Source organism: Eptesicus fuscus, chromosome 2 (genome assembly GCF_027574615.1).
Source record: "Eptesicus fuscus isolate TK198812 chromosome 2, DD_ASM_mEF_20220401, whole genome shotgun sequence".
Classification (NCBI taxonomy): domain Eukaryota; kingdom Metazoa; phylum Chordata; class Mammalia; order Chiroptera; family Vespertilionidae; genus Eptesicus; species Eptesicus fuscus.
Window position 1 is genome coordinate 19,317 of NC_072474.1, and position 288,358 is coordinate 307,674.

A 288,358-nucleotide genomic window follows, 5' to 3' on the forward strand; every position below is an offset into this window, starting at 1 on the left:
GTTAAGGTTAGGGCTAGGGCTAGGGTTAGGGTTAGGGTTAGGGTTAGGGTTAGGGCTAGGGTTAGGGTTAGGGTTAGGGTTAAGGTTAGGGCTAGGGCTAGGGTTAGGGTTAGGGTTAGGGCTACGGCTAGGGTTAGGGTTAGGGTTAGTGTTAGGGCTAGGGCTAGGGTTAAGGTTAGGGTTAGGGTTAGGGTTAGGGTTAGGGTTAGGGTTAGGGCTAGGGCTAGGGTTAGGGTTAGGGCTAGGGCTAGGGCTAGGGTTAGGGTTAGGGCTAGGGCTAGGGCTAGAGTTAGGGTTAGGGTTAGGGTTAGGGCTAGGGTTAGGGTTAGGATAAGTATTCTGGCTAGCTAGGCTTCTGGTTCAGGTTACGGCTAGGTTTAGGGTTAGGATTAGAAGATTAGGGAAAGAGTTGGGGTCACGGTGTATTAACAGTGGGTATTCACAAAGAATGAGCTTTAATCACTGGACAAATTGGAGTGTAGCACAGAGAATTTACAACTCCAGACTAGGGAAATTTTTGAAATGTGCTTCACACACTAGGCATACATATTCCAATAGACTGAATATCTGAACAGCACAATTTTGTCACTGGGAAAACTTGTTGAAACAGCTGAGAACCGAATGTGAAACTGTTTACATTTATATATCCCGTCAAAAGGAGTTGGCGTTTTCGAGAAAAGCAGTTGGAGAAACACTGAAAAATTCATTTTCCTAGAGCTATGGAATAGTATGAATGTATTGAGAACACTATGAAATCAAAATGTTAGTTAGGCTAGGGTTCCAAGTAGAGTTTAGTGTGCCTTTAAAAGGCCCATATGACACCCGTGTTAAAATGAAAACTCTCAGAGCTCAAAACAACAGAGCAGGGTGATGTGTCAGTGTGTCTCTATTACTCTGCGAATACGTTTTAGAACCCGAACATCTCTCCTGAGTTTTGACATACTGAGAATTTGTATTCAAAGCGCTGTGAAAGGTAGGAGAGACTTTCAAGTGGTAATAATGGATAAAGTGCTGGTATATTTGTTAAAAACTCTGTTTAACCAAATTGGAATTCACAATGAAGGAGCATGAGACACTGGAAGAAAATGACTCCAACTCAGGAAATTCGCAATAATAACCCAGGTTCATGTCTAAGAAAGTGCTTCAAGCACTATGAATATGTGAATAAAGGGCCTTAATATCTGTAACACTTTGTTTCCTGAGCAGGAAATCGTGTTCAAAGAACATGGGACCGAGTTGGACACTGGTTACATTTATAATTCAGGGACAATGAGTTGGCGTTTTTAAAAGAATCCTGGTGAGGCTATTAAACCGGAAGTGATGACGTCACCAAGGGGGAGGAGCCAAGTGGGCTGACTTAATTGATCCCAGGTGGTAAGGATTAGGCCAGGGGACCTGCTGTGATTGATGACGTCAACGAGGTTAGTTCTGGTGTTAGGGTTATAGAATTGTGGTTCGGGCTAGGGTTAGGGTTAGGATAAGGGTTCCCACTACCTGGGTTCAGGTTCAGGGTAAAGCTAGGGTTAGGGTTAGGGTTAGGGTTTGCGTTAGGGTTAAGGTTAGGGCTAGGGCTAGGGTTAGGGTTAGGGTTAGGGTTAGGGTTAGGGCTAGGGTTAGGGTTAGGGTTAGGGTTAAGGTTAGGGCTAGGGCTAGGGTTAGGGTTAGGGTTAGGGTTAGGGTTAGGTTAGGGCTAGGGCTAGGGTTAGGGTTAGGGTTAGGGTTAGGGCTAGGGCTAGGGTTAGGGTTAGGGTTAGGGTTAGGGTTAAGGTTAGGGCTAGGGCTAGGGTTAGGGTTAGGGTTAGGGTTAGGGCTAGGGCTAGGGTTAGGGTTAGGGTTAGGGTTAGGGCTAGGGCTAGGGTTAGGGTTAGGGTTAGGGCTAGGGTTAGTGCTAGGGCTAGGGTTAGGGTTAGGGTTAGGGCTAGGGCTAGGGCTAGGGTTAGGGTAGGGGTTAGGGTTAGGGTTAGGGTTAGGGCTAGGGTTAGGGTTAGGATAAGTATTCTGGCTAGCTAGGCTTCTGGTTCAGGTTACGGCTAGGTTTAGGGTTAGGATTAGAAGATTAGGGCAAGAGTTGGGGTCACGGTGTATTAACAGTGGGTATTCACAAAGAATGAGCTTTAATCACTGGACAAATTGGAGTGTAGCACAGAGAATTTACAACTCCAGACTAGGGAAATTTTTGAAATGTGCTTCACACACTAGGCATACATATTCCAATAGACTGAATATCTGAACAGCACAATTTTGTCACTGGGAAAACTTGTTCAAACAGCTGAGAACCGAATGTGAAACTGTTTACATTTATATATCCCGTCAAAAGGAGTTGGCGTTTTCGAGAAAAGCAGTTGGAGAAACACTGAAAAATTCATTTTCCTAGAGCTATGGAATAGTATGAATGTATTGAGAACACTATGAAATCAAAATGTTAGTTAGGATAGGGTTCCAAGTAGAGTTTAGTGTGCCTTTAAAAGGCCCATATGACACCCGTGTTAAAATGAAAACTCTCAGAGCTCAAAACAACAGAGCAGGGTGATGTGTCAGTGTGTCTCTATTACTCTGCGAATACGTTTTAGAACCCGAACATCTCTCCTGAGTTTTGACATACTGAGAATTTGTATTCAAAGCGCTGTGAAAGGTAGGAGAGACTTTCAAGTGGTAATAATGGATAAAGTGCTGGTATATTTGTTAAAAACTCTGTTTAACCAAATTGGAATTCACAATGAAGGAGCATGAGACACTGGAAGAAAATGACTCCAACTCAGGAAATTCGCAATAATAACCCAGGTTCATGTCTAAGAAAGTGCTTCAAGCACTATGAATATGTGAATAAAGGGCCTTAATATCTGTAACACTTTGTTTCCTGAGCAGGAAATCGTGTTCAAAGAACATGGGACCGAGTTGGACACTGGTTACATTTATAATTCAGGGACAATGAGTTGGCGTTTTTAAAAGAATCCTGGTGAGGCTATTAAACCGGAAGTGATGACGTCACCAAGGGGGAGGAGCCAAGTGGGCTGACTTAATTGATCCCAGGTGGTAAGGATTAGGCCAGGGGACCTGCTGTGATTGATGACGTCAACGAGGTTAGTTCTGGTGTTAGGGTTAGAGAATTGTGGTTCGGGCTAGGGTTAGGGTTAGGATAAGGGTTCCCACTACCTGGGTTCAGGTTCAGGGTAAAGCTAGGGTTAGGGTTAGGGTTAGGGTTTGCGTTAGGGTTAGGTTAGGGTTAGGGTTAAGGTTAGGGTTAGGGTTAGGTTTAGGGCTAGGGTTAGGGTTAGGGTTAGGGTTAGGGTTAGGGCTAGGGCTAGGGTTAGGGTTAGGGTTAGGGTTAGGGTTAAGGTTAGGGGTAGGGCTAGGGTTATGGTTAGGGTTAGGGTTAGTGCTAGGGCTAGGGTTAGGGTTAGGGTTAGGGTTAGGGCTAGGGCTAGGGTTAGGGTTAGGGTTAGGGTTAGGGTTAAGGTTAGGCCTAGGGCTAGGGTTAGGGTTAGGGTTAGGGCTAGGGCTAGGGTTAGGGTTAGGGTTAGGGTTAGGGCTAGGGCTAGGGTTAGGGTTAGGGCTAGGGCTAGGGTTAGTGCTAGGGCTAGGGTTAGGGTTCGGGTTAGGGTTAGGGCTAGGGCTAGGGTTAGGGTTAGGGTTAGGGTTAGGGTTAGGGCTAGGGTTAGGGTTAGGATAAGTATTCTGGCTAGCTAGGCTTCTGGTTCAGGTTACGGCTAGGTTTAGGGTTAGGATTAGAAGATTAGGGAAAGAGTTGGGGTCACGGTGTATTAACAGTGGGTATTCACAAAGAATGAGCTTTAATCACTGGACAAATTGGAGTGTAGCACAGAGAATTTACAACTCCAGACTAGGGAAATTTTTGAAATGTGCTTCACACACTAGGCATACATATTCCAATAGACTGAATATCTGAACAGCACAATTTTGTCACTGGGAAAACTTGTTCAAACAGCTGAGAACCGAATGTGAAACTGTTTACATTTATATATCCCGTCAAAAGGAGTTGGCGTTTTCGAGAAAAGCAGTTGGAGAAACACTGAAAAATTCATTTTCCTAGAGCTATGGAATAGTATGAATGTATTGAGAACACTATGAAATCAAAATGTTAGTTAGGATAGGGTTCCAAGTAGAGTTTAGTGTGCCTTTAAAAGGCCCATATGACACCCGTGTTAAAATGAAAACTCTCAGAGCTCAAAACAACAGAGCAGGGTGATGTGTCAGTGTGTCTCTATTACTCTGCGAATACGTTTTAGAACCCGAACATCTCTCCTGAGTTTTGACATACTGAGAATTTGTATTCAAAGCGCTGTGAAAGGTAGGAGAGACTTTCAAGTGGTAATAATGGATAAAGTGCTGGTATATTTGTTAAAAACTCTGTTTAACCAAATTGGAATTCACAATGAAGGAGCATGAGACACTGGAAGAAAATGACTCCAACTCAGGAAATTCGCAATAATAACCCAGGTTCATGTCTAAGAAAGTGCTTCAAGCACTATGAATATGTGAATAAAGGGCCTTAATATCTGTAACACTTTGTTTCCTGAGCAGGAAATCGTGTTCAAAGAACATGGAACCGAGTTGGACACTGGTTACATTTATAATTCAGGGACAATGAGTTGGCGTTTTTAAAAGAATCCTGGTGAGGCTATTAAACCGGAAGTGATGACGTCACCAAGGGGGAGGAGCCAAGTGGGCAGGCTTAATTGATCCCAGGTGGTAATGATTAGGCCAGGGGACCTGCTGGAAGTGATGACGTCAACGAGGTTAGTTCTTTTGTTAGGGTTAGAGAATTGTGGTTCGGGCTAGGGTTAGGTTTAGGATAAGGGTTCCCACTAGCTACGGTTCAGGTTCAGGTTAGGGCTACGTTTAGGGTTAGGTGACGTCATCACTTCCGGTTTAATTGCCTAACCAGGATTCTTTTAAAAACGCCAACTCGGGAGAACCAAGATGGCGCCATAGGTTAAACACCTAACCTGCAGCCGGGCACAACAATTTCAAAAATACAACTAGAGGTCAGAACGGACATCGTCCAGAATCACAGGAAAGTTGGTGGACTGAAATGCCCACAGCTGGGGGGAAGGAGAAGGCCACGGGGACAGTCGGGGAAGCCGTAAAAGCCTGAGGTATGGAGAAACGGGCGGAGACACGAGCACACGCGCCTGCGGGGAGGATGGAACCGGAGAGGAAGGGGCGGCTGAGGACCTGGCCGGCGTTCACTGGCAGGAAGGAGATAAAGGCTCCGGAGTGCGCTGAGCGTCGGCTCCGATTGCACTGAACCCCATTCCGGGCGAAACTCTGGGAAACTCACTCACTTTCGCAACTCCGCCGCCCCCGCAGGCCGCCCGGCCCGGGACGCTGGGGCCGCCGCCGCCGCGGCGGCGCCCGGAGCCCGGCGGCCTCCCAGCACCCGTCCCCGCCGCGCAGCCCCCGCGCGCCTGGCGCCGCGGGCCGCGCGCCCCGCACACCGGACGGAGGCCCGGGAGCCCTCTCCGTGCACCTCCCGGCGACACTAGACTTCAGTAGAGTTGACTGAATTCACGGGATTAAGAAGTACAATTTGGGGGGACGCCGCGGCGGCGACGCCCGGAACGCGGCGATGGCGGTGCCTGGAGCTCAGCGGCCGCCCAGCGCCCGTCCCTGCCGCGCAGCCCTCGCGCGCCTGGTTCCGTGGGACGCGCGCACCGCGCACCGGACGGAGGCCCGGGCGCCCTCTCCGTGCACCTCCCGGCGGCGCTAGACTTCAGTAGAGTTGACTGAATTCAAGGGATTAAGAAGTATAATTTGGGGGGACGCCGCGGCGGCGACACCCGGAACGCGGCGATGGCGGTGCCTGGAGCTCGGCGGCCGCCCAGCGCCCGACCCCGCCGCGCAGCCCTCGCGCGCCTGGTTCCGCGGGACGCGCGCACCGCGCACCGGACGGAGGCCCGGGCGCCCTTTCCGTGCACCTCCCGGCGGCGCTAGACTTCAGTAGAGTTGACTGAAATAAAGGGATTAAGAAGTACAAATTGGGAAGTTTGAAAAAGATGGCGGTGGAGGTTAAAGGCTGTTCTGTTGCCTCGCACCCAGCGAAATCGGAAGGGATGAGGTGTGGAGGCGCGTGGGTCTGGCTGGTGGCGGGGGAAAGGGGCTTTTGTTCCAAACCTAGGGGAGATTAGCTCTCCATCACCCTGAAATCCATCTTCTGGCGAACCGCGGGAGACCCAGATGCCTGCGGGGAGAGGCGGGACTCTTGCGAAGGTGCGCCCAGCAATCAGTGTTTGCTGCACTGGAGTGCGGAACGAGGGGACTTAGATACGTGGAAGGCAGAAGGACCAGACTCACAGCCATCGAGGCTCGCCGCACCATGGCCTGTTGGCGCCCTGAGACCCCGCCCCGCCCTGGGACCCGCCCCGCACGTTTTGAAGACCTGCCCCGCAAGTCTTGCAGGCACACCTGCGCCCCAAGCAACGGCTTATGCATGTGGGTGGCCTGCTCTCTGGCAGCGGACCAGATGAACTGCTGTTCTATTCGGACTGCTCCAGGGCCACTCAGACAGGAGGAAGAAACTACAGTTTTTGCTGTAATCCTTGCTGAGTGCCTAAGGCAGTAGCTGATCTACACCCCATTGGAGACCCAGAAACGAGGGCATCTAGTGGTCTGTGGGAGATGACACCAGATTTCAACCACGTGCATAAGGGACACATTCAACAGGAATATTCAGTGAGCGCCAAAGCTTTGCTGCACCAAGACCCGGCCCATAAACGAATCTCCTGCACAGCAACTCTTCCTTTATAGACAAAGAGAGCCCCCCCAGTGACACCAACAACAATCAAGACTTAACTATACAAAGGAGGACCAAGATGGAGGCATAGGGTGGAAGCCTGATTGTTGCCTACCACAACAACTTTGAGACTACGACAAGAGAGCAGAGCAGACACCATCCAAGACCACCATAGGGCTGGCTGAGTAGATGCTCTACAACTAGAATAAAAGAGGGGTATGTGGGATGATGCTGATGCCGGTGACCCAAAGACCACACTTTAAGAACTACGGCTCAGGCGACACAAAAGAACTATGGCTCAGGCGATACAACAGCGGCCTGGAACGTGCTCGGCGGAGTTCCCCCGGCGGTCTCCGGCTGAGGGGACGGCTCCACTGGCAGCCAAGCACGGACAGACGAGCCCCTATGAGACATGGGGTGGGAGACTCCGCGCTTGCTGACCTCCGAGTCCGTCAAGAATCTCAACGCCCCGGAAGCGGCCAGGTGCGCATGCTCGGCGACCGGCCACCAATGCAGACCCAAGGGCCAACGCAGCGACGCCAGACCGGCCCACCGCCATGCACCAGGCGCACCGGAGCTTCGCCGAGCCGCCGCCCGACGAGTTCTGCAGCAGCCATACTGGAGCTCTGGAAGGATGGCCAGGGGAATTGCTGAGGGGGGATTGACCGGCAGGAATTGGGATCGGGAAGACGGGGCCCCGCTGAGACCCGGGTGCGGGCGGGGTTGCACGCCTCTGGGCTAGGGTGTGGTCACACGCCTCTGGGTATAAGTGAGGCCTCACGTCCCTGGGTCTAGGTGAGGCCGCATGCCCCTGGGTCCAGGTGAGGCCGGACTCCGGGTCCGGGTGAGGCCATGTGCCCCTGGACCCGGATGACGCTGGATCCCGTGCCCGGGCGAGGCCAAGTGCCCCTGGGTCTGGGAGAGCCCACACACCCCTGGGTCCAGGCGAGACCATGTGTCCCTGGATCCGGGTGAGACCTCGTGCACCTAGGTCTGGGTGAGGTCACGTGCCCCGGGGTCTGAGAGGCCAAGCGTCCCTGGGTCCGGGTGAGACCATGTGTCCCTGGATCCGGGTGAGGCCTCGTGCACCTAGGCCCGGGTGAGCCCAAGTGGCCCTGGGTCTGGGAGAGGCCAAGCGTCCCTGGGTCCGGGTGAGACCATGTGTCCCTGGATCCGGGTGAGACCTCGTGCACCTAGGCCCGGGTGAGCCCAAGTGGCCCTGGGTCTGGGAGAGGCCAAGCGTCCCTGGGTCCGGGTGAGACCATGTGTCCCAGGATCCGGGTGAGGCCTCGTGCACCTAGGCCCGGGTGAGCCCAGGTGGCCCTGGGTCTGGGAGAGGCCAAGCGTCCCTGGGTCCGGGTGAGACCATGTGTCCCAGGATCCGGGTGAGGCCTCATGCACCTAGGCCCGGGTGAGCCCAAGTGGCCCTGGGTCTGGGAGAGGCCAAGCATCCCTGGGTCCGGGTGAGACCATGTGTCCCTGGATCCGGGTGAGGCCTCGTGCACCTAGGCCCGGGTGAGCCCAAGTGGCCCTGGATCTGGGAGAGGCCAAGCGTCCCTGGGTCCGGGTGAGACCATGTGTCCCAGGATCCGGGTGAGGCCTCGTGCACCTAGGCCCGGGTGAGCCCACGTGGCCCTGGGTCTGGGAGAGGCCAAGCGTCCCTGGGTCCGGGTGAGACCATGTGTCCCTGGATCCGGGTGAGGCCTCGTGCACCTAGGCCCGGGTGAGCCCAAGTGGCCCTGGGTCTGGGAGAGGCCAAGCGTCCCTGGGTCCGGGTGAGACCAAGTGTCCCAGGATCCGGGTGAGGCCTCGTGCACCTAGGCCCGGGTGAGCCCAAGTGGCCCTGGGTCTGGGAGAGGCCAAGCGTCCCTGGGTCCGGGTGAGACCATGTGTCCCTGGATCCGGGTGAGGCCTTGTGCACCCAGGCCCGGGTGAGCCCAAGTGGCCCTGGGTCTGGGAGAGGCCAAGCGTCCCTGGGTCCGGGTGAGACCATGTGTCCCTGGATCCGGGTGAGGCCTCGTGCACCTAGGCCCGGGTGAGGCCACGTGCCCCTGGGTCTGGGAGAGGCCAAGCGTCCCTGGGTCCGGGTGAGACCATGTGTCCCTGGATCCGGGTGAGGCCTCGTGCACCTAGGCCCGGGTGAGCCCAGGTGGCCCTGGGTCTGGAAGAGGCCAAGCGTCCCTGGGTCCGGGTGAGACCATGTGTCCCTGGATCCGGGTGAGGCCTCGTGCACCTAGGCCCGGGTGAGGCCACGTGCCCCTGGGTCTGGGAGAGGCCAAGCGTCCCTGGGTCCGGGTGAGACCATGCGTCCCTGGATCCGGATGAGGCCTCGTGCACCTAGGCCCGGGTGAGCCCAAGTGGCCCTGGGTCTGGGAGAGGCCAAGCGTCCCTGGGTCCGGGTGAGACCATGTGTCCCTGGATCCGGGTGAGGCCTCGTGCACCTAGGCCCGGGTGAGCCCAAGTGGCCCTGGGTCTGGGAGAGGCCAAGCGTCCCTGGGTCCGGGTGAGACCATGTGTCCCTGGATCCGGGTGAGGCCTTGTGCACCTAGGCCCGGGTGAGCCCAAGTGGCCCTGGGTCTGGGAGAGGCCAAGCGTCCCTGGGTCCGGGTGAGACCATGTGTCCCTGGATCCGGGTGAGGCCTTGTGCACCTAGGCCCGGGTGAGCCCAAGTGGCCCTGGGTCTGGGAGAGGCCAAGCGTCCCTGGGTCCGGGTGAGACCATGTGTCCCTGGATCCTGGTGAGGCCTCGTGCACCTAGGCCCGGGTGAGGCCACGTGCCCCTGGGTCTGGGAGAGGCCAAGCGTCCCTGGGTCCGGGTGAGACCATGTGTCCCTGGATCCGGGTGAGGCCTCGTACACCTAGGCCCGGGTGAGCCCAAGTGGCCCTGGGTCTGGGAGAGGCCAAGCGTCCCTGGGTCCGGGTGAGACCATGCGTCCCTGGATCCGGATGAGGCCTCGTGCACCTAGGCCCGGGTGAGCCCAAGTGGCCCTGGGTCTGGGAGAGGCCAAGCGTCCCTGGGTCCGGGTGAGACCATGTGTCCCAGGATCCGGGTGAGGCCTCGTGCACCTAGGCCCGGGTGAGCCCACGTGGCCCTGGGTCTGGGAGAGGCCAAGCGTCCCTGGGTCCGGGTGAGACCATGCGTCCCTGGATCCGGGTGAGGCCTCGTGCACCTAGGCCCGGGTGAGCCCAAGTGGCCCTGGGTCTGGGAGAGGCCAAGCGTCCCTGGGTCCGGGAGAGACCATGGGTCCCTGGATCCAGGTGAGGCCTTGTGCAACTAAGCCCGGGTGAGGCCACGTGCCCCTGGGTCTGGGAGAGGCCAAGCGTCCCTGGGTACGGGTGAAGCCAGATCCTTGGTCCGGGTGAGGCCATGCGCCCCTGGATCCATCCGGGTGAGGCTGGGTCCCAGGCCCGGGTGAGACCACGCGCCCCTTGTGTATGGGTGAGGCCACGTGCCCCTTAATCCGGGTGACGCCGTGCCCCTGGGTTCGGCCGAGACCAAGCCAGAGGGAGTCGGACCTCCATTACCACCATTTGTCCACCATCCAGAGCTGAGGGGTCAGGGCTGACATGTACCCATAAGGAACTACTGGACATTGAAATTGGGTCTCAAAAGAACTGTTGGTCCAGGGGGAAGCTCGCTATAGATTGATTCATTTGCCTGTCAGCATAACTATTATTGCTCGTCTCACATTTAGTTCTTGTTAGTATATATCTAGTGACATATGATCTCGCTCATCTAGGGAAATGATGAACAACATAGACTGAGGAACAAGAACAGAACCAGAAGCAAGGAGGCATCGATCGGACTATCGGGCCTCAGAGGGAGGATAGGGGAGGGTAGGGGGAGGGTAGGGGGAGGGGGAGAGTTCAACCAAGGGACCTGTGTGCATGCATATGAGCCTATCCAACGGTTGAGTTCAACAGGGGATTGGGGCATGCGTGGGGAGAGGGGTGGGATGGGAATGGGGGGATGAGGACAAATATGTGACACCTTAATCAATAAAGAAATATAAAGTAAAAAAATAAATAAATAAATAAAAAAAATAAAAACGCCAACTCATTGTCCCTGCATTATAAATGTAACCAGTGTCCAATTCGGTTCTATGTTCTTTGAACACACTTTCCTTGTCAGGAAACAATGTGTTACAGATATTAAGGCCCGTTATTCACGTATTCTTAGTGCTTGAAGCAGTTTCTTACACATGAACCTGGGTTATTATCGCGAATTTCCCGAGTTGGAGTCATTTTCTTCCAGTGTCTCAAGCTCCTTCATTGTGAATTCCGATTTGGTTAAACAGAGTTTTTAACAAATATACCAGCACGTTATCCATTATTACCACTTGAAAGTCTGTCCTCCCTTTCACAGTGCTTTGAATACAAATTCTCAGTATGTCAAAACTCAGTAGAGATGTTCGGGTTCTAAAACTTATTCACAGAGTATTAGAGACCCTCTGACAAATCCCCCTGCTCGGTTGTTTTGAGCTCTGAGAGTTTTCATTTTAACACGGGTGTCATAAGGGCCTTTTAAAGGCATATTCAAGTCTACTTGGAACCCTAGCCGAATGAACATTTTGATTTCATAGTGTTCTCAATACTTTCATATTATTCTATAGCTCTAGGAAAATGAATTTTTCAGTGTTTCTCCAACTGCTTTTCCTGAAAACGCCAACTCCTTTTTCCGGGAAAAATATATGTAAAGGGTGTCACACTCATTACTCAGCAGTTTGAACAAGATTTCCCAGTAACCAAATTGTGCTGTTCCGATATTCAGTCTCTTGGAATATGTATTCCTAGTGCGTGAAGCACATTTCTAAATATTTCCCTAGTCTGGATTTGTAAATTCTCAGTGCCACACTCCAATTTATCCAAGTATTAAAGCTCATTCATTGTGAATACCCACTGTTAATACACCGTGACCCCAACCCTGTTCCTAAACTTATAATCCTAACCCTAAGCCGTAGCCCTAACCCTAGCCCTAGCCCTAACTAAACCCTAACCATAACCCTAACCCTAGCCCTAGCCTTAACCCTAACCCTAACCCAAACCCTAAACTGAACCCTAACCCTAACCCTAACCCTAACCCTAACCCTAGCCCTAGCCCTAACCCTAACCCTAACCCTAAACCTAACCTTAACCTGAATCCTAACCCTAACCCTAACCCTAACCCTAGTCCTAACCCTAACCCTAACCCTAAACCTAACCCTTACCCTGTCGCTAGTCTTCTAACCCTAACCCTAAACCTAGCCCTAACCTGAACCTGAACCCTAGCTTGCCCGAACACTGATCGTAAACCTAACCATAGCCCGAACCCCAATTCTCTAACCCTAACAACAGAACTAACCTCGATGATGTCATCACTCCCAGCAGGTCCCCGGCCTAATCATTACCACGTGGGATCAATTAAGCCAACCCACTTGGCCCCTCCCCTTGGTGTCGTCATCACTTCCGGTTTAATGGCCTAACCAGAATTCTTTTAAAAACGCCAACTCCTTGTCCCTGAATTATAAATGTAACCAGTCTCCAACTCGGTTCTATGATCTTTGAACACGATTTCCTTGTCAGGAAAGAATGTGTTACAGATATTAAGGCCCTTTATTCACGTATTCATAGTGCTTGAAGCTCTTTCTTACACATGAACCTGGGTTATTATTGCGAATTTCCCGAATTGGAGTCATTTTCTTCCAGTGTCTCAAGCTGCTTCATTGTGAATTCCAATTTGGTGAAACAGACTTTTTAACAAATATACCAACGCTTTATCCATTATTACCACTTGAAAGTCTATCCTACCTTTCACAGTGCTTTGAATACAAATTCTCAGTATTTCAAAACTCAGTAGAGATGTTCGGGTTCTAAAACGTATTCACAGAGTAATAGAGACACTCTGACAAATCCGCCTGCTCTGTTGCTTTGAGCTCTGAGAGTTTTCATTTTAACACGGGTGTCATTAGGGCCTTTTAAAGGCACACTAAACTCTACTTGGAACCCTAGCCTAACGAACGTTTGATTTCATGGTGTTCTCAATACTTTCATACTATTCTATAGCTCTAGGAAAATAAATTTTTCAGTGTTTCTCCAACTGCTTTTCCTGAAAACGACAACTCCTTTTTTTAGGGAAAAATAAATGTAAACAGTGTCACACTCGGTTCTCAGCTGTTTGAACAAGATTTCCCAGTGACCAAATTGAGCTGTTGAGATATTCAGTCTCTTGGAATATGTATTCCTAGTGCGTGAAGCACATTTCTAAATATTTCCCTAGTCTGGAGTTGTAAATTCTCAGTGCTACACTCCAATTTGTCCAGTGATGAAACCTCATTCATTGTAAATACCCACTGTTACTACACCATGACCCTAACCCTGTCCCTAACCTTCTAACCCTAACCCTAAACCTAGCCCTAACCTGAACCTGAACCCTACCTATCCCGAACCCTTATCCTAACCCTAACCCTTGCAAGAACCCCAATTCTCTAACCCTAACACCAGAACTAATCTCGATGACGGCATCACTCCTGGCTGGTCCCCTTGCCAAATCATTATCTCCTGGGATCAATTGAGCCTGCCCACGTGGCCCCTCCCCTTGGTGACGTCATCACTTCCGGTTTCATGGCCTAACCAGGCTTCTTTCAAAGCAGCCAACTCATTGTCCCTGAATTATAAATGTAACCAGTACCCAACTCGGTTCTATGTTTTTTGAACACGATTTCCTTGTCAGGAAACAATGTGTTACAGATAATAAGGCCCTTTATGCACGTAATCCTAGTGTTTGGAGCATTTTCTTAGATATTAACCTAGGTTAACATAACATTGTGAATTTCCTGAGTTGGAGTCTCTCTGTTCCAGTGTCTCAAGCTCCTTCCTTGTGAATTCCAATTTGGTGAAACAGCGTTTTTTACAAATATACCAGCACTTAAAACATTATTACCACTTCAAAGTCTTTCCTACTTTTAACAGTGCTTTGGATACAAATTCTCCGTATGTCAAAATTCAGTAGAGATGTTTGTGTTCTAAAACGTATTCCAAGTGTTCTAGAGACACTCTGACACCTCCCCTTGGTCTGTTGTTTAGAGCTCTGAGAGTTTCCATTTTAACACGGATGTCATACCGGCTTTTTAAAGGTACATTAATACACTGCTTGGAACCCTAGCCTAACTAACATTTTGATTTCATAGTGTTCTGAATACTTTCATACTATTCTATAACCTTGGGAAAATGAATTTTTCAGTGTTTCACCAACTCTTTTTCCCAAATACGCCAAATCCTTTTGACGGAAAAAATAAATGTAAACAGTGTGACACTCTGTAGTCAGCTATTTGAACAAGATTTCCCAGGGACAAAATTGTGCTGTTCAGATACTCTGTCTATTGGAATATGTATTCCTAATGTATGAAGCACATTTCTTAATATTTCCCTAGTTTGGAGTTTTAAATTATCAGTGCTACACTCTAATTTCTCCAGTGATAGAACCTCATTCATTGTGAATACCCAACGTTACTACACCATGACCAGAACCCTGTCCCTAACCCTGTAACCCTAATCCTAAACCGAGCCCTAACCTGAGCCTGAACCCTACCTACCCCGAACCCTTATCCTAACCCTAACCTTTGCAAGAACCCCAATTCTCTAACCCTAACACCAGAACTAATCTCGATGACGGCATCACTCCTGGCTGGTCCCCTTGCCAAATCATTATCTCCTGGGATCAATTGAGCCTTCCCATGTGGCCCCTCCCCCTTGATGATGTCATCACTCCCGGTTTCATGGCCTAACCAGGCATCTTTCAAAAACGCCAACTCATTGTCCCTGAATTATAAATGTAACCAGTATCCAACTCAGTTCTATGTTCTTTGAACACAATTTCCTTGTCAGGAAACAATGTGTTACAGATATTAAGGTCCTTTATGCACGTATTCCTAGTGTTTGAAGCATTTTCTTATATATCTACCTAGGTTATATTTGTGAATTTCCCGAGTTGGAATCTCTCTGTTCCAGTGTCTCAAGCTCCTTCCTTGTTAATTCAAATTTGGGGAAACAGCGTTTTTTACAAATATACCAGCACTTTAACCATTATTATCACTTGAAAGTCTATCCTACTTTTAACAGCGCTTTGGATACAAATTCTCCTTATGTCAAAATTCAGTAGAGATGTTCGGGTTCTAAAACGTATTCCAAGAGTTCTAGAGATACTCTGACACATCCCCTTGGTCTGTTGTTTTGAGCTCTGAGAGTTTTCATTTTAACACGGATGTCATACCGGCTTTTTAAAGGTACATTAATACACTGCTTGGAACCCTAGCCTAACTAACATTTTGATTTCATAGTGTTCTGAATACTTTCATACTATTCTATAGCCTTGGGAAAATGAATTTTTCAGTGTTTCACCAACTCCTTTTCCCAAATACGCCAAATCCTTTTGACGGAAAAAATAAATGTAAACAGTGTCACACTCGGTAGTCAGCTGTTTGAACAAGATTTCCCAGGGACAAAATTGTGCTGTTCAGATATTCAGTCTATTGGAATATGAATTCCTAGTGCGTGAAGCACATTTCTAAATATTTCCCTAGTCTGGAGTTGTAAATTCTTAGTGTTACACTCCAATTTGTCCAGTGATTAAAGCTCATTCATTGTGAATACCCAACGTTACTACACCGTGACCATAACCCTGTCTCTAACCCTGTAACCCTAACCCTAAACCTAGCCCTAACCTGAGCCGGAACCCTACCTATCCCGAACCCTTATCCTAACCCTAACCCTAGCCAGAACCCCAATTCTCTAACCCTAACACCAGAACTAACCTCGATGACGTCATCACACCCAGCTGGTCCCATTGCCAAATCATTATCTCCTGGGATCAATTGAACCTTCCCACGTGGCCCCTCCCCTTGGTGACGTCATCACTTCCGGTTTCATGGCCTAACCAGGCTTCTTTCAAAACAGCCAACTCATTGTCCCTGAATTATAAATGTAACCAGTATCCAACTCATTTCTATGTTTTTTTAACACGATTTCCTTGTCAGGATACAATGTGTTACAGATATTAAGGCCCTTTATTCACATATTCATAGTGCTTAAAGCACTTTCTTAGATATTAACCTAGGTTATCATTGTGAATTTCCTGAGTTGGAGTCTCTCTGTTCCAGTGTCTCAAGCTCCTTCCTTGTGAATTCCAATTTGGTGAAACAGCGTTTTTTACAAATATACCAGCACTTAAACCATTATTACCACTTGAAAGTCTTTCCTACTTTTAACAGTGCTTTGGATACTAATTCTCCGTATGTCAAAACTCAGTAGAGATGTTCGTGTTCTAAAAGGTATTCCAAGAGTTCTAGAGACACTCTGACACATCCCCCTGGTCTGTTGTTTTGAGCTCTGAGAGTTTTCATTTTAACACGGGTGTCATACCAGCTTTATAAAGGCACATTAAAACACTACTTGGAAACCAAGCCTAACTAACATTTTGATTTCATAGTGTTCTCAATACTATCATACTATTCGATAGCTCTATGAAAATGAATGTTTCAGTGTTTCACCAACTCCTTTTCCCAAAAACGCCAACTCCTTTTGACGGGAAAAATAAATGTAAACAGTGTCACACTCGGTTCTCAGCCGTTTGAACAAGATTTCCCAATGTCAAAATAGTGCTTTTCAGATATTCAGTCTATTGGAATGTGTTCGTAGTGTTTGAAGCACATTTCTAAATATTTCCCTAGTTTGGAGTTGTAAATTCTTAGTGCTACACTCCAATTTGTCCAGTGATTGAAGCTCATTCATTGTGAATACCCAATGTTACTACATGGTGACCCTATCCACACCCCTATCCCCCTAACCCTAACCCTAAACCGACCCCTAACCTGAGCCTTAATCCTAGCTCGCCCGAACCCTTATCCTAACCCGACCCCTACCCCGAACCCTAATTCTCTAACCCTAACACCAGAACTAAACTCTATGACGTCATCACTCCCAGCAGGTTCCTTGGCCATATCATTATCACCTGGGATCACTTGAGCCTGCCCACATGTCCCCTTCCTCTTGGTGACGTCATCACTTCTGCTTTAAAGGCCTAACCAGGCTTGTTTCAAAAACGCCAACTCATTGTCTTTGAATTTTAAATGTAACCAGTATCCAACTTGCTTCTCTGTTCTTTGAACATGATTTCCTTGTCAGGAAACAATGTGTTACAGATATTAAAGCCCTTTATTCACGTATTCCTAGTGTTTGAAGCACTTTCTTACATATTAAACTAGGTTATAATTGTGAATTTCCCCAGTTGGAGTCTCTCTCTTCCAGTGTCTCAAGCTCCTTCAGTGTGAATTCCAATTTGGTGTAACAGCTTTTTTTTACAAATATAACAGCACTTTAACCATTATTAACACTCAAAAGTCTATCCTACTTTTCACAGTACTTTTGATACAAATTCTTAGTTTTTCAAAATTCAGTAGAGATGTTCGTGTTCTAAAACGTATTCCAAGAGTTCTAGAGACACTCTCACACATCACCCTGGTCTGTTGTTTTGAGCTCTGAGAGTTTTCATTTTAACACGGATGTCATACCGGCTTTTTAAAGGCACACTGAACCACTACTTGGAACACTAGCCTAACTAACATTTTGATTTCATAGAGTTCTCAATAGTTTCATGCTATTCAAAAGCTCTAGAAAAATGAATTTTTCAGTGTTTCACCAACTCCTTTTCCCAAAAAACGCCAACTCCTTTTGACGGGAAAAATAAATGTAAACAGTGTCACACTCGTTTCTCAGCTGTTTGAACAAGATTTCCCAGTGACAAAATTGTGCTGTTCAGATATTCAGTCTATTGGAATATGTATTCCCAGTGTGTGAAGCACATTTCTAAATATTTCCCTAGTCTGGATTTGTAAATTCTCAGTGCTACACTCCAATTTGTCCAGTGATTGAAGCTCATTCATTGTGAATACACAATGTTACCACACCGTGACCCTAACCCTATCCCTAACCCTCTAACCCTAACCCTAAACCGACCCCTAACCTGAGCCTTAATCCTAGCTCGCCCGAACCCTTATCCTAACCCGACCCCTACCCCGAACCCTAATTCTCTAACCCTAACACCAGAACTAAACTCTATGATGTCATCACTCCCAGCAGGTCCCCTGCCCAAATCATTATCACCTGGGATCACTTGAGCCCGCCCACATGGCCCCTCCCCCTTGGTGACGTCATAACTTCCGGTTTAATGGCCTAACCAGGCTTCTTTCAAAAACGCCAACACTTTGTCCCTGAATTACAAATGTAACCAGTATCCAACTCGGTTCTATGTTCTTTGAATACCATTTCCTTGTCGGGAAACAATGTGTTACAGATATTAAGGCCCTTTATTCACATATTCCTAGTGTTTGAAGCATTTTCTTAGGTATTAACCTAGGCTATCATTGTGAATTTCCCAAGTTGGAGTCACATTCTACCAGTGTCTCAAGCTCATTCATTGTGAATTCCAATTTGGTTAAACAGCGTTTTTTACAAATATACCAGCACTTTAACCATTATTACCACTTGAAAGTCTATCCTACCTTTCACAGCACTTTGGATACAAATTCTCTGTATTTCCAAATTCAGTAGAGATGTTCGGGTTCTAAAACTTATTCCAAGAGTTCTAGAGACACTCTCACACATCCCCCTGCTCTGTTGTTTTGAGCTCCGAAAGTTTATCATTTTAACACGTGTGTCATACCGGCTTTTTAAAGGCACACTGAACTCTACTTGGAACACTAGCCTAACTTACTTTTTGATTTCATAGTGTTCTCAATACTTTCATACTATTCTATAGCTCTAGGAAAATGAATTTTTCAGTGTTTCACCAACTCCTTTTCCCGAAAACAACAACTCCTTTTGAAGGGAATTATAAATGTAAACAGTGTCACAGTCGCTTCTCAGCTGTTTGAACAAGATTTACCAGTGACAAAAGCACCCACAGGGGCTGGGTCCCCCCCCCCCCCCCCCGGAGCTGTGGGCTCACAGGGCGCCTCGCCATCTTGCAAGGAAAGGAGGATTTTATTGGAAACCTGACTTTCCGCGACAACTGCGAACACTGAAAGGCTGCGAGCACCAGAATACAGGTCTTCTATTGGCGCAAACATCTGGATTCAAAGGAACTCTTCACTGCACTAAGGAAAGGTCGGATTTCGCCTGAAATAAGGTGTGGTTTCTAATCCCCGTGGTGGGAGAGGGAAGCGCGAGCCGCAGGACCGGCAGGAACCGGGAGGTCTGTGCCTAGAAAAATCGGTGGCAGTTGGAACTGCCGTGATCCGTGAATGTGGAAGGGGATCCTCTGAGCTGCTAACAGAAGTGACCTCTTAAAAGCAACTCATTTTAATCTGACGAGGAGGATCAGACTAAGAATTTTCAAAGGAGTGCAGGATCCTTAGTCTGGTGCACAGACCCACTGTCCGCACACTTGGGCTCTTTCCGACTCTGATTGCTAAGCCCAATACAAAGAAAACCCAGGTGGAAAAACCCTGAAAGACTGCAGGGGGAAGTCGTTTTTTCAGAACCTGGGGAGCAGAGCTGGGTGTGACCATCGGAGAGGCAGCTCTGAGGCGCACACCTCCACAAACCAGTAGTGAGTGCCATAGAGGGAAAAAGAAAAAAAAAAAAGCTAGAATGCTGAATAGCAAGGACTTACAACCAAGATTACTCTACCCAGCAAAGCTATCATTTAGAATTAAAGGTCAAATAAAGAGCTTCACAGACAAGAAAAAGCTAAAGGAGTTCATCACCACCACACAAATATTACATGGAATGTTGAAGGGTATTCTTTAACAAGAGGGAAAATAAAAAAGATTAAAAATATGAACAATAAAATGGCAATAAATACCTAGCAACAATTAAATCTAAAAATCAAATTAAATGAACAAGAAATCTAATAAAATAAATTGGTACATAAAACAGAATCAGAGGCATCAAAACATGGAACAGACTAATGAATCTCAAAGGGAAAGGGGGAGTGGAAAGAGATGAACCAAAGATGTTAAATGCATACTGTATATGCATTACTGTAACTGGACTTTCAATGGGTCTGTGCTGCCTGTTACTACTTGAGCCAATTAAGCAGAGACAGGGTTGAATCATATGAGTGTTTATTCCAAAACTGCCGGCAGTACGGGAGAGCAGCAGGTCATCCACAAACATCTGCTCTGCAGCCCCCTAAGCCAGCTGCTTATATAGGGTAGGACAGAGATTACATGGGGAAGTAGGGAGTACAGGTATGGGGAAGTAGGCAATTTGGGCTGGGGTGGTACAGGACTCCATTGTTTGGACAACAATGTTGTTACTCTTTTCATAATAGGCAGTTATTAAATGAGAATGGACCACATTCCAAGGTTGTCCTTTCTTTAACCAACACAAGTCAATCATGATTAACTGAGCATGATTGATATTTCTCATAACTCTAGCTAGTCTCCAATATTCTATTTCTTCCCCTAACATTACCAGTGCACCCAATAGAGTGGTGAAGGCCTGGGGCAGGTGGGAACTGGGTGGAGGGGGGGAAAGAGGGACATCTGTAATACTCTCAACAATAAAGGTTTTTTTTAAAAAGAAAAAAAATTGTAATTACGTGAGGTGATGGATATTAACTAAACTTATTGTGGTGATCATTGTGCAACATGTACGTATATCAAACCACCTCAAACTTATACAGTGTTCTATGTCAATTATATCTCAATAAAACCGAGAGGTGGGATGGGGGTCATGTAAACCTAGAAAGAAGCAGAAGAAATAGATGCAAAACACTGTCAGCTCAGCAGCTCTCCTGGGAGCCAGAAGGGTGCGCCCCAGGTCCTTTTTCTCCACATCAGTTTGGTATTGAGCACTTCCCTGATCCTTTAGGCCTGTCTGTTACATGGCCTTCCCCACAGTTCAACTTCCTCGGCTCTCTCCAAAGCTTCACCTTGAAAATATATTTAACTGGTTCTATCTGCCCTTCAAACCTATGTAAAATTGCAGGTCCACAATCAAAACCAACTAGCTACTGTGGACCCTGACAAGATAAATTTAATGTGAACCTTGAAAATAAATTTATCTGCTGATATGGACTTCCTATACTCAACCGAGAACCTAAATTTTATAAATAGTAAGAGCCCAGCAGCCATTTGCTGACAGGGGCTTCTCAGGTACTCTGTATAAAAGAACTCAAACTGAACTCTTTTTTAAAATAGATTGATCGATTGATTTTGAGAGAGAAACATAAATTTGTTGTTTCATTTATTTATACATTCAATGGTTGAATATTGTATGTGCCCTGACTGGATATGGAACCCACAACCTTGGCATATCTGGAGGAGGCTCTAAGCAACTGGCCAGGGCCTCAGACTGAACTCTTGGCTTCCTTCACTGTACCTTGCTCATTTAGCTATCTGAGTCAACTATTATAAGAGAGTCAGTTCCTAATTTGGTCTTTCTACCAATGGACAAAGATCTACCCCATCCAATTAGAACTGCTCCATAACAACCAATAAGGATGTGTAATGCCAACCAATCAGGACTGAGTTTAGACCAATATGAAGTATACAAATTTGGATACCTCATTTACACGAAACGGACCCAATTGGGAACATGGTAGAAATTTTTGCTATAAAAGGCAACCTCCCCTTTGCCTGGTGGGACACAGTTTAGGTTGCTACCTGAATCTGTATCTCCTGGGATGCAGTTATGTTAGCTCAAATAAATACTTTATTAAAAAGTGTTTTTATTGATTTTTAGAGAGATAGAAACATTGATCTGCTGCCTCCTGCATGGCCCCCAGTGGGTTTCAAGCCCCCAACCTGGGCATGTGCTCTGACTGGGAATTGAATCATTGAACTGGCCACTTCCTGGTGCATGGGTCGACGCTCAACCACTGAGTCACACCAGCTGGGCTCAAATAAACGTTTTTTTATTCTTTGTTACAAAATTACAAATTAATTTTGGTTTACATTACAGACTCTTCACTCTTGGTTTATATTCTGAGTAGAAAGAAATGGTCTCTAGCCAGTCAGTGTATTCACTGCTTATGAGTCAGGTTCTAGTTCAGTCACTTCTGGGGCGGGGTAGGGAAACCTGCACAGTTTGGGCCAAGAGAGGAAGCAGTTTCTCAAAGACAGAGAAGGAACAAGCAACTCTAGGGAAGACAGCTTCATGGCACCACAGATATCTCATTGGCTCCTTGCCTTCTTTTTTCTCCAAGATAGCCTAAATCTCTTCCTGTGTGAATATCTCCTTTAAAAAGACTGCTATGGGGAAAAACCAAGTTGGCTTGCTGCCTCTCACAACCATATCAAAATGGCAGAACATCTACCACCCAGAACCACGGGAAAGCTGGCTGAGTGGAAGTTCCACAACTAGAGAGGTGAAGAAGAAAGCTCAGGGAGACTGGGAAGAGGTGTGGAGGCGCGGAAAGTGCTGGCACCTGGATGTGCTGCTCTTTTAATCGGGAGAGAGATACAAGCTCCCGCCTGCTCTGAACTCCAGTTCCGGGCGAGACTCTGGGGGACCCAGACACATACGGGGAGAAACTGGACTGTCTGGCATCGGGACAGGAATGCCAGGGCGGCTTTCTCTTAAAGGTGCTTGCAGCGATCATTCTTCCTGCATGAGGGCGTGGGACGCCGAGAACCGGGGACTTCTCTGGTTCAGGGCAGCCATTGCTGTTTGCTCTGCCCTGGTGATTCCCAGAGACCCCACCCCACCCAATTTACAACCCCACCCAAGCTATGCGCATCGGCTTTTGCATATGAATGGCCTGTTCTTTTCCCTAAAATAAACTGCAGCTGGGTCAGAGAGCCCCAGAAATTGAAAAAGAAGGCCCACTGCCTGGCGGCAGCAGCAGCAGCTACCTTGTTTCACAGCTGGGCCTCGTCTGGACACTTCCAAACCCCATACAAAGAGCAGGAATCTTGGAGGTCCAAGAGCCAGTGTATCCAGTGGTCAGAGTGAGATCATATCGGATTACAACTCTTCACATCCATAAGAGACAAACTCAAGAGGAAGACATAGTGACCACCAAAGCCCCAATGAAGCAAGTCCTGCCCCATAAGGGTGTCTCCTGTGCAACAGATCTTCCAGTGTAGACACAGCTGGTCATCACAGACAACTGGCCTGGAGGTCAATTCCTCCCAGTGACAACAACAGTAATCAAGGGTTAACTACAACAAGACTGTGCACACAGCCCACAAAGGGGTGCACCAAGAGCGTCTACCTCAGGTGATGGGGGAGGCTGAGCCACTGGGCCCTATAGGACACCTACAACACAAGGCCAGTCTATCAACTCAAGGAGACTTAGCAGCTACCCAGTGCATAGAAACTAACACAGGAAAGTAGCCAAAATGCAGAGACAAACGTCACAAATGAAAGAAATGGATGAAAGCAAAAGACTGGATATAGAGTTCAAAACCACAGTTATAATGTTACTCAAGAATCTTCTAGAAACCTCTGATAAATTTAGTGAGACCCTCAAGAATTTGAAAAAGGACTAATCAGAAATTAAGCATACACTGACTGAAATAAAGAATAATATACAGAGATTTAACAGCAGACTAGAGGATCCCAAGAATCAAGTCAAAGATTTGAAATACGAAGAAGCAAAAAACACCCAACTGGAAAAGCAAAAAGCAAAAAGAATCCAAAAGTATGAAGATAGTGTAAGGAGCCTCTGGGACAACTTCAAGCATACCAACATCTGAATTATGGGGGTGTCAGAAGAAGAGAGAGAGCAAGATACTGAAAACATATTTGAAGAAATAATGCCAGAAAATCTCCCCTACTTGGTGAAAGAAATAGACTTACAAGTCCAGGAAGCACAGAGAACCCCAAACAAGAGGAATCTAAAGAGGACCACACCAAGACACATCATAATTAAAATGCCAAGAGCAAAAGACAAAGAGAGAATATTAAAAGCAGCAAGAGAAAAACTACAAGGGAGTACCCATACGACTGTCAGCTGATTTCTCAACAGAAACTATGCAGGCCAGAAGGGAGTGGCAAGAAATATACAAAGTAATGAATAGCAAGAACCTACAACCAAGACTACTCTACCCAGCAAAGTTATCATTCAGAATTGAAGGTCAGATAACGAGCTTCACAGACAAGAAAAAGCTAAAGGAGTTCATCCCCACCAAACCAGTATTACATGAAATGCTGAAGGATATTCTCTAAGAAGAGAAAGGAAAAGGTAACGATAAAAATTATGAACAACAAAGTGACAACAAATACATATCTATCAACAAGTGAATCTAAAAAACAAGTGAATAAAAAATCTGAAGAACAGAATAAACTGGTGACTATAATAGAATCAGGGGCATAGAAAGGGAGTGGACTGACAATTCTCAGGGGGAAGGGGGTGTGGGAGGTGCGGGAAGAGATTGGACAAAGATCTTACACCTATGGACGAGGACAGTGTGTGGGGGATGAGGGCATGGGGTGTGGTGGGAACCGGGTGGAGGGGAGCTATGGGGGGGGGGGTGTGGAGAGGAACAACTATAATAATCTGAACAATAAATATTTATATAAAAAAAGAATGCGATGGTCAGTCAGGAGGGCTGTGGTCAGGTTGGTGAGACGAGAGGGTGGATGATAGGGTGGGATGGGTAAGTGCTGATGCAGTGGTGCTGGGGGGTGGGAAGGGGATGAAGTCTAATGCTCAAGATCAAAGTTAGGGAAATAAAGTTTCACTACCAAGCCCAAAGGTCAGACACAGAGTGGAAAGTCCCACACAGAGCCAAGTCCGGAGCCAGCAGGAATGGAAAAACAGAAACAGGCCGGGGAACAAGACGAGGCCTGGCATGGTGGCTGCTGTAACTGAGCTGGCACTAAGCCGAGCTTCACTGTGTCCCAACCTAGGCTCACACACAAGGGTTACAACAAAGACAACAGGGTCTACAGGGTTTAACCCTTTGCACTCGCTTGCTTTTTTCTCGATTCCTTTATTCTAATGCTAACCGTGTCGAGTCACACTCGACATCCCAGTGCAAAAGGTTAAGCCATATCACAAGGGAGAAGAGGAGAAACCAGGGTTTCTTAACTGAGGTTCATAACCTCCCTGTGTTGTACACAAGATGTATGGATTTGTACATTTTTCTGAGATTGTTCCGGGAACAGCGCCCCCAAAAGGATTATTTTCGGTTTTAATCTGGTCATTCAGCCAGGATGATTGCTGCAAGCTCTCCTTCGTGTTGGCGTATGTCTCCAGTGGCTGAAGGTCTTAGCCTCCCTCCAAAGAGGCAGAATACCCCCGGAGCTCGCTGCAGCTTCCTGCGGGGAACGCTGAGCCCTGCGTGTGAAAGACGAGGAATTTAGTAAACTATGGAGGATGTGTTGTAGGCAGCAGGAATAACCACACCAGGTGTGGGACCGTTGGGGTCAGACAAAATCTGGGTTCAGCAACCTCTGCACTTGGGTTCTGGCTAGGAAAGAAATCAGAGCTAAGACCCAAACTGTGAGAGAATGTTTGGTAAATCACAGCGATGGGAGAAGTAATTTCTAGAAGAAATGGACTTAGGAAATAGGTCATAGAGGTAAAGGAGGGGCCCTGGGAGCTTGGGAGAGAGGACAGGAAAGGTACCAGCCTGGGGCCGGGAGAGGGAGGGAAAGGGAAAGGGAGAGGGAAAGGGAAAGGGAAAGGGAAAGGGAAAGGGAAAGGGAAAGGGAAAGGGAGAGGGAGAGGCACTGCGTGCTCCCAGGAGGGAGCGCACACTGGGTCCTCCATCCTAAGGGTGTTAAGGGTGGAGATTTTAGGGGGGGTCCCGGAGAAGATCTTAATAGAATATTTAGCAACTTCCCAGGTGTGTCCTTTCAGGGTTGTGGTCTCCACTGATTCATTGGCCGACACTAGTGTAGGGGATCATTACTCCATGCAGCTGGTCCAGACTGGCTGATTTTGTTGCTTATGTGGGTACATCTGAGGCCTAGATGTAAAGTATGGTAGCAACCATACTTGGGTAAAAATTGCTGTTTAATATTTTAAACTTCCTGTTTTGGGTTCTGTACTAATTTAAAAGTTATTTTGATTTTCTGAACTTATATGTATGCTATCCCAATACTCCATTGATGATGGTTTGAATATCCCATTGATTGTGATCTCACTGGTCATCGAAACACGTTCCTGGGACCCAAGACAATTCAATTATCCTAAATTGCCTTAGTAGCTACAGATAGTGCATTCCTGTTGACTCAGTGGTCCCAGAATCTGGACAGCCAATTATTCTAAATTGTCCAGGTGGTCGTCCTAGATAATGTGTTTCTGTTGATTCAGTGATTCCTAGATAACTAATTTGCTCAAATTCTCCTGTAAAAATGCTTTTTCACAAAACAGATTCCTCATTCCAGACCCAAAGATGTAATTGATACTTTTGTGATATTCTGCCAATATAAGCCAGGCGTGGCAAGCTGTTCGGGGCTGCGAGGTCTGGAGGGCTTTTGCTCCCTCGTATGCCGCCGGCTTTTAATAAATGACTCCATAATTCGACTTTTTGAGGCGTCCTTTGTAAGATGGGGGTTACGTCACAACAGATGTTCTCTCTAGGGAGGAAAGACTCAGGGGGTCCCACCCCCATGACCAGTGATCTGCTAGGGGAGGAAAGGTCTCCCTGGGTGACGTTCCACCCTAGTTACCCTTTGCCAGGCACCTGGGGCTTTCCACCCTGTGACCTTCTGTGCCGGGCCATCTCCTCGCTCCGTTCCTGTCTAACTGCCCAGCACATGCGCACATACGCGCAGAGGGAACGGATTAAAAGCGGGTGTGATTCGTGGCCCTCGGAACTACAGGCACAATGCAACTGGGGACACTGACCGGCTCGGTGGGAGTCTGCCCACTTCTTCATAATCCCTCCTTTCCGGTTCCCTGGGGAAGCAAAGTGTCCTCACCCCTCCATTTTCGGAAATGGTTGGAGTCCCGGGAAGGGAGGCGGCGCCCCAACCAGCACGACCGCCTTTGTCCAATGTCCTTCAGGCCCTGGAACGGCGCCGCCCACGCCAGGATCTGACGGGCGGCCCCGCCCCGCCCCGCAGGGGCCAGTGGCGCGCGGCGTGACGTTTCGCTCGCGTGGACCCGGGCGCGCCGAGCCCGGAAGAGGCGCGACCAGGACCGGCGCCGGGGCTGCGGGTCCCCATGGCGCTGTGGCGCGGCCCGGCGTGCGCGGGTTTGCTGGCCTTGGCCGTGGGCTGTGTCTTCCTGGTGGAGCCGCAGCTGCCCCGCTCGGCGCTGCGCGCCCTTTGGAGCTCGCTGCAGCCCGGGCCCCCCGAGCCCGGACCCGGCTCCCCGGAGGGCCGGCTGGCGGCCGCCTGGGACGCACTCATCGTGCGGCCGGCCCGGCGCTGGCGCCGCGTGGCCGTGGGGTGAGTGCCTTCGGGCCGCGTCTCGCCTCTCCCCGAGGTGTGGCCGATCGCCGAGGGCCACCTCGGCGGAGGTCAAGCTGGGACGTTGGAGCCCGCGCGAATCGGGTTCCCTGAGCTCCGGGGGCGGCCCCGGGCGCCGGTCCTCGCCGCCTTCCTGACGCGGAGGTGGCCGCCCGCCGCCGGCCTTTGCTGCGGGGACTCACCGGGCGTTTTTCCCTGGGCCGGCCGTCGCCCTCCCTGGAGCCTCGGGAAAGCCCGCTCAGCCAGACGCCTTTCTGCTGTGCCGCCTCCACTCCACTTCCAGCTCCTCCTGCTCTAGCGACTGCTCCTTTGCGGTCCAAATGCTCCACCTACTCTGCTCACTGTGACAGCACTCTGCTTCCTCTTGCTTCTGAACTTCTTGAAGGAAGAAGTGCAATAATTCTTTTAACTACCGACTTTATTTCTTTACTAGAGGCCCAGTGCGCGAAATTTGTGCATGGGAAGAGGGTCCCCTCGGCTCGGCCTGCACTCTCTCCAATCTGGGACCCCTCGGGACCTCTGGCTCCTAACGGCTCACCTGCCTGCTGGCCTCAACCCCCTGACTGCTCTCCCCTGCCTGCCTGATCGCCTCTAACCTCCTCTGCTTTGGCCCCGCCAACATGGCTTTGTCCGGAAGGTCGTCTGGAAGATGTTCAGTCTAATTAGCATGTTACCCTTTTATTAGTATAGATGCCTTGCTTCCCTTCCTTAAGGCTGTAGTTTGGAGACCAGCACTCCATACAAACTCCTCTTAAAGCTCACTGGTGACTTGGTGATTTTCAAATTCAGCTGCCATTTTTTAGTCTCCATTATGGACTCTCTGCAGCCTCTCGTGCCCTTCTCTGAAACTCATTTCTCACCCATCTAGTGATACTGCATGTTTAGGGTTCTCCCAAGTCACAGTGCCTCCTTTCTTTGCATTCCTCTCTGGGAATGTAATTATTTCCTTTCAATAACTTAAGTTCCTGTCTCAGTTCAACTTCAGTTCTCTTGATAGCACCTCAAAAGCACCATAGAAAAACAGTCTTATACTATTAGTTTCTGTGATTGTTGGGGCCAGGAAGGCTAAGGTAGATAGCAAAGTTATCCTGACAAATAAATAAACTATGTAATCTAGCATGGTGTCTACTTTAAAGAACATTCAAATGTTAGCTAGTATTTTTTTTTATATCACATATTCATTGTTTATTTAGATGTATCAATTTTTATCTCTTTTTTTCAAAGTTGGGCCCTTTTACCCACTTCCTTACCAGCTTCATTAGTCTCTCTGGCTTTATGCACATTAATTCACCAACTACATGTGTATCAGGTCCACACTAGGGTTCTGAGGATACAGAGATGGATGAAGCAAGGTCCTTATCTCATTTGTTGGAAATATATATTCATTATGTTAGCTTGGGCTCCTGTAACAGAAGACCACAAACTGGGAGCTTTGAAAACAGAAATGTATTTTCTCACAGGGCTGGAGGCTGATAGGCCAAGGTCAAGGTGCTTGCAAGGTTGTTCTCCCTAATGTGCAGACGGCCACCTTCTTGCTGTGGGTACTTACACGGCCTGTCCTCTGCGCATGGGCTTTCCCGATGTCTCCTCCTCCTCTGACTAGTATATGGACACTAGTCCTGTTGGATTATGGCCTCATTTGACCTTAATTGCTTCTTTAAGTAGTGTCTATCTGCAAATACAGTCACATTTGTGGTTAGGGCTTCAACATAGGAATTGGGGACCAGGGGCAGGGGCTGGGGGAAGAGTGGCAATGCTGTCCATAACAATTATGAGAAGTGCTTTGCTGGACTAGTAGTAAAAACAAGGTAACTTGTGTCCCAAAGAAGGATTACTCATTCTTCTAGGATGAGGTTTCAAGAAGAAAAGCTCCATCTGTGAAGGGATGTTCCATTTGCTATTGCTATATCACAAATCACCTCAAAACTTTGTAGCTTAAAACATGGTCATGTCATTTTATCTTATTATCTCTTATGATTCTGAGATTTGACTGGGCTCAGCCAGCAATTCTCACTTTGGGTTGTGCAGTTTCAGTTGGATGATGGCTGGGACCAGGATCGTCTTAAGGGTGATTGTAGTTGTTAGCTGCAGCTGGTTTTCAGGGGAGGGGACAGAACAAATGTTGATGGGAAGAGCGTCAGCGTCACTTTGTAAAAAAAGAACGTGTGGAATGGAACACCTTTTGTTTCTTTTCCCTAGTTAAAGCATTATTTATGGTAGCAAAAATTCAATATCTGTTTTTTTTCTCTTGGTTGGAAACAGGAAAATACATAAACAAAGCAATGAAATATTATATAGCAGTTAAAATAAATTTAAAAAGAGTTTCATTTATCAATATCTTGTGAAAAATGTAAACTACAGAAGGCTATGTATCATGACACACTTGTGGCCATCGTACTGACTTACATGGAATAGGCGAAGAAGTGGGATTTCTCCATATGAAAGTGGAGGAATAAATTCACCTAGGCAGAGAGAACCAAATGTGAAGAAGTACATAGTTTGGGAAAAGCAAGTTGAAGGGTATTCTTTAAGAAGAGGAAGAAGAAAACAAAATATGATTAAAAAAATATTAGGGCAAGGACCTTATGGTAGAGAAATGTCAAGAAATGATGACAAGAAGGGCCTTTTTGTATTTATTTATTTATTTTTAAAATCTTTATTGTTAAGAGTATTACAGATGTCCCCCATTTTCCCCCACATTGCCCCCCTCCACCCGGTTCCCACCCTGCCCCAGGCCTTCACCACCCTGTTGTCTGTGTCCATAGGTTATGCATATAAGATCTTTGGTTAATCTCTTCCCCTCCACCCCGCTTCCCCCTGAGATTCGTCATTCTGTTACATGTCTCCATGCCTCTGGTTCTGTTTTATTCATCAGTTTATTTTGTTCATTAGATTCCTTGTTCATTTATTTTGGTTTTTAGATTCAATTGTTAATAGATATATATTTATTGCCATTTTATTGTTCATTTTTTAAATCTTTCTTTGTTTTCTTCTTCCTCTTCTTAAAGAATACCCTTCAGCATTTCATATAATCCTGGATTGGTGGTGATGAACTCCTTTAGCTTTTTCTTGTCTGTGAGGCTCTTTATCTGACCTTCCATTCTGAATGATAGCTTTGCTGGGTAGAGTAATCTTGTTCGTAGGTCCTTGCTGTTCATCACTTTGACTATTTATTGCACTCCCTTCTGGCCTGCAAAGTTTCTGTTGAGAAATCAGTTGACAGCCGTATGGGTGCTCCCTTGCAAGTAACTAAATGCTCTTCTCTTGCTGCTTTTAAGATTCTCTCTTTGACATTTTAATTCTGACGTGTCTTGGTGGGGGCCTCTTGGGGTTCCTCTTGTTTGGGACTCTAGGACTTCCTGGGCTTGTAAGTCTATTTCTTTCACCAGGTGGGGGAATTTTTCTGTCATTACTTCTTCAAATAGGTTTTCAATATCTTGCTTTCTCTCTTCTCCTTCTAGCACCGCACAATGTAAATATTGGTACGCTTGAAGTTGTCCGAAAGGCTCCTTACACTGTCTTCATATTTTTGAATTCTTCTTTCTTTTTACTCTTCTGTTTGGGTGTTTTTTGCTTCCTTATATTCTAAATCGTTGATTTTATTCTCGGCATCCTCTATTCTACTGTTGAATCCCTGTAAATTATTCTTAATTTCAGTTAGTGTATCCTTTCTTTCCAACTGGTCCTTTTTCATGTTTTTGAAATTTTCACTAAGATCCTTGAAAGTCTCACTAGGTCCCTTGAAGCTCTCATTAAGATTTTTGAGCAACCTTATAACCATTGTTTTTGAACTCTATCTAGAGTAGTTTTCTTGCTTCCATTTAATTTAGATCTTTTTCTGGAGATTTCTTCGGTTCTTTATTTGTGACATCTTTCTTCGTCTCTGCATTTTGGCTGCTTCCCTGTGTTTGTTTCTGTGTATTAGGTAGAGCTGCTGTGTCTCCTGGAATTGGTTGAGTGGCCTTGTATAGAGGTGTCCTGTAGGGTCCAGTGGCTCAACCGCCCCAGTCACCTGAGTGGGGCACTCGAGGTGCACCTCTGTGTGGTCTGTGTGCATCATCTTGTAGTTGAGCTTTGATTGCTGTTGGCATCACTGGAAGGAATTGACCTTCAAACCAATTGGCTGTGAGGACCAGATGCAACTACAGTGGGAGAGCTGCTGTGCAGGGGACACCCCTGTGGAGCAGGACTTGCTTCAGTGGATTTTCAGTGCTCACTGAGTCTGCCCCTTGAGTGTGTCACTTGTGGATGTGCAGAGTTGTAATCTGGTGTGGTCTGAAGCTGACCACCAGGTGCATTCGTTCTAGGGCCTAAAGTCAGCCACTGCTTGGGGCCACCCATCAGGAGCTAAAGAGCCATCTGAAGATGGCTGCTACTTGTATTGGGTTTGGAGGTACCCAGATGAGGCCACGCTGTGAAGCAAAGCAGGCTAATGCCTGGTCTTAGGCCCCTTATTGATAGGTATGGGGCCTATCATCAGCTACTACTTGTTTAAAAGATTTCAGGAAAGTCTAAAGCCTGATCCAGGACAGGCCATTCATATGGAAAAGCCATTGTAAATAGCTTGGATGAGGCTTCAAATTGGATTGGTGTGGTCTCAGAGAATCACCAGGGCAGAGCAAACAGTGTGAGCCACGCTGTTGGAAACTCAGATATGGCTGCCAGTTAACTCTACAACGGGGGAAGTCTAAGCATAGGAACCTAACCACTGTGAGCACTCCTGTCTGGGAGTTCTTGCCTTGATGCCAGATAATTCAATTCTTCCCCAAATGTCCCAGGTTCCTTTCAAGCCACCTCTCCATCCCAGAGAAATGAGTCCGAGTAAGTCCATGTGCCAGCCCTTTAGGAGGAACTGCTGGGACTTCCACAGCCTCATTCAGCCACAATCCCTGCTGGTTTTTAGAACCCGAAGTTACAGGACTTCTCTTCCAAGCTCTGGAACCCTGGGCTGGGGGTCTGGTGTGGGGCGGGGGTCCCTTGCTCCTCATGGGCAACCTCTGCAGCCTAGATATCCCTCCTGATTAAAAAAAAAACTCTGTATGTGGGCATCAGACCAGCCCATTCCATGCCTCTGCCCCTCCCACCAGTCTCAATGTACTTTCGTTACTTCTCTAGTTGTAGGACCTCCATTCAGCCAGATTTCAGGTGGTTTTGAATGATGGTTGTTCTGTATTTTAGTTGTAATTTTGATGTGATTGTGGGAGATGGCGAGTACTGGTGTTTACCTATGCCACCATCTTAGTTCTTACCAAGAAGGGCCTTTAATATCAAGATAGGTGATGAGGTTTTTTTTATAATCAGGTAAATGATGCAAAATTCTGGTGGGAATGTGAAAGATGGGTTCTAACCTGTTTGACTGTTTCACATCATTTTCGTGGGTAATAGGCATCCATTGGTAATATTTCTCATTACTCCAAGAGGTTTTTATCCTAAAGATGGGGTTGTGCAAGGGGTAGGCAGGAGAAAGTGCAGTTCATGTACCAGAATCCCATTTGAGGTGTGTGTGATAGTTTGACTTACTAGTTGACTTACTAGGAGAATACACACACACACACACACACACACACACACACACACACACACACACAATTTAATGTGATTCATAAGGAGGAAAGTACTGAGACCCTGACTCTCATTAAGAGGCCAACGTAAGGTCTGTGTGAAGGGAGAAAATGACCTTTTCTTGCTTGCCAATGGTGCCAAACACTTGAGATTTGATAGGTTGAAAGTGCTAAAGAAAGGCTGTCAAAAATGACAGATTTTTAGTATTTAGGATTTTACAGCAATCTTCTATGGATAGATACAGATATTATCATCTAGTTTTCACCGATGAGTAAACTGAAGCTTAGAAACATTGATTTGCCCAAGACCACAATTAGCAAATGCCAGAGGCCCAACTCCAACCCATTCCTGGCCCCTCCATGTTCATGCCACAGTGTTGCAATTAAGACATTAAGAAAAATGAACAAGTTTGTGGTGCAAGGTAACCAGTTTGATTTCAAAGGAGGGGAAATGTACATGGTGTGGAATTGGAGGTGAAAGAGAGCCACAGCTGCTGACTACAAGAGGCTGGAGTTAGGAGTATATTGAGGGATAGTAGGGTTGGTTGCAGATTTTGGAGATGTCAGAACTTAGGTTGAAGCCAGAGGTGGATAGCATCACCCAAGAAGAGAACAAGAAAGGAAGGTAAATGGCAAGGATGGCATTTGGGGAGGCACTGTCATGTAAGGGGTTGGTGGATCAGAACCAGAGAAATACAGGATAAAAGGAGTTTCAAGAAAATTGTCAGTGCCAAGTCCACCACCACATCTTTCTAGAATGTGTCCCACCTCCCCGTTTCAAATTGGACCTGGTACCTAAGGCTCATTAGGTGAATGATGAACCCCTCATCCTTGGGAACAATCTCTTTATGTTCCCCCATACCTGGCTTCACCCTCACCTTTGAAACCTATCTTGCTCTTCTCCCTACTCAAACCCTCCATTCTGACTAGATCAACATCTTATGGTGTCCAAACACAAAGCTAATGCCTTCATTCACGTCTTGGCCTCTGGGTGCTTCCTGCGTGGGCTTCAGTGTCAGGTAAATCTGCGTTTGAAACTGGCTTCTCCATCCATGGCCTTTGGAATGTTAGAGGACTCCTTTTTCTCAGTGGAAAGTGGTGATGACTACTCTCCTGTCTTACGACGTTTTGCAAATTGGTGTCATTTACCTGAAAACGTCTGCCTTCTTTCTCCAGAGCACCATCCAATGGTCAGCCCTGGGACTATTGCCTCTTCCCTTTTGGATTTCTACAGTTCTGTACTTTGTAGTGCTTATGATGAGCTCTTAAAATATCTCAGGTGTGGTGTTACAGCTTAAAAGAACCCTAGGAAACATTTTACAGATGATGAAACAGAAGGGAAGTGATAATGTCATCAGTGGTCAGAGGGGTCTCTGGCCAGAGAAAGTACTCTGCTTCCCCGGTTCTTGTCTTGCTTGTAGGAATGAATTCAAACAAGAGACAACAAATGGCAGCAAAAGCACACAGGATTTATTTGTAGGAAAGAAATACACTCAGATAGGACCTGAGTGGGCAACTCAGCCGGCTGAATCCAAACCAAGGGCCCCGCTTGGGTGGGGTTTGGGATTTTTATATCCCTAGACTGGAGTGCCACTCAGTAAGTCTCCCCCTCCCTTAATTTCTGAAAAGACGCGCACACACACACTGTATCTCTAAGTTATAAGGCTCCTTCACCTACGTGATATGCCACCAGTTAGACCACATCCTGGAGGGCTCTGAATCTTTCCTGCTCACGTAGGGGCCTACCACCTCCATTGTCTGTTTTCAGTTTGTCAAGTCTCACACGTACTTCCTCCCAAGTCCCAGCTGCCTCTCCCAACCTTTCCCAGCTCATATCTTCCTAGCTGCCTACTCTAACAGTAAGAACCACTGCTTGTGCCTTTAAGGAATTTAGAGGGTAAAAGGGAGAACTGTGTCCCCTTCCCTGCCCCCAACCTGTCTCTAATAATAGGCAAGGAAGCCCAGTCTTCCAGCTCCCTCTTCCTGCTCCTTCAGCCTCTTGTTTGGTTCTTCAGCATCTGTTGTCTTCCTTTTATTTTCCAGTTATTTCTTCTGTGTCTATATTTTCTCCAAACACATTACAATCTTTTATATATTTTTTTTACTGAAGTGTGAAATTCTGCCTGTCACATAAGCATAATTTTGTCTTCTGACTCTTTTGTCCCCTCACTCCCTTTATTTCCTAACTAGAGGCCCGGTGCATGAAAATGCATGCACTGGAGGGGGGTCCCTCAGCCTAGCCTGCCCCCTCTCACAGTCTAAGAGCCCTCAGGGATGGGAGGCGACCCGGCGATCAGGGGAAGGCGATGCCCCCATCACACCTCTGCTGCTGCCATTGCCTGCAGCGCAAGCCTCAGCCAGCCCTGGTTACCTCAGCCTCAGGCATCCAGGCAGCCACCATCAGAGGCTTGGCTGCACCTCGGGCCAGCCCTGGGCGGCTGGGGGGCTAAGGGGACGGGGGACTCCAGAGGCAGGCGCGCAGAATGGCTAGGCCTGCCTGGGGGTGGTGCAAGGGGTTGGCAGGAGAGGCTGAGGGGACTGGGCGCTGCCATCTTGTGGCTGTGAGTGCCGCCATCTTTGAGGGCATGGTGGTCAATTAGCATATTCCCTCCTAGTGGCTGTGAGCACTGCCATCTTTTCGATGAGGGTCAATTCCCTCTTTATTAGATAGGATAATAAAGCACCTTAGCCTGTAAACAATGTGCTTGCTTACATTTCAGTATGCTGTTGCATGAGGTAAGTGCAAAGAAAGATTCCTACTCTGGTTAAAGTTTAATAATATATATCTAGAAAGCATATATATATATATATATATATATATATATATATATATATAGAAAGCATATATATATATATATATATATGTATATATATATATATATATATAGAAAGCATATATATATATATATATATATATATATATACACACACACACACACACACACACATACACACACACACACACACACTAGAGGCCCATTGCAGGAAGATTGGCACATAGTAGATGTCAGTGATCTTTTTATTTTTATGAGTGACCAAATACAAAGTTTTCCTCTATAAGATTGTTTTCCCTCTAGTATTCATGACATGATTGGGGAGGGGGATGAAACATGTTACTTTAGCCCTAGCCAATTTGGCTCAGTGGATAGAGCATCAGCCTGTGGACTGAAGGGTCCCAGATTTGATTCCATTCAAGGGCATATGCCCAGGTTGTGGGCTCAATGCTCAGTAGGGGGTGTGCAGGAGGCTGCCTATCAATGATTCTCATCATTGATGTTTCTATCTCTCCCTCTCCCTTCCTCTCTGAAATCAATAAAGATATATATCTACACTAATAAAAGAGAAACATGCAAATTGACCATCACTCCGCTATACCCACCAGCCAATCAGAGCGAGTATGCAAATTAACCCCACAAAGAAGGCAGTTATTTTGCATACACAGGCACAGAGCAAAGACTGAAGACAGCTTAGAAGGAAGAGGGAGGGAAAACAGAAAGCGGGGCGGCAGGAGGGAAGCCCGCCTCGGCGGGCTTCGCTCCCTTCTCTGCTTCACTCAGGTTGCAGGAAGCCCTATTCTTTTAGGAATCTTCCTGCAACGGGGCCTCTAGTGTGCGTGTGCGTGCGTGTGTGTGTGTGTGTGTGTGTGTGTGTGTGTGTATTTTATTTTTTTATTTTTTTAAATGTTACCTTGGTACTCATGTTTTTTTAAACACAAAATTATCCCTGTTGTGTTTTGTCTTGTGTTGCAAAATATGTTGAACATTGTTCTTTCAGATTTATTATTTTGTAACTTTTGCAAACTCAGTTTCCTCCATTACTATCATCTTTGAAGAATCACACTTTGTTTAAGGTCTCAGCAGAACTAGATATGGTGATGTGTTTATTGAAGTCATTATTTCCAAATAAGGGTATCTCTCAATATCTGACTTTTTGCTGTCCAGACTGAGGACCCAAATCCATTTGGATACACTTTCCAGATAGAACTGTTTGGTGGAAATAGTATCCCTGGCTATCCAAACTCTCACTGTCTGAAACCTACTAAAGTCAAGGATCCCTGTATTCTTACTAAGATTCTACCCTATAGACATCTAATGTTGCATTTATAGGAATACAGGACACTGTGAGGTGGAATTGGGACACGTTTACAAGGTGTATTTAGTTTATCACATAAGGCTGTGAAAGAAATTTATTTTCAACATATTTTTCAGCACCTGCCACATGCTAGTCAATGTGTTTTATGCTCTAAAAGGCATGCTAATGCTTAGAGCCTTTCCCAGTTGACCAGAGTAATTATGTGCCCTTAAAAGAATAAGAAAATTTGAGTATTTAAATGTTTAAATTTTTGTAGACAAAATTCTTTCCTAAATATAGGCTCCATAGGGGAGGAACTAATAAAAGAATTCTTACCATGAGGATTCAATCAGTTTCTGTCATGAGGAGGAATATGTCTCTTTCTCAACCTTGTAAAGCCTTACTTGAGTGTTGTAAATAATATCTAGCCTACATACAAACCTTTAAAAAGTGTTATTTGTTGCCCTGGCCTGTGTTGCTCATTGGTTAGACTGTCAGCCCATGCACCCAAGGATCACAGGTTCACGAGTCAAGGAAGGGCACATACCTGGGTTACAGGTTCAATTCCCAGCGCCAGTCATGGTGGATGTGGGAGGCAGCCAATCAATGTGTCTCTCTCACATTAATGTTTCTCTCTCTTCCTTCCTCTCTCTCTTCCACTCTCTCTGAAAATCAATGGAAAAAAATATCCTCAGGTGAGGATTAACAAAAACAAACCAAAAAAAAAAAAATACTTGTTAAGTTATAAAGGTAATGTGTGCTTATAAACATTAGAAATATATCTAATAAATAATAAAATTCCTCTCCTTACCACAGTCTCATTCCTCTTAGAGTTTGCAATCATTAATGATTTGGTGTATTAATTTCCAGATCAAGATATTTTTTTAAAGCAACTAGAAGGGAAACATAGTTATATATTTCACACTAAAATTCAATCCATTCAGTTTCCTTTATTGATGAGTTTACCTTCTGGTTTCAAAGCTGCCCAGAATTAACCTGGAAGCCCAGCCACCTTTATCACCAGGAGCTGTTTTGGTTGGCCTGCTGTGAGCCTCGCTCTTCTCAGAGGCTAGGAGCTGCCTATGTGGTCATCTAGCCCCACTGCCAAGAATGACATCCCCACTTGGCAGAGGCAGGAATAGTGACTTGTAGTGGATAGACCTCAACTAGCTACCCAAATTATTCAGTCATTCTTTTAGGGTATGACTTTTAGCAAAGAAACACTGATATACAAGCCAGAACTTTCTTCTTTTTTTAACCATTTGTATGCCATAGGCATCTATAGACACAAGCGGCGGACCTTTCTAATTAATTTCCAAATATCATGTCAGTCAACTGGTTAAAATCCTCACCAGAGGGTATTTTTTCCATTGATTCTTAGAGAGTGGAAGGGGCGGAGTGGGGCTTCTGCTAATTTCTCTCATGGTCTGTGTCCTTCCTTCCAGAGTCAATGCATGTGTGGATGTGGTGCTCTCAGGGGTGAAGCTTTTGCAGGCACTTGGCCTGAATCCTGGGGATGGGAAAGATCACTCCATCCTGCACTCAAGGAATGATCTGAAAGAAGCCTTCACTCACTTCATGGGGAAGGGAGCAGCTGCAGAGCGCTTCTTCAGCGATAAGGAAACTTTCCATGATGTTGCCCAGGTGGCATCGAAGTTCCCAGGAGCCCAGGTCTGTTTGGTTGGCTGGCAGTACGTTAAGAGGATGGGAAAAGATACCTTTTCTGTCTGGTTCCTAGAAGCAACCAAGTAACTTCTTCCTCCAGTTTGCCCAAGGGGATGACAGTTGGGAATCCAGTTCTGCAATGTTTTCTTTTGTAAAACTGTTTATCTGACCTTCTGTTAACTCTGCTGCTTCTGGTCAGATCAACCAGCATTTATGGAGCATATTTACTAAAATTTTGGTTCTGGTTCATCCATGTTACCCAAGTTTAAGGTAGGAAAGACATCTACTAACTGGTTTGAATATTGCTTGTGGCTGATAACTTGCAGTAATCCTAACATGGCCTAGTCCTTCCTGAGCAGAAGACAAGGCCAAGCCATCAGTTGCAGCCTTTGCCCAGGCCTCACCTCTGTCCCACTGGTCCCAAGCAATGAGCGTTTCTCCACCTCAGCACTACGGACACTCGGGACTGGACAGTTCTTTGTTGGGGGCTTCCCTGCACATGGTAAGACCTTTAGCAGCATCTCTGGCCTCTGCCATTGGATGACAGCAGCACTTCCTCTTTTCCCCAACCGGAACAGTTAAAAATGTTTCCAGGATAGAGAAGAGGAAGGAAGTAAAACCAGCCCTGGTTGAGAACCTCAGGATTAGACCGGTGATTATCAGAGTTGAACATGTGCATCAGAATCACTTGGACGTGGCATTGAAAACACAGATTCCTGGGCCCCCGAGTTTCTGATTCAGTGTATATGGGATGGGACCCAAGAATTTATCCTTCTGGCAAGTCTCCTGGTTATATTGATGCTATTGTTCTGAGCATGTTGTTTTGAGAATCACAAGTACACAGGGTAGAATCTGTCAGAGATAGAATTGGGGGAACCTCAAGCCCATCTGGTGATCATAAACAAAGCTCTGGGGCCTGCAAGGTCCCGACAACTGCTAAGAGGCTCCCTTGGAGTAAGAAGCAATGCTGGGGCAGGAGACCTGACCAACCATGGCTCTTGCCCTGGGCCAGCACACCTGTTTGTCACACATGCCCCTATGCCTCTTAAGGTGGAATTGTGGTGGTTTGTTTAAACATTTCTCCACCCCACTCCATCTCACCCCTGATTCTTCTTACCTAAAATCTTCCTTTGGCTAGTCACCTGACTCTGGGTGTGACTCTTACGAGGGAGGCTCTTAATGCCATTTTTAATTGGTACCTTCCACGGGCTATTTTTTATTACCACTTTTATTTTGATAACTTTTAAGATTTTAACATTGTTGGGGGGTTTTCCTTTGAAGCTGCCCATTTGAACATTAGAAATGGGCATGGGCATTACCTAGCTGAGTTTCTAAACGAGATAGCAACTGTTAAAATTTTATTTATGATCATTTTGCATCTGAGCTCAGTAGTGAAGGTCTGATCTTTTATGAAAGAATCTTGATAGTTTTAACATGATGACAAGTTTAGTCTTTATGACGGTGTATTTAAATCACCAGTTTGGTTGCTATTTTCTCTGCTTTGATTATGCCTTTTGTTTCATAACAAAAATTTTCTTTCTACAAAACTTAACCTAGCTTTTAGATCATCCAAATTATTTCTTATAAAACCTAAAATGTGTTATTTATTTCCCACTAGGGTGATGCTTCATTTGGTGCCTTTTCTAATTCCCTTAAGGCAGATTGACTAATAAACAGCAGTTAGTCACTATTAAATGAAAACTTAAATCCACTTCATAGAATCTTAATATTTCCCCCAAGATATTTAGTAAATTCTAGCCATCACAGTTAAAGACAAAGTTAAGGCTAACGTATTAAAGGCCAAATTTCAACCTATGTATCAACAGAAAGTTTTAAGTTTGTCCCTAGAAAGCTATTGCTGTCTCACCTGTAGCAGGTGATTGGTTGACACAAATGACAGTGGGATTACAGTGACGTCTAACATCTAGAATTGAATTGTTTACTAGTATTCAATCTGTGCCTCTGTGTGGGGCTGAGGACCAGGAAGGTGAGGTGGCAGCATTCTACCTAAGGCTTCTCAGCTTTCATAAAAGAACATCAGTTCTATCTCCTGCTTGTCAGGTTTCCAAAGCACATGACTCATCTTTAGTCAGCAACGTGAAATAGCAGCCTTGAATGATCAGTTCTGCAGTTCTGTGTCCTGGGCTGAGAGATACGGTGTTTAGGAAACAGCATTGTCCTCTAGGAAAGCCTTTGTATTTCCTAACACATCAGTTTGTTTCTTCCTTTCTCAAAATGTAGCAACAAAAGTTTATTGAGCACTTATTATCAGGGGGGAAAAACAGTCCCTACCCTGAAGGAGCTAGACATGTGCCCAGAGGATAACAGCCCCAGCGGACAGGGGCTGCAGTAGGTTTGTTCGGACTATAGGGGAAGCAGAGGCTCTGGAGTCCTGTCTGGGTGGAGGGGTGTGGAGGCTGGGATGGCAGTGGAGAAGAGGAAACAGAAGGCACTGCAGAAGAGGTGATAACTGCAGCTGATTCTTAAGACGTGACCAGGGACATACCAGAGTTTGAGAAGGGCAGGCACACAGAGGAACACAAACCTGGAGAACTGCCAGCACAGTGTGGCCGGCGGAAAGGAGGGCAGGGGCAGCTGAAGACGCCCTGTGTGCCTCACTTAGGAGTTGGGTTTCAGTTCATTGTAGTGTTTATTGGATGACTTTCAGAAGGAGAGTGACATAATCATCAATTCTTAGAAGGATTACAGTGCAGCCGAAACCGGTGTGGCTCAGTGGATAGAGCGTCGGCCTGCGGACTCAAGGGTCCCAAGTTCGATTCCGGTCAAGGGCATGTACCTTGGTTGCGGGCACATCCCCAATAGGGGGTGTGCAGGAGGCGGCTGATCGATGTTTCTCTCTCATCGATGTTTCTAGCTCTCTATCCCTCTCTCTTCCTCTCTGTAAAAAAATCAATAAAATATATTAAAAAAAAAAAAAAAGAAGGATTACAGTGTAGAAGATAAGATCTGTGCACACTTGTCCTGTTTCCTTTATCTGTTCTGTCTGCCTAGAAGCTCAAGGCCAAATTTGATCCAGGGTTAAGGCAATTATACTAATTTCCATGGTTAGCATATTTGTTTTCTTCACTTTTCCTTATAATTCATAGTCCATTTACCTGTGGGTTTAATGTTTTATTAGCTTCACTTCAGTGTCCTTGTAAAGTTACCTCAAAATATTTTTTGGAAAAAAATATAATTCAAAATTTAAGAATTATTAAGGTTTGATAACATAGTTGTGCTAAATACTGTCTAATAACCTTGAACTATCTTACAGCACTATGTAGGAGGAAATGCAGCTTTAATTGGACAGAAATTTGCAGCCAACTCAGATCTAAAGGTAGGTCAAATTCCCAGATTAAAATCTGTCCCTTCCACTACTTTTCAATTATTTTAGGAGCAAGAATGAATATCTTATTCACCGTACAGACCACCTACTCTGTGCCCTGGGCCTCTTGTTAGGAGCCAATATAATAATAGTAGGAGAATCGTAGCAGCTAATGCTTCCTGAGTGCTTACTTTGTGTCTGACATTGTCTTTGCCTCTTACTTTTTTTTAGTGATTTACATAGATTATATCATTTAATTCTTGCAACAACCTCTAAGGCTAATACTGGTGTTGGTACTGTTACTATCTTTCCACATGAAGCTTAAGGCATAGAACAACACAGCTAATAAATGGAACTATTCTAACCTAGGACCTGGAGTCCCCGTTCTTAAGTAATGTATCATGTAATGGTTAAAAGCATGTAGGCTTTGGAGTCAGAGCCTGAGACTGGGGATTATACAGTGATGAGAGAAAACTTAGTTGGTTCTGTGTGAGCCTAGATCCAGTGTTGAAAAATGAAGTCCACTAATGGAGGTCAGTAGGAGGGTATCTTCAAGTCTTCAACTATTAGTTTAATAGAATTCAAAATTCCTGCTGTTCAGAATAACATCTGAATAAGAAGGTTCTTTTGCTGAGTGGAATATGTATGTGGGGGAGGCCAGCAAGGTTACTGCTGTTGCCCTACTGTAAAATGATTAAGGTTTGGATTAGAGCAGCCAGAAAAGGAGAAACTCATCTGTCTGAAGCTCAAATGGAATCACTCGGGGCTAGACCATACTTGAGGGCAAAGAAGATAGAGTTAGTTAACAAAAGATGATTTCGGAGTAAGCAGACTTGACCATGTGGAATAGATGTGGCTACCCACAGTGGAGAAAAGGAACGTTGAACAGTTTGGGGGAACCAGCCTGAAAATAGAAATATGGGTCCGGGGCAGAGATGGGCCCAGTAATACAGATAGCTGGTCAGCATTGTGAGGGGGGTTATTTGGAGCCACGCTGTACCGCAGGAGATGGGTGTGCTTATATGGGGAGAGCACAGTAAAGTGTGAACATTGGCATTTTAAAAAGAATTAAAGTTCTCATGAAGTATTAGGGTAGAAAATAAAGATTTTACAGTCATTATCTTTGTAGTCATAATTAACTCCCAAGTAGAGAAGATTAGAAATTCCAGGGCTACCCTTCAGAAATATTACCAGTTAATAAATAAAAGGAAAGAAAAGATCAGTCATAAGCCCATTAGAGAGTGCCTGTGCCCTTCCCATTAGAACCCTGGGTGTTTGTGTGGGTCCCTAAAAGGCCACCCTCCTGACTCAGAGAAGTAATTCTGACCTCTGGGAGGACAGCACCCTGGAAGTCCTGGGTTATTAAAACAAGATTGACTTTTCAATATTGGCCTCTGGAGAAGCTGGGCCTGGGACCAGTCTCGTTGGGAAGCATTCTGGTAAAACTGTCTGGGCCTTAGTAGGATATTGAGCAAAGAAAAGGGGTACCTGTTACTCAGTGCTCACAATAACCTTATTAAGTGTGGTGTTGTCACCCTTTTAAAGATGGAAGGGCCCGAGAAGTAATGTGCCCAAGTCATCTCGCCAGGAAATGACAGAGCCAGGATTCAGAGGCTCTCAGATTTAGTTTAACCTGCCAAAATGGGATCATCTGAGAACTACGAGAAGTTAAGAACTAGTTGTTTTCCAAAGGTAATAATAGTAATAGCTAACACATAGGTTTTATTGTATGCTAGGTACTCTCTCAAGTGATACACACGCACACGCATACAAACATACGCATATATAGTACACATTTAATCTTCAGAATGCCCTATAAGGGAAGTTATATTACCCCATTTTGTAGATAGGAAAAGTGGGACATGGAAGGTTAAATCCTTATAAAGGGTTTGAGCTGGGATTTAAACCAAGCAGTCTCACTCCAGAGTCCATATTTTTAATTACTGTGCTATAGATTGTGTCTCAGAAATAGACCCTGGTGAATATAGCAAAGGCAGATTTAGTGGAATGGTAGGATAGAAGCCAGATTGCAGAAGGGGAGACTGCCTTTGAGAAAATATAATCTGGATTTCATCAAATGCTGCATCTAATAAGATTATTGTGTAGATTTTTGTTTTTTTAGTTTGATATATGGTAATTACACTGATTTTCAAATGTTAAACCAACCTTACATCCCTGAGATAAACCCCACTTGGTTCTGATGTATTGATTATCTGTTTTATATATTGTTGGATTTAGTTTACTAAAATTTTGTTTTAAATTTTTATATCTATTTCCAAGAGGGCTGTAGTCTCTATTTTTATTTTCTTGTATATCTGGTTTTGGTATCAAGGTAATACTTAGAATGAGTTGGGAAATATTTAGATTTTTTTTTAAAAAGAGTTTGTGTAGAATTTATATTATACCTTCCTTAAATATTTGTAGTATTCACCAGTGAAGCCACTCTAGACCTGGATTTCTTTTTATGTGAAGTTATTAACTCTTTTTTTTAATCCTCGCCGGAAGATATGCCTATTTATTTTTAGAGAGAGAGCAAGGGGGGACAGAGGGAGGGAAAGAGAGGAGACAACCTAGGTATGTGCTGACTAGGAATCGAACCCACAACCTTCCCGTGTACGGATTAACACTCCAACCAACTGAGCCACCTGGCCAAGGCACAACTTTGATTTTTTTAAATAGGTTGAGAGAAATTCAGATTTTCTCTTTCTTGAATGAGCTTCGGTAATTTTATCCTTTAAGGAATTTATCCATTTCATCTAAGATGTTGAACTTATTGACATAAAATTAATCATAATATTCCCGTATCCTCTTAAGATCTTTAGAATCTGTAGTGAAGTTTGCGGGGGCCTGATGCAGCGGGGGCCAGACATGGCAGGGATCTCCCTTTTCCACGTCCAGCACGGAAAGAGAGATGAACGAACCCATTCTAAGTGGAGGCAGCCAGGGATTGAGGAAGGAAGGAAGGAAGGAAGGAAGGAAGGAAGGAAGGAAGGAAGGAAGGAAGGAAGGAAGGAAGGAAGGAAGGAAGGAAGGAAGGAAGGAAGGAAGGAAGGAGACGCAGAAATAGATTTAAAGCTGGGAGCTGGGTGGGACGCCATGCTTCCTCTCTGATGACCTGAGCCACGCATTTATTTTAGACCCCCAATACCAGGAAGTAACACCAAAACTCAGGATCAAAGGAGCTTATTTGCATTCTTAAGTAGGCCAGAGCATTCCTGTTGCTTGTCTGGATTTATATATCTAGGAGCGCTCCTGCCCACACCTGGGCTGATTACGCTGTCCGCCATCTTGGGGGAATGTGTATCCGAGACGCGGCTCTGCCAGGCTTCTCGGACTCAGCAGACAGCCATTAAAAGAAATGCCCATGTGCCTTCCCAGGCGGCTCTCTACAGAAGTTATCGATCTTTTCTGATATAAGTAAATTGTGTTTTTTTCCTTGATCAGTTTGGCTAGAGGTTTATCAATTTCATCGATCTTATCAGAAAATAATGAGCTTTTGGTTTCATTGATTTTTCTATAATTTCTTTCTTTTCTATTTTATTGGTTTCTGTTTACTTTGAATTTAACTTGCTCTTCTTTTTCTAGTTTCTTAAGAAGCTGAGGTCATTGACTTGAAATCTTTCTTGTTTTCCGATTTAGGATGTTTCTCCTTAAGAATTATTTTAGCTGCATCCCAGTTTTTGATGCATTGTGTTTTTATTTTCATTTGGTTTGTTAACGAAAAAAACCATTGAAACCTGTAAAGAATTTTAGTGAGTTTATTTGAGCCAAACTGTCGACATATGCCGGGAAGCAGAACCTCAATGAATTGAGATAATGCTCCGGAGAATGCAGGGTTACATCTGTGTTTATACATTGAAATCAAAGGAAAGGGACGTAGGTGAGTTACATGAAATCCATTGGTGACAGATTAGGGAGGTGGGACAAAGCAAAGCGGGGAAACCTCTGGGATTGGGTGAAAAGTGAAATGATGGACATGTGCTTCTCTTACAGAGATGGATACAGGATACTTTAACGTAATTAACAGCTGACAATTAACTTGATCACAGTAACAATGAGGGAATGTCCCGGTGCCATTTGTTGTGCCCTGAGGGGCCCGGGGTAAAAAGGAAGTTACAAGTTACCCAGACATCTCACAGATATGTTATCTTAGAGGCAAAAAGGCAAATGGGCTCAGGAAAGAAGATCTAAGTTGATCTTTGTCAGGGAAGATATCAGCTTAGGAATGACTGCCCACTATAACCTGTTTGTAGTTAAATATTTAATTTTCAGACCATCTTTTGTGGTTATTTTAGGTCTCTGAGTTTTCAAGACTGCCACACAGGCCTCCCCTGAGCTTGTCAGGTTGGCAGGTGGCTTCTTTCGTTCACAGGTTGAAATGCTTTCTAATTTCCCTTTGATTTCTGGAAATGGGCTATTTACTAACCTATCCATGGACTACTTAGAAGTGTATTAGTTTCTAAATATCTGGGAGTTTTCCAGATAGCTGTTATTGATTTCTATTTTAATTCCATTGTTGGTTAGACAATGTGCTTCTCTGACTCCTATTAAATCTACTGAGACTTTTTTATGGCCCAGAGTAAGGTTTATCTTGGTGAGTTCTACATGCACTTGAAAAGCATGTATATTCTTCTGTTGTTAGGTAGAGTGTTCTACAAACGTCAGTTAGACCACATTGGTTGATAGTGTCATTCTATATTACTGGTTTTCTGTCTACTTGATTTATTGATTATTGGGAGAGATGTATTAACATCTTCAGCTATAATTGTGGACTTATCTATTTCCTTTGCAGATCTTATAACATTTTGCTTCATGTATTTTTAAGCTCTATTATTAAGTGCTGAACTGCTTAGGATTGTTACATCCCGTTAGGAATTGAATTCTTTATCATTACCAAGGATAAAGAAAGTCATTTTATATAATTATTTGTTCTGAAATCTGTTTTGATTAAAATAGCCATTCTAGCTTTCTTTTGATTAGTGTTAGCATGATATATCTTTTTTCACCCTTCTGCTTTTAACCTATTTGTGTCTTTATATTTAAAACTTATTTCTCATAGGCAGCATATAATTGAGGCTTGCTTTTTAATACTTTGACAATCTGTCTTTTAATTGGAGTGTTTAGACAGATTTACATTTACATTTAATGTGATTGTTGCTTTATCAGGTTAGGTTTAAATCTGACATCTTGCTACTTGTTTTCCATTTGTCCCACCTCTTTACCTTTCCTTTTTTCCTCCTTTTCTGCATTCTTTAAAAATATATATTTTTTTTTTTTCAAAGAGGAAGAGAGAGAGAGAAACATCAATGATGAGAGAGAATCATTGATCGGCTGCATTCTGCGCACCCTCTAATGGGGATTGAGCCCACAACCCAGGCATACGCACTGACCAGGAATCAAACCCGCACCTCCTGAATCATAGGTCAATGCTCAACCACTGAGCCATACCCACTTCTGCACTCTTTTTGGATTATTTTCTGTGATTTCATATTATCTAAACTTATTAGCTAAAATCTTTGCTTTGTTCTTTTAGTGATTGCTTTAGGGTTTATAATGTATATTAGCTTATCACAGTCTGATTTCAAGTGATATTAGTATACCACATAGAATATAAGAACTTTACAACAGTGTACACCTCCATTTCTCCCTTCTTTTTTTTAAAATATATTTTATTGATTTTTTACAGAGAGGAAGGGAGAGGGATAGAGAGTTAGAAACATCGATGAGAGAGAAACATCGATCAGCTGCCTCCTGCACACCCCCTACTGGGGATGTGCCCGCCACCAAGGTACATGCCCTTGACCGGAATCGAACCTGGGACCCTTGAGTCCGCAGGCCGATGCTCTATCCACTGAGCCAAACCGGTTTCGGCGATTTCTCCCTTCTTGTCTTTATACTATTACTAGAGGCCCGGTGCCTGAAATTTGTGCATGGGGGGGTGGCCCCTCAGCCCAACCTGCACCCTCTCCAATTCGGGAGCCCTCGGGGGATGTCCAACTGCCAGTTTTGGACATCCAAACTGGCAGTTGGACAGCCCTTTCTCAATCTGGGACCTCTGGCTCCTAACCACTCACCTGCCTGCCTGATCCCCCTAAATGCCCTCCCCTGCCAGCCTGGTTGCCCCTATAAACTTGCAATTGTATTTGACTTCCTTATTGGCTTCTCCCTGTCACACAATTTTTCTCTCTCCTTTATGTAACACTTTTTCCTACTGACTCATCATTTATAAACTTTTCTTTCCTCATTTCCTACTTCTGTTCCATCATCCTTCTTCCCATCTTTCTCCTTCCCTCCCTCCCCTTTTCCTTCCTTCCCACCTTAATTTTTTTCTTCACTTCCTCCCTCGGACCTGCTTTGCTCCCTCCCCCATTTCTTCCTTCTTCCCATTCTCCTTTAAGCTCTACCAGCTCCCCTTTAAAACTTTCTTCCCTCCCTCTTTCTCTCTCATCCGACCTTTCTCATACATTCTTCTCTACTTACTTCCACTGTTTTAATATCTATCTATCTACCTGCCTAATTATTCACTATCATTTATCTTTTTTCTTTTCTGACTCCTACTTTTAAAATCTGTCCCCAGTACACAACTATACTTGATTTTCATTATAGCTCCTACAGTTCACTCACACATCCTCTTTCCTTCTTTAACGCTGCTCTCTACTGACTCCTTTATAAAGTTCTTCCCTCCCTCCATCCCTTTTTAAAGCTTCCATTGTGGGGGGGGGGGAGCGTTAACCCCCAGCCCAGGGCTCAGCCCCGGCCAGGTGTTCACTGTCCCCCCTTCCCCGGCCTCCCTGCCGCCGCCTGCTCCCATTCCCTGCCCGGGACTCCCGGCCCAGCAAGGGTGGCCGAGGCTGCTGCCGCCACAAAACAGGAGTGCCTGCGTCCAGAAGGCCTCGAACAGTCCACCACTCTGTCCCGGACCCGTGGGCGCCTCCCCACCAATGGCCCGTGCCGGGGGCTACTGCCCTCGTCCCATGTCTGGGCGGGGCTCCTGCCCCGCCCCTCGCTAGGCGCACCTACTCCCCCGCCACCACCACCACCCCCTCCCAGCGGTCGCCACCCCCTCCTGCGTGCAGCCCTACATTTCCTTCCCTTTTCCATTCCTGCGTCTTTTTCTTGTTCCCTTTCTGTATTTCTGTTTCTCCTCTCGGCCTGTCTGCATGCAGGCCTGCCTTCCTCTCCCTCTCCTTTCTTATCCTCTCTATCATATCCTATCCTACCTGCCCTGGGCCTTGCAGCTGCCTGAGCAGAGGGCGGGGACGCAGCCTGCTGATCCAGTGGTAATATGACGCTGTAACAGATAATTTGCATATTTCTCTATTATTAGTATAGATTTTTATATAGTTTACCTTTACATATCTTACAAACCTCTCTGTATGTTAATATTTATAAGCAGTTAATTATCTTTTAAAGAGCTTTAAATAGTAAGAGATACGGCTTATCTAGATATCACCTATCCTGCACCATTTGTGGTGCTGTCATTCCTTTGTTTAGAGCTGTATTTCCATCCAGTATAATTTTCCTTCTGCCTGAAGATCTCCTTTCACATTTTTTATTGTGCAGGTCTGCTGATGGTGAATTCTTTCAGAATTGTATATCAGGGAACTCTTTTAAGGAAACTCTTTTAAGATAATATGCTGAAGAATTTGTAGGGCTTGCTTAGTTTTTTCCTGTTTCTTCAGAATCACTGTTCTTTGTTGCCCAATGTCCAAATGCTTTGAAAACCCTTGTTTCATATATTGTATCTGTTTTCCCTTGTTATTATTTTAGGCAGGAGGGTAAACTGGTCCTTGTTACCTTATCTTGAAAACTGAAGTCCTAGTCAAGAATTCAAAAAAATAAAATAAAATGTTAGGGGCAAGACTTTTCAGAATTGGCAAACAATGGACACGTGTCAAGGCTGAAAGGGAGTAGTAAGTAGGTCAAGGGGAGAGAGGTGTATTTTCCTTTCACTCAGAAGCTGGGATTTCTCAGACACATAAAAGTGCCTCTGTACAAACAAGCAGTCAGTTGGCAAGTAAAAATGCCTCTGAAGCTTCTGGGGGAAGCAATGTTCGATCTGAAATGGCGTTGTTACCTCTGTGTACTTCCTTTTAAATTTTGGTCCGAGCTCTCACCATTCAGTGGTTTTGAGTCTGTTGGACTGGCTCTGAGTGAGGTCCAGAACTGGCATGGCAGAAGCAGCAGTACTGTGAAATGGCTTCTAAAGAGAATAGACTGGGAGAGGCCCGGATCGGAGTTGAAAAAAAGGTTTTGGAAAAGTTGCAGAGCACCTGCCCCCAAACTTTCTGAGTTGGGGTAATTTTTAATTCTCATATTTGGAAAACCATTCTATTCACATAACAGCTAAGTATAGTAGAGCCTGGTCTCACAGATCAGGTCACCTGGATATGGAGGGTATTGTGATCCTTGAGGTTTGTTCTTTTTTATACTCTGTACAATTCAAGCAGAATTGTTTCCAACATTCCATATCTATTTTCCTACACAGGATGTGAGTAAAGAAAAAGAGAAAGTAGGGTAGGGCGAGTCTTAGTCTGCCATAATAACAAAATGTCATAGACCAAAGGCTTAAACAACAAAAATTCATTTTCTCATAGGCTGGAGGCTGGAAAGTCCAAGATCAAGGTTCCAGCAATGTTTGGTTTATGGTGAGGGCCCTGTTCCTGGCTTACAGATGGCAATCCATTTTACTGTGACCTCACATGGCCTTTCTTCAGTGTGTATGTTGTAGAAAGAGAGAGATCTCTTTCTTTCTTATAAGGCTACCAATCCTATAAGACCTCACCCATATGACCTCATTTAGCCTTAATTACCTCTTAAAAGCTCTATCTCCAAATACTATCACATTGGTGATTAGACTTTAACATATGAATTTTGAGGGACACTAATGTTCAGTCCCTAGCAGCTGCATAGGACCTAGCATGTGTGACATGGGTCTTTTGTCAGCCTCTCATTTCAGGGTACATTGTGGCCATATATTCCAGAGGCTGAGATAATAGTCCCTCTATTACATAACTTTCAAAATTAGATTGGGATTCCAGGATTTTGTTAAAATGAAGAGAAGTAGCCTCAATGTATCTTTTTGGTTACTGTACAGATTCTATGGGGAAAGGAAAAATCTGACAGACTTCATATTTCTTGTCTCCAGGTTCTTCTTTGTGGTCCAGTTGGTCCAAAACTGCATGAACTTCTTGATGACAATGTATTTGTCCCACCAGAGTCACTGCAAGAAGTGGATGAGTTCCACCTAATTTTAGAGTATCAAGCAGGTGAGAGAAATGAGTAAGTGACAGTGTAAGATCGGCAGGGGGGTGTATAATGTTACCCTGAGGAGTAGCTGTGCTACAGATTTCTCTGTGTAAATTAGTAGGATCCCCTGTTCTTTACCACAGGTTTCCTGCACTATACTGGCCATTGTCTCAAGGGAGAGTGCTAGAGAATTACAACAATGAAGAAAATTTCCAGATCAATAAACAGAATTGATCTGAAACCAAGAGGAATCAAGATGTAGGAAAGCAGGCATCTTAAACACATACCTATAAAGTTTTTCTTTATTACTAAGGAAAGAAAAGGGCAGATAATACCTGTTCAACTCTGTGCTAGATTCTGCCCAAGGCCTTTCTGGGCAACTGTTTTCAAACTGCTCAGATTTGATTCTGGGCTTCTGGCAAGCTTTCTTTGAATTGTTTTGTTTTCCCTTGGGTGTGTAACTGGAAGTGTTATATATTTAACAATGCATATTATTTCCTGTTGTTATATACTGTTTCAATGTTTATCACTCCAAACCATTCCATCCAGCTCCCCACCACCCCCCCCCCCCCAAGTACATTTTGTTACACAGTCTGCAGATCTGATTTCTGAAAGAATTCTAAATACCTGAACGTAATTTAGTTCTGTGTATTTGCTGTGGTATCTTTCCTCTGCTTAGAAGCCAGCCTCTTGAATTTCTGATTCAACACGTTAATTCAAGTTAAAGACTCAAACATCGAAACAGACTAATTGGTACCTGAAAGCATGTGTATTTACTATGCTTCAGTGAACTGCTTCCAAGTCAGAAATTAAGACACCTCGCCTACTAGAGTAATTAACTTCAATGTAAGTTATGAAATACAGTGCTTCCTGGAAATTACAATTTCTTCAAGTACAAAACAGGGGATTGTTCTTGTTTCTGGTTCTCTTTAGGGTATGTACTAGAATCAGTAGTCAGGAAGTTAAGAAGGTCAGGGTCTGAAAATTAGGGACCGATTGTTAGGGCAGGCAGCTCACATTTAATAATATACAAGTTTTGAGTTGCTTTCGGCTTTAGTTTCCCCAAATGGGAAATCAGAGTGTTGGTTCTTACTGCCTGAAGATTGTGGTAAGGATTAAGATAGTGTGTTTAAGCAATATGAACTGCTCAGATGAAAGGCATGAACAAGACTGTTGACTGAAAGAATCTAGAAAAACTAAAGATGTGTCTTTGATGTGCTGCTGATGCTACTGCCAGTTCCATGTTCTCACTTCCATTTCTGTTGGCATTCACATTCTGGACTTGGGACCTTTCTGGTTCCTGGTTTCTGTCATTTCCCCTGGGGACAAGAGTGGAGAGACTATTTCCTCACGAAGACTGCTGTTGTATTTGACATACGTGCCTTACATATATGGCACAGCTGATCTTCACAGGAGACTGTCTCCATCCTTGGGTTGAGAAGCTTACACTTCAGTTTTTCTTTTCTCGGCTATATTTTTTAGAATAAAGCAGACCTTTTATTAAACTTACAGTTACATTTTTATCAGACTCTGTAGGGAACCTAGTCTGGTGGCAGCAGCTGCTGGGTTAGCTCTATTAACAGAAGTCCATCTCCTGCTTCTCTCTAACCTGGATGAATCAATTCCCACGAAGAATTGTCAACGTTTCCCTCCTCCTCTCCTGCCAGACATTCCAGAGAAGCTTGTTTTCAGGCATTGGGCCAGGGATCCAATGAGTCATTACATAGGTTTTGCTTACTCAGTGGCTGAAGGGCAGGATGATAAATTGATAGAAGAAATCGCTTAAATAAATTCAAAGCTTTATGAGAAAAGAGGGGCATTAACCTATTATTAGGAGCTCACACTGAGTTTCAGTCACTTTGCTTCTTAGCTCCGTCAGCCCTGTGCAAACAGCCAGTGAAGAGCCCTTCACATCCCTCCTTGTCTTCACGTTACAAAAGCCCATTTATTTTTATCTCGTTCACTTTTTTTGCTAAGGAATTTATTTATTTTGAACTATGTGTGGCTTTTTTCCCCCTAAGTTAACTTGGGCAGTGTGTCTTAGCAGCTTCACTCTTTAAGGGCCAGTTCCAGGTCTTGCCCTGCAGAGAATACTAATGCCGTGTCTTTTCCCCCATGTACAATCTCATCACTGCACATGGGGGAAATATTGGACTTGGAGTTCATACCCATATTTTTTGTTGTTGTGGGCATTAGAGTCTGTTCTCTTGCTCATGTATCTTGCTGTTTGTTCATGTGGCTGAGTGCCAGGTCCAGTGTGAGCAGGAGTCTGATGATAGTAGGAGACACTACTCTGCCCTCTGCTACCATCCACTGCAAGAGACAGATTCCTGAACAAATGATTGCAAAGTAAAGTGCAAACTCCTATAACTGGGTGCAGTGTAGCCCAGAGAAGGAAGTCATTGGGGGTGACAAGAGGAAAGGATTCATGGGGAGGTCGTCTGGTGTCTGCTCTGTAAATGAAGGAGAGCTAGACTACTCCACTCCACTGTGGGACACCACTGGGTCTTTTGTTTGGACATGACCAGGAGCTAAGAAAAGAATATAGTTTTAACAAATATAATCATTGCAATTGGGGTTTAGTAAATAGGTATTTTCTTTTTATTTCTGCTTTCATAGACTTTCATACAAATGACCCACAATTAAGTGTTTCTTCAGAGGAATGGATTCAAGAAAGCTGATTGCCCTGGCTGGTGTGGCTCAGTTGGTTGAGTGTCGTCCTGTGCACTGAAAGGTTGCCAGGTCGATTCCCAGTCAGAGCACATGCCCAGGTTGTAGGCTCGAGCTCATGTCAGGGTATGTGGAGGAAGCAACTGATCGATGCTTCTCTCTCATATCGATGTTTCTCTCCTCCTCTCCCTTGGTCTCTCTCTAAAATCAATTTTAAAAAAAAGAAAAGAAAGCTGAACTTAAAGTAAGGATGGATTCTCCCAACTTTGACACTTGCTCTAGAGTAGGCCCTACACATGCGTGCATACAGGTGCTCTCCACAGAGAGGCAGAGCTTCTGTTTGGAGAGGCCCGTTGTAGAAAGGAGGAAGGAGGTTGCTAACTGCAGTTGGCAGATCACCTGCAAGATGAAGAAACCCTCTGCTATGGGTTGTCTTAGGAGAAAACTTTCTGGAGGAATATCCAGTAAATGTGATAGAAACCAAGTTTTTCAACTAGTTTACAGCATGTGGGCTTCCCTTGTATAAATGGGACAAGTCCTTCATGTGAGGGAAAGCCACGTAAACCTGAATTATACTAAGTCCTTGCCCCAGAGTGTCCCTGCTGGTGGTGACGGGTTTCTCCTCACCCAGCCCCATTCAGGGGGGTGGCCTCATATAAGAATTGCCCTAAGCAGATGCATAGCCTAGGCGGCCCTTCAGCTGACTTCATTTCAAGATTTTCTGCCAAGTCTTATGGACAAGAAGGTGAACTCTGTGTGTAAAGCCTCTGATTGCAGAGCTTCACCAGGCACCCTCCCTGCTTTAGGACTCAGTGCAGCACTCTCTCCGTGCTTGGCAGCAGTGGGGCCCTAACCAGCAGTTCTCACCTGACTGCATGCCAGGGGCTCCCGGGGGGCCTCACACTGCACATTCAGACTAGTTCCCTGGAGGATTCCGATACTTGGCCAGTGCTGAGAGCCACTCCTGTGGATGTGCAGAGCCAAACTCCTCCCCATGCCAGGAGACCCACCCAGGATGGATCTGCCTCCCTCAACTGCAAGCATGTCAAACTCAAAGGCTAACACAGGACATATAAACAAGGTTTACATTTATGTGGGCCACCAGAAAAACAAAAACTTCAATTTTACAGAAACATAGGTTTATTTTGATAGAGACGTGCTGAATACAAAGGGCTGAAATAATTGTTAACATAAAATAATAGAACATTTTAATAAAAATTAATATATTTTCTTGAACATTGACTTACCAGACCCTGAATAACTGGACAAATTAATAAGCGTAACACAAATAAACCTATTTTTCTTGTTCTCCAAAAGCAAAATATTTCCTGTTGTGCACACCAAACAAATCAGTCCAAGACTAATGACGTGGCAATCGGCTGCTAAAACATTCGCTGCTGGTATTAGTGGGGAGAAATGGTGCGCCTGCGCGCAAAGCACGTGAGGGAAATGAATGCAACACGATTATGGTAATCAGTCATTAGCGAACGCTGTAGTTCGTTATTAGTAACTATGTATAACAGGATATTGTAAAAATTGTTACGAAGTTTTTATTAAAACGTTTCTTACATACCTTTATATGGGCTGGGCCACAAAAGTATTCATTGTGGGCCACATGCGGCCTGGGGGCCGCAAGTTTGACATGCTTGCTCTACTGGGATCAGATGAGTAGGTGGTGAGTGGGCACTCTATGCCAGGGGCTGTGACAAATGCTGTGGGAACCAGACATATATGTTACTTTTATAGAGCTGGCAATCTGCTCAGGGAGATGTAGCACAAATGTATGAGAAATGATTTAGGTTTGACTACTAGTTCTAAATGGTAGAAGAGATAACTCAAAGCAAAATGATTACCATAGACCATGGAAAGGAAAATATCTGTGGATGCTTAAAGCACTGAAAGTGTACTTCAGGCTGGAGCTGTCACATCATTCATGAAGGAAGTTGCACTTGAACTTGGTCTTGAGCAGTCATTCCGCAGCAGCTCACTCAAAGGATGTAAGAGCAGCCAGATGCTCTTACCTCTGGACCAAGTGCCTGGAAACCACCGGCGGGCAGGAGCGGGGAGGGCGTGCAGTCAGCCTGACTCTTGGAACATCAGCCTTCTTAGGTCCCAGCTAAGTGAAAGGTGCTCAGGACACTGCTGTGAGGTGGAGACAGAGAAAGGCAGCATTGCTGTGCGCAGGGACACGTGTGCTATGCACTGTAGCCTGGTATTTGTAAGTAATGCTGCTGTCCTGTAACGGAAAGGACACAGGCATCCTGTGTTTGAAAAGCTCACTGGACAGCAGAGCTTTCCTGGGACTCAGGGTGAGCCAATTGCTGCCCTTTGATACCCGTACTGTGTTTCTGTGTTTGGGTTGGTTTCATTCCGACCACTGCCTTCCCAGATGCAATGCCGTGCTTACCTTAGGCCCCGGGAGTGAGGCCTCCTCAGCCAGAAGCCAGCCCCCCCCAGAAAGGCTTTAGGGGGCCCTGCAAGCGCTCCCTCCCCACCGCTAGGACACTTACAGCCTCTTCCTTTCTTCCCACCGTGTTGACTGGGCTTTTCTAGGGGAGGAGTGGGGCCAGTTAAAAGCTCCCCATGCCAACCGCTTCATCTTCTCCCACGACCTCTCCAACGGGGCCATGAATATGCTGGAGGTGTTTGTGTCTAGCCTGGAGGAGTTTCAGCCAGACCTGGTGGTCCTCTCTGGATTGCACATGATGGAGGGACAAAGCAAGGAGTTCCAGAGAAAGAGACTCTTGGAGGTAATAGCACTGTTCTAGAATTTCACACATCTCAGCAGTGTGTTTCTTCAGAACCCTGCTTCCTTTGACCTCTACAGCTTGTGCTGCCCTGCCCTCAGTTCTGGCCTCCGGGGTATCAGGGCAGCTGGCTCTGAACCTCCTCGTGCTCTAGGGAGGCACCTCACCGTCTTCTCTCAGACACAGGCAGCAGCTTGAGTAGGACAGGTCAGAGCAGTTCACTGCCTGAGCCTCTACCCTGTGCTGAACTGAAGGTGGCTGAAAGCTGCAGTGTTGATAGTTTGTGTCCTTTGTGTCATCTGTGTCATCTCATTTCCCATCAGCTATTGTTGCAGACTCATACAGAAGTTGAAGCCAACTGCTCAGTTTAGGTCCCCAGGAATAGGCTGACCACATGAACATACAGGGGCAGTCCTTTGTGCTCTCTGAGTCTGTAATCCAGTGCTTCTCTGCTGACCCTAGGCGTCCCAGTTAGGAAAAGCATCCCTCATCCACAGAGGCCGTGGAAACCTACGTAGCTTAGAGTTTTCATGAGGATGCAAAGAAGACATTGACAATACACACTGCCTCTAGGACCTGATCTTTTCTTCCTTTTGTCTGACTTCTATATCTAATAGCAATGCTGTCCTCTTTTTACAGGTTGTGACCTCCATTTCTGACATCCCCGTTGGTATTCCAATTCACCTAGAGCTGGCCAGTATGACCAATAGGGAGCTCATGAGCAGCATTGTGCATCAGGTAACCATGTGGGCAGCACATGGGGCGCTCAGTGGCCCTGACTCTCATGAGGCCTTGCAAAGATGTGCGTTTGTCCAGCAGGACCAGCTGTTTTGGGCTCAGGGGCCAGCTCACTGAGGCATGGCTGTCATGTCACTCAGACTTAGGTCCTTCAAGATCTAAATAAGGAACCAGAGCTGTTCTGGAACAGGATCTCCTCCTAGGTTAGAAATGTGGCAGTACATCTGATGGGTTCATGGGCTGTTTCTCCTTCTAGAATGGGAAAGTTGGGAGTGAATGGTCTACAGTAGAACTCAAAGGGGAAAACTGAAAGCCCAGCTCAGCTGCTTTCAACTGAATGTCAAGAAGCTCAGAGAAAGGAAAGTGGGGGAGCTTTACTCCCTTACCTCTAGGTATCACGTGTTCACTCCTGCCTTGGAACAGCTACAGTGATTAGATACATTTGAGAGGGTGATGCTTAAGAACATAGACTTGGGGAACCTGAGTTGGAATGCTGGCTTTGCCATTCACCAGCTTTATGAACTTGGGCAAGTTAGTTACCCTTTCATTTTATTATTATTTAACCTTTATAATGGTTGATATATATATGTGTGTGTATATATATATATGTGTGTGTATATATGTATATATATACATATATATATATACATATTTTTTTATTAAAAGGGCTTAAAAATAAGGACATATTCCCATATGTGTGTGTGTGTGTGTGTGTATGTATATATATAATAAGGACATATTCCCATATGTGTGTGTGTGTGTGTGTGTGTGTGTGTGTGTGTGTATACATACACACAACACGGGAATATGTCCTTATTTTTAAGCCCTTTTAATAAAAAAATATAGCATAGCATACTTAAATACACATTCTACACTTTGTTCTTTTTCACTAAGTGGATTGGTTTTATTGGGTTTAAAAAAATTTTTGTAAGAATTTCTTTGAGCCAAACTGATGGCATGTGCTAGGGAGCAAGATCTCAAATACTTCTCACTGAGCAGATTTTGAAGATCTTTTTTCTGTCATCACTTGGAGAACATTCTTGTCTTTTCACAGCCATGTTGTTAAAAGGAATGTGTGGGCACCACAGTTTATTGAACCTGAATCTTCTCAATGGTGCATTACCCTTTGCTATTCCATATAGGCCTGCAACCAGTGACTTTGTACATGATTTTATTTTGTCCATGAACAAGTACATATGTATAATACTCAGAAGTAAAATTGGCTGGATAGGAGCAGAAAAAGCATCTGTAAATTTGATATTGCCAAATTGCCTTCCATGAGAATTATACCAATATACTTCCACTAGAATTCTTTACAAGTGCTTATTATTTCCTCATATCATTGTGACCAGAATGTGATTAAAAACATGCACAGCTGGTGTGGCTCAGTGGTTGAGCATCAACCAATGAACCAGGAGGTCAAGATTTGATTCCTGATCAGGGCTCATGCTCAGTTGCGGGCTTGATCCCCAGTAGGGGCTTGCAGGAGGAAGCCAATCCATGATTCTCTCTCAGCGTTGATGTTTTTCTCTCTCTCTCCTCCCTCCTCCCTCTCTCCCTTTCTCTCTCCCTCTCCCTTCCTCTTTGAAATGATAATAAATAATGTTCTTGATAAAGCAATAAAATTTAGTTTTTAAAAAATTTTGTTTAAAAAAACAACAGTAAAAACATGCATTGTCACCAGTGCAACAGGTGAGAAATATTTCACAATAGTTTTTTTAATTAGACTACTTTTTTTTTATTGATACTATTATAGATGTCCCATATTTCCCTCCCATTTGCCTCTCTCCACCCAGCCCAGCCGCCCGCCCCCCTCAACTTTACTTTTTAGAGAAGTTTTAAGAGTACAGTAAAATGAGCAGAATATAGAGTTCCCATATACCTCCTACCCAAACCCACCCAGTCTCCCCCAGTCTCCCACCCACGGCACCACAGTGGGAAACTTGGTATAGTTGGTGAACCTACACTCACACCTCATTGCCACACAAAATACGTGGTTTACATTAGGGTTCACTCTTGGTGTTTTTCAGTATAGTTTTTATTTGCATTTCTCTTTTTTAGGTTATCTTTTTACTTTTTAAAAAGGAAGCCATTTTTATCTCATTTTCTGTGTAACTAACTACTTAATCTCTCCTCAGTTCCCTTATCTGTAAAATGGAGGTAATCCCTCCTTTTCTCCCTCTCTCTCTCTCTTTATCCCTCCTTCCCTCCCTAGAGTAAACCCATTAGTTCAGTGCCTGGAATAGAACATGTAGTAAATGGAAGTGCTATTACATTCGCAGAGGTACAAGTCATTGATTTTGAAATAAATATAAATACATACATACACATAAATCCCTTTACCCATACCTACATGCCTGCATATATATAGGGGCATATCTCTCTTGCACTAACAGTCATCTTATATGTATTTCTCTGGCTGTAAGGAGGAAAGTGCTAAGTAAGAAAGATAGTGAGGTAGACATAGTGGTTTCCTTTAAGATAGAAAACTGGCTCAACAGAGAGTTCTGGTCAAGATGTTGGTGTAGGTAAACGTGGTACTTGGAACCTCCCACAACCACAACTAAGTTACAATTACAGAACAACTATCATTCAGAACCCCTGAAATCTAGCTCAACAGAAGTCCTATAACTAAGGATATAAAGAAACAGACACATTGAGACTGGTGGGAGGGCAGAGGCTTGGAACAGGCTGGCCCCACACCCACATGTGGCAGTTAATAATTGGGAGGGATATCTTGATCTCCCATAAGGAGTAAGGGGTCCCAGCCTCACATCAGAACCCCCCACCCAGAGTTCAAGTACCAGGAAGAGAAGTCCCCATAACTTCTGGCTGTAAAGACAAGTGGATATGACAGCTAAGTGAGATGGAGGTCTGCTAGAGTCCCAGGTGTTCCTCTTAAAGGGCCCATGAATGCACAAACTTAACTTGGACACATTTCAAGCACTTTGAGCTCCAGCACTGGGGTGGCAGCTTAAACCACAGCAGGGACATACAAGGAGGAATTGAATTGTCTGGCAAGGGCTGGAGGAGCAGACTTCTCTCAGACAGAAGTACTGGCAGAAGCCATTGTTCCACAGAGTTGGCAGGCGGATGCCATTTCTGAGTCTCCATCAACCTGGCTAACACTCATAGCTCTGCCCTGGTGATTCCTGAGACCCCACTCCACCCAACTTTCAGGCCCACCCAAGCCTTTTCCAGTAGTTTCCATACAAATAGCCTCTCTTGGCTCATGCCTTGGACTTGCCTAAAATCTATCAAATAGGATTTGGCCTGAACATACCCCATACATTTTGCTAAGCGGTCCCACAGCTGGTTAGCAGCTACCAGCCTCAGTTAGCAGCTTGACCTCTCCTGGGTACCTCCATGCCCAGCACAAGTAGCAGCCATCTGCAGATTGCTCTGTTGCTCACACCAGATGGCCCCAGGCAGTGGCTGATCTTGTACCTCCCAGGAGGCCCCAGAGCCAGTGGACCTGGTGGATAGCTACAGACCACACTGGATTACAACCCAACCACCTCTATAGTGGCACACTCAAGGGGCAGACTCAGCAGGCACCAAAGTCCCGATGAAATGAGACCTGCTCCATGGGGTTGATTACTGCACAGCAGCTCCTCTGCTGTAATTGCAGCCAGTCCTTGCAGCCAATCAGCCTGGGGATAAATCTCTCCCAGAGATGTGCCAACAGCAATCAAGACTCAGCTACAACAGGAGAGTGCACACAGCTCACATGGGGTACACTTGGAGCTCCCAGTTCAGTGACCAGGGAGGCTACACCACTGGGCCCTACAGGACACCTACTACATAAGGCCACTCTACCAAGTCTGGGAGAGAGCAGCTCTGCCTAATACATAGAAACAAACAGAGGGAAGCAACCAAAATGAGACAAAGAAACAGGTCCCAAATGAAAGAACAGGAGAAATCTCCAGAAGAACTAAATTAAGTAGAAGCAAGCAATCTACCAGATACAGAATTTAAAACAATGGCTATAGGGATGCTCAAGGAACTTAGTGAAAACTTCAATTATAAAAAAGGACAAGAGCCCTAACCGGTTTGGCTCAGTGGATAGAGCGTCAGCCTGCGGCCTGAAAGGTCCCAGGTTCGATTCCGGTCAAGGGCATGTACCTTGGTTGCGGGCACATCCCCAGTAGGAGGTGTGCAGGAGGCAGCTGATCAATGTTTCTCTCTCATCGATGTTTCTAACTCTTTATCCCTCTTCCTTCCTCTCTTGTAAAAATCAATAAAATATATATTTTTAAAAAAAGGACATGAAATCAAACGAAGGACTTGTATGCATGCATATAAGCATAAACAATGGACGCAAAACTCTGGGGGGGGAGGGCATGTGTGGGTGGGGGGTGGGGGGGGGGGTAATAGTAAGATATGTACAAATATAATACCTCAATAAAAATATTTAAAAAAAAAAAAAAAAAAAAAAAAAAAAAGGACATGAAAACCATAAATAACCAGTCAGAAATGAAAGATATGATACACTAACTGAAATGAATAATTTACAGGATATAAACAGTAGAGTTGATGAAACAGAGAATCAAATTAGTGACTCTGAATATATGGAAGCAAAAAGAAAAAAGAATTTTTAAAATGAGAATAGTGCCCTGGCCACATGGCTCGGTTGGAGTACCGTCCCATATACCACAAGACTGCGGTTTCTGTTCCTGGTCAGGGCACATACATGGGTTGCAGATTCAATTACAGGTTAGGGTGCATACAGGAGGCAATATATTGATGATTCTCTAGCCCTGTCCCCCTCCCCCCGCCTTTCCTTTCTCTAAAAATCAATAGAAACATATACTCAGATGAGGATTTTTAAAAATGAGGATAGTTTAAGGTCCCTCTGGGGATAACATCAGACATACCAAAATTTGCATCAGAAGGTGGGAGAGCTAGGGTTGAAAACCTTTTTGTAGAAATAATGACAGAAATCTTTCCTACTTAGTAAAGAAAATAAATATTCAAGCCCAGGAAGGATAGAGTCCCAAACAAGACGAACTCAAAGAGGCCTACACAAGACACATAAATTAAAATGCCATAATTACGTAAAAAGAGAAAGAATCTTAAAAGAAGTAAGAGAAAAGTAGTTAGTTACCTACAACGGAGCTCCCATACCCTGCCAGCAACAGAAAATTTGCAGGCCAGAAGGGACTTGCACAAAATATTCAGAATGATGAAAAGCAAAGACCTACATCTATGATTACTTTACCCAGTAAAGCTATCATTTAGAATCAAATGTCAGCTAAAGAGCTTCCCAGGCAAGAAAAAGCTAAAGGAGTTCACCACCACACCAGTGTTACATGAAATGTTAAAGGGTTTTTAAAAAGAAAAAATCAAAAGTAAGAATAAGAGGGCAATAAATCATATCTATCAGCAATTACTTTAAATGCTCAAATCAAAAGACACAGTGCTCAGTTGGTCTGAGTGTCATCCCATACACCAAAAGGTTGTGAGTTTGATCCCAGGTAGGCACCTACCTAGACTGTGGATTTGATCCCTGGTCAGGGCTCATACAGGAGGCAACTGAGCCATGTTTCTCACATCAATGTTCCTCTCCCTCTTTCTAAAATCAGTTTAAAAAAAATCCTCAGACGGGGATTTATCAAAAAGATATATGGTGACGATAATAGATAAAAAATTATACGAAACAACATCAAAAGACACAGACTAAAAGTGAAGGGATGAAAAAGGATATTTCATGAAAATGGAAACAAATAAAAAACCAGCTGGGGTAGCAATACTTATGCCAGACAAACTAGACTTTAAAACAAAGGATACAACAAGAAACAAGGACCCAGCAACTCCACTTCTGGATATTTATTCAAAGAAACATAACATACTAAATCAGAAAGGCATATACATCCATGTTTGTTTCATCATTATTGACAGTATTTAAGATATGGAAACAACCTAAGTGTCCACCAACAGGTGAACTGATAAAGAAGTGGTATAGGTGTACAATGGATTACGACTCAGCCATAAGAATGAAATCTTGCCACCTGCTACAACATGGATGGGCCTAGAGGGTATTAGGCGAAATGAAGTAAGTCGGAGAGAAAGACAAATGCTTGATGATTTCATTTATATGTGGAATCCAAAAAAAAATAAAGAAGGACAGAAACATAGATTCAGAGAACATTTTGATGGTTGCCAGATGGAAGAGGGGTTGGGGGAAGAGTGAAAAGGGGAAGGGATTTAGAAGTACAAATTGGTAGTTACAGAATAGTCACAAAGATATAAAGTACAGCCTAAGGAATATAGTCAATATTATAATAACCATGGTGTCAGATGAGTACGAGATTTATCAGGGTGATCACTTAGTTATATAATGTCTAGTCACTATGTTGTATACTTGAAACTAATGTAATATTGTACATCAACTATAATTTAGAAATAATTTTTTAAATTAAAAACATGGCTCCTATGTGGTGCCCTTTTTCAGTGTTATTACTAAATAGAGAGAGGAGTACTCTATTTAGTAGTAACACCTGCCTAAAAAGCTTAGCGCTGATATGAAACTGTTCTTGCTCCTTGGTGGTTATACACAAAACCACTGTAAGCCTGACTATGTGTTGCTAGAGCCTTCTCCATTTTACTGGTATAATGTCTGATGACATTGAGGAACTGAGACTCATGTCCCATCAATGGTAAGAGGATCTGCTATGTATGCAAAGCTAGGCACCATGAAAAGAAATACAAAATATGTACACCTCTGCCCTTTGTCTTGTAATGGCATATAACAAAAGACTGGCTCTAAGAGTGTTACTGCAACTTTCCAGTTTATCCTGAGGAATAATAAGGTGGAAATAGAGGTGTAATAGTAAAAACAGTGACACATGATCTGTCACTTCCCCACCACAGACTTCAGGGGTAGGGAGTCTTGTAAGGAAGAGGTTATCCTGCCTTACTTCCCTGGCTTTGGTCACTGGCTGTGTCCTAAGATGCCTTTTTTATGTGAATTGGAAAGAGACTGTCATTTTGTTTTTGTTAGCAGGTGTTCCACGCGGTGACTTCCCTGGGGCTGAATGAACAGGAGCTGTTATTTCTTAGCCAGTCAGCAGCTGGACCTCACTCTTCCCTCTCTTCTTGGAATGGTGTTCCTGATGTGGGCATGGTCAGTGACATCCTATTTTGGATCTTGAAGGAACATGGGAAGAGTAAAAGCAGAGCCTCAGACCTCACCAGGATCCATTTCCACACGCTGGTCTACCACATCCTGGCAACTGTAGATGGACACTGGGCCAACCAGTTGGCAGCCGTGGCTGCAGGAGCTCGTGTGGCTGGGACACAGGCCTGTGCTACAGAAACCATAGATACCAGCCGAGTGTCCCTGAGAGCACCACATGAGTTCCTGACTTCCCATTCGGAGGCAGGTTCTAGGGTCATATTCAACCCCGACGAGCCAGTGACAGAATGGCACCGGGAGGGGGTGTCCTTCCACTTCACACCCGTGTTGGTGTGTAAAGACCCTGTCCGAACTGTGGGCCTTGGAGATGCCATTTCCACTGAAGGCCTCTTCTATTCAGAAGTACACCCTCACTATTAGGAAGGTGGTTATGGATAATTATTCTGAAGAAGGAGAACTAGCCAATTTAAGAATTAACAGGAATTAAGTGGTTTGGAAAATAGGATTAAGGTATCATAACAGTTTCTAGATTTAATTCAAAGACAGCCAACAACACAACAGATTAAACTATCAGATACATTCCAACCTGCTGACAATTATGCAAGAACGTTTCAGGTTTTAATCTAAATTTATCTACTGAGACTGGATTTTTAGTTTTTTTTTGTTGTGTTATATGGGTAAAAAACCTGATTCTTAAACCCCCCGTTTACATAGCGTTGTCAGGTATTTCAGGCCAAATGTCTTTACCCTGGCTGGAGCGCATGCCAACTGGAAAAAACACCTCCCTCCTTCCCCCTCAGAACTGCATGCTTCCTCATCATGTCTCGTAAGCCCACGGTGAGCCGCTCGTGCTCTGCTCAGCGTTCACGGGCAGGGTCATGACTTCCACTCAGTGTCATAATGAAAATACTTGATGAGCACACCTTGGTCGTCTAAAACAGAGCCTCAAGTAAAGACAAAGTCACCCCTCCTGTGCTGCGTTCTCAGGTGGGAGCCCTGTGGAGCCTGGGAGAGACTGGCCATTCTGCACTGGTTCAGAGGCCTGGCTGACCTGTAGGGTGGGTGACCATGCGAGCTGAAGGGCTGTGCCTTCCTGCCCTGTCTTCTTAGATTGTAGGCCAGCTGGTCAGAGACTACCATACTGGGCCCAACCTATTGCCACGCTCTGGACATACTTTCTCCAGTAGAAGACTAATCTCTGTTTATTCTGGTCCTTGAAGGAATTTGCTTTTACAACTGGAATATGCTTCTGTGTGTATAACTGATCATGTGTGATCATACCACATCCATTTAAGAGCTTGACCTCATAAGAGCCCAGGATCATGAAGAAATATGTCATGTTATGTATTTATTTTTTTATAAATCAAAGAGACATCTGTGTGCTTTTAAATATATTAAAAACAATTACATTTCAGGAGTCCTAAGACTATTTGCAATTGGTTTTGTTCTACCTGTCATTCCGGAGCCAGATACAGTAGAAATCATTCCACCTTTCACTTGTGAGTTCTGTGTTACTCTGCTCTTGAGGTGTTTGTCTTCTCTTCCCCATCACTGGTTGGCAGTCCCTGATACTGAGCCACTGTGTTTTAAAGTGACAGACGATACTAATATCAAGTAGCCAATCCAGTAAGAAACAGCAGTTTAAAGGATGGTGAGCCTTCTCGGTTTGTTCAAAGAGCAGTATTGACATGGCAGCTGCTGGCTCACAGCAGCAGCTTCTGGAACCTCGAAGCTAGCTCAAGTTCTTCAGTTGTGACCTCTCCTTCCCTACTTTGGGTAAGAAGAAAAGGCTTGGTTACTCCTTCAAGAAAACTTAAGCCTGGAAAATTATGCAGGTTGAATTCAAAACAAGTAGTTTAAGGAAATCTCTGGCTGCTACCTCATCAGTCTCTGCCTCCAACTTCAATTAAACACCAACCTTCTTAGCCCAGTGGTTGGCAAACTCATTAGTCAACAGAGGCAAATATCAACAGTACAACGATTGAAATGTCTTTTGAGAGCCAAATTTTTTAAACTTAAACTTCTTCTAACGCCACTTCTTCAAAATAGACTCGCCCAGGCCGTGGTATTTTGTGGAAGAGCCACACTCAAGGGGCCAGAGAGCCGCATGTGGCTCGCGAGCCGCGGTTTGCCAACCACGGTTCTAGCCTATTTTACTGGAAAGGCTTAAGTGAGAAGAGATCTCTATTTTCTCAAAAAGAACTGAAATAAGTTACCATTTATGTTCTAAACCTGAGAATACTTTGAGAGTTCCAAAGTGTTCTCCACGTCTACTCAGGCTCTGATATTAGTATATTTTCAGCAAGTTCTCCAGTTTTCACTGGTGGTATCAGTAAAGACTGATCCAGGATATGTAGTCAGCACAAACTTTAGAGCAGTTTTTCAAAAGACGAGTTTTAAACTTTAAATACTTGTAAGTCAGTTTTGTGGTTATCATAAAAAGTATCAAAATGTACCATACATTGTAGGAATAAGTATTGTAAGTATTGTTTTGTAGAATTTGATATATGCCTGCATGAGTGCATATATATATGAATTTCCACCACCTACGGCAGATCATGTAGAACTGGGTGGGGAAAGCACACCCTTCAACCCTTCACTTTGAACTCTATTTTACTAAGGTTTTCACATATGATTTGATGTGAAGAGAAGTGAAAATCCACTGGACTAGAAAGAATACCTGGTGAAAAATGAGACTTCCTAAAAATATTCTAACACTCACTCTTGCCTTTAGTTGAAATTGATTTCACACACACACACACACACACACACACATTAATCAAGAGATAAGAATTCGGCAAAAAAAATCAGTAATGTCTAATGCAAATTCAGTTTGCATCTTATTCTCTGTCGAGTTTAAGTGGGGAAAGGGTAATTATTCATCAGTAGAAATCCAAATTCTGTGCAGGGGTTTGAGATGACAAGTATAACATTGGACCAGTTTGACATACTGAGGCTCACTCTCCTCATCTGTAAAACCCGTTAATAGTGGTCCCTACCCTCACAGGGTTCTTGATTACTAAAGGAGACTGCTGTGCAAAATAATTAGCACAGTACATGGCATATATTTAAAAGTTTGGTAACTGTCAGTTACTATTACTAAACTGAACAGAGAATTTCCTTGGACTCTAGAACTATTTTAAATCATTAAAATGTTACTCATGACAATTTCAGTTTTTTAAATTTTTATTTTCTTTATTGATTAAGGTATTAATATGTGTCCTTATCTCCCCATTACCCCCCAACTCCAACCCCCTGTTCATGCCTTCACAAACACCCTGGTATTTGTGTCCATTGGTTGTGCTTATATGCATGATTGCAAGTCCTTTGGTTGATCTCACCCCTTACCCCCACCCTCCCCTACCTTCCCTCTGAGGTTTGACGGTCTGATCAATGCTTCTCTGTCTCTGGATCTGTTTTTGTTCATCAGTTTATGTTGTTCATTATATTCCACAAATGAGTGAGATCATGTGATATTTACCTTTCTCCAACTGACTTATTTCTCCAGGTCCATCCATGCTGTTGCAAATGATAGGAGTTCCTTCCTTCTTACAAGCAACATAGTATTCCATTGTATAGATGTACCACCATTTTTAATCCACTCATCTGCTGATGGGCACTTAGGCTGTTTCCAAATCTAAGCTATAGTAAATTGTGCTGCTATGAACATAGGGGTGCATATATCCTTTCTGATTGGTATTTCTAGTTTCTTGGATATATTCCTAAAGTGGGATCACTGGGTCAAATGGGAGTTCTATTTTCAGTTTTTTGAGGAAACTCCATACTGTTCTCCACAGTGGCTGCACCAGTCTGCATTCCCACCAGCAGTGTATGAGGGTTCCTTTTTCTCCGCATCCTCGCCAGCACTTGTTTTTGTTGATTTGTTGATGATAGCCATTCTGACAGGTGTGAGATCGTACCGCACTGTCGTTTTGATTTGCATCTCTCGACGAATAGTGACTTTGAGCATGTTTTCATATGTCTCTCGGCCTTCTGTATGTCTTCTTTCGAAAAGTATCTATTTAGGTCCATTGCCCCTTTTTTGATTCGGTTGTTTATCTTCCTTTTGTTAAGTTGTATGAGTTTCCTGTAAATGTTGGAGATTAAACCCTTATCGATGATAACATTGGCAAATATGTTCTCCCATACAGTGGGCTTTCTTGTTGTTTTGTTGTTGTTTCTTTTGCTGTGCAGCTTTTTATTTTGATGTAGTCCCATTTGTTTATTTTCTCTTTAGTTTCAATTGCCCTAGGAGCTATATCAGTGAAGATACTGATTCAGCATATGTCTGAGATTTTGCTGCCTGTGGATTCCTCTAAGATTTTTATGGTTCCCAGTCTTATGTTTAAATTCTTTATTAATTTTTAGTTTATTTTTGTGTATGGTGTAAGTTGGTGGTCTGGTTTCATTTTTTTGCATGTATCTGTCCAATTTTCCCAACACCATTTATTGAAGAGACTGTCTTGACTCCATTGTATGTTCTTGCCTCCTTTGTCAAATATTAATTGAGCATAGTGGTTTGGGTCAATATCTGGGTTCTCTATTCTGTTCCATTGGTCAATATGTCTGTTCTTGTGCCAATACCAGGCTGTTTTGAGAACAGTGGCTTTGTAATACAGCTTGAAATCTGGTATTGAGATCCCACTTACTTTGTTCTTCTTTCTCAGGATTGCTGCGGCTATTCGGGGTCTTTTTTTATTCCAGATAAATTTTTGGAAAGTTCATTCTAGGTCTGTGAAATATGCCGTTGGTATTTTGATGAGGAATGCATTGAATCTATAGATTGCTTTGGGTAGTATGGATATTTTAATGATGTTGATTCTACCAATCCATGAACATGGTATGTTCTTCCATCTGTTTATGTCTTCCTCTATCTTTTTTCAGTGTCCTGTAGTTTTCCAACTACAAGTCTTTTACCTCCTTAGTTAAGTTTATTCCTAGGTATCTTAATTTTTTTGGTGCGATAGTAAATGGGATTGTTTTTTTAATCTCTCTTTCTGTAAGTTCACTATCACCACCAAAGGCTCAACCAAACACCGGAAGTCAGCCAAGGCGACCCAGCACTGACTACTGAGGGGGTTTCGATCAGGCCTGGACACAGGCCAGGAGAGAAAAGCAGGGTTTAATCACAGCCCCCATAGCAGTCAGTGCATGGTGGGCGTGGTGGAAGTTAGTCCTGCAGTCAATGAACATAGGGTCAATTAACATTAAGTGAACATAGGGTCAATTAATATCTCTTTGAGAGGAATTGAGAATATAAAGTACATTGTAGAGCAATCCTCTCTAATAAAAGAGTAATATGGAAATTAACCACTTCACTACATAAGCCATGCCCACCAGCCAAGCCATGCCCACCAGCCAATCAGGTCGAGTATGCAAATTAATCCCAACCAAGATGGCTACCAGAAGGGAGGCTTGGGTTTCCCCGGCAACAGAGGAAGCCAAGCTTTCCACACTCTGGCGGGCCCAGGCCTCCACTCAAGGATACAAAGTTTCAATTATAGAAGGTAAACAAATCCAAGCAGAAATGGCAGCAGCCACAATCAAGCAGGAGGCTTGGCTCTGCTCCAGGCTACAAAGTTTCAATTGTAGAAGGTAAATAAATTCCAGATACGAGGGCCTCTGCTTGGGTCGCCAGGGGCGTGGCTGGCCTGCAAACCACCACAGGCCCCTCGCCCAGGCCTCTCCACGCTCCAAGGAAACCCCACCCTGATCCAGGACACCCTTCAGGGCAAACCAGCTGATCCCCACCCATGCACCAGACCTCTATCCTACCTAATAAAAGAAAAACATGCAAATTGACCGTACCTTCGCTACACCCACAGCCAATCAGAGCGAACAAGATGGTGGTTAATTTGCATATGCGGGCGCTGAGCGGCCTGCATCCCAGAAACATCCTCCAGGCCAAGGCCTCTCCTAGCCTGTAGGCCCGCGCTTAGATCCTGAGCGGCAGGGGTCCCAGAACGCCCCCTGCCCACTCAAAGCCTATGGGTGCAGGCCCCAAGCTGCCTGGCAGGCGGGAACATCCTGCCCCCACCCTGTTCCCACCCTGCCCCCAGCAGCTTGCAAAAGCTCGAGAACAAAGGGGCGGTTTGGGGCCACGCCCCCAGCCAGGCGCCCAGGACCGGGGGCTGGCTGCTGGCCTCTGGGGTGTGCCAAGACCCTGGTGGCCACCGCTGCGTGATGCCCAGGGTCTCTGCATGCCCCGAGCCTGGGGCCCATGGTGGGGCTGGCTGCTGGCCTCGAGGCATTTGGAGACGGGGATGTTCCCGCCCCGCCCCAGAGGCTTTCCAAGCTCCAGCACCAAGTGGCGGTTCGTGTCCACGCCCCCAGCCTAGCACCCTCCACAGGGGGAGGGCTCCTGGCCTCTGGGGTGTGCAGAGACCCCGGCAGCCACCACCAGGTGGCAGGGACACGCCCCTAGCCCAGTGGTCACAACCCAGGGGCTGCATGAGCTGCAGAGGATACACCTTTTTTAAAAAAATATTTTATTGATTTATTTACAGAGAAGAGGGGAGAGGGATAGACAGTCGGAAATATCAATGAGAGAGAAACATCGATTAGCTGCCTCCTGCACACCCCCCACTGGAGATGTGCCTCCAATCAAGGTACATGCCCTTAAGAGGAATCAAACCTGGGACCCTTCAGTCTGCAGGCCCACGGTCTATCCACTGAGCCAAACCATTTTGAGAGTAAATACCTTTTCTGATAACTCATTGACTAAGCTCCCTGTAGGCCACCACTTGCAGTGTTCTTGGTAATTTGGGTTATAAGAATCCAAGAAGGTGATCTAGGGTTTTTCCACCACACTCTTGGAGGAAAAAATGAAGGTCCCTTGAGGGCTCCCAGATTGGAGAGACTGCAGGCTGGGCTGAGGGACAAACCCCCCCGCGCCCCTCCCCCTGTGCACGAATTTCATGCACCGGGCCTCTAGTTACTTATATTATTTCACATAAAACTCTTTTTTTAATATATTTTGATTTTTTACAGAGAGGAAGGGAGAGGGATAGAGAGCTAGAAACATTGCTGAGAGAGAAACATCGATTAGCTGCCTCCTGCACACTCCCTACTGGGTATGTGCCTGCAACCAAGGTACATGCCTGTGACTGGAATCAAACTTGGGACCCCTGAGTCTGCAGGCCGACGCTCTATCCACTGAGCCAAACCAGTTAGGGCTCACATAAAACTCTTTTCAACTAAGATATTTTCCTTTATTTAAAATGTATCTTTATTGTTGAAAGTATTACGGATGCCCCTTTTTTTTTAGTTTTTTTTCCCCCCATTTATCTCCTCCACCCTGCACCCGCCCCTTCCAGGCCTTCACCAAACCATTGTCTGTGTCCATGGGCTATTCTTATCTAATACATAAAAATCTAGACAGATTTAGAGAAAATAAAATACAAGATATGCCAGGTAAATACTGAAAAGCAGAGCTGAAGTTACTGCATGAATACTGGATACAGGCTTGAAGCCAAAACACAACTCATGAGATAAAGTTAGTCATTGTAACGTAACAAAAAGTTCCTTTCACTAAAAAGATAAGATGGTTCCCAATACTTATACACATAATAGGACAGTGTGGGCATTCAGAATGAGCCTCACCAGGATGTGTCTCAGTGGTATGCAGGTTTTTGAGCTAAGGGCAATTTTAGCTTCAGGCTCAAGTGAAAATTTTGCCCCTCCCTTTAACGACCTAAAAAAAATTGAATTAGAGGCCTTGCCCATAATAACACATTATCCTATATAATAAAAGGCTAATATGCAAATCAACCAAAAAGGAGAATGACCGGTTGCTATGAAACACACTGACCACCAGAGGGCAGATGCTCAATGCTCACACAGGGGGAGTGCTGCTCAACCAGGAGCCAGGCTCATGGCTGGCTAGCACAGCAGTAGTGGGAGCCTCTCCCTCCTCCGCAGCAGCACTAAGGATGTCCGAGTGATGACTTAGGCCCGCTTCCTATTGAAAGCAGGCCTAAGCCATCAGTCAGACATCCCCTGAGGGCTCCCAGACTGTGAGAGTGTGCAGTGTGGGCTGAGGGAACCCCCTCCGAGTACACAAATTTCATGCACCGGGCCTCTAGTTGGTGTATAAAAATGCCATAGAGCCAAGACCGGTTTGGCTCAGTGGATAGAGCGTCGGCCTTCGGACTGAGGGTCCCCAGGTTCGATTCTGGTCAGGGGCACGTGCCTTGGTGGCGGGCACATCCCCAGTAGGGGGCAGCTGATCAATGTTTCTCTCTCATCGATGTTTCTAACTCACTCTCTCTCTCTCTCTCTCCCCCCCCTTTCCTCTCTGTAAAAAAATCAATATATATAAAAAAATATCAGATTAAGTTAAATATTAAAAAAGAGAAAAAAAATGCCATAGATTTCTGGGTGTTAATTTTGTACCCTGCTACATTGCCAAATTCATTTATTAAGTAATGTTTTTTTATGGAGTCTTAGGGTTTTCTATGTACAGCAGTGATGGTGAACCTATGACACGCTGGTGTCAGCACTGACATGCGTAGCCATTTCTGATGACACGCGGCCGCTGAGGTGGCTGCATGCCGAGGATGAAACATTTGCGAAATAATGTTTTTTCCTCAAAGTGACACACTACCCGAGTTATGCTCAGTTTTTTGGCGAAGTTTGACACACCAAGCTCAAAAGGTTGCCCATCACTGATGTACAGTATCATGTCATCTATGAATAATGACAGTTTTATGTCTTCTTTTCCAATTTGGATGACTTCTATTTCTTTTTCTTGCCTGATTGCTATGGCTAGCACTTCCAGTACTACGTCAAAGAGGAGTGGTGAAAGTGGGCATCCTTGTCTTGTTGCTATTCTTAGGTGAAATGGTTTTAGTGTTTGCCCATTGAGTATGATGTTGGCTGTAGGTTTGTCATATATGGCTTTTATTATGTTGAGATATGATCCCTTTATTCCCACTTTGCTGAGGGTTATTATCAAGAAAGGGTGGTGTTGGATTTTGTCAAATGCTTTTTCTGCATCAATTGATATGACTATGTGATTTTTACCTCTCAATTTGTTTATGTAATGTATCATGTTTATTGATTTGCGAATATTTTACTATCATGCATCTCCAAGATAAATCCTACTTGGTCATGGCGTATGATCTTCCTGATGTAATGCTGGATCCAATTTGCTAGAATTTTGTTGAGGATTTTGGCATCTATGTTCATGATGGATATTGGCCTGAAATTCTCTTTTATTGTGCTTCCTTATCTGGTTTTGGTATTAGGGTGATGCTGGCTTCATAGAATGAGCTTGGAAGTGTTCCTTCCTCTTGAATTTTTTTGAATTGTCTGAGGAGAATAGGTTTCAGTTCTTCCTTGAATGTTTGTTAAAAACTCCCCTGTGAAGCCATTTGGCCCAGGGCTTTTGTTTGCTGGAAACTTTTTAATGACTGCCTCAATTTCCTCCATAGTTATTGGACTATTGAGATTTTTAGATTCTTCTTGATAGAGTTTTGGAAGCTTGCATTTTTCTAGGAATGTGTCCATTTCCTCTAGGTTGTCTAGTTTGTTGAAATAGAGTTGTTCATAATATTTTTAAACAATCTTTTCTACTTCTGTGTGGTCTGTTGTTATTTCTCCTCTTTCATTTCTGATTTTATTTGGGTCCTCTCTCTTTGCTTCTTGGTGAGCCTGGCTAGAGGTCCATCAATCTTGTTTATCCTATCAGAGAACAAGCTCTTGATTTCATTGATCTTTTGTTTTGTTTTTTTTGTTTTGTTTTGGTCTCTATCTCATTTATTTCTGCTCTGATCTTTATTATCTCCTTCCTTCTGCTCACTCTGGGCTTTTTAAGTTGCAGAGTTAGATGATTTATTACCATTTTTTCCTTGTTTTTTGAGGTAGGCCTGTAGAGCTGTAAACTTCCCTCTCAGGACTGCTTTCACTGTGTCCCATAGACTTGGGATTATTATGTTTTCATTGTCATTCACTTCCAGAATGTTTTTAATTTTTTCTTTGATCTCTTTGGTAACCCAGTTATTGTTTAATAGCATGTTATTCAGCTTCCAAGTGTTTGAATTTTTTTATTGTAGTTTATTTCTAACATTATGTCATTGTCGTCTGAGAAGATGCTTGATATGATTTCAATCTTCTTGAATTTGGAGAGACTGCCTGTGACCCAATATGTGGTCTTGAAAATGTCCCATGTGCACTTGAGAAGAATGTATATTCTGTAGCTTTGGGGTGAAATGTTCTGAAGATGTCAATTAAGTCCATCTGATCTAGTGAGTCATTTAGGATTGCTGTTTCTTTTTTCTTTTTTTAAATATATTTTATTGATTTCTACAGAGAGGAAGGCAGAGGGATAGAGAGTTAGAAACATCAATGAGAGAAACATCGATCAGCTGCCTCCTACACACCCCCCACTACTGGGGATGTGCCTGCAACCAGGGCACATGCCCCCGACCGGAATCAAATCCGGGACCCTTCAGTCCGCAGGTGGACGCTCCATCCACTGAGCCAAACCAGCCAGGGCGGATTGCTGTTTCTTTGTTGATTTTTTTTTTTCTAGAGGATTTATCCAGTGATATCAGTGGGGTATTAAAGTCCCCTACTATGATTGTAGTTGATCTCTCCCTTGATATCTTCCAGGAGATTTTTTTTAAATATATTTTATTGATTTATTACAGTGAGGAAGAGAGAGGAATAGAGAGTTAGAAACATTGACCAGCTGCCTCCCGCACACCCCCCACTGGGGACGCGCCCACAACCAAGGCACATGCCCTTGACCGGAATCGAACCCGGGACCCTCCAGTCCACAGGCCGACGCTCCATCCACTGAGCCAAACCGGTCTCGGCTCCAGGAGATTTTTTATGTATTTGGGTGCTCCTGCATTGGGTGCATATACAGTATGTTTACCAGGGTTATAGCCTCTTGTTATATTGATCCCTTTAGTATTAGGAAGTGGCCTTCCTTATCTCTTGTTATGGCCTATTTTGTCAGATATAAGTATTGCTACCCCAACTTTTTTTCACTTCTATTTGCTTGAAAGATATTTTTCCATCCCTTCACTTCCAGTCTGTGCGAGTCCCTTGTTCTGAGGTGGGTTTCTTGTAGACAGCAGATATATGGGTCATGTTTTCTTATCCATTCAGCCATTCAATGTCTTTTGATTGGAGCATTTAGTCCATTTACATTTAAAGTTATTATTGATAGGTACTTGTGTGTAGCCATTTTTATTTTTTGTGCCTGTGTTCCTTCTTCCATTTTTATTTATTCTTTGTACACCAGTTCCTTTAGCATTTCTGGCTTGGTGATGATAAACTCCATTATAGTTTTTTGTTTGTTTGTTTGTTTTGTGTATGTGTGTGTGTTCTTTTGTCTGTGAAGCTCCTGATTTTCCCTTCAATTTTGAATGATAGCCTTGCTGGATACAATATTCTTGGATTCAGTCCCTTGCTTTGCATCACTTTGTAAACTTCCTTCCATTCCTTTCTGGCCTGATGTGTTTCTGTTGAGAAATCATTTGATAATATAATGGGAGATCCCTTGTATGTAACTTTCTGTCTCTCTCTTGCAGCCTTTAGGATTCTCTTTGTCCTGAACATTTGCCATTGTGATTGCGTCGTGTCTTGGTGTGGGTCTTTTCAGGTTCGTCTTGTTTGGGACTCTCTGCTTGTGTGACTTCTCTCTTCCCCACATCAGGGAAGTTTTCTGATATTATTTCTTCAAATAGGTTTTCTAACCCTTGTTCCTCTTCCTATCAAATAATAGGAGTGTTCTGGCACCCCTATTTTTCGTATGGTGCTTTGTTTTATGTTGTCCCAAAGCTCCATTTAGTTTTCCTCCTGTCTTTTCATTTTTTTCTCCAATTGCAGTTTAGTTTGGGTGTGTTTTGTGTCTGTCTTCTAACTCGCTAATTCGGTCCTCCACTTCTCCTACTCTGCTGTTTAAACTTTCCATAGTGTTTTTTATTGCAGCTGTATCAGTCTTTATTTCTTCTTGATTCTTACATAAGTTGATTTTTTCATCCATCCAGTTTATGAACTGTATGATCCTTATTCTGAATTCTTTTTCTGACATATTGCATGCCTCCATTTCACTTAATTCCTTTTCTAGTGATTTCTCCTTTTCTTTCCTTTGGGGGTTTCTTTGTCTCCCCATTTTTGCTCTCATCAAAGGATCTATGTGTCTAGTCATGCGAGGGCTGCTCCTCAGGTGGCAGCAGTTCCTTGGGTAGTGGCTGCTCCTCGGTTGGCAGCAGCTCCTCTGGGGGGCACTGCTCGTGCCGCTGCTCACAGCAGTGATGGCTCCTCTGGCTGTCGAGTACGGGCTACTCACATGGCTGCTGCTCCTGGGATAGGTGCAGGCTGCTTACGAAGCTGCTACTCCTCAAATGGGGGCGGGCTGTGCACAGCTGCTGCTCCACCGACGGGGGCGGGTTGCTTGTGAGGCTGCTGCTTCTCCAATGGAGCCAGGCTGCTCATGAGGCTGCTGCTCCTCGGACAGAGGCAGGCTGCACGCAAATGCTGCTCCTCTGATGGGGGTAGGCTGCTCGCAAGTCTGCTGCTCCTTGGATAAGGGTGGGCTTCTCGTGGGGCTGCTGCTCCTCAGACAAGGGCGGGCTGCTCGCACGTCTGCTGCTCATGTGGTCGTGATGCCCTGGGATAAAGCATTGGGCTGGCCAGAGGGGAGCATGCTTTCTAACTCACAGGAGCCTTGCCCGGGATGGCTGTAGTCTCGGTGACGATGGGACCACAGCCGAGGCAGCAGGTCCCTGGCGGGGGTGGTTGTAGAGTCCTGGGTGGTGTCTGAGGGCACCCTGGGTGGAGGTGAGGCTGGGCTCCCAGTCATAGCAGCTCTCCCCTTCAAGAAGGCACAGTCTCTATGGTAGAGTTGGCTGCCCTGGGACTGTTAGTGATAGTAGCAGAGGCTCCCTGGCTAGGTGAGCCTGGTCTGTCTGCCCCCAAAGATCCTGCAGGATCTAACTCCCTCACTCACACACACACCCCACATGTCCACACACTCCCCTTTTGCTCCCTCTCTCTCTCATGCTCTCTCCCTCACTGCTGCCATCTTCCTACCTCTGTAGTTGGGTCTGCAGTGTTATTGACCTGTTCATGGATGGGGTCTCCTCTCTGGGTGTCTGGTTATGTGGCTTGCTCTCTACCACATTGACCAAACAGGGACAAAATGCAACTTGACAAGACACAACACAAAGTGAACAAAAACAAATGTACTCATAACCCCAATAACCCCAATATAAGTGACCACTAGAGAAAAAGAGGGTGGGGGCAGAATCTGTAGAGGCCGAGCTTATATACAGAAAGTAAGGTTGAAGAATTGGATAAATATGGGGAGGACTTCAGTTCAGTATAGAGGAAATAGAGGATGAGTGGATAAGAATAAAGAGAAAGAAGAAAAAAGAAAAAATTCTTAAATAGGATAAAATAAAAATAGAATGATGAAAAAATAATGTGAAAAGAAATAAAAAATAAACTAAAAAAGGAAAATAAAGAAAAAAGAAAACAAAATAATAAAGAAAATAAAAATGAAAAAGTGAAGTATCGTTTGTTTCCACCGAGTATTAATGCCCCATAGGCTGGTTTAAGATCCCACTCTTCTGTACTGTTTGCCACTTCAGTTTCATGTTAGATTGTTGAAGTTCCAAGTGATACATCGCTACTCTGTTTGTCTATCTCCACAGCCTTGACTGCCAGCTGGCAAGACCAATCTTCCCACTTAGCCTGTTTGTCTACTTTCAATCTTAATCTCTCAAGTGGCTGTTTCTGACAGGGCCATAGTTGGGGAGGTTGCTGGGACTGAACGGCCTCTCTTCAGGGATTATTCAAATTTGTTTTTTATCCTTTGTAACATTGAGGGTGTAGGCTGGCTGTGGGTGTATTGGTTGCCTGGAGACTGCAGGAAGGGGCTATCTCTTTAGGAGAAAATGGCTGCTTAAGTCCAGCGTGTCAGGTATGTCTCAGTGCCAGACTCCCGGCCACCTCTCCCCGACCTGGTCCTTTTCCCAGACTCCACAAGTTCGCACCTCCACCTGTACCTCAGCCACGGGTGTGTTTGTATTTGAAAGGTCCTATGAACTGGGTTTAGCAAATAAAAGCAAAGACCAAAAAGCAGGGAAAGAGCTGTGCCACTGAGAGCCCCTCTCCCCCTGGCACAGTGTGGCTTGGGCAATTGTTTAGGCTGCCCCCATTGGGCTCAGCCTCTTGTGGCTGTGGGCTTAGATCTAGAATCCCCTGCCACCAGCAGCCCTGTGGACTTCCTTTCCAGTCAGATGTTATGCCTGTCCCCAAGGGATGCGGCCTTGGTGCTGTGCAGCTTCCATCCAACCCTCTGGGCTTGGAGGTCTCGCACCTCTCCAGCTCAGATCCCTTATTTTACCATTCTCCAGGCATTCTCTGCCCTTCCCGTCTGCAAATTGTCTCACCAGCTGTGTCTACTTCACCAATTTGGTATGCATGTTATTCGATTTAGTTGCTCCTTCTATCTCCTCTGGGACAAGGCTTGGGACACGTCTGCCTATTCCACTGCCATTTTGTCTCCTCTCAAATTTTTTTGGGGACTTTTTTTTTAGGTACAAATTTTCATACAGTGAAAGCACAAATTTTAAGTGTACCATTTGCTAAGTTTTGACAAATGCATATACCTATCAAATCCAAATGCCTGTCAGATATAGAATGGTTCCATCATCTCATGCCATTTCCAAGTCATCCATAGCAATCTGTTATACTTTTTTTCACCATAAATTAGTTTTGCCTGTTTTGGAACTTAATAAAGTATTGAGTCCTTTGTATAAAGCTCTATTTATTTAGCATAATGTTTGTGAGATTAATCTATGTTCTGTGTAGTTGCTTTTTATAGCTAAATAGTATTCCACTGTTTACTATACAATGTGTTATACTTTGGGGCCTTTATGAATAATGCTATCAACAATCTGTGTAAGCATTCTCATTTCTCTTGGGTAAAAATCCACAGGCATGGAATTGCTGGAATAAATATATATCTTGGGATGGATGACAGACCTTTCTCCAAAGTAGTTGGACCACTCCCACCAGTGATTGATGACAGTTCAGTTGCTTCTCATTTGCATTAACATTTGGGGTTGCTAGTGGTTAATTTCAGGCATTTTATGGCTACATTAGTGATATTTCATTGTGGTTTTATTTTGCATTTCCCTGATAATGAACGATGATCACGTTTTTATATGTTCATTGGCCATTCATCTATTTTTGTGAAGTGTTCAAATTTTTTGCCTTTTTTTTCAATTGGGTTGTTTTATATATATTGTCTTAGTTGTTAGGAGTTTTTATTCTTTAGTTGTAGGAGTTCTTCATATATTCTGGGTATAAACTGAGTGGCCAGATTATTATGATCTCTGAACATATAATAATCTGGCCACTCAGTGTACTTCTCTTGAGTACCTCATTTATTTGATATCAAAGATACTATAAATCGTGCACCTGATCAGTTTTCCCCATTGCACTGGCTGATAGAAAACTCAGGGCAAATAGGTGGTTGATCTCCAGCAAAAGTCTAAAATACTTTTGGTACCCATTTGAGATACAAATACACTTTTGTGTGGCCAGATTATTATGCATTCAGAGATCAAAATAATCTGGCCACTCAGTGTAAGTCCTTTGTCAGATATAGTTTGTGACTATATTCTCACAGAATATATTCCCAGACTGATATTCATATTCTTCGTGGCTTATTAGTCTTCTGTGTCCTAAGAAACAATAACTATTCCTTGTCATGAATATAATCTCATACTTCTTCTAGGAACTTTGCAATTTTAGTTTGTACCTTTAGTTCTAGAATCCACTTTGAGTTATTTTGTGCATGGTGTTAGATTGAGGGTCAGATTCACTTTCTTCTACATGGGTATCCAGTTGTTTTCAGCACCATTAAGACTTTCCTTTTCCCATTGCATTGCTTTGGTGCCTTTATCAAAAATCAAATGACTATGTAAGTGTAGGTGTATTTATGGACTCTATTCTGTCTTATTGGTCTATTTGCCTATCCTTATGCTAGTACTACATAATTACTATTATGATTAAGTCTTGAAGTGAGATAGTGTAAGTCTAATTTTGTTCAAAATTGCCTTGGATGTTCCAGATCCTTTGTTATTTCCACGATAGCTTAGAACCAGCTTGTCAATTTCTTTTTTTATTTCAATTCTTTATTGTTTAAAGTATTACTTAAGTCTCCTTTTCCCCCCATTGACCTCTACCTGGCCATCCCCACACCCCAGCACATGCCCTCACCCCTCCACATACACTGTCTGTGTCCATTGGTTATGCTCATATGCATGCATACAACAGCTTGTCAATTTCTACCTCAAAACCTGCTGGGTTTAATGATAGGAGTCTATAGACCAATTTGGGAAGAATTTTTATCTTAACAATAATCAGTCATCCAATTCATGCACATGGCCTATCTCCTTGGGGATATTTGCTCCCAAATGTCCTTATTAGTAGAGCCTACCATAAAACAATAATTCATAGCACTCTCTTTATTTCATTAGCTCCGCTATCAGTCTTCATTTTCCTTTTTTGCATGTTTCAGGCATTTCATCCATTTTAACATTAAAGAATAAGATCAAAATATGTGGGATGAGGGCATGCGACAGGGGGTAGGGGAGGCTGAGGGAAGGTCAATGGGGGGAAAAAGGAGATATATGTACTACTTATGTAATACTTTAAACAATAAAAAAAGAAAAAAAGAAAAGAATAAGATAAAAATAAATCAATAAGGTTTCAACTTAAATCATACAAATGCTTGCAATGTCTCTGATAAGAAACTCAATTTTTTTTTACCATCTGTTTTTACCAGATGTCTCTAACATCTCCATGATTACCACATAGGATGTTATACTTTGTCTCCCTCTTCTTTTTTATTTTTAAAAAATTTCACTCCCACAACTGCTCCCCTTTGGTAAGCATGAGCTTGTTCTCTATGTCCATGGGTCTGTTCCTGTTTTGTTTATTCATTCGTTTTGTGGTTATTGGGGCAGGGGAGGCAGTTCTACATATAAGCAAAATCATGTGGTATTTCTCTTTCTCTGAATTAATACCCTCTAGGTCCATCGGTGTTGTCGCAAATGGCAACATTTTATTCCTTTTTTTGTTGCTGAGTAATATCCCATTGCATATATCTACCACATCTTTTTAACCCATTCATCTATTGATAGACACCTACAATGCTTCTGTATGTTGGCTATTGTAAGTAATGCTGCAATGAACATAGGGGTGCATATGTCTTTTGAAATAGTGTTTTTGTTGTCTGTAGATAAATACCCATATGTGGAATTGCTGGCTAGTATGGCAGCTCTATTCCTAATTTTTGGAGAAATCTCCATACTGATTTCCAGAGTAGCTGCACTAATTTACAGTCACATCAACAGTGTTCAAGGGTCTCCTTTTCTCCACATCTTCACCAGCACTTGTTATTTGTTGATGTTTGATGATAGCCATATTGACAGGTGTGGGGTGATATCTCACTGTGGTTTTGATTTGCATTTCATTGATGATTAGTGACAATGAGCACTTTTTTATATTTCTGTTGGCTATCTGTATATCTTCTTTGGAGGCATGTCTATTCAGGTTTTCTGCTCATTTTTAGTTGTATTATTTGTGGGTGGTTTTGGTGTTAATGTTTTATAAGTTCCTTACAAATATTTGACATTTACCTCATAAGATATATCATTTATGATTATCTTCTCCATTTCGGTAGGTTGTCTTTTCATTTGGTTGATGGTCTCCTTTGCTTTGTAAAAACTTTAGTCCCATTTGTTTCTATTTTGTTGCCCTTTCCAAGGAGGCTTCCAAAAACATGTAACTGATGTTTTTGAGTTTACTCCTATGTTTTCTTCTTTTTTTAAATTTAATAAATCTTTATTGTTCAGATTATTACAATTGTTCCTCTTTTTTTCCCCCCATAACTCCCCTCCACCAGGTTCCTACCCCACACTCTGCCCTTACCACCCCCACTGTCCTCATCCATAGGTGTACGCTTTTAGTTCAGTCTCTTCCCGCACCCCTCACTCTCCTTTTCCCCCAAGAATTATCAGTCCACTTCCTTTCTATGCCCCTTATTCTATTATATTCACCAGTTAATACTGTTCATCTGATTTTTTATTCCCTTGGTTCTTAGATTCACTTGTTGATAGATACGTATTTGTAGTTCATAATTTTTATCTTATCTTTTTCTTCTTTTTCCTCTTCTTAAAGAATACCTTTCAGCATTTCATATAATTCTGGTTTGGCGGTGATGAACTCCTTTAGCTTTTTCTTATCTGTGAAGCTCTTTATCTGACCTTCAATTCTGAATGATAGCTTTGCTGGGTAATCTTGGTTGTAGTTTCTTGCTATTCATCACTTTGAATATTTCTTGCCATTTCCGTCTGGCCTGCATAGTTTCTGTTGACAATCATATATGTAATACTTTAAACAATAAAAAAAGAAAAAAAGAAAAGAATAAGATAAAAATAAATCAATAAGGTTTCAACTTAAATCATATAAATGCTTGCAAAGTCTCTGATAAAAAACTCAATTTTTTTTGGTGCTCCCTTGTAGGTAACTGTTTTTCCCTTGCTGCTTTTAATATTCTCTCTTTGTCTTTTGCTCTTGGCATTTTAATTATGATGTGTCTTGGTGTGGTCCTCTTTGAATTCCTTTTGTTTGGGGTTCTGTGTGCTTCCTGGACTTGTAAGTCTATTTCTTTCACCAGGTGAGGGAAGTTTTCGGTCACTATTTCTTCAAATAGGTTTTCAGTATCTTGCTCTCTCTCTTCTTCTGGCACCCCCATAATTCTGATGTTGGTATGCTTGAAGTTGTCTTAGAGACTTCTTAAACTATCTTCAACTTTTTGGATTCATTTTTCTTTTTGCTTTTCCGTAGGAGTGTTTTTTGCTTCTTGGTATTCCAAATATTTGATTTGATTCTTGTAATCCTCTAGTCTGCTCTGAGGTCTCTGTATAATATTTTTTTTTATTTCGGTCAGTGTATGCTTAATTTCTAGTTGATCCTTTTTCATATCCTCGAGGGTCTCATTAAATTTATCGGCCTTTTCTAGGAAATTCTTGAGAACCCTTATAACCGTGGTTTTGAACTCTATATCCAGTCTTTTGCTTTCCTCCATTTCCTTCAATTGTGCCCTGCCTCTTTGTCTCCGCATTTTAGCTGCTTCCCTGAGTTGATGGAGTTGTTTTGTGTGCTAGGTGTCCTAGCAGGGCCGAGTAGCTCAGCCTCCCCAGTTACCTGAGGTGGACACTCTTGGTGCACCCCTTTGTGGGCTGTGTGTGCAGTCTTGTTGTAGTTAAGCCTTGATTGTTGTTGGTATCACTGGGGGGAGTTGACTTCCAGGCCAATTGGCTGTGAGGATCAGCAGTGTCTCCACTGGGAGGGCTTCTGTGCTCAGCTTGGATGGGGCAGAGTCTCAGGATGGAGCAGACAGCCTTGGTTTCCCATCAGCCCCACCCTAAGAGGGCCCTGTGTCTCAGTGTCCTGAAGCAATGGCTGCACGCACCTCTGAGAGAAGGCTGCTCTCAAGTTTCGCCCACTGCCAGACAGTCCAGTTTCTCCCCGAATTAGTCTGGTACCCAAAGTCTCAGCCAGAGCTGGATTTCAGTGCAGTCGGGAGCTTTTGTTTTCCTCCTGAATGAGAAAACTAGCCACGCGTTTGCAGCCCACCCTCTCCACACACCTCCACGAGTCTCCATGCGCCGCCGTGAGTCAGCCAGCAGCGTATTCCACCACCCACCCTTTCTGTGCGCACGGGTCTCCGCACCTCCACAGCTCCTGAGTCTCAGTGTCCTTTTCTCTTTCCTTCTAGTTGTAGAATTTCCACTCAGCCAGCTTTTTGGTGGTTGTGAACGATGTCCACTCTGTCTTCCAGTTGCAGTTTTAAAATTGTTGTGTGAGGCAGCAGTATAGGTGTTTACCTTATGCCGCCATCTTGGTTTCTCATCCCTATGTTTTCTTCTAATTTCAGGTCTTACATTTAAGTCCTTAATCCATTTGAGATTATTTTTGTATGTGGTATAAGAAAGTGGTCCGATTTCATTTTTTTACCTCTATCTATTGAGTTTGCCCAACACCACTTATTGAAGAAACTGTCTTTACCCCGTTGTATATCCCTTGCCTCCTTTGTTGTAGATAAATTGACTGTATAAGCAAGGATCTGTTTCTGGACTCTCTATTCTATTACATTCATCTATATATTTGTTTTATTGCCAGTACCATACTGTTTTGATTACTGTAGCTTTGTAGTATAGCTTGAAGTCAAGAAATGTGGTACCTTCCACTTTGTTCTTTCTCGAGGTTTCTTTGCATATTTGAGGTCTTTTGTGGTTCCATATAAATTTCAGATTAGTTGTTCTAGTTCTGAGAACAATGCCATTGCTATTTTAATATCAATGATTTGTATATTATTTTAGGTAGTAAGGACACTTAAACAATATTAATCCTTCTAATCTATGAGCAAGCTATAGCCTTCTATTTATTTGTATCTTCTCCAGTTTCTTAAATGTCTTATACTTTCCAGAATACAGGTCTTTCACCTCTTTGGTTAAATTTATTCCTAGGTATCTTTATTTATTTATTTTAGAGACAGGAAGGGGGGATTGAGGGAGGGAAGGAAAGGAGGGAGGGAGGAAAGGGAAAGAGAGTAACAGAAACATCAATGTGAGAGAGAAATATCAGTGGGTTGCCTCCCAAACACACCCCAATGGGGGATCAAATCTGCAACCTGGGTATGTGTCCTCCTGGTGTATGGGACAATGCTCCAACCAACTGAGCCACACAGGCCAGGGAGGTATTTTATTTCTTGGTGCAATTGCAAATGGGATTTAGTTAATTCTGCTGATTATTCTTGATGTACAGGAACAACAGATTTCTGTATATTGATTTTGTATCCTACAACTTTATTGAATTCATTTATTCAAATAGTTTTTTGGTGGAGTCTTTAGAATATATATATATATTCATCTGCAAACTGAGTTTTTTCTTCTTCCTTTCTAATTTGGATGCTTTTTATTTTTTTCCTTGTCTTATTGCTATAGCTAGGACTTCCAATACTACGTTGACTAACAGTGGTGATAGCAGGTGTCCTTGTCTTATTCCTGATCTTAGAAGGATACTGAATTTTGTCAAATGCGTTTTTCGGCATCTATTGAAATGATCATATGATTTTTATCCTTCATTTTGTTAATGTGATGTATCATGTTGATTGGTTTCTATATAATGGCCTATAGTTTTCTTTTCTTCCTTTTTTTTAATGTCTGGTTTTTATATTAGGGTAATGCTGGCTTTGTAGAGTGAATTTGGAAACATTTCTTTCAATTTTTTCGAAATAGTGTAAGGAGGATATGTAATTCTTCTTTAATTGTTTGGTAGAATTCACCTGTGAAGCCTTCTGCTCCTGGACTTTTATTTGTTCAAGTTTTTTTTTTAATTATTGCTTCAATTTCATTGCTAGTAATCAGTCTGTTTAGATTTTCTGTTTCTTCTTGGTTCAGTCTTAAGAGATTATATGCTTCTAAAATAAGGTGACTAGATCATCCCGCTTTTGGTGGGACAATCCCGATTTTTAACCATTTGTCCCATGTCCCACAGCGTTTTAAACAAGTCCCTATTTTGGGGGGACTCTTTCCAAAAATAGGGACTTTTTTAAAATGCCGTGGGACGCGGAACAAAGGGTTAAAAATCAGGACTGTCCTGCCAAAAGCGGAACGATCTGGTCACCTTATTCTAAAAATTTATCAGTCTCTTCTAGGTTATCAAATTTGTTGGCATATAATTGTTTGCAGAATTATTTAGTAATTATTTTTATTTCTGTGGTGTCAGTTGCAACTTTTTTTCATTTATGATTTTATTTATTCTCTTTTATTGATGAGTTTGGCTAAAGGTTTGTCAATTTTGTTTATCTTTTCAAGGAACCACTTTAGTTTCACTGATCTTTGCTATTGTATTTTTATCTTTATTTTGTTTATTTCTGCTCTGATCTTATTTCCTTCTTTTGTTTACTGTGGATTTTTTTTATTGTTGTTATTTTTCTAGTTCCTTTAAGCATAAGGTTAGATTGTTTATTTCGGATTTTTTTTGTGGTGGTGTTTTTTTCTTGAGGTAGGCCTGTATAGCTATGAATTTCCCTCTTAGAACTCCTTTTGCTGCATCCATAAATTTTGAAAAGTTGTGTTTTCATTTTTATTTGTCTCAAGGTAGTTTTTAATGTCCTGTTTAATTTCCTCTTTGGTTCATTAGTTGATTAGTAACATGTTGATTAATCTCCCATGTATTCGTTTTTTTACAGTTTTCTTCCTGTGATTGATTTCTAGTTTCATGTTTGTGGCCAGAAAAAAATGCTTGATATGATTTAAATCTTCATGAATATGTTGAAACACGTTTTATAGCCTAATATTTTATCTTGGAGAATGTTCCATGTATACTTGAAAAAAATGTGATATTATGTAGTTTTGAGATGCAGTGTTCTATAAATGTCTATTAGGTCAATCTGGTCTAATGTGGCATTTAAGGCCATTATTTCCTTATTAATTTTCTCCATTTAGTTGAGTGAAGTATTAAAATCCTCTATTACTGTGGATTTCTCCTTTTATGTACATTAGTATTTGCTTTATATATTTAGGTGCTCCTATATTGGGTGTGCATATATTTATTAGTTATAGCCTCTTCTTGGATTGCCCCCTTTATAATTAAGTAATGTTCTTCTTTGTTTTTTACATTCTTTGTTTTTAAGTATTTTCTGTTTAATATGAGTTTTGCTAGCCCAGCCTTTTCATTTCTATCTGCATGAAATATATTTTTCCGTTCCTTCATTTTCAGTTCTTTCAATTTGAAGTGAGTCTCTTGTAGTAAGGAGTATATAAATGGGTCATGTTTTTTAATCCATTCAGCAACCCTTTGTCTTGTTATTAAAGCATTTAACCCATTTATATTTAAAGTAATTATTAAGTATGTACTTACTGCCATTTTGTTAGTTGTTTTTTGTAGTTTTATTCCTTTCTTCTTCTCTTGAGCTCTTGCATTGTGGTGTGCTGATTTCCTTTAGTGTTTTGTTTAGGTTCCTTTCTGTTTACGCTTTGTGTATCTTTTGTAGGTTTTTGGTTTGTGGTTACTATGAGGTTTGTGTATATCATTTTGTATCTACAGCAGCCTATTTTAAGCTGATAAGCATTTAAGTTCAAGGGAGTAAGGGACTTATGACCTCATTTTTACTACCCCCTCCACACTTTGTATGTTTTTTTTTATTATTATTGATATTTAGAGAGAAAGAGGGAGGGAGGGGAAAGAGGAAGGAAGGGGGCAAAAGAAAGAGACATCAATTTGTCGTTCCACTTATTTATGTATTCCTTGGTGGATTCTTGTATGTGCCCTGACTGGGGATAGAGCCCACAACCTTGGCTTATTGGGATTATGTTCTAACCAACTGAGCTACTTGGCCAGGGCCCACACTCTTATGTTTTTTTATGTCATATTTTAGATATTTTATGTTTGTTTGTTTTTGTTTTTAAAAAACGTGTATTTTTATTTTTCCACTGGAGTTGACATTCAATATTATTTTATCCTAGAGGCCCAGTGCACAAAATTCATGCATGGGGGGGGGGTCCCTCAGCCCGGCCTGCACCCTCTCCAATCCAGGACCCCTTGGGGGATGTCTGACTGCCTCTCGCAATCCGGAACTGCTGGTTCCTAATCGCTCGCCTGCCTGCCTGCCTTATCACCCCTAAACCCTCTGCCTGCCTGATCGCCCCTAACCACCTCTGCCTCGCCCCACACCTGGGACCCAGGATTCCCACTTCTGGCCGGCAGCAGGCACCCATGACCCAGGCCGGTTTCGCCTGGGCCGGCTGCAGCCACAGGGGACAGTGGGGAGGCAGCTTCGCCCAGGCCACAGCTGCAGGCGCTGGTGCCCAGAACCGCACGGCTTGTCCCTCTTCCGGGCTGCAGCCACAGGTGCCCAGGACCACAGGGTGGGTGGCTTGTCCCACTCCCGGGCCACAGGCACAGGTGTAGCCTCTGGAACCCAGGACCGCGGGGCAGGTGGCTTGTCCCTCTCCAAGGCCACAGGTGCACCCGCTGGCACCGGGGACTACAGGGTGTGCAGCTTGTCCCCCTCCCAAGCCACAGCCCCAGCTTCTGGCGCCCAGGACCACAGGGCGGGTGGCTTGTCCCTATACCGGGTCACAGCCTGGCTGGTCCCCATTCCTCTCTCCTCAGTGTTGAGTGTCTGAGCCGTTATGGCATGAGGGCGTGATGACCATTTGCATATTAGCTATTATATAGGATTAATTTCAGATATACAGCATAGAGGTTAGACATTTATATATTTTACAACGTGATACTTTGATATGTCTAGTACCCACCTGGCACTATACATATTTATTACAATTTTGTTGACTATGTTCCCTGTGCTGTACTTTACATCCCTGTGGCTATTTTATAACTATTAATCTTTGTCTTGTGTGTCTCCTAACTACTTATTATCGTTTGGGTTGAGTTTGGTACTTTTGTCTTTTGTAATAGCTTTTTAAATGACTGATTTGCTGTATTTATTACATATTTGGCTTGTGAGATGTTTTTTTTTTCATATTTTATTTTTGGTTATGGACTTTCCTTTTCTGCTTAACATTTCTTGTAAAGCTGATTTAATGGTGATGAACTCCTTAGTTTTTGCTTGTCTGAGAAAGTCTTTTATTTCTCCAATTCTGAATGACAATCTTGTCAGGTAAATTATTCTGGGTTGTAGGTTCCTTTCTTTCAGCACTTTAAAGATATCCTGCCACTCCCTTCTGGCCTCTAAAATTTCTGCTGAGAAATTGGCTGATAACCTTATGAGGTTTCATTTCTCATATAATTATTTTCCTTTGCTGCATTCAAAAGTGTCTCTAACTTTTCCCATTCTAATTACAATGTGTCTTGGTGTGGGTATCTTTTGAGTTCCTCTGTTTGGAACTGTGTACTTCCTGGACCTGGATGTCTATTTCCTTTCCCAGGTTAGCAAAGTTTCAGTCATTATTTCTCCAAATAAAGTTTCTGTTCCTTTCTCTCTTCACCTTCTGATATCCCTATAAGGTGAATGTTTTTGTGCCTGATGAGGTCATAGGTCCCTTAAAATATCGGTCTTTTTTCTTTTCACTATTCTGATGGTTGATTTCCACTAGTCTATCCTTTAGATCACTAATCCATTCTTCTGCACTAGCTAATCTGTTGATTCCATCTAGTGTGTTTTTCATTTCAGTTATTGTATTTTTTAGCTCTGCTTGGTTCTTTATTATACCTTCTAAGTATTTGTTGAAATGCTTCCTAAGTTCCTCTATTGCACTGTTAAGTTTGGTGAGCATCCTTATGACTGTTTCTTTGAATTCTTTGTCAGGCAAGTTAGTCTATTTCTAGTAATACTCCGTGTTCTGAAGTCTATATGACATTAATACAGTACTCTAGACATTATTACAGACTTCTTATGCCCATAGTTGATATGGTATATCTTTTTCCATCCTTTTACTTTCAATTGCAGATAACTGGGCTTTCTTTTATTTTTTAATTCTTTCTCTGCTTTTTAATTGGAATGCTTAATGCAATTACATTTTTTAGTCTAGTTACACTTTCATGTAATTATTAACATGCTTTGATTTACATTTAATATTTGTTATTTATTTTCTCTTTGTTCCAGCTTTTTCTTTTTGGTTCCTCCATTCCTCCTTTCCAGTCCATTTTTTTAGGGGAGGAAAGTGCTAGCTGAATATTTTTTAGAATTTTATTATAATTTCTCTATTGTCTTTTTAGCTGTATTTCTGTGTATCTTTTTAAAGGTTACTTTAGGGATTATAATATCCAGCCTTAACTCTTCACAAACTATTTAGGATTAGTTTTGTACCACATTGTGTAAAATTTTAAAACCTTTCAACTATAATGTTCCATGTACCCTTTGTCCTTTAGTTACATTTGCATATGTTAAACCCCACATTATAATGTAATATAATTTTTTGCTTGGAACAATCATATATATTTTTTAATTAAACCAAGATAGTGTTTTATATTCACCTTATTGTTTATATTTGTTATTTATGGGAGGATTGGTCCAACATGAGCTATTCTGCTATTATCAGATAATAATGATTCTTCCTTAAGAATATAATCATTATAATAATACACTCCAGATTTATACTGTCTTTGGTTATGCACAGTTTTATACTAATATTATTCATTAAAAAGGGCATTTTTCTCTTTTCTAGTCCATACTTCCACTTTCCTGCCAGAAATATGGCTCCCACTTTATCTGTAATTATGTACTTGGCCTCCTTTTCCTTTTCCTTTCTGTTAAATATTATGATGACATGAGCAATCCCAATACTAGAAATTAGAATAGCTGCTTTCTCACCAGAGTGAATGAAAAACTGCAAATCCATATGCCCAAAAAACTGAAGAGGTACAACCTAGTATTTATTTTTTAAGAAAATCTAAGATCAAATTAATGTAAAAAGCATGTGTTTCTTTACTGCTATCCCTAGAATGCAAGGTGCCATTATGTTCTTGCCCCAGAGAATATAGAAAAACTGAAGAGTCCTGCTCTTCACATTCTCTCAGTCTTTACTATGCTTCACTTAAAAGAAGTCTCCCCAAATGCTAAAATTTTCTCAGATTATTATAATGAATTCAATTCTGCCCTCTAGAAACCTCTCTTCCCTTTACTTTGATATAACAGCAGTCCAATCTCCACTTCTTTGGTCTTTAGCCCTTGGGTCTCTGTTGCTGCCATCAAGAGTGCATCACTAGCCGAAACCGGTTTGGCTCAGTGGATAGAGCGTCGGCCTGCGGACTCGGGGGTCCCAGGTTCAATTCCGGTCAAGGGCATGCACCTTGGTTGCGGGCACATCCCCAGTAGGGGGTGTGCAGGAGGCAGCTGATCGATGTTTCTCTCTCATCGATGTTTCTAGCTCTCTATCCCTCTCCCTTCCTCTCGGTAAAAAATCAATAAAGTATATTAAAAAAAAAAAAAAAGAGTGCATCACTAGTTCATCAAGAGTGCATCACTGCTTGAAGGTTAATGGTTAAGAGCAGTAGCTCTGCATTCTGACCTGGGTTCAAATTCTAATCCTTCCACTTACCTTGGAAAACTCATTTTGCCTCTCCCAGCCTCAGCTTCCTCCTTTATAAAATGAGGATAACAGCCCCTCTCTATTGAAGGGTTCAGGGAGACTGATCATTCCCTTCCTGAACTTCTCTTCCTTTGCCTTTCCTAACACCACTTACCTGGTTTTTCTCTTGTATCATCTGCTTCTCCTGTCTCCTTTGCAAGCTCTTTTTCTCCCTTTCAATATTGTTTTCATTTTTGATCCCCCATCATCTTATTTCTAGCTTTCCTTAGGTGATTCCTTTCAAATCTATGATTACAGCTGTCACCCAAACCCAATTACTTCTGAGTCTTTATCTTCAAGCCAGATTTAACACTTGAAATCTAACTCTACAAGTGTCTAATGGCTATCAGCATTTGGATGTCTCAAAGATAAGCATGTGTAGCAAAACTAGACTCAACACTTGACCCTATTCCCCCAATGTTCCTCTTTTCTGATTTGTGTAACTTTCCCCAGCAATGGGTATCCATCCTAGTTTGTTCTTATCTGCCACTTCCAACCAGTACCCGGTTTGTATTGATTTTACCTCCTAAATCTCCCTCATACCTCCTTCCTCCTCTCCATCTATCTTATTTTACACTCTCAGTATTTCTCATCACGACCTTTCAGTCAGAGGCACACTAGACTCCACACTAATACAGAAGTGAGCTCTCTGTTGCTCAAGGTAGAAATCTCAGTTCTGCTACATACCAGCTGCATGGTTAAGGGTATCACCTCTGTTACCTTACTATTTATTTCTGAGGTATGAAACTCAGCTGCTTTTTCAATGTCAAAACAGACCCAGTCATAAAGAAATCCAAAAAAACATAGTTTGGTCTGGCAATAGGTCAGTCCACCTTCAAATTATAGTGACTGTAGGGCACTTTACTGTAAGTACAACATGGGGACTGGCTCTGAATCAGATTGCTGACGTAGCACCTATTAGGTCTGTAGCAGAGGTTGTACAGGCACAAATAGGAACTTGGCATGAGGTTCTTTCTCCAATTTCAAACTTGGCTTACAAATAGGTCAGTGAAAAATCTGACCATGGGTTCTTTTAAAAGTTTTTATTGTGATCTCTCATTGTTATACCTGAATAACAACTTTCCCCAAAGGGATGATGACACACAATCTTTATTCTAAAAAGGACATATCGTTAACATATTGATAGCATCTCATCAGTGGTACCATTGATTGTCTTAAAATTCTTTGGTTAAGAAGTTCTTCTGCCCTGGCCAGGTAGCTCAGTTGGTAGAGCATAGTCCCAATACACCAAAGTTGCAGGTTTGATTCCCAGTCAGGGTACATACAAGAAACAACTAATGAATGCATAAATAAGTGGAACAACAAATCCATGTTTTGGTGTCTTTCTCTCTCTCTCTCTCTCTCTCTCTCTCTCTCTCAAAATCAATCAAAAAATAAAATTTTTTAAATAAAGTTCTTCCATTTTTTTAAATCCTTGGTGCTGATAACCAGAGCAGCCCTTCCCTCTTACTTCTTATCATACTGACATGATCTGACTCTATACTCTGACCTCTCCCAAGAATAAGATACAGGTACTGTTCTGGATTCCCTTGGGCAAGTGCAACTAGGATACTCAACATGCTCAGCTTCAATTTACAGAGCTTTTTTCATCTTTTTTTTTTCCTTTTAAATTAAGACTATTAGCCTTGGTTGGTTTGGCTCAATGGATAGATCGTGGGCCTGCAGACTGAAGAGTCCCAGGTTTGATTCCACCCAAGGGCACGTGCCTGGTTTGCGGGCTGGATCCCCAGTAGGGGGCGTGCAGGAGGCAGCCGATTGTCTCTCATCATTGATGTTTCTGTCTCTCCTCTCCCTTTCTCTCTGAAATCAATAAAATATATATTTTAAATTAAGACTATTAGAGCTAAATTATAAATGTAAGATTTATGTTTGCCTTGGGGTTGACATGCCCCACAACCTGAGGATCACCTCAGCTAAGCCAAGGCTTTGTGATGGCCAGGGTATGGAGCAAAGGTTTCCAACTTCCCTCCCACAGAGGAAGGGGTCAGTCAGCCAGGAGACAAAAGTTCTTTCAAGCCCAGCTGGTGCGGCTCAGTGGTTGAACGTCAACCCATGAACCAGGAGGTTATGGTTCAATTCCTGATCAGGGCACATCCTAGGTTTCAGGCTTGATCCCCAGTAGGGGGCATACAGGAGGCAGCTAATCAATGATTATCTCTCACCATTGATGTTTTTATCTCTCTCTGAAATCAGAAAAAATTAAAACATTTTTTAAATAAAAATTTTAAACATAAAAAAAATTTTTTTAAAGCAAATAGTCATGTACCCTGCTGGCTCTTGGAACTACATACCTAGAACCATAAGCCTTGCTCTCCATTCTTAAAGGATCTATCTGGCTGGCTTCTCATTTCCTGGGTGAGGTGATGGGGACCAATGGGGGACTGCAGAGGCCTCAGGCTCCACATGATCATCACAACACATGCTGTGTTCTGTGGTGCCCAGGGAACATGCTGGCCTCCACTCTACCTGTCATGTGACCTTTCTTAATCTGGCACATCATCACCAGAGAAACCCCTACTCTACGGTCATCCTATTCCTATTTTTCTCTTATTTGTGCTGCTGCTTCACTTGGACATGCTTCTACCTGGGCTCCAGCTCCAGAGGAAGAGATGGTGACTTGAATTCTTGTTCCAGAATTCCCAAAGAAATCATTATTTTCACTGTTAAACTTCAAGAAACCCCATGTTTTCTGGCATCACTGGGACTGTGGTATATCTTTGCAGCTGTGAAGTTAGACCATAACAAGAAATGAAGCAAACAGTCGAGTTTGCCTTCAATGACTCACTAAAAGAAATCTTTAATTATCTGCACCATGTCAACTTATGATAAGGCAGTGAGATTTGAAACAAGACTATATAATAGAAAGTACTGTAATATATTTCTAAACTTGAATATTGTAAAGACCCAGTGTGCTAACCATCCAAGTAAGCCTGCCAGTAACTGTTACCTAATAAACAACTTACTTTGAAGAAACTAGTGCCAATTTGGCCACCTTGAGACTTTTTCTCCCTTCCAAACAATATTCCATTGGACAGGGTCTGAGTCTGAAAAGGGTAGGCTCACTCAAAGCTTGTAACCTCTTGGCTGGTTCATGTGGCTATGCCCATGAGGCCTTCATGGCACTGTGTGTAGCCTACCTGAGGGTAGCTTGCCGTATGCAGCCGCGGAAGACATTGCCTGTCCTAGAGCTTGATTAGAGCCCAGAGGCTGCGGGAAACTGGCAGCTTTGCTAGTTGACGTCGTCCGTTGCTTTGATTTGGGGTCTTTAACTGATTTTGTCCAGACCAGTGCCTCCCCAACCTGGAGAGCAGCTCCCAACTTCTGCGCCATCTCCACCATCTTGTGCCCACATGTGAAGAAAAAAAGAATCAAGGTATGACTGGCAGAGACAAGCCTACCCACTGCCTAGGCCTTCTACCTGGGGCGTTATAGCTGAAATAGTGACTACTGGCACTAGCATTTGAGGGAGGAAATACTTATTACAAGGAAATATTTCTCAAACAGCATAAATCACAGACTGCCCTTAGTGAGGCAAGGAAGTTCATACAGGATCTCAAACCTAACAATTCAAGTTTGGTATGTTACTGAGTCTACAGGAGAAGTGGGAGGAAGCTACAACGAGATATGGGCCTCATCTCAGAGGGGTTGTATTATCAATAACAGGCTCAGTAAGCCTGAATTTCCTCTTACTATTTTCTTCTAGGAAAGTTTTTTTTTTCTTCCAGGCTGTCACTAATTGAATAATTCATGCTGCCAGGAACATCAAAGCCAAAATAGGCATGAGCTTATAACAGGTTATCTTTGGATTATTTGTGCTTGATCAAAAGTGTACTGACAGCTTGCTTATGGCTCCTTAGGAGCTAATAAAAGACATATCTCATGCCCTGGCCAGTGTGGCTCAGTTGGTTGAGTGTCGTCCTATATACCAAAAGGTTGTGGGTTCAAATCCCCGGTCAGGGCGTGTGCAGGAGGCAACCTATCAATGTCTCTCTTTCCTCTATGCACGCCCCCGCAACTTTGCCTCTTTCTCTAAAAGAAAAAAAAAAAGACACCTGGCCAGAATGGCTAGCAGTTGAGCATTGACCTATGAACCACGAGGTTACAGGTTCCATTCCTGATTGGAGCTCATGCCCAGGTTTCGGGATTGATCCCCATGTGGGGCATGCAGGAGGCAGCCAATCAATGATTCTCTCTCATCATTGATGTTTCTCTCTCTCTACTTCTTTCTTCCTCATTTATATCTATAATAATAAAAGCACAATATGCTAATTAGACCGGATGACCGTCCAGACAACTTCATGGACAAAGCCACAGCTATGAGGGCCGAGCCCCTTGCACAAATTTCGTGCATTGGGCCTCTAGTATTAATATAAATATTAACATATTTAATAAAAATATATTTTTTTAAAAAAGACATACCTCAGAGTCATATTCTAGAGAGCTACTGTCCTTGAGTAGGTTGACTTTCTTCTCCATCTCCTGATACTGGGTCAGGGCATCCCTCTTCTCACCCTGGTTGTATAGCAGCACAGCATAGTTCAGGTTGACTAAAGGGTTATACCTATGGCAAACAGACAGGGATTCTATGAAGCTTAGGCTTCTCAACCAATGGTCATTTAGAGATTCTCATTACACAAAAAACAAAACTGACTATAAGTAGAGATTTCTCCATTCTGTAGCAAGGTAAGAGGAACACACGTGCTATGTGTGGACTTGTGGGAAAGAATAAGGAATAACTGCCCACCAGCAAAGCAGGTATCAGGACCAAGTCTGACATCTCAGCCCTCAGCAGGGACCACCAGGGTGGGTTGAAGAAGTGATACCTACCCTGCTGCCTAGCCAATGCCAGTGGAATAAGCCTGGAGAGAGTCACCTTTATCTTAGATTACACTGAGCCCAGAGCTGCATCTGAGATTCCATCTAGCCCATGGCTACCAGCAGCCAAAGTCCACTGCCAGCTGTGACTTTCTCTGGCCTCCGAACTACTACACTTGGGGCTGGGAACACTTCCTTAGAACGTGGCAGTGTCAGCTCCCCTCGGGCTTAGTACCACATCCTCCCACACATGCCTTGTGCACAGAGGCCATGGGGAGCAAGCAACTGGACTGACTCAGGCAAAGCCAGTGGTCTGAGGCCACCTCTTGGCTTTGGAGTCTAGCGCTCCCCAACACCATTCCCCAAGGTGCAGCTTACTCATCCAGGCGGACTGCTTCGTCATAAGCTCTCTTGGCATTCTCTGTATCTTCCAGATTGGTCAAAGCCACTGAAACAAAGAAAGTGAGGACTGAGACTAGAAAGCCCCGCTTAGAAAGCAGAAGGAATGTTTCAAGACCAGAGTGCATTCTGTACCCACAACTTAACTGCTCCTTTGCCTCCTCAGCTCCTAGCACCACCATCTACTCATTCAGCTTAGTTACCTGGTGTCATCTTCAACAGTTCCCTTTCTGCAGTCAATCAGTTGCCAAGTTATCTGAACACCATTTGCAGTTTCTTTTCTGACACTGCCCAAGTTGTTTCAGGCTGTGGCAATGTCCTTATCTGCATCCATCCACTTGTCACAATACTTCCAGGTTTCTCAACAACTTTCAAACAAATCTGAACATGTCACTATGCTGCTTAAGAATCCTCACTGGACTAGGAAAAATGGCAGCGGAATAGACAGACGGGTCCTGAGGCTTGCCCCGGAGCAGAAAGAAAGAACAGTTGAGGCTCGCACAGGGAGTGTTTGTTGGCAAGCTAAGGGACAGCTAAACTCCAGGAGAAGGAGGGGGACTGCTGGATGGGGTTCCCCTGACCTGGCAGCCCCACTGCAGCTGGGTCCCTTCCCGGAGCTGCTGGCTTGGACGCAAAAGCTGCGCCATCATAAAAGGGAAAGAGGATTTTATCGGAAGCCTGAAAATCCACAACTGCGGTGATCACCAAACAGCTGTGACCCCAGAGCACCGGTCCCCAATCGGTACAAACACACAGATTCAAGGGAGATCTTCACTCCACCACGAAAAGGTCAGATTTCGCCAGGGACAGGATGAGGTCTCTGGTCCCGGCGGGAGAGAGAAACGCACGCTTTGCGGGAGCTGGAGGACCAGGAAAGTCTATGCCTAGAAAAATCTGTGGCTGTTGGGGCTGGCGTGATCCATGAATGTGGAAGGGGATCCTCAGAGCTGCTAACAGAAGGGATCTCTAAAAAGCAACCCATTTTGATCTGACGAGGAGGGTCAGACTGAGAATTTCAAAGGTGTGCAGGCTGCTTAGTCTTGCACGTAGACCCACTGTCCACACACTTGGGCTTTCCGATTCTGATTACTAAGCCCAATACATAAGATAACCCAGTTGGGGATTCCCTGGGAGACTGCAGGGGGAAGTTGTTTTTCTGGAACGTGGGGATCGGAGCTAAGAGTGACCATCACAGAGCCAGCTCTGAGGCAGCCCACCTCGATAAACCAGTACTGAGTGCCACAGGGAAAGAAGGCTAGAGAGAACCGGAAGTCGATCCAGAAACACTGCCACCCAGGGGCTGAATCACAAATTGACTCTGTGTAATAAAAAATAAATGAATACGAGAAATTAAGACACCGCCTGCTTAAAAATCAGGACTGGCTTACAACACTGAGGAGCAGTGGAACGCAGGGAACTGCAATACTGTCCTGACTGAGAAACAGGCAGCCAAACAGAACAATAGAGGAAGTGAATGACCTTCACTACTGCACATTTTATTTTTTTTTTCCTTTTTTGCATCTTTTACTTAAGAAACTAAATTTTTTTCTTTTTTCCTCACTTGATTTTACCTTTTTAATTATTATATTATTATTTCAATCAGTATTATTACTACTACTAGAGGCCCGGTGCACAAAATTCGTGCACGGTGGGGAGTTGTCCCTCAGACCAGCCTGCACCCTCTCCAATCTGGGAGCCCTTGAGGAATGTCCGACTGCCCATTTAGGCTCGATCCCACCTAAACGGGCAGTCAGACATCCCTCTCACAATCCAGGACTGCTGGGGATCAGGCCTAAATGGGCAGTCGGACATCCCTCTCACAATACAGGACTGCTGGCTCCCAAATGCTCGCCTGCCTGCCTTCCTGATTGCCCCTAACCGCTTCTGCCTGCCAGCCTGATCACCCCCTAACCACTCGCCTGCCAGCCTGATTGATGCCTAAATGCTACCCTGCCAGCCTGTTTGCCCCTAACTGCCCTCCCCTGCAGGCCTGGTCCCCCCTAACTGCCCTCCCCTGCAGGCCTGGTCCCCCGCAACTGCTCTCCCCTGCAGGCCTGAGTCCCCCCCAAATGCCCTTCCCTGCAGGCCCAGTCACCCCCACCTTCCCTCCTCTGCCGGCCTGGTCACCCCTAACTGCCCTCCCCTGCAGGCTTGATCACTCCCAACTGCCCTCCCTTGCAGTCCTGGTCCCTCCCAAAAGCCCTCCCCTACTGGCCTTATCGCCCACAACTGCCCTCCCTTGAATGCCTGGTCCCTCACAACTGCCCTCCCCAGCTGGCTATCTTGTAGTGGCCATCTTGTGTCCACATGGGGGCAGGATCTTTGACCACACGGGGGCAGCCATCTTGTGTGTTGGAGTGATGGTCAATCTGCATATTACTCTTTTATTAGATAGCATAGAGGCCTGGTGCTTGGGTGGGGGCCGGCTGGTTTGCCCTGAAGGGTGTCCCAGATCAGGGTGGGGGTTCCCTTGGGGTGTGGAGGGGCCTGTGGTGGTTTGCAGGCCAGCCACATCCCCCAGCAACTCAAGCGGAGGCCCTGGTATCTGGGATTTTATTTATCTTCTACAATTGAAACTTTGTAGCCTGGAGCAAAGCCAAGCCTCCTGCTTGCTCTGTGATGGCAGCCATTTCTTTTGGAATTTATCTGTCTTCTATAATTGAAACTTTGTAGCCTTAAGCAGAGGCCTGGGCTGGCCAGGGTGTGCAGAAAGCTTGGCTTCCTCCATCACCGGGGAAACCCAAGCCTCCCTCATGCTCTCCATGGCCACAGCCATCTTGGGTGGGGTTAATTTGCATAATCACTCCTGATTGGCTAGTGGGCGTGGCTGGTGGGTGTAGCGGAGTGGTTAATTTGCATATTGTTTTTTTATTACATAGGATTATTTTACCTTTTTTTCTTTTTTATTAAAGTGTCATTTTATTTTCTCTTTATTTTACCTTGTGATCAGTGTTCTACATCCTATTTTCATCTTTCCTTCAGCATCGTTTTATCCTATCTCAACGCTAACTTTATGCCATCACTCTCTTCCTAACCTTTCCCCTTTTGGTGTCCTGTTTATCTTAACTCTTTCCTGCTTTAGATTTTCCCTATTCTTTCTGTTTATCCCCTGCTAAAATTTCACATTACTTATATACCTAACTTCCAATCCCCTGCTCCAAGTCCATGCACACCTCTCTCTTCGCTGTCTTAACTATTCAACAATTGTTTTTCTCTGTCCTTTTGTTGTTGTTTGCTTAAATGTTCATCATACCAAATTTTTATGCTTCTTTGTGAAACTGTTTTGCTTATTCTATTTTTGTTTGGTTTTTTTGTTTGCTTTGTTTTTGCTAGTTTTTTACATCTGTTTTCCCTCGCCTCGCTTAATATTACTTGGTGTTGTAGTTTGTATTAATTTCCAGGTACTTGTTGCTGGCATTTGCTGGGTTAGTGGTTGTTCTACTGGAGTCTTCTCCCCATATATAGGTGGTTCCCCTTTTCTCTCTTAGTCTTGTTCTTGTCTCTCTTACTTTTTTTTTCTCTTTTCCCAATTTCATTTTGACACTCTTTTTTTCTTTCTTTTTACTCTTCTTCTTTCTCTTTTATCCCCTAATTTGCCTTGCTCTGGAGGTCACCTTTATCGGAGGTTATTAACATCGTGAATACATTTCTGTTCAGTGCCTTGTGTGTTGTACCTGGTGTGTTGTATTTTGAACCTTTAAATCAACACACAAGAGAGAGAGTTACGTAACCAGAAATCCTGAGAAGAGAAACCATGGGGAGACAAAGAAACAGCCCGCACATGAAAGAAAAGCAGGCATCACCAGAAAAGGAAGTAAACGAAATAGAGGCAACAAACCTGTTAGAGAAAGAATTCAGAGAAATTGTCATAAGGTGGCTGAAAAGAATGGAAGACAAATTCGACAATATAAGTAAGAACCAAGAGTAAATGAAGAAGAACCAAGAAGAAATAAAAAATGACATCACTGCTGTAAAGAACTCAATAGAAAGCATCAAGAGTAGACTAGAAGAAGCAGAAGACCGCATCAGTGAGCTAGAAGACAAGATGGAAAAAAATACCCAAGTAGAGCATCTTCTAGAAAAAAAAAATTAAAAAGCAGGAGAAGAGCCTAAGGGAACTTTGGGAAAACACAAAACAAAACAACATCCGCATAATAGGGGTTCCAGAAGGAAAGGAAACTGAGCAAGGAATAGAAAACCTGTTTGAAGAAATAATGACAGAAAACTTCCCTGATATAAGGAAGGAAAAAACCACACAAATCCAAGAAGCTCACAGAGTCCCAAGCAAAATGAACCCTGCCAAGGCACAATATAATTAAACTGGCTAACAATGACAAAGTAAGAATCTTAAAAGCAGCCAGAGAGACAGAAAGTTACATACAAAGGAACCCCCATCAGACTAGCAACTGATTTCTCAACAGAAACTCATCAGGCCAGAAGGAAATGGAATGAAATATACAAAGTCATGCAAAGGAAGGGTCTGAATCCAAGAATACTATACCCAGCAAGGCTATCAATCAAAATTGAAGGTGAAATCAGGAGCTTCACAGACAAAAAAGGACTAAGGGAATTTATTACCACCAAACCAGCAATGCAAGAAATGCTAAAGGGTCTGCTGTAAAAAAAAGAAATAGGAAGCAAAGAAAGAACACAGGGGTAAAGAATAAAAATGGCGACAAATAAGTACCTATCAATAATAACTGTAAATGTAAATGGATTAAGTGCCCCAATCAAAAGACATAGGGTAACGGATTGGATAAGAAAATAAGACCCATATATCTGCTGTTTACAAGAAATCCACCTCAGAAAAAAAGACACATACAGACTGAGGGTGAAGGGAGGGAAAAAGGTTTTCCAGGCAAATGGAAATGAAAAAAAAGCTGGGGTAGCAATACTTATTTCTGACAAATTAGATCTCAAAGTGAAAGACATAACAAGAGATAAGGAAGGCCACTTCATAATACTAAAGGGAGCAATCCAACAAGAAGAAATAACTCTGGTAAACATATATGCACCCAATACAGGAGCACCCAAATACATTAAAAAAAAACTCCTGGAGGATATCAAGGGAGAGATTAACAGCAACAAAATCATAGTGGGAGACTCTAATACCCCACTATCACCATTGGACAAATCCTCAATCAGCCGAGACCGGTTTGGCTCAGTGGATAGAGCGTCGGCCTGCGGACTCAAGGGTCCCAGGTTTGATTCCGGTCAGGGGCATGTACCTTGGTGGGGGGTGTGCAGGAGGCAGCTAATCGATGTTTCTCTCTCATCAATGTTTCTAGCTCTCTATCCCTCTCTCTTCCTCTCTGTAAAAAATCAATAAAAAATATATATGTAAACAGACAATCAGCAAAGAAACATCAATCCTAAATGATTCACTAGACCAGATGGAATTAATTGACATCTTTAGAACATTTCACCCCAAAGCCACAGAATATACATTCTTCTCAGGTGCACATGGGTCATTTTCAAAGATAAATCATATGTTGGGACATAGGCAAAGTCTCTTCAAATTCAAGAAGATAGAAATCATGTCAAGCATCTTTTCAGACCACAGTGGAATAAAACTGGAAATCAACTACAATAAAAACAATCCAAAGAAATCAAACACATGGAGACTAAACAGCATGCTATTAGACAATGACTGGGTTACCAGAGAGATCAAGGAAGAAATAAAAAAATATCATGGCAACAAATGACAATGAAAACACAACAATCCAAAATCTATGGGACACAGTGAAAGCAGTCTTGAGAGGGAAGTTCATAGCTCTACAAGCCTACTGCAAAAACAAGAAACAATGGTAATAAATTACCTAACCCTACAACTCAAAGAGTTAGAAAAACAGCAACTAGAAAAGCCCAGTGTAAGCAGAAGGAAGGAAATAATAAAGATCAGAGCGGAGATAAACGACACAGAGACCAAAGAAACAATACAAAAGAATAACAAAACCAAGAGCTGGTTCTTTGAAAGGATAAACAAGACTGATGAACCTCTAGCCGGGCTCACCAAGAAGCAAAGAGAGAGGACCCAAATAAACAAAATCAGAAATGAAAGAGGTGAAATAACAACAGACCCCGCCAAAATACAAAGGATTGTTAAAAAATACTATGAACAACTCTATTCCAACAAACTGGACAACCTGGAGGAAATGGACAGATTCCTAAAAAAATATAACCTTCCAAAATTCAATCAGAAAGAATCTAAACAGCTCAATACGCCAATAACTATAGACGAAACTGAAGCAGTCATCAAAAAGCTTCCGGCAAACAAAAGCCTGGGGCCAGACGGCTTCACAGGAGAGTTTTACCAAACATTCAAGGAAGAACTAAAACCTATCCTCCTCAGACTATTCCAAAAAATTCAAGAGGAAGGAACACTTCCAAGCTCCTTCTATGAAGCCAGCATCACCCTAATACCAAAACCAGATAAAGACAACACAATGAAAGAGAATTACAGACCAATATCCCTAATGAACAGAGATGCCAAAATCCTCAACAAAATTCTAGCAAATCGGCTCCAGCAGTACATCAGAAAAATCATACACCATGACCAAGTAGGATTTATCCCAGGAATGGAAGGATGGTGCAATATCCACAAATCCATAAATGTGATACATCACATAAACAAATTGAGGGATAAAAATCACATAGTCATATCAATTGATGCAGAAAAAGCATTTGACAAAATCCAACACCCTTTCTTGATAAAAACTCTCAACAAGGTGGGAACAGAAGGATCATACCTCAACATAATAAAAGCTATATATGTTAAACTCACAGCAAACATCATACTCAATGGGCAAAAACTAAAACCATTTCCCCTAAGAACAGGAACAAGACAGGGATGCCCACTCTCGCCACTCTTGTTTGACATAGCGCTGGAAATACTAGCCATTGCAATTAGACAAGAAGAAGAAATAAAAGACATCCAAATTGGAAAAGAATAAGTAAAGCTGTCCTTATTTGCAGATGACATGATATTGTACATAAAAAACACAAAAGACTCCATCAAAAAACTAATAGACTTACTAAATGAATTCGACAATGTAGCAGGATACAAAATTAACGCCAAAAAATCTATGGCCTTTCTATACACCAATAGTGAACTTACAGAAAGAGAGACTAAAAAAGCAATCCCATTTACCATCACAACAAAAAAAATTAAGATATCTAGCAATAAACTTAACTCAGAAGGTAAAAGACCTATACGCACAAAACTACAGGACACTGAAAAAAGAGATAGAGGGAGACGTAAACAGATGGAAGAACATACCACATTCATGGATTGGTAGAATCTACATCATTAAAATTTACATACCACCCAAAGCAATATATAGATTCAATGCACTCCCCATTAAAATACCAATGGCATATTTCACAGACCTAGAAAGAACTCTCCAAAAATTCATCTGGAATGAAAAAAAGAGCCCAAATAGCCACAGCAATCCTGAGAAAGAAGAACAAAGTAGGTGGGATCTCAATACCAGATTTCAAGCTGTATTACAAAGCCACTGTTCTCAAAACAGCCTGGTACTGGCACAAGAACAGACATATTGATCAATGGAACAGAATAGAGAATCCAGATATCGACCCAAACTACTATGCTCAATTAATATTTGACAAAGGAGGCATGAACATACAATGGAGTCAAGACAGTCTCTTCAATAAGTGGTGTTAGGAAAATTGTACATACATGCAAAAAAACTGAAACTAGATCACCAACTTACACCATACACAAAAATAAACTCAAAATGGATACAGGACTTAAACATAAGATGGGAAAACATAAAAATACTAGAGGAATCCACAGGCAACAAAATCTCAGACATATGCCGGAAGTACTTCTTCACTGATACTACCCCTAGGGCAATGGAAGCTAAAGAGAAAATAAACAAATGGGACTACATCAAAACAAAAAGCTTTTGCACAGCAAAAGAAACCATCAACAAAACAACAAGAAAACCCACTGTATGGGAGAACATATTTGCAAATGTTATCACTGATAAAGTTTAAATCTCCAACATCTACAGGCAGCTTATACAACTTAATAAAAGGAAGATAAATGATCCAATGAAAAAATGGGCAACAGACCTAAATAGAATATTTTCTAAAGAAGACAGAAGGAAGGCCAAGAGACACATGAAAACATGCCCAAAGTCACTAATTATCCGAGAGATGCAAATCAGAATGACAATGCGGTACCCTCTCACAGCTGTCAGAATGGCTATCATCAACAAATCAACAAACGACAAGTGTTGGCGAGGATGCGGAGAAAAAGGAACCCTCGTATTGAGATCCCACCTACTTTATTCTTCTTTCTGAGGATTGCTGAGGCTAGTCGGGGTCTTTTTTTATTCCAGATGAATTTTTGGAGAGTTCTTTCTAGGTCTGTGAAATATGCTGTTGGTATTTTGATGGGGAGTGCATTGAATCTGTAGATTGCTTTGGGTAGTATGGACATTTTAATGATGTTGATTCTACCAATCCAGGAACATGGTATGTTCTTCCATCTGTCTACGTCTTCCTCTATCTCTTTTTTCAGTGTCCTGTAGTTTTCTGCGTATAGGTCTTTTACCTCCTTAGTTAAGTTTATTCCTAGGTATCTTAATTTTTTTGGTGCGATGGTAAATGGGATTGCTTTTTTAGTCTCTCTTTCTGTAAGTTCATTATTGGTGTATAGAAAAGCCATAGATTTCTTGGCGTTAATTTTGTATCCCGCTACATTGCCGAATTCATTTATTAAGTCTATTAGTTTTTTACAAAGCCACTGTTCTCAAAACAGCCTGGTACTGGCACAAGAACAGACATATTGATCAATGGAACAGAATAGAGAACCCAGATATCGACCCAAACCACTATGCTCAATTAATATTTGACAAAGGAGGCAAGAACATACAATGGAGTCAAGACAGTCTCTTCAATAAATGGTGTTGGGAAAACTGGACAGATACATGCAAAAAAATGAAACTAGATCACCAACTTACACCATACACAAAAATAAACTCAAAATGGATACAGGACTTAAACATAAGACGGGAAACCATAAAAATACTAGAGGAATCCACAGGCAACAAAATATCAGACATATGCCACAAGAACTTCTTCACTGACACTGCCCCTAGGGCAATGGAAGCTAAAGAGAAAATTAACAAATGGGACTACATCAAAATAAAAAGCTTTTTTACAGCAAAAGAAACCATCAACAAAACAACAAGAAAGCCCACTGCATGGGAAAACATATTTGCAAATGCTATCACTGATAAAGGTTTAATCTCCAACATCTACAGGCAGCTTATGCAACTTAATAAGAGGAAGATAAATGATCCAATAAAAAAATGGGCAACAGACCTAAACAGAATATTTTCAAAAGAAGACAGAAGAAAGGCCAAGAGACACATGAAAACATGTTCAAAGTCACTTATTATCCGAGAGATGCAAATCAAAACAACAATGAGGTACCATCTCACACCTGTCAGAATGGCTATCATCAACAAATCAACAAACAACAAGTGTTGGCGAGGATGCGGAGAAAAAGGAACCCTCGTGCACTGCTGGTGGGAATGCAGACTGGTGCAGCCACTGTGGAGAACAGTATGGAGTTTCCTCAAAAAACTGAAAATGGAACTCCCATTTGACCCAGTAATCCCACTCCTGGGAATATATCCGAAGAAACTAGAAACACCAATCAGAAAGGATATATGCACCACTATGTTCATAGCAGCACAATTTACAATAGCTAAGATTTGGAAACAGCCTAGGTGCCCATCAACAGATGACTGGATCGGAAAACTGTGGTACATCTACACAATGGAATACTATGCTGCCATAAAAAAGAAGGAATTCTCATCATTTGCAGCAACCTGGATGGAATTGGAGAACATTATGCTAAGTGAAATAAGCCAGTCAATGAAAGAACAATACCACATGATCTCACTCATTTAGGGATAGTAAAGAACATTATAAAGTGGTGAACAAAAAGATTGATACAGAGACAGTAAAGCATCAAACAGACTTTCAAATTACAGGGGGAAAGTTTGGGAAAGGTGGGGAAGTTTTGAAATCAAACGAAGGACTTGTATGCATGCATATAAGCATAAACAATGGACGCAAAACTCTGGGGGAGGAGGGCATGTGTGGGTGTGGGGTGGGGGGGTAATAGTAAGATATGTACACATATAATACCTCAATAAAAATATAAAAAATATATAAAAAAAAGAAAAAAAAGAAAAAGGAACCCTCGTGCACTGCTGGTGGGAACGCAGACTAGTGCAGCCACTGTGGAGAACAGTATGGAGTTTCCTCAAAAAACTGAAAATGGAACTCCCATTTGACCCAGTGATCCCACTCCTAGGAACATATCCTAAGAAACTAGAAACACCAATCAGAAAGGATATATGCACCCCTATGTTCATAGCATCACAATTTACAATAGCTAAGTTGTAGAAACAGCCTAGGTGCCCGTCAGCAGATGAGTGGATCAGAAAACTGTGGTACATCTACACAATGGAATACTATGCTGCCATAAAAAAGAAGGAATTCTTACCATGTGCAGCAACCTGGATGGAATTAGAGAACATTATGCTGAGTGAAATAAGCCAGTCAATGAAAGAAAAATGCCACATGATCTCACTCATTTATGGATAATAAAGAAAATTATAAGCTGTTGAACAAAAAGATAGATACAGAGACAGTAAAGCATCAAACAGACTGTCAAATTATTACAGCAGGAAGGTTAGGGAGAGGTTGGGGAGATAAGAGATCAACTGAAGGACTTGTATGCATGCATATAAGAAAGAATAACCAACTGATACAAAACATTGGGGTGTGAGGGCATGTATGGGAGTGGGGTGGGGGGGCCAATGGTAAGATATGTTCACATATAATACCTTAATAAAAAAATGAAGTAAAAAAAAAAAGTAAAAAAAAAAAATGAAGTAAAACTAAAAAAGAATCCTCACTGGCCCTCCATCACCCATAATCCTGATCTTTAAAATTTGTTCAGCACCAGGACACTCTCACTTTTTAAACCAGTATTTTCTGGAAGCCTCAAGTATCTATACTAATAAAAGGGTAATATGCAAACTGGTCGGAACACTGTCACAGTAACAACCGATCAGCAGGCTGTGTGCGCAGAAGGCACAGGTGGGCGGGGACTTGCAGCGTTGGGGACATGATGGCAGCAGGGACGGGGCGGGGGAGACAGGCCTGGTAGAGGGCGGCCTATACGCCCCCACATGGCGGTGGTGGCTGTGAGCGCTCCCGATGGCCGCTGCCACTTGCCCAGAGGATCACAGATTCCTTCTGCCAAGCAGCAGCAGAGCCGCTCTGCTGGGAAACCTCCGCACTGGCAGCGAAGGCAGGCGAGGGAAATTCCGAGCTTCACAGCTAAGAGCTCCTGGCCTGGCCACACCCCACCTTGGCCTTCAGCACAGTGGGTCAGGGGTTCTGAGAAAGGCAGCTCCTTCCTGTGGCTCCTCAAACTCCCAGGCCGCCTCCATCGCCCCTCAACGCCCCTCGGGTCAGGGTCGGGAATCGGTGGAGGCCTCCAGGTGTCCAGGCATCCAATGTAGGAAATTTCCTCTAGCAGCCGGACCCAGTGACCCAGCGCCAGAGGGATACCTGCACACCTGCAGCCAGGAGAACCCTGGAAGACGCGGTCTGCCCATCACTGGATGAGCGCACCCAATTGGTTAAGCACGGGGAAGCTCGCAGCCAATGGCCTCTGCTGCTTGCCCAGGGCCAGCTGAGGCTTCAGCAAGCCGCCGATGGCCGCTGCCGCTGCGAGGGCCCAAGGATCAGGCAATGAGGGCCGGGTAAGGCTTGGGCAAGCCACAGTGGCTGCGATGGCCGAGGCTAGGCAGCCTCGCGGCTGGCAGTGGCAGCAGCAGAGGCGTGTGGGGGCGTCGCCTTCCCCTGATCAGCTGGTTGCCTCCTGCAGAGGGAGCGCAGGGGGAGAGGGCTTAAGCCATCAGTAGGACATCTGGAAGGCCTGCCCACTCCATTTTCCCCCAACATGGACTCACTTCTACCAGACACTTAAGAGATCTAGGAATACAGCTGGGAAAATGGCCTCGAGGATAAAGTCTAATGTCCTTGCATTATACTCATGGCCCTCCATCATCTGACCCCAAACTATCTTTTATGACTCATCTCCCATTACATTTGATAGCACTATTGCCCACTAATGACAGGGTACAGCATGCAGTTTCATGGCTGCATGCCTTTGTTCACTGGCTCCTCAGTAATTCTGTGTGACTGAATTCCAGCTTAGCCTTCAGAACAGTGTGAAGGCCCTCTCTACTTTGAGATGTTAGAATTGCTGCTTGTGCCTTTCAGTGTGGCAATTTGTTTACATTCCTATCCCCATTAGAACTAGGCTAGCTTTGTATTCAGGCAAACCCCAAATAACCAACACTTGATTTGTTTTTGCAACCTTTCTCTTATAAGAACCCCACAATAATGACTAAAAACAACACCTGAAGACCAAAGTCAATGAGAACTTGCAAGCTGCTTTTGGACAGAGAAATATTCCCTAGAAAGAATATTTAGTCAATCTTTTGTATTACAGTAACTAACAGTAAAACCAGTAATAGTTAATTTTCATTGGTTACTTAATCATGCAACCCCCTCGTCAACCCTGTAAGATATATCTCTTGTACACTAAATGATATCTGGAACTTAGCTGGGCTCAATATATACATATAAATAAACTAGAGGCCTGAGGCACGAAATTTGTGCAAGAGTAGGCTTTCCTTCCCCCGGCTGCCGATACCGGCTTCCCTCTGGCACCTGGGACCCATGTTTCCCTCTGGCCACTGGCACGCACCCAGGACCCAGACTTCCCTCCGGCCCTGGCTTCATCTGGAAGGACATTCGGAATGATGTCCGATCTAATTAGCATATTACCTAGGCCTGTCCAGTGATCAGGGCCTATGCGGGTTGTCTCACCCATTCCCGATTGGGGCTGGGTAGGGCCTGCCGGACAGGGGAGGGATTCGGGAGATTTGCCGGCCGGGGGTGAGGGACAGGGGGCATTTGGCTGGCTGTGGGAGGTTGGCTGTGGGAGCACAATGACCACCAGGGGGCAGCTCCTGCATTGAGTGTCTGTCCCCTGGTGGTCAGTGCGTATCATAGGGACAGGTCAACCAGTCGTTCTGGTTGTTCGGTCGTAATGGTTGCTTAGGCTTTTATATACACTGAGTGGCCATATTATTATGATCTCTGAACGCATAATAATATGGCTACTCAGTATATATATATTAGAGGCCCGGTGCATAAATTCGTGCATGGGTGGGGTCCAGCCAGCCTGGCCAGGGGAAGGGGACATGGGCGGTTGGCCGGCCTGCCTGCTGGTCGAACTCCTTGTCGAGGGGACAATTTGCATATTAGCCTTTTATTATATACGATATACCCTGAGTGGCCAGATTATTATGCATTCAGAGATCATCATCATCTGGCCCCTCAGTGTGTATATAGATAGTCAAGGCAAGGGAAAACATTTGGTGAAAGATAAACTAGGGTGATCTTGATTTAACCTGTTGGTCTCTGAGTGAAATTGCCCCAAGTTAGAAACAACCAAATGCTTTGTCATTATTTCCTTCATTGTTTTTCAAGCTCTAGCACAATAATCCAGATTTCTATGGGACCTGCAAGGGCATGGCTTCTACAGTACATTTAGCCACTGGCCTCCAATGATTCTAATTCATTTTCCCCTTATTACAGACTGTGGAGACAGTTTCCACACAATAGTCTCTTACCAGCCAAGAGCATGTACAGTTCCCCCATCTTTGGCTGAAAGTTGATGGCTGCACTGAGAAAATGGAAAGCTGATGCATACTGCTGCATGGTCAAGTGAACAAGGCCCAGATTATAGAGAATCTTCCAATCAAAGGGTGCCAAATAGTTGGCTCGTTTCAGGCAGCTGATAGCCTGCAAGAGAGAGGGGCACTTGGTGAAGGTGGGGCAAGCTGGGCAGACCCAATAGCACAAACAAGGAAGGTGAAGAGACACTCACTGCTACATATTTCTTCTTGCCGAAGAAACACATTCCAATGTTATTCCAAAGTGGAGGACTCTCTGGCACAGCAGAAGCTACAACTCTGTATTTGGTGAGGGCAACATCAAAGTCTCCATGGGTCTGCATCATGCTGCCTGCTGCCAAGATGGCCTGAAAACACAGGACATGGGAAGGTGATAATCCAGTCATTCCCAAAAAGGCTGTAGCAGTGAAGGAGCCTTCCTGGGTGTAGATAATGCACAGCGTGACTGAAAAACTTCCAGAGACATATAAAATACATTCAAGCTATTGGGACAAATGCTCATGAGAAATCCCTGCACCCCACACTCTGGCTTTCTTTGGCACAGTACAGAAAAAGAAAGATAAAAATGTCACTGACTTTACCCAGCTCATTTGTTTCCTACTTCTAACTAGAGAAGGCAATATTTCTGAGCATACTACCTTTAATCTGTTCCCTGTAGGCCCTACTTGATACATTAAGTGCTACTCCAGACAACTCAAATACTCCTTTCTTTGCTACTTAAAGTATACTTCCTTCTGCCACAGCACAAAGGTGACACAGCTTTAGGCTTCATCAGTCCAGGGTTCAGGCGGGGAGCTGATGGAGTCAGGCTAATGTGACTCTGAGATAGGACTGAGTCTGTATCCTTCACAGCCTGTTTTGCTGCATCTCCCTCAATGACATTCATCCACTTAATGATCTTCTCACCCCTAAAGACATATCTGGACAAGGTTGTAACTGAAAATTCATTAAGAAACTAGAAATCATTTCACCAGAAGTATTTTTATAGTTGTGGAGGCTTTGCTAATTTCATAAATACATAAAACTTGACCAATACTACAATTTTGCTTTCTGCATAAGTTACAGGTCTGTTATAACAAATGTGCTTTTTTGGAAAATAACAAGCAGAACACCAACACCTAACAATATTTTCAAATGAGAAGAGCCATGTTTATTAATAATTTTTCTAAGAAAAAAGGTAATTTCTCAGGTATTCAAAATGCTTTCAAGGGCCAGATCACCTCTAGAAGTGGGCCATCTATGTGAAGGCTCTGGGGTTTGACAGCCTGCAGTACCTTGTAGTTAACAGGGTCATAAGTTAGAGCATTTCCGAGGTGTTCAAATGCCTTCTGGTAAATGCCAACCTTGGAGAGAAAAAGCAAACCAGAGAATTGTATCAGCGAGGAGATAACAGTTCAGGAGTCTGGCCAATTACACCCTGACTTTTCTGAGTTCTCTTCACAAAACAGAGCTATAGATACCAGATAGAAAAAAGAAAACTAAAAATCCCCACATTTGTCCCTTGACAAGATCAAAGTATCTATTTGCCAGGAATTATCTCTGCCATAATATGCTCCACACTAATGTCTCTTGGCAGGAAATGAGCTGGTTAGCCTCATCTCCCCTGGGGTCAACCTCCCAAGCCAAAGCCAGGAAGGCTCAGGGGTAAACTCCTAATTCCTTTAAAAGAAAAATGAAACAAACAGAAAGGCTACCAAAGAGGCAGAACTGGAGGCAGGATCAGCTGAGCAGTGAACTTTGGGAGTTGATGGGGAAATGGGGCGAGTAGAGGTCCCTCCAGGACCTCTGGGCCCAGTTCTCAGGCTGATAAGTGATTGAGCTAAAAGAATTTCATTCACACTCAGGAAGGAGATAGACTTCTTATTCTAGACAATGTTTTGCCTCTTCTTTTCTATAGGACCTGGCTGGGAAAAAGGAACAACAGAAATGGCCTTAGCTCCAAAGCCCTGATAGTGCTAACTTGTATCTGTCTCTCTCCCCACAACAAAATGACAGTCCTTATGACCAGTTATTTCTCATATATGCGCTTTCCTTTAAAAATTATAATTGCAGCTTTTATTTGAATGGAGAAAATTAATTCCTTTAACAGATAAAGAATATAATAATGCAGAGAGTAAGGTTGGTGTGCTTCATATGAACTTTAGTAAAATGTGCTAAAATAAAACCAAAATGCAGGGAAACCACAATACACATAATCCAAAGTATTTCTAACATCAATGCATGAATGAGTAAAGAGTTCTCCTTACCTGTAAGTAGAGTAATCCTAAAGTTGTAAGAAGTTCTGTATTTTCTGGTGAGAACCTGCAACACAGAGATCAACAAAGAGATGCTCAAAAGGAAACAAGATGTGAATGAGATATTGAGGCACATGCACAGTAACATGCCCTCATGCAACATCTGAAAGACAGTGTGTGTCCCACTCTCCCTGGAAATTCCCTAGGACGATTTGGGAAATTGCCCTCAATAGTGTGTCATCTCAACGCTGGCTACAGGGAGGATTGCTCAACAAGAAAGAAATAGGTGCCCTACCGGGTTTGGCTCAGTGGATAGAGCGTCGGCCTGCAGACTGAAAGGTCCCAGGTTCGATTCCGGTCAAGGGCATGTACCTTGGTTGCGGGCACATCCCCAATAGGAGGTGTGCAGGAGGCAGCTGATCGATGTTTGTCTCTCATCGATGTTTCTAACTCTCTATCCCTCTCCCTTCCTCTCTGTAAAAAAAAAATCAATAAAATATATATTTTTAAAAAAAGAAAGAAAGAAATAGGACTTAGAATCCAGACTCTTTTTCAGGACCATTTCTTGGAGTCCAAGTCCTAAGACAAAACCTATTGAATATTTTATGTGACTGTCTTCATTATAATGACAGAATTAAAGAATAATTCTTTATACACCAAGCCAGTATGGAACATACATAGCTTTAGCCAGTTTCCTTCTGGTGGGATTTCTTTTTTTCTTTTCTTTTTTTCCCTGTTCTCACTGTATGCACAATGGCAACCTGTATAATTTTCTGTGTAATTTAGGATTCTAAGGGCCCTAATGCTCTGCTCTCCACATTAAACAAAAGGCCATGGGAAACAGCCACACTAAACAAAAAAAGGAAGACATACCAACTCTGGGAAAGAATTAGCCATTGACTTAGGTAAAAGATTATCTGCTTTCCCAATCCCTCACTAATATTTGTCTTTGTTACAAAACCAAAGCTACACTGAGCTAAGATGATCTGACTACAGGATCATCAAACAGTACCAACAGTAAAATGCCAAAGATGAGGAACAGTGTTGCATGCTTCTAAGCAATGAGGTAGGGTGCTGGTTACCTATCAGGAGACCAGAATCAGAGGGGCCAAAACCCCAGCCAGGGAGACCTGAGCTGGCCAAACAAAGCTTACTCAGTTCAACTGAGTATTTGCGCTTCACTTTGCCATAATAAATATCCATTTTCATCACCTCCCTCCCCCAAACTAACTTCCATGATTCTGGCAGCATCCCTCCCCCCACCAAAACTGCTATCTCCAAGCTGTGGATCTCCACATTCTCAGTAAGGCTTCAAATGCTCAGCTGTCCTCTTGGAAATTCTTGTGACTTAAGTCCTTGACCAACCACTGAAAGAATGTCACCCTTCAGATTTATGTGAACTCATCTTCTAGAAGCCAGGGGTCACAAATTAAGGCTTCCAGCAGTCCCACAGAAGATTAACATATGCTATGTGGGCTACTTCCTACTTGTCCACATAAACATAGCCTCTTGATGACAAAAGTCTCTTGTAACTTCACTAACTGAGGGATATTTCTATCTTTTTAGGCACAAAATGTGACTGAAGAAAATTCAGAAAGCTGTGTTATGACTGACAGAACCAGAAAAGTTACTACATCATTACTATGGTAGAAGACAAAGTTAATTAACGTATTAATTTAACAAATTAAGTTTAGTTCATAGTCTAATTATCACGAATACTAGACTCTGTGACCAGGCATTCTATTAAATGACCAAACAAACGAGACATTAAAGCATCATGGCAACAGCTATCCCATTTCAAACAAGGCAAAACCCTATACAGAAAAGGCAAGATAACGTGTATCTAGAGAGAAAACATGGAACATCATCCTGGGAAAGCCAGTCAGTTCCATCATCAATAGGAGGTTTAAAAAAATAATATTTTTAAAAAAAACAAGATATTGGTCTCATGCTAATAAGACCCTTCTCCCAAGCATGTGTGCCCACCTCATTAATTTTGAACCATGGAACGCAAGCGTGAAGAGGTGTGCAGCTTCTGGGTCACTTAAAACACTACAAGCTTTTTATTCAGTAGTTTCTGGTACCACCACCCCCCACCACAGCCCGGAACATGGAGGTTATAGTAACTCAGCTTCAACCATGCAGGTGAAGACAACAACCTAAGCAATGGTGAGTCAATAAGAAAGGAACCTGGGTCCCTGATTGACCTTGTAGAGCACAGCTGCCCACCTAGGTGAGAAAGAAATACAAATCTTCCTTATTTAGGCCACTGGAATCTCTTAACCTTAGCATAACATTTACTCTAATTCATCTAATTCATACAACTAGTTATCAGTCATATATATTCTCTCGTAGGCTTGAGAATTCATATATCTACTCCCTTTTTTTTTTTTTTTTTTAAGTTTTTCCTTGCTCTAAAGCTGGGCAGTTGGGGGACCTTTTTTCTGCCAAGGGCCATTTAGATATTTATAAGATCATTCGTGGGCCATACAAAATTATCAATTTAAAAATTAGCCTGCTATATTTGGTCAAACACTTAATTAACTCACCACTAATGCCTTGGCAGGGCCAGACCACATGATTTCATGGGCCTCATAAGGCCCATAGGCCAGATGTTCCCCACCCCTGCTCTAACGGAAACAGGTACACTTACTCCACAGCTTTCTTGTAGATTTCGATGGCCTTGTCCAATTCTCCCGCCAGCAAGTGAATCTTCCCCAGCATTATGTAAGTCAGATCATGCCTATTAAGATGTAGGGCATGGTGCAATTGGTCTTGTGCCTAATAAGATTGATGAAGAGAATGAAATCACTACCATGAAAGGACAATGGCTTTGTATGTATAAAGCAAAAACAAAGCTCCTGCTATACTAATGTAGGAACATCCCATTTCAGCCAATAATCAAAAATAACAACACATACCAAAACTGTACTTGCTGACAGGACAGCTGGAAACATGGAGTATCTGCCTCTGGAGCCATTTGGAAGAATTTTTACAAGACGACTAACTTTTTAAAATATTTTCTGCTTCTTTTCTCTCTCTCTCTCTCTCTCTTTTTTAATCTTCACCTGAGGATATTTTTTCCATTGATTTTCAAACAGAGTGTGAAGGGAGGAAGGGGGTAGGGGAAACAGAGAGAGAAACATTGACCGGAAAGACAAACATCGATTGTCCCGCATGCACCCCAACTGTGGCCGGGGATCGAACCTGCAATCAAGGTACTTGCCCTTGACAGGGAATCAAAGTCACAACCCTTCAGTCCACGGGCTGATGCTCCAACCACTGAGCCAAACCAGCCAGTGCTGTTTTCTGCTTCTTAATAATCATACCCATGACTCATACAAGTCAAAAAGGGACATCATAGTACAGTATACAGCACTATCCAGCTGCACCAGTGACCAACTGCACAACCTTTCCCAGAGGGGACTTCATTTTCTTCACCAATATTTTGATAAATAAATGAATGGTGTTCTCATTTATTCACTCAATATGTACTCACTGAGTACCTGTTGTTCTAGGTCAGTGATGGCGAACCTATGACACGCGTGTCAGCACTGACATGCGTAGCCATTTCTGATGACACGCGGCCGCATGCCGAGGATGAAACATTTGCTGCTCCTGAGGATAAAACATTTGCGACTAGAGTCTTGGAGTTAGTTTTTTCCTCAAAGTGACACACTGCCCGAGTTATGCTCAGTTTTTTGGTGCGGTTTGACACACCAAGCTCAAAAGGTTGCCCATCACTGTTCTAGGTGCTAGGTATATTAGAGCTAACAAAACAAACTCCTTGCTCTGGAAAAGCTTATATCCTTCCTAGTTGATGGTCAAAAGGGCTTTTTTTAGTGATTCACTGATTCAACAACTATTTACATAAATGTCAAATACTGTATTTGCTCTGTTAGCTTTACAGTAAAATTTAAATATAATCTTCTTTTCCTTTACAGATCTGACCAAAGACCAACCTGCCTCTCCCTTGCCTCAGAATAATCCTATTAATAGAAATGTACTTGCTTGGAATAGCCTCTGAGAGAAAAATCTCCTAACCAAGTATATAACACTGTAGATCTGCCAAGTGGACAGGGGGCCCATTATATATATATATATAAAAAAATATATATATATATATATGTATATATATATATATATATATGTAAAATATATATATATATATACATATATATATATACATATATATATATATTTTTTTACTTATACATATCCTATCTAATAAAGAGGAAATATGCTAATTGACCCTCACGCCATTGCAAAGATGGTGGTGCCCACAGCCAATAAGGAGGGAATATGCTAATTGACTGTCCCACCCTCAAATATGGCAGCCCACAACCAATAAGGAGGGAATATGCTAATTGACTGCCCCACCCTCAAATACGGTGGCACCCATAGCCAATAAGGAGGGAATATGTTAATTGACTACCATGCCCTCAAAGATGGCGGCGCCCACAGCCACAAGATGGTGGTGCCCAATCCCCTCAGCCCTGCCGCTGGAGTCCCCCAGTCCCCTCAGCCCCACAGCCACCCAGGGTCACCCGAGGCGCAGGCAAGCCTCGGATGGCAGCTGCCCACCCGCCCAGGGCCACCTGAGGCTCAGGTAACCAGGTCCAGCTGAGGCTTGTGCTGCCAACAGTGGCAGCAGCAGAGGTGTGATGCACCGTTGCCGTCCCCTGATTGCCGTGTCACCTCCCACGCCTGAGGGCTCCCGGACTATGAGAGGGGGCAGGCCAGGCTGAGGAACCACCCTTCAGTGCATGAATTTTCATGCACCGGGCCTCTAGTCCTATCTAATAATAGACAAATATGCAAATTGACCATACCTCTGACACGCCCTCAAGCCACACCCACCATCCAATCAGAGCAAGTATGCAAATTAACCCAACCAAGATGGCTACAGCCACAGAGAACAACAGAGGAAGCCAAGCTTTCCGCCTGCCCTTGCCAGGCCTAAGCCTCCACTCAAGCTACAAAGTTTCAATTATAGAAGGTAAACAAATTCAAACAGAAATGGCAACAGAATGGAGCTTGAGAGAGCAGGCCAGGGTTGCCCCCGGCAACAGGGGAAGCAAAGCTTTCTGCACACCCTGGCCGGGCTCACCCGCTTAAGGCTACAAAGTTTCAATTATAACCCCAACACAATTTCATGTACAGGCTAGGCTGGAATTTTGTGCACTGGGCCTCTAGTTATTATATATTTCACAAGAGTAAAAGTTACTCTCACACCTCAACTGCTGATGTACAGATTTTTTTCACACTCCTGAGGGATAGATTAAATGTTGTCAAATGGATATTAACCAACTGAGATTCTTAGTCCTGTCAGCACTACAGAAAGGAGAATAAAACTTCATAATCACTAAGTGGAAGTTTTATGAAGGGAACTCTATGGAACCCACTATCATTAACTTTCAGAGCTCTCAATAATTTAATCTATCCCTCAGTTAAGATATATATACATTTTTTCTTATATTTGAGTACCAAGGTACTTGGTACTTATCCTACCTAATAAAAGGGTAATATGCAAATTGACCACACCTTTGCTACGCCTAAGCCATGCCCATCAACCAATCAGGGCAAGTATGCAAATAAACCCAACCAAGATGGCTACAGCCACAGAGAGCAAGGTTTCCCAGGCAATGGAGGAAGCCAAGCTTTCCGCCTGCCCTTGCTAGGCCTAAGCCTCCACTCAAGCTACAAATTTTCAATTATAGAAGGTAAACAAATCTTAAAAGAAATGGCGGCAGCCAAGGAGCTGGAGGCCAGGGTTGCCTCCGGCAACGGAGAAAGCAAAGCTTTCCGCACACCCTGGCCAGGCCCAGGCCTCCGCTTAAGGCTACAAAGTTTCAATTATAGAAGGTGAATTAACCCCAACAGAAATGGCTGCTGGCCACAGAGCGAGCAGGAGGCTTGGCTCCGCTCCAGGCTACAAAGTTTCAATTATTATAGAAGGTAAATAAATTCCAGATACCAGGGCCTCCTCTTGGGTCGCCAGGGGGCGTGGTTGGCCTGCAAACCACCACAGGCCCCTTGCTCAGGCCGCCCCATGCCCCAAGGGAACCCCCATCCTGAACTGGGACACTCTTCAGGGCAAACCAGCTGGCCCCCACCCCTGTACCAGGCCTCTATCCTATCTAATAAAAGAGTAATATGCAGATTGACCATCACTCCCACACACAATATGGATGCCCCCATGTGGTCAAAGATCCTGCCCCCATGTGGACACAAGATGGCCACCACAAGATGGCCAGCAGGGGAGGGCAGTTGGGAGGGACCAGGCCTGCAAGGGAGGAAAGTTGGAAGTGATCAACCCTGCAGGGGAGGGCAGTTAGGGGTGACCAGGCTGGCAGAGGAGCGAAGTTGGGGGCAAACAGGCTGGCAGGGGAGCAGTTAGGCGTCAATCAGGCTGGCAGCAGAGTGGTTAGGGGGTGATCAGGCTGGCAGGCAGAAGTGGTTAGGGGCAATCAGGAAGGCAGGCAGGTGAGCAGTTGGGAGCCAGCAGTCCTGGATTGTGAGAGAGATCCCAGATTGGAGAGGGTTCAGGCTGGGCTGAGGGACACCCCCCCGCTCCATGCACGAATTTCATGCAACGGGCCTCTAGTTTGATATAAGAGACTTAGAGCCTGCAGCTTAATCACAATGAAATATAAATTCTCAGATAGAAAATAACCTTAGAAACTGAAACTCAGAAATCAGATCCACGTGTAACTTAAAATTCATCTCCAATGACCTTAAAAACTAAAAGTAATTGCTATCAGAGCATAAGAGAGTTCCCATGGTCATGATTACACTTTTAAGACTTAAAGGTCCACTTTTGTTGTGGTTGTTACTAATCCTCACATGAGGACATTTTCCATTGATTTTTCAGAGAGTGGAAGGGAGGACAAGAAAGAAACATCAATGTGAGAGTGATATGTCTTATAATCACCATTGGTTGGTTGCCTCCCACACACACCCTGACCAGAGCCAGGGATTGAGCCTGCAACTGAGGTACGTGCCCTTGACAGGAATTGAACCCGGGACCCTTCAGTCTTCAGGCTGATGTTCTATCCACTGAGCCAAACCGGCTAGGGCAATGGTCCACTTTTTGATACCTAAGTTTTACTGAACATTTGTTTCTATACTGGAAAATTAATCTGGGGTAGAGAAAAAGAAGGAAGAAAAAAGGCAATTTTTGAGATGATCATTCCCTCATAGTATTTCTAGAATTTCTCATTTTCTTGTTAAAAGCAGGAAAAAAAGATGGATAACAGCAAGTGAAAAGAAAAATGGGAATAGGTGTATATGGCACTTTCAAATGTTTACTTCCAACAGTCTCTGCGAGCACTAGGAATAATACAACATGAGCAATGGCAGCTCTGTAACAAGTGTGCCCCCAGTGAAACCACCAGCCACCACTATTTCTATAAATTACCTTGTTGAACTGTTTCAGATAAATGTAGCAAACTCCTAGGTTATGATAGATCTCCTACACACAAAAGAAAACAGCTTAGGTGTAAATTCCACAGTACATATTAGAGTAAACAATAGTCATCTAGAGATTGTTATTGTTCAGCAAAGTTTAAACTTTAAAATATGCATTACAGTTTTTTACTAGATTTCATACTCAAATATATTTAATTCTAAAACGATGGGTTCCTTAATATAAAAACCCCCCACAGATTATAAGACATAAAAGCAGGACAAACAGATCATCAACTCCATTTGTGCCCTCTTCTCCGAAGAGACTACCCACCACTCCTGCCCCACCCTAAGGAGATACATATACATATATGTGTTAATCGGATTCCTTTTTCTAGGAATCTAGGAATTCACTAGGTGATGTGGACTTTGGGACTGATAGCACCATATGGAGGGCACTATAATGGAATATATGTATTTGAAGTCAATCTGCAAATGCAGACAGCAGAGGTCAGTAAACTAAGGTCCACAAACCAAATCCATCTCTGCCTTATTTTGTAAATAAAGTTTTATTGGTATTGTCCATGATTCTTTTACACTAGAACTTCAGAATTCAGTAGTTGTCACAGAGGCTATATGAAGCCACAAAGCTTAAAATATGTACTAACTGGCCCTTTAAAACATAAAACATTGCCAACTGCTGATCTACAAAAAGAAGAAATAAAACAGAAATGAAGAGTAGCTACCTTGGTGCTGACAGCTTTCCAGTTCTAGTTCATTGCAAGACCAACCTGTATTTCCTGACCTTGAGCTCTACAGAATCTCTTTATTAAGTCTCCCTTTATAGAATCTCTTTAATTCCCTTTATTAAGTCTCCCTTTATTTAGAGAAAGAAGAGCATTTCCAGAGAGGAAAGCTGGATTATCAACAGGAATCAGATTAATGGCGAACTGCTTAACAGCAACACTCCCTGCCAGAAAACCACGCAGCAATATCTGCTAAGTTATGCGGAAACATAGTTTTTGATCTTATATCTAACTGAATCATCAATTTAGTGTGAGGATAAAGACATTTTTGGCATGTAAGAACTCAGTAATAACAAAAGACAGCCATATGATAAATGGAACCATTAGCATGTAGCTAATAACAAAGAACTAAAAGTTCCCTACTTACCCAGTCTTTCTGTTTAAGTTTAGCTGCTTCATTATATACTTCAGTGGCAGCTTTATGTTTCCCCAAAAGAAATCTGCAGAAGAAATACAGTTTCCATAATTATTAACTCAAACCTTTCAGAAGACTAACCCCACTACCCCACATTTGACTCAAATTCCATCCAGCTGAGCATTCTGGAAGCCTCTTCCCTATGAGCTGGTCATGCTGGTTCAGATAGTGAGGCTGCTGTATACCAACAGCAGAAGCTCTCTTGGTAGGAACTGCATTGGTAGCAGTTCCAGTGCCTTGATCACATTCTACACCAATTTTAGTGAGTCTTCTGTAATTTATTTTCTACAGTGTACTACAAATGTAGACCAAAAAAGAAACAAACCAAATAATGTACCATGTTAAGCAAGAGCTGCCATCACTTATCACCGTCATCTATTAGGGATATGCTCTTCACTCCCAAGCCTAAGTCTATTTCCTTGATATTGGATCATGGATCTGGAGAAAACAGTGGGAAACCAGGCTCTATGCAAAGATAGTACTGGCATAAATCACAATGTAGGTAAAAAAAAATTTTTTTAAATTAGGTTGGGAACCCCACAGAAACTTTACTACTGGAAAATTGTACTGGGGTAGTAAAGCTATTAGGGCACCTAACAGCTTAGAAAGATTTTAAAGGTTGCTTGCATTCAGGAACCTTCAGAGCATCCCCTCAACAAACACTAAAAATCGACTGTGTGTCAAATATTATGCTAAGTGTTGGATGAAAAAATTTCTATGGGTTGCCAATAAGATTAGAGGACTGAGGACACAAAAGTCAGTATTTATATGAAAACTTTATTTTCATTGCAAGAAGAGTGTAGATTAACTTTGAAATTTGACAAAATGAGATAACTCATATAAGTTTGACAGAGAACAATGATACTAGTGTTCCTCTGTCAAACTTCATATGAGTTATCTCATTTTGTCAAATTTCAAAGTTAATCTACACTCTTCAAAGTGAATCCCACTATACCTATTAAGCAACTCTCCCTCTATGGATGAGGCTGATCAGGCTGCCAGAAGTAGCCTCTGCCTGAGAATGCTCATTATACAACGCTTTCCGTGAGTCTCCCGGACCTCCAGACTGCCAATACTCACAAAGATCTGGCCACCTGCTTGAGGTTATCAGCACACTGAGGGCTGAGAACAGCACATGTCTGAAAGAGTTCTAGGGATTCTTGGATATTTCCTTCCAGGCGAAATATCAGTGCTGCCAAGAAACAGAAAATAAAGTCGTGTTCTGGGAAGAATAGAGCCTGATAATCAGAAAAACTGGAGAAACGGGAGGTGGAAAATCATATCAAAGAAAGTCTTTGGATTATTATATCTTCAACACAATCAGATGGGCTGAAACAAATAGCAAAGTTGCTGACATGCTAAAACCTTTTTCTTTTTCTTTTTTTCTTTTTTGAGACCTGAATGTTTTATTGTGAGAAATACCTTTACTTTGACTCAGTTAACAAAGAAGCTTTCGGTATGAGGAGTTCTTCACTTTCCTTTTATTAAGGGAATAAATAAGCTCAAGCTTAAAAGAGGAAAAAAATAGGGGGGGGGGGGGAGACATTTAAATATTTGGCAAAGATTGTTTTTCAGAGACTGAAGTGGGAGGAGGAATATATCCCCTTCAAGTCTGTTACTCAACAATATCTCCAAATCTTTCGGTTCAGTGATGGCTAAAAGTTGCATTGGCTTATCTTTCCTAGTACTGATAGCATTTATAAACTAACTAACTTCACAGGCATTGTTAGACTTGGCAAACAATAGCTTTTCTTAGTATTCTAGTGGTCCATTGTTTGTTTCCCTCTTCTCAGAAGCAAGGTTAGCCAGCAGAGATCTCCTCTGAGGTGTTTTTAGGCTCTTAGTGGCCTTCATTCACCTCTTGAATGTCAATTTTCCTTCTCTCCTTTTCTTTGTTGAGTGACGCCATATTATCTTATATAAAAAAAGCCTAATATGTTAAGTGTCCGGTTGTCCAGTCTGCCTTTCAACCAATAAAAGCATAATATGCTAATGATATGCTAAGGCCACTCAACTGCTTGCTATGATGTGCAATGACCACCAGGGACAGACAGTCCACCAGTCGCTGTGATGTGCACTGACCACCAGGGGGCAGATTCTCCAACCGGTGGGTGAGCTTGCTGCTGGGGTCCGGCTGATAGGGACTGAGCGAGATGGGCTGGACATGTCCTGGAGACCTCGCACAGTCCCTCTCCAGCTGGCCAACCTCCAGCGTCCCTCCCTGGCCCTGATCATGCACCGGTGGGGTCCCTCGGCCTGGCCTTCACCCTCTCGCAATCTGGGACCCCTCGGGGGATGTCAGAGAGCCAGTTTTGGCCTGATCCCCAGGCCAGGCCGAGGGACCCCACTGGTGCATGAATTCATGCACCGGGCCTCTAGTCTATATAATAAAAGCCTAAGCGACCATTACGGTGGAACTACTAGAACGATCAGTTGCTATGATGCACACTGACCACAGGGGGAAGACACTCAACACAGGAGCTGAAACTACTGCAGAAGCAAGGACCCTAATATCCATTTTGAAAAATACTAGGCAGAAACTAGAAATGGGGTGAAGGATGGTAACAACTTTTTAAAAACATAACCAGTCATTTCTGAGGTCAAATCTAGCCTAAGAATTATGTTCCAATTTATTTTTTTTTTTATTTTTTATTTTTCTCTAGAAATATTTAAATCCCTATTTTTCTTTTTCTTTTTTATTTTATTTTCTTTTAATTTAATAAATCCTTATTGTTCAGATTATTACAATTGTTCCTCTTTTTTCTCCCCCATAGCTTCCTTCCACCTGGTTCCCATCCCACCTTCATTCCTTACCTCCCCCCCACTGTCCTCATCCAATCTCTTCCCACACCCCCCACATCCCTTTCCCCCTAAGAATTATCAGTCCACTCCCTTTCTATGACCCTTATTCTATTATATTCACCAGTTTATTCTGCACATCAGATTTTTAATTCACTTGATTTTTAGATTCACTTGTTGATAGATATGTATTTGTTGTTCATAATTTTTATCTTTACCTTTTTCTTCTTCTTCCTCTTCTTCCTCTTCTTAAAGAATACCTTTCAGCATTTCATATAATACTGGTTTGGTGTTCATGAACTCCTTTAGCTTTTTCTTATCTGTGAAGCTCTTTATCTGACCTTCAATTCTGAATGTCAGCTTTGCTGGGTAGAGTACTCTTGGTTGTAGGTTCGTGCTATTCATCACTTTGAATATTTCTTGCCACTCACGTCTGGCCTGCATAGTTTCTGTTGAGAAATTAGCTGACAATCGTATGGGTGCTCCCTTGTAGGTAATTAACTGTTTTTCTCTTGCTGCTTTTAGTATTCTCTCTTTGTCTTTTGCTCTTGGCATTTTAATTATGATGTGTCTTGGTGTGGTCCTCTTTGGATTCCTTTTGTTTGGGGTTCTGTGTGCTTCCTGGACTTGTAAGTCTATTTCTTTCACCAGGTGGGGGAAGTTTTCAGTCATTATTTCTTCAAATGGGTTTTCAGTATCTTGCTCTCTCTCTTCTTCTGGCACCCCCATAAGTCTGATGTTGGTACGCTTGAAGATGTCCCAGAGGCTTCTTACACTATCTTCAAATTTTTGGATTCTTTTTTCTTTTAGCTTTTCCAGTTCTGTGTTTTTTGCTTCTTTGTATTTCAAACCTTTGACTTGATTCTTGCATTCCTCTAGTTTGCTATTGGGTGTCTGTATAATATTTTTTATTTCAGTCAGTGTATGTTTAATTTCTAGTTGGTCCTTTTCCACATCCTCAAGGGTCTCTCTCATATCCTCAAGGGTCTTGCTAAATTTATCGGCCTTTTCTAGTAAATATTTGAAAAACCTTATAACCGTGGTTTTGAACTCTATCTCCAGTCATTTGTTTTCCTCCATTTCTTTCATTTGCGATCTGTTTCTTTGTTTCCGCATTTTCACTGCTTCCCTGAGTTGGTAGGGTAGCTTTGTGTGCTAGGTGTCCTATATGGGCCAGTGGCTCGGCCTCCCCAGTTACCTGAGGTGGACACTCTTGGTGCACCCCTTTGTGGACTGTGTGTACAGCCTTGCAGTAGTTAAGTCTTGATTGTTGTTGGTATCAGTGGGAGGAGTTGACCTCCAGGGCAATTGGCTGTGAGGATCAGCTGTGTCTACGCCGGGAGACAGCCTTATTTGACTAGACTTGAAAAATTGCAAAAGCCTCTGTGTTCAGCTTAGATGGGGCGGAGTTTCAGGGTGGAGCCTACAGCCTTGGCTTCCCGTCAGCCCCGCCCTATGAGGTTCCTGGGTCTCAGTGTCCCTCAGTGTCCCTCGGTACTCAATGCAAGCACCTCTGAGAGAAAGGTGCCCTCAAGTTTCGCCCACTGCCAGACAGTCTAGTCTCTCCCCAATGAATCTGAATTCCCAGATTCTTGCCCGGAACTGGGGTTCAGCGCAGTCTGGAGCTTTTGTCCTCTGCGCGCATTCACATGGGCACCTCCGGAGCTCTGCCTTTCGCCGCTCCCCTGAGTTTCCACCTTACAGCCCAGATTCCCCCAGTATGAGCCTGGATCCCCAGGGTCTCGCACGGATCTGGGGTTCAGTGCAGTAGGAGCTGGGGTTCAGCGCAGTCCGGAGCTTTTGTCTCCTTCCCGCTAGGGCAATTCAGCGGCACACTCAACAGTCCGTCCTCTGCGCATATTCATGTGCGTGCCTCAGGAGCTCTGCCTTTCGCTGCTCCCCTGAGTTTCCACCTTACAGCCCAGATTCCCCCCAGTATGAGCCTGGGTCCCCAGTGTCTCACCCAGAACTGGGGTTCAGTACAGGCGGAACTGGGGTTCAGCGCAGTCTGGGGCTTTTATCTCCTTCCAGCTAGAGAATGCCAGTCAGGCACTTAGCCGACCCGTCCTCTCCGGCTCCATCCTCTCCGCACGCCCGCGCCCGTGTCTCTGTACCTCAGGCTTTTACAGCTCCTCTGATTTTCCTTGTGGTTTTCTCTTTCCTTCTAGTTGTAGAATTTCCAGTCAGTCAGCTTTCCTGTGGTTCTGGATGATGTCCGTTTTGTCTTTTAGTTGTATTTTTGAAATTATTATGCGAGGCTGCAGTTTGGATGTTTACCTATGCCGCCATCTTGGTTTCTCTCTCCTTTTTGTTTATTTTTTAATTTCTTTATTGATTAAGGTATTACATATGTGTCCTCATCCCCCCATTACCGCTTCATATGTTCCGATTTAAAAAACCAACACTGGCCCTAACCAGTTTGGCTCAGTGGATAGAAAGCTGGCCCGCAGACTAAAGGGTTCCGTGTTCGACTCGGTCAAGGGCATATGACTTGGTTGAAAGCTAGATTCCCTGGTAGGGGGCGTGTAGGAGGCAGCTGATAGATGTTTCTCTCTCATCATTGATGTTTCTATTGCTCTCTCCCTTCCCCTCTGAAATCAATAAACAAAAAGAAAAAATAAATTAAAGCAAATGTAGCACAGTATTTAAAAATAAAATAAAAAACCAACACTGAAAAAAAAACACCTTTGTGGCACACTCACTTGAATTTAAGCATTTCATAAATTGTTTGCTCTTTTTCCAGAAATCTAGGCAAAGTGTGCATTCCTCTAACAAGAAGAGAAGAAATATAGGTCTTACCTTGGACATAAATAGCGTATTCACATAGCCCCTGGGTCTCCTGAAGCTGCTCTTTGATAACAGCCTGAAAGACAAAGAAAAATACTTCTGAAGAATGATTAAATGCCTCCAACCATTTTTAAGAAAGGGTAGACATGAACAAGGAGCAGATGTAAGAATCCAGGATAATTACTAATAAAGTAGTTAATTCAGATTTTTAAAAATCTCCTCTCTTGATGACCACTTATTCTACAATAGGGGCTGGCAAACTATAGCCCACAGGCCAAATCTAACCTGCATAGCCTAATTTTGAACAGCTCTCATAGTTTTACAGGTTATAAAAAAAATAAGAGAATATTAAGCTTATGAGACAGAAACTATTTGTGCCTGCAAAGCCTAAAATAGTTACCATCTGGTTCCTTAAAGAAAAAGTTTGCTAACCCCTACCTAAAACCTATCTAATCAAGCTAAGAAAAATATGAAAAAAACTCTGATGAGCAAAATACAGGCTCCCCTTTCTATTATGGTGGGCTAAGGCCCGGGTGCTATGGAAGCTCAGAGGGCAAGCACCTGATTCTAACTTTGAGAGTCAGAGAAAGCTTTCCATAGTAAACAGTTTCAAATCCTGTGCTGGCAGGAGGTGGAGAATCTGAGGTGGCCAGGAAAGTCAGAGAGAACAGCTTCAAATGCCATGCTAAAAAGGCTGAGAACAATGGGGAAATAGTAAAAACTCTTAAGCAGTAAGTAACCTGATTATATTTGCTCTATTAAAAAAAATTGTGGGGAGCATTGTTGAAAATAGATGGAAAGAGTACAAGATTAGAGGCAAGATTGGTATAAAAACACTTTTGCTAATTTAAATTAAAATGAAGGGGATTAACTAAGGCATGGAGAGGATAAAAAAAAAAAACCAGACAATTTCAAGAGACAATAAGAGAAGGAGCGCCAGAATTTGATGATTACCTATATTATATTAGGGAAAGTGGGTCAGGGTATTCTGACATAGACAGCTGAGTGAATGGTAGTACCTATCCTCGAGATATGGAACAGAAGAATGATTAGGTTTGGAAGGAAGCAAATAAATTCAGCCATAGAAAAGATGAATTTGAAATGTCTGTGAAATATTCAGTAAGTATCACATTAGTCTGGAGATCAGGAGGAAGTATGTGAAATGAGCAGAGAAAGGGGTCAGTCCTAACTCTTAAGTAATAAGCAGCGGAAGAGAAGCCAAAAGAAGGACATAGAGAAAATTGTCAAAAAAAGAAAAAGGGAAACAAAGAGAGGATAATATCACCGAAGGAAAGAAAGAAACCTTTCAAGATTCAGACTGGTACTAAACATTGCTAGGTCTGTGCATTGTCATAGGTATAAATACCACAAGTATAAATTAAAAACCACAACCTTAGAAATATTACAGGTGATCTCTTTTCTCTGCCCTATCTCTCTTTTCTCAGGTGGTCACTTATATTGGGGTTACTGGTGTTGTAAGTACGTTTGTGCTTAGTTCCCTCTGTGTTGTGTCTTGTGGAGGTGAATTTTATCCGGTCAGGCCAAGGGGATTGAGAGCAAGCCACATAACCAGACACCTGGAGAGGAAACTCCAGCCACGAAAGGGTCAACAACACCCCAGACCTAACTACAGAAGCAGGAAGAATGCGGCAGTGAGGGAAAGAGCATGAGTGAGTGAGGGAGTAAAAGAGGAGCGTGTGGTCGGGTGGTTATGTATGTGTGTGTGTGTGTGTGTGTGTGTGTGTGGCACAGTTAGATCCCACAGGACATTCAGGGGCAGGCTAATCAGGCTATCCTAACTAGGCAGCTTCTGCTACCATTGCAAACAGCACCAGAAGGCCAGCTTGTCCTAAGGGGCCTAACCTTTTTGAAGGGGAGAGCTGCTGTAACTGGGTTCCCAGCCTCAACTCCACCCAGAGTGCCCTCAGATAACACCTGGGACTCTACAGCCACCCCTGCCAGGGACACACTACCTAGGCTGTGATCCCACAGTCAATGAGGCTCCAGCTGCCCTGGGCGCAGGCTCCTGTGAGTTCAGAAGCAGGTTCCCCTCTGACCAGCCCAACGCTTTAGCCCAAAGCACTGCAACCATGAGAACAGCAGACACGTGACCAGCCCGCTCCTATCCAAGGAGCAGCAGCCCCGCAAGCAACCCGCCACAGGCCTAAGAGCAGCAGCTTCATGTGGCCTGTTCTGTCCAAGGAGCAGCAGCTGCGTGAGCAGCCAGTTCCGTAGCCATCTCATAATCAGCCCACCCCTGTCCAAGGAACAGCAGCTATACGAGCGGCCTCCCCCACCAGCCAGAGGAGGCACCACTGGTGCAAACAGCACCCACCAGAGGAACTGCTGCCAACTGAGAAGCAGCTGCTACTGTAACCGCCCAAGGAGCAACTGCAGCCAGAGAAGCCACTGCCACCCAAGGAGTAGCCCCTGCACAGCTCGACATCTAGATCAGTTGGGGAGACCAAAAATGGGTAGACAAAGATACCCCCGAAGGAAAAAAAGGAGGAAACACCAGAAAAACAACTAACTGAAACAGAGGCATGCGATATGTCAGAAAAAGAATTCAGAATAAGGGTCATAGAGTTCATAAATCAGATGGAAGAAAAAATTAACACCTTATGGAAGAGTCAAGAAGAAATGGATGAAAAAAATCAACAACTTATGTAAGAATCAAGAAGAAATGAAGAGTGATATAGCTGCAATAAAAAACACCATGGAAAGTTTCAACAGTAGACTAGGAGAAGCAGAGGACCAAATTAGTGAACTAGAAGACAGGGAAGCAAAACACAGCCAAACTGAATTGCAATTGGAGAAAAAAATTAAAAGACAGGAGGAGAGCCTAAGGGAGCTATGGGACAACATGAAACGGAAAAAAAATACAAATAATAGGGGTGCCAGAACAACAGGAAGAAGAACAAGGGTTAGAAGAACTATTTGAAGAAATAATATCAGAAAACTAACCTGATGTAGCAAAGAAAAAAGTCACGCAAGCTCAGAGAGTCCCAAACAGGATGAACCCGAAAAAACCGACACCAAGACACACAATGATTACAACGGCAAATGTTCAGGACAAAGAGAGAATCTTAAAGGCTGCAAGAGCAAGACAGAAAGTTACATATAAGGGAACTCCCATTAGAATATCAAATGATTTCTCAACAGAAACACATCAAGCCAGACAAGAATGGACGGAAATCTACAAAGTGATGCAAACCAAGGGACTGAATCCAAGAATACTCTATCCAGCAAGGTTATCATTCAAAATTGAAGGGAAAATAAGGAGCTTCACAGACCAAAAAAAAAATGATAAGGGAGTTTATCACTACCAATCCAGCAATACAAGAAATGCTAAACAGACTGGTATAAAAAGAAGAGAGAAAAAGGTAAGAAGGAACATAGTCTCAAAAAATAAAAATGGCTACAAACAAGTACCTTTCAATAATAACTTTAAACGTAAATGGACCAATTAAAAGATATCGAGTGGCTGATTCGATAAAAAAAAACATGACCCATATATTTGCTGTCTACAAGAGACCCACCTCAGAAAAAAGGACTCATACAGATTGATAGTTAAGTGATGGAAAAACATCTTTCAGGCAAATGGGAATGAAAAAAAAGCTGGTGTAGCAGTAGTTATTTCTGACAAAATAGACCTCAAACTACAGGCCATAACAAAAGATAAGGAAGGCCACTTCATAATAATAAAGGGATCGATACAACAAGAGGATATAACCCTGATAAACATATAAGCACTCAATGCAGGAGCACCCAAATACATTAAAAAAAAACTCCTGGAAGATATCAAGGGGGAGATCGACAACAATACAATCATAGTAGGAGACTTTAATACACCTCTGACATCACTGGATAAATCCTCTAGACAAAAAAAAATCAGCAAAGAAACAGCAATTCTAAATGACTCACTAGATCAGCTGGACCTAATTGACATCTTCAGAGCATTTCACCCCAAAGCCATTGAATATACATTCTTCTCAAGTGCACATGGGACATTTTCAAAAACAGACCACATATTGGGTCACAAACAGTCTCCTCAAATTAAAAAAGACTGAAATCATATAAAGCACTTTCTCGGACCACAATGGCATAATATTAGAAATAAACTACAATAAAAACATTCCAAAAAATTCAAACACTTGGAAACTGAATAGCATGCTATTAAACAATCACTAGGTTAACATTGAGATCAAAGAATAAATTAAAAACATCCTGGAGACTAATGACAATAAAAACACAACAATGCAAATACTGTGGGACACAATGAAAGCAGTCCTGAGAGGAAAACTTATACAGGCCTACCTCAAAAAACAAGAAAAAATGGTAATAAATCATCTAACTCAACAAATCAAATTAGAAAGAGAGCAACAAGAAAAGCCCACAGTGAGCAGAAGGAAGGAAATAATAAAGGTCAGAGCAGAAATGAATGACATAGAGAGGGAAAAAAAAAAACAATACAAAAGATCAATAAAACCAAGAGCTGGTTCTTTGAAAGAACAAACAAGATTGATGAACCTCTAGCCAGGCTCACCATAAAGCAAAGAGAGAGGACCTAAATAAACAAAATCAGAAATGAAAGAGGAGAAATAACAACTGACCCCACAGAAATACAAAGGATTATTTAAAAATACTATGAACAACTCTATTCTAACAAACTAGACAACCTGGAGGAAATGGACACATTCCTAGAAAAATACAACCTTCCAAAACTCAATCAAGAAGAATCTAAACATCTCAATAGGCCAATAACTATGGAAGAAATTGAAGCAGTCATCAAAAAGCTTCCGGCAAACAAAAGCCTGGGGCCAGATGGTTTCACAGGAGAGTTTAACAAATATTCAAGGAAGAACTAAAACCTATCCTCCTCAGACTATTCCAAAAAATTCAAGAGGAAGGAACACTTCCAAGCTCCTTCTATAAAGCCAGCATCACCCTAATACCAAAACCAGATAAAGACAACACAATGAAAGAGAACTACAGGCCAATATCCCTCATGAACATAGATGCCAAAATCCTCAACAAAATTCTAGAAAATCGGCTCCAGCAGTACATCAGAAAGATCATACACCATGACCAAGTACGATTTATCCCGGGGATGCAAGGATGGTACAATATTCGCAAATCAATAAACGTGATACATCACATAAACAAATTGAGAGTTAAAAATCACATAGTCATATCAATTGATGCAGAAAAAGCATTTGAGAAAATCCAACACCCTTTCTTAATAAAAACTCTCAGAAAGGTGGGAATAGAAGGATCATACCTCAATATAATAAAAGCCATATATAACAAACCCACAGCCAACATCATATTCAATGGGCAAAAACTAAAACCATGTCCCCTAAGAACAGGAACAAGACAGGGATGCCCACTCTCACCACTCCTGTTCAACATAGTGCTGGAAATACTAGCCATTGCAATCAGACAAGAAGAAGAAATAAAAGGCATCCAAATTGGAAAAGAAGTAAAGCTGTCCTTATTTGCAGATGACATGCTATTGTACATAGAAAACCCAAAAGACTCAAAAAAATTATTAGACTTACTAAATGAATTCAGCAATGTAGCAGAAAACAAAATTAATGCCAAGAAATCTATGGCATTTCTATACACCAATAATGAACTTACAGAAAGAGAGACTATAAAAGCAATCCCATTTACCATCACACCAAAAAATTTAAGATACCTAGGAATAAACTTAACTAAGGAGGTAAAAGACCTATACATGGAAAACTACAGGACACTGAAAAAAGAGATAGAGGAAGACATAAACAGATGGAAGAACATACCATGTTCATGGATTGGTAGAATCAACATCATCAAAGTGTCCATACTACCCAAAGCAATCTATAGATTCAATGCACTCCCCATTAAAATACCAATGGCATATTTCACAGACATAGAACGAACTTTCCAAAAATTCATCTGGAATAAAAAAAGACCCCCGAATAGCTACAGCAATCCTGAGAAAGAAGAGCAAAGTAGTAGGGATCTCAATACCAGATATCAAGCTATATTACAAAGCCACTGTTCTCAAAACTGCCTGGTATTGGCACAAGGACAGACATATAGATCAATGGAATAGAATAGAGAACCGAGAAATCAATCCAAATCGCTATGCTCAATTAATATTTGACAAAGGAGGCATGAACATACAATGGAGTTAAGACAGTCTCTTCAATAAATGGTGTTGGGACAGATACATGCAAAAAAATGAATCTAGACCACCAATTTACACCATACACAAAAATAAACCCAAAATGGATCAAGGACTTAAACATAAGATGGGATACCATAAAAATACTAGAGGAATCTATAGGCAGAAAAATCTCTGACTATGTCAAAAGAACTTCTTCACTGATACTGCTCTAAGGGCAATGGAAGCTAAAGAAAAAATAAGCAAATGGGACTATATCAAAATAAAAAGCTTTTGTTCAGCAAAGAAAACCATCAATAAAACAACAAGAAAGCCCACTGCATGGAAGAACATATTTGCTAATGATATCAATGATAAGGGTTTAATCTCCAACATTTACAGGGAACTCATGCAGGTTAACAAAAAGAAGATAAACAACCCTATCCAAAACTGGGCAACTGATCTAAATAGACACTTTTCGAAAGAAGACAGAAGGAAGGCCAAGAGACATAAAAACATGCTCAAAGTCACTAACCATCAGAGAGGTGCAAATCAAAACAACAATGTGGTACCATCTCACACCTGTCAGGATGGCTATTATCAACAAGTCAACAAATGACAAGTGCTGGCGAGGATGCGGAGAAAAAGGAACCCTCATGCACCGCTGATGGGAATGCAGACTGGTGCAGCCACTGTGGAGAAGAGTATGGAGTTTCCTTAAAAAACTAAAAATGGAACTCCCATTTGACCCAGTAATCCCACTTCTAGGAATATATCCCAAGAAACTAGAAACATCAATCAGAAAGGATATATGCACCCCTATGTTCATAGCAACACAATTCACCATAGCTAAGATTTGGAAACAGCCTAAGTGCCCGTCAGCAGATGAGTGGATTAAAAAACTGTGGTACATCTACACAATGGAATACTACGCTGCAGTAAAAAAGAAGGAGCTCTTACCATTTGCAACAACATGGATGGAGATGGAGAACATTATGCTTAGTGAAATAAGCCAGGCAGAGAAAGATAAATATCACATGATCTCACTCATTTGTGGAATATAGTGAACAACATAAACTGATCAAAAAAAAAAAGATCCAGAGACAGAGAAACATCAATCAAAACGTCAAACCTCAGGGAAGAAATTGTGAGGTAACCAGAAACCCAAGAATGCCTGAGAACTCCTTTCTAAACATGTTAGCAATCATCAGAGGTACGGTAATATTACCTGGGAAAAATGGCGAAGTATTTTGGACTTATGCTCCTGACCCTTCATGGGTAAGACCCCTTACGTGGGCTGATCCCCTGACTAATGTAGTCACCAATAATATCCAGGAGGATCATGGGTGGGGCAAGAAAGTATAATTACACAGGAGTCTCCACCCAGCTTCCCTTTTGTATGACACAAAAGCAAAACACTGCCCTTTTGTGTGTAAAATTAAAGAGAGGTTTCTGGCTTGTGTGGACACCAAAGAAAGGGTGTCACTACTATCACTACTTGCCCCTGGGAGAGGTACAGAAAATGTAACTAAGACCTTGTCAATACAAAAGGGAACTGCCATGGCCTAGAGCAAAGAATATCCTTACATGATAGTATTCTACACTGTCATTAAAATTCTACCCAGATTTGGATTACCCCCATTACCTATAATAGTACCTCACACCCTTGGGGATCAATAAAAAACAAACATCTTTATGGTGCTTGGAGACAAAGGTATCACATCTCTTGATATTTTAGAATTACAAGAGCATAATACATAATTATCCCAAGCAAACTTATAAACTAATTCTTTGAATGTCTGGCAGCAATTTAAAAAGTACATGTAAGGATATAATCCCTTCCATTGTGTAGGGGGCCTCCTGGGAAGAGGAACCCTCTTCTCACAATCCAATTGCACACAGCTGTTGCCTGAGTTTTCTGAGGGGGGGGGGAGGGAGAGAGAGAGAGAGAGAGAGAGAGAGAGAGAGAGAGAGAGAGAGAGAGAGAGAGAGAAGAGGAGGAGGAGGAGGAGGAGGAGGAGGAGAAAAAAAAAAGAAACATTACAAATCTCTGAATGCCAAAAAAGACAATACCAAGGATGTATTTTGCATGTTAATACTATTGTTTGCCAGCAAATATGTAACATATAGTATGTGATAAACATACACACAGTTTAGAGGAAAAGAAATACAGATGGTTTTTGAATATACAAATGATGATCAAGCTCACCAGAATAAGAGAATTATAAAATAAAATTAAATTAAATACCATTTTTCACCTATCCAGAGATCAAAAAGTGAAAAATACTATGCTGGTTGAACATCTGCCCTCCACTGTGAGATTAACAAGTCCCAGATAATGAATGCCCCTTCATCTGGTCTTGAAATGTGAAGACACATGGAACATACCTGAACCTGACCCACAACTTGTAGTCAAACCCAGCCAACCCACAGCCAATATGAAGGCCCATGAGCAATAAACAGATATCTGTTGTTTGAGACCACAATTGAAGTTGTTTCTAAAGCAGCATTATCATAGCAAAGGCTAACAAATACTCCAAGTATGGGAAAACAGCAATTCATACATTATTAGCGGGATAGACACTATGTGTGACAGACACTGTCAGCTGCCTAACCAAAGTCTGCCTATCATTTAAATCTCTCACCTTGCATGCTTCATAATCCTTCCGGATATAGTGGAGATGTATCAACCAATTCTGCTTCTCCAAAATAGGAAACTCTGGAGCTGGGCAGCATATTTTGACAAAACAAACAACACAGATAATTGTTAGATTTTCTCTTTTATCACTCTGTCCTCACATCTAAAATAACCACAAACATTTTGCAATATAACATTAAATTCTTCATGCTGCTGCCCATAACACAGTGCATCAAAAATGTACAGATTATTAAACTAAGAGATACAAGTCCTACTAGCACACATTAAATATGTTTCCTTCACTTTTTGTAGCTTATAATATTAGTTTTTCAAATAAGTTGGCCTGAAAGAAAATAAAATCATTGTTTGTCCCTTCTCCTCTCTCACTCTCCCTAAATATGGAAGGTAAATATGAAGACTTTTTAAAGGATATTTCAGGAATGTTATCATATACTAGAGGCCTGGTACATGAAAATTCATGCACTCAGGGGATTCCCTCAGCCCAGCCTGCACCCTCTTGCAGTCCAGGACCCTTCAGGGGATGTTCACCTGCTGGCATAGACCCGACCCCCCAGGGATTGGGCCTAAGCTGGCAGTCAGACATCCCTCTGGCAGCCCTAGAGCCCTTGAGGGATATCCACCTGCCAGGTTAGGCCTGCTCCCCGGGTAGTCAGGCCTAAGCTGGCAGTCAGACATCCTTCTGGCAGTGGGGAGCAGGCCTAAGCCACAGTTGGACATCCTTAGCACTGCCGAGGAGGTGGGAGAGGCTCCCGCCACCACCGCTGAACTTGCAGCCATCAGCCCAGCTTGTGGCTCCCCCTGTGGAAGCACAATGACCACAAGGGGCAGCTCCTGCATTGATCGTCTGCCCCCTGGTGGTCACTGTGCATCACAGCGACTGGACGTTCCTGGTTGTTCCGCTGTTAGGGTCAATACCCTTTTATTATATAGGCTATTTAATGAATGTCACATCTGATCAGAGAACAAAAATATTTTATGTAGTTAAACACAGTCTTAGCAATAGCTCAAATCTGACTACTTTTGCCCAGAAGTGAGGAAAAAATCAATTTGAGTCATTGGAAATGATTCATGATAGAGAAACCATAAAATTAGTTACTTTGCCCTTTGAATTCAAAAGTTTAAAAATAGGTAAAAATTCATTAAGAAATTACTTTTCTATGGTAACAAGGAGAATTCATACCAACCTCAGAATAGAGGTGGCCTCAAGAAAAGGGAAGGGAGGAATGGGATTAGAAAAAGATAAAAAAGAGGCATCAACTCTTTAATGCTTTATTTCTCAAAAAAGTAAAGAGCATAAAAGTATACATGGCTAAATGTTTTTATTTATTGAATCTGGCCAGTGAGTAGTACATGGGTGTTTGTATTTTTTTTAATGCATTTCTATACATGTTTGAGATATTCCCTGGTTTTCTAAACACATAAAAGAAAATATACAGCAGGGGAAGAGAAAGAAATGATGTGTAATCATTTTGTTCCAGAACCTTAGGACATACATCAATACAAAACTTAAGACTTATCCTATCTAATAAAGAGGGAATCTGCAGATCTCTCTGTAGCTCCTGCTAGGTGGCCCCAGGCAGTGGCTGACTTTGCACCTCCTTGGAGATCCAAGAGCCAGTGTACCCAGTGGTCAGTGTGAGACCATACCAGATTACAACTCCTCACATCCATAAGTGACACACGCAAGGGGCAGACGCACTGAGCACCAAAGCCCCACTGGAGCAACTCCTGCCCCATAAGAGTGTCTCCTGCACAGCAGCTCTCCCACTATAGTCAGAGCTGGTCCTCACAGCCAATTGGCCTGGAGGTCAATTCCTCCCAGTGATACCAACAGAAAACAAGGCTCAACTACAACAAGACTGTGCACACAGCCCACAAAGGGGTGCACCAACTGTGTCCACCTCAGGTGACTGGGGAGGCTGAGACACTGGGCCCTATAGGGCACCTACTACCCAAGGCCAGTCTATCAACTCAAGGAGACTAAGCAGCTACCCAATACATAGAAACAAACACAGGGAAGCAGACAAAATGAAGAGATAAAGAAACATGTCACAAATGAAAGAAGTGGAAGCAAGCAAACTACTGGATATAGAGTTCAAAATCACAGTTATAAGGTTACTCAAGAATCTTCAAGAAACCTCCGAGGAACTTAGTGAGACCTTCAAGGATCTTAGTGAGAATGCCAAAAAAAAAATGGAAAAGAACCAGTCAGAAATTAAGCATACAATGACTGAAATAAAGAATAATATACAGAGATTCAACAGTAGACTAGAGGATCGCAAGAATCAAGTCAAAGATTTTAAATACGAGGAAGCAAAAAACATCCAACTGGAAGAGCAAAAAGAATCCAAAAATATGAAGATAGTGTAAGGAACCTCTGGGACAACTTCAAGCGTACCAACATCTGAATTATGGGGGTGCCAGAAGAAGAGAGAAAGATACTGAAAACCTATTTGAAGAAATAATGACTGAAAACTTCCCCTACCTGGTGAAAGAAATAGACTTACAAGTCCAGGAAGTGCAGAGAACCCCAAACAAGAGGAATCCAAAGAGGACCACACCAAGACACATCATAATTAAAATGCCAAGGACAAAAGACAAAGAGAGCATATTAAAAGCAGCAAGAGAAAAACAGTTAGTTACCTACAAGGTCGCACCCATATGACTGTCAGCAGATTTCTCAACAGAAACTATGCAGGCCAGACGGGAGTGGCAAGAAATATTCAAAGTGATGAATACCAAGAACCTACAACCAAGAATACTCTATCCAGCAAAGCTATCATTTAGAATTGAAGGTTAGATAAAGAGTTTCACAGACAAGAAAAAGCTAAAGGTGTTCATTACCACCAAACCAGTATTATATGAAATGCTGAAGGGTATTCTTTAAGAAAAGGAAGAAGAAAAAGGTAAAGATAAAAAATTATGAACAACATATACATATCTATCAAGTGACAACAAATACATATCTATCAACAAGTGAACCTAAAAATCAAATGAATAAAAAAAATCTGGTGAACAGAATAAACTGGTGAATGTAACAGAATCAGGGGAATGGAAATGGAGCAGACTGACAATTCTTGAAGGGAAGGGGATATTAGGGTGGTGTAGGAAGAGACTGAACAAAAATCTTATATGCATGTAAGCAGTACCTATGGATGTGGACAGTGGAGTGGAGAGGGCCTGGGGTGGGGTGGAAACTGGGTGGAAGAGAGCAATGGTGGGGAAAAAAAAGAGGGACATCTGTAATAACCTGAACAATAAAGAATATTTAAAAAAAATAACTCAGCTGAAACGAACAACACACTTCACTTTTTTACTTTTTATCTTTTACTTAAGAAAGAAAAGGGAAAATTTTTTTTCCTTTATTTTATTTTATTTTTTTAACCTTTTATTTTTTTGGATTAATGTTCTTCATTCTATTTTTATTATTTATCATTATTTTACTTTACCTAACTTTTTCCTTATTGCCAACCTTTTCTTCCTCCCTTTTTCCCTTTCTCATCCTGTTTCTCTTCTCCTGTTCCTGCTTTAGTATCTCTCTTCCTTTTTACCCCTTGTTAAAAAATTTATCTACTTTAGCCCTGACTGGTTTGGCTCAGTGGATAGAGCATCGGCCTGCAGACTGAAGGGTCGCAGGTTCGATTCCGGTCAAGGGCATGTACCTTGGTTGCGGGCACATCTCCAGTAGGGAGTGTGCAGGAGGCAGCTGACCGATGTTTCTCTCTCATCAATGTTTCTAAACTCTCTATCCTTTCCCTTCCTCTCTGTAAAAAAATCAATAAAATATATTTTAAAAAAAATTTACCTACTTTATTTACACGTTGCTATTATAGTAGCCTCTGTTGGCTTACTTTTATATCTAATTTCCACTCCCTGCTCCAAGTCCATGCACCCTTCTCTTTTCTCTTTCTTCACTAGCCAATTTTTTATGCTTTTGTTTTTTCTCTCTTCTTCTAATTGCTTAATTTGTTTCACTCACCAAACTGAAGCCTACTTGCTCTCTATTCTTCTTTCCCAAAAATAGATGAATAGATAGATAGATGATAGATAGATAGATAGATAGATAGATGATAGATAAAAGGGGAAATATTTTTATTTTTACTTTTTTTATTTTCTTTTTTACTTTTCTTCTTATCAACTCATCCTCTTTCTACCTCCTCTATGCTGAGCTCTGCCTCTTCAGATTCAGTTCCCCCCTTTTTTTCTGGGTGTTTGTTGTTTGCATTTTGTTATGTGTTTGTTTTGTGGTGATTTCTCCCCATATATGTATATTTTTCCCCTTCTTTTTTCTTTTCTCTCTTACCTTTTTTTCCTTTTCTCAATATCATTTTAGTGATCTTTTCTCTCCCCTAATACTCTTTTCTCTGGTTTTCACTTTTATTGGGGTTATCGGTGTCATGAATACACTCGTGTTTTGTTCCCTCTGTGTTGTGTCTTGTCGAATTGTATTTTGTGCCTTTTTGTCAACATAGTAGAGAGTGAGCCACCTAACCAGACATCCATTTCAGAGGAGCAAACATAGGGAGACAAAGAAATAGCCCCCATACGAAAGGGAGGAATCACCAGAAAAGGAAGTAAATGAAATGGAGGCAAGCAATTTGTCAGAGAAAGAATTCAGAGCAATGGTCAAAAGGATGGCAGACAAATTCAGCAACATGTGTAAAAATCAAGAGGAAATGAAGAAGAACCAAAAGGAAATGAAGAATGACATAGCTGCAATAAAGAACACAATGGAAATTATCAACAGTAGACTAGAAGAAGCTGAGGAACGGATCAGCGAGCTAGAAGACAATGTAGGAAAAAACACCCAAGCAGAGGAACAACTGGGAAAAAAATAAAAACTTAAAAAGCAGGAGAGCCTAAGGGAGCATTGGAACAACATGAAACAAAACAACATCCGCATAATAGGGGTGGCAGAATTAGAGGAAACTGAGCAAAGAATAGAAAACCTGTTTGAAGAAATAATGACAGAAAACTTTCCTGATATAGGGAAGAAAAAATTCACACAAGTCCAAGAAGCACACAGAGCCCCAAACAAGATGAACCCCAAAAGACCAACACCAAGACACATCATCATTAAATTGGCAAACACCAATGACAAAGTAAGAATCTTAAAGGCTACCAGAGAGAGACAGAAACTTACCTCTAAGGGATCTCCTATTAGACTATCAACTGATTTTTCAACAGAAACACATCAGGCCAGAAGGGAATTGAATGAAATATACTAAGTGATGCAAATCAAGGGACTGAATCCAAGAATTCTATACCCAGCAAGGCTATCATTCAAAATTGAAGGTGAAATAAGGAGCTTCATAGACAAAGTAGGGCTAAGGGAGTTCATTACCACCAAGCCATACCTGAGTTTCCATCAGTGTGGCTTAGAGTATTTGCTCCACCCTGAGGATTCACTGAGACCCTACCCCATCCAATTTGCAGCCGCACCCAGGGTGTTTGCAGCAGCTTTTCTATATGAATGGCCTGTCCTGGCTCAGGCTTCAGACTTTGCTAAAATCTCTCAAACAAGCTGCAGCTGGTGACAGTGAGCCAAAACCTATCAATAAAAAACCCAAGACCGGGCATTAGCACCAGCCTGTCTTGCTTCATAGCTGGCTATTACCTCTTGCACAGCAGCTCTCCCACTGTAGTCAGAGCTGGTCCTCACAGCCAATTGGCCTGGAGGTCAATTCCTCCCAGTGATGCCAACAGCATTCAACACCCAACTACACAGCTATGCACATAGCTCACAAAGGGGTGCACCTAGAGTGCCCAGCTCAGGGTGACTGGGGAACCTGAGCCACTGGGCCCTACTATATAAGGCCATTCTACCAATTCCAGGAGACAGAGTAGCTCTACCCAATGCATAGAAACAAACACAGGGAAGCAGCCATAATGTGGAGACAAAGAAACATATCACAAATGAAAGCAAGCAAACTACTGGATTCAGAGTTCAAAACCATGGTTATGATAGATCCTCCCTTCCCCCAACTGGTGGGCGGAGTATGACGTAACCTGCACCTGCAGCCTGGACATACCAGAGTACCTAACCAAGCACCTTATATGAACTGTACATTGAACCACCAATCAGCACCTGCCACATACCCTAAGCCCTTGTCCCCGAGTGACTAACTATGTACCTTATATGGACCATACATTAAGCCACTAATCAGCGCATGCCAAGTACACTAAGCCCCCATTCCTCCCCTCAAACGGTGTATTCACCTCTGCATGTGTTGCTGTTCTCCCCTTGTGAGACAGCCCGGCAGTTTCTTCTCCTCTAAGAAAGCCTGTAGTCCTGGTTTTTCGCCCTCTGTCTGATCTTTCAGGTTATAAGGTTACTCAAAGATCTTGATGAGACTTTCAAGGATCTTGGTGAGAATATCAAAGACATGAAAAGGTTCAGTCAGAAATTAAGCACACTCTAACTGAAATAAAGAGCAATTTACAGGGATTCAACAGTAGAGTAGAGGAGCCTGAGAATCAAATCAACCATTTGGAATATGAGGAAGTAAAAAACACCAAATCAGAAGAGCAAAAAGAAAAAAGAATCCAAAAATATGAAGATAGTATAAGGAGCCTCAGGGACAACTTCAAGTGTACCAATATTCACATTATGGGGGGGGGGGGGGATGACAGAAGGGGGAGAGAGCAAAATGCTGAAAACCTATTTGAAGAAATGACAGAAAAATTCTCCTACCTGGTGAAAGAAATAGACTTACATGTCCAGGAAGCCCAGAGAGCCCAAACAAGAGGAAACCAAAGAGGCCTACACCAAGACACGTCAGAATTAAATGCGAAGAGTTAAAGACAAAGAAATAATCTTAAAAGCAACAAGAGAAAAGCAGTTAGTTACCTACAAGGGATCACCCATACGACTGTCAGCTGATTTCTCAAAAGAAACTTTGCAGGCCAGAAGAGAGTGGTAAGAAATATACAAAGTGATGAAAAGCAAGGACCTACAACCAAGATTACTCTACCCAGCAAAGGTCTCATTAAAATTGAAGGTCAGATAAAGAGATTCACAAACAAGAAAAAGCTAAAGGAGTTCATCACCACCAAATCAATATTATATGAAATGTTGAAGGGTATTAGAAGACAGAGACGGAGACAAAGACGGAAGAGGAGGAGGAAGAGAAGGAGGGATAAAAATATGAACAAGAAAATGGCAACAAATACATATATATCAACATTCAAATATAAAAATAAACTAATAAAAAAGTCTCGTTAACAAAATGGTAAATAAAACAGAATCAGAAGCATGGAAGTGTGGAACAGCCTGACTAATCTCAAAGGGAAGGGGGTGGGGGAGGCGAAAAGAGATTAACCAAAGATCTTACCTATGGACACAGACAGTAGGGTGGCATGGGGCAGGAACTGGGTGGAGGGAGGCAATTGGGGGGGTTAGGGAAATGGGGACATCTGTAATACTTTCAACAATAAAGATTTTTTTAAAAGAAATTAAGAGTGATGTCAGAGGAATGGTGGCGTAAAGGTTCATCTATCCTCTCCCGCTAACATTTCAACAAAATAACTACCTATAATTCAACAAATAAGTCCCTGCTCAACACCGATGCACGCCTGAGAGACCTGTACAATGGAACAACTAAGGTGGGCTCCTTGGAATAAGCAGAAAGATGAGAAGGAAAGGAAACTCAACACGGCTACAATGCAGCAGCGTATCTGCAGCACAGCTGGGAATTGGCAGTAGCAGTTTTGGGCGCTTTCCTCAGCCGGTTGGGACAGAGAGCTAACCCAGTGAGAGGCTAGCTGTTGGAGTTGCCACTGGAGTAGCGGCATTGTGTGGTTGTGCACACAAACAGTGAGAGAGTGTCTGAACCATGGGAGCACTTGTGAATGGGGTCTGAGTTGCATGTATGAGCGGCTACTCAGCAGACAGCCTCACTACAGAGTTGCTCCCCATGGCTGGGACTGGCTGCGGGCTTACAGGCAAAGAAAGTAGATCGCAAAGCCTGCCACTGATTAGACTCCCAAATCTCACTTCCCATTGCCCTTGGGAGTTGTTTCCAGGAGTGTATTATCTGTAGGCCAATAGCTGTTGCAGAAGAAAGTTTCCCTCTGTGACTGAACCCCAGGAGGGGTGCTTGGGCTGGACGAGTGGAGGTCAGGGGGCGCCATTACTATGAGGAAAAAAATAAACCTCACCCCCAAGCAGCAAAGGTGGTACAGCCCTACAGAAGCCACAGAGGCTCGAAACTCTAAGGCCACAGAGGATAAAAATCTTGCAATTCAGCGCCATCTACTGGAACAGAGTAGAAAGACCTCCTCAGAGATAAATGGGAAAACAAAGAACAGCGAACACCATAAACAACCACAAAAACAACGATGACCAGAAAGAAAATGAAAAATCCCCAGAAAACAGGCTGGAATACATGGAATTATATGAGCTGAATGACAGAGATTTCATTATTGCAGTTCTGAAAATACTCAATGAGATGTGAGAAAATACTGACAGGCAATTTAGTACACTCAGAAAACAAATCAGAGGAAACCAAGATGGCGGCATAGGTGAAACACCTAACCTGCAGCCGGGCACAACAATTTCAAAGGCACAACTAGAGGTCAGAACGGACATCGTCCAGAACCACAGGAGAGCTGGCGGACTGGAATGCCCACAGCTGGGGGGAAGGAGAGGGCCACGGGGACAATCGGGGGAGCCGTAAAAGCCTGAGGTGTGGAGAAACTGGCGGAGACACAAGCGCGCGCCTGCGGGGAGGATGGAGCCGGAGAGGAGGGGGCGGCTGACGGCCTGGCCGGCATTCACTGGCAGGAAGGAGATAAAGGCTCCGGAGTGCGCTAAGCGCCGGCTCCGACTGCACTGAGCGCCAGTTCCGGGCGAAACCCTGGGAAGCCAGGAGCAGGCTGGGGGAATGAATCTGGGCTGTGGGGCGCAGGCATAGAGGAGCGGGGGAAGGCAGAGCTCCAGAGGCACGCACGGGAAGGGGCGCAAAGGACGGACTGTTGCCTGCGCCACTGAACTGCCCTAGCGGGAAGGAGACATAAGCTCAGGACCGTGCTGAACCCCAGTTCCGACAGCACTAAACCCCAGTTCCGGGCAAAACCCTGGGAAGCCAGGCGCACGCTGGGGGAATGAATTTGGGCTGTGGTGGCGGAGGCACAGAGAAGCGGCGGCTCCAGACTCGCGCACTGGAAGGTGCGCAGAGGACGGACTTTTGCCTGCGCCACTGGGTGGCCCTGCTGGGAAGGAGACAGGGACGCCAGACTACGCTGAGACCCAGTTCCAACTGCACTGAAACCCAGTTCCAGGCGAGAATCTGGGAGTCCAGATTCATTAGGGGAGGGACTGGACTGTTTGGCAGTGGGCGAAATTCCAGGGCGCGTTTCTCTCAGAGGTGTTTGCAAGGAATACAGAGGGACACAGACACAGGAGCCTCATAGGGCGGGGCTGACAGGAAGCCAAGGTTGTAGGCTCCACCCTGTAGCTCCGCCCCAGCCAAGCTGAGCAGAAGCTTTTTCCTGCTGAGTGCCTCAGGTAGTGGCTGACCCACACTGCATTAGAGACCCAGAAACGAGGGCATCTAATGGTTGGTGGGAGATGACACCAGATTTCAATCACTTGCATAAGGGAGGCATTCTAGAGGCAGACTCAGTGAGCGCCAAGGCATTGCTGCATCAAGACCCGGCCCACAAACATGTCTCCTGCACAGCAACTCTTCCTATATGGACAAAGAGGTTCCTCACGGCCAATTGGCCTGGAGGACAATTCCTCCCAGTGACACCAACAACAATCAAGACTTAACTGTACAAAGGAGGACCAAGATGGAGACATAGGGCGGCAGCCTGATCGTTGCCTACCACAACAATATTGAGACTACGACGGGAGAGCAGAGCAGACACCAGCCAGAAAGACCGGGGGGCTGGCTGAGCAGATGCTCTACAACTAGAATAAAAGAGAGGGGTACGCAGGATGATGCTGATGCCGGTGACCCAAAGTCCACATTTTAAGAACTATGGCTCAGGCGACACATTGGTGGCCTGGAACGTGCTCGGCGCAGTTCCCCCGGCGGTCTCCGGCTGAGGGGACGGCTCCACTCGCTGCCGAGCACGGACAGACGAGCCCCTGGGAGACATGGGGTGGGAGACTCCGTGCTTGCTGACCTCCGAGTCCTTCAAGAATCTCAATGCCCCGAAGTGGCCAGGTGCGCACGCTCAGCGACTGGCCACCGTTGCAGACCCAAGGGCCGACGCAGCGACACCGGACCAGCCCACCGCCGGGCACCGGGCACACCGGAGCCTTGCCGAGCCCGCCGCCCAACGAGTTCTGCGGCAGCCGCCCTGGAGCTCTGAGAAAATGACCGAAGGAATTGCTGAGAGGGAATTGACCAACAGGAATTGGGATCAAGAAGACGAAACCCCGCTGAGACCCGAGTCCAGGCGAGCCTGTGAGCCTCTGGGCTCAGATGTGGTCACACACCTCTGGGTCTAGGTGAGGCCTCACACCCCTGGGTTTGGGTGAGGCCACACGCCCCTGGGTCCAGGTGAAGCTGGATTCCGGGTTCGGGTGAGGCCATGTGCCCCTGGGTCCGGGCGAATCTGAACCCTGGGTCCGGGTGAGGCCGTGGGCCCCTGGATCCGGGTAAGGCTGGGTCCCGAGTATGGGTGAGGCCGTGAGCCCCTGGATCCGGGTGAGACCACGCGACCAGGGGTCTGAGAGAGGTAACGCGCCCCTGGGTCCGGGTGGCTTCGTGCACCTAGGTCCAGGTGAGGCCACGTGCCCCTGGGTCTGAGAGAGGCCACGCACCCCTAGGTCCGGGCGAGACCATGTGTCCCTGGATCCGGGTGGGGCCTCGTGCACCTAGGCCCAGGTGGGGCCGCGTGCCCCTGGGTCTGGGGGAGGCCAGGCGTCCCTGGGTCCGGGTGAGACCGTGTGTCCCTGGATACGGGTGAGGCCTCGTGCGCCTAGGCCCGGGTGAGGCCACGTGCCCCTGGGTCTGGGGGAGGCCAGGCGTCCCTGGGTCCGGGTGAGACCGTGTGTCCCTGGATCCGGGTGAGGCCTCGTGCACCTAGGCCCGGGTGAGGCCACAAGTCCCTGGGTCCGGGTGAGACCATGCGTCCCTGGATCTGGAAGAGGCCAAGCGTCCCTGGGTCCGGGTGAGACCATGTGTCCCTGGATCCGGGTGAGGCCTCGTGCACCTAGGCCCGGGTGAGCCCAAGTGGCCCTGGGTCTGGGAGAGGCCAAGCGTCCCTGGGTCCGGGTGAGACCATGTGTCCCTGGATCTGGGTGAGGCCTCGTGCACCTAGGCCCGGGTGAGCCCAAGTGGCCCTGGGTCTGGGAGAGGCCAAGCGTCCCTGGGTCCGGGTGCGACCATGTGTCCCTGGATCCGGATGAGGCCTCGTGCACCTAGGCCCGGGTGAGCCCAAGTGGCCCTGGGTCTGGGAGAGGCCAAGCATCCCTCGGTCCGGGTGAGACCATGTGTCCCTGGATCCGGGTGAGGCCTCGTGCACCTAGGCCCGGGTGAGCCCAAGTGGCCCTGGGTCTGGGAGAGGCCAAGCATCCCTGGGTCCGGGTGCGACCATGTGTCCCTGGATCTGGATGAGGCCTCGTGCACCTAGGCCCGGGTGAGGCCACGTGCCCCTGGGTCTGGGAGAGGCCAAGCGTCCCTGGGTACGGGTGAAGCCAGATCCTGGGTCCGGGTGAGGCCGTGCGCCCCTGGATCCATCCCGGTGAGGCTGGGTCCCAGGCCCGGGTGAGACCACGCGCCCCTTGGGTATGGGTGAGGCCACGTGCCCCTTAGTCCGGGTGACGCCGTGCCCCTGGGTTCGGCCGAGACCAAACCAGAGGGAGTCGGACCTCCATTACCACCATTTGTCCACCATCCAGAGCTGAGGGGTCAGTGCTGACATGTACACATAAGGAACTACGGGACATTGAAATTGGGTCTCAAAAGAACTGTTGGTCCAGGGGGAAGCTCGCTACAGATTGATTCATTTGCCTGTCAGCATAACTATTATTGCTCGTCTCACATTCAGTTCTTATTAGTATATATCTAGTGACATATGATCTCGCTCATCTAGGGGAAATGATGAACAACATAGACTGAGGAACAAGAACAGAACCAGAAGCAAGGAGGCATCGATCGGACTATCGGGCCTCAGAGGGAGGATAGGGGAGGGTAGGGGGAGGGTGGGGGGGAGGGGGAGAGTTCAACCAAAGGACCTGTATGCATGCATATAAGCCTATCCAACGGTTAAGTTCAACAGGGGATTGGGGCATGCGTGGGGAGAGGGGTGGGATGGGAATGGGGGGATGAGGACAAATATGTGACACCTTAATCAATAAAGAAATTAAAAAAAAATTAAAAATAAATAAATAAATAAATAAATAAATAAATAAAAGAAAACAAATCAATGAACAAAATGAGTATTTCTCCAAAGAAATTAAAATTTTAAAAAAAGTATCAAAAGCAGAAATCCTGGAAATGAAGCAGGCAATGAAAGAAATTAAGAGTGAGCTGATGAGCATAGAAAACAGAATCAACCAGTTAGAGGAAAGAACTGGTCATATTATATACAGGAATCAAGAAATGATGCAGAGGGAAGAAGAGAGAGATCTGAGAATAAAGAAATACAAAATAGCCCTAAGAGACCTCTCTTGATTGCATTAAAAAAAACCACACACACATCAGAATCATATAGGCACAGCAGAGGAGTAAGAGAGAGATTATGGAATGGAGAGTCTATTAAAACAAATAGTTGATGAAAACTTCCCAAATCTATTGGAAAAAACTAGATCCTCAAATCTAAAAAGCAAACAGAACACCTAGTTACCTCAATCCAAGGAGGCCCTCTCCAAAGCACTTGGTAATGAAGCTGTCAAAAATTAGTGACAAAGAAAAAATCCTCAAAGAATCCAGGGAAAAGAAGGAAGTAACATACAAAGAAAAACCCATCAGAATTTCACCCAACTTCTCAGCAGAAACTCTGCAAACCAGAATAGAGTGGGACTAGATATTCAAATGTCTGAAAGAGAGAAATTACCAACCATGCATATTATATCCAGCAAAATTATCCTTTAAATATTAAGGAAAAACAAGAACATTCCCAGACATACAGAAGCTGAGGGATTTGATCACTAGAAAACCTCCATTGCAGGAAATACTCAAGGGAGATTTTCTACCTGAAACAAAGAACATAAGGTCATAACACTACCAGTAGGATTGCCAAAAAAAATCAGCATAAATAGGGATAATTTGTGACAACAAAAACATACAAGGGGAAGAGGGACAGGCATGAACAGGCAAAGGAAGAGCAAGACCAGATGCACTCAAAAGGGAAAAAACTATGGTATATATGCAATTTTACTTTTTATAAAACGAATGGCAACCACACACAGAAACCCCCCAAACAAAACATATAGCTTAAAAAAAGAGGAAACAGAGGAAAGATGTACGGAATGCCATCAAACAAAAACAACAGACAGAAACATAAAGGAAAAGAACCAATAAAGGCACGGAGTTACCAGAAAACAAAAGATAAAAAGGCCATAGGAAATCCTCATCCTACCTAATAATAGAGTAATATGCAAATTGACCGTACCTTCGCCACGCCCACCAGGAAACTGTTGCAGGGAAGTTGGGGTGTGGCGGAGTCCAAGGTCGGGAAAGCCTGGGGCGGAGGCTTTCCTGACCTTGGCCACCAGCGGGGAGCCTGCATGGATTGCAGGCAACCATGGGGGTCGGCTCCTACAATCCGTAGCAGGGAGGCTGGGGTGCAGCAGAGCCAAGGCCGCCGCCCAGGGCCAAGCCCCGACCCTGAAAGAAGGCAGAAGGCGGTGGTCACAGCCAAGGCCTGGGTCCCCGGTGCCAGCAGAAAACTGGTGCAGGCAGCCAGATGAATGAAGGTCTATTGCACGAATCTTCGTGCAAACGGGCTGCTAGTATATCAATAATTACCATAAAAGTAAATGGTCTAAATTCACCAGTAAAGAGGCACAGAGTAGCAGAATGGATCAAAAAACAAAACCCAACCATATACTGCCTACAAGAGACACATCTAAACAGCAGAGACAAAGGTATATTCAAAGTAAAAGGGTGGAAAATGATTCTCCAAGCAAATAACATACACACAAAAAAGCAGGTGTAGCCATACTTTTACCTCACAAAATAGATCTCAAGATAACAAGAGATAAAGATGGACACTTTATAATGATAAAAGAAACATACATCAAGAAAACATAACACTTCTTAATATATATGTGCCCAACCAGGGAGCAACGAAATATATTAAATAGCTACTCACAGAACTAAAGGGAGAAACAGATCAAAACACAATTATAGTTGGAGACCTTAATACTCCATTGACAACTCTAGACAGATCAACCAAACAAAAAATCAATAAAGAAATATCAGCCTTAAATGAAACACTAGACCAAATGGATATAATCGACATTTATAAAACATTTCATCCCAGAACATCAGACTATACTTTCTTCTCCAGTGAACATGGAACATACTCAAATATAGACCATATGTTGGGTTACAGAATAAGCATCAACAAATTCAAAAGCAATAAAATTATTCCAAGCACATTTTCTGACCATGATGCCTTGAAATTAGAAATCAGCTGCAAAAAGGAGGTAAAAAAAAAAACAACCTACAAATACGTGGAGATTAAACAATATACTACTAAAAATGACTTAGTCAAAGTAGAAATAAAAGATAAGATCAAAAGATATACAGATACAAATGAGAATTGTAAGATAACATACCAAAACTTCTGGGATGCAGTAATAAGAGGGAAGTTTGTATCATTACAGGCCTGTCTCAAGAAACAAGAGAAATTCCAAGTAAACAACCTAACATCACACCTTAAAAGACTAGAGAAAGAAGAACAAAAGCAACTAAAGGTTAGCTGAAGAAAGGAAATAATAAAAATTAGAGCAGAATTAAATGAAATACAAAATAAAAAGACTATACCAAAAAATCAATAAAATAAAGAGGTGGTTCTTTGAAAAGATTAATAAAATTGACAAACCCCTGGCTAGACTCACTAAGGAAAAAAGGGAAATGACTCATATAAACAAAATCAGAAATGAGAGAGGAGAAATCACCACAGATATCACAGATACACAGAGGATCATACTAGAATATTATGAAAGCCTTTATGCCACCAAATTCAATAACCTAGAATAAATGGATAAGTTCATAGAAATATTTAACCTATCTAGACTAAATAATGAAGAACTCGAAAAGCTAAATAAACCAATCAGCAGTGAAGAAATTGAAACAACCATCAAAAATCTCCAAAAAGAGGAGAAACCAAGATGGCGGCATAGGTAAACACCTGAACTTGCTGCCTTACACAACAACTTGAAAACTACAACTAAAAGACAAAACGAACATCATGCAGAACCACAGAAAGGCTGGCTAAGTGGAAATTCTACAACTAGAAGGGAAGAGAAAAGCTCACTGAGACTCAGAGGAGGCGCGGAAGTAAAGTGCAGTGGTACGGAGGCGCGCGCGTGGAGAGGGCTGGCAACTGAATACACGGCTGGCTTTCCCAATCGGGAGGGAGGCACAAGCTCCCGACTGCTCTGAACTCCAGTTCCAGGAGAGACTCTGGGGACCAGACTCATATGGGGAGAAACTGGACTGTCTGGCAGAGGGCAGAACTCGAGGGCAGCTTTCTCTCAGAGGTGCTTGCAGTGATTACCGAGGGACACTGAGACCCGGGGGCCTCTTAGGGCAGGGCTGACGGGAAGCCATTGCTGTTTGCTACACCCAGAGACTCCGCCCCATCCAAGCTGTGCACAGAGGCTTTTGCATAGGAATGGCCTGGTCCTTTGAAATCTAAACTTACCTAACAAACTGCAGCTGAATCAGAAAGACCCAGAACATCCAAAAGAAGGCCCAAGGCCCCACAGCATTGCTTCACAGCTGGGCCTCATCTGGGCACCTCCAAAACCCAAACAAAGAAGAGGAATCTGCAGATCTCTCCATAGCTCCTGCTGGGTGGCCTCAGGCAGAGGCTAAATTAGCACCTCCTTGGCAATCCAAGAGCCAGTGTACCCAGGGGTCAGAGTAGGACCATCCACATTACAAATCCTCAGATCCATAAGGCACACACTCAGAGGGCTGACTAGGTGAGCACCAAAGCCCCACTGAAGCAAGTCTTGCCTCAAAATGGGTGTCTCCATCACAGAAGTTCTCCCAGCATAGACACAGCTGATGCTCACAGCCAATTGGCCTGGAGGTCAATTCCTCCCAGTGATACCAACAACAATCAAGGCTTAACTACAACAAGAGTGTGCACACAGCCCACAAAGGGGTGCACCAAGAGTGTCCACCTCAGGTAACTGGGGAGGCTGAGCCACTGGGCCCTATAGGACACCTAGCACACAAAGCCACTCTATCAACTCAGGGAAGCAGCCAAAATGCAGAGATAAAGAAACCGGTCACAAATGAAAGAAATGGAGGAAAGCAAACGACTGGATATAGAGTTCAAAACCATAGTTATAAGGTTTTCAAGAATTTCCTAGAAAAGGCCGATAAATTTAGTGAGACCCTCGAGGATATGAAAAAGGACCAACTAGAAATTAAGCATACACTGACTGAAATAAAAAATAATATACAGATATCCAACAGCAGACTTGAGGATCGCAAGAATCAAGTCAAAGATTTGAAATACAAAGAAGCAAAAAACACAGAACTGGAAAAGCAAAAAGAAAAAATAATCCAAAAATATGAAGATAGTGTAACGAGCCTCTGGGACAACTTCAAGCGTACCAACATCCGAATTATGGGGGTGCCAGAAGAAAAGAGAGAGCAAGATACTGAAAACCTATTTGAAGAAATAATGACTGAAAACTTCCCCCACCTGGGAAAGAAAAAGACTTATGAGTCCAGGAAGCATAGAGAACTCCAAACAAAAGGAATCCAAAGAGGACCACACCAAGACACATCATAATTAAAATGCCAAGGACAAAAGGCAAAGAGGGAATACTAAAAGCAGCAAGAGAAAAACAGTTTCCTACAAGGGAACACCCATACGATTGTCAGCTGATTTCTCAACAGAAACTATGCAGGCCAGATGGGAATGGCAAGAAATATTCAAAGTGATGAATACCAAGAACCTACAACCAAGACTACTCTAGCCAGCAAAATTATCATTCAGAATTGAAGGGCAGATAAAGAGCTTCAAAGATAAGAAAAAGCTAAAGGACTTCATCAACACCAAACCAGTATTATATGAAATGCTGAAAGGTATTCTTTAAGAAGAGGAAGAAGAAAAAGGTAAAGATAAAAATTATGAACAACAAATACATATCTATCAACAAGTGAATCTAAAAATCAAGTGAATAAAAAATCTGATGAACAGAATAAACTGGTGAATATAATAGAATCAGGATCATTGAAAGGGAGTGGACTGATAATTCTCGGGGGGAAAGGGGTGTGGGGGGTATGGGAAGATACTGGACAAAAATCGTACACCTATGGATGAGGACAGTGGAGGGGGGAGGGTAAGGGCAGAGGGTGGGGTGGGAACCGGTTGGAGGGGAGCTATGGGGGGAGAGGAACAATTGTAATAATCTGAACAATAAAGATTTATTTTTTTAAAAATCTCCATAAAGAGAATCCAAGATGGTGGATGAGAGGATGTCAGTGAGGAAGAGAGTGTGATTGAGTGAGGGAGCGAAAAGGGAGTGCATGGACATGTGGGGCGTGTGTGTTTGAATGAGGGACAGTTATTCTGCAGGACTGTTGGGGGTTAGTGGACGAGGCTCCACTAGCCAGGCAGCCTCTGCAACCACTGCAATCTCTCCTGGGCGGCCGGCTTTGCTGCAGAGATCAGGCCATCTTGAAGGGGAGAGTGGTTGTGACCTTACCTCCACCCAAGAGCCCTAAATCACCACCAGGACCCTACAGCCACACCGGCCAGGGACCTGCTGCCTTGGCGGTGAACACAAGAACACCAAGATGCCAGCTTCCCCAGCTCCGGGCTCCCAAAAAGTTTGTCCAGGGGGGAGACAAAATGGAGACAGAATAGACGGACGTGTCCCGTGCCTTCTCACAGAGCAGATAGAAAAAACAACTAAATCAAATAACATCCACCCAGAATTGGCAAATTAAACACGGCTGATAAGAAATTAAAAACATCCTGGAAACTAATGACAATGACAACAATCCAAAATCTATGGGACACAATGAAAGCAGTCCTAAGAGGGAAGTTTATAGCTCTACAGGCCTACCTCAAAAAAAAAAAAAGAAAAGGAAAAATGGTAGTAAATCATCTAACTATACAACATAAATAATTAGAAAGAGAGCAACAAAAAGCCCAGAGTGAGCAGAAGGAAGGAGATAATAAAGATCAGAGTACAAATAAGTAACACAGAGACCAAAAAACAATACAAAAGATCAATGAAACCAAGAGCTGCTTCTTTGAAAGGATAAACAAGACTGATGAACCTCTAACTAGGCTCACAAAGAAGCAAAGAGAGAGGACCCAAATAAACAAAATCAGAAATGAAAGATGTGAAGTAACAATAGACACCACAGAAAAACAAAGAATTGTTTTAAAAAATACTATGAACAACTCTATTCCAACTAGACAACCTGGAAGAAATAGACATATTTCTAGAAAAATACAACCTTCCAAAACTCAATCAGAAAGAATCTAAAAATATCAATAGGCCAAAAACTATGGAAGAAATTGAAGCAGTCATCAAAAAGCTTCCAGCAAACAAAAGCCTGGGGCCAGACAGCTTCATAGGCAAGTTTTACCAAACATTCAAGGAAAAACTAAAATCTATCCTCCTCAGACTATTCCAAGAAATTCAAGAGGAAGAAACACTTTGAAGCTCATTCAAAGAAGCCAGCATTACCCTAATACCAAAACCAGATAAAGACAACCCAACGGAAGAGAATTACAGGCCAATATCCCTCATGAACATAGATGCCAAAATCCTCAACAAAATTCTAGCAAATCGGATCTAGCAGTACATCAGAAAGATCATACACCATTACCAAGTAGGATTGATCCCAGGGATGCAAGGATGGTACAATATCCATAAATCAATAAACATGATACATTACATAAACAAATTGAGAGATAAAAATCACATAGTCATCTAATCTAATAATAGACAAATATGCAAATTGACCACACCTTCGCTATACCCAAGCCATGCCCACCAGCCAAGCCACGCCCACCAGCCAATCAGGACGAGTATGCAAATTACCCCAACAAAGATGGCGGCTAATTTGCATATCAAGACAGCGTCGAAAGAAGCCAAGAGCTGCAGAAGGGAGTGAAGCTTCAAAGAAGCAAGCAAGCCGGGGGAGTGGGGGAGGAGGAGGGAGGAGCGAAGTCAGGGCCGGGGGCGAAGGGAAAAGCAGGCAGGCTGGCGGAGAAGGCGGAGCGGGCGACAAGGGAGGAGCGGAGGCGGGGCCAGGGGCAAAGGGAAAAGCAGGCGGGCTGGCGGAGAAGGCGGGGCGGGGGACAAGGGCGGAGCGGAGGCAGGGCCGGGGGAGAAGGGAAAAGCAGGCAGGGGAGAAGGGAAAAGCAGGCGGGCTGGCGGAGAAGGCGGGGCGGGCGACAAGGGCGGAGCGGAGGCGGGGCCGGGGGCGAAGGGAAAAGTAAGCGGGCTGGCGGAGAAGGTGGGGTGGGGGAGAAGGGAAAAGCAGGCGGGCTGGCAGAGAAGGCGGGGCGGGCGACAAGGGAGGAGCGGAGGCGGGGTAGAGTGCAGCAGGAAATTCTATTGCAGGATTTTTCCTGCAATGGGAACGCTGGTATCAATTGATGCAGGAAAAGCATTTGACAAAATCCAACACCCTTTCTTGATAAAAACCCTCAGCAAAATGGGAATAGAGGAATCATAGCTCAACATAATAAAAGCCTTACATGACCAACATACAGCCAACATCATACTCAATGGGCAAAAACTAAAACCATTTCCCCTAAGAAAAAGAACAAGACAGGGATGCCCACTATCACCACTCCTGTTTGACATAGTTCCTGAAGTGCTAGCCAAAGCAATTAGACAATAAGAAGAAATAAAAGGTACCAAAATTGGAAAGAAGATGTAAAACTGTCATTGTTTGCAGATGACATGATACTGTACATAGAAAACCCAAAAGACTCCATCAAAAAATTATTAAACTTAATAAATGAATTCGGAAATGTAGCAGAATACAAAATTAACGCTAAAAAACCTATGGCATTTCTATACGCCAATAGTGAACTTACAGAAAGAGAGACTAAAAAAAATCCCATTTACATCGCACCAAAAAAATAAAGATACCTACGAAGAAATTGAAGGTATTTAACAAAGTAAAAGACCTATACTCAGAAAACTACAAGACACTGAAAAAAGAGATAGAGAAAGACATAAACACATGGAAGAACATACTGTGTTCGTGGACTGGTAGAATCAACATCATTAAAATGTTCATACAATCCAATGCAATGTATAGATTCAATGCACTCCCCATTAAAATACCAACGGCATATTTCACAGACCTAAAATGAACTCTCCAAAAATTCATCTGGAATTTTTTTAAAAAAGACCCCGAATAGCCACAGCAATCCTAAGAAAGAACAAAGTAGGTGGGATCTCAATACCGGATATCAAGCTGTATTACAAAGCCACTGTTCTCAAAACAGCCTGGTGCCGAAACCGGTTTGGCTCAGTGGATAGAGCGTCGGCCTGCGGACTCAAGGGTCCCAGGTTCGATTCTGGTAAAGGGCATGTACCTTGGTTACGGGCACATCCCCAGGAGGGGGTGTGCAAGAGGCAGCTGATCGATGTTTCTCTCTCATCGATGTTTCTAACTCTCTATCCCTCTCTCTTCCTCTCTGTAAAAAATCAATAAAATATATATATATTTTAAAAAAAACAGCCTGGTACTGGCAAAAGAACAGACATAGATCAATGGTATAGAATAGAGAACCCAGAAATTGACCTAAACCACTATGTTCAATTATAATTTGACAAAGGAGGCATGAAATGAACATACAATGGAGTCAAGACAGTCTCTTCAATAAATGCTGTTGGGAAAATTGGACAGATACATGCAAAAAAATGAAACTAGATCACCAACTTACACCATACACAAAAATAAACTCAAAATGGATAAAGGACTTAAACATAAGACAGGAAACCATAAAAATACTAGAGGAATCCACAAGCAGCAAAATCTCAGACATATGCCGAAAGAACTTCTTCACTGATACTGCCCCTAGGGCAAGGGAAGCTAAAGAGAAAATAAACAAATGGGACTACATCAAAATAAAAAGCTTCTGCACAGCAAAAGAAACCACAACAAAACAAATCAAAACGACAATGTGGTACCATCTCACACCTGTCACAATGGCTATCATCAACAAATCAACAAATGACAAGTGTTGGCAAGGATGCGGAGAAAAAGGAACCCTCGTGCACTGCTGGTGGGAATGCAGACTGGTGCACCCACTGTGGAGAACAGTATGGAGTTTCCTCAAAAAACTAAAAATGGAACTCCCATTTGACCCAGTAATCCCACTCCTAGGAATGTATCCTAAGAAAGTAGAAACACCAATCAGAAAGGAGATATGCACCCCTATGTTCATAGCACCACAATTTACAATAGCTAAGATTTGGAAACAGCCTAAGTGCCCATCAGCAGACGAGTGGATTAAAAAACTATGGTATATCTATACAATGGAATACTATGCTGCTATAAAAAAGAAGGAATTCTTACCATTTGCAGCAGCATGGATGGAACTGGAGAGCATTACGCTAAGCGAAATAAGCCAGTCAGAGAAATATAAATATCACATGATTTCACTCATTTATGGATAATAAAGAACATTATAACCTGATTAACAAATAGAGGTAGAGAAGCATCGAACAGATTGTCAAATTCCAGCGGGAAGGCTGGGGGGGTGGTGGTGAGGTAAGAGATCAATTGAAGACTTGTATGCATGCATATAAGCATAACCAACAGATGCAAGACACTGGGGGGGTGGAGTGAGGGCATGTGCTGGGGTGTAGGGGAGGCCAATGCAGGGTGGGGGGAGGGAGACAGATGTACTACTATTTGTAATACTTTAAACAATAAAAAATGAAAAAAAAAATGGAAAAAAAAACCAACATTTTGACAAGCCTCTATTTGTTCAAATTATTCTGAAAACTCTTGTTTTATGTAGTAATAAAGTTTCTGCAATTGAAAAGCTATTGTAATAGTTACCTTGGTATATTTCATGCCGCAATTCCAGATACGGCCGAAGTAGTGACAGAATAGAGTCATTAAATTTTTTCCTTCACCTGTGTAAATTTCCATATTCCAAATATACCCAGTCTTGCTCTCACATACCAAGAAATTTCATTTCTTACAAGTAAACTATATTTAATAATTTTAGCTAGGTTGTAAGTTCAAAATAGAAGACATCCCCTCCAAGGAATCATGCCTTCATCCTATCTAATAAAAAAGTAATATGCAAATTAACCATCACTGCACTACACCCACAAGCTACACCCACAAGACAATGAGGATCGTGTATGCAAATTAACCCAACCAAGATGGCTGCAGCCATAGAGAGCAGGAGGGAGGCTTGGGTTTCCCCAGTGATGGAGAAAGCCAAGCTTTCCGCATAACCTGGTGGGCCCAGGCCTCCACTCAAGGCTACAAAGTTTCAATTATAGAAGATAAATAAATTCCAACAGAAATGGCTGCAGCCATGGAGCAAGCAGGAGGCTTGGCTCTGCTCCAGGCTACAAAGTTTCAATTATAGAAGATAAATAAACCCCAGATACCAGGGTCTCCACTTGGGTCATCGGGGGGCGTGGCCAGCCTGAAAACCACCACAAGCCCCTTGCTCAGGCCACCTCATGCCCCAAGGAAACCCCCACCCTGAACTGTGACACCCTTCAGGGTAAACCAGCTGGCCCCTACCCCTGCACCAGGCCTCTATCCTATCTAATAAAAGAGTAATATGCAACAACAAACACAGGTGGCAAATTTAAAAAAAAAAGAGTAATATGCAGATTGATCATCACTCCAACACACAAGATGGCTGCCCACATGTGGTCAAAGATCCTGCCCCCATGTGGACACAATATGGCCACCACAAGATGGCCAGCAGGGGAGGGCAGTTGGAAGGGACCAGGCCTGCAAGGGAGGGCAGTTGAGGGCTATCAAGCCTGCAGAGGAGGGCAGTTAGGGGTGACCAGGCTGGCAGAGGAGGGAACTTGGGGGCAAACAAGCTGGCAGGGGAGCAGTTAGACATCAATCAGGCTGGCATGGGAGTGGTTAGGGGGTGATCAGGCTGGCAGGCAGAAGCGGTTAGGGGCAATCAAGAAGGCAGGCAGGTAAGCAGTTGGGAGCCAGCAGTCCTGGATTGTGAGAGGGATGTCTGACTGCCCGTTTAGGACCTAGGGCCCTAAACTGCCCTAGGGCCTAAACGGGCAGTCGGACATCCCTGGAGGGGTCCCAGATTGGAGAGGGTGCAGGCTGGCCTGAGGGACACGCCCCCCCCCCCCCCCCCCCCGTGCATGAATGCACTGGACCCCTCTAGTCTAATGGTAATTCTCACATAGGTTTATATATTGTTTGAAATTTACTAGTAAAGTGGTTGGGTACAGATTGAATTTTAAATAGCCTGAAGATTTAGTCATGTTTGCATTGTCATTGACATGCCAATAAGTTCAGATTTTCAAAACGATTTCAACTCATTGTCTGAGGAAATATTGGAACAGCTAGAACTGGATTTGTAGACCAATATTCTTTCTAAGTATCCTTTAAAGTACGCCTCATTAGCACTATTCTGGTAAGTCCTAAAAATTTTTTCATAACTGTTGGAGTAACAGGAGACCACTTTATTGCTTTCGAAATTTTGTGCTTTCCCAAATTTTGGTTATAATATATGTTCGATTGATGACAAAATAGTTCAAACAAATCATCGTCAAAAATCAAGTTGGTGAGGAGTTGGCAGGCTGTGCAATTAGAAGAGTAGTCAAGAATGGTTTAGTTCAAACATTTCCTGAGGATAATATTTCATGACATATGAAAATTACATAAAATTCAGATACTCCAAGGGACTGTTGGGGATTGCCGGACCGGGTTCCACTGGCTGGGAAGCCTCCGCTGCTGCTGAAATCCCTCCCAGAGCAACTGGCTCTGACGCGGAGACTGCTTCATCTTGAAGGAGAGAGTGGCTGTGATCGGAAGCCTACACATCCTGGGAATCTACACCACCACCACCCAGAACAGCTGTGAACCCAGGAACACGGGACCCCAAGCAACACCAATACGCAGACTCAGATGAGCTCTGCACCTTCTCACAGAGAGGTCAGATTTCGCCTAGGAAAAGGTGAGGTCTGCGATCCAGGCAGGAGACAGAAACACGCACAGTGGGAGCTAGAGGTTCCAGGGAAGTCTGCCCCCCAAAAAAATCCACGGCCTTTGGGGCTAGCGTTATCTGCAAATGTGGAAGTGTATCTGCAGGGCTGCTAACAGAAGGGAACTATAAAAAGCAACCCATGGCTGAACTGGGCACAAAAGGGCAGCCTAAAAAATTTAACAGTGTGCTGGCTGCTTAGAGCCAGGGGGCAAAAAAGATTGCACAGGCTTGCACACAGCGCCAGCGGGTAAAAAGTCGCGAGTTCACCCACTTACTCTGGTTCTTTTCTCTTTTCCTTTTTTTTCTTTTCTCTTTAAATCCTTGCTTTTGGTTACTAAGCCCAGAATATAGGAACACCCATGTGGGGACACTCTAAGTGACTGCAGGGGAAAGTTGTTTTTGTGGAACCTGGGGATCAGAGCAGGGAATAACGATCAGAGAACCAGCTCTAGGGCAGGCCATTCCCCAAACCAGTATTAAGTGCAACAGGGAAAACAAAATCTAAGCACTAGCTAGAGAGGACTTTTAGAACCGGAGGTCAACCCAGAAACACTGCCACCCAGGGGTTGAGTCACAAATTGACTCTTGTGTAAACACAAATAAAGGAGTATAAGAAACAAACACATACTGCCTTGCTTGAAAATCAGGACTGTGGCCTACAACACTGAGGAGCAGTGGAACGCAGGGAACTTCAATACTGTCCTGACTAGGAAACAGGTGTGCCAAACAGAACAGTAGAGGAAGTGAATGACCTAAAGTAGTGCACATTTTTACTTTTTCATCCTTTACTTAAGAAACTAATTTTTTTCTTTTTTCCTCACTTGATTTTCACCTTTTTAATTATTACATTTTTATTTTCAATCAGTATTATTACTACTACTATTTTACCTTTTTTAATGTCATTTTATATTCTCTTTATTTTATTTTGGGATTAGTGTTCTACATTCTATTTTTATCTTTCCTTTAGCATCATTTTACTCTATCTCAATTTTACCTTTATGCCAATATTCTCTTCCTCACTTTTCCCCTTTGGTTGTCCTGTTTCTCTTATCCTATACGTGCTTTAAATTTGTCCCTATTTCTTCTTTTTACCCCGTTAAAAATTTATCCTACTTATATATCTAATTTCCAATCCCCTGCTCTAAGTCCATACACACCTCTCTCTTCTCTTCACTATCCAAATTGTTTTTCTCTTTCCTTTTGTATTTGTTTGCTTGATTGTTGATTATATTGGGGGGGGGGGGAGTTATGCTTGTTTGTGAAATTGCTTAGCTTTTTCTATTTTTTTCTTTTTGTTTGTTTTTTTGGTTATGTTTTTCCTCACCTCGCTTGATATTAGTTGTTGTTTGTAGTTTGCATTCATCTCTAGGTATTTGTTGCTTGCATTTGTTGGGATTAGTGGCAGTACTATTGGAATTTTCTCCCCATATAAATAGTTTTTCCCCTCTTCTTTTTTATTCCCTTTCTTTTCTATCATACTTTTTTTTCCTTTTCTCAATTTCATTTTTGCACTCCTTTTTTCTTCTTCTCCTTTCTCTCTTTCTTTCTTTCTTATCCCATAATTCTCTTTTCTCTGGTGGTCATATTTATTTGGGGTTATTAGTTTAGTGAATACATTTGTGTTCAGTGCTTTGTGCGTTGTGCCTTGTTTTGTTGTATTTTGTGCCTTTAAATCAATGCAGGAGAGAGAGAACTACATAACCAGACACCGGGAGAAGAGAAATCATAGGGAGACAAAGAAACAACCCACATCCTATCTAATAAAAGAGTAATATGCAAATTGACCGTCACACCAAGACACAAGATGGCAGCCCCCATGTGGTCAAAGATGGCTGCCTCCATGTGGACACAAAATAGCCACCACAAGATGGCCTGCAGGAGAGGGCAGTTGTGGAAAGTTAGGGGTGACCAGGCCAGCAGAGGAGGGCAGTTGGGGGAGACCAGGCCAGCAGGGGAGAGCAGTTGAGTGGGACCAGACCTGCAGGGGAGGGCAGTTGAGGGGGACCAGGCCTGCAGTGGAGGGCAGTTGGGCAAGACCAGGCCTGAAAGGGAGGGCAGTTGTGGGTGATCAGGCAAGCAGGGAGGGCAGTTGGGGGGGACCAGGCCGGCAGTGGAGGAAAGCTGGGGGGACCCAGGCCTGTAGGGGAGGGCAGTTTGGAAGGACCAGGCCTAAAGAGGAGGGCAACTGTGGGCAATCAGGCAAGCAGGGAGGGCAGTTGGGGGAGACCAGGCCTGCAAGGGGAGGGCACCTGGGGGGAGCAGCCTGCGGGGGAGAACAGTTGGGGGGGGGACCAGGCCTGCAGGGGAGGGCAGTTGGGAGCCAGCAGTCCTGGATTGTGAGAGGGATGTCCGATCAACCGTCCCTCAAGGGATCCCAGATTGGAGAGGGTGCAGGCTGGGCTGAGGGACACACACACACACACCCCCGGGCATGAATTTCATGCACCCGGGCCTCTAGTATGAAAGAAAAGGAGGCATCACCAGAAAAGGAAGTAAACTAAATGGAGACAAGCAACCTGTCAGAGAAAGAATTCAGAAAAATGGTCATAAGGTGGCTGAAAAAAATGGAAGACAAATTCAACAATATGTGTAACAACCAAGAGGAAATGAAGAAGAACCAAGAAGAAATGAAAAAAGATGTCGTTGCTATAAAGAACTCAATAGAAGGCATGAACAGTAGACTAGAAGAAGCAGAGGACCGCATCAGTGAGCTAGAAGACAAGACAGGAAAAAAAACCCAAACAGAGCAGCATCTAAAAAAAAAATTAAAAAGCAGGAGGAGAGCCTAAGGGAACTTTGGGACAACACAAAACAAAACAACATCTGCAAAATAGGGGTGATAGAAGGAGAGGAAACTGAAACAAGGAAAAGAAAACCTGTTTGAAGAAATAATGACAGAAAACTTCCCTGATATAGGAAAGAAAAAACTCACACAAATCCAAGAAACACACAGAGCCCCAAACAAAATGAACCCAAAAAGACCGACACCAAGGCACAGTATAATTAAATTGGCAAACACCAACGACAAAGTAAGAATCTTAAAAGCGACCATAAAGAGAAACAGAAAGTTACATACAAAAGAACCCCCATACGACTAGTGACTGATTTCTCAACAGTGGCAAATCATGCCAGAAGGGAATGGAATGAAATATACAAAGTCATGCAAAGGAAGGGTCTGAACCCAAGAATACTATACCCAGCAAGGCTATCAATCAAAATTGAGGGTGAAATCATGAGATTCACAAAAAAGGACTAAGAGAGTTTATTACCACCAAAACAGCAATGCAAGAAATGCTAAAGGGTCTACTGTAAAAAGAAGAAATAGGAAGCAAAGAAGGAACACAGGGTAAAGAATAAAAATGGTGACATACAAGTACCTATCAATAATAACTTTAAATGTAAATGGATTAAATACCCCAATCAAAAGTCATAGGGTAACTGATAAGAAAACATGGCCCATATATCGGCTGTCTACAGAAAACCCACCACAGAAAAAAGAAGCATACAGACTGATGGTGAAGGAATGGAAACAGGTTTCTCAGGCGAATGTAAATAAAAAGAAAGCGAGGGTAGCAATACTTATATCTGATAAATTAGATCTCAAAGTGAAGGACATAACAAGAGATAACAAAGGCCACTTCATAATACTAAAGGGAGCAATCCAACAAGAAGAAATAACTCTGGTAAACATATACGCACCCAATACAGGAGCACCCAAATACATAAAAAAACTTCTGCAGAATTATCAAGGGAGGGATTGACAGCAATCCAATCATAGTAGGGGACTTTAGTACCCCACTATCACGATTGGACAAGTCCTCTAAACAAAAATCAGTAAAGAAACATCAATCCTAAATGACTCACTAGATCAGATGGAATTAATGGACATCTTCAGAACATTTCACCCCAAAGCCTCAGAATATACATTCTTCTCAGGTGCACATGGGTCATTTTCAAAGATAGACCATATATTGGGTCACAGGCAAAGTCTCTTCAAATTCAAGAAGATAGAAATCATATCAAGCATTTTTTTCAGATCACAATGGCATAAAACTGGAAATCAACTACAATAAAAACAATCCAAAAAATAATCAAACACCTGGAGACTAAACAGCATGCTATTAAACAATGCCTGGGTTACCAGAGAGAACAAATAAGAAGTAAAAAACATCATGGCAACAAACGACAATGAAAACACAACAATCCAAAATGTATGGGACACAGCGAAAGCAGTCTTGAGAGGGAGGTTCATAGCTCTACAAGCCTACTGCAAAAAAAAAGAAACAATGGTAATAAATTACCTAATCCTACAACTCAAAGAGTTAGAAAAAGACCAACAAGAAAAGCCCAGGGTAAGCAGAAGGAAGGAAATAATAAAGATCAGAGTAGAGATAAATGACATAGAGACAAAAAAACAAGTTGGTCCAATGGTTGTGGGTTATTGTTAAGCTGATTAACAAAAAAACAATACAAAAGATCAACAAAACCAAGAGCTGGTTCTGTGAAAGGATAAACAAGATTGATGAACCTCTAGCCAGGCTCAGCAAGAAGCAAACAGAGAGGACCCAAATAAACAAAATCAGAAAAGAAAGAGGAAAAATGACAACAGACCCCGATGAAATACAAAGGATTGCTACAAAAAAAAATACTATGGACAACTCTATTCCAATAAACTGGACAACCTGGAGGAAATGAACATATTCCTAGAAAAACACAACCTTCCAAAACTCAATTAGGAAGAATCTAAAAATCTCAATAGGCCAATAACTACAGAAGAAATTGAAGCAGTCATCAAAAAGCTTCCAGCAAACAAAAGCCTGGGGCCAGATGGCTTCACAGGGGAGTTTTACAAAACATTCAAGGAAGAACTAAAACCTATCCTCCTCAGACTATTCCAAAAAAATTCAAGAGGAAGGAACACTTCCAAGATGAAGCCAGCATCACCCTAATACCAAAACCAAATAAAGACAACACAATGAAAGAGAATTCCAGGCCAATATCCCTCATGAACAGGGATGCCAAAATCCTCAACAAAATTCTAGCAAATCGGATCCAGCAGTGTATTAGAAAGATTATACACCATTACCAAGTAGGATTGATCCCAGGGATGCAAGTATGGTACAATATCCACAAATCAATAAACGTGGTACATCACATAAACAAATTGAGAGATAAAAATCACATAGTCATATCAATTGATGCAGAAAAAGCATTTGAGAAAATCCAACACCCTTTCTTAATAAAAACTCTCAGCAAGATGGGAATAGAAGGATCATACCTCAACATAATAAAAGCCATACATTACCAACCCACAGCCAACAGCATAGTCAAATGGCAAAAACTAAAACCATTTCCCCTAAGAACAGGAACAAGACAGGGATGCCCACTATCACCACTCCTGTTCGACATAGTACTGGAAATATTAGCCATTGAGATTAGACAAGAAGAAGAAATAAAAGGCATCCAAATTGGAAAAGAAGAAGTAAAACTGTCCTTATTCTCGGATGACATGACGATGTACATAAAAACCCGAAAGACTCCATCAAAAAATTATTAGTCTTGCCGAAACTGGTTTGGCTCAGTGGATAGAGCGTCGGCCTGCGGACTGAGGGGTCCCAGGTTCGATTCCGGTCAAGGGCATGTGCCTTGGTTGTGGGCACATCCCCAGTAGGGGGTGAGCAGGAGGCAGCTGATCGATGTTTCTCTCTCATCGATGTTTCTGACTCTCTATTCCTCTCCCTTCCTCTCTGTAAAAAATCAATAAAATATATTTTTAAAAAATTATTAGTCTTAATAAATGAATTTGGCAATGTAGCAGGATACAAAATTAACGCCAAGAAATCTATGGCATTTCTATACACCAATAGTCAACTTACAGAAAGAGAGACTAAAAAAGCAATCCCGTTTACCATTGCACACAAAAAATTAAGATGTCTAGAAATAAACTTAACTAAGGATGAAAAAGACCTATACATGGAAAACTACTGGACACTGAAAAAAGAGATATAGGAAGACATAAACACATGGAAGAACATACCATGCTCATGGATTGGTAGGATCAACATCATTAAAATGTCCATACTACTCAAAGCAATCTATAGATTCAATGCACTCCCCATTAAAATACCAACAGCATATTTTACAGACCTAAAATGAACTCTCCAAAAATTCATCTGGAATAAAAAAAAAAGACCCCAAATAGCTGTAGCAATCCTGAGAAATAAGAACAAAGTAGGTGGGATCTCGATACCAGATTTCAAGCTGTATTACAAAGCCACTGTTCTCAAAACTGCCTGGTACTGGCACAAGAACAGACATATAGACCAATAGAATAGATTAGAGAACCCAGAAATCAACCCAAACCACTATGCTCAATTAATATTTGACAAAGGAGGCATGAACATACAATGGAGTCAAGACAGTCTCTTCAATAAATGCTGTTGGGAAAATTGGACAGATACATGCAAAAAAATGAAACTAGATCACCAACTTACACCATACACAAAAATAAACTCAAAATGGATAAAGGACTTAAACATAAGACAGGAAACCATAAAAATACTAGAGGAATCCACAAGCAGCAAAATCTCAGACATATGCCGAAGCAATTTCTTCACCAATATCGCACCTAGGGCAATGGAAACTAAAGAGGAAATAAACAAATGGGACTACATCATAATAAAAAGCTTTTTTACAGCAAAAGAAACCATCAACAAAACAATAAGAAAGCCCACTGTATGGGAGAACATATTTGCCAATGTTATCACTGATAAAGGTTTAATCTCCAACATTTACAGGGAACTCATACAACTTAACAAAAGGAAGATAAATGATCCAATAAAAAAAAATGGGCAACGGACCTAAATAGATACTTTTCGAAAGAAGACAGAAGGAAGGCGAAGAGACATATAAAAACATGCTCAAAGTTACTAATTATCCGAGAGATTCAAATCAAAACGACAATGCGGTACCATCTCACACCTGTCACCACGGCTATCATCAACAAATCAACAAACGACATGTGCTGGCAAAGATGCAGAGAAAAAGGAACCCTCGTGCACTGCTGGTGGGAATGCAGACTGGTGCACCCACTGTGGAGAACAGTATGGAGTTTCCTCAAAAAAATAAAAATGGAACTCCCATTTGACCCAGTAATCCCACTCCTAGGAATATATCCCAAGAAACTAGAAACACCAATCAGAAAGGATATATGCACCCCTATGTTCACAGCAGCACAATTTACAATAGCTAAGATTTGGAAACAGCCTAAATGCCCATCAGCAGATGAGTGGATTAGAAAACTGTGGTACATCTACACAATGGAATACTATGCTGCTATAAAAAAGAAGGAATTCTTACCATTTGCAGCAGCATGGATGGAACTGGAGAGCATTATGCTAAGTGAAATGAGCCAGGTAATGAAAAAAAAAATACCACATGATCTCACTCATTTATGGAAAATAAAGAACATTATAACCAGATGAATAAAAAGATATATAGAGAAGCAGTGAAGCATCAAACAGACTGTCAAATTACACCGGGAAGGCTGGAGAGTGTTGGGAAGGGGGAAAGATCAACCGAAGGACTTGTATGCATGCGTATAAGCACAACCAATGGACACAAGACACTGTGGGGGGTGGGGGAGATGAGGGTATGTGCCAGGAGGTAGGAGAGGCTGGGGGAAGGTCAATGGGGAAAAAAAGGAGATATATGTACTACTATTTGTAATACTTTAAACAATAAAATAAAATTTAAAAAAAAATAAAATTACATAAAATTCAAAGTTTCGCATCTATTAATAAAGTTTTCTTAGGACATTAAAAAAAAATCAAGTTGGTGACTTCAATGATGTTCTTAGAATCAGAGGGTATAACTGTAACCCCAGAATTACCTTCAAATTTTTCCAAATTAGGTTGAAAGTCCTCTTTTGACCAATCATTATCTCAGCAATCAAGACACAAATTACTCTCAAAATCATGTGTGGAATTGTTCAAATTTTCAGGTTCAGAATCACTTGAAATTACTATTTTTCGCCTTTTTGAAGGAATAACTATATCACTGCCACTGTCAAAGCTTTCATCACTTTCACTTGGAATAGCTGATAAATTGTCAGCAAATATATCCAGAATTTTATCATGTTCTTCGTCACTATCCATGATTCCTGAGCACTTTAAAAATATCAAATTGATATAAACTTATTCTTATTACTGATGACAAGAGACTAATCACTTTTAATTCCTTTTGTAATTTTTAACTTCAGCGAATGCATTTTCCGTTACACTGTTTCTCTCTAAATGACAACAAAGAAAGGCTGATAAATCTCGTGATTGGCCACAAGCCTTAGAACCAAAAAGGAGAATTCTCATGATCCGTCCGCAATGTGTTAAGATGGTGATTACCTGGATATGTTCACTTTAAAAAATGTACTGAGCTGCACAATTATGATTTATGTACTTTTCAATATGTTTTATGTTTTCTGTATGTAAAAAAAAGTGTCAAGAGTCTAAATTAGCCCTGACTGGTTTGGCTCAGTGGATAGAGCATCGGCCTGCAGACTGAAAGGTCCCAGGCTTGATTCTGGTCAAGGGCATGTACCTTGATTGCAGGCACATCCCTAGTAGGGGGTGTGCAGGAGGCAGCTGATCGATGTTTCTCTCACACTGATGTTTCTGGCTATCTGTAAAAAATCAATAAATATATTTTTTAAAAAGAGTCTAAATTAACATTTTCTCAACAAAAGATAATAATAATAATTTCTGCAATACCAATGTGGAAGAGGAGGCACACACAACTCAGTCAGAGGGTAAGGGTTACAATTTCCTAGACAAGAAACAAAATGCATTATCAAAATTAAAACTTAATTCATCAAAAATGCATTAAGAAAGGTAAACAGACTGGGGGTGGGGGAGATTCATAATACATACAAGAGACAAAGGACTTGCATCCAAAATATATAATGAATTCTTACAAATCAATAAGTAAATAATAAAATTTTAAAATAGGCAAAAGAATTGAACCAATAAGTATATGAAATATGTTCAACATTAGTAATTATCAGGATAATTGAAAATTAGTCACAATAAAATACTACAACAGCCCTAACAGGTTTGGCTCAGTGGATAGAGAATCGGCCTGTGGACTGAAGAGTCACAGCTTCGTTCCCGATCAAGGGCATGTACCTTCGTTGCGGGCACATCCCCAGTAGGGGGTGTGCAGGAGACAGCTGATCGATGTTTCTCTCTCATCGACGTTTCTAACTCTCTATCCCTCTCCCTTCCTCTCTGTAAAAAATCAATAAAACATATATTTTAAAAATACTACAACATACTACTCATCAGCATGTCTAATATGAAAAAGATTGATAATACCAAATGTTGGCAAGAATTCATAGTAACCAGAACACTCACAATTGCTGATGAGAGAGTAAAATTGTACAACCACTTTGGAAAACAGTTGGGCAGTCTCTTATAAATTCAAAATATACATTTTACATATGACCCAGCAATTCCACTCCCTATGTATTTACCACAGAGAAATGAAAATACATTCCCCCACCAATACACACACAGATGTATAAATGAATGTTCATGTTAGTTAAAAACTGGAAACAACACAAATGTTCACCAAAGGGAAATGGATAAACTGTGTTATATTTATACAATGGAACACTGGACTGCGCTTAAAAAAAGAATTACTGATACATATAGCAACAGGGGTGAACATCAAAGACATTATGTTAAGTAAAAGATGCCAAAATCTAAATAGTACATACTGTTTGACTCTCTTTATGTGAAGTACAAGCACAGACAAAATTAACTTCTAAGAACAGAAATCTGAATGATGGTTCCCTCTAGGGAATTAAAGGGAGAATTAATTGGAAAGGGACATGAGGAAACTCTTTGGCTGGGTAGCTCAGTTAGTGAGAACATCGTCCCAATATGCCAAGGTTGCTGGTTCAATCCACAGTTGGGGCACATACTAGAATCAACTAATGAATGCATAAACAAGTAAAACAACACATCGATATTTCTCTTTCTCCCTTCCTCTCTCTTTAAAATCAATCAATAAAAAAAATTTTTAATAAAAATAAAATACCAAGAATTGAATCTGCAACCCTTCAGTGCACAGGATGCCGCTCTAACTGAGCCACACCAGCCAGGGCTCAGTTGCATTTTTATTTTTATCTTATTTTTTTTCTTTTCTTTTCAGTTTCATTTTTATATACCAACTAGAGGCCCAGTGCACAAAATTCATGCATGGGTAGGGTCCCTAGCAGCTGCCGTTGCCAGCCAGAACCTTCCTTCATTCCACGTCTGGTGCACTGGTCGTTCCACCATTTGGTCGATATGCATATTAGCCTTTGATTATCCTACCTAATAAAAGAGTAATATGCAAATTGACCCTAACTCCGCTACACCCACAAGCCACGCCCATAAGTCACACCCACCAGCCAATCAGAGCAAGCATGCAAATAAACCCAACCAAGATGGCTACAGCCACAGAGAGAAGGACGGAGGCTTGGGTTTCCAAGGTGATAGAAGAAGCCAAGCTTTCTGCCTTCCCTGGCCGGCCTAAGCCTCCACTCAAGGCTACAAAGTTTCAATTATAGAAGGTAAACAAACCCTAAACAGAAATGGCTGCCAGCCACGGAGTGAGCAGGAGACTTGGCTCCACTCCAGGCTACAGTTTCAATTGTAGAAGGTAAATAAATTCCAGATACCAGGGCCTTCTCTTGGATTGCCAGGGGGCGTGGCTGGCCTGCAAACCACCACAGGCTCCTCTCTCAGGCCGCCCCACACCCCAAGGGAACCCCCACCCTGATCCAGGAAACCCTTCAGGGTAAACCAGCTGGCCCCCACCCGTGCACCAGGCCTCTATCCTATCTAATAAAAGAGTAATATGCAGATTGACCATCACTCCAACACACAATATAGCTGCCCCCATGTGGTCAAAGATCCTGCCCCCATGTGGACACAAGATGGCCATCACAAGATGGCCAGCAGGGAAGGGCAGTTGGGAGGCACCAGGCCTGCAAGGGAGGGCTGTTGAGAGGGACCAGGCCTGCAAAGGAAGGCAGTTGGAGGTGACCAACACTGCAGGCGAGGGCAGTTAGGGGTGACCAGGCCAGCAGAGGAGGGAAGTTGGGGGCAAACAAGCTGGCAGGGGAACAGTTAGACATCAATCAGGCTGGCATGGGAGTGGTTAGGGGGTGATCAGGCTGGCAGGCAGAAGCGGTTAGGGGCAATCAGGAAGGCAGACAGGCGAGCAGTTGGGAGCCAGCAGTCGTGGATTGTGAGAGGGATGTCTGACTGCCGGTTTAGGCCTGATCCCAGGATCGGGCCTAAACCAGCAGTCGGACATCCCTTGAGGGTTCCCAGATTGGAGAGGGTGCAGGCTGGGCTGAGGGACAACCTCCCAACCCCGTGCACGAATTTCATGCACTAGGCCTCTAGTATAGGATAATGAAATATCAAAAAAGGAAACAAACAATCCCAATTATAATTGCACACACACACACAATAAAAACAGGAATAAATAAACTAAAGGGATCAAAGACCTATACTTGGAAAACTATAAGGCACTGAAGAAAGAAATCAAAGAAAATACAAATGAATGGAAGCATATACATATGCATGGATAAAAATAATTAACATCATTAAAATGTCCATACTACCCAAACCAATCTATACATTCAATACAATTCCTATCAAATACCAATGGCATATTTCAGATATAGAACAGCAATCAAAAAATGTATATGGAACTACAAAAGACAGAATAGCTTCAGCAATCTTGAGAAAGAAGAACAAAGTTGGAGGTATTACACTACCTATTATCAAACCATACAAGGCATTAGTAATCAAAACAGCAGGGTACTGGCATAAAAACAGACATATAGACTGAATAGAGCCCAGAAATAAACCCACATTTATATGGTCAATTAATACTTGACAAAGAAGGCAAAAACACACAATGTGGTAAAGACTATCTAAATGGAATTAGACCACCTCCTTATACCTTAAACAAGAATAAACTCAAAATGAATTAAAGATATAAATGTAAGACTCGAAACCATAAAACTCCTAGAGGAAAACATAGGCAGTAAAATATGAGATTTTACTGCCTATGTAATATTTTTTCTGATATATCCCCTTGGGCAAGAGAAACAAAATAAAAAATGGGATTACACACACTAAAAAGTTTTTTCACTCAAAGGAAACCATCAAAAAAACAAAAAGACAATGCTCTCCAGCTGCCGCATCACCCCCACCCTTGCCTCTGGTGCACATTAAAGAGCCAACACTATGACTGACTCCAAGTACTTCACAACCAATAAAAAAGGAGAAATCTTTGAATTAAAGGTTCAACTCAACAATGAAAAGAAAGATAAGAGAAAGGAGGCTGTGAAGAAAGTGATTGCTGCTACGACTGTGGGGAAGGATGTTAGCTCTCTCTTTCCAGATGTAGTGAACTGTATGCAGACTGACAACCTGGAACTAAAGAAGCTTGTGTATCTCTACTTGGTGAACTATGCCAAGAGTCAGCCAGACATGGCCATTATGGCTGTCAACAGCTTTGTGAAGGACTGTGAAGATCCCAATCCTCTGATTCGGGCCTTGGCAATTAGAACCATGGCATGCATCCGAGTGGACAAGATCACAGAATATCTCTGTGAGCCCCTCTGAAAGTGCTTGAAGGATGATGATCCGTATGTTCAGAAACAGCAGCAGTCTGCGTGGCAAAACTCCACGATATCAATGCCCAAATGGTGGAAGATCAGGGATTTCTGGATTCTCTGCGGGATCTCATAGCAGATTCAAATGCAATGGTGGTGGCTAATGCAGCATTATCTAAAATCAGTGAATCTCACCCAAACAGCAACTTACTCAATCTGAAACCACAGAACATTAATAAGCTGCTGGCAGCCCTGAATGAGTGCACTGAATGGGGCCAGATTTTCATCCTGGACTGCCTGTCCAATTACAACCCTAAAGATGACATATGACCGCGAGGCTCAGAGGATCTGTGAGTAACTCCCCAGCTATCTCATGCCAACTCAGCAGTGGTGCTTTCAGCAGTAAAAGTCCTAATGAAATTTCTAGAGTTATTACCCAAGGACTCTGACTACTACAATATGCTGCTGAAGAAACGGCCCCCTACACTTGTCACTTTGCTGTCTGGGGAGCCAGAGGTGCAGTATATTGCCTTGAGGAACATCAACCTAATTGTCCAGAAAAGGCCTGAAATCTTAAAGCAGGAAATCAAAGTCTTCTTTGTGAAGTATAATGATCCCATCTATATTAAACTAGAGAAGTTGGACATCATGATTCATTTGGCATCTCAAGCCAATATTGCTCAGGTTCTGGCAGAGCTGAAGGAATATGCCACGGAGGTGGATGTTGACTTTGTTCACAAAGCTGTGCAGGCCATTGGACGGTGTGCCATCAAGGTGGAGCAATCTACAGAACAGTGTATGAACACATTGCTTGATCTCATCCAGACCACAGTAAATTATGTGGTCCAAGAGGTGATTGCTGTCATCAGGAACATCTTCCACAAGTACCCCAACAAGTATCAAAGTGTCACTGCTATTTTGTGTGAGAACTTAGACTTGTTGGATGAACCAGACTCTCGAGCAGCTATGATTTGGATTGTGGGAGAATATGCTGAATGAATTAACAATGCAGACGAGTTACTAGAGAGCTTCCTGGAGGGTTTTCATGATGAGAGCACCCAGGTGCAGCTCACTCTGCTTACTGACATAGTGAAGCTGTTTCTCAAGAACCATCAGAAACACAGGAGCTGGTTATAGCAGGTCTTGAGTTTGGCAACACAGGATTCTGATAATCCTGACCTTTGAGATAGGAGATATATTTATTGGCAGCTTTTCTCAACCATCCCTATCACAGCCAAAGAAGTAGTCTTGTCTGAGAAGCCACTGATCTCTGAGGAGACAGATCTTATTGAGCCAACTCTGCTGGATGAGCTAATCTGCCACATTGGTTCTTTGGCCTCTGTGTACCACAAGCCTCCCAGTGCTTTTGTAGAAGGAAGTCACGGAATTCATCGCAAACACTTGCCAATACATCACAGGAGCCTTGATGTAGGTGACAACCCTGTTGGCACAACCACTGCCACCAACCTGAAACAGATTCAGGTTATTCTCTCTCAAGGTGACCTTCTAGGGGACCTTTTAAATCTTGACCTTGGTCCACCAGTCAATGTGCCACAGGTATCCTCCATGCAAGTGGGAGCAGTGAATCTCTTGGGAGGAGGATTAGATAGTCTGGTGGGACAATCCTTCATTCCTTCATCAGTGCCTACTGCCTTTGTTGGTTTTGTTTGTTTGTTTGTTTGTATTTTAAAAAATATATTTCAAAAAAAAAAACAGAAAATGGCGACGGAATAGAGTCGTGTTTGGAGTCTGTTCCTGGGGCGGAGTGGAGGAGAAGCAGAGGCTCGCAGAGGGAGTGTATGTGGGCAAGCCAAGGGACAGCTAAACTCCAGGAGAAGGCGGGGGAGTGCTGGGCAGTGTTCCCCTGACCGGGCAGCACCCACAGGGGCTGGGTCCCCTCCCGGAGCTGCGGGCTCACCGGGCGCCTCGCCATCTTGCAAGGAAATGAGGATTTTATTGGAAACCTGACTTTCCGCGACAACTGCAAACACTGAACGGCTGCGAGCACCAGACCACCGGTCCCCTATAGGCGCAAACATTCGGATTCAAAGAAACTCTTCACTGCACCACGGAAAGGTCAGATTTCGCCTGAAATAAGGTGTGGTATCTAATCCCCGTGGTGGGTGAGGGAAGCGCTGGGTGAGGGAAGCGCGGCAGCCACAGGACCGGCAGGAGCCGGGAGGTCTGTGCCTAGAAAAATCGGCGGCAGTTGGAACTGCCGTGATCCGTGAATGTAGAGGGGGGTCTTCTGAGCTGCTAACAGAAGTGACCTCTTGAAAGCAACTCATTTTAATCTGACGAGGAGGGTCAGACTAAGAATTTTCAAAGGAGTGCAGGATCCTTAGTCTGGCGCACAGACCCACTGTCCGCACACTTGGGCTCTTTCCGACTCTGATTGCTAAGCCCAATACATAGAAAAACCCAGGTGGAAAGGCCCTGAAAGACTGCAGGGGGAAGTTGTTTTTTCGGAACCTGGGGAGCAGAGCTGGGTGTGACCATCGGAGAGGCATCTCTGAGGCGCACACCTCCACAAACCGGTAGTGAGTGCCATAGAGGGGGAAAAAAAAAAAAAAAGCTAGAGAGGCCCGGAAGTCAATTCAGAAACACTGCCAACCAGGGGCTGAAACGCTAATTGTCTCTGGTGTAATCAAAAATAAATACGAGAAATTAAGACACGGCCGGCTTAAAAAGCAGGACTGGCTTACAACACTGAAGAGCCTTGGAATGAAGCTGAACTGAAATACCGCCCAGACTGGGAAACAGGCATACCAAACAGAATAATAGAGGAAGTGAATGACAGCTGCTACTGCACATTTTAGTCTTCCTATTTTTTAATTTTAAATTCTTTTTTCAATTTTTTAAATTTTTTATGCTCATTTTTTTATTTTTATTTTTTGCATCTTTTACTTAAGAAACTAAATTTTTTCTTTTTCCTCACTCGATTTTCACCTTTTTAATTATTACATTTTTATTTTCAATCAGCATTATTATTACTATTATTTTACTTTTTCTTTTTTTTAATGTCATTTGATTTTCTCTTTCTTTTATTTTGGGATTAGTGTCCTACATTCTATTTGCATCTTTCCCTTACAATCGTTTTACCTTATCTCAAAGCTAACATTATGCCATCACTCTCCTCCTAACCTTTCCCCTTTTGGTCTCCTGTTTATCTTAACCCTTTCTGACTTTAGATTTTCCCTACTTTTTTAGTTTACTCTCTTCTAAAAGTTCACCCTACTTATATATCTAATTCCCAACCCCCTGCTCCAAATCCATACAAACCTCTCTCTACGCTACCTTAAAAAAATTATTTTTCTCTCTGGCCTTTTGTTGTTGTTTGCTTGAATGTTGATTAGATTGAATTTTTATGCTTTTTTATGAGATTGTTTTGATTATTCTTTTTGTTTGTTTGGTTCTTTTGTTTGCTTTGTTTTTGTTTGTTTTTTAGTTTTGTTTCCCTTGCCTCACTTGATATTAGCTGGTGTTGCAGTTTGTATTAATCTCCAGGCTCGTGTTGCTGGAATTTGCTGGGAATAGTGGTTGTTCTAGTGGCGTTTACTCCCCATATATATAGTTTGTTCCCCTTTTCTCTCTTAGTAGCATTCTTGTCTCTCTTACTTTTTTTTCTTTTCTTTTTCTTTTCTTTTTTTTTCTTTCTGCTCTTTTCCCAAGTTCAGATTCACACTCTTTTTTTCCTTTCTTTCTTTTTACTCTCCCTCTTCCACTCCTATTCCCTAATTTGTCTTTCTCGGGTGGTTACCTTTATTGGAGGTTATTAATATCGTGAATATAATTCTGTTCAGTGACTTGTCTGTTGTGCCTGGTTGTGCTGTATTTTGTACCTTTAAATCAACGCCGGAGAGAGAAATCTATATAACCAGACATCCGGAGAAGAGAGACCATGGGGAGACAAAGAAATAACCCCAACAGAAAAGAAAAGCAGGCATCACCAGAAAAGGAAGTAAACGATTTAGAGGCAAACAACCTATCAGAGAAAGAATTCAGAGAAATGGTCATAAGGTGGCTAAAAAGGATGGAAGACAAATTCGACAATATGAGTAAGAACCAAAAAGAAATGAAGAAGAACCAAGAAGAAATGAAAAATGACATCGCTGCTGTAAAGAACTCAATAGAAAGCATCAAGAGTAGACTAGAAGAAGCAGAGGACCGCATAAGTGAGCTAGAAGACAAGATGGAAAAAAAAATACCCAATTACAACAGCTTCTAGAAACAAAAATTAGAAAGATTGAGGAGAGCCTAAGGGAACTTCGGGACAACACAAAACAAAACAACATCAGGATAATAGGGGTACCAGAAGGAAAGGAAACTGAGCAAGGAATAGAAAACTTGTTTGAAGAAATAATAACAGAAATCTTCCCTGATATAGGGAAGAAAAAACCCACACAAATCCAAGAAGCTCACAGAGTTCCAAGCAAAATGAACCCCAAAAGACCGACGCCAAGGCACATTATAATTAAGTTGGCAAACACCAACGACAAAGTAAGAATCTTAAAAGCGGCCAGAGAGAGACAGACAGTTACATACAAAAGGAACCCCCATCAGATTAGCAACTGATTTCTCAACAGAAACTCATCAGGCCAGAAGGGAATGGAATGAAATATACAAAGTCATGCAAAGGAATGGTCTAAATCCAAGAATACTGTACCCAGCAAGGCTATCAATCAAAATTGAAGGTGAAATCAGGAGCTTCACAGACAAAAAAGGACTAAGGGAGTTTATCACCACCAAACCAGCAATGAAAGAAATGCTAAAGGGTCTGCTGTAAAAAAAAAAAAGAAAGAAAGAAAGAAATAGGAAGCAAAGAAGGAACACAGGGGTATAGAATAAAAATGGTGTCAAATAAGTACCTATCAATAATAACTTTATTTTTTTATATGTATATATTTTATTGATTTTTCACAGACAGGAAGGGAGAGGGATAGAGAGCCAGAAACATCGATTAGAGAGAGACATCGACCAGCTGCCTCCTGCACACCCCCCACCAGGGGATGAGCCCGCAACCAATGTACATGCCCTTGATCGAAATCGAACCTGGGACCTTCCAGTCCGCAGACCGACGCTCTATCCACTGAGCCAAACCGGTTTCGGCAAATAATAACTTTAAATGTAAATGGATTGAATGCCCCACTCAAAAGACACAGGGTAACAGATTGGATAAGAAAACAAAACCCATATATCTGCTGTCTACAGGAAACCCACCTCAAAAAAAAGAACGCATACAGACTGAGAGTAAAGGGCTGGAAAAAGGTTTTCCAGGCAAATGGAAATGAAAAAAAAGCTGGGGTAGCAATACTTATATCTGACAAATTAGATCTCAAAGTGAAGGACATAACAAGAGATAATGAAGGCCACTTCATAATACTAAAGGGAGAAATCCAACAAGAAGAAATAACTCTGGTAAACATATATGCACCCAATACAGGAGCACCAAGATACATTAAAAAACTCCTGGAAGATATCAAAGGAGAGATTGACAGCAATACAATCATAGTAGGAGACTTGTAATACCCCACTATCACCATTGGACAAATCCTCTAAATAAAAAATCAGCAAAGAAACATCAATCCTAAATGACTCACTAGAACAGATGGAATTAATCGACATCTTCAGAACATTTCACCCCAAAGCCACAGAATATACATTCTTCTCAAGTGCACATGGGTCATTTTCAAAGATAGACCATATGTTAGGACATGGGCAAAGTCTCTCCAAATTCAAGAAGATAGAAATCATATCAAGTATCTTCTCGGCGACCAATAAAGATGGCGGCGGAGGTGAAAGGCTGATCTGTTGCCTCGCATGGCAGTTTCGGAAATACAACTGAAACATGGACTGGTGAGGGTGGCGACTACTGCTCGTGTCTCCCCAGACCGGGCGGCTGCTCCTCTCAGTCAGCACCGCAGCTGGGGCCATGGGCTCCTGGGCGCCGCAGCAGCTGCTGTGGCGGCAGCCGCAGACTCGGCGCAGCGGCTCTCGGTGAAGGAAGAGACCGTCTTTCTGCAGGAGGGGCTCATCCGCGCCACCGACCTGGCCGAGCTGCCCAGAGAGATCCTCAGGGCCCCGGAGGCCGCCAACACCGATTTGGAGGATTCTTAGGATTTCCCATCTTACATTCAAGTCCTTTAGCCATTTTGACAGAGGAGAACCAAGAAGGCGGCAAAGTTAAACAAAGGAACTGCGAACTGCGCCGCACACAGCAATTTCAGGGGCACGACTGGAGGACAGAGCATCTGCCACCCAGAACTACAGGAGAGATGGCTGAATGGTAGATTTACAGCTAAGAGGGAAGAGGAAACCAGCGAAATCAGAGGGGATGAGGTGCGGAGGCGCGTGGGTCGGGCTGGTGGCAGGGGAAGGGGGCTTTTGTTCCAAACCTAGGGGAGATTAGCTGCCCATCACCCTGAAATCCAGCTTCTGGGGACGCGTGGGAGACCCAGACGCCTGCGGGGAGAGGCGGGACTCTTGCGGAGGTGCGCCCAGCAATCAGTGTTTGCTGCGCTGGAGTGCGGAATGAGGGGGCTTAGAAACATGGAAGGCAGAAAGAGCAGACTCGCAGCCATTGCGGTTCGCCGCTCCATGGCCTGCTGGCGCCCTGAGACCCCGCCCCGTCCTGAGACCCCGCCCCGCCCTGGGACCCGCCCCGCACGTTTTGAAGACCCGCCCCGCAAGTCTTGCAGGCACACCTGCACTCCAAGCAATGGCTTATGCATGTGGGTGGCCTGCCCTCTGGCAGCTTGACCAGATGAACTGCTGTTCTAGTCGGACTGCTCCAGGGCCACTCAGACAGGAGGAGGAAACTACAGTTTTTGCTGTAATCCCTGCTGAGTGCCTAAGGCAGTAGCTGATCTACACCCCATTGGAGACCCAGAAACGAGGGCATCTAGTGGTCTGTGGGAGATGACACCAGATTTCAACCACGCGCATAAGGGACACATTCAACAGGCAGATTCAGTGAGCGCCAAAGCCTTGCTGCACCAAGACCCGGCCCATAAACGTGTCTCCTGCACAGCAACTCTTCCTTTATAGACAAAGAGGGCCCTCCCAGTGACACCAGCAACAATCAAGACTTAACTATACAAAGGAGGACCAAGATGGAGGCATAGGGCGGAAGCCTGATTGTTGCCTACCACAACAACTTTGAGACTATGACAGGAGAGCAGAGCAGACACCATCCAGGACCACCAGAGGGCTGGCTGAGTGGATGCTCTACAACTAGAATAAAAGAGGGGTATGCGGGATGATGCTGGTGCCGGTGACCCAAAGACCACACTTTAAGAACTACGGCTCAGGCGACACAATGGCGGCCTGGAACGTGCTCGGCGCAGTTCCCCCGGCGGTCTCCGGCTTAGGGGACGGCTCCACTGGCTGCCAAGCATGGACAGACGAGCCCCTATGAGACATGGGGTGGGAGACTCTGCGCTTACTGACCTCCGAGTCCTTCAAGAATCTCAATGCCCTGGAAGCGGCCAGGTGCGCATGCTCGGCGACCGGCCACCACTGCGGACCCAAGGGCCGACGCAGCGACGCCGGATCGGCCCGCCGCCGTGCACCGGGCGCACCGGAGCTTCGCCGAGCCGCCGCCCGACGAGTTCTGCAGCGGCCGTCCTGGAGCTCTGGGAGGATGTCCGGGGGAATTGCTGAGGGGGGGTTGACTGGCAGGAATTGGGATCGGGAGGACGGGGCCCCGCTGGGACCCGGGTGTGGGCGGGGTTGCGCGCCTCTGGGCTCGGGTGTGGTCACACGCCTCTGGGTCTAGGTGAGGCCTCACGTCCCTGGGTCTGGGTGAGGCCACGTGCCCCTGGGTCTGGGTGAGGCCACGTGCCCCAGGGTCCGGGTGAGGCCGGGTTCCGGGTCCGGGTGAGGCCATGTGCCCCTGGACCCGGATGACGCTGGGTCCCGTGCCCGGGTGAAGCCACGCGCCCCTGGGTCTGGGGGAGGCCGCGTGCCCCTGGGTCCGTGTGAGGCCATGTGTCCCTAGATCCAGTTGAGGCCTCGCGCCCCTAGGCCCGGGTGAGTCCACGTGCCCCTGGGTCTGGGAGAGGCCAGGCGACCCTGGGTCCGGATGAGGCCATGTGTCCCTGGATCCGGGTGAGGCCTTGCGCGCCTAGGCCCGGGTGAGGCCACGTGCCCCTGGGTCTGGGAGAGGCCACGCGCCCCCGGGTCCGGGTGAGGCCATGTGTCCCTGGATCCGGGTGAGGCCTCGCACGTCTAGGTCCGAGTGAGGCCACACGCCCCTGGGTCTGGGAGAGTCCACGCGCCCACGAGTCCGGGTGAGGCCATGTGTCCCTGGATCCGGGTGAGGCCTCGCGCTCCTAGGTCCGAGTGAGGCCACACGCCCCTGGATCTGGGAGAGGCCACGCGCCCCTGGGTGTGGGTGAGGCCATGTGTCCCTGGATCCGGGTGAGGTCTCACGCGCCTAGGCCTGGGTGAGGCCACGTGCCCCTGGGTCTGGGAGAGGCCACGCACCCCTGGGTCCGGGTGAGACCATGTGTCCCTGGATCCGGGTGAGGCCTCGCGCACCTAGGCCCGGTTGAGGCCACGTGCGCCTGGGTCTGGGAGAGGCCACGCGCCCTTGGGTTCGGGTGAGGCCACGCGTCCCTGGATCCGGGTGAGGCCACGCGCCCCTGGGTCTGGGAGAGGCCACGCGCCCCTGGACCCGGGTGTGGCCGGGTCCCTGGGCCCGGGTGAGGCCACGCGCCCCTGGGTCCAGGTGAGACCACGCGCCACTGGACCCGGATGAGGCTGGGTCCCTGGGCCCGGGTGAGGCCATGTGCCACTGGGTCCGGGTGAGGCCTTGCACCCCTGGGTATGGGTGAGGCCACGTGCCCCTTAGTCCGGGTGAAGCCGTGCCCCTGGGTCCGGCCGAGACCAAACCAGAGGGAGTCAGACCTCCGTTACCACCATTTGTCCACCATCCAGAGCTGAGGGGTCAGTGCTGACATGTACACATAAGGAACTGGTGGACATTGAAATTGGGTCTCAAAAGAACTGTTGGTCCAGAAAGAAACTCACTACAGACTGATTCATTTGCCTGTCAGCATAACTATTATTGCTCGTCTCACATTCAGTTCTTATAAGTATATATCTAGTGACATATGATCTCGCTCATCTAGGGGAAATGATGAACAACATAGACTGAGGAACAAGAACAGAACCAGAAACAAGGAGGCATCGATCGGACTAGCGGGCCTCAGAGGGAGGATGGGGAGGGTAGGGGGAGGGGGAGAGTTCAACCAAAGGACTTGTGTGCATGCATATGAGCCTATCCAATGGTTAAGTTCAACAGGGGGTTAGGGCATGCGTGGGGAGGGGGGTGGGATGGGAATGGGGGATGAGTACAAATATGTGACACCTTAATCAATAAAGAAATTTTTTTAAAAAAAGTATCTTCTCAGATCACAGTGGAATAAAACTGAAAATCTACTACAATAAAAACAACCCAAAGAAATAAATCACTTGGAGACTAAACAGCATGCTATTAAACCATGACTGGGTTACCAAAGACATCAAGGAAGAAATAAAAAACATCATGGCAACAAATGACAATGAAAACACAACAATCCAAAATCTATGGGACACAGCGAAAGCAGTCCTGAGAGGGAAGTTCATAGCTCTACAAGCCTATTGCAAAAAACAAGAAACAATGGTAATAAATTACCTAACCCAACAACTCAAAGAGTTAGAGAGAGAGCAACAAGATAAGCCCAGAGTAAGCAGAAGGAAAGAAATAATAAAGATCAGAGTGGAGATAAATGACATAGAGACCAAAGAAACAATACAAAAGATCAACAAAACCAAGAGCTGGTTCTTTGAAAGGATAAACAAGATTGATGAACCTCTAGCCAGGCTCACCAAGAAGCAAAGAGAGAGGACCCAAATAAACAAAATCAGAAATGAAAGAGGTGAAATAACAACAGACCCCGACGAAATACAAAGGATTGTTACAAAATACTACGAACAACTCTATTCCAACAAACTGAACAACCTGGAGGAAATCGACATATCCCTAGAAAAATACAACCTTCCAAAACTCAATCAGGAAGAATCTAAACAGGTCAACATGCCAGAAACTATGGAAGAAATTGAAGCAGTCATCAAAAAGCTTCCAGCAAACAAAAGCCCGGGGCCAGACAGGTTCACAGGAGAGTTTTACCAAACTTTCAAGGTAGAACTAAAACCTATCCTCCTCAGACTATTCCAAAAAATTCAAGAGGAAGGAACACTTCCAGGCTCCTTCTATGAATCCAGCATCACCCTAATACCAAAACCAGATAAAGACAACACAATGAAAGAGAATTACAGACCAATATCCCTCTTGAACATAGATGCCAAAATCTGCAACAAAATTCTAGCAAATCGGCTCCAGCAGTACATCAGAAAGATCATACACCATAACCAAGTAGGATTTATCCCAGGAATGCAAGGATGGTACAATATCTGCAAATCAATAAACGTGATACATCACATAAACAAATTGAGAGATAAAAATCACATAGTCATATCAATTGATGCAGAAAAAGCATTTGACAAAATCCAACACCCTTTCTTGATGAAAACTCTCAACAAGGTGGGAATAGAAGGCTCATACCTCAACATAATAAAAGCTATATATGATAAACCCACAGCAAACATCATACTCAATGGGAAAAAACTAAAACCATTTCCCTTAAGAACAGGAACAAGACAGGGATGCCCACTCTCACCACTCCTATTTGACATAGTACTGGAAGTATTAGCTATCGCAATTAGGCAAGAAGAAGAAATAAGAGGCATCCAAATTGGAAAAGAAGAAGTGAAGCTGTCCTTATTTGCAGATTACATGATATTGTACATAAAAAAACCAAAAGATTCCATAAAAAAACTAATAGACTTAATAAATGAATTCGGGAATGTAGCGGGATACAAAATTAACGCCAAGAATTCTATGGCATTTCTATACACCAATAATGAACTTATAGAAAGAGAGACTAGCCAAAACCGGTTTGGCTCAGTGGATAGAGCGTCAGCCTTCGGACTGAAAGGTCCTGGGTTCGATTCCGGTCAAGGGCATGTGCCTTGGTTGCGGGCACATCCCCAGTAGGAGGGTGTGCAGGAGGCAGCTGATTGATGTTTCTCTCTCATCGATGTTTCTGGCTCTCTATCCCTCTCCCTTCCTCTCTGTAAAAAATCAATAAAATATATTTTAAAAAAAAAAGAAAGAGAGACTAAAAAAGCAATCCCATTTACCATCGCACCAAAAAAATTAAGATACCTAGGAATAAACTTAACTAAGGAGGTAAAAGACCTATACATGGAAAACTACAGGACACTGAAAAAAGAGTTAGAGAGAGAGCAACAAGATAAGCCCAGAGGAAGACGTAAACAGATGGAAGAACATACCATGTTCATGGATTGGTAGAATCAACATCATTAAAATGTCCATACTACCAAAAGCAATCTACAGATTCAACGCACTCCCGATCAAAATACCAACAGCATATTTTACAGACCTAGAAAGAACTCTCCAAAAATTCATCTGGAATAAAAAAAGACCCCGAATAGCCACAGCAATCCTGAGAAAGAAGAATAAAGTAGGTGGGATCTCAATACCAGATTTCAAGCTGTATTACAAAGCCACTGTTCTCAAAACAGCCTGGTACCAGCACAAGAACAGATATATAGATCAATGGAACAGAATAGAGAACCCAGATATCGACCCAAACCACTATGCTCAATTAATATTTGACAAAGGAGGCATGAACATACAATGGAGTCAAGACAGTCTCTTCAATAAATGGTGTTGGGAAAATTGGACAGATACATGCAAAAAAATGAAACCAGATCACCAACTTACACCACACACAAAAATAAACTCAAAATGGATACAGGACTTAAACATAAGACAGGAAACCATAAAAATACTAGAGGAATCCACAGGCAAGAAAATCTCAGACATATGCCAAAAGAACTTCTTCACTGACACTGCCCCTAGGGCAATGAAAGCTAAAGAGAAAATTAACAAATGGGACTACATCAAAATAAAAAGCTTTTTTACAGCAAAAGAAACAATCAACAAAACAACAAGAAAGCCCACTGCATGGGAGAACATATTTGCAAATGCTATCACTGATAAAGGTTTAATCTCCAACATCTACAGGCAGCTTATGCAACTTAAGAAAAGGAAGATAAATGAGCCAATAAAAAAAATGGGCAACAGACCTAAACAGAATCTTTTCAAAAGAAGACAGAAGGAAGGCCAAGAGACACATGAAAACATACTCAACGTCCAAGAGACACATGAAAACATGTTCAAAGTCACTTATTATCCGAGAGATGCAAATCAAAACAACAATGAGGTACCATCTCACACCTGTCAGAATGGCTATCATCAACAAATCAACAAACGACAAGTGTTGGCGAGGATGCGGAGAAAAAGGAACCCTCGTGCACTGCTGGTGGGAATGAAGACTGGTGGAGAACAGTATGGAGTTTCCTCAAAAAACTGAAAATGGAACTCCCATTTGACCCAGTAATCCCACTCCTGGGAATATATCCAAAGAAACTAGAAACACCAATCAGAAAGGATATATGCACCCCTATGTTCATAGCAGCACAATTTACAATAGCTAAGATCTGGAAACAGCCTAGGTGCCCATCAACAGATGACTGGATCAGAAAACTGTGGTACATCTACACAATGGAATACTATGCTGCCATAAAAAAGAAGGAATTCTCATCATTTGCAGCAACCTGGATGGAATTGGAGAACATTATGCTAAGTGAAATAAGCCAGTCAATGAAAGAAAAATACCACATGATCGCACTCATTTATGAATAGTAAAGAACATTATAAAGTGATGAACAAAAAGATAGATACAGAGACAGTAAAGCATCAAACAGACTTTCAAATTACAGGGGGAAAGTTAGGGAGAGGTGGGGGAAATATGAAATCAAACGAAGGACTTGTATGCATGTATATAAGCATAAACAATGGACGCAAAATTCTGGGGGGTGAGGCAAGTATGGGTGTGGGGTGGGGGGTAATGGTAAGATATGTACACATATAATACCTCAATAAAAAAATAATAAAAAATAAATAAAAATAAAAAAAGAGATTAACAGAAAAAAATATATATATATGTATATATTTCATTGATTTTTTACAGAGAGGAAGGGAGAGGTACAGAGAGCTAGAAACATCGATGAGAGAGAAACATCGACCAGCTGCCTCCTGCACACCCCCCACCAGGGATGTGCCCGCAACCAATGTACATGCCCCTGACCGGAATCGAACCTGGGACCCTTCAGTCCGCAGACCGACGCTCTATCCACTGAGCCAAACCGGTTTCGGCAGTGCCTGCAGCCTTAGTTCCTTCATCTACTCCTGCTGTGGTCAGCAGTGGTCTGAATGATCTATTTGAACACTCTACAGCAGTGGTTCTCAACCTTTTTAATGTCACGACCCTTTAATACAGTTCCTCATATTGTGGTGACCCCCAACCATAAAATAATTTTCGTTGCTACTTCATAACTGTAATTTTGCTAATGTTATGAATCGTAATGTAAATATCTGTGTTTTCTGATGGTCTCAGGCGACGCTGCTAGCAGTTCTCAACCTGTGGGTCGCAACCCACAGGTTGAGAACCGCTGCTGTAGAGCCCAAGACCATCGGAAAACACAGATATTTACATTACGATTCATAACAGTAGCAAAATTACAGTTATGAAGTAGCAATGAAAATTATTTTATGGTTGGGAGTCACCACAACATGAGGAACTGTATTAAAGGGTCGCGGCATTAGAAAGGTTGAGAACCACTGATCTAGAGGGTATTATGCTCAGTAACATAAGTCAGTCATTGAAAGACAAATACTATATGATTTTACTTATGTGTGGAATCTAAAGAACAAAATACTGTATTTTCCGGCGTATAAGACAACTTTTTAACCCAGGAAAATCTTCTATACGCCCAGTCGTCTTATACGCCAGAAAATACGGTAAACAAAATTGAAATAGACTCATAGATACAGAGGGGAGGAAAGTTTTAGCATACTGGATGAAAGAGGTAAAGGGACTAAGAAGCACAAACTGGTAGCTACAAAATAGTCACTAGATAGTAAGTAAACTATAGGAAATATATGGGTCTGTCACATCCACATTGACCGGAGGCTTGACCAACCAGAATTCAGTCCTGCAGTCAGCGCTGGGTGGCCGTGGCGACCCAGCACTGAAGGCTACCGCTGGAGGCACGGTGACCTAGCACTGACTGCTGAGGGGGCTGTGAATCAGGCCCAGAGAGAGGCCTGAAGACAGAAGCAGGGTCTGATCCATATCTTCTGTGGAAGCTGTTGATCAGCACCTGCCTCTCTCTTTCTTTCCGGGCCTGGCCAGCAGCTGCGCCTCCATTTCTCTCCAGGCCTCCACCAGGGCTGCTGATCAGTCCCGTCTTTCTGATCAGGCCCCACTGATAGGCCCAGAGATGCTGACTGGCATAGGAACCAACCAATCAGAACCAAATCTGGGTCAACTGTGAGGAGCCAATGGCTGCCTAGGAGGCATAGCTTTTGACACTGACTGGCATAGAAACCAACCAATCAGAACCAAATCTGGGTGAACTGTGAGGAGTCAATGGCTGCCTAGGAGGTAGAGCTTTTGATGCTGAAAGCATAGAAACCGACCAATCAGAACCAAATTGACTGGTAGAGGAGAGCAGTTGGGGGTGAGATCAGGCCAACAGGTGAGGTCAGTTGGGGCCAACCAGGCCGGCAGGGGAGGGCAATTGTGGGGGTACCAGGCCTGCACGGGAGGACAGTTGGAGGCCATCAGGCCAGCAGAGGAGGGCAGTAGGGTGCAAGATCAGGCTGCAGGGGAGGGCAATTGGGGGCGAGATCAGGCCAGCAGGGGAGCAGTTAGGTGTTGATCAGGCCAGCAGGGGAGCGGTTAGGGGGTGATCAGGCTGACAGGCAGAAGCAGTTAGGGGTAATCAGTCAGGCAGGCAGGCAGGCAGGCAGGCGAGTGGTTAGGAGCCAGTAGTCCCGGATTGTGGAGGGATGTCCGACTGCCGGTTTAGGCCCAATCCCACAGGCAGTCAGACATCCCTTGAGGGGTCCCAGATTGAAGAGGGTGCAGGCTGGGCTGAGGGACACACACCCCCAGTGCAAGAATTTCGTGCATCGGGCCTCTAGTAGTCAATAATATTACGACAACTATTTATGGTGTCAGTTGCGGTACTGGAAATATGTAGAATACGTATATGATTGTGTAAACAGTAAGCTGTACACCCGAAACTAATAAATAATTTTAAAAATAAAAAAAATTTATATGAAAAGCAAAGAAACAAGAGCAACCGAAATAATTTTAAAAAGAACAAAGTTGGCAGAAAACCATACCTGATTTGAAGATTTATCTAAAGCTATAGTAATCAGTTGGAGATTGGCTAATAGACTAAAATACAGATAAGTAGAAGATAATAGAGATTGCAGAAATAAATCCACAATTATATGGTCAACTGATTTTCAACAAAGGTAAAGCAAAATCAATGAAGAAAAGGTCTTTCAATAAATGGTGCTGAAAGAATTGGATATCCCTAAGAAGCAGCCAATCAATGTTTCTCTCTTTTTTTTTCTTCTTTCAATGTTTCTCTCTCTATCCCCCTCCCTCCCTTCCTCTCTCTAAAATCAATGAAAATATTTTTTAAAAAATAGTCGATCAATGATTCTCTCTCTTCTTATTTCTCTCCCTTTCCCTTCCTCTCTGAAATCGATAAAAATATATTTTAAAATAAATAAATAATAAAAGATTGGTAGTACTTTTAAAAAGCAATCCTCAATCTATATTCTGTACTATATACACAAAAATTAACTCAAAATGGATCATATACACCAATGTAAAAAATAAAAGTATAAAACTTCTAGAAGAAAACATAGGAGAATATCTTTGTGGCCTTGGGTTAGGCAGACACCAAAAGTGTAATTCATAAAAGAAAAATATTGATAAATTGGACTTCATCAAAATTAAAAATATCTGTTCTTCAAAAGACACTGTTAAAAGTGTTAAAAGAGAAGCCTCAGTCCAAAAGAAAACATCTGATAAGTATATCATTTTTTAAAATATGCATTTTATTGATTTTTTTTTTTACAGAGAGGAAGGGAGAGGGATAGAGAGTTAGAAACATCGATATGAGAGAAACATCTATCAGCTGCCTCCTGCACACCCCCTATTGGTACGAGCCCTTGACTGGAATCGAACCTGGGACCCTTCAGTCTGCAGGCCGATGCTCTATACACTGAGCCAAACCGGTTAGGGCTGATAAGTATATCTTGTTTCCAGAGTATATAAAACTCAATATTTAATAAGAAAACATTTTTAATGAGTATATTATTTAGACACTTTACCAGAGGAAATATAGGGGTTATGGATAAGCACATGAAAAGATGTTCAATATGAACTATTAGGGAAATGCAAATTAAAACAATAAGGTGCACTGCACATTCACTAGAATGGCTTCAAAAAAACTGAAAATACCAAGTGCTGGCATGAATGTGGAGCAACTAGAGCTTCCATACTTTGCTGATAGAAATATAAATGGTGTAACTACTTTGGAAAACATTTTGGCAATTTCTAATAAAGTTAAATATATGCTCACAATACTATCCAGCAATCCCACTCTAAGGTACTTACACAAGTGAAATGAAAACTTCTTCACAAAACCCTCTAGGCAAATGTTTACAGCTTTATTTGTAAGAGCCAAAAACAAAACAAAACAAACAGTAAACAACCCAAATGTCCTTCAACTGATGAATGGAGGAATAAAATGTGGCATAAACATAGAATTTAATACTACTCATCAATTTAAAAAATTCAGACAGCCCTAGCCTATTTGGCTCAGTGGACAGAGCATCAACCTGCAGACTGCAAGGTCTCGGGTTTGATTCCAGTCAAGGGCACATGCCCAGGTTGCAGGCTCGATCCCCAGTAAGGGGTGTGCAGGAGGCAGCCAATCAATGATTCTCTCTCATCAATGATGTTTCTAACTCTCTCTCCCTCTCCCTCCCTCTCTGAAATCAAAAGTAAAACTTGATAGAACTGACAGTACAAGAAAAATCCATAATTCCATTTGCATACATCCACACCCTTCTCTCATTAAGGATATCAGTATCTATATCAGTAAGGATATTGGTATCTATATCAGCAAGTACACAGATAGAAGAACAACACTATCAAGCAATTGGACTTAACTGACACTTATAGACTACTCCATCCAACAGGAACAGAATACACATTCATAGCACATGGAACATTCACCAACACAGACCATGTTCTAGGCCATAAAACAAAACATAGAAAGTATGTTATCTAACCACAATAGAATTAAACTAGAAACCAATAACAAAAGATATCTGGAAAAATCTCCAAATATATGGAAATTAATCTATACTTTTCTTAATAGTACAAGGGGAACACAAAATAAAATTTTAAGAATGGCCTGGCTGGTGTGGCTCAGTGGTTGAGCATCAACACATGAACCAGGAGGTCACCATTCAATTCCCAGTCATGGCGCATGTCAGGATGTGGGCTCAATCCCCAGTAGGGGGTGTGCAGGAGGCAGCTGATTCTCATCATTGATGTTTCTATCTCTCTACTATCCCCTCCTCTCTATGAACTAAAAAAAAAATATTTTTAAAAAATATTAAGAATTGTATATTTATGAAGCAATAAAGAAAATGTGAACAATGACTATTTGGTGATATTAAAAATTATTATTAATTTAAAAATAAAAAGAGTTGTATAAAAGTTAAAACATAACACTTGAAATGTGTATGAACCAGTTGAGCAGCGGTTAAAGGAAAATATAAAATATAAAATGCTTACAAAAGAAAAGAAGTTCTCAAATTAATTATCCAAGTTTCTCTCTTAAGAAACTGAAAAAAGAAGAGCAAATTAAACACAAGAATATCTAATCTAATAAAAGGGTAAATATGTAAATTAACCATCACTCCGCAACAAAGATGGTGGCACCCATAGTGACCGGGACGGGACACGGAGGGAGGGAGGGCTGCGGACACAATGCAGGATTGCTGGACTGGGGGCGTGCTCTGAGCCGCTGCCACACAGCTCAGGGCACGCCCCCAGCCCAGCGGACAGAAGCCCAGCGGACAGAATGCCCCCAGCGCAACGGACACAACGCAGGGGGTCCTCTGCGCATGAGCTGCAGAGGAAACACCTTTTATGACCGCTCATTGGCTAAGCTCCCTGTACGCCACCACTCACAGTGTTTTTGGTAACTTGGGTAATAAGAATCCAAGAAGGTGATCTAGGGTTTTTCCACCTCACTCCTGGAGGAAAAAACTAAGGCCCACTGCTGGAAGGCTAAGAAATGTCATATCCTGCCCTAGCCAGTTTGGCTCAGTGGATAGAGCCTCGGCCTGCCAACCACAAGGTCCGGGTTTGATTCTGATCAAGGTTACAGGCTCCTCCCTGGCCGGGGCCCAGATCAGGGCTCATGCAGGAGGCAACCAATCAAAGTGTTTCTCTCTGTCTTTCCCTTTCTCTTCCACATTCTCTAAAAGTCAATGGAAACATACCCTCAGGTGAGAATAAAAAATAAAGAAATCCATATCCTATGAAAGACACATCTTGAAAATACCTAAAGAACGTTGTCATTTTTTCTTGGTGAAGGGACTGGAGTCCGTGTTGATGAAAACACCTTGGTGGCTGCGGTGACTGGCAGTGGCTGCAGCAGTGGGGTGATGGGGCTGGTGCCTTCCCCTGGTCAGCCCGATTGCCTCCCACAAAGGGAGGCCAGACTGCGGCTTAGGTACGCTCCGTGTGGGGCGCGGGCCTAAGCTGTCAGTAGGACATCCCCTGAGGGCTCCCAGTATGTGAGAGGGGGCAGGTTGGGCTGAGGGACCCCCACCCCCAGTGCACGAATTTCATGCACTGGGCCCCTAGTTTATATAATAAAACTCCATTTAAACACATTTACAGGTAAAATCAACCTTCCAATATCTAACAATTCCATAAAATAAAAACTAGCTATGGAAGAACCCAATAATAGTGCTTTCATCAACAATCATATTTTAAAAAGCTCTAATGCATATAGAAAAAAGAAATAATAAGAGAAATCTGCAAATATACAATGAAATTTTATACAGACCTTTTTTCAGGTGGGGTTTTTGAGATTCAGCAGATGCAGGAAATTGAGTTCTCTAAAATGAAAGAAGTCTATGTTAAAGCACTAGCATAAATCTTGCAAACTTAAAGAAGCATTCAAATAACAATCAATAGCTTTCCAATTAATCCATTAATTGCATACAGGTACAAAGAATTGTTCTGAATACAGTTTAAAAAACAAAGGTCAAGCAAACTATTAATAATGTAAAATGCATATTGATAATATAAAAATACTTGTGTGCATTTATCATTTATAATTATACACAGGATAAAATGTGAAAAAATAAATGCACTAAGTTATTCGACGCTACGTATTAGTATTATATGTAATGCTATACTTCTCAGCAACCAAACCAAAAAAGTGATAACTTTAATAAAAGACAGCTTATGATTTAGAGCAGCAGCATTTGGAGCAGATGTGAATATACCTTCTCAGAAGCTTCATAGGAGGAAAAGCAGTGGCAAGGAAATTCTCATTCTTTGCACAAAACTGGGTGAATGGCTTCTACATGGAGCCAGAATTCTGATATGGACAATATTTGTTTATATTTCAGAGTTGGCGCACCCCCCACCAACAAGCACGGGAAGCTGCTTCCAAGCTTAAAAAGTAAGAAGCCTTGGGAACTTGGCTGATGACTGGAACAAGCATTAGTGCTGCAATTGCAACTCAGGTTCCAGCCCTAAAATCCTGGAAGGGGTTAATTTAGGCCTTACAGATGCTGCCACTGATTTTGAGAAGATGAGAGCAAAAAATTTCAGAAATGTCTCCATGAGGACAAAAGGCTGTTCATGTTGCCCATGATCTATTCAGAGACTCTCCTTGTACTAGTAATGTTCGATCCACATTTTTCAAGAACTGTTTCTATGAAGTATTCAATGGCTTGGAGTAAAAAATGGAAGACTCTGGAAAACAGCTACTTCAGTCAATTTTCCACCTGATGAAAAGTGGAGCCCTGGTATTGACTACAAATTTTGACAATCTCCTGGAACTTATGCAGACCAGAGAAAACAACTTGAATCCTTGACCATACTAGTGAAAAAGGCTCTACAGTGGACTCAAGAGAAGTGGAAGCTGGACATGTTATACCAACTCCAGTGGCACTGTCCTTTAGCCAGCAGGGTATCAGAATGTGCTCAGGGACAATGAAGTTACAAGAGACTCAGAAACTCTATGAAAACAAGTCATTTCTTTTCCTGGATTGTGGCTGGACTATGGATGATACCACTTTCTAAGCCCTTTTTGCTAGAGGCTGTCAAGCATAAAACTGACTTAGAACATTTCATACTTGTTTGAAGAGATATAGATGATTTCAAGAAGCTTAAAGAAAACATGCTGGACAAAGGGATTAAGGTCATCTACGGAAATGAATATGCTGATCTTCCAGAATATTTCAAGCAACTGGCCGGTGAGATGTTCATGAAGGGTAAATCGGGGCTGGTGAGAAAAGGCTCACTTGCAGCACTCAGTGAAATGAGAATGGCAGTACATGAGAGGGCTACAGAAATCACCACCATTAGACCAAGCTCTAAGGCCCTATCATGGGCAGCATTTAACAGTAAACTTACAAGGACTCAACACAGATCCTAGGAAGAACCAACACCCAGAAGTTGAAGGTTAGAGGTATAGGAGGGGAGAGGCGCATTCAACTTAATCCTTCGTGCTGGCTACTTCTTGGCCTGTTCCAGTTCAAGAATAACGAATTGACAACAGGACCCAGATGCAACTCCCCACCCCTAGGCTAGACATGCCTGTGTCCACACAGCAGATCAGTGTGATATCCACTGACCGGCTGCATGAAAGACTTGGGGTATAGATGCCATGGAATTGCCATGGCCCTTGTTACTCTACACTTGTACTCTACACTTGGTTTTTCAATGAAGCTTAATGGCTTTTTTAAATAAAGACTTGAGACTCTAGTTTTCAACATCTTTTAGAGGGTACAGTACTTTAAATAACTGAGCTCTATTAAAAGCTTGTGCCTATAAAATTTTAAAACATTTTAAAAGGAAGCTTATGAGGTCATCTACACAGAAATTTTCTAGCACTCAATACTAGGAGGAAATTCTTTTTAAGTAACACATCGTATTAAATAACCTATGTAATAAAGAGGGAATATGCAAATTGACCATCATTCCACCACAAAAATAGCGGCACCCACAGTGGAGTTGGGGTTTCTGTAACACAAGATGGCTGAATCCACAGTGGAGACCGAGTTCCCGTAATGAGCCTTAACGAGCAATCGGCAGGGACCTGAGGCTGCGCCCCACCCCCACCCCCATGGGGCTTGACAGGGGACCTCAGGCTGCGCCCCCCCACCTGGCAAGGCTTGACGGGGGACCTCATGCCATGCCCCCCGCCCTGGCGCCAGGCCGGGGGATCTCAGGCTGTGCCCCCTGCCCCAGCGCCAGGCCAGGGAACCTCAGGCCGTGCACCCCGGCACTGGGCCAGGGGACCTGAGGCCACACCCCCCGCCCCAGTGCCAGGCCAGGGGACCTGAGGCCGTGCCCCCCGCACCCTAGTGCTGGGCCAGGGGACCACAGGCCACGCCCCCCCTCCCAGTGGGGCTTGAGGGAGGACTGGAGGCTGTGCCCCCCTCCTGGCACTGGTCCAGGGGACCTGAGGCTGTGTCCCCCACCCGGCAGAGCTTGACAGGGAACTCAGGCCGCACCCCACACCCAGCAAGGCTTGACGGGGGACCTCAGGCCATACCCACCGCCCTGGCAGAAGGCTGGGGGCCCTCAGGCTGTGCCCCCTGCCTCAGCGCCAGGCCAGGGAACCTCAGGCCACCCCCCCCCCTGCCCAGCAGGGCTTGATGGGGGACCTCAGGCCGCGCACCCTGGCACTGGGCCAGGTGACCTGAGGCCATGTCCCCCTCCCCCGCCCCACTGCTGGGCCAGGTGACCTGAGGCTGCTCACTTTGGCCTGGGCCGGGAGACCTCAGGCCATGCCCCTCGCCCAGCGGGGCTTGATGGGGGACCTGAGGCTGTGCTCCCTGCCTGGCAGGGCTTGACAGGAACCTCAGGCCATGCCCCCCAACTGGTGGGGCTTGATAGGGGATCTCAGGCTGCGTCTCCCACTCGGTGGAGCTTGACAGGGGACCTCAAGGCGCATCCCCTGGCCTGGCCTGGGGGACCTCAGGTCACGCCCCCAACCCCAGTACCAGGCCAGGGGACCTGAGGCTGCGCCCCCCGCCCGGTGGGGCCTGACAAGGGTAGGACTGGCCGAGTCTGGATCTAGTCCAATGGTGGGGGGATAGCTGGGTCTGGACACAGGTCTCGCGCAATTTTGAGGCGCACGTGGTGGGTGGGGACTTGACTCTGAGTCCCGTAGTGTGCCCCAGACTGACAGGAGGAAGATTTTCATATATATTTTACTAATTTTCTTTCATCTCTGATACTTCTATTATAGAGATAGGGCAAATAGCAATATTAAAATATTTCCTCTAATTAATCCCCTTTTAATGTGCACGAATTTTGTGCACCAGGCCACTAGTATAATAGACAATATCTTACATTATAACTGCAAAAAACCTTCAAATGGATCTTTCTACCTCCTATGTTTGTTTGTTTTTTGTTTTTTGTGGGGTTTTTTACCTCCTATGTTTTATATGATACTAGAGGCCCGGTGCACGAAATTCGTGCACTGGTGGGAGGGGGGTACGGGGTGTGTGCCCCTCAGCCCAATCTGCACCCTCTTCAATCTGGGACCCCTCAGGGAATGTCCAACTTCCAGCAGTCGGACATCCCTCTCACAATCCGGAACCGCTGGCTCCTAACCACTCACCTGCCTGCCTGCCTGATTGTCCCTAACCCCACTGCCTGCCTGCCTGCTCGCCCCTACCTTGATCTCTTGCCAGCCTGATTGCCCCTACCTTGCCCTCCCCTATCAGCCTGATCACCCCAAACTGCCTGTGCCTTGGCCCCCCATCTGGCCTCCCTCTGGAGGCACCACCCCCATAACCCCAATGCTGCTGTCACTGCAGCTGGTTATGGCTGCCTGAGCCTTGGCCTTTGTAGCCACTGCGGCTTTGTCTGGAAAGATGTCTGGAAGACAACCACTCTAATTAGCATATTACCCTTTTATTAGTATAGATTTGGGGACCATTACAACCACGCAGAACTTGAAGAAAACACATGGCCCTGGTCAGTTTGGCTTAATGGAGAGAACATCGGCCTGTGGACTGAAGAGTCCAGGTTTGATTCTGATCAGGGACACACATGCCTGGGTTTCGGGCTCAATCCCCAGTAGGGGGCCTGTGGGCGGCAGCTGATCAGTGATTCTTTTTTTTAAAAAAATATATTTTATTGATTTTTCACAGAGAGGAAGGGAGAGGGATAGAGAGCTAGAAACATCGATGAGTGAGAAACATCGACCAGCTGCTTCCTGCACACACCCCACCGGGGTATGTGCCCGCAACCAATGTACATGCCCTTAACCGGAATCGAACCTGGGACCTTCCAGACCACAGACCGACGCTTTATCCACTGAGCCAAACCGGTTTCGGCTGATCAGTGATTCTTATCATTGATGTTTCTATCTCTCTCTCCCTCTCCCTTTCTGAAATTTTAAAAATATATATATTTTAAAGAAAACACATGATCTTCACTTTGGGCTTTGTCATCTTACAATATCCTTTGTGCAGTGTTTTAACTTCCCTCAACTTTCCTTTACCCATCTTTAAAGTGCAATCTATTTTGGGGAAGATGATCAGGAAAGTGATTTCAGTGGGTAGAAGTTTTTTTTGGAGGGGATGGGTCATGAAGATATTTAAAAATTGAGCATGGTGATGGTTGTACCACTCTGAATTTACTTTAAAAAACCAGTTCATTGTACACTTTAGGTGACATGTACAGTATATGGGTTATATCTCAACAAAGCTGTTCTTTTCTTTCTTTTTAAATAAAGACCAGTCTTATAATCAGTTGCAGATGTTTTCAGAGGCCCCTCAAGATTTGCTTACCATGTCCCAAATCACGGCTGTGATTCCCAGTTGCCTCCAGTCCTGGTGGATCTGGATGGTGTGGTTTGCAAAGGAGAAGGTGGCAAGAGGCTTATGGAATTTCGGCAACCCCATTCCCCCGGTCTCCTCATAGGGCACCAGGGCCATTCCCACTGTGCCAGCTCTGCTCCCTTTAACCTGTTGGGCAAAAGAATCCTGCGTGCTCTGGCCAGAAAGTGCATTCTTTCTTAGGTGGCCCGAATGCTTTTTTAAGGTCGTTTTATGGATTCAAAAGAATAAACAGAGAAGTGGAAAGCTTTTGTCAAAATCCTTTTACATGGTTCTTCCAGTCTCATGGGAAATGAGATGTGGCTCTGAATTCATCCCAAAGTGTGTCTTTGGGCAAACGCACCCAGAACGGCACAACTCCTGCAGAATGCCCCACACACTTTGCTGTCAGGACTCAGGGGGGCTTGAGGGTGAGCGAGGCGGCGGTGCCAGCACAGGACCTGGGAGAAGGTAGCGCTTTCTACACTGCCCAGGCCACGTGGACTACAGCAGTACCCGCCCAGGTGGGCAGGGTGTTTCTGCTGTTTTGTTTTGGTCTGGCCTCCACCCCGTCAGCCACGGACCTGTGCCTGCACTGAGACTGAATGGTTTGATGGCCCTACTTTTTGGTGGACAGTGGATGCACTCCCAGAGACTGGCAGACTCTGGCGGCTTCTGAGTCCCTTGCGGGGAGAGCCCGGCCCTAGGTCAAGAACAGACTCAGGCGTCCTCGGCCAGGAGGCCTCCTTGGGCTAGGGGCCGCCACAGTTTGAAGGCTGGCCATGACCCCATTCCTGGCAGGGGTCTCCTCTGGGGCACTGGCAGGCCTGGGCTCTGGCGCCGCAAAGGGAGAGGTTCCTGAACCTGCTTCCCACACACCTAGGCTAGGATACATCTTGTAGGAGGCGGCTTCAATGCCGGGGGTCGGTGACCAGATCCTCCGGAGCCTCGCTTTCTGGACTGCAGTCCCACGTCTCCCAGTGCCCCAGCCTCGGATGTGCCCCCGCAGTTGCCCCCACCACCAGCCACCTCAGCGCAGGCCACAGCAGCTGAAGCCAGTCTCTTGGAAGCCAGGCCACCACACCCACCACCCCTAGTAGCTCTCTGCTGCTCGCTCTCTGTGCCCTGTCCACTGGGGTGGGGGAGTGCTCCCAGCCCAGAGGCCCTCCCTCCCTCAGCAGCCTGGCTTGGGAAGCTGGCCTCATGCAGCATCCCCACTCGGCCACTATGGGTGCAACGCAGACCCCACGGAGGCCAACCTGGAGAACGCGGACCTGAGCTCTGCATCCAGCTGCTGCAGATGCCCTCGGTGGTCAACTACCTCCCGATCCTTCCACGGGCCCCATTGATCCCTCTCAGCAGCAGCCATTTAGGCCAGGGTGGTGATCACCCAGGGATACCCGGGGAGCGCCGGGCTCGGCCCGGACACGCCCCCCAGGGTGGCGATGGCCCCCAGGACACCCACGGAGCGCCGGGCTCGGCCCGGACACGCCCCCCCGGGTGGCGATCGCCACACGGACACCCGGGGAGCACCAGGCTCGGCCCGGACATGCCCCCCCTCGTTGGCGATGGCCCCCGGGACACCCGCGGAGCGCCGGGCTTGGCCCAGACACGCTCCTCTGGGTGGCGATGGTCCCCGGGACACCTGCGGAGCGCCGGGCTCGGCCCGGACACGCCCCCCGGGTGGCGATCGCCCCCGGGACACCCGCGGAGCGCCGGGCTCAGCCCCGACACGCCCCCCCGGGTGGCGATCACCACGCGGAAACCCGGGGAGCACCGGGCTCGGGCCGGACACGCCCCCCCGGGTGGCGATCGCCACGCAGACACCCGCGGAGTGCCTGGCTCAGCCCGGACACGCCCCCCCCGGTGGCGATCGCCACGTGGACACCTGCAGAGCGCCGGGCTCGGCCCCGACACGCCCCCCCGGGTGGCCATTGCCCTGCGGACCCCCAGAACTTACAGGATTGCGCGCAGCCATCTTGGTCTTCCCAACGGCCGGATGGGCCACCCGGAGTCCCGCCCCCAGCCTCTGGCAGGCCCAATCCTGGGCATAGGGGAGGTGCGGTCAATTTGCATGTTTCTCTATTATAAGGTAAGATGGTATAATATGATATGAGCAAATAATAGCTGAAAATTTCCATAAGTAATGAGACACAAATCTTCAGATTCTGGGTACTCAACCAATCCTGACCAGGTTAAATGAAAATAAAGCCACATTTAGATATATCACAGGGACCCACACCAGAGACACTAAGAAGTTCTTAAAAGCAACCAAGAAGCCCTGCCAGGTGTGGCTCAGTTGATTGAGCATCATCCCATGCACTGAAAGTTTGCAAGTTGGATTCCTAATCAGAGCAGATGCCCAGGTTATGGGCTCAATCCCTGGTAGGGGGCATGCAGGAGATAGCCAATTAATGTTCTGCTCTCATATCAATGTTTCTCTTTCTCCCTCTTCCTTCCTCTCTTTCTAAAAGTTAATAAAAATATTAAAAAATAAATAAAACGCAACCAAAGAAAAACATACCACCACATTACCTAAAAATAAAGGATAATTAGATTGACAGCTGACTTCTCAACAATTAAAAATTAAAGATAGTATCACATTAAGACATTATAAGAATAACTAGAGGCCTGGTGTACAAAATTCATGCATGAGTGGGGTGTACTTCAGCCCTGCCTGCACCCTCTCCAATCTGGGACCCCTTTAGGGATGTCTGGCTGCCAGTTTAGGCCCGATCACATCCCTCACACAATCTGGGACTGCTGGCTCCTTACCGCTCACCTACCTGCCTGCCTGATTGCCCCTAATCGCACCCTAACCACTCCCCTGCTGGCCTGATTGATGCCTAACTGCTCCCCTGCCGGCCTGATCACCCTCAACTTCCCTCCCCTGCAGGCCTGGGTACTCCCAACTTCCCTCCCCTGCTAGTCTGATCTCACCCCCAAGTGCCCTCCCCTACCAGCCCGATTGCCCCCAACTGCCTTCCCCTGCTGGCCTGTTTGCCCCGAACTGCCCTCCCCTGCCGGCCTGATCACCCACAACTGCCCTCCCCTGCCAGCCATCTTGTGGTGGCCATCTTGTTATGATGTCATGCGAGAGCGTTGCGTGAGGGCGTGACGCCACCTAGCCTTTTATTATATAGGATTACTACCAAGTATCCAGTGCTAAGTAAAATAAATGCTAATCTAGATAAAAGGTCAGCAAAAACTAAGGCCTAAGGTCAAATCCAGCCTGTTTTCAGAGAGAGTGGAAGAGAAAGGGAAAGACAGAGAGAAATATTGATGGGAGAGAAACACATCGATTGGTTGCCTCCTGCACAAGCCTCAACCAGGGCCCAGGACAGGGAAGAGCCTGCAACCAAGGTATGTATCCTTGACTAGAATTGAACCTGGGACCCTTTGGTCCGTAAGCCAACGCTCTATCCACTGAGCGAAACTGGCTAGGGCTCCAGCCTGTTTTTACACAGCCCACAAACTGGCTGAATGGTTTTTGCACTTTCTAATGGTTAAAAAAATTAATATTTCATAACACATGATAATTACATAAAATTCAAACTTTGGTATCTATCAACAAAATCTTCTGTCACATTCACATGTTGACATATTGTCTGTGGTTGCTTGTTCACTACAAACTGACTAGTTTAGTTACTTGAGAGAGACTATATGGCCCACAAAATTCAAAATATTATTGACCCTTTAAAAAACCACTTTTCCAACCCCTGTTCTTTTAAACTCTTAGACCAATCAACTAACTTTCAGGAACAATGGCAGATTAAAATAATTTTCAGACAAGTAAAATTTGAGTGTTTAGATTCACCAAATAAACTTGTAAAGGATATACATTATAAAAAGAGAAAATAGCACCAGAATGAAGTAGAATAAGCAAAGGAATTGGTAAAATATGGAACTATTCTAAGTATCTACTGACTGAATAAAACAAATAATCAAAAAGTATAATTTTCATCCAGCCCTTTCCCCTTCATGGGGCCAGGGCTAAAAGGGGTCCCCACCTCCCAGCCTACGGCTCCCCTCACCTATACAAGTTCTTGGTTCAGCCAAGCAAGTCCAGGACACAGAATGGCCCCAGAAGGCTCTGCAGCAACCTTCATCTCAAGGGCAGCATTGTCACCCTGGGTTGATGCCTCCAGATACTGCCCACCAGGCCTTCAGAAGGATGAGTCCTGTAACCTGCTGCTCCCTCAGCAGTCACGCACCTTCTCTACAGAGGCCTTCACTCAGAGACACCTGGCTGAGCCAGATGCAAGCTGCCTCACCTGGGAGCAGCACAGTAGGAATGACCAGAAGAAATGTACCTATAAATATGTACATACCACAGTGCTGTACTTTTGTATGTAGCAATCATATAAATACATGTATGGATTTTATAATATACATATTATATATAAATCTATAAAGGCATATTTTTAGAAAAACAGCACACCACTGTTTCTTTTGAAAATAGTCTAAAAAAATTGAATTTCTATAGAAAAAAAAAGTATAATTTTGTGGTGTTGAATTGAGAAGTATAAAAACTATGGAACAGCCCAGCCTGTATGGCCCGGTGGTTGAGCATCGACCTATGAACCAGGAGGTCATGATTCAATTCCAAGTCAGAGTACATGCCAGAGTTGCAGGCTCAGTCCCCGGTTTGGGGTGGGCAGGAGGCAGCTGATAAATGATTCTCTCTCATCATTGATGTTTCTCTCTCCCTCTCTCCCTTCCTCTCTGAAATAAATAAAAATACATTAATGCCCTAGTCAGTTTGGCTGAGTGGATAGAGCATCAGCCTGCAAACTAAAGGGTGCCAGGTTCGATTCCGGCCAAGGGCACATGCCCAGATTGCGGGCTCAATCCCCCCCAGTAGGGGGCATGCAGGAGGCAGCCAATCAGTGATTCTCTCTCATCATTGATGTTTCTCTCTCCCTTCCACTCTGAAATCAATAAAAACATATCCTATCGTCGGAGAAACCAAGATAGCGGCATAGGTAAACACCTAATCCGCAGCCTCGCTCAACATTTTCAAAAATACAACTAAAAGTCAAAACGGACATCATCCACAACCACAGGAGAGCTGGCTGACTGAAACGCCAACAACTAGAAGGAAAGAGAAAACCACAAGGAAAATCAGAGGAGCCGTAAAAGCCTGAGGTACGGAGACACGGGCGGAGACACGGGCGCGCACCCGTGCGGCCAGGATGGAGCCGGGAAGGACGGGGCGGCTGAGTGCCTGGCCAGCGTTCTCTAGCGGGAAGGAGATAAAAGCTCCATATTGCGCTAAACCCCAGCTCCGACTGCACTGAACCCCAATTCCGGGTGAGACCCTGGGAAGCAAGGCTCATACTGGGGGAATCAGGGCTGTAAGGCGGAAACTCAGGGGAGCGGGGAAAGGCAGAGCTCTGGAGGCGCACAAGTGAATGCGCACAGAGGACGGACTGTTGACTGTGCCGCTGAATTGCCTAAGCGGGAAGGAGACAAAAGCTCCGGACTGTGCTGAGCCCCAGTTCTGACTGCACTGAAACCCAGTTCTGGGCAAGAATCTGGGAATCCAGATTCATTGGGGGAGAGACTAGACTGTTTGGCAGCAGGCGAAACTCCAGGGCATCTTTTTCTCAGAGGTGCTTGTAGGGAGTACAGAAGGACACTGAGGGACACTGAGACCCAGGAACCTCATAGGGTGGGGCTGACGGGAAGCCAAGGCTGTAGGCTCCACCCTGAAACTCCACCTCATCCAAGCTGAGCACAGAGGCTTTTACAATTTTGCAAGTCTAGTTGAATAAGGCTGTCTCCCGGCGTAGACACAGTGATCCTCACAGCCAATTGGACTGGAGGTCAAATCCTCCCTGTGTACCAACAGCAATCAAGGCTTAACAACACCAAGCCTTTGCACTCAGCCCACAAAGGGAGGTACCAAGAGCGACCACCTAGAGAGACTGGGGAAGCTGAGCTACCGGCCCCTATAGGTCACTGACCACACAAAGCCACTCCATCAACACAGGGAGGCAGCCAAAATGTGGAGACACCAAAGCAGGTCACGAATAGAAGAGATGGAGGAAAGTAAACTAATGGACGACATAGTGTTTAGAACCACATTTATAAGGTTACTCAAGAATCTTCTAAAAACCGCTGATAAACTTGAAGAGACCTTCAAGGACCTTAATGAGAATACCAAAAAAATGGAAAAGGACCAGTCAGAAATTATGCATACACTGTCTGAAATAAAGAATATACAGAAACTCAACTGTAGACCACCGTACCCCAAGAGTCAAACCAAAGACTGGAACATGAGGAAGCAAAAAACACCCAACCAGAGAGGCGGAAAGTAAGAAGAATCCAAAAGTGTGATGACAGCGTAAGGAGCTTCTGGGACGGCTTTAAGCGTACCAACATCCGAATTTGTGGGGTGCCAGAAGAAGAGAGCAAGATACTAAAAACCTATTTGAAAAAATGATGACAGAAAACTTCCCCCACCTGGTGAAAGAAATAGACTTACAAGTCCCTGGACAGTACCCCAAACAAGAGGAATCCAAAGAGGACCACACCATGACACATCATAATTAAAATGCCAAGGGCAAAAGACAAAGAGAGAATATTAAAAGCAGCAAGAGAAAAACAGTTACCTACCTACAAGGGAGTACCCATACGACTGTCAGCTGATTTCTCAATGGAAACTATGCAGGCCAGATGGGAGTGGCAAGAAATATTCAAAGTGACGAACACCAAGAACCTACAACCAAGATTACTCTACCCAGCAAAGCTATCATTCAGAATTGAAGGTCAGACGAAGAGCTTCACAGACAAGAAAAAGCTAAAGGAGTTCATCACCACCAAACCAGGATTACATGAAATGCTGAAGGGTATTCTTTAAGAAGAGGAAGAAGAAAAAAAAGGTAAAGGTAAAAATTATGAACAACAAAAAGACATCAAATACATACCTACCAACAAGTGAATCTAAAAATCAAGAGAATAAAAAAAATTTGAAGAACAGAATGGACTGGTGAATATAATAGAATCAGGGACATAGAAAGGCAGGCGACAGACAATTCTCAGGGGGAAGGGGGTCTGATGGGTGCAGGAAAAGAATGGACAAAAATCTTACACCTATGGATGAAGACAGTGGTGTGGGGGTAAGGGTATGGGGTGAGGTGGGGAATCAGGTGGAGGGGAGCTATGCGGCGGGAGGTAAAGAGGAACACCTGTAATAATCTGAACAATAAAGATTTATAAAAAAAAACATATCCTATCTAATAAAAGAGTAATAGGCAAATTGACTGTCACTCCAACACACAAGATGGCCACCCCCATGTGGTCAAAGATGGCTGCCCCCATGTGGACCCCACAAGATGGCCGCCATAAGATGGCCGGCAAGGGAAGGAAGTTGTGGGCAATCAGGCCAGCAGGAGAGGGCAGTTGGGGCGATCAGGCCAGCAAGGGGGGTGGCAGTTAGGGGTGACTGGGCCAGCAGAGGAGGGCAGTTGGGGGCGACCAGGCCTGTAGAGGAGGGCAGTTGGGGGGAACCAGGCCTGTAGGGGAGGACATTTGGGAGAGACAAAACCTGCAGGGGAGGGCAGTTGGGAGTGACCAGGCTGGCAGCGGAGGGCAGTCAGGGGTGGCCAGACTGGCAAGGGAGGGCAGTTAGGGGTGACCGCGTCAGCAGCGGAGGGCAGTTGGGGGCAACCAGGCCTGCAAGGGAGGGCAGTTAGGGGTGACCAAGCCAGCAGGAGAGGGCAGTTAGGGGCAATCGGGCTGGCAGGGAGCAGTTAGGCGTCGATCAGTCTAGCAGGGGAGTGGTTAGGGGCGATAAGGCTGGCAGGCAGAAGCAGATAGGGGCAATCAGGCAGGAGGTAGGTGAGCGGTTGGGAGTCAGCAGTCCTGGATTGTGAGAGGTATGTCCCAGATTGGAGAGGGTACAGGCTGGGCTGAGGGACAACCCCCCCCCCCCCCGTGCATGAATTTCGTGCACCAGGCCTCTAGTATATATAATAAAAATAAAAATACATTAAAAAAAGGAAAAACTGTGAAATTGAACAACAATGGCATGCATTAGCAGAAGGCAAGGGGCAATAAAGCATTCAAGGATCCTTGTATTATTCAATCTTATGTTTGAACTTTAAGTATGTTCTATTTTAAAAACTGGGGTACTCACTAAAAGAAGACCAAAGAATAAAATATATAACTGCTAAGGAATAAAATGAGAAAAGCAGAAGGGAGAGAAAAAAGAAACTAGCCCAAAAGGGTGGCGGGTATAGCATGAAAAGACGAAGAAAAAAAAAAAGAAATTTCCCAATTAAGAGACAAATTATAGAAATGAATTTTCTAAATACAAATATATGCTATTTATATAAAGCCAAATCTAAAACAAGGAAAAAACACAAAGTAAAAAGATACACCATGAAAATAGAAACAAAATGAAAACCAAATTAGCAATATAGACTTCAAGAGAAAAGGCTTTATCAGGGAAATTAAAATGGATTGAAGACTAAAATGGAAAAGGCAGCCCTAGCTGGTTTGGCTCAGTGGATAGAGCGTTGGCCTGCGGACTGAAAGGTCTGGGGTTCCATTTCCTAATCTCAGCGATTGTAAATTGTGCTGCTATGACCATAGATATGCATACATTCTTTCTGAATGGTATTTCTGGTTTTTAGAAGTGGATCACTGGGTCAAATGGCAGTTCCATCTTTAATTTTTTTAGGAAATACCATACTGTTTTTCATAACGGCTGCACCAATCTGCATTCCTACCAGCAGTGTACTAGGGTTCCCTTTTCTCCACATCCACGAAAACACTTGTGATTTGTTGATTTGTTGATGATAGCCATTCTGAAAGGTGTGAGGTGATACCTCCTGGTTACACACACACACACACACACACACACACACACACACTAGAGGCCCGGTGCACAAAATTCATGCACGAGGGTGTGTGTCCCTCAGCCCAGACTGCACCCTCTCCAATCTGGGACCCCTCAAGGGATGTCCAACATGCCCGTTGAGGCCCGATCCTACCAGAACCGGGCAGTCGGACATCCTTCTCACAATCCAGGACTGCTGGCTCCCAACTGTTTGCCTGCCTGCCTTTCTGATTGCCCCTAACCGCTCCTGCCTGCCAGCCTGATCACTCCCAAACTGCTCCCCTACCAGCTTTATTGCCCCTAACTGCCATCCCCTGCAGGCCTGGTCCCCCCGAACTGCTCTCCCCTGCAGGCCTGGGTCCCCCCCCACCCCAACTGCCCTTCCCTGCAGGCCCGGTCGCCTCCCAACTTCCCTCCTCTGCCAGGCTAGTCACCCCTAACTTCCCTCCCCCTGCAGGCTTGATCGCCCCCAACTGCCCTCCCTTGCAGGCCTGGTCCCTCGCAACTTCCCTCCCCTGCTGGCCATCTTATGGTGGCCATCTTGTGTACACATGGGGACAGCCATCTTGTGTGTTGGAGTGATGGTCAATTTGCACATTACTCTTTTATTAGATAGGATCCTATATAATAAAAGCATAATATGCAAATAGACTGAACAGTGGAACGACCGGTCACTATGACGCGCACTGACCACCAGGGGGCAGACGCTCCATGCAGGAACTGCCCCCTGGTGGTCAGTGCGCTCCCACAGAGGGAGCATCACTCAGCCCCAAGCCGGGCTTACAGCAAGTAAACACAGCGGCGGTGGTGGGAGTCTCTCCTGCCTCCACTGCAGGCAGGCTGTAAGGAGCGAGGGGTCTTGGACTGCGAGAGTCCTGGACTGCAAGAGGGATGTCTGACTGCCAGCTTACTAAACTGGCAGGCAGACAACTCCTGAGGGCTCCTTGACTGTGTGAGGGTGCAGGCCGGGCTGAGGGACACCCCGAAGTGCACAAATCCCATGCACTGGGCCTCTAGTATATATATATATAGATTGATTGATTCATTTCAGAGAGGAAGGGAGAGGTAGACATGGCTAGAAACGTCAATAATCAGAGATAATCATTGATCAGCTGCCTCCTTCACACCTCACATTGCTGGGATGGTGCCAGCAACCCAGGTATGTGTCCTGACCAGGAATCGAACCATGACCTCCTAGGAATCGAACCATGACCTCAATCACTGAGCCACACTGGCCTGGCTCATTGTTGTTTCAATATGCATCTCTCTGATGATCAGTGACTTTGAGCATTTTTTCATATGTTGCTTGGCCATCTGCATGTCCACAGAGAAGTGTCTATTTAGGTACTTTGCCCATTTTTTTAATTGGATTGTTTGTCTTCCTTTTGTTAAGTTGTATGAGTTCCTTATATATTTTATTAATCCTTTATCACATGTATCACAGCCAAATATGTCCTCCCATATAACCACATTTTGTTGATGGTTACTTTTGCTGTGAAGAAGCTTTTTATTTATTTATTTTTTTATAAATCTTTACTGTTCAGCTGATTATTACCGGTGTTCCTCTTCCCCGCACCCCCCATAGCTCCCCTCCACCTGATTCCCCACCCCATGCCCTTACCCCCCGCCACTGTCTTCATCCATAGGTGTAAGATTTTTGTCCAATCTCTTCCTGCACCCCTCAGACCCCCTTCCCCCTGAGAATTTTCTGTCGCCTCCCTTTCTATGTCCCTGATTCTATTATATTCACCAGTCCATTCTGTTCTTCAGATTTTTTTATTCACTTGATTTTTAGATTCACTTCTTGGTAGGTATGTATTTGATGTCTTTTTGTTGATCACAATTTTTACCTTTACCTTTTTTTTCTTCCTCCTCTTCTTAAAGAATACCCTTCAGCATTTCATGTAATCCTGGTTTGGTGGTGATGAACTCCTTTAGCTTTTTCTTGTCTGTGAAGCTCTTCGTCTGACCTTCAATTCTGAATGATAGCTTTGCTGGGTAGAGTAATCTTGGTTGTAGGTTCTTGGTGTTCATCACTTTGAATATTTCTTGCCACTCCCGTATGGCCTGCATAGTTTCCATTGAGAAATCAGCTGACAGTCATATGGGTGCTCCCTTGTAGGTAACTGTTTTTCTCTTGCTGCTTTTAATATTCTTTGTCTTTTGCCCTTGGCTTTTTAATTATGATGTGTCTTGGTGTGGTCCTCTTTGGATTCCTCTTGTTTGGGGTACTATCCAGGGACTTGTAAGTCTATTTCTTTCACCAGGTGGGGGAAGTTTTCTGTCATTATTTCTTCAAATAGGTTTTCAGTATCTTGCGCTCTCTCTTCTTCTGACACCCCAAACATAGGAAATGGTTTTCATTTTTGCCCATTGAGTATAATGTTCACTGGAAGTGTGTCATATATGGCCTTTATCATGTTGAGAAATGCTCTCTCTATTCCCACTTTGCTGAGAGTTTTTACCAAAAAAGGGTATTTGATTTTATTGAATGCTTGCTTCTTCTGCATCGATTGATATGCTCATGTGATTTTTGTCTCTCATTTTGTTTATGTGATGTATCACATTTATTGATTTGCAGATATTGTACCAGCCTTGCATCCTGGAATAAATCCCACTTATCCTTTTTAATATATTGCTGGATCCAATTTGCTAATATTTTGTTAAGGATTTTAGCATCTATGTTCACCAGGGATATTGGTCTGTAATTCTCTTTCCTTGCAGTGTCTTTATTTGGTTTTGGAATTAATATAATGATGGCCTCATAAAAAGAGCTTAGAAGTGTTCCTTCCTCTTGGATTTTTTTTGAATATTTTGAGGAGTACAGATGTTAGTTCATCTTTGAATGTTTCTTAAAATTCCCCTGTGAAGCCATCCAGACCCAGGCTTTTGTTTGCTGGGAGTTTTTTTTATTACTGCTTCTATTTCATCAGTTGTTATTGGCCTATTCAGGTTTTTTTATTCTTCCTAATTCCGTTTTGGGAGATTGTATTTTTGTAGGAATTTGTCCATTTCATCCACATTGTCCAGCTTGTTGGCATATAGTTGTTCATAGCATTTTCTTACAATCCTTAATATTTCTGTGGTGTCAGTGGCTACTTCTCCACTTCCATTTCTTATTTTATTTATTTGGGTCCTCTCTCTTTGTTTCTTGATAAGTCTGGCTAATGGTTAATCAATTTTGCTTATCCTTTCAAAGAACCAGGTCTTGGTTTCATTGATTTTTTGTATTTTTTTTTTTTTTAGTCTCTCTGTTATTTATTTCTGTTCTAATATGTATTAGTTCCTTCCTTCTATTTATTCTGGGCTTTTCTTGTTCTTTTTCTAGTTATTTTAATTGCAGAGTTAGTTTATTATTAACTTTTTTTTTAGATAGGCCTGTAGTGCTATGAACGTCCCTCTCAGTACTGCTTTTGCTGGATCCCAGAGATTTTAGGTTGCTGTGTGTTCATTTTCATTTGTATCCAGAAAGTTTTTTATTTCTTTCTAGATCTCATTGGTAATGCATTCATTATTTAATAACATGCTATTTAGCCTCCATATGTTTGAATGTTTTGGGGCATTTTTATTGTAGTTGATTTCTAATTTCATTCCACTATGATCTGAGAAGATGCTTGATATGATTTCAATCTTCTTGAATTTGTAGAGACTTATTTTATGTCCTAACATGTGGTCTATCTTTGAGAATGGACCATGTGCACTTTAGAAGGATATTTGCAGCTTTGGGGTGAAATATATATATATAAAAGGCTAATATGCTAAGTGTCCTTCCCTCTGTCCAGGTAATGACATCACGTAGCAATGCCTGGCTTCCTCTCCCTAGCAACGACTAGCCTCCTTGCAGTTTCTTCAGCCCAGGAACACGACTTGCTTTATAGCCAGGTGGAAACACTTTACACTATAACCAAATGGTTGTGAAGTGTTTTCCCGTCCCTCATCTCATTTGATCTTCACAGAAGTCCTGGAGTAGGTAGATGAGAGACTCGGTGGAATCCTATTTTCTTTTCATTAGAGGGAAAACAGAGATTTAGAAAGTTTAGAAACTTGACCCAATTGAAAAGAAGAAATGGTGGACCTTGAAAAAGACTTCAGGTTTTCTCACTGTGCAGAATATAGTCAAATATTCTGCTGCAATTAAATATTTTACCCTTTCTTATCCCTGAATCATCTACAATAATAATCTGCTTCGTATTGATATTTACTGCTGTGTTGCTGACAATTACCTGAAAGAGAAGTTGGGGTGCTTCACTAGGATGGAAAAAAGTTTAGCTACATCAGAAAGCAGGTCTAACTAAGCAAGTTTATTCTATATACATATAAAAGGCTAAGTTGACTCGCAGATGCGTCATACATATAAAGCTCTCACTGGCGCCAATGGCATGTGTGTGTTTCGATCTGTCATTGACATTCGTGAATATGGTTGACGCTTCTATTATAGAGAAAGGGCGAATAGCAATATTAAAATATTTATTCTAATTAATTTTCTTTCAAAGTGCACAAATTCACACACTGGGCCACTAGTATTCTATAAATATCAATTAAATCAAGCTGATCCAGTGTGTCATTTAGAGTCACTGTTTCCTTAATTTTTTGTCTGGAAGATCTATCCAGTGAAGTCAGTGGGGTGTTAAAGTCCCCTACTATGACTATATTGTTGTCAATCTCTCCCTTAAAGTCCTCCAGAAGTTTTTTATATAATTAGGTGCTCCTTTATTGGGTGCATATGTTTACCAGGGTTTTATCCGCTTATTGAATTGATCTCATTAGTATTTGTAATGACCTTTGTTGTCTCTTTTGATGGCCTTCATTTTGAAGTCTATTTTGTCAGATATGAATACTGCTACCCCAGCTTTTTTTTCATTTCCATTTGCATGAAAACGTTTTTTCCATCCCTTCACTCTCATCCTGTGTATTTTATTCTGAAGTGGTCCCTTGTAGACAGCATAGAGTTAGGTCATATATTTGTATCCATTCAGCTACCCTAGACCTTTTGATTGAAGCATTTAGTCCATTTATATTTAGGGTTATTATTGAGAGGTACTTATTTATAGCCATTTTAATTCTGTACAGCTAGGTTTCTCTCTCTGTTTCTTCTTCTCAGCAATCCCTTTAGCATTTATTGTAATGCTGGCGTGGCGATGATGAACTCCTTTAGCCTATTTTTGTCTGAGAAGCTTGTTATTTAACCATCTATTTTGAATGATAGCCTTGTTGGATATAGTAATCTTGGTCTCGGGTCCTTGCTTTCCATTACCTTGACTACTTCATGCCATTCCCTTCTGGCCTGTAGTTTCTGATGAGAAATCAGGTGTCAGCCTTATGGGAACTCCTATATAGGTAACAGTTTTCTTTTCTCTTGCTGCCTTTAAATCTACCAGACCGCTGTAATTTTTCGGTAATTTCCAAATCTCTGGTGACTCCTAATTTTCGGTACTTTGCCTAGACCTATTTTCTACAATGTCTCCAAGTCCCATCTTATTCTAACCACTTGTTTGCATGTAAATAACATTTTTCTATATCATGTTGATTTTTTCTCTTTAATGCTCAAGAGCCCAGGTATAGGGGACAGTTAGGTTCAGGGCCTCAGGTCTGGTAGGGTTAAGGTTTTCTCTTTGTCTTTAATTTTTGGCATTTTAATTATGATGTGTCAGGGCATGGGCCTGTATTGGTTCTTCTTGTTTAGGGCTCTCTATACCTCTGTGACTTTATCCTTCACAAGGTTAAGAACGTTTTCTGCCATTATTTCTTCTTTTTCTTTTAATACTTTTATTGACTTCAGAGAGGAGGTAGAGAAACAGATAGAAACATCAATGATGAGAGAGAATCACTGATCAGCTACCTCCTGCATGCTTCCCACTGGAGACCAAGCCCACAACCCGGGCATGTGCCCTTGACAGGAATCGAACCCATTTTGATCTGACGAGGAGGGTTAGACTAAGAATTTCAAAGGAGTGCAGGCTGCTTAGTCTTGCACATAGACCCACTGTCCACACACTTGGGCTTTTCCCATTCTGATTACTAAGCCCAATATATAGGAAATCCCAGGTGGGGATACCCTGAGAGACTGCAAGGGGAAGTGGTTGTTCTGGAACATGGGGATCGGAACTGGGAGTGACCATCGGAGAGCCAGCTCTGAGGCACACACTTCCACAAACCAGTATTGAGTGCCACCAGGAGGGAAAAAAGGCTAGAGGCCCAGAAGCCAATCCAGAAACACTGCCACCCAGGGGCTGAATCACAAATTGTCTCTTGATTAATCAAAAATAAATACGAGAAATTAAGACACGGCCTGCTTAAAAATCAGGACTGGCTTACATGACTAAGGAGCAGTGGAACGCAGGGAACTGCAATACTGTCCAGACTCAGAAACAGGCGTATCAAACAGAACAATAGAGGAAGTGAATGACCATCACTACTGCACATTTTATTTTTCTTATTTTTTAATTTAAATTTTTTTAATTTTAATTTTCATTTTCATTTTGTGCATCTTTTATTTAAGAAACTAAATTTTGAGGGGGAAAAAAAGATGGCGACTGGCAGGAAGGTAGGGAGACAGAGAGTGTGAGTGAGGAACCAATAGAGGAGAGTGTAGACGTGTGGTGTGTGTGTGTGTGTGTATGAGCTAGGGTCAGTTAGATTCTGCACGTGTTCCATGGGGCTGCCTAACCGGGCAGTCCTACACGGCGGAGCCCCACACACAAAGCGGACACTTCTCGGCGGCTGGTGCGGACGCGGAGACCACGCCATTTGAGAAACAGAGCTGCCTGAGACTCAGATCCTGGCTTCTGACACAAACCAGGACCCTGCAGCCACTGGGGACAGAGAACTGCTATCACAGCTTCAGACCAACAAACAACAAGAATCCAGAATTCCCGGCAGATTTCCGTGAGTCAAAGAGCCTATCTCCTTTCCTGCAGGCGCACAGATAGCAGATAGCGCCATAGTAACTGATAGAACCGCCCCTCACCCAAACTGCAGAGAGCCCTCAGCCTCGAGATAGCGCCAAAGTAACTGATAGACCCGCCCCTTGCCCAAGCGGCAAAGCTTTGTGCAGGGACTCGCTCCCCCTTAGGGAATTTGGCGTGTGCGGGACAGTAGCAGCTCCCCGTCGGGGAAATCTGTCAGTGCGCACAGAGGGCTCCCCTTCGGGGAATTTGGGGGAATTTGGCTTGCGGGTCACAGCTCCCCCTTCGGGGAATCTTAGAGCTTGCACAGAGGGGCTTTCCCTTTGGGGAATTTGGCACGCAGGATGGACTCCGCCCCCCTTCGGGGAATCTGGGAGAGTGCACGGAGCCAGCTCACCTTCAGGAATTTAAGAGTGTGCGCCCTAGCGGGTTTGGCTCAGTAGAGAGAGCACACACAGGACGCAGCTCCACTTCAGGGAATTTGGCACATCAGACACAGCTGCCTGGGATCCCTGACTCAGAGCACATTCACACTAAGAGCTAGCGACCCCAATTGTTGGTGCATGCACACACAGGGACCCTGATTCTCAACGAGAAACCATACAAGGTAACAGAGACTCTGACACTCGAGTCTTGGTGAAGACACAGGGAAACTCTGACTCCTGGCACACGTTAAGGATCTCATTTTCGGCACATACCAACAGTGTGGTGCAGACAGGGCCCCTGAATCTAAGTGTGCACACGAGACCACACGGAACACTGGGGACACTGACCCTGGGCAAGTGTGGTTCCCACCAACCAAAGGCAGCCACATGTCCTGGCACTTCAGTGAAACTCGGGTGGAACGAAGTCCCCACAGCACACGGCCCAGGTCCATGCAAACGGAAGCTTGAGCTTTCTGGTGATAGCCAGAATGGGGAAACGAAATAACTCACAGAGGAAAGAAAATGTGGAGTCGCCAAGAAAGGAAATTAGTGAAACTGAAGCTTGCAACATGACCGAAAAGGAGTTTAGAGTAATGGTCGTGGAATTTATACATCGGATGGATGAGAAAATCAACTACTTATGCAAGAATCAGGAAGAAATGAAAAGTAATATAGCTACAATCAAAAACACCATGGAAAGTTTCAACAGTAGACTACAAGAAGCAGAGGACCGAATTAGTGAGTTAGAAGATCAGGTACAGAAACAAGCTCAATCTGAACAGCAATTGGAGAAAAAAATTAAAAAGCAGGAGGAAAGCCTAAGGGAGCTTCGGGACAACATGAAACGAAGTAACATGCGTATAATAGGGCTGCCAGAAGGACAAGAAGAGCAGCAGAGATTAGAAAATCTATTTGAAGAAATAATGACAGAAAACTTCCCGGATATGGGAAAGATAAAAGTTATGCAAGTACAGAGAGTCCCAAGCAGGATCAACCCCAAAAGACCCACACCAAGACATGTCATAATTTCAATGGCAAATATAAATGATAAAGAGAGAATCTTAAAGGCGGCAAGAGAGAGACAGAGAGTTACCTACAAAGGAACACCCATCAGATTGTCAAATGATTATTCAACAGAAACACAACAAGCTAGAACTGAATGGAAAGAGGTATACAAAGTGTTGCAAAGCAAAGGACTGAATCCAAGAATACTATATCCAGCAAGACTATCAATCAAAATTGAAGGGGAAATCAGGAGCTTTGCAGACAAAAAAAGACTCTGAAAGTTTATCACCACCAAACCAGCAATGCAAGAATTGCTAAAGGGAATACTGAAAAAAGAAGAAATAAACAGGTAAGAAGGAATACAGACACAAAAATAGATATGACTACAAACAAATACCTTTCAGTAATAACTTTAAATGTAAACGGACTAAATGCTCCAATCAAAAGACATCGAGTAGCTGAATGGATAAAAAAAACACAACCCATATATATGCTGTCTACAAGAGACCCACCTCAGAACAAGAGACTCACACAGATGGAAAGTGAAGGGATGGAAAAATATCTTTCAGGCAAATGGAAATGAAAAAAAAGCTGGTGTAGCAATACTTATATCTGACAAAATAGACCTCAAAGTAAATGCCATAACAAGAGATAAGGAAGGCCACTTCATAATACTAAAGGGAGAAATCCAACAAGAAGAAATAATTCTGGTAAACATATACGCTCCCAATATAGGAGCACCCAAATACATAAAAAAAATCCTGGAGGATATCAAAGGAGACAATCATAGTAGGAGACTTGACTACCCCACTATCACCATTGGACAAATCCTCTAAACAAAAAATCAGCAAAGAAAAAGCAATCCTAAATGACTCACTAGACCAGATAGAATTAATTGACAACTTCAGAACATTTCACCCCAAAGCTACAGAATATATATTCTTCTCAAGTGCACATAGGTCATTTTCAAAGATACACCATATGCTGGGTCACAGGCAAAGTCTCTTCAACTTCAAGAAAATAGAAATTATATCAAGCATCTTCTCAGATCACAGTGGCATAAAACTGGAAATCAAATACAATAAATACAATCCAAAGAAATCAAACACATGGAGACTAAACACCATGCTATTAAACAAGGACTGGGTCACCAGAGAGATCAAGGAAGAAGTAAAAACATCATGGCAACAAATGACAATGAAAACACAACAATCCAAAATCTATGGGACACAGCGAAAGCAGTCTTGAGAGGGAACTTCATAGCTCTACAAGCCTATTGCAAAAAAACAAGAAACAATGGTAATAAATTACTTAACCCTACAAATCAAAGAGTTAGACAAAGAGCAGGAAGAAAAGCCCAGTGTAACCAGAAGGAAGGAAATAACAAAGATCAGAGCGGAGATAAATGACATAGAGACCAAAGAAACAATACAAAAGATCAACAAAACCAAGGGCTGGTTCTTTGAAAGGATAAACAAGATTGATGAACCTCTAGCCAGGCTCACCAAGAAGCAAAGAGAGAGGACCCAAATAAACAAAATCAGAAATGAAAGAGGTTAAATAACAACAGACCCCGCTGTGATACAAAGGATTGTTACAAAATACTACAAACAACTCTATTCCAACAAACTGGACAACCTGGAGGAAATGGACATATTCCTAGAAAAATATAACCTTCCAAAAATCAATCAAGAAGAATCTAAACAGCTCAATAGGCCAATAACTATGGACGAAATTGAAGCAGTCATCAAAAAGCTTCCGGAAAACAAAAGCCCGGGGACTGATGGCTTCACAGGAGAGTTTTACCAAACATTCAAGGAAGAACTAAAACCTATCCTACACAGACTATTCCAAAAAATTCAAGTGGAAGGAACACTTCCAAGCGCCTTCTTTGAAGCCAGCATCACCCTAATACCAAAACCAGATAAAGACAACACAATGAAAGAGAATTACAGACCAATATCCCTCATGAACATAGATGCAAAAATCCGCAACAAAATCCTAGCAAAACGGCTCCAGCAGTACATCAGAAAGATCATACACCATGACCAAGTAGGATTTATCCCAGGAATGCAAGGATGGTACAATGTCCGCAAATCAATAAACGTGATACATCACATAAACAAATTGAGAGATAAAAATCACATAGTCGAGAAACCAAGATGGTGGCATAGGTTAAACACCTAACCTGCAGCCGGGCACAACAATTTCAAAAATACAACTAGCCGAAACCGGTTTGGCTCAGTGGATAGAGCGTCTGTCTGCGGACTGGAGGGTCCCAGGTTCGATTCCGGTCAAGGGCATGTGCATTGGTTGTGGGCACATCCCCTGGTGGGGGGTGTGCAGGAAGCAGCTGGTCGGTGTCTCTCTCTCATCGATGTTTCTAGCTCTCTATCCCTCTCCTTTCCTCTCTGTGAAAAATCAATAAAATATATTTAAAAAAAAAAAAAATACAACTAGAGGTCAGAACGGACATCGATCAGAACCACAGGAAACCTGGCGGACTGAAATGCCCACAGTTGGGGGGAAGGAGAAGGCCACGGGGATAGTCGGGGGAGCCGTACAAACCTGAGGTATGGAGAAACGGGCAGAGACACGAGCACGCGCGCCTGCTGGGAGGAGGGAGCCAGAGAGGAAGGGGCGGCTGACAGCCTGGCCGGCGTTCACTGGCAGGAAGGAGATAAAGGCTCCGGATTGCGCTGAGCTCCAGCTCCGACTGCACTGAACCCCAGTTCCGGGCGAAACCCTGGAAAGCCAGGCGCAGGCTGGGGGAATGAATCTGGGCTGTGGGGCGCAGGCACAGAGGAGCGGCGGAAGGCAGAGCTCCAGAGGCGCGCATGGGAAGGGGCGCAAAGGACGGACTGTTGCCTGCGCCACTGAACTGCCCTAGCGGGAAGGAGACATAAGCTCCGGACCGTGCTGAACCCCAGTTCCGACTGCACTGAACCCCAGTTCCGGGCGAAACCCTGGGAAGCCAGGCGCACGCTGAGGGAATGAATTTGGGCTGTGGGGCGGAGGCACAGAGGAGCGGCGGCTCCAGAGGCGCGCACGAGAAGGCGCGCAGAGGACGGACTGTTGCCTGCGCCACTGAATGGCCCTGCTGGGAAGGAGACAAAGGCACCAGACTGTGCTGAGACCCAGTTCCAACTACACTGAAACCCAGTTCCAGGCGAGAATCTGGGAGTCCAGATTCATTAGGGGAGGGACTGGACTGTTTGGCAGCGGGCGAAACTCCAGGGCGCGTTTCTCTCAGAGGTGTTTGCAGGGAGTACGGAGGGACACAGACACAGGAGCCTCATAGGGCGGGGCTGACAGGAAGCCAAGGTTGTAGGCTCCACCTTGTGACCCCGCCACATCCAAGCTGAGCACAGAAGCTTTTCCCTGCTGAGTGCCTCAGGCAGTAGCTGACCTACACTCCATCGGAGACCCAGAAACGAGGGCATCTAGTGGTTGGTGTGAGATGACACCAGATTTCAACCACTCGCATAAGGAATACATTCGAGAGGCAGACTCAGTGAGCGCCAAAGCATTGCTGCATCAAGACCCGGCCCATAAACATGTCTCCTGCACAGCAACTCTTCCTATATAGACAAAGAGGGTCCTCATGGCCAATTGGCCTGGAAGACAATTCCTCCCAGTGACACCAACAACAATCAAGACTTAACTGTACAAAGGAGGACCAAGATGGAGACATAGGGCGGCAGCCTGATCGTTGCCTACCACAACAATATTGAGACTACGATGGGAGAGCAGAGCAGACACCAGCCAGAACCACCGGAGGGCTGGATGAGCAGATGCTCTACAACTAGAATAAAAGAGAGGGGTACGCGGGATGATGCTGATGCCGGTGACCAAAGTCCACACTTTAAGAACTACGGCTCAGGCGACACAATGGCGGCCTGGAACGTGCTCGGCGCAGTTCCCCTGGCGGTCTCCGGCTGAGGGGACAGCTCCACTCGCTGACGAGCATGGACAGACGAGCCCCTGGGAGACATGGGGTGGGAGACTCCGTGCTTGCTGACCTCCGAGTCCTTCAAGAATCTCAACACCCCGGAAGCGGCCAGGTGCGCACGCTCGGCGACCGGCCACCGCTGCAGACCCAAGGGCCGACGCAGCGACACCGGACCAGCCCGCCGCCGTGCACCGGGCACACCGGAGCTTCGCCGAGCCCGCCGCCCAACAAGTTCTGCGGCAGCCGCCCTGGAGCTCTGAGAAAATGACCGAAGGAATTGCTGAGAGGGAATTGACCAACAGGAATTGGGATCAAGAAGACGAAACCTCGCAGAGACCCGAGTCCAGGCGAGGCTGCGAGCCTCTGGGCTCAGGTGTGGTCACACGCCCTTGGGACTAGGTGAGGCCTCACGCCCCTGGGTCTGGGTGTGGCCACGCGCCCCTGGGTCCAGGTGAAGCCGGATTCCGGGTTCGGGTGAGTCCATGTGCCCCTGGGTCCGGGTGGAGCTGAATCCTGGGTCCGGGTGAGGCCGTGGGCCCCTGGATCCGGGCAAGGCTGGGTTCCGGGTCCAGGTGAGGCCGTGCGCCCCTGGATCCGCGTGAGACCACGTGACCAGGGGTCTGGGAGAGGTCACGCACCCTTGGGTCCGGATGAGGCCACACACCCCTGGGTCTGGGTGAGGCTGGAGCCCGGGTGAGGCCTCGTGCACCTAGGTCTGGGTGATGCCACGCGTCCCTGGGTCTGGGAGAGGCCACGCACCCCGGGTCCAGCTGAGGCCATGTGTCCCTGGATCCAGGTGAGGCTGGGTCCCGGGTCCAGGTGAAGCCACGCGCCCCTAGGTCTGGGAGAGGCCACGCGCCCCAGGGTCCGGGTGAGGCCAAGTGTCCCTGGATCGGGTTGAGGCCTCGCGCATCTAGGTCTGGGTGAGGCCACGCGCCCCTGGGTCAGGAGGAGGCCACACGCCCCCGGGTCCGGGTGAGGCCATGTGTCCCTGGATCCGGGTGAGGCCAGGCGCACCTTGGTCCGGGTGAGGCCACGCGCCCACGAATCCGGGTGAGGCCATGTGTCCCTGGATCCGGGTGAGGCCTCGTGCACCTAGGTCCGGGTGAGGCCAATCGCCCCTGGGTCTGGGAGAGGCCACACGCCCCCGGGTCTAGGTGAGGCCATGTGTCCCTGGATCCGGGTGAGGCTGGGTCCCGGGTCTGGGTGAGGCCACGCGCCCCTGGGTCTGGGAGAGGCCACGCGCCCGTGGGTCCGGGTGAGGCCATGTGTCCCCGGATCCGGGTGAGGCCTCACGCAAATAGGCCCGGGTGAGGCCAAGCGCCCCTGGGTCTGTGAGAGGCCACGCGCCCCTGGGTCCGGGTGAGGCCACGTGTCCCTGGATCCAGGTGAGGCCTTGCGAACCTAGGTCCGGGTGAGGCCACGCGCCCCTGGGTCCGGGAGAGGGCACGCGCCCCTGGTTCCAGGTGAGGCCATGTGTCCCTGGATCCGGGTGAGGCCTCGCGCACTTAAGTCCGGGTGAGTCCACGCGCCCCTGGGTCTGGGAGAGTCCACGCGCCCCCGGGTCCAGGTGAGGCCATGTGTGCCTGGATCCGGGTGAGGCCTCGCGCACCTAGGTCCGGGTGAGGCCACGCGCCCCCTGGTCCAGGTGAGGCCATGTGTCCATGGATCCAGGTGAGACTGGGTCCCGGGTCCGGGTTAGGCCACGCGCCCCTGGGCCTGGGAGAGACCACGCGCCCCTGGGTCCAGGTGAGGCCATGTGTCCCTGGATCCCGGTGAGGCTGGGTCCCGGGTCCGGGTGAGGCCACGCGCCCCTGGGTCTGGGAGAGGCCACGCGCCCCTGGGTCCGGATGAGGCTATGTGTCCCTGGATCCAGGTGAGGCCTCGCGCACCTAGGTCCAGGTGAGGCCACGCGCCCCTGGGTCTGGGTGAGGCCACGTGCCCCTGAGTCCGGGTGAAGCCGTACCCCTGAGTCCGGACGAGACCAAACCAGAGGGAGTCGGACCTATGTTACCATACCACCATTTGTCCACCATCCAGAGCTGAGGGGTCAGTGCTGACATGTACACATAAGGAACTGGTGGACATTGAAATTGGGTCTCTAAATAACTGTTGGTCCAGAAAGAAACTCACTACAGACCGATTCATTTGCCTGTCAGCATAACTATTATTGCTCGTCTCACATTCAGTTCTTATAAGTATATATCTAGTGACATATGATCTCGCTCATCTAGGGGAAATGATGAACACCATAGACTGATGAACAAGAACAGAACCAGAAACAAGGAGGCATCGATCGGACTATCGGGCCTCAGAGTGAGGATAGGGGAGGTTGGGAGGAGGGGGGAGAGATCAACCAAAGGACTTGTGTGCATGCATATGAGCCTATCAAATGGTTAAGTTCAACAGGGGGTTGGGGCATGCGTGGGGAGGGGGGTGGGATGGGAATGGGGAGATGAGGACAAATATGTGACACCTTAATCAATAAAGAAGTTTAAAAAAAATTAAAAATAAAAATAAAAATAAAAAACAAACAACAACAACAACAAATCACATAGTTATATCAATTGATGCAGAAAAGCATTTGACAAAATCCAACACCCTTTCTTGATAAAAACTCTCAACAAGGTGGGAATAGAAGGCTCATACCTCAACATAATAAAAGCTATATATGATAAACCCACAGCAAACATCATACTCAATGGCCAAAAACTAAAAACATTTCCCCTAAGAACAGGAACAAGACAAGGATGCCCACTCTCACCACTCCTGTTTGACATAGTACTGGAAGTATTAGCCATTGCAAGAAGACAAGAAGAAGAAATAAGAGGCATCCAAATTGGAAAAGAACAAGTAAAGCTGTCTTTATTTGCAGACAACATGCTATTGTACATAAAAAATCGGAAAGACTCCGTCAAAAAACTAATAGACTTAATAAATGAATTTGGCAATGTAGCAGGATACAAAATTAACGCCAAGAAATCTATGGCCTTTCTATACACCAATAGTGAACTTACAGACAGAGAGACTAAAAAGGCAATCCCATTTACCATCGCACCAAAAAAATTAAGATACCTAGGAATAAACTTAACTAAGGAGGTACAAGAACTATACATGGAAAACTACAGGACACTGAAAAAAGAGATAAAGGAAGATGGAAACAGATGGAAGAACATACCATGTTCATGGATTGGTAGAATCAACATCATTAAAATGTCCATACTACCCAAAGCAATCTATAGATTCAATGCACTTCCCATTAAAATACCAACGGCATATTTCAAAGACCTTGAAAGAACGCTCCAAAAATTCATCTGGAATAAAAAGGACCCCGAATAGCAACAGCAATCCTGAGAAAGAAGAATAAAGTAGGAGGGATCTCAATACCAGATTTCAAGCTGTATTACAAAGGCACTGTTCTCAAAACAGCCTGGTACCAGCACAAGAACAGACATATAGATCAATGAAACAGAATAGAGAATCCAGATATTGACTCAAACCACGATGCTCAATTAATATTTGACAAAGGAGGCATGAACATACAATGGAATAAAGACAGTCTCTTCAATAAATGGTGTTGGGAAAAATGGACAGATACATGCAAAAACATGAAGCTAGATCACCAACTTACGCCATACATAAAAATAAACTCAAAATGGATACAGGTCTTAAACATAAGACGGGAAACCATAAAAATACTAGAGGAATCCACAGGCAAGAAAATCTCAGACATATGCCACAAGAACTTCTTCACTGACACTGCCCCTAGGGCAATTGAAGCTAAAGAGAAAATTAACAAATGGGACTACATCAAAATAAAATGCTTTTTCACAGCAAAAGAAACAATCAACAAAACAACAAGAAGGCCCACTGCATGGGAGACCATATTTGCAAATGGCATCACTGATAAAGGTTTAATCTTCAACATCTACAAGCAGCTTATACAACTTAATAAAAGAAAGATAAATGATCCAATAAAAAAATGGGCAACAGACCTAAATAGAATCTTTTCAAAAGAAGACAGAAGGAAGGCCAAGAGACACATGAAAACATACTCAACGTCACTAATTATCCGAGAGATGCAAATCAAAACAACAATGCGGTACCATCTCACACCTGTCAGAATGGCTATCATCAACAAATCAACAAACGACAAGTGTTGGCGAGTATGCGGAGAAAAAGGAACCCTCGTGCACTGCTGGTGGGAATGCAGACTGGTGCAGCCACTGTGGAGAACAGTATGGAGTTTCCTCTAAAAACTGAAAATGGAACTCCCATTTGACCCAGTAATCCCACTCCTGGGATTATATCCGAAGAAACTAGAAACACCAATCAGAAAGGATATATGCACCCCTATGTTCATAGCAGCACAATTCACCATAGCTAAGATTTGGAAACAGCCTAGGTGCCCGTCAGCAGATGACTGGATCAGAAAACTGTGGTACATCTATACAATGGAATACTATGCTGCCATAAAAAAGAAGGAATTCTCATCATTTGCAGCAACCTGGATGGAATTGGAGAACATTATGGTAAGTGAAATAAGCCAGTCAATGAAAGAAAAATACCACATGATCTCACTCATTCATGGATAATAAAGAACATTATAAACTTGAACAAAAATATAGATACAGAGACAGTAAAGCATCAAACAGACTGTCAAATTACAGCGGGAAGGTTAGGGAGAGGTGGGGGAGGTAAGAGATCAATCTAAGGACTTGTATGCATGCATATAAGAATAACCAATGGATGCAAAACTCTGGGGGGTGAGGGCATATATGGGAGTGGGGTGGGGGTGGCAATGGTAAAATATGTACACATATAATACCTTAATAAAAAATTTGGAAAAAAAAACTAAATTTTCTCTTTTTTCCTCACTTGATTTTCACCTTTATAATTACTACATTTTTATTTTCAATCAGCATTATTATTTTACCTTTTTTTTTTTTTAAGTGTCATTTGATATCCTCTTGGTTTTACTTTGGGATTAGTGTCCTACTTGCATCTTTCCTTTAGCATTGTTTTACCCTATCTCAATGCTACCTTTATGCCATAAAACTCTTCCTAACCTTTCCCCTCTTGGTCTCCTATTTATCTTAACACTTTCTGGCTTTAGATTTCCCCTATTCTTTCTGTTTACCTTCTGCTAAAATTTCACCCTACTTATATACCTAATTTCCAATACCCTGCTCCAAGTCCATACACACCTCTCTCTACGCTATCTTAAAAAAAAATGTTTTTCTCTCTGTCCTTTTGTTGTTGTTTGCTTGAATGTTGATTAGATAGGATTGTTATGCTTTTTTATGAGATTGTTTTGCTTATTCTTTTTTTGTTTGTTTGTTTGTGTGCTTTGTTTTTGTTTGTTTTTTACTTCTGTTTTCCCTTGCCTCGCTTGATATTAGTTGGTGTTGTAGTTTGCATTAATCTCCAGGTTCATGTTGCTGGCATTTCCTGGGATTAGTGGTTGTTCTATTGGAGTTTACACCCCATATATATAGTTTGGGGAATAAATTTTTCGCTCTTAGTCTCATTCTTGTCTCTCTTACTTCTTTTTTATTTTCCTTTTCCCAAGTTCATTTTCACACTCCCTTTTTGTGTTCTTTCTTCTTACTCTTCCTCTTCATCTCCTATCCCTTAATTTGTCTTTCTCTGGTGGTCACCTTTATTGGAGGTTATTAATATCGTGAATACAATTCTGTTCAGTGCCTTGTGTGTTGTACCTGGTTGTGTTGTATTTTGTGCCTTTAAATCAACGCATGAGAGAAAGAACTACATAACCAGACATCCGGAGAAGAAAGACCATGGGGAGACAAAGAAACACCGGGCCCGCATAGGAAAGAAAAGCAGGCATCATCAAAAAAAGGAAGTAAACGAATTAAGAGGCAAGCAACCTATCAGAGAAAGAATTCAGAGAAATGGTCATAAGGTGGATGAAAAGAATGGAAGACAAATTCAACAATATGAGTAACAACCAAGAGGAAATGAAGAAGAACCAAGAAGAAATGAAAAATGACATCGCTGCTGTAAAGAACTAAATAGAAAGAATCAAGAGTCGACTAGAAGAAGCAGAGGACCGCATCAGTGAGCTGGAAGACAAGATGGAAAAAAATACCCAAGTACAGTAGCTTCTAGAAAAAAAAAATTAGAAACGAGGAGGAGAGCCTAAGGGAACTTAGGGACAACACGAAACAAAACAACATCCGCATAATAGGGTTATTATTTCTGTCATTATTTCTCCAGAAGGAAAGGAAACTGAGCAAGTAATAGAAAACCTGTTTGAAGAAATAATGACAGAAAACTTCCCTGATATAGGGAAGAAAAAACCCACACAAATCCAAGAAGCTCACAGAGTCCCAAGCAAAATGAACCCCAAAAGACGGACGCCAAGGCACAATATAATTAAACTGGCAAACACCAATGACAAAGTAAGAATCTTAAAAGCAGCCACAGAGAGACACAAAGTTACATACAAAGGAACCCCGATCACTCTAGCAACTGATTGCTCAACAGAAACTTATCAGGCCAGGAGGGAATGGAATGAAATATACAAAGTCATGCAAAGGAAAGGTCTGAATCCAAGAATACTGTACCCAACAAGGATACCAATCAAAATTGAAGGTGAAATCAGGAGCTTCACGGACAAAAGAAGACTAAGGGAATTTATCACCACAAAACCAGCAATGCAAGAAATGCTAAAGGGTCTGCTGTAGAAAAAAGAAATAAAAAGCGAAGAAGGAACACAGGGGTATAGAATAAAAATGGCAACAAATAAGTACCTATCAATATTAACTTTAAATGTAAATGGATTGAATGCGCCAATCAAAAGACATAGGGTAACTGATTGGATAAGAAAACAAAACCCATGTAACTGCTGTTTACAAGAAACCCACCTTAGAAAAAAAGATGCATACAGACTGAGAGTGAAGGGATGGAAAAAGGTTTTCCAGGCGAATGGAAATAAAAAAAAAAAAGCTTGGTTAGCAATACGTATATCTGACAAATTAGATCTCAAAGTGAAGGACATAACAAGAGATAACAAAGGCCACTTCATAAAGGGAGCAATCCAACAAGAAGAAATAACTCTGGTAAACATATACACACCCAATAAAGGAGTACCCAAATACATAAAAAAAAACTCCTGGAGGATATCAAAGGAGAGATTGACAGCAATACAATCATAGTAGGAGACTTTAATACCCCACTATCACCATTGGACAAATCCTCTAAACAAAAAATCAGCAAAGAAAAAGCAATCCTAAATGACTCACTAGACAAGATGGAATTAATTGGCATCTTCAGAACATTTCACCCCAAAGCAACAGAATACACATTCTTCTCAAATACACATAAGTCATTTTCAAAGATAGAACATATGTTGGGACATAGGCAAAGTCTCTTCACATTCAAGAAGATAGAAATCATATCAAGCATCTTCTCAGATCACAGTGGCATAAAACTGGAAATCAACTACAATAAAAACAATCCAAAGAAATCAAACACATGGAGAATAAACCGCATGCTATTAAACAATGACTAGTTAACAGAGAGATCAAGGAAGAAATAAGAAAATATCATGGCAACAAATAACAATAAAAACACAACAATCCAAAATCTATGGGACACAGCGAAAGCAGTCTTGAGAGGGAAGTCCATACCTATACAAGCCTACTGCAAAAAAAAAACAAGAAACAATGGTAATAAATTACCTAACCCTACAACTCAAAGAGTTAGAAAAAGAGCAACAAGAAAAGCCCAGTGTAAGCAGAAGGAAGGAAATAATAAAAGATCAGAGCGGCGATAAACGACATAGAAACAAAACAAAGAATACAAAAGATCAACAAAACCAAGAGCTGGTTCTTTAAAAGGATAAACAAGATTGATGAACCTCTAGCCAGGCTCACCAAGAAGCAGAGAGAGAGGACCCAAATAAACAAAATCAGAAATGAAAGAGGTGAAATAACAACAGACCCCGCCGAAATACAAAGGATTGTTAAAAAATACTACGAACAACTCTATTCCAACAAACTGGAAAACCTGGAGGATATGGACATATTCCTAGAAAAATATAACCTTCCAAAACTCAATCTGGAAGAATCTAAACAGCTCAATTGAAGCAGTCATCAAAAAGCTTCTGGTGAACAAAAGCCCGGGGCCAGACGGTTTCACAGGAGAGTTTTAACAAACATTCAAGGAAGAACTAAAACCTATCCTCCTCAGACTATTCCAAAAACTTCAAGAGGAAGAAACACTTCCAGGCTCCTTCTATAAAGCCAGCATCACCCTAATACCAAAACCAGATAAAGACAACACAATGAAAGAGAATTACAGGCCAATATCCCTCATGAACATAGATGCCAAAATCCTCAACAAAATCTTAGCAAATCGGCTCCAGCAGTACATCAGAAAAATTATACACCATGACCAAGTAGGATTTATCCCAGGGATGCAAGGATGGTACAATATCTGTAAATCAATAAACAAGATACATCACATAAATAAATTGAGAGATAAAAATCACAGTCATATCAATTGATGCAGAAAAAGCATTTGACAAAATCCAACACCCTTTCTTGATAAAAACTCTCAACAAGGTGGGAATAGAAGGATCATACCTCAACATAATAAAAGCCATATATGACAAACCCACAGCCAAAATAATACTCAATGGGCAAAAACTAAAATCATTTCCCCTAAGAACAGGAACAAGACAAGGATGCCCACTCTCAACACTCCTATTTGACATAGTACTGGAAGTATTAGCCATTGCAAGCAGACAAGAAGTAGAAATAAAAGGCATCCAAATTGGAAAAGAAGAAGTAAAACTGTCCTTATTTGCAGATGGCATGCTATTGTACATAAAAACCCCAAAAGACTCCATCAAAAAACTAATAAACTTAATAAATAAATTCGGCAATGTAGCAGGATACAAAATTAATGCCGAGCAATCCCCTTTACCATAGCACCAAAAAAATTAAGATACCTAGGAATAAACTTAACTAAGGAGGTACAAGACCTATACACGGAAAACTATAGGACACTGAAAAAAGAGATAGAGGAAGACATAAACAGATGGAAAAACATACCATGTTCATGGATTGGTAGAATCAACATCATTAAAATGTCCATACTACCCAATGTACAGATTCAATGCACTCCCCATTAAAATACCAATAGCATATTTCACAGACCTAGAAAGAACTCTCCAAAAATTCATCTGGAATAAAAAAAAGACCCCGAATAGCCACAGCAATCCTGAGAAAGAGGAATAAAGTAGGAGGGATCTCAATACCAGATTTCAAGCTGTATTACAAAGCCACTGTTCTCAAAACAGCCTGGTACCGGCACAAGAACAGACATATAGATCAATGGAACAAAATAGAGAATCCAGATATCAACCAAACCACTATGCTCAATTAATATTTGACAAAGAAGGAATGAACAAACAATGGAGTCAAGACAGTCTCTTCAATAAAAGGTGTTGGGACAACTGGACAGATACATGCAAAGAAATGAAACCAGACCACCAACTTACACCATACACAAAAGTAAACTCAAAATGGATACAGGACTTAAACTTAAGATGGGAAACCATAAAAATACCAGAGGAATCCACAGGCAGCAAAATCTCAGACATATGTCAAAAGAACTTCTTCACTGACACTGCCCCTGGGGCAATTGAAGCTAAAGAGAAAATAAACAAATGGGACTAGATCATAATAAAAAGCTTTTTTACAGCAAAAGAAACCATCAACAAAACAAGAAATCCCCCTGTATGGGAGAACATATTTGCAAATGTTATCACTGATAAAGTTTTAATCTCCAACATCTATAGGCAGCTTATGCAACTTAATTAAAGAAAGATAAATGATCCAATAAAAAAATGGGCAACAGACCTAAATAGAATCTTTTCAAAAGAAGACAGAAGGAAGGCCAAGAGACACATGAAAACATGCTCAAAGTCACTAATTATCCGAGAGATGCAGATCAAAACGACAATGCGGTACCATCTCACACCTGTCAGAATGGCTATCATCAACAAATCAACAAACGACAAGTGTTGGCGAGGATGCGGAGAAAAAGGAACCCTCGTGCACTGCTGGTGGGAATGCAGACTGGTGCAGCCACTGTGGAGAACAGTATGGAGTTTCCTCAAAAAACTGAAAATGGAACTCCCATTTGACCCAGTAATCCCACTCCCAGGAATATATCCTAAGAAACTAGAAACACCAATCAGAAAGGAGATATGCACCCCTATGTTCATAGCATCACAATTTACAATAGCTAAGTTGTAGAAACAGCCTAGGTGCCCGTCAGCAGATGACTGGATCAGAAAACTGTGGTACATCTACACAATGGAATACTATGCTGCCATAAAAAAGAAGGACTTCTTACCATGTGCAGCAACCTGGATGGAATTGGAGAACATTATGCTAAGTGAAATAAGCCAGTCAATGAAAGAAAAATACCACATGATCTCACTCATTTATGGATAATAAAGAACATTATAAACTGATGAACAAAAAGATAGATACAGAGACAGTAAAGCATCAAACAGACTGTCAAATTACAGCGGGAAGGTTAGGGAGAGGTAGGGTATATAAGAGATCAACCGAAGGACTTATATGCATACATATAAGCATAACCAATGGACGCAAAACTCTGGGGGATGAGGGCATATATGGGAGTGGCGTGGGGGAGGGCAATGGTAAGATATTTCCATACATAATACCTTAATAAAAAAAAGTGGGGGGGAAAAAGAAAACCAAAAATAAAAATAAAAATGAGCAGAGTACCTGAATGCACACTTCTCCAAAGAGGACATACACATGGCCAATAAACATATGAAAAGACTAGAGGCCCAGTTCACAAATTCGTGCATGGGTGGGGTCCCTCGGCCTGGGCTGTGGCGATTGGGGCTGATTGGGGCCATCTCACCCAGTCCCAATCAGGGCTGATCACGGTTGGCTAGACTGGAGGAGGGACTGAGGGAGGTTGGCCAGCGGCAGGAGGCTGGCTGTGGGAGCACACTGTCCACCACGGGGCAGCTCCTGCATTGAGCTTCTGCCCCTGGTGGCCAGTGCACATAGTGATTGGTCAACCGGTCATTCGGTCAACTGGGCGTAACGGTTGCTTAGGCATATATATGTGCGTGTGTGTGTGTGTGTGTGTGTGTATGTATATGTATATGTATATGTATATGTATATGTATATGTATATAGTTTGCCCTGGTCTATCTGACTGTTGGTTAAGCATCGTCCTGTACACCAAGGGGTTGCTGGTTCAATTCCCAGTCAGGGTCCATCCCTGGGTTGTGGACTCAATCCCCACCTTTCCAGCCCCTACTGGGGGGCTTGCAGGAGGCAGCCAATCAATGTTTCATTCTTGCATAGATGTTTCTCTCTCTCTCCCTCCCTCCCTTTTCTTCTCTAAAAGTCAATAAAAAACATTTATGAAAAAGAAAAGATGCACCCTATCCAGTTTGGCTCAGTGGATAGAGTGTTGGCCTGAGGACTGAGGGGCCCCAGGTTCTATTCCGGTCAAGGGCATATACCTCGGTTGCAGACTCAATCCCCAGCCCTGATATGGGATGTGCGGCAAGCAACCAATCAATGTGTCTCTCTCACATCAATGTTTCTCTGCCTCTTCCCTGAGCTTCCCCTCTCTCTAGAAATCAATGGAAAAATAACCTTGTGTGAGGATTAATAAAACAAACAAAAAGATTCTCAATTTCACTAATCACCAGAGAAATGCAAATTAAAACCACAATGATATATCACCTCATACCTGTCAGAATGGTTATCATCAATAAATCAACAAGCAACAAGTGTTGGCAAGGATGTGGAGAAAAGGGAAACCTCGTGCACTGTTGCTGGGGTTGTACACTGGTATAGCTACCATGGAAAACAGTATGAAGGTTCCTCAAAAAATTAAAAACAGAACTACCATATTGTAGAGAGCGCCTGGGAGAGCACCTGAGCAAAAGTCGTCAGCTATGTCCAGTGGCGTCGGCAAAGCCATGTCCTGGAAACATACCTTGTCAAAGGCGGAAATTTTGTCAGTCCTGACCTATCGCTCAGATGCCAGGGGGTGGGTGTCATTATCTAAGTTCAGCCAGGCAAGGGGTGGACACAATTATCCGGGCTCCAGGCCTGACAATTACGAGAAGCCACAAGAATGAAGAATGCAGCTTAATCTTTAAGCATGATTTCACATAATTTCCTTTGTCTTAAACTCTAGTAAAACTTCCTGGCATCATGCTGTATATAATAAATGCGCTGCACTAGCTCTGGGTCACGGTCTCTCCATCCAAGAACAGTGTCCCACCTGGTCCCAACTTTACTTACTGTTTCTGTGTCTGTCTCTTTCTTTTTCTCAATCCCCAGTCGCCCCTACTCAGGACTCATTCGCTCTCTAGCCGTGCTGGTCATGGCTGAAGAACCCCCACACCATATGACCCAGCAATTCCACCTCTGGGTATTTATTCAAAGAAATCTAAAACACTAATTGAAAAAATATATGCACCCTTATGTTCAATGCAGCACCATAAGTCAGACAGAGAAAGACAAATACCATATGATTTCACTTACATGTGGAATCTAAACAACAAAATAAAGGAATAAGCAAAGCAGAAACAAACATAGATACAGAGAACAACTGATGGTCGCCAGATGGGTGGGAGTTTGGGAGATAGGTGGAAAAGGTGAAAGGAATGAAATACAAGTTGTCAGTTACAAAAACAGTCACGGAGATGTAAAGTACAGCACAAATATAGTCAATAACTTTGTAGTAACTATATATGGTGTCAGATGTGTACTAGGCTTATCACGGTGATCACTTTGGAAGGTATATAAATGTCTAATCACTATGTTGTAGATCTAAAGTTAATATAATATTATATATCAACAGGGATTGAAAAACAAACTTCAAAAATAAAATTATCTAAATATTCAACTACATTAAAATTAGTAACTTCTGTTCCAAAAAGGAAGTAAAGACAGAAAACTAAGAGAGTTTGCAATACAAAACACAACCAAAAAAAAAAAAAAAAACCAAAGTATTAACAGCCAGAAACTAGAAATAACTAAAAATATGAAACACAAATAGCAAAGTAGAAAAATAATCAAAACATATGAACTAGGAATTGCACAGAAAAAAGAAAAGAGACAACTAATGATGCTCTACCTCACAAAAAATCCGGGAAATATAAATAATATCACATAAACATTTCATATCCACCATAATGACAAAAGCGAAAGTTGTAACAATATCAAGGATGTAAGCAACAGGAACTAGTGGAAGAAGCATAAATTATTATAACCACCTTAAAGTTTCCCATAAGTAATGAAGTTGAATATGTACATATCCCACTCATTTGTGGAATATAATGAACATAAACTGATGAACAAAAATAGATCCAGAGACAAAGAAGCATGGAACAGACCATCAAATCTCAGAGGGAAGGCAGAGGGATGCCCACCATGCAGATCAGACTGTCCTCCTTCCTCCGGAGCCTAAGTAGACAGTGGGGATGTTCCCTCTAGTCTAGCTTCCAAGGTATCCCTTTGTTGCTTATCTCCTCTTCCTAATTTACACCATGGAGAATTCTTTTTCTGTCCCTCCGAAAAAAAAACCCCACCCCTCTGGGATGTCTCCTCCATAATCTTAACACACTTGGCCTTTCCACAGAGGCCCAGCCAAAGCATTTTCTATTACTGCCTCACCTAGTCAGGGATGCCACCCAAAAATTAACAGAAAGGGCCACAAAGATTAGAGAACATCAATCAATATCATGCAAAGATTAGGAACATCAATCATGGGACTACTGGCTAAAGAATATAAATTGGTATACCGGGCTACTACCTTTCATAGGACCATTAACATTCCTATTCCTCATCTTCATTTGTTCCTACTTGATATGTTCCTTCTTCGGTGATGCTAACAGGTATCATTATCCATTAGGGAAATACATATTAAAATCAAAATAACCATCCTATATAATCCTATATAATAAAGAGGTAATATGCAAATTGACCATCACTCCAACACACAAGATGGCCATCAGGGGAGGGCAGTTGTGGGCGATCAGGCCAGCAGGGGAGGGCAGTTGGGAGGGGCCCAGGCCTGCAGGGGAGAGCAGTTTTGGGGGACCAGGCCTGCAGGGGAGGGCAGTTGGGGTGACCAGGCCTGCAGGGGAGGGAAGTTAGGGGTGACCAGGCTGGCAAGGGAGGGCATTTGGGGGGGACCAGGCCTGCAGGGGAGGACAGTGGGGGGGGACTCAGGCCAGCAGGGGAGGGCAGATAAGGGTGACCAGGCTGGCAGGGAAGGGCAGTTAGGGGCAATCGGGCCAGCAGGGGAGGGCAGTTAGGGACAACCAGGCTAGCAAGGGAGTGGTTAGGGGGTGATCAGGCTGGCAGGCAGAAGCGGTTAGGGGCAATCAGGCAGGCAGGCAGGCGAGTGGTTGGGAGCCAGCAGTCCTGGACTGTGAGAGGGATCAGGCCTAAATGGGCAGTCAGACATCCCTCGAGGGGTCCCAGATTGAAAAGGGTGCAGGCTGGGGTGAGGGACTCACACACACACCCCATGCACTAATTTCATGCACTGGGCCTCTATTGAGTTAAATAAAAATATTTTTTAAGATAATAAATAGTCAGACACATAGGACTACATATTGTATAATTCCATTATATGAAACTGCTAGAAATGGCAAAACTATGGAGACAGAATGCAGATCAACAGTGGGTTGTGATTACTGTGCCGTGCCGGCACAGCTATGGGTGAACCTGAGAGGGGGCAGTGAAGGATGGAAAAGACAGACAAGAGAATAAAGCTGGGGCTAGGTGAGATGCTGCTTTTGGATGGAGAGACAGTGCCATGGCCTGCAAGCTGAGTCTTTATTTTATAGCCAGATTCCACAAAGCAAAGTAAGGGCGTGGTCAAGATGTTTACAATGTTCTCTCGGGTTTCAAATCTACTCAATTACATATACCTGGTCAAGCTTTGTTTACTTGCTGCACCTCCCGCAACCTATATCATTTAGCCACGTGGGACAACAGGTTCGGACCATCAGGTCAAGCTTACAACTATAGCCTTTGGCTATAATTGTACTGGGAGGGCTTTGCCCCCCAAGCTAGGACTTGCACGTGGCTTTGACATGGGAGATCCATGCTCTCTCATTAGTCCAAGGCTTGAACCTGTCCAAACAGTGTAGCTGCTCTCCACAGATTACAAGTAGGGATTGGCTGCAAATGGACACAAGGGAATTGTTTGGAGTGATGGACATAAGTTGTGATAGTTGGCAAACTATATAAAGTTACTAAAATTAATCAAACTATATATTTAAAATGGGTAAATTTTACAGTATATATACTTATACCTCAACAAAGCTCGTCTTAAAGTGCTAAAAAAAAAAAAAAAAAAAAAAACCTCCATTGTTTTGTGTTGTTTTAATATATTTTTTATTGATTTCAGAGAGGAAGGAATAGGGAGAGATAGAAACATCAATGATGAGATAGAATCATTGATTGGCTGCCTCCTGCACACCCCACACCAGGGATCGAGCCCACAACCCAGGCATATACCCTGACTTGGAAATGAACAGTGACCTCCTGGCTCATAGGTCAATGCTCAACCACTAAGCCATGCCAGTCAGGCACCTCTATTGTTTTTGATCTGGGATTTTCTTTTCACTTTGGGGAACATAGTAAGAATTCTTAAAGGTTCAAAAAGCATCTTCATAAGTCAGCAACCCTACTTCCTACACGAAGTAAAATTAAAATAAATTATGTATATTTTTATGTTTCTCTCAAAAGACTTCCCAAAGCATACTGAGATGGAAAGAATTCTATTAACCCACCTGATTTCATTTATAGCTGGGATGTACGAAGAATACATTTTTTTGGTTCCTTCTTCATTTTTATGTAGTTCTGTGATCATTTGTGCATCTAACAAATATTTATGCAATACTTGATATGTGGTAGGTACTCTATCTGAACCAAATCAACTAGAGCAGTAGTATTTTGTTTTAAGTTCTGAAAGGTTTAAACTTTACTGGAAGAAAGTTGTTTATACGAAGACATTAAATAATAGGAATTAGCCCGGCCAGTGTTGAGTGTTGATCTATGAAGCAGAAGGTCACAGTTTGATTCCCCATCAGGGAACATGGCTAGGTTGTGGGCTTGATCCCCGGTGTGGGGCGGGTGCAGGAAGAAGCCAATCGATGATTCTCATTCATCATTGATGTTTCTTTCTCTCTCTCTCTCTCTCTCTCTCTCTCTCTCTCTCTCTCTCAACCCACTTCCTCTTTGAAATCAATAAAAATATATTTGAAAAATTAAAAAAAACAAAAATAATGGGAATTACAAAAAATGTTATAAGTATAAATCATAGAAACCAGAGCTATTTGCTCAGTATTTTTAAAAAGATCTCTAAACCATTTTATTCTTAAATAAAATATAAATATCAGTCCCCATTTTTCCTCCATAAGGAACTATTAATCTAAATAACTTGGGTAGCCCTAGCAGGTTTGGCTCAGTGGATAGAGTGTCAGCCTGCGGACTGAAGGGTCCCAGGTTTGATGCCAGTCAAGGGCATATACCTAGGTTGCGAGCTCTATCCCCAGTGTGGGGTGTGCAGGAGGCAGACGATCAATGATTCTCTCTCATCACTGATGTTTCTCTCTCTCTCTCACTCTCCCTTCCTCTCTGAAATCAATAAAATATATTTAAAATAATAATAATAAATAAATAACTTGGGTAGCAAACCAGAATTCCTGTGTGCCCCACATTGGGCTAGTTTTCATTCCATTTTGCTGGGATATCTCTGGCCTCAAGGCCTTCAATCATAGATTTTTACTTATACATTTGTTCAAAGTTCTCTCTCTGAGTTTTAAGTCTTTGTCTTCTCCATATATATATATATATATATATATATATATATATACACACACACACACACACACACACACACACATATATATATACATTTATATCCTACCTAATAATAGACAAATATGCAAATTGACCATACCTCCGACACGCCCACAAACCATGCCCACCATCCAATCAGAGCGAGTATGCAAATTAACCCAACCAAGATGGCTACAGCCACAGAGAGCAAGGTTTCCTAGGTAACAGAGGAAGCCAAGCTTTCCGCCTGCCCTTGCCAGGCCTAAGCCTCCACTCAAGCTACAAAGTTTCAATTATAGAAGGTAAACAAATTCAAACAGAAATGGCGGCAGAATGGAGCTTGAGAGAGCAGGCCAGGGTTGCTCCCGTCAACAGGGGAAGCAAAGCTTTCCGCACACCCTGGCCAGGCTCACCCGCTTAAGGCAACAAAGTTTCAATTATAACCCCAACACAAATGGCTGCCGGCCTCGGCCTCGGAGGGAGCCCCAGGCTTGGCTCCACTCCAGGCTACAAAGTTTCAATTGTAGAAGGAAAATAAATTCCAGATACCAGGGCCTCCCCTTGGGTTGCCAGGGGGCGTGGCCAGCCTGCAAACTACCACAGGCCCCTCGCTCAGGCTGCCCCATGCCCCAAGGGAACCCCACCCTGATCAGGGACACCCTTCAGGGCAAACCAGCTGGCCCCCACCCCTGTACCAGGCCTCTATCCTATCTAATAAAAGAGTAATATGCAGATTGATCATAACTGCAACACACAATATAGCTGCCCCCATGTGGTCAAAGATCCTGCCCCCATGTGGACACAAGATGGCCACCACAAGATGGCCAGCAGGAGAGGGCAGTTGGGAGGCACCCGGCCTGCAAGGGAGGGCAGTTGAGAAGGACCAGGCCTGCAAGGGAGGGCAGTTGGAGGTGATCAACCCTGCAGGAGAGGGCAGTTAGGAGTGACCAGGCCAGCAGAGAAGGTAATTTGGGGGCAAACAGGCTGGCAGCGGAGTGGTTAGGGGGTGATCAGGCTGGCAGACAGAAGCGGTTAGGGGCAATCAGGAAGGCAGGCAGGCAAGCAGTTGGGAGCCAGCAGTCCTGGATTGTGAGAGGGGTCCCAGATTGGAGAGGGTACAGGCTGGGCTGAGTGACAACCCCCCCTCTTTGCACAAAATTCGTGCACCGGGCCTCTAGTATATATATATATATATATCCACATCCACAGGTCTATGTTTTTTTTTCTATGTGTCACGAAATTAAGATCACACAATATATCTCACTTCACATCTAGCTCTTACTTAAATATATACTATGAAAATCCCAAGTCAACATGTATAGTTCTAACATTCTTTTTAATGGCTGTATAATCTTCTTACATATGGAAATATCAAAAGTCATCCATTACCTCACCAATGGACATTCACTGTTTCCAGCTTTTTGCAACTGTAAATAGTACTGCAATAAACACACTTGTACTATATGCTTTTGCTTCTATTTCGATAGGATACAGGTCTAGGAGTAGGATTATCATGTCATTTTGTTACAAGATGCAAGATCATTTCCAAAAAGGAAGAAACTCAAATTTCCATGCAGTAGTAACTTGAAAACATAGCTACTAAAATATAACACTGCTGGCAATAAACTTGACAATAATGAAAATAATTAAACTTCAGGTTCAAGTGCTAAAGTCATATCAAAACAAAAAAGCCATTCCCTGCCCAGTCAACTTGGCTCAGTGGTGGAGCGTTCACCTATGAACCAGGTCACTGTGCTTGTATCGTAAATCAGCGAATGAGATACAAGACGACTTAATTAGCCCATCAGGAGTCGTTTATTGCGTGCAGCCCAGAGGGAGGTGCCTCTTCCAAATCTCTGAGCAAAATATACAGGAAGTTTCCGTATTTATACTTTTCGAGCCTCTTTGTTTGCAGATATTACAAAGGGCTCTGTGTGAGTTATTGTTACAGACAGTTGTAACCTTGAATACATAATGAGTTAGTACGTGGCATAAGAATTTGGGCATTATTATTAGTATTATTTATATTAGTCTATTACATTGGATGGCTAGCTTGCAAGGTCAGACAGTTAAGTTTATCTTTTTCTATTATTTGAACTAAAAACAAAGTCATTTTTATAGAATAAGAGACTGTCTTAAAGTGACAGAGTTTACAATGACAGAGTTTACAGGACTAGGGACTATCTAACAATAGCAGAGAGTTTCAAACAGCAGTTTTTTATACAAGATGGAGGGTACTATGCTTCACAATCAGGACATATGCCCAGGTTGAGGGCTCAATCCCCAGTTTGGGGCATGCAGGAGGCAGCCAATCACTGTGTCTCTCTCATCATTGTTTCTAACGCTCTCTCCCTCTCTCTTCCTCTCTGAAATCAATATATATATTTAAAAGCCATTCCCTTTAAAACACTATTGGACTCAAAATCACAGGTGTATTCTGCCTTCACAGAAACCAAGTTCACAGACTATCCGTGAACACCTATCTATACCTACAATGAACACTAAAGAATATCTGTAGTAAGAATAACTTAATGATGCTTTACATTTAAGATTATGTAGGTGAAGTATTTTCTTTGGTATGTTTCCAATATTGAAAACCTAGTAACACTAATTATGCTTTTTTTTTAATTTGTAGCTTACAAAAATCTTTGCATAGGGCCTCCTGCTCTGTACTCAGAGTTTTCTGATTACACTAAAATACTTTAGTTTCTCCGCTAATATAAAGAAAATAGAAAACAAACGACCCCTCTAACAGATAATACATAATACTGGCCTGCTCTGTAACACCAACATTTGTCTTTGTTTTCCGGGGCGTCTTTCAAAGGGCAATAAACTCCGAGTGAATAACTAAAGCCATTCTAACAAACGCTCAAAACAAGCTCTGAAACCCAGGACTAAAATAAGGAAAACAACGTTTCACACTTGTAACTTTACATCCAATTATGAATACCCGCCTCAAAAATGCCCACCGGGTCACCCCGAATTCCCCTGGCGATCCCGGGCTGTCCAACCCCGGGTCCGGCCTGGATTCAATCGCAGCCGAGAAAGCACGGCCGCCGCGCAGCTTCCAGCCGCCACTGCGGCTCCCGCCCGGGACCAAGGAGCTGCCGGCCCGGGGTGGCCGCGCCGTCCCAAACCCAACGAGGCGGAGGAGATGGGGCCGGGAAAGAGCCGTTTTACAATGAACACCCCTTTCCCGTCCAGGTGACCCCAAGACAAGCAGCCCCGCTCCGGGCCAAGCCCTCCCCGGGAGCGGGCCCCGGCTCCCCGCCAGCCCGGGGGCAGTGCGGCCGGCCCCGCCGCTCGGCCCCGCCGGCCCCATCCAGCCCCGCCGGCGGCCGGGACCAGACAGAGCCTGGGCTCACCGTGGGGTGTCTCTCCTCAGCCATCTCCGCCGCCCCGGCTGCTGCGCGGCCGGAAATAAGCGGTTTCCCGGGCAACCAGACCAACGGAAGTTGTGGGCTGAAGAGGGCGGGGCCTGAGCAGAGAAGAAAGGCGGGGAGGGCAGGGCGGGCGGGGAGGCCCGCCACTGAGGGTGTCAGGGGGCTGGGGCAGGGTTGGCTGTCGCCCCACAGATAGTTTGGCACAAAAGGAGCTGGTGCGGGACTGCGAATTCGTGCAGGGATCTCTGGTGGTAAATACAGTTAATCCAACCACAACGTTGTTCACAGTGGCCGCCAGTGGGGCGGGTTCAGACCCTGCGGCAATCTGAGTTCTAGCCTGAAACTCCTTGGCACCCCTCCTGGAACCCAATGGGATCTGTGTGTAAATGGGGATCAAAGGAGCCCCCGGACTCTCTCCTCTTCCTAGTCTGTCTGTCCATTGAGAAAGGTTTACGACGTGCCAACGTGAAAGGGATAGCCGATGGTATCAGAGCACAAGGTCCACTCCATTCGCTGGGCAAGGCCACAAGGAAGGGTCCCCCATGACACACCAGGCCTCAGCACGGGGATCGACAGTGCAGCACGACGGGCTTCTAAGGATATTCGGCCATTTATGCATCCCGATAAATTTCTCATAAACTCCAAGCACTGTTCCCCCCATCCCTTGAGAGGCAGGAGGTATAGTTTACATTGGAGGACAGGGCTGAATCATGTTGTTGTTGTGTTTTTTGGGGTTTTTTTTTTTGGGGGGGGGGTCATTGCTCTTTACCTGTGTTGGATGGGGACAACAGGGAGAGAGTCTTACAGAAAGCATTTCCCCAGGCAGTTTCCTCCTTATACAGGACAAGCACACATTCCATCCCGTTACTGTCTGAGGTCCATCCGAATGGGAATGGGACCACTTGGGCTTCTAGCCTTCCTGCCGCACAAGCATAATAGTCACTTTTATTTAGGGCGAGTACAGAATATTTCATCCATTCCACACAGGCATTTGTTCCCTTATATCCTACTTCTGTTTGAATGGTGGTGGCAGTGGCCTAGGGCAGTGGTCGGCAAACTGCGGCTCGCGAGCCACATGCAGCTCTTTGGCCTCTTGAGTGTGGCTTTTCCACAAAATACCCATGCAGGCTCACACGTACAGTGCAATTGAAACTTCGTGGCCCAAGCGCAGAAGTCGGTTTTCAGCTCTCAAAAGAAATTTCAATCGTTGTACTGTTGATATTTGGCTCTGTTGACTAATGAGTTTGCCTACCACTGGCCTAGAGACTATTGTCCTGTGACATCTACTCCTAAATCTAGTCCTAGCCAATCTTTTGACCTAAAGGCTGAATATCCAAATCATTTAAGTTATCTATAATCAATAACTTAACTGGGTAAGCATGATCCAGATTGTACACATTTTCCCAGCCCACATTGTAAGCCCCTGCAATTTGCCAGACCCCTAAAGCAAATAGAACTCAGTACATGATGGTTATTAAGACAGCTCACAGTTTTAGCATCAATTTCAAGGGATATGTCCTGGTATGGCTGTTCAAGTTGAGGTGTGTCCGCCCTTAAGTCATGTGATGGGTCCAACCTCACTCGGCAGTCCAAACAGCAGTCCCTGTGGTAAGCAAGATAGTTAGGGTTCTTCCCAGGAGGGTTCTAACTTGTTTCCCTTCCAAATCTTGATTATAACAAACATAGTCTTCTGGTCAATGGCGATGAACTGGAAACTCAAGAGGGCCTTGGGTCAGGAGGCCTTCTAACCTGAGAGAGATTAAAGTAAAAGAGATACCCAGTATCTTAAGTAATTTGGTCCCTAGTTTCCATTGTAGGAAGATCTTGAGGCATTCCAGGACCTATTGGAATCACCTACGGCTAACTCAAGGGAAAAAAAATTTTTTTTTTCTTGAAATTTAAACCCTAGGAAGGTTGTCAAACCCATTCTACCAAAAGATTATATAGCATCCAAAGTGACAAGAGGGTATTAAACACAAACATAAGCTAGTAAAACTTCAGTTCTCACAACTAAGATTATCTTTTCTTTAAATACCTGATTAATATCCTATATAATAAAAGCCTAATATGCTAAGTGTTCGGTCATCTGGTTGGCCGTTCAACCAATCAAAGCATAATATGCTAATAATATGCTAAGGCAGCTCAACTGCTCACTAAGATGTGCACTGACCACCAGGGGGAAGACAATTGAGTGGTAAACCATTAGCTATGATCTGCATTGACCACCAGTAGGCAGACTCTCTGACCAGTAGGTTAGCTTGCTAATGGGGTCTGGCCCATCAGGACTGAGTGAGACGGGTCAGATATGCCCTGTTGCCCTCCCGAAGTCCCTCCCCGGCTGGCCAACCTCCCACATCCCTCCCTGGCCCTGATTATGCACCGGTGGGGTCCCTCGGCCTGGTCTACACCCTCTCACAATGTGGGATACCTTGGGGGATTTCGGAGAGCTGGTTTTGGCCCAATCCCACAGGCCAGGCTGAGGGACCCCACTGGTGCATGAATTTGTGCACTGGGCCTCTAGTAACATATAGTTTATAGAACTTTTGCTTCAGAAAAGGACTAACCAAAATAAGGTTTATTTTCTAACTTCATTTGTCCTTGGTGCAGAGAGCAAATGATACTAACTGAATTTCTGTTATCAGTCTCCATGAATACATTGATATAAGCTATTTACTCTCTGCTTAGGGAGGCAAAATGCAAATCATTTACTCTTAAGTGTCCTTGGTTTGGGGAAGATAGAATTTACTAGATGGCTCCAAATTGCTGTATATTTCAATTTTCCTATTCTATTTATTCTGGCTTACTGGCCTGTGTCACTTCTTCAACTTATTTTCAATATTTTTTTACAAACATTATATAACTTTCATAAATCTTTCTTTATAAATCTTACAACTTTCAGAAATAACCAGCTTTAGAAACCATTTTAAAGAGTGTGTGAGTGATAAAACAAAGGGAGAGTGTGTGGTCGCACAGGGAGTGTTTGTTGGTGAGTTGAGGGACAGATATACTCCAGGAGACGGTGGGGGACTGCTGGAAGGGGCTCCCCTGACCGGGCAGCCCGTACTGCTGCTGGGTTCCCACCCAGAGCGACCAGCTCAGGACACGAAGACTGCGCCATCTTGAAGGGGAAAGTGAATGTTATCCGATGCTTGAAAAGCCCAGGGAATCTACAACTATGGCACCCACCGAACAGCTGCAAACCCGAGACCACCAGTTCCCAAGTGGCACAAGCAGGCGGATTCAGAGGCGCTCTACACTCCCTCATGGAAAGGTCAGATTTCGCCTGGGATAAGGTGAGGTCTGTGGTCCCGGCGGGAGAGAGAAACTCGCACACGGGAGCTGGAGAACCTGGGGAAGTCTGCACCTAGAAAAATCCATGGCTGTTGGGGCTGGCATGATCCGTGAATGTGGAAGGGCTCCGCAGAGCTGCTAACAGAAGGGAACTCTAAAAAGCAACCCATTTTGATCTCGGTGCAAAAGGACAGCCTAAAAATTTTAAAAGTGTCCTGGGTGCTTAGACCCAAGGGGAAAAAAGACTGCACACACTTGCACGCAGCCCCGGAGTTCACACACTTACTCTGGCTCTTTTTTTTTCCCCTCTCTTTAAATCCTTGCTTCTGATTACTAAGCCCAATACATAGGATCACCCAATTGGAGATACTCTAAGAGACGGCAGGGGAAAGTTGTTTTTCTGGAACCTGGGGATCAGAGCAGGGAATAACCATCAGAGAACCAGCTCTGGGGCAACCCACTTCCCCAAACCGGTATTAAGTGCCACAGGGAAAACAAATCTAAACACTAGCTAGAGAGGACCAATAGACCCGGAGGTCAATTCAGAAACACTGCCACCCAGGGGTTGAATGACAAATTGACTCTTGTGTAAAAACAAATAAAGGATTATAAGAAAATCATGACTGCCTTACAACACTGAAGAACAGTGGAACACAAGGAACTTCAATACTGTCCTGACTAGGAAACAGGCGAGCCAAACAGAACAGTAGAGGAAGTGAATGACCTTCACTACTGCATTTTTTTTCATCTTTTACTTAGGAAACTAAATTTTTTTTCTTTTTTCCTCACTTGATTTTACCTTTTTAATTATTACATTTTTATTTTCAGTCAGTATTATTACTACTACTATTTTACGCTTTTTTTAAAAAAAAAAGTGTCATTTTATTTTCTCTTTATTTTACTTTGGGATTAGTGTTCTACATGCTATTTTCATCTTTCCTTTAGCATCATTTTACTGTATGTCAACTTTACCTTTATGCCAACACTCTCTTCCTAACTTTTCCTCTTGTGATGTCCTGTTTCTCTTACCCTATTCCTGCTTTAGATTTTCCCTATTCCTTCTTTTTACCACCTATTAAAAATTTCACCCTACAAATCCCCTGCTCCAAGTCCATACACACATCTCTCTTCTCTTTCTTCACTATCAAAATTTTTTTTCTCTCTGTCCTTTTGTTGTTGTTTGCTTGATTGTTGATCATGTCGATTTTTTATGCATGTTTGTGAGATTGTTTTGCTTTTTCTACTTGCTTTTTTTTTTTGTTTCGTTTTTGCTTTTCCCTCGCCTCACTTGATATTACTTGTTGTTTGTAGTTTGCATTCATCTCCAGATACTTGTTGCTGGCATGTGTTGGGATTAGTGGCTGTTCTATTGGAGTTTTCTCCCAATATGTATAGTATTTTTTGCCTCTTCTTTTTTATTCTCTCTCTTTTCTCTCTTACTTTGTTTTCCTTTACCCAATTTCAATTTTCATTTCTTTTTTTTTCCCTCTTCTCCTTTCTCTCCTATCCTCTAATTCGCCTTTCTCTGGTGGTCACCTTTGTTTGGGGTTATTAATATCATGAATACATTTGTGTTCAGTGCCTTGTGCATTGTACCTTGTTTTGTTGTATTTTTTACCCTTAAACCAATACAGGAGAGAGAGAACTACATAACCAGACACCCGGAGAAGAGAGACCATGGGGAGACAAAGAAACAGCCTGCATATGAGTGAAGAGCAGGCATCACCAGAAAAGAAAGTAAACTGAATGGAGACAAGCAACCCATCAGAGAAAAAATTCAGAAAAATGGTCATAAGGTGGATGAAAAGAATGGAAGACAAATTCAACAATATGTGTAACAACCAAGAGGAAATGAAGAAGAACCAAGAAGAAATGAAAAATGACATTGCTGCTGTAAAGGACTCAATAGAAAGCATCAAGAGTAGACTAGAAGAAGCAGAGGGCCACATCAGTGAGCTAGAAGACAAGGTAGAAAAAAATACCCAAGAAGAGCAGCTTCTAGAAAAAGAATTAAAAAGCAGGAGGAGAGCATAAGGGAACTTTGGAACAACAGGAAATGAAACAACATCCGCATAATAGGGGTACCAGAAGGAGAGGAAACTGAGCAAGGAATAGAAAACCTGTTTGAAGAAATAATGAAAAAAGAGACACCATCCAGAACCACCAGAGGGCTGGCTGAGCGGATGCTCTACAACTAGAATAAAAGAGGGGTATGCGGGATGATGCTGATGCCGGTGACCCAAAAACCACACTTTAAGAACTACGGCTCAGGCGACACAATGGCGGCCTGGAACGTGCTCGGCGCAGTTCCCCCGGCGGTCTCCGGCTGAGGGGATGGCTCCACTCGCTGCCGAGCACGGACAGACAAGCCCCTGGGAGACATGGGGTGGGAGACTCCGTGCTTGCTGACCTCCGAGTCCTTCAAGAATCTCAATGCCCCGGAAGCGGCCAGGTGCGCACACTTGGCGACCGGCCACCACTGCAGACCCAAGGGCCGACGAAGCGACACCGGACCAGCCCGCCGCCACACACCGGGCACACCGGAGCTTCGCCGAGCCCGCCGCCCAACAAGTTCTGTGGCAGCCGTCCTGGAGCTCTGGGAAAATGGCCGAAGGAATTGCTGAGAGGAAATTGACCAACAGGAATTGGGATCAAGAAGACGAAACCACGCTGGGACCCGGATGCAGGCGAGGTTGCGCGCCACTGGGCTCGGGTGTGGTCACACACCTCTGGGTCTAGGTGAGGCCTCACGTCCCTGGGTCTGGGTGAGGACACGTGCCCCTGGGTCCAAGTGAAGCCGGATTCCGAGTTTGGGTGAGGCCATGTGCCCCTGGGTCCGGGTGAAGCTGGATGCCAGGTCTGGGTGAGGCCATGTGCCCCTGGACCCAGATGACGCTGGGTCCCGTGCCCGGGTGAGGTCACGCGCCCCTGGGTCTGGGAGAGGCCACGAGCCCCTGGGTCCGGGTGAGGCCATGTGTCCCTGGATCCGGGTGAGGCTGGGTCCCGGGTCCGGGTGAGGCCTCACGGACCTAGGTCCGGGTGAGTCCACGCGCCCCTGGGTCTGGGAGAGGCCACGCACCCATAGGTCCGGGTGAGGCCATGTGTCCCTGGATCCGGGTGAGGCCTCGCGCACCTAGGCCCGGGAGAGGCCACGTGCCCCTGGGTCTGGGAGAGGCCACGTGCCCCCGGGTCCGGGTGAGGCCATGTGTCCCTGGATCCAGGTGAGGCTGGGTCCCAGGTCCGGGTGAGGCCTCGCGCACCCAGGTCTGGGTGAGGCCACGTGCCCCTGGGTCTGGGAGAGGCCACGCGCCCCTGGGTCCAGGTGAGGCCATGTGTCCCTGGATCCAGGTGAGGCTGGGTCCCGGGCCCGGGTAAGGCCACGAGCCCCTGAGTCTGGGAGAGGCCACGCGCCCCCGGGTCTGGGTGAGGCCATGTGTCCCTGGATCAGGGTGAGGCTGGGTCCCAGGTCTGGGTGAGGCCTCGTGCACCCAGGTCTGGGTGAGGCCATGCACCCCTGGGTCTGGGAGAGGCCGCGCGCCACCGGGTCCGGGTGAGGCCATGTGTCCCTGGATCCGGGTGAGGCCTCGCGCACCTAGGCCCGGGAGAGGCCACGTGCCCCTGGGTCTGGGAGAGGCCACGTGCCCCTGGGTCTGAGAGAGGCCACGAGCCCCTGGGTCCGGGTGAGGCCACGCGCCCCTGGGTCTGGGTGAGGCCATGTTTCCCTGGATCCGGGTGAGGCCTCGCGCACCTAGGCCCGGGTGAGGCCACGTGCCCCTGGGTCTGGGAGAGGCCACGTGCCCCCGGGTCCGGGTGAGGCCATGTGTCCCTGGATCCGGGTGAGGCCTCGCGCACCTAGGTCCGGGTGAGGCCACGCGCCCCTGGGTCTGGGAGAGGCCAAGCACCCCCAGGTCCGGGTGAGGCCATGTGTCCCTGGATCCCGGTGAGGCCTCGCGCACCTAGGTCTGGGAGAGGCCACGCACCCCTGGGTCCAGTTGTGGCCACGCGCCCCTGGACCTGGGTGTGGCTGGGTCCCTGGGCCCGGGTGAGGCCACGCGCCCCGTGGGTATGGGTGAGGCCACGTGCCCCTTAGTCCGGGTGAAGCCGTGCCCCTGGGTCCGGCCGAGACCAAACCAGAGGGAGTCGGACCTCCGTTACCACCATTTGTCCACCATCCAGAGCTGAGGGGTCAGTGCTGACATGTACACATAAGGAACTGGCGGACATTGAAATTGGTTCTCTAAAGAACTGTTGGTCCAGAAAGAAACTCAGTACAGACTGATTCATTTGCCTGTCAGCATAACTATTATTGCTCGTCTTACATTCAGTTCTTATAAGTATATATCTAGTGACATATGATCTCGCTCATCTAGGGGAAATGATGAACAACATAGACGGAGGAACAAGAACAGAACCAGAAACAAGGAGGCATCGATCGGACTAGCGAGCCTCAGAGGGAGGATAAGGGAGGTTGGGAGGAGGGGGGAGAGATCAACCAAAGGACTTGTGTGCATGCATTTGAGCCTATCCAATGGTTAAGTTCAACAGGGGGTTGGGGCATCCGTGGGGAGGGGTGTGGAATGGGAATGGAGGGATGAGGACAAATATGTGACACCTTAATCAATAAAGAAATTTAAAAAAATAAAATAAATAAAAAAATAAAAAAGAAATAATGAAAAAAAAATTCCTTGATATAGGGAAGAAAAAATCCACACAAATCCAAGAAGCTCACAGAGCCCCGACAAAATGAACCCCACAAGACTGAGGCCAAGGCACATTATAATTAAATTGGCAAACACCAACAACAAATTAAGAATCTTAAAAGCAGCCAGACACAAACAGAAAGTTACCTACAAAGGATCCCCCATAAGACTAGCGACTGATTTCTCAACAGAAACACATCAGGCCAGAAGGGAATGAAATGAAATATACAAAGTCATGCAAAGGAAGGGTCTGAATCCAAGAATACTGTATCCAGCAAGGCTATCAATCAAAATTGAGCATGAAATCAGGAGCTTCACAGACAAAAAAGGACTAAGGGAGTTTATTACCACCAAACCAGCAATGCAAGAAATGCCAAAGGGTCTGCTGTAAAAAGAAAAAGAAAAAGAAAAAGAAATCGGAAGCGAAGAAGGAACACAGGAGTAAAGAATAAAAATGGCGACAAATAAGTACCTATCAATAATAACTTTAAATGTAAATGGATTGAATGCCCCAATCAAAAGACATAGGGTAAAGGATTTGATAAAAAAAAAAAAAAAACATGACCCATATATCTGCTGTCTACAAGAAACCCACCTCAGAAAAAAAGACGCACACAGACTGAGGGTGAAGGGATGGAAAAAAGTACTTCATGTGAATGGAAATGGGGGGAAAAAAAGCTGGGGTAGCAATACTTATATCTGACAAATTAGATTTCAAAGTGAAGGCCACTTCATAATACTAAAGGGAGCGATCCAACAAGAAAAAATAACTCTGGTAAACATATGCGCACCCAATACAGGAGCACCCAAATACATAAAAAAAAAACTCCTGGAGGATATCAAGGGAGAGATTGACAGCAATACAATCATAGTAGGGGACTTTAATTCCCCACTATCACCATTGGAAAAATTCTCTAAACAAAAAAAATCAGCAAAGAAACATCAATCCTAAATGATTCACTAGACCAGATGCAGTTAATTGACATCTTCAGAACATTTCACCCCAAAGCCACAGAATATACATTCTTCTCAAGTACATATGGGTCATTTTCAAAGATAGACCATAGGTTGGGTCACAAGCAAAGTCTCTTCAAATTCAAGCAGATAGAAATCATATCAAGCATCTTTTCAGATCCTAGTGGCATAAAACTGGAAATCAACTACAATAAAAACAATACAAAAAAATAAAACACATGGAGACTAAACCACATGCTATTAAACAATGACTGGGATACCAGAGATATCAAAGAAGAAGTAAAAAACATCATGGCAACAAACAACAATGAAAACACAACAATCCAAAATCTATGGGACACAATGAAAGCAGTCTTGAGAGGGAAGTCCATACCTCTACAAGCCTACTGCAAAAAAAAAAAAAAAACAAGAAACAATGGTAATAAATTACCTAACCCTACAATGCAAAGAGTTAGAAAGAGAGCAACAAGAAAAGCCCAGGGTAAGAAGAAGGAAGGAAATAATAAAGACCAGAGTGGAGATAAACGACATAGAAACCAAACAAACAATAGAAAAGATCAACAAAACCAAGAGCTGGTACTTTGAAAGAATAAACAAGATTGATGAACCTCTAGCCAGGCTCAGCAAGAAGCAAAGAGAGAGGACCCAAATAAACAAAATCGGAAATGAAAGAGGTGAAATAACAACAGATCCCACTGAAATAGAAAGGATTGTTAAAAAATACTATGAACAATTCTATTCCAACAAACTGGACAACCTGGAGGAAATGGACACGTTCCTAGAAAAATACAAGCTTCCAAAACTCAATCAAGAAGAATCTAAAAATCTCAATAGGCCAATAACTATGGAAGAAATTGAAGCAGTCATCAAAAAGCTTCTGGAAAACAAAAGCCTGGGGCTACACAGGTTCACAGGGGAGTTTTACCAAACATTCAAGGAAGGAGTAAAACCTATCCTCTTCAGATTATTCCAAAAAATTCAAGGGGAATGAACACTTGCAAGCTCATTCCATGAAGCCAGCATCACCCTAATACCAAAACCAGATAAAGACAACACAATAAAAGAGAATTACAGGCCAATATCCCTCATGAACATAGATGCCAAAATCCTTAACAAAATCCTAGCAAATCAGATCCAACAGTACAAAAGAAAGATCATACATCATGACCAAGTATGATTTATCCCAGGGATGCAAGGATGGTACAATATCCACAAATCAATAAACGTGATAAATCACATAAACAAATTGAGAGATAAAAATCACACAGTCATATCAATTGATGAAGAAAAAGCACTTGACAAAATCCAACACCCTTTCTTGATAAAAACTCTCAACAAGGTGGGAATAGAAGGATCATACCTCAACATAATAAAAGCCATATATGACAAACCCACAGCCAAAATAATACTCAATGGGCAAAAACTAAAACCATTTCCCCTAAGAACAGGAACAAGACAAGGATGCCCACTCTCACCACTCTTGTTCGACATAGTACTGGAAGTATTAGCCATTGCAATTAGATAAGATGAAGAAATAAAAGGCATCCAAATTGCAAAAGAAGAAGTAAAGCTGTCCTTATTTGCAGATGACATGCTATTGTACATAAAAAACCCAAAAGATTCCATCAAAAAACTAATAGACTTTAATAAATGAATTCAGCAATGTAGCAGGATACAAAATTAACGCCAAGAAATCTATGGCATTTCTATACACCAATAGTCAACTTACAGAAAGAGAGACTAATAAAGCAATCCCCTTTACCATCGTACCAAAAAAATTAAGATACCTAGGTATAAACTTAACTAAGGAGGTACAAGAACTATACGCGGAAAACTACAGGACACTGAACAAAGAGATAGAGGAAGACGTAAACAGATGGAAGAACATACCATGTTCATGGATTGGTAGAATCAACACCATTAAAATGTCCATACTACCCAAAGCAATCTATAAACTCAATGCACTCCCCATTAAAATACCAAAGGCATATATCACAGACCTAGAAAGAACTCTCCAAAAATTCATCTGGAATTTTAAAAAAAGACCCCAAATAGCCACAACAATCCTGAGAAAGAAGAACAAAGTAGGTGGGATCTCAATACCAGATTTCAAGCTGTATTACAAGGCCACTGTTCTCAAAATATCCTGGTATTGGCACAAGAACAGACATATAGACCAATGGAATAGAATAGAGAACCCAGATATTGGCCCAAACCACTATGCTCAATTAATATTTGACAAAGGAGGCATGAACATACAATGAAGTCAAGACAGTCTCTTCAATAAATGGTGTTGGGAAAATTGGACAGATACATGCAAAAAAATGAAACTGGACCACCAACTTACACCATACACAAAAATAAATTCAAAATGGATACAGGACTTAAACATAAGACAGGAAACCATAAAAATACTAGAGGAATCCACAGGCAGCGAAATCTCAGACATATGCCAAAGCAATTTCTTCACTGATACCGCTCCTAGGGCAATGGAAACTAAAGTGAAAATAAACAAATGGGACTACATCAAAATAAAAACCTTTTGCACAGCAAAAGAAACCATCAATAACACAACAAGGAAGCCCACTGTATGGGAGAACATATTTGCAAATGTTATCACTGATAAAAGTTTAATTTCCAACATCTACAGGGAACTTATACAACTTAATAAAAGGAAGATAAATGATCCAATAAAAAAAAGGGCAACAGACCTAAATAGATAGTTTTCGAAAGAAGACAGAAGGAAGGCCAAGAGACATATGAACACATGCTCAAAGTCACTAATTATCCGAGAGATGCAAATCAAAATGACAATGTGGTACCATCTCTGACATCTGTCAGAATGGCAATCATCAACAAATCAACAAACGACAAATGCTGGCGAGGATGAGAAGAAAAAGGAACCCTCGTGCACTGCTGGTGGGAATGCAGACTGGTGCAGCCACTGTGGAGAACAGTATGGAGTTTCCTCAAGAAACATGAAAATGGAACTCCCATTTGACCCAGTAATCCCACTCCTGGGAATATATCCCAGGAAACTACAAACACCAATCAGAAAGGATATATGCACACCTATGTTCATAGCAGCACAATTCACCATAGCTAAGATTTGGAAACAACTGAAATGCCCATCAGCAGATGAGTGGATTAGAAAAATATGGTACATCTACACAATGGAATACTATGCTGCTGTAAAAAAGAAGGACTTCTTACCATTTGCAGCAGCATGGATGGACCTGGAGAGCATTATGTTAAGTGAAATGAGCCAGGCAATGAAAGAAAAATACCACATGATCTCACTCATTTATGGAAAGTAAAGAACTTTATAATCTGATGGACAAAAAGATAGATACAGATGCAGTAAAGCACTGAACAGATGGTGAAATTACAGCGGGAAGGTTGGGGAGTGTTGGGGAGGGGGGAAAAGAGATCAACCAAAAGACTTGTATGCATGCATATAAGCACAACCAGTTGACACAAGACACTAGGTGGGTGGGATGAGGGCATGCAACAGGGGGTAGGGGAGGCTGGGGGAATGTCAATGGGGGGGGGGGGGAAGAAGATATATGTACTACTATATGTAATACTTTAAATAATAATAAAAATTAAATTTAGGAGAGAAACCAAGATGGCGGCATAGGTTAAACACCTAACCTGCAGCCGGACACAACAATTTCAAAAATACAACTAGAGGTCAGAACAGACATCGTCCAAAACCACAGGAAAGCTGGCGGACTGAAATGCCCACAGCTGGGGGGAAGGAGAAGGCCACGGGGATAGTCGGGGGAGCCGTACAAGCCTGAGGTATGGAGAAACGGGCAGAGACACGAGCACGCGCGCCTGCTGGGAGGAGGGAGCTGGAGAGGAAGGGGCGGCTGAAGGCCTGGCCGGTGTTCACTGGCAGGAAGGAGATAAAGGCTCCGGATTGCGCTGAGCTCCAGCTCTGACTGCACTGAACCCCAGTTCCGGGCGAAACCCTGGAAAGCCAGGCGCAGGCTGGGGGAATAAATCTGGGCTGTGGGGCGCAGGCACAGAGGAGCGGCGGAAGGCAGAGCTCCAGAGGCGCGCATGGGAAGGCGCGCAGAGGACGGACTGTTGCCTGCACCACTGAACTGCCCTAGCAGCAAGGAGACAAGGGCTCCGGACCATGCTGAACCCCAGTTCCGACTGCACTGAACCCCAGTTCCGGGCGAAACCCTGGGAAGCCAGGCGCACGCTGGGGGAATGAATCTGGGCTGTGGGGCGCAGGCACAGAGGAGCGGCGGAAGGCAGAGCTCCAGAAGCGCGCACGGGAAGGCGTGCAGAGGACGGACTGTTGCCTGCGCCACTGGGTGGCCCTGCTGGGAAGGAGACAAAGGTGCCAGACTGCGCTGAGACCCAGTTCCAACTACACTGAAACCCAGTTCCAGGCGAGAATCTGGGAGTCCAGATTCATTAGGGGAGAGACTGGACTGTTTGGCAGCGGGCGAAACTCCAGGGCGCGTTTCTCTCAGAGGTGTTTGCAGGGAGTACAGAGGGACACAGACACAGGAACCTCATAGGGCGGGGCTGACAGGAAGCCAAGGTTGTAGGCTCCACCTTGTGACCCCGCCACATCCAAGCTGAGCACAGAAGCTTTTCCCTGCTGAGTGCCTCAGGCAGTAGCTGACCTACACTCCATCGGAGACCCAGAAACGAGGGCATCTAGTGGTTGGTGTGAGATGACACCAGATTTCAACCACTCGCATAAGGGATACATTCGAGAGGCAGACTCAGTGAGCGCCAAAGCATTGCTGCATCAAGACCCGGCCCATAAACATGTCTCCTGCACAGCAACTCTTCCTATATAGACAAAGAGGGTCCTCACGGCCAATTGGCCTGGAGGACAATTCCTCCCAGTGACACCAACAACAATCAAGACTTAACTGTACAAAGGAGGACCAAGATGGAGACATAGGGCGGCAGCCTGATCGTTGCCTACCACAACAATATTGAGACTACGACGGGAGAGCAGAGCAGACACCAGCCAGAACCACCGGAGGGCTGGATGAGCAGATGCTCTACAACTAGAATAAAAGAGAGGGGTACGCGGGATGATGCTGATGCCGGTGACCCAAAGTCCACACTTTAAGAACTACGGCTCAGGCGACACAATGGCGGCCTGGAACGTGCTCAGCGCAGTTACCCCGGCGGTCTCCGGCTGAGGGGACGGCTCCACTCGCTGCCGAGCATGGACAGACGAGCTCCTGGGAGACATGGGGTGGGAGATTCCGCGCTTGCTGACCTCCGAGTCCTTCAAGAATCTCAATGCCCCGGAAGCGGCCAGGTGCGCACGCTCGGCGACCGGCCACCACTGCAGACACAAGGGCCGATGTAGCGACACCGGACCAGCCCGCCGCCGTGCACCGGGCACACCGGAGCTTCGCCGAGCCCGCCGCCCAACAAGTTCTGCGTCAGCCACCCTGGAGCTCTGAGAAAATGACCGAAGGAATTGCTGAGAGGGAATTGACCAACAGGAATTGGGATCAAGAAGACGAAACCCCGCTGAGACCCGAGTACAGGCGAGGCTGCGAGCCTCTGGGCTCAGGTGTGGTCACACGCCCTTGGGTCTAGGTGAGGCCTCACGCCCCTGGGTCTGGGTGTGGCCATGCGCCCCTGGGTCCAGGTGAAGCCGGATTCTGGGTTCGGGTGAGGCCACGTGCCCCTGGGTCCCGGTGAAGCTGAATCCTGGGTCCGGGTGAGGCCGTGGGCCCCTGGATCCGGGCAAGGCTGGGTCCCAGGTCCGGGTGAGGCCGTGCGCCCCTGGATCCGGGTGAGACCACGCGACCCGGGGTCTGGGAGAGGTCTCGCGCCCCCACGTCCAGGTGAGGCCATGTGTCCCTGGATCCGGGTGAGGCTGGGTCCCGGGTCCGGTGAGGCCACGCGCCCCTGGGTCTGGGAGAGGCCACGCGCCCCTGGGTCCGGGTGAGGCCATATGTCCCCAGATCCGGGTGAGGCCTCGCGCACCTAGGTCCGGGAGAGGCCACGCGCCCCTGGGTCTGTGAGAGGCCACGCGCCCCCGGGTCCGGGTGAGGCCATAAGTCCCCGGATCCGGGTGGGGCCTTGCACACCTAGGTCCGGGTGAGGCCACGCACCCCGTGGTCTGTGAGAGCCCACGCGCCCCCGGGTCCGGGTGAGGCCATGTGTCCCCCGGTCCGGGTGAGGCTTCGCGCACCTAGGTCCTGGGGAGCCCATGCGCCCCTGGGTCTGGGAGAGGCCACGCGCACCTGGGTCTGGGAGAGGCCACGTGCCCCCGGGTCTGGGTGAGGCCATGTGTCCCTCAATCCGGGTGATGCCTCGAGCACCTAGGTCCGGGTGAGGCCACGTGCCCCTGGGTCTGGGAGAGGCCACGCGCCCCCGGGTCCAGCTGAGGCCATGTGTCCCTGGATCCGGGTGAGGCTGGGTCCCGGGTCCGGGTGAAGCCACGCGCCCCAGGGTCTGGGAGAGGCCACGCACCCCTGGGTCCGGGTGAGGCCATGTGTCCCTGGATGCGGGTGAGGCCTCGAGCACCTAGGTCCAGGTGAGGCCACGTGCCCCTGGGTCTGGGAGAGGCCACGCGCCCCCGGGTCCAGCTGAGGCCATGTGTCCCTGGATCCGGGTGAGGCTGGGTCCCGGGTCTGGGTGAGGCCACACGCCCCTGGGTCTGGGAGAGGCCATGCGCACCTAGGTCCAGGTGAGGCCACACGCCCCTGGGTCTGGGAGAGGCCACGTGCCCCTGGGTCTGGGTGAGGCCATGTGTTCCTGGATTCGGGTGAGGCCATGTGTCGCCGGGTCCAGGTGAGGCCTCGCGCACCTAGGTCCCGGTGAGGCCACGTGCCCCTGGGTCTGGGAGAGGCCACGCGCCCCTGGGTTAGGGTGAGGCCATGTGACCCCGGATCTGGGTGAGGCCTCGCGCACCTAGGCCCGGGTGAGGCCACGCGCCCCTGGGTCTGTGAGAGGCCACACGCCCCCGGGTCCGGGTGAGGCCTTGTGTCCCTGGATCGGGGTGAGGCCTCGAGCACCTAGGTCCAGGTGAGGCCACGTGCCCCTGGGTCTGGGAGAGGCCACGCGCCCCCGGGTCCAGCTGAGGCCATGTGTCCCTGGATCCGGGTGAGGCTGGGTCCCGGGTCTGGGTGAGGCCACGCGCCCCTGGGTCTGGGAGAGGCCATGCGCACCTAGGTCCGGGTGAGGCCACGCGCCCCTGGGTCCGGGTGAGGCCATGCGTCCCTGGATCCGGGTGAGGCCACACGCCACTGGGTCTGGGAGAGGCCACGTGCCCCTGGGTCTGGGTGAGGCCATGTGTTGCTGGATTCGGGTGAGGCCATGTGTCGCCGGGTCCAGGTGAGGCCTCGCGCACCTAGGTCCGGGTGCGGCCACGTGCCCCTGGGTCTGGGAGAGGCCATGTGCCCCTGGGTTGGGGTGAGGCCATGTGTCCCTGGATTCGGGTGAGGCCATGTGTCGCCGGGTCCAGGTGATGCCTCGCGCACCTAGGTCCCGGTGAGGCCACGTGCCCCTGGGTCTGGGAGAGGCCACGCGCCCCTGGGTCAGGGTGAGGCCATGTGACCCCGGATCTGGGTGAGGCCTCGCGCACCTAGGCCCGGGTGAGGCCACGCGCCCCTGGGTCTGTGAGAGGCCACACGCCCCCGGGTCCGGGTGAGGCCTTGTGTCCCTGGATCGGGGTGAGGCCTCGAGCACCTAGGTCCGGGTGAGGCCACGCGCCCCTGGGTCTGGGAGAGCCCACGCACCCCTGGGTCCAGGTGAGGCCATGTGTCCCTGGATCCGGGTGAGGCTGGGTCCCGGGTCTGGGTGAGGCCACGCACCCCTGGGTCTGGGAGAGGCCACACTCCCCTGGGTCCGGGTGAGGCCATGTGTCCCTGGATCCAGGTGAGGCCTCGCGCACCTAGGTCCGGGTGAGGCCATGCGCCCCTGGGTCTGGGTGAGGCCACGTGCCCCTGAGTCCGGGTGAAGCCGTGCCCCTGGGTCTGGCCGAGACCAAACCAGAGGGAGTCGGACCTCCGTTACCACCATTTGTCCACCATCCAGAGCTGAGGGGTCAGTGCTGACATGTACACATAAGGAACTGGCGGACATTGAAATTGGTTCTCTAAAGAACTGTTGGTCCACTCACGACAGAAAAATGGCGACGGAATAGAGTTGGGTTTGGAGTCTGTTCCTGGGGCGGAGAGTCGGAGCAGCAGAGGCTCGCAGAGGGAGTGTATGTGGGCAAGCCAAGGGACAGCTAAACTCCAGGAGAAGGCGGGGGAGTGCTGGGCAGTGTTCCTCTGACCGCGCAGCACCCACAGGGGCTGGGTCCCCTCCTGGAGCTGCGGGCTCGCCGGGCGCCTCGCCATCTTGCAAGGAAAGGAGGATTTTAGTGGAAACCTGACTTTCCGCGACAACTGCAAACACTGAACTGCTGGGAGCACCAGACCACCGGTCCCCTATAGGCGCAAACATTTGGATTCAAAGAAACTCTTCACTGGACCACGGAAAGGTCAGATTTTGTCTGAAATAAGCTGCGGTTTCTAATCCCCGTGGTGGGTGAGGGAAGCGCTGGGTGAGGGAAGCGCGGCAGCCGCAGGACCGGCAGGAGCCGGGAGGTCTGTGCCTAGAAAAATCAGCGGCAGTTGGAACTGCCGTGATCCGTGAATGAGGAGGGGGGTCTTCTGAGCTGCTAATAGAAGTGACCTCTTGAAAGCAACTCATTTTAATCTGACGAGGAGGGTCAGACTAAGAATTTTCAAAGGAGTGCAGGCTCCTTAGTCTGGGGCACAGACCCACGGTCCGCACACCTGGGCTCTTTCCGACTCTGATTGCTAAGCCCAACACATAGAAAAACCCAGGTGGAAACCCTGAAAGACTGCAGGGGGAAGGTGTTTTTTCGGAACCTGGGGCCAGAGCTGCGTGTGACCATCAGAGAGGCAGCTCTGAGGCGCACACCTCCACAAACCGGTAGTGAGTGCCATAGAAGGGGAAAAAAAAAAGAAAAAAGAGCTAGAGAGGCCAGGAAGTCAATTCAGAAACACTGCCACCCAGGGGCTGAAACGCTAATTGTCTCTGGTGTAATCAAAAATAAATACGAGAAATTAAGACAGGGCTGGCTTAAAAAGCAGGACTGGCTTCCAACACTGAGGAGCCCTGGAATGAAGCTGAACTGAAATACCGCCCAGACTGGGAAAAAGGCGTACCAAACAGAATAATAGAGGAAGTGAATGACAGCCGCTACTGCACATTTTAGTCTTCCTATTTTTTAATTTTCAATTCTTTTTTCAATTTTTTAAATTTTTTATTCTCATATTTTTTTATTTTCATTTTTTGCATCTTTTACTTAAGAAACTAATATTTTTTTCTTTTTCCTCACTCGATTTTCACCTTTTTAATTATTACATTTTTATTTTCAATCAGCACTATTATTACTATTATTTTACTTTTTTTTTTAATGTCATTTGATTTTCTCTTTCTTTTATTTTTGGATTAGTGTCCTACATTCGATTTGCATCTTTCCCTTACAATCGCTTTACCCTATCTCAAAGCTAACATTATGCCATCACTCTCCTCCTAACCTTTCCCCTTTTGGTCCCCAGTGTATCTTAACCCTTTCTGGCTTTAGATTTTCCCTACTTTTTCAGTTTACTCCCTGCTAAAACTTCACCCTACTTATATATCTAATTCCCAACCCCCTGCTCCAAATCCATACAAACCTCTCTCTACGCTACCTTTAAAAAATTATTTTTCTCTCGGGCCTTTTGTTGTTGTTTGCTTGAATGTTGATTAGATTGAATTGTTATGCTTTTTTATGAGATTGTTTTGATTATTCTTTTTGTTGGTTTGGTTGGTTCTTTTGTTTGCTTTGTTTTTGTTTGTTTTTTACTTTTGTTTTCCCTTGCCTCACTTGATATTAGCTGCTGTTGCAGTTTGTATTAATCTCCAGGCTCGTGTTGCTGGAATTTGCTGGGAATAGTGGTTGTTCTAGTGGAGTTTACTCCCCATATATATAGTTTGTTCCCCTTTTCTCTCTTAGTATCATTCTTGTCTCTCTTACTTTTTTTTTCTTTTCTTTTTCTTTTCTGTTATTTCTTTTCTTTCTTTCTGCTCTTTTCCCAAGTTCAGATTCACACTCTTTGTTGTTGTTTTTTTTGTTCGTTGTTGTTCTTTCTTTTTACTCTCCCTCTTCCACTCCTATTCCCTAATTTGTCTTTCTCTGGTGGTTACCTTTATTGGAGGTTATTAATATCGTGAATACAATTCTGTTCAGTGCCTTGTCTGTTGTGCCTGGTTGTGTTGTATTTTATACCTTTAAATCAACGGCAGAGAGAGAAATCTATATAACCAAACATCCGGAGAAGAGAGACCATGAGGAGACAAAGAAACAGCCCCCACAGGAAAGAGAAGCAGGCATCACCAGAAAAGGAAGTAAACGATTTAGAGGCAAACAACCTATCAGAGAAAGAATTCAGAGAAATGGTCATAAAGTGGCTGAAAAGGATGGAAGACAAATTCGACAATATGAGTAAGAACCAAGAAGAAATGAAGAAGAACCAAGAAGAAATGAAAAATGACATCGCTGCTGTAAAGAACTCAATAGAAAGCATCAAGAGTAGACTAGATGAAGCAGAGGACCGCATAAGTGAGCTAGAAGACAAGATGGAAAAAAATACCCAATTACAACAGCTTCTAGAAACAAAAATTAGAAAGATTGAGGAGAGCGTAAGGGAACTTCGGGACAATACAAAACAAAACAACATCAGGATAATAGGGGTGCCAGAAGGAAAGGAAACTGAGCAAGGAATAGAAAACCTGTTTGAAGAAATAATAACAGAAAACTTCCCTGATATAGGGAAGAAAAAACCCACACAAATCCAAGAAGCTCACAGAGTCCCAGGCAAAATGAACCCCAAAAGACCGACGCCAAGGCACATTATAGTAAAGTTGGCAAACACCAACGACAAAGTAAGAATCTTACAAGCGGCCAGAGAGAGACAGACAGTTACATACAAAGGAACCCCCATCAGATTAGCAACTGATTTCTCAACAGAAACTCATCAGGCCAGAAGGGAATGGAATGAAATATACCAAGTCATGCAAAGGAAGGGTCTAAATCCAAGAATACTGTACCCAGCAAGTCTATCAATCAAAATTGAAGGTGAAATCAGGAGCTTCAGAGACAAAAAAGGACTAAGGGAGTTTATCACCACCAAACCAGCAATGAAAGAAATGCTAAATGGTCTGCTGTAAAAAAAAAAAAAAAGAAAGAAAGAAATAGGAAGCAAAGAAGGTACACAGGGGTATAGAATAAAAATGGTGTCAAATAAGTACCTATCAATAATAACTTTAAATGTAAATGGATTGAATGCCCCAATCAAAAGACACAGGGTAACAGACTGGATAAGAAAACAAAACCCAGATATCTGCTGTCTACAGGAAACCCACCTCAAAAAAAAGGATGCATACAGACTGAGAGTAAAGGGATGGAAAAAGGTTTTCCAGGCAAATGGAAATGAAAAAAAAAAGCTGGGGTTGCAATACTTATATCTGACAAATTAGATCTCAAAGTGAAGGACATAACAAGAGATAATGAAGGCCACTTCATAATACTAAAGGGAGAAATCCAACAAGAAGAAATAACTCTGGTAAACATATATGCACCCAATACAGGAGCACCGAGATACATTAAAAAACTCCTGGAAGATATCAAAGGAGAGATTGACAGTAATACAATCATAGTAGGAGACTTCAATACCCCACTATCACCATTGGACAAATCCTCTAAACAAAAAATCAGCAAAGAAACATCAATCCTAAATGACTCACTAGAACAGATGGAATTCATCGACATCTTCAGAACATTTCACCCCAAAGCCACAGAATATACATTCTTCTCAAGTGCACATGGGTCATTTTCAAAGATAGACCATATGTTAGGACATAGGCAAAGTCTCTCCAAATTCAAGAAGATAGAAATCATATCAAGTATCTTCTCAGATCACAGTGGCATAAAACTGGAAATCAACTACAATAAAAACAACCCAAAGAAATCAAACACTTGGAGACTAAACAGCATGTTATTAAACCATGACTGGGTTACCAAAGACATCAAGGAAGAAATAAAAAACATCATGGCAACAAACGACAATGAAAACACAACAATCCAAAATCTATGGGACACAATGAAAGCAGTCCTGAGAGGGAAGTTCATAGCTCTACAAGCCTACTTCAAAAAACAAGAAACAATGGTAATAAATTACCTAACCCAACAACTCAAAGAGTTAGAGAGAGAGCAACAAGATAAGCCCAGTGTAAGCAGAAGGAAAGAAATAATAAAGATCAGAGCGGAGATAAACGACATAGAGACCAAAGAAACAATACAAAAGATCAACAAAACCAAGAGCTGGTTCTTTGAAAGGATAAACAAGATTGATGGACCTCTAGCCAGGCTCACCAAGAAGCAAAGAGAGAGGACCCAAATAAACAAAATCAGAAATGAAAGAGGTGAAATAACAACAGACCCCGATGAAATACAAGGGATTGTTACAAAATACTACAAACAACTCTATTCCAACAAACTGGACAACCTAGAGGAAATCGACATATTCCTAGAAAAATACAACCTTCCAAAACTCAATCAGGAAGATTCTAAACAGCTCAACATGCCAGTAACTATGGAAGAAATTGAAGCAGTCATCAAAAAGCTTCCGGCAAACAAAAGCCCGGGGCCAGATGGCTTCATAGGAGAGTTTTATCAAACTTTCAAGGAAGAACTAAAACCTATCCTCCTCAGACTATTCCAAAAAATTCAAGAGGAAGGAACACTTCCAGGCTCCTTCTATGAAGCCAGCATCACCCTAATACCAAAACCAGATAAAGACAACTCAATGAAAGAGAATTACAGGCCAATATCCCTCATGAACATTGATGCCAAAATCCTCAACAAAATTCTAGCAAATCGGCTCCAGCAGTACATCAGAAAGCTCATACACCATGACCAAGTAGGATTTATTCCAGGAATGCAAGGATGGTACAATATCCGCAAATCAATAAACGTGATACATCACATAAACAAATTGAGAGATAAAAATCACATAGTCATATCAATAGATGCAGAAAAAGCATTTGACAAAATCCAACACCCTTTCTTGATAAAAACTCTCAACAAGGTGGGAATAGAAGGCTCATACCTCAACATAATAAAAGCTATTTATGATAAACCCACAGCAAACATCATACTCAATGGGCAAAAACTAAAACCATTTCCCCTAAGAACAGGAACAAGACAGGGATGCCCACTCTCACCACTCCTGTTTGACATAGTACTGGAAGTATTAGCTATCGCAATTAGGCAAGAAGAAGAAATAAGAGGCATCCAAATTGGAAAAGAAGAAGTGAAGCTGTCCTTATTTGCAGATGACATGATATTGTACATAAAAAACCCAAAAGATTCCATCAAAAAACTAATAGACTTAATAAATGAATTCGGCAATGTAGCGGGATACAAAATTAATGCCAAGAAATCTATGGCTTTTCTATACACCAATAATGAACTTACAGAAAGAGAGACTAAAAAAGCAATCCCATTTACCATCGCACCAAAAAAATTAAGATACCTAGGAATAAACTTAACTAAGGAGGTAAAAGACCTATACGCAGAAAACTACAGGACACTGAAAAAAGAGATAGAGGAAGACGTAAACAGATGGAAGAACATACCATGTTCCTGGATTGGTAGAATCAACATCATTAAAATGTCCATACTACCCAAAGCAATCTACAGATTCAATGCACTCCCCATCAAAATACCAACAGCATATTTCACAGACCTAGAAAGAACTCTCCAAAAATTCATCTGGAATAAAAAAAGACCCCGACTAGCCTCAGCAATCCTCAGAAAGAAGAATAAAGTAGGTGGGATCTCAATACCAGATTTCAAGCTGTTCTCAAAACAGCCTGGTACTGGCACAAGAACAGACATATTGATCAATGGAACAGAATAGAGAACCCAGATATCGACCCAAACCACTATGCTCAATTAATATTTGACAAAGGAGGCATGAACATACAATGGAGTCAAGACAGTCTCTTCAATAAATGGTGTTGGGAAAACTGGACAGATACATGCAAAAAAATGAAACTAGATCACCAACTTACACCATACACAAAAATAAACTCAAAATGGATACAGGACTTAAACATAAGACGGGAAACCATAAAAATACTAGAGGAATCCACAGGCAGCAAAATCTCAGACATATGCCACAAGAACTTCTTCACTGACACTGCCCCTAGGGCAATGGAAGCTAAAGAGAAAATTAACAAATGGGACTACATCAAAATAAAAAGCTTTTTTACAGCAAAAGAAACCATCAACAAAACAACAAGAAAGCCCACTGCATGGGAAAACATATTTGCAAATGCTATCACTGATAAAGGTTTAATCTCCAACATCTACAGGCAGCTTATGCAACTCAATAAGAGGAAGATAAATGATCCAATAAAAAAATGGGCAACAGACCTAAACAGAATATTTTCAAAAGAAGACAGAAGGAAGGCCAAGAGACACATGAAAACATGTTCAAAGTCACTTATTATCCGAGAGATGCAAATCAAAACAACAATGAGGTACCATCTCACACCTGTCAGAATGGATATCATCAACAAATCAACAAACAACAAGTGTTGGCGAGGATGCGGAGAAAAAGGAACCCTCGTGCACTGCTGGTGGGAATGCAGACTGGTGCAGCCACTGTGGAGAACAGTATGGAGTTTCCTCTAAAAACTGAAAATGGAACTCCCATTTGACCCAGTAATCCCACTCCTGGGAATATATCCGAAGAAACTAGAAACACCAATCAGAAAGGATATATGCACCACTATGTTCATAGCAGCACAATTTACAATAGCTAAGATTTGGAAACAGCCAAGGTGCCCATCAGCAGATGACTGGATCGGAAAACTGTGGTACATCTACACAATGGAATACTATGCTGCCATAAAAAAGAAGGAATTCTCATCATTTGCAGCAACCTGGATGGAATTGGAGAACATTATGCTAAGTGAAATAAGCCAGTCAATGAAAGAAAAATACCATATGATCTCACTCATTTAGGGATAGTAAAGAACATTATAAAGTGGTGAACAAAAAGATAGATACAGAGACAGTAAAGCATCAAACAGACTTTCAAAGTGCAGGGGAAAGTTTGGGAAAGGTGGGGGAGTTATGAAATCAAACGAAGGACTTGTATGTATGCATATAAGCATAAACAATGGACGCAAAACTCTGGGGGGGGAGGGCATGTGTGGGTGTGGGGTGGGGGGGGTAATAGTAAGATATGTACACATATAATACCTCAATAAAAATATTTTAAAAAAATAAAATAAAAAAATAAAGAACTGTTGGTCCAGAAAGAAACTCACTACAGACTGATTCATTTGCCTGTCAGCATAACTATTATTGCTCGTCTCACATTCAGTTCTTATAAGTATATCTCTAGGGACACATGATCTCGCTCATCTAGGGGAAATGATGAACAACATAGACTGATGAACAAGAACAGAACCAGAAACAAGGAGGCATCGATCGGACTAGCGCGCCTCAGAGCGAGGATAGGGGAGGTTGGGGAGAGGGGGGAGAGATCAACCAAAGGACTTGTGTGCATGCATATGAGCCTATCCAATGGTTAAGTTCAACAGGGGGTTGGGGCATCCGTGGGGAGGGGTGTGGGATGGGAATAGGGGGATGAGGACAAATATGTGACACCTTAATCAATAAAGAAATAAAAAAAATAAAAATTAAAAAAATAAAAATTAAATTTATAAAAGGAAACCATTTTCTTTTTCCTTCAAAATGAATTTTCATGCCTCATGTTTTCTCTAGTATACCAAAACCATAATTTCTTTTCATAATTTTTGAATTTTTAAGCCTTAGAAACCTTAATTTTTAGGTGGCATGTTAGTAATTAATATTCTTCAGATTAGCAATACATTCACATTTTAAGGGATATTTCAAATAAAATACAAGGCTTATTCATTAATAGATTCAAATCCATCCTCTATATTTTCCCTAAGAGGCAAACTTAAATTAATTAATGTTTCAGTGTCCTGTTATTTCAAAATATTTACATGTTTATTATTTAACCCAGCAATGCTCCAACGCCTTTAAGTTATCAACAACTTCTGAAAGTTATGTACAGGCCTATGAGGCTGGAAGAAAGGGCTTGGGGAGAAGGGAGCAGGCCCTGCAGCCTGTCCCCAGGCCTCTAGCTGCTGGAATCGAAAACTGCCATATTTTCCTTAGCGATAACATGCTAAGGTTTGGGTGATACTGTTGTGGCTTTTTTCCTGGCTCTCTAGGCCAGCCCTTCCCTATGCCACTTGTTCTATAGTTGTGAACATTATGTTAGCTTTTTGTTTCTGCTTTTCTTATCTTTATGTACATAGACCTTCTGAGTCTTTTTTTTAAAAGAGTTCTTCTGCACTTCTATTCTTCTAGTTCTCTAACTTTGTAGTTTCCTTGAGATGTCAGGCCAACTATTGGTGACAAAATATAATTTTTAATATTTCTTGGCCCAACAGGTCCTCGGGGTCTGGCCCAGAGTACTTTCTCATTTGCTCTTTTAGTCTTGGTACAATTCGGAAGGCCCTTCTTCTTTGCCCAGCTGACTATTGAAGGCTTCATTTAGGTTCTGAGACGGGGGACCTGCTCCCCTAGACCCTTTAATGATTAGTTCCCTGAGATCTCTCATGTGTCCCCTATGGGCCTTGTTGTTAAGGTCCCACTGGGGCCCCCGGGTTTGGAAATATTACATTTGCTGGAAACACACCAGGGCCAGCCAGGTGCTCCCTTTCCCAGACAGCCATAGCCGACCTTCAAATCATCCCCCTTCTTTTCCTGAGAATAGTATTCCCAAGATAGACATTAACTCGGGTCTATGTATACACTTGTGGACACAAAATGGGCCTAGCTGGTCAGCTAAGCCATGTGGGTCTTCCAGCAGAGGTTTTAACTCCTTTTTTTTTTTTTTTTTTTTTTACTGCTCCAACTCCTTTCACAACCTAGAAAAAGCTGGTTTATGGTGGCACAGAGGCCTCAAGGACAGGGCCTTTTCAAGACAGCCCTCCTCCTGAGGGGTAGCTGGGATTGTAAATCGCCATCTTGACTGTTCCCTCAGATTGTCCCCTGGTGACATAGGGAAGGAAAGGCAGGACCAGGATCTCATTTCTCTGTCTGCCTTGTTCTGTTTTAGGCATCCCTACTTTTACAGGAAGAAGGACGGCTGGCCCCTTCTTTCAACAGAGAGTATAGTCAATCTCCTCTTGAATGACTGGATTTTTACTAGTATTATTAACATATTTATAATTATTACTGAAGTTTTATGATAAATTCTTCATTTTAGTTACATCTATTTATTATATCTTAACAACTTTGAGATTTTAAAGCCAATTATTACCTAAAGCATTTTCTGGACCAATTTTGTAAGAGGGATAGCTCAATGTGAAAGTAGTATTTTATTTTTCTCTATAAGAACAAGAGTGCCCCTGCTTCACTGCTAGAGGGTACTTCTACAGATCTGTTCCTCCCAGTGCTATGCAGAAAAACAGAACATTGGGGACTAGTTATGGTTATGGGAAATATTAATTATGCTGTTAACCATGATTGCCCTTTCTGTTCAAAGAAAGGACATTCCAACCTGACTTGGAGTCCCATGCCCCCAAGACCTGGGAGTCACCCTTGGAATGCGGTCCATTCTCATTCAAGAATTGCCCATTATCATGGAAATTTTAATCTTTTTGCCCAACCCAGCTGGTATAGCTTACTTTTCTATATTCATAAATAAGTGAAGAGCAAACTAAAGTTCCTAAAAGATAGAAAGCAACATCACAGACACACAGACAGAAATCTCACTAGCTAAGAGTTTCTGGCAGCTGAAGACCTGAGAGGGAGAGCAGGAAGAGGCCCCAAGAATAAGGATTCTTGGCAGCTGCTGGGACTTTCCTGTAGTCTCTGTCATGTGTTCAGCTTCACCATACATAACTGGGCTTCCCCAAAGCAGGACTTGCCCCCATTTTTAAACAAATTAAACAAACAACAAAGAGACATAAGACATCAACAGAAAAACTCTTATACAGGCGCATGCAATACATTAAAAGTTTACACTACAGAATGTCCTGCATTAAGAACCACTGAAGCAAAGCAATGTCTCTGTCCCTGGTTCAGGAACTTGCCTCCCCAGAATCTCAGCATTCTCCCCATGGACTATTCAGGGGAATGTATTCCCTATGCCTAGAATTCTGTTTCCCATCCTCAGCAGGTCCTTTGTGACTATGTACTCAACCCCCATGTTGGAGGTTTCTCATACTCCCTGAGATCTGCTTCATCCCTCTCTGGCTGCTTCCCTTGCAGGAGAACAGAACCACAGATCAAAACTCCACACTCACTTTATGTCCAAGACACATCCCAGTCACTTATGCCCAACCTCTGAGGATACCCAATCGCCAAAGTAGTACACAGTCCATTTCCCGCCTTGGCTCATGCACGAGGTTACCTGATTACCATGGCTCTTGCTGGCTGACTCTCAATCCTAAGCTTGTAGTCTGCCCAGGGGTAATGGCTGTCCCTCCTCACCAAGGCTACTGCCACTTGGCAGCAGGGTGAACCTCCTCAGGAGAGGCATCCAATTTCCCCCTGTGATGACAAATAGTATCCTAGATGCACCACCAAATTATAAGAAATAAAGTGAGCCCCCAAATTCAGGGGTCCTGGTAGAACACAAAAACGTACTCAGGAGCCAGACAGCAAGGCAAATATCTTTACTTCTTCTACATAGAAAGGTGTGCACACTTGGTCTGGAAGCACATGCACACCGACCAGGCAATCTGCTTGGCTTTTTAATCCTGTTGATCAGCTTTTGATTGGAGCTCAGGCACACAGTCTTTCATGATTGGCTAATTCAAGGGATGGGGTTGGCCTTTGCCATTTCAAGATGGTGGCCCCCAGGGGAGCTGCAAGTCACAGGGGCCAAAATGTCAGCTGTCTAAACTGTTCTTTGACAGAAAAAATGACTTGTTTATTCTCACACTATGACCTGACCAGGCATGACATCTATGGCCTCCTGTCCTCCTCTCTCACCCGAGAGGAGAAGGAGCACATCTGGCTAGCAACTCAGGACCATGCCCATGTTCTCCATGGACAAGACACAGCCAGTTGGCACTGATGCAGTTCCCTGAGCTGACTGGAGATGGGATTATCAGGTTACTTCTCCAGAACACCAGCTCTGTAGCCATATGATTACCTGTCTCATTGCTGGACTCAAAAAGGCTGCCCATAAGGTGGTCAACTATAATCCTAATATATAAAAACCCAGGGTCCATAACATCCAACCAAAGGCTCAACCAAACACCGAAAGTCAGTCCTGCAGTCAGTGCTGAGTTGCCGTGGTGACCCAGCACTGACTGACAAGGGGGCTGTGGATCAGGCCCGGAGAGAGGCCTGGACAGAGAAGCAGGGTCTGATCTGTAGCCTCCGTGGCAGCTGTTGATCAGCTCTTGCCTCTCTCTTTCTCTCTGGGCCTCCGAGGGGGCTGCTGATCAGCCCTGCCTCTCTGATCAGGCCTGGAGATAGGCCTGGAGATGCTGACTGGCATAGAAACCAACCAATCAGAACCTAATCTGGGTGAACTGTGAGGAGCCAATGGCTGCCTAGGAGGCAGAGCTTTTGACACTGACTGGCATAGAAACCAATCAGAACAAAATTGGCCGGCAGGGGAGGGCAGTTGGGGGTGAGATCAGGCCTGCAGGGGAGGGCAGTTAGGGGTCAGATCAGGCTGGCATGGGAGGGCAGTTGGGGGCAACCAGGCCGGCAGGGGAGGGCAGTTAGGGGTGAGATCAGGCTGGCAGGGGAGGGCAGTTAGGAGCTATCAGGCAGGCAGAGGCAGTTAGGGGTGATCAGGCAGGCAGGGAGAGAGGTTAGTGGAGATCCAGCAGGCAGGCAGAGGGTTTAGGGCAATCAGGCAGGCAGGCAGGTGAGTGGTTAGGAGCCAGCAGTCCCAAATTACAAGAGGGATGTTTGACTTCCGATTTAGGCCCAATCCCTGGGGGACCCCTTGTGGGATCAGGCTTAAACTGGCAGTCGGACATTGCCCAAGGGGTCTCCGATTGGAGAGGTTGCAGACTGGGCTGAGGGAATCCCCCCTCTGTGCACAAATTTCATGCACCGGGCCACTAGTAAACAATAAAATCACTCAGGAGAAAACCCAGCTCTCTTCCTCTTCCACTTCACAGAGGTCTTAAAGAAATTTATCACCTTAGACCCCACCTGCCCAGAGTGAACCCTTCCTCTGACCACCCATTTTATATCCCAATCAGCCCCGACATACGCCACAAACTTCAAAAAATATACACAGATCCACAAATCCCTCAAAAGGACTTTGTTAACCAGGCCTTTAAAGGTCTTTACTAATAGAGACGAGGAGACCCAAATCCAAAAACAAAGGCAAGATCAGGCCAAGGCTGAGGCCCAGAAGGAGGCCTTCCAGCTCCTAGCCACCGCTCTCACGAACCCTAAATGAAGTGCCGGTCCTCCACCCAAGGGTAAGTCAGGGGCTAAGCCTCCTCCGGGCCCATGCCTCAAATGCAGCAAGGAAGGACACTGAGCCAAGTCCTGCTCAAACCCGAGACCCCCACCTGGGCCCTGCCCAAGGTGTGGAAGGGAAGGCCACTGGAAATCAGACTGTAGTCTGGCCTCTCCAGGTCGGACCTCAGCCAGTTCAGCAAGGTGGCCCTCTACATCTGGTTTGGGGCTCCCTGACCTCCTGGGATGGCTACTGAAGACTGAAACTGGCCACGCCCTGACAAGACCCCACAGACTTACATCACAGGACAGAGCCTCGGGTGATGATTGTGGTGGAAGGTAAGTTGATCTCCTTTTAATTAACACTAGGGCCACTTATTCTGACCTCCCCAAAGTCGCTGGGACCCTTGTCCACTCCTCAATCTCTAATATGGGGGGTTGAGGGACTAGTCTCACAGCCATTAGCCACCTCACCCCTGCACTGCATCTTACTAGACACCCCCTTTATTCACTTATGTTCTACCTTGGTGCCTGACCAGGACTACTATGCATCCCCTCATAAAGCCCAGTTGTCCCAAACCACAGTCATCTACCTCAGTGTCACTCTCACCCCTCAAAATCGAGCCATTACCTTAGACTGTAAATGTGTTATCTCCTCCATGACTGTCCCCTCTTCTAGACAAGAAATACTCTCCTTTCTGGAGCTCGCTGGGTAATTTTGCCTCTGGGTTCCCAATTTTAGTACATGGTGAAAGGACCCCTCACTGAAACTTTAGATCCCAAGGTCAGCATTCTCACCCCTGTTAATGCTCTAAAAACTCCTCTCACCTCAATGTCTGCCTCCCTCCTCCCCAAAGAACAACTTTCTTTACTACAAAATTGCAAACACTTAATTAACAGTCCTGCTATTATCAGAAGCTGAACTCATTATCACCCAAATCTTAGCATGTTATCTCTAAGGAAAATGTGGCAGTTTTAAATCCAAGCAGCTGGAGGCCTGGAAACTGCAGTTCTAGAACAGGTTGCAGGACTTGTTCCCTCCTCCCCCTATCTTTTATCCAGCCTCATAGGCCTATTTGTAATTTTTCAAAGTCTTTGGTAACTTAAAGGTTTGGAGCATTGCTGGGTTAAATAATAAACATCTAAATATTTTAAAATAACATAAAATACTGAAACATTGATTGCTAGACAAGTTTTAAATTCACCTCCTCTTAGCTTTTATTATAGAAGGTCTCTTGTACTTTGTTGAAGGTATATTTTATTAGAAGTAAGAGTGTGTTCAAAGTATGTTCATAAATGTAAATCTGAGAAATGCTGGTTGTTTACTTTTTGGTTATCATTGGAAATTAAGCTTTCTGAATGGGTAAAAATGTTTGTAGAAAAGTTTGTCCAATGAGTCAGGACCTGATTACCCCTGACATCGTAGGGACCCCTTCTCTCCAAGTGGGGCCACTCAGGAAGATCCATGTTTAAAATGTCAGGGAAAGTATATCTTTCCCCAGAAACAGGCCCATGATATCTTACCAGCTATTCACAAGTCCCTACATATAGGATACAGTCCACTTATACAACTCCTAAAACGTCTCCTCACATGTCCTAGCCTAGCCTCCCTAATGCAAGATATACCAAAACCGCTCTACTTGTTACTCACTATCTCCCCAAGGAAAGTTAGACCTTTCCCCACTCATCAAGCTAGGAGTCAAATCCCTGGAGAAGACTGGCAAATTGACTTCACTCACATGTCCCCTATTAAAAGAACCAAGTATCTCTTAACCCTAGTAGATACCTTCTTGGGCTGGGTAGAAACATTCCCCACTACTTCTGAAAAGTCCTCTGAGGTCACTCAAACTCTCCTTCAGCATATATATGATTCCCAGATTTGGCCTACCCACCTCATTACAATCAGATAATGGACCTGCTTTCACATCTCAAATAACTCAACAGGTTATATCTCCTCCACTCTGAACATCCAGTGGAAGTTACACATCCCCTACCAGCCCCAATCTTCAGGCAAGGTAGAAAATGCGAATTCCTTAATTAAGTCTCACCTAACTAAATCAATGCTCCAAAACTAAAGAACCTTGGAGTACTCTCCTACCTCTAGCCCTTATGCACATCAGGGCAACCCTCCCCCTCCCCCATGCACCCTCCTTTCTTACTCCCTTTGAATTCATGTATGGAACACTCTTCTTATTAGGAAATTTTCCTTCCACAGAGACCCCTTTAGGAGACTATGTGCCCATTTTAAATCTCGTCCAACAATTACTTTGAGAACATGCTCAACCTTTTATGGGAGACATCCCCCTACTCTTCTACAGCCAGGGGACTGGGTTCTCCTAATGGAAATCCATCCATAATTTACAGCTCCGATGGCAAGATCCCTGTCTACACCTAACTATCCCAACTGCAGCTAAACTATCAGGGCACAGCCCCTGGTTTCACCCTTCTAGGTAATTATCCTACAGCCTAGACAAATCAAACCTTTCTTCTTTTCCGTACTTATATTCAATGTCTTACTAAGATAGCTCCTTCCTCCATCCCTGTCACAGGTCCTATCACTGTACACACCCCACTACATGTGTGCCCCAAGCCCTTTTATGCTTTACAAGGTCACAGGGCAATATATCAATAGGCCATCTCCCATCATCAACTTGCAACACCACAGTTAACCTAGAACTACCCAACAACCATTGGTCCCAACGGGTTGACTACCAGGTCTCCCCAGAAGCCAATGGTTATTTCCTACAGCCGGTCCATTTTACTTCTTATCCAAGCATCCAGGTCGGAAGCTTCAAATGCTCCTTTCCTTCCCTTTGACTTTTCCCTTGGATAACAGCCCATTCTAGCATTCCCACCCACTTTCACTGCAATAGAATCTCAACCACTCATCTGTCACCACTTATTGGTACTGCCACAGCGACTACCTTCTTGGTTTGGAGCATGGAACCAGGAAAGAGAACCTCATACCCTTCCGTGTACCTGTTCTCCCTACACCTTTTAGCTTGACTCCATGAACTGTAATTTTTCTTCCTCTGTAGGGAAATCACATACATCTGCCTCCTGACCAACTGGACAGGAACCTGTACTCTCATCTATCTCTCACCCAATGTAGATGTAGCCTTCTGTAATAAGTCTTTACCTGTCCCTATAACTCATTATATCTGACACGAAAGGGCAGTCCAGATAACCCCTCTCCTTATAACCTTCAACATCACAGCAGGTTTCGGGACTGGCATAGGGGGCTTAACCACTGCTCTATCATATTTTGTAAATTCATGGGACTACTGGCTAAAGAATATAAATTGGTATACCTGACTACTCCCCTTCATAGGATTTTGACCCATGTATTCTGCATATTTTTCATCTTTCTTTCAGGACCACTTTCTAGTCTTCACCAACTAGTCTGTCAGGGAAATCATGCTGCTGTAATATCTCACTTCAACCGTGAGGAATCTATACAGTGTTCTAGCCAACTACAATCAAAGTCCATCTCCTTATGATCTCAGCAGGAAGTAACTACAGAAGATATGACCTTCATCCCTATTCCATTAAACAAAAAGGCTGGAATGTTAGGTCTGATCAAATAATTGAATCAATACCCCTCCCCCGGGAACTAACCTTTTGGCCACTTCACAACCAACATTCCCTTTTGCTTAGACCACATTCCATTTGCTAAGATTTGGACCACCTAGAGAATTCTCTGCCCAGAGAAGCCCACCTAGAATTCTTTAAAATCTCTGACTCCCGCCCTGGCTGGTTTGGCTCAGTGGATAGAGCGTCAGCCTGCAGACTCAGGGGCCCCAGGTTCGATTCTGGTCGGGGGCATGTGCCTTGGTTGCAGGCACATCCCCAGTGGGGGATGTGCAGAAGGCAGCTGATCAATGTTTCTCTCTCATCGATGTTTCTAGCTCTCTATCCCTTTCACTTCCTCTTTGTAAAAAAATCAATAAAATTATTTAAAAAAAATAAAATCTCTGATTCCCCATCCCTGGGTGCTGACACCATTTTTGGGCTCAGCCCATCTGGTATCCAGATGACCTAATAAATTTATAATCCCTTCCCACTTTGGCTTTGTGTGTTCCTCCTTTGGCAACACTAACATTTTTATTGTACCTTTTATATATGTTTAGATACCAAATACCGACCATTGTGTTACAATTGCCAACAGAATTCAGTAGAGTAACATGTTGTATTGCCTAGGAGCAATAGTCTATACCCGTGGTCGGCAAACTGCAGCTCGCGAGCCACATGCAGTTCTTTGGCCCCTTGAGTGTGGCTCTTCCACAAAATACCACGGCCTTGGCAAGTCTATTTTGAAGAAGTGGCATTAGAACAAGTTTAAGTTTTAAAAAATTGGCTCTCAAAAGAAATTTCAATCATTGTACTGTTGATATTTGGCTCTGTTGACTAATGAGTTTGCCGACCACTGGTCTCTACCAACAATTTTCAACTAGTGTGCTGCAAGAATTTTTAAAACATGCAATACCTGACTATTTAGTTAGAGGCACTGACCTCTTCTCCATTAGATTATCATATAAAAAAAATGAAAACACCGAGAAACAAAGATGGTGGCATAGGTAAACACCTAAACTGCTGCCTCGCACAACAATTTCAAAACTAAAACTAAAAGACAAAACAGACATCATCCAGAACCACAGAAAGGCTGGCTGAGTGAAAATTCTACAACTAGAAGAAAAGAGAAAAGCACACTGAGACTCAGAGGAGCTGCAGGAGGCAGAGGTACTGAGATGCGCGCGCGGAGAGGACTGGCAACTGAGTGCACGGCTGGCTTTCTCAACCAGGAGGAAGACAAAAGCTCCCAACTGCACTGAACTCCAGTTCCGGGTGAGACTCTGGGGATCCAGACTCATACAGGGTGAAACTGGACTGTCAGGAAAGAGAAAAGCACACTGAGACTCAGAGGAACTGCAGAAGGCAGAGGTACCGAGGCATGCGCGCAGAGAGGGTGGGCAACTGAGTACGAGGCTGGCTTTCTCAAGCGGGAGGGAGACAAAAGCTCCCAACTGCACTGAACTCCAGTTCCGGGTGAGACTCTGGGGAGCCATACTCATTTGGGGAGAAACTGGACTGTCTGGCAGCGGGCGGAACTTGAGGGCGGCTTTTTCTCAGAGGTGCTTGCAGCGATTACCACGGGACACTGAGACACAGGGGCCTATTAGGGCAGGGCTGACAGGAAAGCAATACTGTCTGATCCGCCCCGAGACTCCGCCCCATCCAAGCTTAGCACAGAGGCTTTTGCAAGTATTGTCTCATAAGGGAGTCTCCAGCACAGAAGTTCTCCCAGCATAGACACAGCTGATCCTTACAGCCAATTGGCCTGGAGGTCAATTCCTCCCAGTGATACCAACAACAATCAAGGCTTCACTACAACAAGACTGTGCACACAGCCCACAAAGGGGTGCACCAAGAGTGTCCACCTCAGGTAACTGGGGAGGCTGAGCCACTGGGCCCTATAGGACACCTAGCACACAAAGCCACTCTATCAACACAGGGAAGCAGCCAAAATGCAGAGACAAAGAAACAGATCACAAATGAAAGAAATGGAGGAAAGCAAATGACTGGATATAGAGTTCAAAACCACGGTTATAAGGTTTTTCAAGAATTTCCAAGAAAAGGCCAATAAATTTAGCAAGACTCTCGAGGATATGAAAAAGGACCAAGTAGAAATTAAGCATACACTGACTGAAATAAAAAAATATTATACAGAGATCTAACAGCAGACTAGAGGATCGCAAGAATCAAATCAAAGATTTGAAATACGAAGAAGCAAAAAACACCCAACCGGAAAAGAAAAAAAGAATCCAAAAATATGAAGATAGTGTAAGGAGCCTTTGGGACAACTTCAAGCATACCAACATCAGAATTATGGGAGTGCCAGAAGAGAGAGAGCAAGATACTGAAAACCTATTTGAAGAAATAATGCCAGAAAACTTCCCCCACCTGGTGAAAGAAATAGACTTACAAGTCCAGGAAGCACACAGAACCCCAAAAAAAAGGAATCCAAAGAGGACCACACCAATACACATCATAATTAAAATGCCAAGAGCAAAAGACAAAGAGAGAATATTAAAAGCAGCAAGATAAAAACAGTTAGTTACCTACAAGGGAGCACCCATACGACTGTCAGCAGATTTCTCAACAGAAACTATGCAGGCCAGATGGGAGTGGCAAGAAATATTCAAAGTGATGAATACCAAGAACCTACAGCCAAGATTATTCTACACAGCATAGCTATCATTCAGAATTGAAGGTCAGATAAAGATCTTCATAGATAAAGAAAAGCTAAAGGAGTTCATCACTGCCAAACCAGTATTATATGAAATGCTGAAAGGTATTCTTTAAGAAGAGGAAGAAGAAGAAAAAGCTAAAGATAAAAATTATGAACAACAAATACATATCTATCAACAAGTGAATCTAAAAATCAAGTGAATAAAAAAATCTGATGAACAGAATAAACTGGTGAACATAATAGAATCAGGGGCATAGAAAGGGAGTGGACTGATAATTCTTGGGGGGGAAAGGGGGTAGGGAATGCGGGAAGAGACTGGACAAAAATCATACACCTATGGATGAGGACAGTGTGTGTGGGGGTAAGGGCAGAGGGTGAGGTGGGAACAGGGTGAAGGGGAGCTATGTGGGGGGGAAGAGGAATAATTGTAATAATCTGAACAATAAAGATTTATTAAATTAAGAAATAATAAATAAAAGTACCTAAAAAATTAAAATAAAATAAACATTTAGGTTGAAAAGGAAATAAAATTTTTATTGAAAACACCCAACATAACAATAGCTGTCTGGTGTGAATGAATAAAAATTATACCCTTTTTTTGTTATCAGATTGGCAAAACATATATATATTTTTAAAAAATATATTTTATTGATTTTTTACAGAGAGGAAGGGAGAGGGATAGAGAGTTAGAAACATCCATGAGAGAGAAACATCGATCAGCTGCCTCCTGCACACTCCCCACTGGGGATGTGCCCGCAACCAAGGTACATGCCCTTGACCGGAATTGAACCTGGGACCCTTCAGTCCGCAGGCCGACCATCTATCCACTGAGCCAAACCAGCCAGGGCATGGCAAAACATATATTTTTTGTTGTACCACTTATTTTAGTAATAAGTTTATGTGTGCCTTAAGATGAAAAAGATTGAAAATCACTGGGCTACACCATATAGCCAAGGTGTGTGTAAGTACATGCTATGATGTCACACAATGCCAAGTTCACCTAATGATGCATTTCTCAGAACTATCCCCATCTTTAAGAGGTATGGATATCTTTAAGAGGACTGTATTTCAATTCTCCTTCCAGAAGTGCCCAGCCCCCAAGCCCAAACCCTAGAGCAGGGAACCTCATTTTCATCTTACATAAAAAACTCCTTGTTTCTTGGTTGTCATCAATCAACTGAAGTACTCACCTCATCAGCCTTCTATGGACAAAAAGGGGCCACATGCTAACCTGACTAGCTCAGGGGAGGACTGCGTAGAAGCCTTGCAAACTCAGAGACCTAAAGTAACCACAAAGGATGGTCTGAAATGAAAACTTTTTAATTAAAAGCAGTTTATGGTAGGTAGTCATGTCCTAGGCCGGTATCTTCCCTGACAAAGGCAATCTTTACTTTAACTGAGCCTGTCCATTGTCTTTTACAGCTTCAATAACATTCCTTTGGGTAACTCTGCTTTTTCTAGACCCCTCAGGGCACAACCAATGCACCAGGGTGGAGATCATAAATCCTCTCATTGTTATTGGTATCATATTAATTATTGACTGTTAATTATCCTATACCTATGTAAAAAAATAAACACACACACACACATATATATACCCTATCTAATAAAGATGGAATATGCTAATTGACCCTCACACCATCACAAAAATGGAAGTGTCCACAGCCAATAAGGAGGGAATATGCTAATTGACTGCCTCGCCCTTGAAGATGGTGACACCCAGTCCCCTCAGCCCCGTCGGGGTGGCAGGCACGTGGCAAGGGTGGGCCTGCCCCTAGGTGGGCCTGGCTGCTCCGCGCACCTGCCTCTGGAGTCCCCCAGCCCCCTCAGCCCCCCAGCCACCCAGGGTGGGCCCAAGGCACAGGCAAGCCTCAGATGGCAGCTGCCCAGGGCCGCCCAAGGCTCAGGTAACCAGGGCTGGCCGAGGCTTGTGCTGCCAGCAGTGGCAGCAGCAGAGGTGTGATGAGGCATCACCTTCCCCTGATTGCCGGGTCACCTCCTGCCCCTGAGGGCTCCCAGATTGTGAGAGGGGCCAGGCTGGGCTGAGGGACACCCCCTCCAGTGCATGAATTTTCATGCACCAGGCCTCTAGTATTTATATATATGTCTATCATTTTACTTTTTACCTAATCCCAGAGGTTTCCCCACTTTGTTTTCTCCCACCTCCCTAATCTATCACAAATGGATTTCATATAACTCACATGGGTCTTCTCTTTCTATTGTAATACTAGAGGCCCGGTGCATGAATTCATGCACCAGTGGGGTCCCTTGGCCTGACCTGCGGTATTGGGCCAAAACTGGCACTCTGACATCCCCTGAGGGGTCTCATATTGCAAGAGGACATAATCAGGGCCGGGACTCGAGAGGTTGGCCAGCCGGGGAAGGACTGCAGGAGGGCTCCAGGGTGTATCTGGCCCTTCTCGCTCAGTCCCAATTGGCCGGACCCCAGCAATAAGCTAACCTACCAGTTGGAATGTCTGCCCCTGGTGGTCCATGTACATTATAGCGACTGGTCGACTGGTCAACTGTCTGCCCCCTGGTGCTCAGTGCACATAATGGTGTTGAGCAGCCTTAGCATACATTAGCATATTACGCTCTGATTGGTTGAACAGATGACCGGACACTTAGCATATTAGCCTTTTATTATATAGGATACAAAATAATATGCAAAGCTTCCATTCTTGGTGAGTATTATCTCAATCTGTTAAAATTTTGCTTCCCTGCAATTGTCAACAGATAGGCTCAAATAAACTCACAAAAATTCTCTATAGGTTTGAATGTTTCTTATGTTGACATTTCCATTCTTCTTTATGCCCAAGTTTGCAAACCCACTGCTGATGGAGTGCATTTGAGCACAGTCTTGTTTTGATTGGAAATATTTTTAAATGAATGAAAAAGGGGGGTTCTAGGGAAAGTAGCTTCAGAGGATAATCTGATCATAAATTGCTAACTGGGCAGGTCATGGTGGGTTAGTCACACCTCAGGCATATAACTTTTTTAGTGAAAGGTTTATCTTTGTCTTAAGCAAGCCCTGTCCATTGTTTCTGTGCACCTTTGAAATGATGCTTTTTAGAAGAGAGCAAATAATCTTAACTATCCTGAAAGCAAATCTAACCCTCAACTTGCTTTCTCCCACCTTTATGTAATCTTCCTTTCCTTCTTAATTTCAAATGCATAAAAGAAGCTGCAAACTATCATTCTGAGAATTTTCTGTCTGTTGAGATCTTGCTTCCAAGTGTATTCTGTTAAATATTTATAAAATTTTTCTACAACTTTGGAGGTTCTTACATGGACAAAAGTCAGATTTCACAAGAAAGCCAGAAACCTGGCCTCAGGATAAATAAAGATCTAATAATGGACCTCCATTCCTCCAAGGCAGTAAAATAAGTCTGAAAACTATAGATAGGCCTTTGTTCACCTTTTTGCCAGTCCTCAGTTCCAGCATGCTTCAGCCATTTTACATTGCCTATCTGGCCTCTAGTATGGTGAATTAAATGCTTGGTCTTTCCACTGGATGATCGCAAATATGGTTGGGCTTTAGAGTCAGATATGAAGTTCTGGATTTTACTATTGCATGATGTGAGCCAGTCATTTCTTTCTTTTTTTTAAATATTTTTATTGATTTTCAGAGAAGAGAGAGAGGGAGAATGAATGTTGATGTGAGAGCAAAACATCAATGGACTGCCCCCTACAAACCCCCCAGGGGGGATCAAGCCCACAACTGGGGCATGTGCCCCAACTGGAAATCAAACTGGTGATGTTTCAGTACACAGGAAGACACCAAACCAACTGAGCCACACTGGCCAGAGCAAGTCAGTCATTTCTTGAGCATCATTCATTCCAGCCACGATGTGATGGACAAAACCTAACAGGATCCCTGTACCTGAAGAACAGACCTTTAGAGAGAAGTGAGGGAGTCAGACATTAAATAATAACAAAAGCAAAGTTTATGAAGAAACAGTTCACTAAATAAGAAACACAAATGGTTGTTAAGCATATGAAAATATAACTTTGCAAGGAAGAAAACATGCAAATTAAAGTTTCTAAGAGATACTTTCCGCCTCATACATTGACAAAGGACAAAAATTTTCACTGGCATAGTTGTGAGGAAGCATGCATTCATCATCTGTGGCTAATTGGTACATCATTCATTGAGTGCAGTTGGCAATTACCGAAATTAAGAACACACATATTCTTTAACTCAATTAGCTCAATTCTAGGAATTTATTCTACAGGTAAAAATATGGGAAATGACATTACATACAAAGTTATTCAGTGCAGATTGCTTGTAATAAAGCCTAAAAACAACTCAAATGCTCAATAATTGAGGTTAAATAAATTATCATAAGCCCATACTATATGGTACATGAAAAAGAAAGAGGCAACTATATACATACTGATATAGAAGAATTGTCAATATATTAACAGGTAAAAACAAAGTACAGAAAAAGTATTAGTATTTGTGTTCATAAAAGAGAAGGCAAAAATCAAAGAACAATATTATGTATATAATCATGTCTGTACTTAGAAAATATCTCTGGAAGGACATTTAAAGCCAGAAGTGTTACTTGTAAGAACCGGGTAGTAGAGGGACAGGGAAGGAAAAGGCCTTATGCTTTGTGTGCAATTTGAATGTTTATGGATGTATTACCTCTTCCAATAATAGAGAAAAATTAAAAAGAACATCTATAATAATAAAAGGGTAATATGCTAATTAGACCGAACATCATTCCGGATGTCCTTCCTGACAAAGCCGGGGCTGGAGGGAAGCCAGCTGGGATCCCGGGTGCCTGCAGGCGGCTGGAGGAGGGAAGCCAGGGTCCCGAATGCGAGAGGGAAGCCAGTGCTGGCTGCCAGGAGAAGGAAGGCCTGCTCTTGCACAAATTTTCATGCATCGGGCCTCTAGTAACTATATAATTACAATGGTAAATACTAAAGGAAAAATATAGAGTAGTAATAGCAAATAAACAGGGAGATTTAACCTAGACTTCTTTGGACAGGGAAACTTCCTTGGGTAAGAGATGCTTAAAATGAGACCTAAAAGATAAAGCATTAGTTTGGGGATGAAAGCTGAGAAAGTTAGCAGGCCAGGAAAGAATTCTAAGGCAAAGGAAGAGCTTGTGCCAAGGTCCTGAGGATGGAAAATTCTGGCCAGTTTGCAGCACAGAAAGATCAGTGTAGCTTGAAAGACGTATGGGGGAAAGTGTTGGTGGCAATAGGCAGAGAGGTAAGGAAGACTACTTGTGCAGATCAGATCCACAGAGACCATGTGAGCAATTTTATTCCAAAGACATTAGGAAGGGACTAGAGAATTTTGAGCAAGGAATGACATAGTCAGAATGAATACTTAAAGAGTTTGTGTTAAAGAATAAATAAAGAATGAATTGAGAGGGAGACAAGAATTGATAATCTAGGGGAGACTAAAGAATACTACTAATGAGATGATGAAACAGGTTAATTTACTTGGACTAGAAAGATGAGGGGGGGGGAGTGAACAGATTCTCAAGAAATTTAGAAGGTAAAATAAACCTTCTCTAGTGAAGAATTAGATATGGGGAGTGAGGGAAAAGGAGACTAATATTACAAAAATATTACCAGATTTCTAACTTTCAAAACAATTGTATGGCCCGGCCAGTGTGGCTCAGTGGTTGAGCATTGACCTATGAACCAGGAGATCACCAGTTTGATTCCCAGTCAGGACACATGCCCAGTTTGCATGGTTGGGGGCAATCAGGAGGTAGCCGACCAATGACTCCCATCAATGTTTCTCTCTATATATCCCTTTTTCTCTCTCTGAAATAAAAAAGAAACATATTTAAAAACACACAATTGGATGAATAGTACAGTCAATTACTGAAATGGGGAGCCTTAGGGAAGGTGTTGGTGGAAAGCTTATGAGCGTGCTTTTCAATATATAAAATTCCCCTGAAAGGGATCCTGTGGGGAGTGAATGACATTGTTTATGCCTATGTTATTAAATAGACGCTGTTATTATTATTATTACCATATGTTTTAAAATCTGTCCCTTGACCCCAGATTTTAAGAGAAAGATAGAGCACTTTCTGTGCAATGGCTTTTTTTTTTCATAAGAAAGCATATTGGCTTCTCAAATTGCAATAACCAATCAATGTGCTTTAATTATATAAGTAATTAGAAAAATCTCCTAAAAAATAACATTTTCACAGAAAAATCCCAGAATGACATGGATAATGTTTCTTGTGTGACACATCAGTCTTCATTTCCCCTAGAAAACCTCTTTGGAAGTAACCTTGCTGTTTATCAGGATCATTCGAGTCACACAGCTGGATAAACCAAAGTACATATATCCTAAGACATGTTTTGTAGTCTTTAAAAGATTTTTCAAGATGGTGAAATAGTTATATGAGAAAAGCAAAGTATAGAATATACAGTATGCTTCCTTTTGTCTTCAAAAAATTAGGAGGGAGATAGATATTCACGTTTACAAATAAAATTTTAAGAAAAAATTGGTAATAATATCTCTGTAAAGGGAGTAGAAAGGAGTAGGGGACCTAGAATGAGGTTACTTGTTTTTCATAGTTTAATATATTATCAAATTTAACTTTTTTTATTATCCATGTATTTCAATTTATTTTATTTTATTTTATTGTTTTAAAAATATATTTTATTGGTTTTTTAGAGAGGAAGAGAGAGGGACAGAGAGTTAGAAACATTGATGAGAGAGAAACATCGATCAGCTGCCTCTTGCACACCCCCACCGGGGATGTGCCCGCAACCAAGGTACATGCCCTTGACCGGAATCGAACCCGGGACCCTTGAGTCCGCAGGCTGACGCTCTATCCACTGAGCCAAACCGGTTTTGGCACCATGTATTTAAATTTAAAAAACTAATTGTTAAAATTATGTTAAAGAAACCATTTTTAAATACCCATTCTGAAAATTCATTTCTGATTTGCTATGTTTTAAATTAATTTTTTGTTAATCCTCACCCAAGGATATTTTTCCATTTATTTTTAGAGAGAGTAGAAGGGAAGAGGGAGAGACAGAGAAAGAAACATTGATATGAGAGAGACACATCAATTTGTTGCCTCCAGCATGTGCTATGACCAGGGCCGGGGATTGAGTCTGCAACTGAGGTATGTGTCCTTGATTAGAATCAAACCCTGGACCTTTCAATCCATGGGTCCACACTCTATCCACTGAGCCAAACAGGCTAGGGCTGATTTGGATGAAAAAAAAAAAAATATATATATATATATAACTCCTACTCCAGCAAACAAAGGCCAGATTAGTTAGAAAAAAAATTAAATCAGAAAGCTGAGTATATAAAGAAACCTAAATGAACCAATCTCTAGAAATGCTGAGTAGTCCTTCATAGGCTAGAAGAGACCCATGGCTACTCAAAGTTCTAGCTGAAAGAGAAATCCATTGAAATTTAACAGCCTCATTAAGGCTGGCATGACATTACAATCTAGAGGACCCAAATCTACAGAAAAAGCCTGTACCCACCCACCCATCCACCCATCCTACCTTTTGGATTGTAACCAAATACAGTGAGGTAATAAATCAAAAGTGGAAAGGGGGTGGGTAACAGAAGAGTTGAGACAGATCACCCCTGCCCATGAGGTGAGTGGAGCTTCGCCCAAGGGCAAGATATCCTTTCAAATTGAGGGGGCAAGGCAGGAATGCTGAGAAATCCATCTGAGGCACTCATGAAAGCTAAGAAGGGGCAGGAGAGCTGCAAGACCCATCCCCAGTCATTATAGGCATTCATCTTCAAAAGACTAAGGTAAGGGTAGGGCACACACAAGAGCTGAGAGAAATATCTCCCCACTCCTCTATCCCACTGACAAAAAAAGAAAAAACAAAAACAAAAACTTGGGAGCTAGGATATAAAACAGAGAGCTCTGTCACATTTCCAAAGGCTGACAGTATGACTACAAAGCAGTCATATCTCTGACAACATGCCAATGCCCAAGACCCAGGCTCTACTGAAGGGAAAGTTACAATTCTGCCTCCAAAATATTTGAAGCTAGTGGTTAACTGAATCAAACTAAAGCTGCAATACAGCCCAGATATAGGTCAATTATACAGATTGACTGAGGTACTAAAGTGTCTGAAAGGAAAATGGGCATGCCTTATTTTAAAGGTAAGTAAGCCCAGCCAGCATGGTTGGGTTCAACCTATGAACCTGAAGCTCATAGTTTTATTCCAGGTTGCAGGCTCTATCCCCAGTGTGGGGTGTGCAGAAGGCAGCCAATCAATGATTCTCTCTTATCATTGATGTTTCTATCTCTCTCTCCCTCTCCCTTCCTAGAATAATAGAAGCAGAACTAGAGATGACCCATATGTTGACTAAATTATCAGTTGGGATTGTTAAAATAACTTTAACTAAAATGCTAAAAAATCTTGTGGAAAATATGCATGAGGAAATGGAAAATCTTAGCATAAACATGATAACTACACAAATATAATGACATGCTAGAAATTAAAAATACAATATCAAAAATAATTCATTAGATTTAACAGAAAAGTATCAGAAAACTTGGGCACTGCTAAATGGAAAGTATCCAAATTGAAAACAAAAAAAAAGAGAAAAGAATGGAAGAAAATTATCTGAGGTCTATGGGATAATATAAAATCATCTAATACATGTGCAATTGGAGTCCCCAAAGGAGAGGAGAGGTGACAGAGTATGGAACAAAGATATTTGAAGAGATAATGGCCAGGAAATATCCAGTATTAATGAAAGACATCAACACAGATCCAAAAGATTTAGTAAACTTCACACAAAGGAAAATATACCTATACATATCATAGTCAATTAGCTGAAAACCAAAAATAAAGAGCAGATGTAACCTTGGGGAACAGAGGATTATAGATAAATAAACAAACAAAACACCTAGTACCCAGAATTCACAGAATAATAGCCACAATACAAAAGACAATCCAATTTTAAAATGGGAAAAGACATGAAAGACACTTCATGAAAGACATACAAATGTAAAATAAGCATATGAAAAGTGATCATCATTAATCATCAGGGAAATGTAAATTAAAATCAGTTATTTCATACCCACAAAAATGACTAATATAAAAGTCACTGACAATAGTAAATGTTGAAAAAGACATGGAGCAACTGGAACTCTCATACTTCATTGTTGGGAGTATGAAATGGTAAAACCACTTTGAAGAACAGGAATGCAGTTGCTTAAACTGTTATATGTACACTTACCGTATGACTCAGCAATTTTATACTCTTAGGTATCCAAGAGAAATAAAAACATGTATCCACAAAACAAAAACAAAATCTTATGAGAATTTATATAGTAGTCTTATTTGTAATTGCCTCAAAGTGGAAACCTACAAGTCCATCAATATGGGAATGGATAAACAAATTGTGGTATATTTATAAAATGAACTGCTACTCAGCAATAAAGAATAATTTACCAATAGAGACAACGTGGTTGTCTTTAAAGTAATATGTGAAAGAAGCCAGATGCAAAAGACTACATATGGAGAAACCAAGTTGGTGGCATAGGTAAACATCTAAACTGCTGCCTTGCACAACAATTTCAAAACTACAACTAAAAGACAAAACAGACATCATCCAGAACCACAGGAAGGCTGGCTGAGTGGAAATTCTACAACTAGAAGGAAAGAGAAAAGCACACTGAGACTCAGAGGAGGTGCGGAAGGCAGAGGTATGGAGGCATGCGTGTGGAGAGGGCTGGCAACTGAGTACACGGCTGGCTTTCCCAATCGGGAGGGAGGCACAAGCTCCCGACTGCACTGAACTGCAGTTCTGGGTGAGACTCTGGGGACCCAGACTCATATGGGGAGAAACTGGGCTGTCTGGCAGCAGGCGGAACTCGAGGGCAGCTTTCTCTCAGAGGTGCTTGCAGCGATTACCAAGAGACACTGAGACCCGGGGGGCCTCTTAGGGCAGGGCTGATGGGAAGCCATAGCTGTTTGCTCTGCCCTGAGACTCCGCCCCATCCAAGCTGAGCACAGAGGCTTTTGCATATGAATGGGTCCTTTGAATTCTAAACTTACCTAACAAACTGCAGCTGAATCAGTGAGACCCAGAACATCCAAAAGAAGGCCCAAGGCCCCATAGCAGCTTGCATTGCTTCACAGCTGGGCCTCATCTGGGCACCTCCAAAACCCAAACAAAGAAGAGGAATCTGCAGATCTCTCCATAGCTCCTGCTGGATGGCCTCAGGCAGAGGCTAAATTAGCACCTCCTTGGAGATCCAAGAGCCAGTGTACCCAGGGGTCAGAGTGGGACCATCCAGATTACAAATCCTCAGATCCATAAGGGACACACTCAGGGGGCAGACTCAGTGAGCATCAAAGCCCAACTGAAGCAAGTCCTGTCTCATAAGGGTGTCTCCAGCACAGAAGTTCTCCCAGCATAGACACAGCTGATCCTCACAGCCAATTGGCCTGGAGGTCAATTCCTCCCAGTGATACCAAAAACAATCAAGGCTTAACTACAAGACTGTGCACACAGCCCAAAAGGGTGCACCAAGAGTGTCCACCTCAGGTAACTGGGGAGGCTGAGCCACTGGGCCATAGAGGACACCTAGCACACAAAGCCACTCTATCAACTCAGGGAAGCAGCAAAAATGCAGAGACAAAGAAACAGGTCACAAATGAAAGAAATGGAGGAAAGCAAACGACTGGATATAGAGTTCAAAACCATGGTTATATGGTTTTCAAGAATTTTCTAGAAAAGGCCAATAAATTTAGCGAGACCCTTGAAGGATATGAAAAAGGACCAAGTAGAAATTAAGCATACACTGACTGAAATAAAGAATAATATACAGAGATCCAACAGCAGACTAGAGGATCGCAAGAATCAAGTCAAAGATTTGGAATATGAAGAACAAAAAACACCCAACCGAAAAAGAAAAAAGAACCCAAAAATATGAAGATAGTGTAAGGAGCCTCTGGGACAACTTCAAGCGTACCAACATCAGAATTATGGGGGTGCCAGAAGAAAAGAGAGAGCAAGATACTGAAAACCTATTTGAAGAAATAATGACTGAAAACTTCCCCCACCTGGTGAAAGAAATAGACTTACAAGTCCAGGAAGCGCACAGAACCCCAAACAAAAGGAATCCAAAGAGGACCACACCAAGACACATCATAATTAAAATGCCAAGAGCATCACTTCTCGGCCTTTTGGCTAAGATCAAGTGTAAAATGCCAAGAGCAAAAGACAAAGAGAGAATCTTAAAAGCAGCAAGAGAAAAACAGTTAGTTACCTACAAGGGAGCACCCATACGATTGTCAGCTGATTTCTCAACAGAAACTATGCAGGCCAGATGGGAGTGGCAAGAAATATTCAAAGTGATGAATAGCAAGAACCTACAACCAAGATTACTCTACCCAGCAAAGCTATCATTCAGAATTGAAGGTCAGATAAAGAGCTTCACAGATAAGAAAAAGCTAAAGGAGTTCATCACCACCAAACCAGTATTATATGAAATGCTGAAAGGTACTCTTTAAGAAGAGGAAGAAGAAAAAGGTAAAGATAAAAATTATGAACAACAAATAATATCTATCAACAAGTGAATCTAAAAATCAAGTGAATAAAAAATCTGATGAACAGAATAAACTGGTGAATATAATAGAATCAGGGGCATAGAAAGGGAGTGGACTGACAATTCTCGGGGGAAAGGGGTGTGGGTGTGTGGGAAGAGACTGGACAAAAATCGTATACCTATGGATGAGGACAGTGCGTGGGGGGAGGTAAGGGCAGAGGGTGGGTTGGGAAACGGGTGGAGGGGAGATATGGGGGAAGAAAGAGGAACAATTGTGATAATCTGAACAATAAAGATTTATTAAAAAGAAAAAAAGACTACACATTATATGACTCCATTTATATCAAGTCCAAAAGCAGACAAAATAAATTTTTAGTGATAATCAGCAAATGATCATTGGAGTAGGGAGGTGAGCAGGAATAATTTGAAAGATGCACAAGAGAACTTTCTAGATTAATGGGAATGTTCTATATCTTCTTTTGGGTGGTTATCACAAGGTTTATACAGTTATCAAAATGTCAAACTGAACACTTAGGATGTGTGCATTTCACAATATATGTATTGATTTCTATATATTAACTTAAAGATGAGTGGAGGATTTCTATTTCAGGACCATATTTCCCCAACCCCTTACTGATCTGTTCTCAGTGTGATCTTTGTTGGGCTCTAATCTGTTCAGGGCTAGATTCTGAAATTTGATTCTGAAATTTATCTTAAAAAGCACACAATCCAGTGTACCATTGAAACAGCATTTAGAAATCTGTGAAACAATTTTATTTCCATTGGTTAGTGAGCAACAAATTTGACCACTGTGTAAGGCACTGACTTGTACTAGGTTGGATTTAACATGAAGAGATTGAATGGTACTTAATCTAGTCAATTGCAAGCTAGTCAAAATAATGGAGTGAAAATTAATTCTTCAAAGGCATGTAGAACACTATCACTCTTCATTAAACTCATTCTCTGGTATTTGCTGCCATGACATTTATAATGCTCCAAACCAGTCACAGGATTTTTGAATACGAAATCATTTCCTATTGAAAGCAGGCATCTTTTCCAAAGTTGGTGGACACTCAGGTCATACCTCTTCCTTTGTTAATATTTGCCCTAGTTATAGTGCACAAGTCAGGATCATATGGTAGGAATTTATACAAGCATATAATTTTGTTCATACCAGAAGACCAGCAATCCTATACAATAAAGAGCTAACATGCTAATTAGACCAAACAGCAGAAAAACCGTCTGGATGACCTTCCGGACGAAGCCAGGCCCTTGCACGAATTTCGTGCATCGGGCCTCTAGTAAGGTTATGAATGACTTGAGAGCAGGTGCAAGAACTTACAATTTTAGAACATTCCATTGGAATGTCTACTACCTAGGTGGGAACAGAGGTGCTTCACAAATGCTGGTTATCATTTTATGCTGCACTCGGAGAAAATAATGTGACCTGCAGAGGTGGAAATACACACAGGGAGTCTTCCCTGCAAGAGGAAGCTGGGAAATGCAATCAAAAGAGTGGTTTTGGATAGGTCCCTCAGAAAACTTAGGATGGAGCCATGCAGTTTGTTCACTTCTCAGGAACCCCAACTTGGCCAATTGATCCGAGAGAGCCAGATCCTCTCTGCACAAGCCCCAAACTCTCAGTTCTAACAAACAGCCATTTAATGTGTACTGAAGTGGTTTCTAGGACACTGCTTTGTTGCTATGCATACAGAAACCAATTTTAGTCATCAGAAGGAAATCTGTCTACTATAGAGAATTGGTTTTATAGTCAATAATCACCTTCCAAATTCCCACCCTGAGTACTCCATGGTAAAAGGCATGCAGCTTAAAAAGACCGAACTTTTACACGTGAGGTCAGTGAGGAGGGATATACAGGTGCCAAATAAGACCAAATCAGAAACCGTTATTTTGTGCATAATACGAAGCTAAGTCATTAGCTCAAAATAGGTAAGACTGGCCTTCTGAAGATGGTTTGGAAATATGGACTTGCTTCTTAACTGTCATTAAAATGCTAGGGTGGCTCTCAAATGTGAAGAAGAAAAAGGCAGGTACAGTATCTGAGGTTAATAACATGTTTTGAACAGAACCAAAAATAAAAATTGGTCAGGCTCCAAGGCAAGCTAAGGCTGTAAGTTCCCCCTAACCAATCTATGGAATTTTAGCAGATGCTGTTGGAAAGGCTGTTTGAGAATCAACAGCTACAATGTCATGAAAAGAATACAGAATAGTGGTCCAAATGTGCTTCCAGTTCTGCCATTAACTGGCTGGGTGACCTTGGGCAAACCGAGTCTTGGTGTAGAAACCAAGTTAAAAGCTTCAGACAAACAGGCCCTTTTTTCCACTGCTGTACCTCTAGTGTTTAGGATAGTGCCTGACCGTGTGGGTACTGACTCAAAGAACCTAGGTTTGAATCTTCATTCTGACACAAAATGACCTCAGGGAAATAACTCACCTTGAGCTTCTATTTTCTTATTTATAAAATGGAGATGGTATTTATCTCATAGGATTGTGAGTTTTTAAAAATGTACATGAAGCATTTAGTAAGAATTAAGTTCATAATTATCTACTATATAGTATTCCTTACATTTATTTCATTTCACGGCATTTTGCTTTTGTCAGACACCTTTTGTCGACTGGCCTGTGTAGCTCAGTGGTTGCATGTTGACCTATGAACCCTGGTCACGGTTTCATTCCTGATCAGGGCTCATGCCCGG

The 288,358-nt window shown here is 43.9% G+C and overlaps 2 protein-coding genes, 1 long non-coding RNA gene and 2 pseudogenes across 15 annotated transcripts; 3 read left to right on the forward strand and 2 right to left on the reverse strand.

Annotated features, from left to right (window-relative positions):
• Positions 1-24,650: 24,650 nt before the first annotated feature.
• On the reverse strand, positions 24,651-26,811 carry LOC114229698 (uncharacterized). The gene is made up of 2 exons (XR_003615649.2): positions 26,540-26,811; positions 24,651-25,021 (listed from the first exon to the last, which is right to left on the reverse strand). It is a non-coding gene; the product is annotated as an uncharacterized LOC114229698 (long non-coding RNA).
• Positions 26,787-65,686, forward strand: ADPGK (ADP dependent glucokinase). 8 transcript variants are annotated; one of them, XM_008161475.3, is made up of 7 exons: positions 26,787-27,084; positions 38,183-38,408; positions 41,677-41,739; positions 50,876-50,996; positions 56,200-56,396; positions 57,033-57,131; positions 64,135-65,686. In XM_008161475.3, exons 1-7 carry the CDS (start codon positions 26,858-26,860, stop codon positions 64,687-64,689), a joined length of 1,488 nt encoding a protein of 495 aa, XP_008159697.1. In that variant the 5' UTR covers positions 26,787-26,857; the 3' UTR covers positions 64,690-65,686. The 8 variants fall into 8 exon arrangements, with proteins under 8 accessions (XP_008159697.1, XP_008159698.1, XP_054581068.1 ...); XM_008161476.3 differs by having other exon boundaries at positions 64,138-65,686; XM_054725093.1 differs by lacking the exon at positions 57,033-57,131 and having other exon boundaries at positions 64,138-65,686.
• Positions 54,877-238,370, reverse strand: BBS4 (Bardet-Biedl syndrome 4). 6 transcript variants are annotated; one of them, XM_054725064.1, is made up of 16 exons: positions 238,320-238,370; positions 191,911-191,962; positions 135,712-135,791; positions 126,928-126,991; positions 122,410-122,521; positions 121,282-121,354; positions 120,122-120,175; positions 115,355-115,482; positions 112,714-112,768; positions 111,742-111,810; positions 110,662-110,814; positions 110,405-110,576; positions 96,621-96,690; positions 95,847-95,988; positions 94,565-94,766; positions 54,877-55,788 (listed from the first exon to the last, which is right to left on the reverse strand). In XM_054725064.1, exons 1-16 carry the CDS (start codon positions 238,341-238,343, stop codon positions 55,778-55,780), a joined length of 1,461 nt encoding a protein of 486 aa, XP_054581039.1. In that variant the 5' UTR covers positions 238,344-238,370; the 3' UTR covers positions 54,877-55,777. The 6 variants fall into 6 exon arrangements, with proteins under 6 accessions (XP_054581039.1, XP_054581036.1, XP_054581034.1 ...); XM_054725061.1 differs by lacking the exon at positions 54,877-55,788 and adding an exon at positions 65,790-66,036; XM_054725059.1 differs by lacking the exon at positions 54,877-55,788 and adding an exon at positions 65,790-66,039.
• On the forward strand, positions 172,385-175,980 carry LOC103305004 (AP-2 complex subunit beta-like; annotated as a pseudogene).
• On the forward strand, positions 192,426-193,515 carry LOC103294992 (protein FAM118B-like; annotated as a pseudogene).
• Positions 238,371-288,358: the final 49,988 nt, after the last annotated feature.

Excerpts from the sequence above, each read along its gene's own strand:
- ADPGK (XM_008161475.3), top strand. The coding sequence starts at position 26,858 with ATGGCGCTGTGGCGCGGCCCGGCGTGCGCGGGTTTGCTGGCCTTGGCC. Across the intron at positions 27,085-38,182 it reads TGGCGCCGCGTGGCCGTGGG|AGTCAATGCATGTGTGGATG; the intron begins GTGAGTGCCTTC and ends CCTTCCTTCCAG. Across the intron at positions 57,132-64,134 it reads TGAGCAGCATTGTGCATCAG|CAGGTGTTCCACGCGGTGAC; the intron begins GTAACCATGTGG and ends TGTTTTTGTTAG.
- BBS4 (XM_054725049.1), bottom strand. The coding sequence starts at position 238,343 with ATGGCTGAGGAGAGACACCCCACG. Across the intron at positions 120,176-121,281 it reads AACTTAAACAGAAAGACTGG|GAGATCTATCATAACCTAGG; the intron begins GTAAGTAGGGAA and ends TTTTGTGTGTAG. Across the intron at positions 74,575-94,564 it reads ATACGGCAAGCTACCCTCAG|AAATCAATAAAATATATTTA; the intron begins GTAGGCTACACA and ends TCCTCTCTGTAG.